This window comes from Choloepus didactylus, chromosome 1 (genome assembly GCF_015220235.1).
Source record: "Choloepus didactylus isolate mChoDid1 chromosome 1, mChoDid1.pri, whole genome shotgun sequence".
In the NCBI taxonomy this organism is placed as follows: Eukaryota; Metazoa; Chordata; class Mammalia; order Pilosa; family Megalonychidae; genus Choloepus; species Choloepus didactylus.
Window position 1 is genome coordinate 142,671,759 of NC_051307.1, and position 288,358 is coordinate 142,960,116.

Genomic DNA, 288,358 nt, shown 5'->3' on the forward strand with positions numbered 1-288,358 from the left:
TTGTCAATCTATCAATCATCCAGCTATTTATATACTTATTTTCTATAAGACTTTGTATGCTTTTAGTGATGTGGAGAGAGAGTTGTTTTTATACCTGAATTGGAAAAACTCTACCTTTATATCTGGAGACTGACAGATTTCTGGATTTTGATTCTTGGTCAAATTAAGGGCAGTGGGATGTATGATGTGCTGCTTAATGTCAAAACTCTCCTAGAGAAATAGCAACTCTTGTACATTGTTGGTGGGAATGTAAAATGGTGCAGCCACTGTGGATAACAGTTTGGTGGTTCCTCAGAAAATTCAACATAGAATTACTATATGACTCAGAAATTCCACTCCTAGGCATATACCCAAAGGAATTAAAAGCAGAACTTGGACACCAATGTTCATCACAGCATTATTCACAGTAGCTAAAAGATAGAAGCAACCCTAGCATCTATCAACAGATGAATGGATAAACAAAATGTGGTGTATCCATTCAATAGAATATTATTCAGTAATAAAAAGAAGTGAATACTGATGCATGCTACAACATAGATGAAACTTGAAGACATGTAGAGTGAAATAAGCCTGACATGAAATAACAAATATCATATGATTTATCTTATATGAAATACATAAAATAAACAAATTCATAAAGACATAAAGCAGAATGGCAGTTACCAGACATGATGGGAGGTGGTAATGGGAAGTTATTGCTAAGTGAGTATGAGTTTTGGTTCAGGATGTTGAAAATAGTTTGGAAATAGATAATGGTGAAAGTTGCACAGTATTGTCAATGAACTTAATGTCAAAGAATTGTCCACTTAAAATAGTTAAAATGATTTCATGTTATGTGTATTTTACTACATTAAAAATAAATGAATTTTAAAAACTCTCCTAGCAGCCTCCAGAATTATCTTCTTTACTGATGTTTTGCAAATGGTCTAAATGGTTTAACAAGCCCTGCCTCATTATGTGACCAAGAGGACGTATAAGTATCCATACTGAGAGCTTCTCTGAACTGAGTCACTATCCCTCATACAGATCTTGAAAGTTCAAGCCAGTGACTCAACCTGATATTATAAGTATAAAGTAAGGTCCTTGGGAGTCTGGGGTGCAGAATATCTCTGACTCCTGATGCTTGGCTGCTTTGTCTTTGTCTTGTTGTACCATATCCTTGACTTTAAATTAAAACTTCAGGAACTATACTTAGTGGTATCTGGTGAGTCTTTTCAAATATCCAAATTGGAGAAAAACATAATTGGCTAGTCTAAGGCAAAGGTTGATAAATTAGGGTGCCTGGGCCAAATCTGTCCCACCATCTGTGTTTGTACAACCTGGAAACCATGAAGATTATTTACAAGTGATTTATAATTGATTTAATGATAGAGAAGGATCATTAACTTTGAAAGTCAACTAAGCAAGATGTCATCCCTCCCCCCACCAAAAAAAAAAAACAAAAAACAGAATTTCATTCTTTTCATTAATAGCCCTGCATTATAAAAAAAAGCTCAATTATTGTTATTTTATATGTAATTTTGTCTATGAAATTTGTAGAAATATGTTCTCTTTTGTTATACAAGTACCTATAGATATCCTGCTTTGTGCCTCTTGGTACACAAAGTCTAGAATATTTTCTATCTGACCCTTTACAGAAAACATTTGCTGATAACTAGACTAGATAAACATACTGAATTTTTCAGGGTCTACTTTGAGGTAATTATTTTATGTCATCAAGTAAAATGCTTAAATAGCCCTAGATTGACTTACATCCACCTAGGCCTATTTAATCTCCCTATTTTCTGATATAGTTGTCATACACATTATATCCTAATTAAAAATACAATGAGCTCATGTTAGGATTTTTGCTTTCAACATTCATACATATTTTTAAAATGTAACAGAGAAAAATCCTAGTTCCTTGCCACATGAACATTTCCAACATGATTGCTTACTTCACCAAGCAAGCAAAAGGTGTCTCTAGAGTAAGTCTGCTAGCAAGATAGTCTTACATAATGTAACATTATCATGGAGTGACCGACTTTGAGAAAACAAACTATCAATGCCCATAGATACATAAAATTATCCTTAACAATATTGATCATTTGGGGTAAATATTAACATATTGAATGAATATGTCACATACCAATGTGTAATTAATACCATATTATATATTTGACTCATTTTGAGAGTGTTTTATTAGGTGGAACATAATTCTAACAAATTATCAGCAAAAAATTATGAAAGAATGAATTTTAGTCTTTGTTTCTCGTTTTTATTGTTTTTATTCATATAAAAACCACAATAAATTAAAAATTATGTTCTGAAATCAGAAAATTCAAAGAGTCCTGAAAGTTACCAATATTATATAGAACTGTAAAATCTCACCATCTTACCATAATCACTCACATTGTTCCACTGAAATCTTTTTTTCTAATATTATGCCATTTAAATTAAAATTATAAATAATTTTTAAAAAAGAATACTGAAAAAAATTGGGGGTGAAAAAAAAAGAATACTGATTTTAAATTTCATCATCCTAACATACTGACAATATTTTGAATTTTCTTGCAATCACTTTTTCCTGGGCATCTGTTTCTCATTTATCTTTAATTAGTCTACATACAATTTATATCACATTTTTCTCTTTTTTTCTAAGCTTTACCATTATGCCAAATTGTTCTCATAACCTTAATTTTAATTGGTACCTAATATGCCAAGAAGAGATTGCACTAGGGTTATTGCAAAGAAGTCTCTCTAGTTAGATAATTAGACTGTTTTTATTTTTACTCAATTTAATAATACTACGATAAAAATATGTATCACATTTTAAAATTATTTCCTTAGAGGGAATTCTCAGAAGCAGAATTAGTGTTTTAAAAATTAACTTTATTTTTATTGTTTTTAGATTTTTGGAAAAATATTATTTAATTACTATCCCCAATGGCTGTCTTTTATCAACAATATATATTTTCTTTACCTTGCTCTTTTAATCATTGAGTAGTATCTTTTGGGGGGGGGGGAGAAGTTAACTTAATAGGTTTAATGGCATCTCAGCACTGTTACATTGTACATTCTTTGATTGATTAGGTTTGAATTTGTTTCTTATGTTTTCATATTTTATTGTACTTTGAAATTTGTTTGTTTATGCCCTTTGTCCTTAGGAATGAGTTCTTAATAGATAACTCTGAAGCTAAGCAGCAAATAAACATTTGAAATAATTTTTAATAATCGCTGAACAACTTTTTAGAGTCTATTATGGTTTGGAGGCTTTATGGACTCCAGAAAAGGATGTTCTTCAGTTAATCCATTCCTACAGGTTTCGACCGATAAACCTTTTGTGGGACCTTTTGATTAGGTGGGACCTTTTGATTAGGTTATTTCAATCAAAATTATTTCAATCAAAATTATTTCAATCAAAATTAGGTTATTTCAATCAAAAGGTGGGACCTTTTGATTAGGTTATTTCAATTGACATATGACCTGCCTCATTCAATGTGGGTTTTAATCCTCTTACTGGAGTCCTTTATAAGAGGATAAAACACATACAGAAGCTAAGAGATGAATTTCAGAAAAGCACACAGACAAAAGACATAGAAGCTGAGGAAGGAAGACACAGATGGAAAAGCCAGAAGTTGAAAGCAACAAAACCTGGGAGACAAGGACCAGCAGACATCACCATATGACAGAGGTATCCTGGATGCCAGCAGCTTGTCTTCAAAGTCAGGTATCATCCTGTTGATGCCTTGAGTTGGACATTTTCATGACCTAATAACTAAATTGTAAGTTAATGAATCTCCATTGTAGAAAGCCATAAGGACTGCACTCCACTTTGTCTAGTTTATGGATGGATGAGTAGAAAAATAACAAACAAACAGACAGACAAAGGTACCCAGTGTTCTTTTTTACTTCAGTTGCTCTTTTTCACTCTAATTATTATTCTTGTTATTTTTGTGTGTGTGCTAATGAAGGTGTCAGGGATTGATTTAGGTGATGAATGTACAACTATGTAATGGTACTGTGAACAATCGAATGTACGATTTGTTTTGTATGACTGCGTGGTATGTGAATATATCTCAATAAAATGAAGATAAAAAAATAAATAATAAATAATAAATAAATAAATAAATAAATAAATAAATAAAAGACAATTAAGAATTAAAAAAAAAAAATCCCCATTGTAAAAGCCAACCCATTTTTGGTATATTGCATTCCCAGTAGGTTTAGCAAACCAAAACAGAGCCCTTATAATCCTATTTCCAGAAATATTGCTTTTTGCCCATAGAAACCAACTTTCTACAGGTCTAGTTGCCAGACATAAATTGAGAACACACTAGAGACAGGTGTTTTCCATGTGCTATCTCATTTAACTATTTCTGTCAGTCCTGTGAAATAGGAACTATTATTATCATCCTCCTCCTCATCATCATCATCGTTATCATCATCAGTTTAAAGGTTACTGAAAAGAATCTAGGATGATAAATGACCAAAAGTAATACAGCTGGCTTGTGGTAAAGCCAACACTACATCCTCCAAACCATGTACCTTAATCACTAAACACTAAAATGTGTACGAAGTATTAATAAAAACAACCTGCCACATGCAAACCATCAGAGGATGGCTTGATTCTTACTGTCACATTTCTGAGCTTTAGCTTTAGTCTTATGACCAGAAAATTCCCAAAGAATGTTAGGAAGTTTACCTCTCAAGATGACTGCAATTACTAATGATTTTCATCGTTATCCATGTGAATCCACAAAGGAAATGGGATGGAGTAAGAGCCTCAGCTCTTCCATTAGTCTACTGAGTGACCTCTGGCAATTTATTTAACCTCTCAGAGTCACAATGTCTTTAAGAAAGAAAGCTTTCCTGGGATTAAATGAAATTATGTAAGTAACAGACCTTGTAGTGTGTTAGACACTTATTAGGTGCTCAAAAGATGGTTACTATATTTGTTTTTGGTTTCCAAGATTTGAGTTGGATACCTAGTGTGTTGAACCCCTCCAGATGATTTGCTCAGGCTCTATTTCTCTTGAGAGTTATGGAACTATTTAAGTCTTCCAAAGACTTTAATTGGAAAATTTTAATCCATTTAGGCACTTCTAACAAGTACTCACACATTGGAAACATTCCAATGTAGACTAAATTATCCGTAGTGTATCTCCGGACATTTCATGTCCTCCAGATTCTCTGTGCCTTGACTGTATTCATTGTGTAAATTCCTGAAATAGGCCTAAATAATTGATTGAGGAAAAGAGTAAAGAACCTCATACTGTTAACAAGATTGGATTCTGACTCCCATAGGCCTAATTACCTCCCTGCAAAATGCTGTTCTGTACTCTTTGACTCTTCTCTCTAAAAACAATTAGCTACAACCTTGCTTTATGTTTCTGTTCTTTATCTACAGGTTCTATCTTCAAAGAAGGTATGCATTGTGGATTATTACTTTTTAATTCAGCACTATTACAGGCACCATCGTATGACAGCAATACTTCTTTGGAAGCAGTCTGTTTTGTTTTTGTTTTAAAATAACTCCAAACTTACAAGGAAAGTTGCAAAAATAATTTAAAAACAATATATAGAACTCCAATATATACCCCTCACCCAGATACCCAGATTTATCAACTTTTAGCATTTTATGACATTTATTATATCCATCTATCTGTCATCCATCTCTCTATTATCTAAACATTTGAGAGTAGGTTGCATACATCATGGAAGCAGTTCGTTTTGTAGCATCTTTTAAATTCTGAATTGTTCCTGATGTCACAGTTTTCTTTAAGGAGATGCCCAATGGAATGCATTTATATCCTATTCCTGTCCTGTGTTTGCTCATATTGCCTTCTTCAAGTGGTCTGTAACTCTATGCTCTTTTTCACATAATCATAGCCTTTATCTTGTATGACTAAAGTTCCTGTATTTGTTACTTTCAAGGATAGTATAATTTCCAAAGTCACTAGAGTGACTTTATCTACTTTCCTTCCTTCACTTAGAGAGGACAGAAAGAATATTTGGGGGATGTAGGGAGGAAATGTATTAAATAGATAAATTAAGGCTGGATATTTTTGAATGGCACAAAGATTTTATTATTTAAAAATGCTTTGCAGTACCTCCACAGAGCATTGATTATAATTATTATTTGTTTTAGCTTTAACAACCCAGTGCTCACCAAATTAAAATGAAAGTACTTATTCTTACTCAGGCTGTTTGGTGCATCCATTCCCACCGTTACAGTTAAATCATGTAGGGGACATAGCCCTTAATAACCTTTAACAAGACCTCAAACTGTAATCTGTCAAAATTATTCCCTGTATATGGTTCTTCCTTCTGGTTATGCTGAACATTTACATAGGAATGTAATGTTAATCACTCCTAAGGGGTTTGGTTGGATTTTATTATTTTTTAGAAGGAACAAATGTCTCTCTAAAAGCCCATTATTTAAACTGAATAGTCTATCCAAGGACTTCAACTTTGGAGACTTCTCTGGATATCTAGAGGTAGAATGATCCAGAAGAGCACTTTGGGTTGGCTTTTAAAGAAACTACACTCATGCTAATGACTTAAAAAAGTGATTGGCATAGTCCTTCCTTGACTTTGTCATGTATGAACATGTAACTTCTCTACATTTCCTTTCTTGTCAGCCCACAAAACCCTCATGCCTCTTTTCTGAGCCATGTTATAATTAAATGTCATTCAGCATATCTGATCAAAATCCTTTGACTAAAACAATCAGGTTACCTCTCACCCAAGTTGATAGAGATAATCCTCAGGCTTGACATCTGTAAAGGCACCAAGTTCAATCTCTGTTGGCACACTTTATCAAAACTAAGTTTTACCTCATCAGTTTATTTCTGTTCTCAATTTGCTTCTGACTAGAGCCATGCAAGTGAAAGGACTTCTGTAAATCTCTACCTATGCCTACCACAGTTGTCTAAGACTCCACTTTCTAATATGCAACTATGGGCAGGGTTTAAAATCTCACTGACTTTTAGATGAGAGAGAATAACTCATATACTAGGTGCTACTTGAAAAGAGACTGACACTGATCAAAAGCAGGGGTTCTCTACCCAATGTGCTCAAAGACCAATTCCTGAGACACCAGGGGTTCAAAGAGAGAAAGAGTTTATTGCTAAGTGTGAAGCAGGAGATCAGATGGACTATTGACCTAAAACTTGATCTCTCTAAACTGCAGTAACTCTTATAGTTTTATAGTATCAAAAGATAGGCAGGCGTTAGGATAATGATAATGGCTCAAGATGAGGAAGTTAGAGATTATCTAATTATTGTGCATGAGCAATTGATTACATGCTAGCTTTGTCTTGTATGATACTTTAGGAATTGGGGAGGGTTAGTTTTGGGCTAACTCGGGTTTCGTCATTAATAAATATCAGGAACCTGTCTTTGTGATCATAATATTCTAAAACTGTAAAACAGGATAAGAGGGTATAAGTGGGGCCAGTCATGAGGTTTTTACAATCACAGGATAAAGGTGATATAGTTATACAATCGTTATCAAAGACCAAGGCAGCTGGGTTACAGTTCAGTAATTTCAGGTATTTCCTTTTGGCTATTTTACAACATATTTGAAAGTAGGAAAAACATCTACATAATGATTCAGTAATCATAATCATTTATTAATTCAAAATTCTTGGTTACAAGACTATCTCTTTTTTAAGAAGCTCCTTAATTTCCAAAATGACTTTTTAGCTACTTGAATATTTGTGGTGTCTTTGATGTTTTACACATGGACTTGGGGCAAGCATTTAGATTACTCAGATCTTTTCTTTATTTTCTTGTGTGTTTTGGGATCTCTTTCAGATAGTTGGGTTACAAATAAGTGACCTCTATATAAAGTCAATCAAAATCTAAAATCTAATTGTGTGTGTGGTAGGTTGAATTATGTACCCCAAGAAAAAAAAATGTTGTTCATCTTAATTCCTTCCTGTGTATGTGGACCCATCCTAAACAGGATCTTTTGAAGGTGATATTTTTTTAGTGAAGATATGGCCCAAATGAATAAGGTTGAGTCTTAATCCTATTACTAAAGATTTTAGGAAGAGAAAACCATGTGGAGGGAGGGGGCTGGAAGTCAATGAACCCAGAAGAGAATGGACAGACATTGCCATGTACATTGCCACCTGAAAGAAAAGCCAAGGACCTAAGGATTGCTGGCAGCTAGCCCCAGAACACCATAATCCTCAGGCAGAAAGCTTCAACTTGCTGATTTTGGACTTCTCCTAGTGTCAAAACCATGAGCTAATAAATTCCTATTGTGAAGCCAACCCATTGTATGGTGTTTGTCTTAGCTGCCAGGTATCGAAGACAGTATGTGTATACACAAATGCACATACATATTTGTTTTGACAACTGGGCAGAAGCAGAATGGACCCACACCCAAAACATAGTCAGAACGTCAAATGATGATACCACACAAACACCAGGAAGGTATGAAAAATTTTATTACTCAAATAATGAGGCTCCCTGGGGAGAGCAGGGCACTTCCAAGCAGATATAAAAGTGGCTTGAGAGATCAAAGGAGACTGCTTTGGAATTTTTGTGGTGGTTGGTTAGGGATGGGAATGGGGTGAAGATTCTTGTGTGTGGTTTGAACTTCCAGCAGGCATCAAAGGAAGGGCTTTCTTATCAGCTTGCCCAGGTGTGGGCCAGAAGGGGAAGAAAGAAGTCTGAGGCTTAAAAACTGTCAATAGTAAAAAATAAAAAAATAGAGTCAAAACCTTTATTACAGCACTACACATTTGAATACACTTGCTTATGCACACTGTCCCCCGTCCCATGACTTCCCACAAGATTTCTGTATGTGAGATTCCCATAATCACCCCAGGCTCAAAATTCCTGCTCCCTAAGGTTTTCCGTTGCATCTTATGTCCCAAGGCTGTTTGTGTCTTTGTGCTTGGGTTGACTGAGGGGAAAAATTCAGTCCTTCTTCATAACCGAGACAACAACAAAAATGTTCTAATTGCATAAGACATTTTCATTTGTGGCAGACTACAACTATAATTCAGAAGAAAAAAACAGTAGGTAGATTATTTTCCCCATTGATAAGAATTTACCATACTTCTTAGAAGGCAGAAGTGCCTACGTAAGTTTAGGTTTTAAATAACAGGTAGTTTTTTTTTCTCTCTCTGTCTCTAAAACATAAAAAAAAAAAAAAAAATTAGTCTCCCTTTGATTTAACAAGATTACAAATATAAATAAGCTAGTACACATACACACACATATATATATATACACATACATATGCACATAAACACATGTATACACATGCCCACAAACGGTTTGCTGATCGTCTTGGCTTCCTAGATGCTAAATGAGGAAACTTTGCACAAATTTATCTTAAACCCAGAAACTTGGAAATGCCGATAGCTCCCCTGGAAAGTGAAACTGAAGATGACAAAAGAACTCTCTAATTTAAATTTTATCATTTCTGTAAAACTCATAAAGTGGAGTTCTTACAGAAATTATTGAAATTATTTTATTTCTTCCAACTCCCCTCTTCCACTGACTCAAAAGATATCTTGGAACAGAACCAGAACCATTTCTGTCTGTTCTAATTTATATATTCATGTCTCACTTTTCCTATTGTGGGGCTGAGAGGTAAATTCCATTAACTAAGGGGTCCACTTGAATTTATTTGTAAGCATTAAAGCCTCAGATCCTTACTTGTAATGTGTCACTGCTGACCATTTACCGTGAGTGACAGGAGAGCTTTGAGAGCTATGGGCTCTGCCACTTTCTTCCCTAATCTAGCTCCAAACAAGATTCCTACCAAAGAGAACAATCTGATAAATGCACTTGCTTGAGCTTTGCCCTAGTTAGATCAAAAATAATTTGAATAAATCAAATATAAACTTCCAGGTTTATTTATCTCTCAGAACCCAGGACAGATGGTTTTAGAAAATGAACTTGTCAGGCTTTCATGGATGCCAAAGTTTGCATATTGAAGGAGCTCCATGAAGCTGCCCAATCCTAGAACACAGGGAAGGTGAACTTCCCAACCCAAACTTGCTAAAATATTAGGAGGTGATTTTATAGGAAAAAAGGTTACAAACAGTGGTTTTAGATACAAGTAAAAAATAAAAGTAAAAAATATTACCTTGAGCATAAAATATTATATGTATATATAATATATATACATATAATATATAATATATATATTATATGTATATATATGATATATGTATATATATGATATAGATATACAATGATCTCTTTTCTTTTTCATTAATTGCTTTTATTTTTTTGTTCTGTTTTGTTTTTTCTGCTTTTTTTGTTGTTTTTGTTGCCCCCATTAATTACTTTTATAAGAAAATTTTCAATTAATGCAATTCAAATGACTAGAAGTGGTTTCTTGCATAATGTGCTCAGGGATCCAAATGAATCCATGTGTCTTTATAACTAAACATTTCACTTACTCTCTCCTTAGATGAAGATAAATTGATATCAAAACATTTGACGCATTGTGATATATCTTTTAATTCAAATTAATGCTGACTGAATAAACCATATGCATGATTTCTATAAATGTACGGTTTGAAAGCGTCTTGGTCAAACTCATGAAAATAAAATAAAACAGTGATAAATCAAGTTAACAAGAATTTGAAATTAATCGAGACGAATGACATTTGAATTCAAGACATTCTCTAGACCCCTTGAGTCAGAAAGACCTCATATGAGTTCTTGGTTAATTTGTAATGGTATATTTGTCAAGGCATACAGCCTCTCTGCCTCGGTTTCCTCATCTTTGAAATGGAGATGAAAATACCTGTCTCAACAGGTTAGTTGTGAGAATTATTTTAAATTATATGATTTCTGGAAAAAAGCAAGGCACAGTGCCCAGTTCACAGTGGCACCTAGTACATGATACTGTTATCATTATGGTATGTTCTAGTTTGCTAATGCTGTCAGAATGCAAAACACCAGAGATGGACTGGCTTTTATAAAAGGGGGGTTATTTGGTTACACAGTTACAGTCTTAAGGCCATGAAGTGTCCAAGGTAACATATCAGCAATCGGGTACCTTCACTGGAGGATGGCCAATGATGTCCGGAAAACCTCTGTTAGCTGGGAAGGCATGTGACTGGCATCTGCTCCAACTTGTGGTTTTGAAATGGCTTTCTCCCAGGACATTCCTCTCTAGGCTGCAGCTCCTCTTCAAAATGTCACTCTCAGTTGCTCTTGGGGCATTTGTCCTCTCTTAACTTCTCCAGAGCAAGCGTCTGCTTTAAACAGCCATCTTCATACTGAATCTGCAGCTACTCTCTCACCTTCTGTGCATTCTTCAAAGTGTCCCTCTTGGCTATAGCAAAATCTTGCTCCTTCTGTCTGAGCTTATATCTCCAGTACACTAATCAAGGCCCATGCTGACTGGGTGGGGCCACACCTCCATGGAAATTATCCAATCAGAGTTATCACCCACAGTTGGGTGGGGTGCATTTCCATGGAAACAACCTAATCTAAACATTCCAATTTAATCCCCAGTAATATGTCTGCCCCCACAAGATTACATCAGAGATAATGGTGTTTTGGGGGACATAATACATCCAAACCAGCAATTGGTATAATTACATTTTTCAACTGGCACTAAAATGACACAATATGTTTTCTCAATTTTTTCTAAATTTTTTTCTAAAAACACATGTTATTCTGAGCTAATATATCATCTTGGTGATGACTGTTAAGCCTGTTTGATGGGTATGTATTTCAACTGTATTCTTTCTTTATGCTTATAATAGTCTCAGTTTTGTTTTGTTTTTTTTTCACTTTATGCTCAGATGCACATGATGCAAAGACACAAAAACAAAAAAAAAAGGAAATAATATTGTTCTTCTTGTTAAGAATTTTTTAATTGCAGAAAATGGATGACTTTATGGAGACTTAACATTATACCTAAATTTTGAAGCTTTTATCCTAAGGTGTATGTTAAATACACTTGAGTTTGACAAAGTTTTCTTCTTGCAAAAGCCTCTGGAATGTTTAATTTGCAAATATGAATGAGATTATTCATACAATTTAGCCATAATCTGGGCCAATTGTGCCAAACTAATTTATGTGGTAGGATAACAATTTGAGATGTTTTTTATTTCCCCCCACAACTAATCCCCCCTCCTTTTTCCTTTTTTACACTTATAATAGTTCTTGCAAGAACTTATTTATATCTGTAATATTAACCAACCACTTTCAATCAAATTCACCTACAATATGGCACTATTACTTATAATCCCAATAACGAGCTACGGTCATCTCTATCCATTCCAAAACAGTTAAGTTCAACCTTGTTAACAATTCTGCACATATTACCAACCTTCTTTTGTAGTACGTGATATGGGCTATCTTGCCCAACAAAGAGGAATCAGAAAGGAAGGAGAAATAAAAAATGAAAACTCTTTTGTCTCCTCAACAAGATTTAAGAAAAAAATTTGGGAAGTAACTAGTGTCAGCCAGAACTGTTTTTTTCCCCTTTCCATACCCCTCCTGACTAGATAAAGGCTCCCATAAAGTGAGGAAAATTGAGAGCATTTGGATAGTGGTTGTTCTCTATGCCCTGCCTCCCGCCTCCAACCCAGGCTGTCTGTATCCGTATTTCAGTAGCAAAGGCCTTCTCAGAACCATTAAGAGATGATTTAATGGTTCCCTTTTTGACTGCTGATAGGCAGCCTTGCTGATGCACTCCCACTAAATGGTATGAAAGTTAGAATAAAGAAGTCTGTGAAGGAGGATAGAAACAGATTGTGGTTTCCGAGTACCCCAGAGGGGTATGTGAGAGCAGCCAAGACTCATCTATGTTTAAGAGAAAAGGCACAGAAATTAAATGAGAGAGGAAGAGATGACTGTAAGCCTGGAGCTGGTTTCTTCAGCCAAGATAAGGAGATCTGTGGCAGCTGATGTGCTCAGAACTGTCCTTGCTTGGGGTTAGTTGAGAATGTGGTTATTGCAGAAGAATGCTCAGTCACAGCATTTGACAGTTCTCTGCTCATCTTCAAGGCAAGGCCTCCGGTTTGGAGGACTTTTGAGATCACATCAAACGCCAATACTGACATCTGCTGGAGATGCACATTGCCCACAGTCACCACAGTTGGTTAAAAAAAAAAAAAATCACACAGAAAGACAATGAAACCTATGTAAAAACTACAACCCCAACAGAGGACTAGTATACAAAGAAAATGTGAACTTGAACAATATCAGGCAATTGTTTTATTGGGAATATAGTCTTGGCAAACCAGTATTTGGAAATAAGCATGGCCATAGATATGTGATTCTGCATTACAATTTTTATATAAGTAATTCTTAGCATGGCCCAAAAAAAATGCATGTGTTATTTTTTAAAAAGAAAAAAGAGATACATATCTGAATAAACTGACACCTCATGTTTCATAAATAGCACGGTTAATGATCTCTGATTCATAGATAAGACTAAATCATTGAGGCGTCAATTTTCATGGATATGGAGAACACATTTGGTGAATGGCTTGTTGCTTTGGTTTGTGTTATTCTGCCCATTAGCCTAAGTTTCCTGTCAGCTGTCCAACTTCTGATACTAATTAGGTATTTGGGGAATAGTAATAGGAAAGAGTACACTTTCCTCCATTTGTTTATTTATAAATTTTAATTTTAATCAGACACAAGTATTTCTTTCTACATTATTCTTCCTGTATTCTGAAACTTTTCAGTAAGAAAAATAAGTCTGAGGCTTAAAGAAATTTTTTCCTTTAGTTTAAAAAAGAAAAAAATTGTATTGTTAAAATTGTTATCTGAAAAACTTAACTCCTGGCTTTCTAGTTTGAGTCTTCCATGTTAACAGATGCTCATAATTTCTACTAAATTTACCTCTTATTTTTTTCTACTTACTTTTTGTTGTTTTTCTAATCCTTATCTTTCATCAGTTTAATTTATCAAAATCTTATCACCTAGATAACTTCAGCTGGACGGAATGCTTTTTAAATCTGAGATTCTAGCAGCCAAGTCTTAAGGGCATGTCTCTATATAGCTGAAGTCAAGGATAAAGATAAGGTCCCTTAGGAATCCATGTATCTTCAGATATGCTTCCCCAGTCGTGAGCTGATTGAATTCACCTGGATATTCAAAATACACTTACAATTCAATCTGATAAAGAGGAGTTTATCTACCTCCTTATTAAATTCCCCATTCTCTCTCCATCAACAAAATTGCTTTCCACCTGGTCACATACAAACTTTAAAGCCACCCTCATGTCCTCCCTCTATCTCTTCCCCCTCCATATCCAATCAATTAAAGTCCCCACATCCCAATATTTCTATACTTTAGATATGATTTCCCACCCCCATAGCAGCCATGAGCATGCACCACTCAGATCTCCTGTGGCAGGGAGCATAACTGACTGACAGTTCCAGCTGCTGCCCTTCTCGCTTCTCTTCTGCTCCATGCCCAGGCCTTGCCTCCCACAGCCTACTCACAGACAAGGGCTGAGCATGCCAGGGTATTAAGGCAAGCCCATCATTGCAAGATGTGGGACTCTTTCAATGGCAACTCTGGCTTGGAGATTTCCTGTTGGCCTGGCTGAAGCGTTCCTGGAACTGTGCTGCAGTTAGAAACTCTTCCTGTGCCATTCTCCATCCTTCCCCCTTTCCTTCAGATGTGTCAGATCTGCAGGACAATCTGACAGCTCTCCTCACCTTCTCTGGCTCCCTCCCCAATAAGTGTCTCACATGTTTAATCCATCTGGCCATCATCATGTCTCCATCATGACTCAATTCCTGCTTCCTACAAGGCTCTAAGTAATACAATCCATACTATTATCCTACTTTTGACAGTCATCGTGTCTCATAAGCAACAGGTGGTTTTTCTGCCTCCAGTCTTGCCTTCACAAATCCTCTGCCAATGGCAACCAGAATGTTCATCTGTCCATAGCTGCCTTCTGCAAGTCTAAGCTCTTTACTGAGGCCTATGAGGCCTCTATGACCCCATTCCAGCCTCCCTATTTGCCCCTCCCTGCCTCACATTTTACATGGTAATGCCCTCAAACCTGCTGAAGCTTTCCACTCATTGTGTCATATTCCATTTCCTCTGTGCCCTCAGGTACCTCCCTTCCCTGAAATGCTCTTCCCTCCTCTTTGCCTAGTTACAACTGCTCATCTGATTTTTACCTCCTCCAGGAGCACTTCCCATGTCACCACAAGCTAGTTTAGTGCCTGCCCCACCAATCACCCCACCCCTCAGTGCTTCCAGGGACTGCTTTGGTGTCTTTCTCCCCAATTGGACTGTGGCCTCCGTCAGGGCAGAAACGTTACCGTATCCATCTCATCCCCATATGCCTGGTGCCCAGCACATGCTTAGCCCAGAGTAAGCCCCCAGTAAATATTTGTTTTTAAACAGAATGTATTAAGCCCTAATACATTTATTAACATACTGTCTTTACAAACTTTTGAAATACAAAATGATTGATTAGTTTGTTCAACTGTTTTGCAATTATTGGGGGACAAGTTATTTTTACTTTGGGAGATGACACAGGTAAAGCAGTGATTGCCTAGAGTTTTAGTCATTTCAGTGTTACGTGTACATCCCCCAGAGGGTGGGCAAGGGGTGGGGAACAATATTAAATTAGAATCAGTCCATTTCCTGTGGATAACAAGTCTGGGGAAGAACAGAGAAAATGGTAATACTAATGGCTAGGTTGAAGTGTGAATTTTGTAGAGATCTAGTTCATACATCCACCCTTATTTATTCATATTTGAAATAAACCTAATAAATATGCTAATAGGCCTTGCCTTCTGAAAAAAAAACACAATGAGGTAATCATTTTAATAATTTATTATCTTTTAAATATATTTTAACCTTTTACCCACACTCATGGTGGTTATGCACTTGACTTTAGCAAATAAGAGTTTAAAGAGATGCCCACATTATGCCAACACATCCATCAATTCAAGTTAAAGAAACAGTATTATTAGATCTTACGACTAAAATGCAGGTGATTGTCACATTTTTCTTAGTCAACTTAAGGCTTGACTATTGTATAACTATAAAAAGTACATAGTAATACTCTCCTTTATCTTTATCAATATAATGCTTTTAGAAAATTGCATGACACTGAACAGCAGGGGAAAACTGTGAAGTTGGGGAATTTTGTGCTCCAGCAATGATAGATCCTATTTCTGGGCTCTTTCTCCTCCTTTTCTCTTTGATAACAACAGTCTTTCTCTTTCTTTTCCCATAACACCTTGCAAAGCCCTTTAGTACATCAATTATCAGTTTGTATTATCAACATTTGTTGAAACATACATCTTGCCAACTCTCCTTTGGGTTCTTTGTGCATAGAGACTAACTGGATTGATTATGCTGCCCTCAACATGTATCACAGTGTCTGGCATAGCATTCCAGAAATATTTACAGAAAGAAAAACAGAAAAAAAGGGAAAAAGAAGAGGTAGGATAGAGGAAGGGAGTAAAGTAATAGGAATTTATTTTCCTACAAAGTCTCTTATAGTCTTTAAATCTCATTTAACAAAGAATGAAAATGTCAGCTCTCACTAAGCATTGTTAGTTATCATTGAACAGGTGAGGAAATTGTAAGGGAATGGAGTGGCTTTCTAGACCCCTTTAAGATATATCAAGCAAAGGAATTATTTACTTTATTGCATAAAGAAGTTTCTGCTGGGAAACGAGAAAGCCTAAAATAGCTATGGGAGCTCAGAAACTTGGGAGGTCATATACAGGGAACAGAGAAGGAGGAAAAGAAATCAACTAATTAAAACATGATAAGTCTGTTAAAAATATTGTTGGTGTACTTTCTGTACAAATCAATGCCAACTGTAATTCTTATAATTTGCTCACAAGTAAATAGCTTACATTCTTCATGTGCTCCACTGTTGATGCTAATTAACATAGACTTGAGACTGGGAAAAGAAACAAATACATAAATAAAGACAGTTCAGCATATGGTAGGAAATGACATTAGTAAGCAAGGCAGTCTCTTAAGTTCAGACTTACAAATATTGTGAAAGATGCAGAAAGATCATAAAGGTGTGTTTTCTCTTTTACCACAGATTCTTTGTAAGCAAATGATCCTAGGTTATACCACACATACCGGAATATTCCTTGCTACATTCTCCTATGAGCTAGGTCATCACATTTTTGTACTCAAGAAGAGAGGGCAGTTTTAATTAGACACATAACCAAATCACTTAGTGGTCTAGGTAAGGAGATTTGGAGTGGGGTGTGGTCTGGGAAATACCAGCTAATTTTTTCAGACTATCTTTTAAAGAATGGAAGTCACTGAGATTCTATTGGTCTTTCTAGCTATTCAGTGGTTGCATTGTTTTCATAGTCTGAAAAGCAGAGATTGATAGAATGTTCCTAATCTGCATCTTCAATCAGGGATAGAAGACAGATTTAATTAAAATCCAAGTGCACAAAACATTCAACCAGTGACAACTAAAGATGAAACTTTGTACAAGGCATGGGGTGTCACAAAAGAGGAATAAGGCTGGTTCCTTCTGGCAAGAAAGCACTTGTCCCTAGGGAGATTGAAATTCATAAAAAACAAACCTCAAAACTAGACAGAATAAAATAACTACTGCAATAGAGGTAAACAATATGCTGTGAGAAAACAGAGAAAGAGATCATTGATTTCACTTCTGGGGTGTTGGAAGGGAAGAGAAGAATACTTCTGGATGCAGGGGTGTTTAATCTAGCAGGAAGGATGGTCAGCATTCAACAGGAAAGACAACTGATGAAGGTTATGCCTCCTTTAGTCATTCAGGTCTCTACTCAAACGTCACCTCCTCGGAGACTGCCTTGCTCTCTTCTCCCTGGTCAGTATAGTTATGCTGTGTCATAGTTTTCCAGGGCTGCTTTAACAAATAGCACAGACTAGTTGGCTTAAACAACAGGAATGTATTGTCTCACAGTTTTGGAGGCTAGAAATCAAGTTGTCGGAAGGCCACACTTTCTCTGAAGTCTGTAGAATTCTTGTGGTGGCTCCGACAATCCATAATTCAATCTCTGCCTCTGTTGCATGGCACAATTTTCATGATGATTTTACATTCCCTTTATTATTTGATCTTGAGCACAGTTTGAATAAAGGGGAGGGGGGTGGTTCAAGTAGTTAAGCTTAGATGTTTCTAAACCATCACTTTCAAATTGACGGGGATTAAGTGTAGTCTGTGACCAGATCAAGCCGGAACGTGACCTACACTAAGAAGTAAAATTTTTCCGAGTGAGTCAAAAAGTACATGACTCTATTTTTGAAATGGCCACTTCATGTGAGGCACTGAGCAGGATCTGTTACGGTGGTAAATTACAGGAAAATAAAATTTCACTACTGAATAGTAAAGTTAAAGTTAATATAAATTGATAGAGATAGTATGTACATGCCTGCTTTGAAAGCGATGTGTAACCCAAGGACTAGGGTGAAAAGTCAAAGTAGAGTAATTTACAAAATCAATAATAAAATAGCAATTATAGTTAATATGTATCAATGTCAAGCACTGATCTAAACAATTTATAGGTGTTACTCAGTGGTTTCCAAGTGCACCCATAACAAGCAAATCAGAATGTCGAGGGCAGGAACCAGGCATCAGTACTTCTGAAAGATACCCACATGATTCCAGTGCAGAGCAAAGACTGGGAACCACTGTATGAGCCCATGTAATTGCCTTAACAATTCTGCAAGGTAGATATTCCTGTCACTATTCCCATTTTATTAAAGTGAAAACTGAGTCACAGTGAGGTGAAGTAACTTGCCAAGGTCAGAGCTGGAAAGTTGAGACCTGAATCCAGGTGGTCTGATTCCAGAGGCCTTGATGTTTTGTTTTGTTTTGGTTTTTGGTTTTTTTTTGTCATTGCATTTTAAAATTTTTATTATTTTTAATGCAATTTTATTGACATATACTCACACATCATTTAATCCACCTAAAGTATACAAACAATGGCTCACAGTATCATCATGTAGTTGTGCATTCATCACTACTATCAATTTTCAAATATTTTCATCACTCCAAGGTAAAGAAAAATATGTATTATAAAAATAAAAAAAAAATAAAAAAGAACACCCAAACCATCCCATACCCCTTATACCCCCTATTATTTATATATTTTTGTCATTATTTTATTATTCATCTGCCCATACACTGGTTAAAGGGAGTGTCAGTCACCAGGTTTTCACTATCACATGGTCACACGATAAAAGCTATGTAGTTATACAAGCATCATCAAGAATCAAGTCTACTGGATTACCGTTCAACAGATTCAGGTGTTTCATTCCAGCTATTCTAAATACACTAGAAATTAAAAACGATTATCTGTATAATGTGTACGAATAACCTCCAGATTGACCGCTTGACTCTTTGATATCTCTCAGCCATGGAAGCTTTGTTTCATTTCTTTTCCCTGTTTTGGTCAAGAAAGAGCCCTTGCTCTTAACCACTGCAGTATTTCCCATGAGTTTCAATGCCATTTCTGATGAGTAGCTTTGACTCATGATTTTAAGAAAAAATTTAATGCATATTTTAAAAATAATCATTTTAGAAGGTTATAATCCATTCCCCTGTGGTTTCAGTTTCCCACCAGCATCTATAGCACTGGTTGTTCAAACTGGCCCTTCTCTCATCTCTAGTTCCTCATCCCTCCAGATGTTACTGTTTACATTCATCTTCAGAGCCCAGACAAGCCCATGCCAGGCATTTGGTCATGTTCTGAAAGGAAGGACCCCAGTGTTAAAGCGAAGCAGGACACACACTGAGGGCCTTCCTGCTGCAGGCTTCATCTCAGTGTCCAGACCTTGACTGCTAGATGTAAATTACTAAGGCTCCTTTCATTGGCCTTTGCTCCAAGACTTTGGTTCCTCATAGCTCTTTCCATGTTCATCCTAAACCTGGAGCCATGTTATATTAAAGAAAATTTCCCCGGCTTCAGGACTTCTGGGGTCTAGGTTTTCTGCCTAGCTATGCCATTCTTTGACTACGTGACTTTTGGCAAAGGGCTTGTGCCAGTTTGAATGTATTGTGTCCCCCAAATGCCATTATCTTTGTGGTCTTGTGGGACAGACCTTTTGGTGCTGGTTAGATTTGCTTGGAATGTGCCCCACCCAGCTGTGGGTGGTGACTTCGGTGGGATACTCCTATGGAGGTGTGACCCCACCCATTCAGGGTGGGCCTTGATCAGTGGAGTGATATAAAACATGCTGACTCAAAGAGACTGAACGGAGTGCAGCTATGAGTGACGTTTTTGAAGAAGAGCAAGCTTGCTAGAGAGGAACGTCCTGGGAGAAAGCCATTTTGAAACCAGAACTTTGGAGCAGACGCCAGCCATGTGCCTTCCCAGTTAACAGAGGTTTTCTGGACGCCATTGGCCATCCTCCAGTGAAGGTACCCGATTGCTGATGTGTTACCTTGGACGTTTTGTGGCCTTAAGACTGTAACTGTGTAGTGAAATAAACCCCCGTTTTATAAAAGCCTATCCATCTCTGGTGTTTTGCATTCTGCAGCATTAGCAAACTAGAACAGGGCTTAATACCTTTTATGGACTAATACCATTCTAAATGGGCTTTGGAGATCAGCTTGACTAAAATTTTGGTCCTGAGTCACTCTGCTCTAATTTAAAGTATGAACTTCTACTCACAGACTGCTCACCTGTTTCCAGACCTTCAGAGCCACCTTGACCCCTGGCTTACAAGTCATTTCATGCATGTGGCCTTCTTCTGTCCACATATCCTGTCTGGGTGGGCATAGCTCTCCTGGCCTGAACAATTTCAACAATCCCGTCAAGGCAACTGTATATCCAGTGCCAGAAGAAATTTAGGCCAGGCACTTGGGCGTGAGGCATCTCACACAGATGTGGGACCCTCCTGGGGAGGATATGCTTTCTTCTGAGGCTGCTTGGCTATTTCCCAGGAGGTGCACTCAGGACCATCCTAAAGCAAATTAAATTTCCCTAAAGCAAAATTGTGCCCATTGTAGCGGTATCACTGCTGGTCCCTTCCAGTCCAAAGCTGCAGTTTAACACTGCCAGGGGCTCTTCTAAGTTCCAAGTTCAGCAGTCAACACCTCAGGCTCCACCACGAGGTGAATGTGACTGAGAGTGGCAGTTAACATTTACTTAATAACTGGTGGGTCTCAACCACCATGAATAAACCTTCAGGTTTATTCCTTATCTATTCAAAAGGAAATTCTGTCACCAAGTTTTCACATGGTTACATGATAAAAGCTGTGTAGTTAAACAAGCATCATCTAGAATCAAGAATCAAGTCTACTGGATTACTGTTCAACAGACTCAGATATTTCCTTCCAGCTATTCTAATACACTAGAAATTAAAAAGGAACATCCGTATAATGTTTAAGAATAATCTCCAGATTGACCTCTTGACTCTATTTGAGATCTCTCAGCCACGGAAGCTTTATTTTGTTTCATTTCTTGTCAAGACAGAGCCAGATAGAGAGAAAAGAAGTAACTGCACACCCTTGATTAAGTAATCCTTTTCTGAAAGACCCAATTAGGTCACTATCTGTAACATTTTTCATCTAGGTTCTATTCTGCCACTGCTATTTTTCCCTAAAATGGTAAATTCAATGGCAAGCTATTCCCCTCTCCTGCCCCCATTATCCCAACATTTACAAAAACATATAAACAAAGAAGGAACTCATATAACAAAATGGGAGAGGTATGGGAATGTGAGATGGGGCCAGATTCCTCAGAAGAAGCAAAAGACACAAAGTATGAGGAGTAAGTCCTGCTTGGTTGATTAACCCCCTCAGGGGCTGGTGCAGGATAAGGACTATTAAACGATGAAAGGTATCCAGAGCAAGTACAGACAAAACAAAGGAAGCTGCAGTAGGGCTGGGTGGTAGGAGAGTTCTACAGCCTCCAGGCTCAGGTCAGACCCCAGCACATGCCTGAATATTGCTCTTCTGTTGCCCTGAGGTAACACAGAATCCAAATCCTGAGGAGTTTGGGGGGGAAGGTCTGGCCCAGCATTCAGGGCCCTTGGCTCAGCCAGTGTGATCATGGCTTCAGATGCACCATCCCACCCAGTGCTGCTGGTGACCCGGTGCCTTCCTAGGGCTGCTCAGGGCCAACCATCACAAGGGTTCCCAGAGGCTGGGGCAAGGCTGGCAATGACAGAAGGGCCACTTGGAAAGAATTTCAGTGAGGTCACGTGTTGTTGACAGATCAAGAGCACTCAAAGCAAATCCCTTGACTTTGGAATTTCAAAAATTCCTTTTTGGACCTTGTCATGCTATCAATACCGTAGATTTAGAACATTTAAAATGGGTATGTTCTAGGCTTTCAAAAGTCCCCAGACTCTTGAACAATATTATAACATATTTTCCCCCAGGAAATACAGTAGAGTACCTCAAATATTAAAGCATCTGCTTCAGACTCTTCAGAGTGTTGAGTACTGACAAGTAGAAAAATAACAAATCTTGTTGCTGGGGGTCCCCCAGGTTCACTTATAAGTGACTATTTCCTATATGAAGAAAGCTACTATTCAGAAGTATACCTCAGAAAAATGACGAATCACTACATGTCACCGACCTTCAGGTTTATTTCAAAGTTTAAACTCTGTGAGTGCCAAACCATAATGAAATAATAGCTCTAGAGAATTATTTTATTCCCCAAAAGAGAAAGAAAAAACTAATGGCTTCTAAGAGAGGGTCCCATATTGTAATATGAGGATCCCAGTGGGTCCTGTAGTAATAACTCCTTTTGAACAATAAGTGTGGTCTGTAGAACGAATTTCTCACATCATTTCACAGATACATGGATAAGCTATTGTGATTAATAAAATACAAACTAAGGTATTTTAAATGTTAGTGGCTTTTTGTTATTGCATTTTTTTCAATTAAAGTACTATGTTTGATGTGTCTGATGTTACTCAAATCTGTTAGCCAGATAGTTTTGATGTTACTCAAAAAAGTTATGAATCCTGCTTTATAGTATCCTCTCCAGGGCAGTCACTCTCTTTTTGATCACTGATTTGTAGAACAGTTGGGCCTACAGAGATTAGCAGAAATGTTCTACGGAACTCAAACAGTAACAGAACTGTATTAATTACAAATATTGCACTGATTTTTTACTGCAGTAAGTTTCAGGGAAAAAAAGTCTTTTACCAGAAAAATAATTTTCAGCCTATGGCTGTACATCAAGTGGCAGAGTCAACATTAAGGAAGCATTAAATGATCAAATGTCTTCACAATGGAACTGACCTTCATTGGTTATCTGTAGAAATGGCAAAATGCAAAGTTTGTATGGATACCAGGTCTCTCTTTGATCAAATTCTTAATTCACTAGTTTAAAAATTCACACACACACACACACACACACACCACTCAAGAGTCATGCGATGGCCTAGCTCAGATATATTTGTGAGTAAATTCTTTTATCCCAATGAATTAAGTACCATCATCTATGTCATTATTGAATTATTCTATTGAAATGTCTGATTTCCAGTGCTAGTCTCCTGGGTATTCAGGCAAATAAAATTTCTTTAGTAGAAAGACAGTGAACAAAAATTGGTAAGAGAAGCTTGCCCCCCACCCCCATACCTACAATTCTAGCAATCAGAGGAGGGGAGGGGAAGATTTTTCAGAAAATACTGGCCACAGGATGATAACACACTATGATTCAGATTCTTGCCTGAGGTCTCAAAGGATACACAGTGAGAAAGAAAGTGCCTTCCTTTCCATCACGGTTAACCAGACAGTGAATTTTCATATCAAAATTTTCTTAAAGATATACAATGTGTGAATATATGAAACACGCAAAAATAATTTACTCTTCAATCTCAGATACACAAGTATAATTAAGAAAGAGAAGTTTTATTAGGGCAATTTCACTTTATTTTTCCATATAGCAAAGTCAACTACTGCAGTAATAATAAAATAAGCATAAAACAAATTGCAGCCCAAGACAAAATACATAATTTTAAGCAACTACAAGCATAAAGTAAGTCGTGATTACATAATAGTAAAACCAAGCACATCTGTCCTTTCAGCAGATGAAAGTGGTAGGGTTGCTGATAAGTGCAACATTATCAACCAGCTGGAGTGAAGGCTGGATACACTAATTCATTAAACAAGTGCCCACAATCACAGTTTGCTTTTTTTGAGTGCTTCTGAGTTGAAAATTAAAACCGTGAAATTTGAACTGTGTTTTATTTTTTCACCTGCTGAAAGAACAGGATCCTAAGCAATTAAAAACAATCACATAACAACTATAGCTACAGTGTGCTGTCTGGTTTGCCTGTTTATGGTTTAAATTTTGTGAAAGTCAATACTTGTTTTGAAGTTTTTTTTTTTCGTGAACAATAAACCACCGAAATTGTCAGAAACTGATTTGAATAATATATGTCCTTAGTATAGTTCTGTCTGTCATTTTTTTTTCTGAAGTTTTAAACATGCAGTAGTTTTGAAAAATGTAAGGAATATTTGATCCATGATTTCACCTTTATGGTTGAAGTACCTGCTATTTTTGGTAATGATCTTCAGGCAGATTTGGCCCAATGGAGTTTTTGTCAGTCATGAGATCTCGGAAGGATGGCATATCTTTCCAGCTGAAAAAATCCTGGCAAACTACAAGCTGTCCACAAAAAGCAAAGCAACATGTTTGAAGGGGTATGGAGTGCTAACTCTGTGCCACTTTTGCAAGCAATTTTGCTCAATCTCATTTTATTAGCCTTAACAAAACTCCTTGTAATTATAGACGTTTTTATTCAAAATAAGATCTTACTATTATACAGGTTTCTCTCTTTTGACTATATACAGAAGTGCAAAAAGTCAACCTCCTCTCTAGACGTTCCAACATGCTAAATTGCAGCATAATCAACCCTCAAGAGTTTGCACACACGCTATAATTCTCGTTACGTAAACTTTGAGTATTTGGATTATCAACAAAAAGTCCCTTGTTCTATTTATTGATTATGCAGCTTATTTATAACAAGGCCTGATATTCAGGGATTTCAAAAATATTAAACAATACTTTAACATTTGAAATGGATACAGTAGAAAATAAATTTTATTCTAATATCTAGGATCTAGATCTTCTTATAATAACTAATTACAAACAAAATAAATCATCAAAATATTACTCAATTGTCTGCCAGGATTGTTGCAAAAGCAACAACTTAACTTCTTACTTAGCAATGATTATATATTTATAAGATATCCATATAAAAGATCTTTGTTCTTTTAATGAAAACTAGACAAGAACTAACAATGACTGACATTCTTACACTGTAATATTAAACCAGTAAAATATAAATCATTTAGTTAACAATAATACGAATATTCATATGACACTACATGTAATTCAAAACTGAGTATGTTATGAAGGAAAAACTACTTTAATTTTTTTTGTATTTTGAAAAATTCATCGGTAAAATCTAATAAAACAATATTCTATAAACTGAAATGGTATTCAATTGTTAATAGAAAATGAAAATCTAATAAATGTAGGAAATGAAAAACTACATTTTAACAAGAAAAATAAGTAATATTCTATAATGTTGCTAACTAACTACAATAACATGTGAAGTCACCATTACTCTCTTAACACGATTGAAATTACATTGGTATGGGTTCCAACCCGTAATGTAATAATCTAAGGCTTTAATAGATGTACAGTACAATCAGTAAAATCAACACATCAGTCTTATATTAGAAAGCATCTCTCTCAAGCATAAAAACTTGCAGTAAACTTGGAAGTATGGAAAGTTCTATAACTGAACTTTCACCTCTCCCATTCCACACTATAACTACCAGTGACCTGGCCCCTACTTCAGCAATTTTTAGAATTGCTGAACAGAGCAAAAATATCCTTTACTAGCTGCAACATCCAAACCACAAAAAAAGGAATTCCTTTGGATGAATCCATTCTTAAAAACTGAATGCACATCTATTTTTTTTTTAATTTTGTAAAAGGCTTTCTAAGGCTATAAGCAGTTAATCTGAACAAAACAAAACAAAACAAAATCACATATAAAATTCACCCATGTACTTAACCCACCCAATTACTAGGTTAATTAAACGTTTCCCATTTTCATATTTTGGTTTATCATGCATCTGATGACAGTGCTGCTTTCTTCTTTGTTTAGAGTCACTATTTTGAATGTGACTGTGATGAAGCATTTAAGCAAACGTGAAACCATTTCTGCAAAGCATTTATAGTCTTTTGACTTTTGACAGAGGCTATAAATAGAAGCAAAATAATTTCCTCAAACATTTTTTGTTATTGTGTCTCAGAAATGGCATATCCCTTTTGAATTACACGTTATACAGTATAGTATGCATAAATATTACACTACAATGAATTAAAATAATTATATATATACCTATTATATATATCTCCAGTATGTGTAAGTTTTATCTGTATTGAGAGAGTTTGTGTTGTGCTGTCTATTGTTACTGTAACGTTACATTGGCCATTTCTGAGACAGCTTTGGTTTTCCAAAAAAAAAAAAAAAAAAAAAAAAAATGGTGCCCTTTGACTGATTAGTACTAGCACATAAGCAAGAAAAATGTGGCTCTGAAAACAATAACACTGAAGAAATAATACTCTAATTTGATGTACAGTCTATGGCACTTCATGAGAATCCTTAACAACATGGTACTTAAAGCCATGATGTGCTTTAAAAGATACACAGTTGTGGTTTTGCTTGGCACATTCATCTCTGTCAGATCCCTCCCTCACCACGTCTTACAATCTATTACATTAAAAATATTACTCTTAAACAAAAATGACTTTGCATGCACGCTCTCACCTATAATGGCAATTTTAAATACAAGGTGCACCTTTGTTATTTGTAAACCTTGAAAGAAATAAACTTACTTTTAAAAAATTATATCTTGGTCTACAGACGTACCAATACATAATAGAATCATGGTTACACCAGTCTGTCTTTTCAAGATGGCATGAATATTTAGGAAATTAATTAGGTATGCATATTTTAATGCATAACTCTGTGCTAGAAAAGAAAGATGATCTTGTTCTTTTAGACAGGAATATCACCTCAGCACGAATATCAATTAAATGTACAAAGTGGATAGGCAACAGTGTGCAGTGGATTCCCATGTTGTCTTTTCTTCTGGTTAACATGCAATATGTGGATGTCTTGTGGCTGAGGGATTTTTGTGTGTGTTGCTTGACGGTATATACAATATGGCTAATGACCTTGTCCTTTACTCTAACCAAGCACACTGTCCTTTCCTCTTTTAGTATGATCTACAAGGGAAAAAAAGAAATAATCTTTGTTAATGCAGACAATATCTAAAAGCATTTTCTAATATATACTTAACATGAAATTTTATCTTTCTCGATGTAAACAGTATGTTCACATGTAAGTTATTCTATCTTCATGTAAAAAAAAACACTTCACAGGTGAAAATGGCTCTACATTTATCATCCCTATGTGAATGAAATGACATGAGCAGTCTAATAAAATTGTAGACTTTGTACTAAAATTACCTTAAGTTAACAGAGTAAAAACATATTTGCAGATTCAAGGGACGTAACATCATAAAGCCCTTTTTAACACTATTATTGTGGGGCAGAATTTAAACTTGCCCTACTTCTTTTCAAAATTTTAGTATGCTTCAAGAAGAATTATTTGGCCTATTAAATTAAAATCCATGCAACAATAATATCTATTAAATAGGATCAATTATACTTGGGTGCTTGTTTAATACACTGTAAATTCTAAAAAAAAAAAAAAAAGGAGTAATACTTTAAGTGACTGTTTTGTATAGTTCAAAGTTTGTGGATTTCATTTCCCCTAAAGCTAAGAAACATAAAAATCATTTCTTATGCTCTTGATGAACTATATGTGAATTAACAGTTCCAATTTTTGCATGAAATTTGTTCTCATCAGGGAATCTTTACATGTTAAAAGTATGCTACAGAATATAGCCTTGATAATTAAAAAGAAATCACCATTTTTACCAGTTTAAATATTGCAACTCCTCATGAAAAAGAGCAATCATTTGTTAAATGCGAAGAAAAATCAAGGGCCTAAGCTCCCATGCGGACAAATTTAATGGTCTGCCAATTGTTAATGGTTGTATGGTCATTTGGTCACATTTCCAACCTGGATTATTGCTAAGAAATAGAACACAGTTACATATGTACATACCTAACACACCCAATCAACTACAAAGTGTGAAACATATTTTTTTTTAATATGCCAAAAGGAGAACACTTTTTCCAAAACTACACACTATGAAGTAATGTGCTTATTCTAAAACTGTGGCCACTATTCAGAAAAATGAACTTTTTATTAGCATTGCATTGAGAGAACTTATGAAATACACAAAAATCCATTTCAATAATTTAATTCACATTTGCAGCATGTTTTTGATAGTACTCCAATCAAGACTATCATTTCTTTCTTAAATGGCTCTCAAATTTTGCCTCCCCTCCTGTCCTGCGTGGGTTCTACCTTTGTCAGGCTCTTCCTGTGGAATACTATCACAAGGGCTTCTGAACTGGCTTTCTGCCACTACAGTCTCCTGGCTTGACACACTGTCCCATCTCCTGTAAGGAGACACTCCTCCCTTCTCTATGTAATGACACCTTCATTGTCCAAATGCACTTACTTCTTTTCTGCCTCCTTTGGGGAGGGTTGCTCCTTCATGTTTGCTCCAAAACAAACTTGTTCAAAGTTCTCTTACTTCAATATATTACCCTATAATTATTTACACATCTGGCAATTCATCTTTATCTCACTAAAAGGTAACTAACACATAGAAGTACTAAACAATTGTTTGTAAATGTGTTAATGAACAAATAAATGAATGGAAGGAAGCAACAAAGAATGATCACCCATCTTATTTCCCAGATTCAGTTTTAAATGGTTTGACTCTTTCTAAACATAAAAATAAGTACCTAACAGGCTTCTGAGCATATTGAATAAAACAAATCCTCTAAGGATGAAAAATGGCCACCTTTCCAAGTATCCAAAAGAATGTTTCTGAAGGCAAAACACAAAGACCTTCAAATCATTTTTGAGCAATGGTGACATTTTCAGAACTATATAGTCCTCTAAAGTGACTGTTTTGAAGTACCCAGCATTCATTTGGCTATGCAGATGTGTGTGCACATATAGAGGAGAGTGTGTGTATATATTAAAGGTCAGACTCATAACATTCAAATTACCCTATGTAAGGTGAAGCATGTGGTGAGGTGTGTATACATTTCATTTAGTATTAAACAAACAAACAAAAAAATACAAAATAAACAAATGATGGTCTACAGCAGGGGTCAGCAAACAACTGCCCATGGGCCAAATCCAGCCTGCTGCCTATCTTGTAAATAAAGTTTTAGTGGAACACAGTCATGCCCATTCATTTACATATTGTCTCTGGCTGCTTTCATGTTACAACCGCAGAGTTGAGTAGTCGCAACAGAGAACAGTTGTTACAGAGCCATCCGGCCCACATAGATAAAAACATTTAGTAACTAGCCCTTTAAGAAAAAATTGCCAGTCACTGATCTACACTTTCTATTTGGTTTTATTTATATTTTTTATTCATGTTTGTGTTTATTTTTAATATGAAATAAAAAAACAAACCTTATTTTTCCTTGATTTTTTCTGCATATTTAAGTGATATTAACATATTTATTACAAATCTGCATGATAAATTCCTCTAAAAATGTATTTTCTCTGAAATTTGCAAATTTTTCTGAACTGTTATCTTAAAAAAATCCAGCATGAATATACAACTATATATTATATAATGAACTTACTGTTTAGTGATGAAAATTCTACATCTGGGTTACATACTTGTGGCTAGTCAGATGTTCGGCAGATATTATGGGTATCTAGCAAATAAAAAATTATTTAATGAATGATCCATGCAAGCAAGCCAAGAACGAAGAGATGAAAACATTTTAATGCTAAATTTTTAAAGAAAAGTGGAATTCAGCTGGCAGGTGATAATCCTTATCTGGTCAACATAACATGAAGTTAATGTAAATTTAAATGCCAAAGTAGCAACTAATTTTTTAAATCTTTATGTTAAATACTCTTCTATAAATGTTACCAGTTTTTAGGAAGTAAGAGAAGTTAAACTACCAATAATTCATGCAGAGCAGTCATTGAAAGAAGCCCTTTTTGTTGGCCTACACACATACACGCACACACACCTCTGGTTTCAGTTATTTAGTAATCCAGTATTCAAAATAGGGCATGTCTTACCTATTTTTGTGCAACCAATTTCTAACATTTTTGTTCATATTATTGTGTCCAACATTTTTTTCCGAATTAAAAATACCAGGTAAGAACTATAAAGAAGTAATTTGAAAGGACCAGACACAAGCATAAATTCACTATCAGAAAGTATTTCTGAATCCTGATTGCACATTTTATTATGCTTTAAAAGATCAAGAGAATTAGAGATCTTGAGAAAAATACAATAAGAAACCAATAGCAAGATGGCTTATTTCAAAAGTTCAAAAAAGCCAAGAACTTCAGATTTGTAACTTGTTTTTCTTCAAACCCTAAATTGCTGTTGCTAAACTGGGAGAGGCAGCACAATGGATTAAGGCAATCAGAAGACTGAAAACACGGTGTTCTAACACTAGCAATCCATGTCCTGGTGTGTGACCCTGAGCAAAGTACTTAATACTCTATGCTTCAATTTATTTATCTATAAAATGGTACTAATAGCATTTTGGGGGGGGGGGGGTTGATGGGAGAATACTGAAATCACATACATGAAGGGATCTTTTCTTGTTTCAATTTAGAAGTCCTAGACAAATTCAACATATTACACAATCTACAGTCAGGAGTGCAAATTAATATGTCCCTATTTTATTCCCATTTTTCAGCTGACATCTTTACACAATTTTACAGCATTGGCAAATGGCACAAAAATGTGCTCCAAGCATAATGAAGCTCCTCATACCATTTTTCCTGCTGTTACAGGACAGGATGTTGCACCCAACAGTGGAGAAGCATCAAGGAGGGGGCTGTCGAAACATACCAAGGACCTTCAACACCAATCGATGCAGATGAAGGGCCAGCTATAAACTTCTGCGTGCATGCAGGCTGCATGTTGTGGCATCAGCTATTTCCAGCATTGCTAATGTACTGTAGGCATATACATATGTATGTATATGTAGATATAATATATGTATGTATATATATATATATCCATTCCCTTCTCTTTCTTTTGGTTGTAAAACAGTATGAAGACCCAAGATTATGCATGAAATGGTCACAGCACAATGCAAAAAGTAAAGTGTCCACTACAACCCAGATGGCCAAGGGCATGTTGAAATTTGCTTTGCTGTAGTTCTGCTTACACCAGCAATTCTGTAGTCATACATGGTACACAGAAAAGAGTTCAGAATCATTGATCTGCACCATAAATGTATTGAGTTGACTCCATTAAGACATAACTGCCATAGATCACTTGCTAACATGCCACATATGCACAATCCAGCATTCTTGTAAATGAGTCTGATGTTTTAGCGTAAATCCAAGGCTATTTTGACAAGCTTCTGAAAAGCTAATGATTCTTTGCCAAGAAATGTTTAAAGCTTGTCTGAAACTTTAAAAGAAATCTATTTTGGCATACTGCTTTTGGAAATCTTTAATGGCTACACTAATAGCTTAAAATTCATTATTAACAGTACATGGTGTGTTATAGAAACAAAGGTGACTACTACTCACAGCAATAGCTACAACTTCAGATGCATCTTAACTGGTCTTCTCTTCCCAAGGGGTAAAATGTTGATTCCCATCTGATACTGGTTCTTTGAGATGTATCTGACTACATTTAACCTTACCCTGTAGGTTATCTGAAATGAAGTTTGGTTCTAAATTTTGCCAGATCTTGGTAACCCTATGGAATTATACTTTCATAATAAGCATATCTATATATTCAAGTCAAAACCTACTTGCCCATAAATTTGACTTTGATTCAACCAGCATTTTCTGGAACTTATTTTAAATAGGATCAGAAAATACTGTTTGAATTAAAGTCACTTTTAAATTTTGAAAATTTAGGTAGCCATTTTATTTTAAATAGTCACCCTTTCACATCATGCAATTTAAATTTCTGAAGCAGATCTCTTTAAACTAAAAGATGTTTTGCGTAATTGGTACTCTATAAAGTTGTATGGAACACAGAATGACATTCTATTTACCATACTTCATTTCTTTTTTCTTTTTTTCTTCATAAATATCCAACATTTATGTGAGATAATTATAGAAATGAGAACAGTATGAATTTGTTTTCTACTCAAAGTATATAGAATCAAAGCTTAGAGATGCTGGACAATAACTTAATTTATTTTGAATATGCAATATGCTTATCAAACAAATCAAACTATTATGATAATTTACCAATGAGCTCTATTTACAAGAGTGGTCATTTGTGGCATATGTAATAAATTTAAATATTTTGCATTTTTTATTAACAATTTATGCAAGGATTGAAAAAATTTTGTATACCAAATGCTTATCTATAATAAAAACTTTACAACTGACCACATTTCTGATTGGTCAAAATAGCTTCGGTTGAGACCAAATGAGAATTGCTTGTGTAAATATCATTTTAGTAGCTTCAGAAATGGAGCTGCGACAACTTGGGAGCACTTATAAATGGCATAAAAGCATTCTGCTGCTCATCAAAGAAAGAATGTGTAGGCCAACAAGAGGTATCTTTGAAACCCCATGCTTATTATAGCACTTCCACAGCCCTCACTCACGCACACAGGACTCCCACTGCCTTCAGTGGGGAATGCACGTACGTAAGGGTTGTTGGATTGAGCCCTATTAGATTTGGGTTTTAAGAAACAAAGCTGTAAATTAGCAAACCTGGTTGGCTGTGGCTGTTGCAGCGAAGGGAACACTTGTGGCAGATGTTGTTGCTGCGGACACAGTGGCTGGCGTAGCACCGTGCACCATGGGAACTTTCGGAGGGAAAATCATATAAGCAAACATACAGAAGAGTGTAGCAATATGGAAACCATGGCAACATGGAGTAGATAATTGGGCATGGTATTTATCACAGCAATAAGCCATGTGACGGAACATCATCACCAGCGAGTGACATGCAATCACAGCGCAAAGCAGTACAACATTCCAAGGAGAGAAAGGGTAGGGGGATGAAAGAGAAAAAAAAGGGGGGGAAAAACAGCTTGTTACCATCAAATCAAGAAAATTGACACAGGCTTAATTTGCTAAGTCAAAAACAAGAATTTTATATAGTGTTCATAGACAGTCAAAATCTAAGTCAAAATACAGGTATTTATTTACTTCATATATACAGTTATCAGTTTGAATGAAAGTATGTTTTCTTATTTACTATTATAAAAATATACAATATATTACTTTTACGAGATAGATTTTTTTTTTACACACCAGAACTCATAGTCCAATCAAAATCCACCAAAGGTGACAAAGGAAACTGTCGTGTGTAAAGAAAACATTTATGTGAGTCCATGTCAATTAAATAGAAAATGGCATTTAATTGACAGGTGTTAGTAAAAGGGAAATGGACTTGCCCAATAGATATAAGTTAAACTTAGTAGTGGATTTTGAGGGGCTGTGAGGTGCACTGAAGGTTCAAGATAATCAAGAAACAAAGCTGGCACCTACCAACACTTGTAGCGGGTGTCATGCACAATATTGAGCCTGCCCATCATGCATTGCAACAGGAAGGTGGATTTGAAAAGGGAAAAGAATTAAAACATCCCATCACACGTGTAATTAGGAAATTCATTTGAACAAAGAAGAAAAATTGTTATTATGGGAACAGTGGCATGTAACTGTCAGCAAAATCAAATCATACAATAGCACAGTGATCAATTAGAACTAGTCTCAAGTGGAAGAATAAAAGCCAGTTTAACTGTGTGCTGGTACACTTTGTTTCTCTGAATTACTGCCTATAAATAAAAGTATTTTGGAAAAAAATTTTAAACAATTCTTTCAAAAATAATATTGCAATTTGTTTTGTTTTTAATCTGGTTACTAATCATCTGGCTGCTTTGCTATTTCTTTCTTTAACATATAAATGTATTAACTTTTTCTTTACATTAAGTGCATATTAAACAGAGATATTATTTATTGCTAAAAGGCTAAATAACTCAATGCACAAAATTGATTTAACAATATAATGAAACCCAAACATTTATTTTCATTCCCTTGGTTTTGTTTCCCTGTTCATTGTAGTAGCAACCATATGTCATGGAAGGGATAGTGATCATCCATACCAGAATTTTATTTGGAGGGATATCAAGCAATAAACTATGCATAAAAGAAATGAAACATCTGCATTTTCTCAGTTTGGAATCTGAATTTCAGAAAAACATTTAGAGGGATTATAATTTCTTACAGGGCCTAAACTGGTTTACTAAGTGGGTATCTGTTAAAGCAGACTGGTTTTCATTACTGGTTCAGACCCTCAGGACTTCTTGGAGTAGCAAATGTCCCACAGAAATTTCCCCCCAAATTTCTAATTAGACATTAATTAAAAACCCTGAATGGGAGATTATGAAGTTAAATAGGTCACATATAGGGTGCTAGCACCAATATTCACAATTCTTTGACCAAGACAAGTAAAAATAAATATCGCATATCTAATCTGTTCTCTTTACCATTTAAACATTGAAAAATCTAATTTATCTTATCAAGTATAGGGTATTTTCCCATATGCACAACTACTGTTTTTTTTTCTATGAGATTATTTTAGACATCTAGGTTTTAAAATACCAAATGCTTTTATATTTCTATCTGTCTTGGCACATCCTATTTAAATACTAGCAGCATCTGGGATGAACATTTGTTAGAAAAATATCTGCCAATTGAATCTTATCAGAGATGGTGCTGCAAAACAAAGCTGCCATTGAGATACACAATTACTTAACTGGCATCCCTGTAACAGCTGCAATTAGTCTGTTATCACAATTAGACTGTGGGCACAATGATCAGTGATTAAACTTTGAAATGGAGCTAGGGAAGCTCTCAGGTGGAGTAGTATTACACTGACAGGCATTATTTAAGACACTTGAAGATCTATGTCATTTACTACTACTCTGTGAAAGACAACAACAGAAACAAACTAGCAACAACAAAGAAGTTAATTTAAGACAGTAGAGCAAGCAAAATTTAATACTAGGTGTGGATCTTATGAAATCATCTTCCTAATGGTGGGAGAGTTGGAAAAGTGAGCATGAGAAGATGAATGAAAAGGGTAATTTTTGAAGGATAATTATTGAAGCCAGTTTAAATATTGTACGGGTTATGTTTTTAATTTCTTATTTATTATTATGCTACAATTTGTCTATTGTATTTTACCTCATGCGTAATTAAGTCTGCACATGCTGAAAATGAGTTAACCTTATACTATCTCTCTAAAACCCCAAAGCTTTGAAGATTTTAATCTTAGTTTGAGTTATCTTCCTCATCAGCATTATAACCAATGCACACAGTTTTGAGAGGGATTTGCAGCAAATAAACATAAGGCAGCAATGAAAATACTAGCCAGGGTGCAATAACTCACAAATATGAAGACATAATGCTGTAGGACCCACTTACCAAGAACAAAAATCACTTTCGAAATGACCACCATATCCAACTCTACTTTATTAATTTACTATTAATGATGCACAAGTAGCCAATTTAAACTTTCCCTCAATTTCAGCACAAGGCAAAATTTAAGTGAATGTATTTGTCAATTTCAAATTTCCCCTTTGAAGATATTTGCATAGCAGAATGGTGTTTCTAAAGAATGTGTTACTTTAAGTACATGGCTTTTAAAATTAGATTATTTAAGTGATCTGCATGAAGATGCAGTTAAAGCAACTAAGATAGTAATTTATGAGATAAATGCATAGTTAAAAATTACTTCGAGGGGAACAGAAAGAAGTATAAGAGAGAAAGAACTACAATGAGATTTGGTGGGAGTTTGGAATGTAGATATTTTAATTCAGGCCTATTTGGGTTTACTAGCACATGACTAATAAAGCTTATTTAGGGCCATTTAAAAATAATTTATATCATTTTAGGACTAAAAGTTGATGATCAATTGAATATTCCCCAAAATCGATTTTCAAAAAGTAGCACCTTATATCATTTATGCCTGTTTCTATTTAATCTACTGTATTCCATTCTATTGCACTATTGAATTCAAGAATAACAGTAAATAAAACCTACTGAGTGATTACTATGTTCCAGGCATTATTATATACATTTAGACTTGTAAAAATGCTTTACGAGAATGTGCTATCAATGTTGTTTAAAACTCAAACATAAGTCCATGAAATAATTGCATTATTATCCCCATTCTACAGGTGAAAAAAACAGTTATAGGGAGGATATAACTTGCGATAGAGCTAGATTTGAAATCAACCCTTTGAACTTCCAAGCTTGATTTATAATTACTATTCTAGGACTTATGTAAACCTTCTGCATTAATTTCATTGATTATAATAAAAGTGGTGAGATAATTGTTTGAAATCTTTGTCTTTGTTCTTTCTAACAACACCCATCCCCCACTACCACCTAAGAAAATGTCCTGGCCTTTCGTTTCCTTACTTCCGGTACAATTGTGATGCAAGTCAAAGAGAAAGTTGCTTAAAGAAAACTTATTTTTAGATTTTTTAAAATCATAAGCCCTACACTGCACTAATTGAGGGCAATACGCTGGAAGGAGAGACAAGAGGTTGCTTCTGAGGAGGGCAGATAGGCAAAAACGGTGCTAGAGAGTGGAGAGAAAAATTCCCCAAGACTCTGAAGTGGTGGGCACTCTGCAGATTCCATGAGTTGTAGGAGCATGAAGCCTATTTTAACAACAGCCCTGCAAACAGCGGGCCCTAGAAGGCACAGCCTGCACGTGAGCTGAGGGTGCTCAGCCTTAGGTAAGGATGCTTGTTTTCAAGGCAGTCAGAGAAGCCCCGCAGGACCTGCCATAAAGAGATCTTGTAGGCATGGACAACAATCATATTAGCAGCGACCAGTGGGGACTGAAGAGTGGAGACAGGTGGCTTGTCTGAGAATACTGGACTTTATAGGACTTCTCTTTTGTGGGGGAGGAGGAAGTAAGAGATGGTGAAGATGGGGTTCTAGCATCCCAGTAATGCCTGACATTTCTATACAATCCAGTGAAATTAGGATTTAGGATGGGACTTAAATTCAGTTAAAAAAACTAAATTGATATAAGTAAAAGAGATATTTTAAGAAATATTTAAGATTGTGTAAGCACATGCTAGTTTGGGGGGAGAAATTCATACTTACAACATAAGTAGACCCTAAACTTGCATAACCTGTATGAATAATCAATTTAGTCTTGAAGGGTAAAGGTAAAAAAACGTAGTATATATTTAAAAGAAAAATCAGTGTGAACTTAACCTAAAATTATATTTATTTTAAAATGAAAGAGAGAATGTAAAAAACCAGGCCTGGAGTTAGGTAATCAGTAAGTGCTATTTCCATTCTCCTAAATCCTTTTATAGGTCTTCATGTAAAGAGTTCATTGATATTGACAGACTGATCCTAATCTGCCTTACTTGAGTTCAAGTTCTATCTAATCCTTACTAGCCATGCACTTGGGGAAGGTCACTGGATCTCTCTAGAGCCAAACTACTCATTGGTAAAGTAAGAATATTAATGCCAATCTTTTGAGATTATTGTGAGAAAAAAATGAGATACTATACTTGTAATACCCGGTGTAGCATGGCACACAGCAAGCACTCAATAAAAGGTGGCTCTTTTGAACAAAATGTATAAGATAACTTGATACAAGGCAATAGGGAGTTGTGGGGCTTGGGACTGAAGAGCATATACATTATCTAAAGTATTTACATTTAGTTATTATTTAAACATTTTTAGATAAACAAAAATTTCTGGAAACTAAGTTAAGCCCTTGGGCCATGAGTTTGCAATTCCTAGTGTACATACTGGTGTACTGTGTGGCACACATTAAATGTTGACTGGAAAAATGGATGGATGGATGATTGAAAGGATGGATGGGAGAAAAGGAGGGAGAGAGGGAAGGATAGCTATATGGTTAGAAGGATGGATGGAAGAATGGATGGATAGATGCCACATAAGTCCAATTCTGTTCTTAAAAGTTATAGTACGTAAGAATTTTTCTTAGCTGGCTAAGTCATCACGGAATACTGATTTTCTGCCAGCAACTTAGTCTGCATAAAGAGTCACCTGTTCTATCTTCGTGACCAAAAGGGGGACGTGAAAGGAAATGAAATAAGCTTCAGTGGCAGAGAGATTCCAAAAGGAGCCGAGAGGTCACTCTGGTGGGCACTCTTACACACAATATAGACAACCCTTTTCAGGTTCTAATGAATTGGAATAGCTAGCAGTAAATACCTGAAACTATCAAACTACAATCAAGAACCCTCGAATCTTGAAGACGTTTGTATAAAAATGCAGCTTATGAGAGGTGAAAACTGTGATTGGGAAAGCCATGTGGATCACACTCCCCTTTGTCCAGTGTATGGATGGATGAGTAGAAAAATGGGGGAAAAAAAAAACCACCCAGTGTTCTTTGTTACTTTAACTGTCCTCTTTTACTTTAATTTTTATTCTTATTACTTTCGTGTGTTTGGTAATGAAAATGTTCAAAAATTAATTTTGGTGACGAACGCACAACTATGTAATAGTACTGTGAACAGCTGAATGTACACTTTGTATGACTGCATGGTATGTGAATATATCTCAATAAAACTGAATTAAAAAAAAAAGAGTCACCTGTTCTAAGGATTTAGCCAACCATGCTTTACTGTAACTTAAATGAAATAGGCCTACACATCTCTGAAGTTATTACTAATACAAAAGACTACAGAGTCTTAAACCTCTAAGCTGCAAAAAGCATATGACTTCCATTTTCTTTCCAGTCCCTATAAAGCCTTCAGAATATACCTTCCAAATTATTATAATGTATTCAGATGGGATGTTCCAATCTTATAATTCTTCCGTATTACTTGTCTGAAATATAATATAGGCTTTAGAAAATAAACTTCCTTTTCTCCCACATATTATACATGAGATTATATATGAATTTGTGGCAGGATGGATTTCCTTAGTTCTACAAAACTGTTTTTTTTTTTTTTTAAATAAAAAAAATTGTTTATTGTTGCTAACATTTAAAAACTGGATATTTCACATAGTAAATATCCAGATGTCCATAATATCTGGAAAAAAAATCAGATAATCTGGCAGCATTGGACACCAAGGCCACTATGTTAGGTTGTGCAGGTTTGCAAAAACAAACTTAGGAGGGATCATGCACATGGACTCTGACGTAAATGGAGCCACAAAGGGTATGCAGTGCACAACAGGTACGACCTGCCAGGCAGACATCCCTCTGAGGCAATAGAAGGCTAAGGCTGAACACTGATTATCCCCTTTAGACTGGGCCTGTGCTCTCCAGTGCCTCCCCAAACCCACATACACCAATTTATTTCTTGCTTCACTTGTTTGTTTCCTACCTGGCCCTGGAGGCCTTTAAGCTTACATTCCCTGCCTCAGACTTCTTTCCTTTTTTGCTGCCTGAAAAAACGGTTTACCAGAAGTAAAGATGGGCTATCCATTTTTAATCTTTTAATGTTATTTAATGAATCATGGAAGTAGTACCTACTTTTGGTTACATGATTGGTAAAGGTTAACCTGAAACACCTTAAAACCAGGTTACAAATAAGTATTATTTTATACTACTAATGCAATTTCATATCAGATTAATTACAAGTTTTAAAAACAGACTGATAAAAAATGCATCATAAGAGGAAATGAAAATACATCTTTAAAATTTCAGTATATTTCCATGTATGGGGCACAATTTACTTAAATTAACAAAGCTTAGTGTCTAGAACAAAGGGATAAATGCAACTTATAAATGTGTTTTATTGTATGGCTCTGTCACATCCACAGATTAAAAGCCTTTCTAGGAAAAGTCCAGTGTCATAAATAGGGTTATAAATATCATGTAATTAATAGTTACACTTAAAAAAGATGATATATTCACTTGACTGTTGTTGGAGAAACTAATGCAAAATCTGCTTACAACAGATTATTTTTAGTTTCTTTAAATAATATGTGGAACAAAATAGATTTTTTTTTTTTTTTTTTTTTTTTTTTTTTTAGTTTTTAAATAAGGATACTGCCATTTGTAACAGTAATGTTTTATTTGATGGAATAAACTGACAAAAATAAATTTTAATTTCCCATTAAAGGGATTATGATAGTTACCTGCAGTCTCTTGAAACTGTGTCTAGTAATGTAACTATAGAAAAGCTGATGGATTGTTTTTTGAAAACAGCATAAATCTAGGGACATTGTAATTTATATAAAAGCAAAGAGACAAATTTCTGTAAATCTCTTAAAAATATGCAGATTCAGGAAAAAAAGTTGTAACATTTTAAAATGTAAGAGAAATGCGATTTTTTTCTTCAGAATGCAATGAATCCACTACAGATAAGGATGATTTAATTTTTATTCTAATATGGACAAATTGCAACTTGATACTACTTCATGAATGCAAATATTTTATCAAGAGTCTTGGGTATAGGCTACTCCAACTAGTAGAATATTCTACATATGGATGGTCAGTTCTCAGAGATGAACTGTATGAAAGCTGTACTTAGTAAAAACTAATGTGAACATACTTTAATCTTGTGTGCTTGACTGAAAAATATGAAGTTATTGCAGTCCCTGCCAATACTGTATATTGTATAGTATATTGCTATATAATAAAGTTATAGTGGCTGGATCTTTGACATATACAACTAGTGAATAATTTATTACTTTAATTAATAAATATACAATTAATTTAAAAAATAAATCTCTGAACCCATGGTATTTTTTATAAAGGTTAAGACATAAAAGGGAAAATAGGATTAGCATTTCTGGTGTGCTGAATTCCAGAATTAAAAGGAGTTTAATATGTATCTTCTGAAGTAAAATGAGAGTGGGTAAAAATAGTAAATGTCCAGTTAATTAAATAACTGGTTATTCTGGTTTTCAAAATTTTAAATCCCTGTGAATAGTCCTAAAGTATATTTATGTGACTACGCTGAAATCAACTGAAATCACAAATGTATAACTGAATAATAAATAGAAATAGCACTGGGGACTATTTCAATATTAGCTTAGGAGCAGTAATAGTTTTAAGCAATATATTGATTGGTGTCAATAAGACCACTTTTTAAGATTTTATGTTCTAGTTAGTTTTTATTCTCCACCTTGAAAACAAAAAGGCTGAAAAATAAAAATCAAACTGAAAGTGTCATTTCATTTCATACAAATTAACTCTATAGAATCATGAAGGCAAAAGGGTCTTACAGCAGGAAAGTATCATAAAATAGCTTGACAGACATATAACAGTGTTGAGGAAAGAGAAAAAAAGAGAACTATATTTCAATTCCAAGTTATGAAAACAAAAATAAATACATAAAACACTTTTAATCTCTTAGCCCATATTCCATTATGCTAATATTTTTGTCTTTTAAGGAAAACCCCGAGATACCTCAGGAAAGTTTCCACTATTGACCACCTTACCTTACAAAATCTCATCTATGACTAAAAACAAATTTGGGGGTATGGCTCATCTGCCCTACCAGTTGAACTCTATGTGAATCATCAGATTCATTTATTAACAAACTCAAACTCCTTACCTGGAGGGAGAAATGCGGTATGCTGTTGTAACTGCATGTTGGCTAGAGCCTGTTGGTATTGGAAAATACCAGTGTTAAAGACTGCGGTGGCACCGTTGGTTTTTTCAAGAGCAGGCCTCTTTGGTAATGGGGGAAGTACAGCTTGAGGAATTCCCTGTTTAGTGAATGAGTATAAAAAACAAATACCAGTAAAAAGAAAAAAAGAAAAAAGAAAAATCAGTTGAAGGATAAAATTGTTAGGAAGCATGAGCAAGCAAGCAGCAGAGCATTTAACTACCCAAAGGGGGAAAAAATCCAGTAAAAATAATTAAAGAAAAAAGAGCAAGATAAAAGCTTTTAAAGGAAGCATTATTTTTGTCCAAACCAAAACCCCACTAGTACAAGAGCACATGTTATAATGTGTTAAAGTGTTTTAAGTCCCATAATGCTTCAGGCTTTCTGTGAGAAGCCCTGATTTGGGAAAAAAAGAAAAGCTGCACTGCGCGCTCCATGAGGATCAACAGGTATAAGCAATGTTAATAGTTAATTGTACAGAGTGACTGAAACATAAAATAAAAACTAATCCCACTCTGTTCCTCCCCCCAGATCTATCTAGACATGCGAATGTCCCAGAGCATGCAAGTTTTTTTTTCTTAAACACTGAACTATAAATACTAAAAAGTATATAATTCTACCACTAAAGCCATGCTAATCAAACAGGCACATAAATATACAGTCAAAAATACACTTTCAATGTCCTCCAGGTATTTCATTAGAACATTCTACAATGTAGTTAAACTGAATGTGGGCTGCTGGGCTTTCGGATTCTTTCATTGTATGATACCCGTCCACGTACTAATATTATAGTCTTTCCATATTTTGTCAGGAAACCACACTCAGTTTTTCATTGTACTTTACAATTTTATAACAGAAAAAAGGAATATATATTTTTTAACTGATAAAAAAAAAAAAACTTGTATCTACAATAAAGCTACATGCCAAGCTAAAAGGTGAAAGGTCATAGTACCAGGTCAAAGGTTGCCTCGAGGGGTCGCTTCAGTGATTTGACAGCCGACTGAGTCTTAATTAGCAGGCAGCGAGCACATGATGGCAATGGGCCAGTGGGGTTCAAGCGCATTAACATAAACAGCAAGCAGAGGTGCATCATGGGGGCAGCAGTGCATTTTTGGGTAGGTGAGAAAAAACAAATAAAAAAACAAATCATCGGAATGCCATATACAACGAATAACAAGACTAAGCATGCACAATAAAGGCACTACTGAGTTGTTATTGGGAGGATAACTTCTCTTTGTAGTTAATTACAAACAAGATACTCTAACAGAAAAAAAAAATAAAAGAGTGAAAGGAAGAGAGAAGGAGAGAGTCTGCCTTCTGTATTTTTGCTCAAGTATCCGTAAACACAGAAAAGACCTCTCTCACGATCATTTTACTGTGTTAAGAAATACCACACAGGGATATTTTTAATGAATATTTTAGTGATTAAGATTTGTATTTATGTAAAAAAGGACAACATTAAAACGGCTAAGCAAAGAACAAGGAAAGGACCCATTAAAATCAGCTATGAGATCACATTAAAATTTATCTTAAGAATATAGGTTTGTATCTATTCTAAATGTTCCAGTCTCTAACTTCTTGAATATTGCTGTCTTTCTACATGTATTTAATGGCATAGTTAAGCTTCTCTAGTTTTACATATATGATTATGCCACCATATTATTCAAGAAAATCTAGAGTGTACACTGTTCAAAATGTTGCTAATGCTAAAAACAACTTTGTTAAAGCAATTCTCCTAAATAGTTCCAGACTGTTATTGTTAAAAGCAGGATATATGTGAAGAGCCTTGATGTGCAAAAGAACACACCGAAGGGTAACAATGGCTGATTAGATGGCACACAGAAATAATATCGTTAATTTGAAAAGGACAGTAGTTCTTTACAAAGCAGAGATTTCAGAAACCCTACATCCATGATAAGACATAGTATTAAGAGTATTAAGCCAAGGACAGGAGCGATCTGAACCATTTGAGGAGTTAACTCTCACTTCTGTGAATGATGACTTCTTTATGTATTATTGTCTGGGATACCTGAACAAACATATCTTCAGCAAAATTCAAAAAAAGTTAAACAAATAGTTTGTATTCAGATAAAGTTGCTCCCTTTGCTTTTAATTGACTGCTAGCAAGGAGAGAGCTGATGTCCCTACTCACCATGGCAGCTGCAGTGGCTGCAGCCTGTGCTGCTGCAGCCTGGTTGACCTGGTATTGGGCAGCCTTGATCTTGGCTTGCAGATGTGCGGGAGGATGAAAGTATTTGCACTTTTCCCGAGAGCATCTCCCTTTGATGTAATCCATACACACGGTGACTGTGTTGTCATTGGTGTCAATCATTGTGCTGTCAGCAGGATGAGCAAACCGACAATCGTTTTCTCCTCTGTTGCAATTGCCACGCTGGTACTCTCGACACACCTATAAGGTCATTAAGTGCATGGTGTTCAGTCAACAACAAGAAATAGAACCTTTCTGAAGATTATAATAAAGGGCAAGACCAGTGATAGAGTGCTATGGATGACAGGGCAAAAGATAATTTGTAAACAGGGCACAAAACAACTTGAGTGATTCTTAGCTTGGCGTACAAATCGTAACTCCATTTCAGTAAAATGTCCATGAAAAAGAAAATGTATTTATGATATCATGTTGAAACACCTAATCTAGAATTATGTTGGTATAACTCATTAATTACCAAGGGAAAAATAGTGACAAAAACCAGCACATACCACTTCAACCAACTGATCACAGTTAATATTACCAGTAATGAGACACAATGACACCGTGTACTTCTTGATTTGATGCACTGAAAAGGGTACAAGATCACTTCAGTGGTATCAATGCCAAGAATGTGTAATCTAAATGTAATCATGAGGAAACATCAGACAAGCCCACATCAAGTACATTTTACAAAATAACTGATCGGTACTCTTCCAAAGTGCCAAGGTCATGATAAACAGAGAAAAGGGAGGCTTGTCACTGACTGGAGGAGACTAAGGAGCCATGATTACTAAACCTACTGTGGATCCTGGAGTCAGGGAAAGTATATTTGTAGGACAACCAGTGAAACTTGAGTAACCGCGAGATTAGTTAACAGCAATATATCAATGCTAATCTTTGGCTTTATAAATAACACTATAGTTATGTAAGATTCTAACATTTAGGAATGGTGGATGAAGAGTAAGTAGGAATTCTTGGTTATATTTTGGAAACTTTTTTTTTTATAAATCTGAAATTATTTTCAAATGAAAAGTCTAAAAAATAAAATTTGATAGTTTTTTACTAAAACGTCTCCAGGAGCTATTTATTTTATTTTATTTTTTAGCCATTAGAGATTTACACAGTAGCTATATAAAGCAGATTTTTAAAAAAAGTAGTTTTGATATCTGTCAGTTTTGTTATGGGGACAAGGATAAGGTGAAAACTGTTTATTTCTCATTCACCTTCTCCATTTTGATGCTTAGTATTACAGTTTGTCATTGTGCCTGTTCATATCGGTGTCTAGCAGTCTTCGTTTTGGGAAGTTTCGTCTCTTTACCACAAGAGGGCCATCTAAAACACAGAATGTCTTTTTAACATTTTGGTTTCAGTACTTCTTGCCTCAAGGAAACAGTTTGTATTTTCCAAGTATCTTTTCCCAAACTGGGCAAATGCAGATACTGAGCACTTCATTTCTGGAGAATTAAGTAAGAAAGAGAAATATGACCCTGTTGTGATTTGAAAAGCAAAGGTTTTCTTGGATTTGTGTAACTAAAATGATTACACTGAAATCTAGTGCTTTATCTCCATTATATTCATATCCCATTATTGAGGAAAGTGCTTCTTAAGAAAGACTCTACAATTTGTATGATTCTATAACTTAAAAGAACGTTATAAATGATACTTTGCACTATTTGGAAACTTCAAGCTAGATAAAAAACTCATTTGGCTTTGTAGTCAATATACACATCATTGGTCCAACTTGATTCATCACCTCATTTAATTTATTTAATTAAAAAATATTTAATAACTACTATGTGCCATTCTGAGAGATACTAAGAATATAAAAATGACTTCAGCAGTTATACAATACTCTTAAGTACCTTTTTTATGACAACATTTATCTTATTGAACAGAAGAAAACAAGGATAAACAGGATTTATATGTTGAAAAGCAAACGTGACCACACTGCTAATTAACTCTGGCTGGGCAATGGAATCAGTTGTGGAGCATTCCAAAGCACAGATTCCCAGGTTCTACCTCAAACTTACTAAATTGGACTCCCCAACAGGCAGAAAGACACACCCAAATTAAATGAGAATAAGAACTGTTTTTGTATATACATGAAATTTATGCTGACTTTATACTAGGGTATAAACCAAAAGACTATTTTTCTGTTAAGCAAATCTATGTCAACGCAACTTCATCCAATAGGAAATTGCACACATTTTATATGTAATCTGTCAAAACTGCTGCTATGTCTTCAGAGAGTGATGTTCATGCTTTCTCGGATTTGCTAACAAAAGAATTCACAGCAGGTAAACTAACACTGTCTTTTTCAATTTATCTTACTCCTTGTCACATCGACAAGAACGATGATCCACTGTTAGATAGTCTTTGTGGTTCCTTCAAGAATTATTAAAATGATAGATTTGCTCATTTCTAAAAACAATTATCCTAATTCTAGTTTCAGAAATTTGAGCCTCATTCTCCCAAAATATAAAATGCTGGGGTTGGTTCTGACTTTTTGCTTCTCCCTCTATCTCAATATTCTTTTTCTTTTCGGAGATGTGAACTTAAACTCAGGTTGCATAAAACATGATCATTCTAAGACACATTTTCATCCTCATCCCTCTCCTCTTGCTTTGTCTCTGTGTGTGTGTATGAGTGTGATTTGTACGGGTTAGGATATCCAGTTTATACAACTGCACACTCTTCACTCTCCTGATCACTTTAGTCTTGCCTTTGAAAAATTAAAGAAGAAATAGAAAATCTCTCATGAAAACTTGTACTTGTTAGAGCTACAAGACAAACAGGCTTGAAGAGTTTGCCAAGCACTAAATGTGTATCTGGATTGCTGGGTTCCTATATGAACAAAACAAACTTCCCAAAGTGTTTGACATACCTTTTCCTTAATAATTACCATTCATAAAACTGGATCAATGCCTTGACTGCTGAATATGGGTTTGGCCTGATAAACTTAAGAAAACTGTAGACTATGCAGATTCCCAGACTAATTATCTTAGATATATAGTATTATGGTAGTAAATTATAGCTGATGAACAAAATTTCAATAACTTTAATTTAATCATTCAGCGTGGGATGAGAAATTGTAAAAAAAAAAAAAAAGTGTGTACAGGGAGGGGTTGTTTTACTACCTAGAGAATTTGGAACAAAGAAGGTAAAATTAAATTGCCCTTATCTGAAAATCCTAACAATATTATGGTTCCTTTTTTATTCTTATCCAGTCTTCTGCATGCACATATTGTTCAAATACTTATAATTATGATATAGATAAAATCTGGTGATCTTTTCTTATCAACACTGCAGCATAAAACATTTTCTCATTCTGATAGTGTCAAATATAGGGTGTTTAGATTATTTCCAATTTTTCCACATAACAAAAGTATTGCAAAGAGTATATGCACGCCTATAGGCTTTTTTGATTATTTTCTGAGAACTAATGTGCAGAAACAGCATTACTCAGTAACAAATAAAAGTACTTTTTATAGCTTGGTACATTGTTTTCAAACCTGGATTAAGATAATCCCCTCTATTTAGCTAAACACATAATATGTTTCAATAAAGAAGAATATGTCTGTTGACTCCTTTACTCTATAAATATTACAGAAGAATTTGTTTCATAAATCAGCTACATTTTATAAACGTTCTTACAAAATGGGTACAAAAAATGTAATAGGTTGCTTTTATAATCAAAATCATCATTTCAATCAGGATATTCTCTAAAGACATTTTAGCACTAAATTCAATTTCCAGAAAAATATCTAAGGAATTATAGAACTTTAAATATTCATAAGAAAAAAATCAGAAAAAAATCCCAAATAAATGTGAATTAATTCCATATAAACCTTTTTTTTTTTTTTTTTTTTAATTAAATGGCAGTGGTATAGCAGAAAGAGGATAGAGCCTGGAGTGAGAAATTGTAAAGTCTAATTTTTGTCACTAACTAGCTATGGAATCTTGGCCAAGTTTCTTAATATCTTTGAAATGCAGTCTTGTCTTCTATAATATGAAGATAGTATTAACACCTCCTTAATAGGGTCATGAATACTGAATAAGATAATGCATAGATAGCTTATAACATACCTTATGAATCTGTTCAAAACCAACAACCGTGTCTCTATTTTTTTTATAAGCATGTCAAACATATTTCAAAATGATCAAAACAATAACAGGTTTTATAAATAGTATTAAATTCAACAACACACTGCCAAGTTAAGGTATTGGGATTCTAGGGAAATTAACGTCAATGTTTGAACTTACTCAAAACTGGAGTCCTTTGCATGTTCTGTAAGGAGAGATCTCTTTGGAGTAATATGTTTTATGTTTACCATATACGTAAAATTAATCCATCTTTGGAGAATAGCATCAAAAAGCAGGAATCAAAAGAAAAGTATTACAAGGAACAGGGACTTGGTCTATTTTAATATTCTTGGAAGTTAATTTAAAACTAATGACCAATATTAAGGAACTTATTTAAAGACAGAAATTTACATGTTTGCTCAACAATAAGCACCATGGACTTTATTTTCCATTAAGCTTGAGCTAATATAATACTTAAAAAAATAAATTCCTGAGATAAACATCAAATGATGTGAGTCTAGTTTCAGTCTATTATCTAATAATTGTAGAACTTTGGCCCATGTAAACTTCATTTTTGCCATCTGAAAAATGAAGAAAATGAGACCCACTTTGGCTACTTCATAGGATTTCTGTTAGGAGCAAATGGAGGTGTCGATATAAGTTTCCTGTAAAATCGCAAAAGCAAACCCCATCACTACCATCATTATCATCAAGCCAGAAAAACACAATCATATTTCTGTAGATGATATAACTAAGAATTTGTGACTTGACCTCAAGTGAAAAAAAAACAAGTTAAATCAGAATACATATAGGAATGCCCAACTAAAGAAAACTTCCCAATAAATCCATTTCCAGGTTTTCATTTTATCCATTGCTGTGATTATACAAACAGGACAAGACTATACAAACAATTCTGAAACAAGCTCATGAGTATGCCAAAATGCTCAAATCTATAGTTACTTTTATTACCCTTTCTAAATAACTGGAAAGACAGGGAAATTTTAGCTTTAATTTATGAAGAAATTAGTGGAAAAACAGCAGAAAGTGAGTGGCCAAGCCAAGACTGGTAGTTACCCTATTTTGAACAACTCACAACTCTATCATTTCCATATCACAACTCAAACTAATCACAGAGATTAATAACTGACAGAGACATAATACACTAGTTTCTTAAATGGAATGTGACTGTACCTTTAAAGGCCATTCTAAAGCCTTATTACAGATATTTCTTTTACTTTTTTTTTTTTTTTAACTACATAGACCTCTGCACAAAGCTCATTTAAGATTTCTTGGTTAATTTCCTAGAGGTATTAAAATATCCTATAAGATTGGCCAAATACAAAAATACAAAATTAAGATAATCCTATCAATAATCTTTTCATATATTACAAGCATCTGCTTTTCTAATCTTTCCTGAAATGAGAATTTTTTATTCAATAGATGACACAAAATCCATTAAACTCATAAAAATCCTAACCCGTGGCATACCTTTCACTATTGTATCCTCATTTAGTTTTAAATACTCTTCTTTTGTGTAGTTCGTAAGGCTTGTATTTTTTCTGCTTATATGAAAAGACTCACTGGATTCTTCTAAATCAATGAGCAATGGAAGCATACAGTATCCACTGGCTTGACTTAAAAATTCATGACATGATTATCTCATAGAATAAAACTTCCAGAACAAGACTTTATTTTAAAATAAGCAAACTCCAATGGAAAATATCAGAATTTAAGTGGTTTGCCCACCTTTCTTGGAATACTTTATGTTTTTCTCATATAGATTGTTGCCATAAAAATTATGCAGTTAACCAAATGGCAATTTAAATCTTTGTCAGCACTGAAATACATGGCCACTAGTTTGTCTTTTGTTTACTCTGTGATATGTTACCTTAACAAGCATCGCTGTTTATCTAAAATGTTTCATTTTACTGTGCATAGTAAAATGAGGTTCTACACAACTGAACTATAGAATGTGAAGTGTATTGGAAGAGTCAGATTCTTAATACAGAGTTCCAATAACTATACATGAGGTAAATGAACAGTTGAGGCTTAAATAAAAGGCAACAATTGTTTTGTAGATTATTTGCACTTAGCATCACCTGGCAGACTTGGAAAAAAAGACTCCTGGGTCCCACTACATGCTTACTGAATCAGTCTTTGGGAGATGAGACCCTGCAATTTTAACAATCACCCGAAGTGGTTCTAATCTTGTAAAAGTTTGAAAACCACTGAGCTAGGTCTAGGAATATGAATAAGATGTCATATATTGCAGCTGGAATGTTCAAAATGCAAACATGCACCCAAGGAGAATGTTAACAATGTTGAAAATTTTCCACAAGTTAACAAATTTTCATGTTTTATATCCTCCATTGGATTACTCTAAGCCCCAAATAAGTCACATATCTTTCTCCAATTTATTCACTGACTGGTTGATTGGGTGACTGACTCATTTATTCATTTATTTAATGAGCTATTGGGAATCAATTATGAGTTTGGTACTATGCTGGCTTGAATCTTTTTTTTAAAATTGTGGAATATAAAATATTTACATAGAAGTGATAACTTTCCAAGTGCAATTTAACAAATAGTTAGCAAATTTCAAAGAATGTTATGGGTTACAGTTCTACAGTTTTAGTTATTCAATTACAGAATCTCTTTTAATTGCTGATAAGATAGTAATTAAAAAGTTTCGAAGATATTCCTCACATGTTTGACTTGAAAGGTTTTCAAAAGTTCTCCATTCAATATTGTCAAATAAATCAGAGAATGAATGTATTCATGGATCCTTTTCGTACCATCAAAGGTTACTGTGTGTCTTGAAAGTAATTCAAACAATGATTTCCCTAACTATCAGCTATTCATAATGAAGCAGGGATATGAATAAAAATTTCAGCCTTTACTAGGATCTACAGATTTTAATAATTCCTTAAAATAATAGTTATTAAATTATAAAAATTTATTATTCATAGAAAATAAAAAGGGGGGAAAGAAAGGCAACAAAATAAGGTTTCAGTGGCTGAGAGAATTCAGAGTCAAAAGGCTGTCCTGGAAATTATGCCTATGTAAGACTCACCTAGATATGCCAAATGACCACAGTATGATAAGCCCAAGTCAACAGTAGTCCTGAAAACCTTAAAGAATACCTGGATCCCCGTCTGAGACTCTATAAAAGTTTCATTCACTAAGTTTATTCTTCAGTAACTTAAATCCTCCAGAGAGCTCCTATGCCAGCTAAGTCCCAAAACCCAGAGGCAACAGCCTCTTCAAGAACATCAACTAGATGTGCCCCCTTTTCTCATAATGTTGACACCCCTTTTCAACATGAACAAGTTAGGGTGGTTATGGCCTAGACATCCCTGAAGACTGGAAAGTGATTAAACTAGAGAAGGGGTAGCAATAGGCAAGATGGAATTTATCAAAGGATTATGAATACTGAATCTTTACATAATTTTCTTTTTCTTAGTTGCTAGGGTATTAGAATAGCTAGAAGGAAAGAACTGAAATGGCAGACATGTAATACATAGCATCCTTTGAAATTTGTTCTGTAGCTACTTGTTATATTGTAATTTGAAAGCTACCACCTTTTTGTATATACGTTATATTTCACAATAAGGAAATAACTGAAACTATGGTACCATAACTCATAACAACTTTGGAAGTTTCCTATAAACTACTTGTTAAATCATGTGAAAGAAAAAAAAATTGAAAATAAGTTGCTTGTTGGAAATTATGGAAAGATTCTCAAAGTTACAAAAAGGAATTTTAAAAGCCACATTTCAGTGACTCATATTTAAGAAATTTGCTCCTCTTTAGAGAAAACTTGAAGAATGGATTTTAGAATATAGAAAGTATGAGACTTCAAAATCTTTTTAAAAATACCCAAAGAGTGGATAATATAAATATTGGTATGAAGCGTGTGTGTGTATGTGCGTATTTTATTAAATTTTCAATAACTTCTGTACGATGTTAAAACTGAGGAAATACCTGACTGTTCACATAATGTTCCAACTGGAGGTGATTTTAGAGATTATCAGGTATGAACCCTTAATTTTGTAAGTGAAGAAGAAGAGGCCCAGAGAATAAGAGAAATTTAACCCATTGCTTGCTCACCTACATAGCAACACTGCTAGCACTAATCCCTGGATTCCTGTTATCCAATTTAGTATTTTTGTAGTGCCACATTGGTTGCTGTAAATAAGTGTCATTGTTCTAAGCAATTATAAAAGAACCAAAAGGCTGATAATTTATAGTATTTTAGCCCCTTTCTCCAAACAGTTAATAAAAGATAAGAAATAAACATAAGACACAAAAACCTCTAAAAAATATACACAGGAACCAAAATTTTCTGTCTCCTCTTTGTACTATCACCCAAAAAGGATGGGCAGAGGAATATAGTGTTTAAAGTTTGAGTTCTGAGTTCATACTCCACTGGCATCCTACCCACGTGAACTTGAACAAGTCAATTCACATTTCTCCACCTAAATTTGTTTCTCTGTAAAATGGAGTTAGTGGCAGGATCTTCCTAATATTGTTTTGAGAATTAAATGAATGGTGCTAAAGGGCTGGCACAGTGTCTGGTATACAGTAAATGTTCAACAAATATTAACCATTGTTAATACTATGAAAATGTGGTGGTTGTTATAAATATGCTGTAACATGAGATCCTTTGTAATGAATACAACAGAAATTCATAAATAAGAAATTGGTGCTCATTAACTAAATTCTTGCTAAACTGATAAATTATTGGAGTCAATAGTGTTTACAACATAGTCTTATTTTGTCACTTTCTCAGTAATTAATGCATGCGAAACTTCTCAGCACTAAGTACTGCCTTATCCTAATCAGGGAGAAGAGTAAAGTGTCTTTTCATTGTTTAGCTGAGCACTAATGTCAGGTTTTATGGCTTCTCTGTACATGAATGTTACCCATTTTTTCCTACATCTACAGTTTACCAAATCCATTAATTTACAGCCATGCTGGAACTCTGAATAACCACTTCAAAATAAGAATTATACTTTTAATTTCTTTTTTCTATAGCAATAGTAAAGTGCACGCATCTCATTATCCTTGCCTCTAGGACTAGAGCATCATGCAACTTCCTTAAAACAAAAACAGACAAAAAAAAAACTCTTCTATAAGAGCATTACTTCACAAATAAAATTGCCTTGGTATTTCAATAAAAAGTTTTAAGTTCTAAGGTTTATGTGGGAACTTGAAATATTAAACCTTAACATTTTTTATAGATAGTTAACTAGATAATCTTCATAACACTATTATGAGAACAAGTGTTAGGATACTGATAGAACAGGTTCTTGATAGCAACACCATCAAACATTTAGGAAGCAGCTGTAATGTGCCAAACTGTCTTCTAACTCTCTGAGGTAGGTGCCATTATTTTCCCCATTTTAAAGATCGGGAAACTGAGGCACAATGAAGTAACAGGCAGTCTGACTCCAGAGTTCAAGCCCTTATTCACTCTTCTACAGACTGATGCCATGGCTTTTACAAACATTATGCTAGTCAAATTTTGCATATATACACACACACAGACACACACACATTCTAGTAAAATGCCCAAACACCAAACCAAAATCTCTGCATTGAATTCTTTTAACCTTTCAGGCAATGGCAAAAACAAACACACACACACAAACTGTGAGAATCTGAATGGAGTACATAAAACCAACGGATCACTTCCTACCTCAAGTCTGTCCGTGCGCATTAATTTCTGTGCAGCAGCTGCAGCAGCTGCAGGTACAGGGACCCCAGGATTCCCTGTAACCAACATTGGTGCAGTCGGCAAGATCTCTGCTGGAACCAGGCTTGGGGAAACAGGTCCCAGGTAGGGATTAAAGGCTGCTGAAGCATTGGTGGCTAAGCTTGGTGCAACTGAAAACATTGGCTGAAAAATAAAATAGCAAAAGTTAAAATGCAGGCCTCACTTCAAAGTTGATATCCTATATTATCTATCTGGCCATAATCTATCCAATTATCTATAACTTATTCTTTTCTCCTTTTAATTCTGAGTTTATTTATTCTCATTTAAGATACGTATGTTCCATTAAATAAGCATTCATCAAATAAACATTTTTCTAAAACATATTATTGATACATATAGATGTAGATATAGATGGCATATATCCATTAAATCCTTCACTGGAATTTTGATGCTTAGAGTCTATAATATACACAATTTTTCTTTTTTTTTTTTCTTTTTGGACTAATAGATAAACTATCCAATGCAGAATCTTTTTCTGGTCATCTAATATTCATCCTTGTCCTGATTTAATCCTAAAAACTTGTTTAAGAAATACATTTCATAATTGCTATATCAGGGCACTGGAAAGACCTGTTTACAACTATTAATAGGTTGCAAGTGTCCTGTTATCCGGAATAAATAAAGCCAAACTCCCAGTAGATAAGAATGTTTCACGGTTAATGTAAACTGTGACGACATCTCATGGGATATGTGATATGTGATGATGACACCATTCCTTTTGAGCACATAAAATAGAGAGTTTGGCAGATTCATTTGAGTCAGGTTTTCCTGGGGAAATTATAAATGTTCCACCAACCTATCATGCCTCTGTGAGACACTAACCACCAATTCACTTTACCAGGGAGAAGCCAGTCTGAAAGGAAGGTAGAACAGAGCTTAAGAAATGCTACACAGTGGTTCAAGGAAATAAAAATGGTAGCGTCTAATAAACTGTTACAAGATAGAATTCCTGCCAGAAATGCTTCAACAGATACTTGAGGATGATTCTATCTGTCAATATACAATTTTGCTCCCAAAAGTTTCTAAAATGTTTGTTCTTGAGTAGAATTAAATAATTTATCTGAAATCTACTTTAACAATTTGCTTTTCCAGTTTTTAAAGTCTAACATAGCACAACAATTCCCCCCCTTACCAATGGCAGATTTTCAACTTCCCAGTTAATGGAATCCCAATTCTTGCAGTTTGATTTGTGTAATAACAGTGTTCACCCCTGAAACACATAGGCAAATGGATTCTGCCCTTCAAGGTAATGTTTTATAATTTTTTAATCCAATGAAAAAGAAGAATAGAATCACAATTTTTTTTTTAAATAGAAGGGATATTAGAATGCAGCTAATCCTTCCCTCTGACAGGAATTAGAATAGGTGGTCCTAGAGTCCATCTATTATTTGAGAGTGCTTTGGAGTAAAGCCTTATGCAATATAAGGTGTATATTACAACAATAATTCTTATAGTACAAAAGAAACCTGTTTAAAAATCATTCTGTATTTAGAAGAGTAAGATGAAATTCAAGTATCTGCTTTTTCTAGGGCAGTGGTTCTCAACTGTGAAGATTTTGCCTCCCAGAGACATCTGGCAATGTCTAGGAACATTTTTGTTTGTCATAACTGGGGGATGATACTGGCATCTCTCTAGAGAAACTGCTAAGCACTCTACAATGCACAGGACAGCCCCCAATAAATCTGGCCCAAAATGTCAATAGTGCTGAGGTTGAGAAATGTTTTCCAAGGAGGATTTAGAAGTAACTTAAGAATAGAGAGCTTAATTGAACCAGGCCATGAAGCACGCACACGGGGGAGATTCACAGCTCTTTTGACCTCACAAATATTTTTAGGATAAAATCTTTGTAGTTAAGATACTCATTTTTACCATGAAGAAAGTGATAAATAGAATATTTAACTCACAATTTGATTCACTGAAGAGAAAATATAACACACCACAGACTATACCTGATATTTTAAAATCAAAATAATTATGACTCCAAGCATGTTGGTTTGTATGCCATGATTAATTGCTCTGCCAGACTGATTGCTCTCACTGTTAAAGTGGCCTAAAGCAATGCCTCTAAACCCTAACCACATCCCTGCCCAAAGCAGGTGACCATCGACAACAGGAAACTCTCTGTGTGTTCCAGATATTAACAATAAATAATCTGTCAGGAACTGGGGCTCAGGACAGTCTCTGAACACCAACAGTTACTTGAGCAGCAGCTGAATTTATGACACTCCACTCCCACTGGCTGCCAAGGCAGCAGCAAGACAAAGGTCAACCTATAGAGCATGTTGAACTTGAATTTCTATTCAGGAATATTCAGGTTCAACTAACACTGTTGTTACACACTGTCAGATCCAGTATATGATATTCCAGCCAGACCACCACTCTAATTTTTATATGAGAAACAAGAATTATAAGAAATTTAGCATAGAGGGCTAAAAGACTAGTTTAGAATATGGAGAACAGAAGCCAGTAAATATCATTCCTCTTTGCATTATATTGCTAGGAATTAACATGTACTTCCAGGTGGTACATTTTTAATGTATACTTGGGGGAGTTTCTGAGATGTTTATATGTCACTGCACACAATCTACTATAATTACTCAGAAGCAGAGGTCAAATTTACAAACTGGGAGGGAAGAAAAGCACACTTATTTTAATAAAATAAGATCGTGGCCAATAAAATGCATTCATAGTCTACAAAATGCATTCATGTCTATGATTGCATTCAATGTAGCACTTGCACATTATAAATAAAAATCATAATTTATTGCATCAAAACATAAATCTTATTAACTGGTGACAATCTTCCCTCTAGATTGTTTCTCTAAAGTTGTCACCTAAGTGGATTTTCTGACAATTCAGTAGAGCAAACTCAAATCTGAAGAATTTTAGATACTGTCCCCAAGTTAGATCTGTAGTGGCTTTTAAAAACATGGAACATCAACTATTCAGCAAGCATTATCTCAAATTGCTCCTTCTCAGGATGAGAAGAGCTATTTTCTGAGGAGGCAGACAATCTATAATAATAGCTCTATACTTTGAAACTTGATTCCAAAGGCTGAAAAAAAAAGCAACATTCCTGCACTTCTTTTGACTTTTTGTAAATTTGTTACATCACTTTTTCAAAGAGCACCTTGCTGGAGATAGGTCACTGCTGGCCCCATCAGAGTGCACCTAATCAGATTACTAAAGCACTTCAGCTGCTCCACTGCCAGTTCTCCATTCCAAAAGCCATCCTGCAAAGGGTTTTGCAGAATCTTAAAGATGGATATTAAAGCAACAATATCACCAAGTGGCATCCTATTTTCTCTGAAGTATCCTCAAGATAACTTATAACCATGTAATTGGTGTATTTGATACTAACTACATCCTGTGGTAACAATTTACCAATATCTTTGTTCCTGTAAGGCATAAGGAAGGTTGGTTTATGATTGCCTTTTGCCAGTGAATACCCTCAATAGAGAAAAACAAATTGCAAACTTACTCATTCTGGTGCTGTTCATGGGCTAATCACATGTTTGTTTTAAGTGAGACATTCTGCTTCCACTAAGGTAATCAGGCTTCATTATGAATGAAAATGTTATTCAGTTTCACATTATGACCCAAGTTAACTATGTACAAACATGCATATTACTAGTAATTCTCTCTATTTATTGTGTGTCAGGCATTGTGCTACATGCTTTACCTGTGTTGTGTTTGATCTTCGTAAGAGTATAAACTCAACATGGGGCAGAGTTCTTGTTTTTTATTTTGTTTTGGGGGGAAGAGCTGTTTAATTCACTGCTGAATCCCCAGCCTCTAGAGCAATGCTTGCACATAGCAGGCACTCAATAAATATTTGTTGAATGAAATGCTTGAGTGGCTGTATTAATGAACTATAGCCTTGTAAGGTGGGTATTATTAGTCACATTTTGCAGAGAAGGAAACAGGCTCAGAGAGATTATGTGCTCATTGTTACAAAATGAGAGCACTGGAAATACCTAGAATTGGACAAAGGTATGTCTGATTCCAAGAGGTTCTGAAGCCAATGGTTCTCAAAGAGGGCTTTCCATTAGAAAACTTATAAAAATGGAATGCCCAGGCCACTCCCCACTCATCAGAATCTCTGAGGAAAGGTACCCAGGCAGCAGCATTTTTTTTTTTAAAGCTTTATACTGATTCCAGTGCCATACACTCTACACTTCCTAGTATGCTGAAAAACAGAAACAGGTTCAGGTTTCTGATTCTACATGAGATGTCGCAAAGGAGATGTGTTCCCTTATGGCTCTCTTCTTTGGCACTTGGTCTTTCCTCCACAGTGTAAATACCACTCTCGTTCAGTCCGCCTGTTTAATTTCTAACCAAGCTTTGGAATCAGAATGCTTCCTCTTGAATTTTCCCTCCACTCATACCCAACCACGAAGAGTTAGGATTTTCCTCTTTTCCCCAGAAGCCACTAATCACCTCTGCGTCAGCTTTTATCATCATGTTTACTTGGATCTCTCCTACTCTAACCAGACTATAGGCTCCCGGAGGGCAGTCTCCTCCCTTGTCCTTTGTTCATTTATATATACCCTGCAACTGGCGCCTATACAGGTACTCTAAAAACATTTGATTAACAATTTTCTCTGCCGCAGAAACTCACTAGCAAAGGCATTAAATATTTTCTAGAATAGATATTTGAACTTAAAAAAAAAAGATCCAGTGTTTTTTCTGCTCTTTACCTCAAAATTCAACATTTCTCTAGTATGCTTGTTTGAAAAGTTTAGTTTCTTTTACTTTATTTTTGTTTTGCAATTTTTTATACCAAACTTCTTAAGCTTCAATAATATTGCAATGATGCAAATATTATAGGGGGCAGTTATTTATTTAAAAACTCTATGTGAAACAGTTTGCATTTTTTAATAAAATGGAGGTAGTATATATAATAAATAACATATTGTCAGTATCTGCTGGAATTTGTGGAACTCAAAGTTTTAAAGTCAAATTTTTCTACATTGTACCCTTGTGTATGTGTACGTATGCATGCGTGCATGAAAGTAAAACTTGCAATGAACATGTACCTAAAGAAGACTTATTTCTAGCCTTCTTAGTAAAAAAGGTGTCAACCAAACATGGCGCAATTCCTAAAATTCAGGGCCTGTTCTCAGGCTGTGTGAGGAAGCACAGGCTCCTTGACTGAACGGGCAGTGAGAATGGCAGGATGGATGAAATATAACTTGGAGTGACTGACAGAAACATTTTACCAGAAACATTCTGGGATAAAGAGGTCTCCCCTCAACCACTACCTGGATAAAATGGAAAGTAAAGCAATAAAACACAATTAAAATTTTAGGTGTTCCTGGAAGTGGGACAAAAGATGACTTCAAAGCATTCTCTGTTGGCCTGCCAACGAAGGCTGGGACATAGGCCACGACAAAGTGAAAGCGACAAGAGCAGCAAGAAGCTCTGAGACCTTAACTAAAATCAAGAACTTCTGAATTTTTCTGTCCCTAGGCTATCAAATTCATGAAATGCACAGGGAATTCCATCCAAGTTATGTACCTCAAGGTGTGCACCTGAAAAGGACAGAATGACCTTTGAGAGCACTGGGAAAGAGATGTTCAGCCAGTGTTAATGGAATCCCAGAGCTCATACACAGCTCTTTGTAACCACTGCTAATGCAGAGTTTTTAATGGGCACCAAAGACAATGTGGAATCAATGGAATGTCTAAAAGATACCAAGTGCCTCTAAATTGTGAACCACAAGATACAGTCTATCCTGGTTAATTTGGTGGGTGGTATGCTGCATGATTTTGACATTTCTGGTTAGATCACCTTTGTGCAGGACAGAACAGGGCAAAATAATTTTAAAAAGCAATACTCAGGAACATGTTGGAAGTAAAGTAGTTAGCTTAGGTTAGTTGTCTTTTTCTTACTCCTTTGTTATGGTCTGTTCAAAATGTTTTTTATTGTATGCTTTTATAAATTTTTTTAATTTTTTATACAGTTGATTTAAAAAAAAAAGAACAAAAAAAAAAAAGGAAAAAATATGCAGAGCCCCCTTGAGGAGCTGGTGGAGAATGCAGGGGTATTGGCCTGCCCCACCTCGATGGTTGCTAATGTGCTCACAGACATAGACGACTGGTGGTTTGATGGGTTGGGCCCTCTACCACAGGACTTGCCCTTGGGAAGACTGTTGCTGCAAAGGAGAGGCTAGGCCTCCCTATAATTGTGCCTAAGAGTCTCCTCCCGAATGCCTCTTTATTGCTCAGATGTGGCCCTCTCTCTCTAGCTAAGCCAACTTGGCAGGTGAAATCACTGCCCTCCCCCTGATGTGGGATCAGACACCCAGGAGAGTGAATCTCCCTGGCAACGTGGAATATGACTCCTGGGGAGGAATGTAGACCCGGCATCGTGGGATGGAGAACATCTTCTAGACCAAAAGGGGGAAATGAAAGGAAATGAAATAAGCTTCAGTGGCAGAGAGATTCCAAAAGGAGCTGAGAGGTCACTCTGGTGGGCACTCTTATGCACAATATAGACAACCCTTTTTAGGTTCTAATGAATTGGGGTAGCTGGCAGTAGATACCTAAAACTATCGAACTACAACCCAGAACCCATGAATCTTGAAGATGATTGTATAAAACTGTAGCTTATGAGGGGTGACAATGGGATTGGGAAAGTCATAAGGACCACACTCCCCTTTGTCTAGTTTATGGATGGATAAGTAGAAAAATGGAGGAAGGAAAAACAAACAAACAAACGCACCCAGTGTTCTTTTTTACTTTAATTGCTCTTTTTCACTTTAATTATTATTCTTGTTATTTTTGTGTGTGTGGTAATGAAGGTGTCAGGGATTGATTTTGGTGATGTATGCACAACTATGTAATGGTACTGTGAACAATCGAATGTACAATTTGTTTTGTATGACTGCATGGTATGTGAATATATCCCAATAAAATGAATATTTAAAAAAAAGCAATACTCAGAAAAAGGCTTCAGGAGTTTTATCTTTTTAAAAAATTGGATAACTGAATACTGTAGTTCTTGCACTTGTCTTCAAAGCCAAACATTAAGAGAAAAAAATGATCTTTTCACATTTTATCAGTGGTTTAGAAATAGCAGAATGAATGCCAATTATTTCATGTTATGTTAATTTTTTAGAAAGTGGACACAATTAAGTATTTTCAACTACTTATTTTCTCCCCTTATAAAATGAGAGTAATTATGTTTACATTGTAAGATTGTTAGGTCTTTGCAGATAATATTCTTTAAACTTTTCACTATACATTGAAGGCAACCAGAGAATATAAATGAATCAACCAAGGACCCACAGGTGGTTGATGGTAGGCATATCTCCAATTGATATGTTTCCTGAACAGATGCTGAAATCTAAACAGCTTTGTATTAGAAAAGTTACACTACACTACTATGTAACTTGGGCAAATAACTTAATCTCTGAATCTGAGTCTTCATCTCTAAAGTTGGAATGACACTGTCTTCTTCATAGAATGGTCAAGAGGGTTTAAGATAGAAAATGCAGTATTCAGTAAAAGTCCCGATAGCATTGCTTTTACTTTAAAAATGTTGTCTTCTTTCGATTGTTGGGTGGTGCATTTCATCACAATCTAATTGAAGTCCATGAAAACAGGAAACTGTCCTATAAACTCCTGCATTCACCAAGACAGCTCAGTGTCTGAAGATCTTCAATCTAGAGGCCCAGTATCTCACAATTTATGAGATATGGGAACCCAAACTGGGTGGCACAGTAACTGTTTCCTGATCCCAAAAGCACCCTCAGCAAGCCCCTGGCTGCCTTTCCCAACAGTATGCTAAAACCTCTCCATCTTTATGCACCCTCCTGTATTCCAGTCTCTATACATGGGCTTGTCCTCTGGTTCTGGCTCCTCCTTTGGACTCGGGCAGACTAACTACCATGAGCCTCTGCCTGTGTTTCTGGGATTTGGGAAACTCTTCTTTCATTCATTCTTTTACTCATCAAGCATTTATCGAGCTCTGCCCAACACATGCCCGGCACAATACTAGATGCTCCCAAATCAGCTTAGACCTTGCTAGCCCCCCTCACCCCCGTTCCTCCAGCTACAGTTTTGGGTCCTTTTTCAAACTGTATGGCTCTACCAGAACTAAGATGGTGTCACCTCTTGACTACAAGCCCTTCATCTGCTCAGACACTCCTAGTGCTATTTATTTGACCACAGTATTAGCTCCTTCGATATCACCACTCCCTGGGCTGGATCCAAGTCATGCTATGCCTTCAGACACTATCATTTGTACTAGGGGCCATCCTCTTTTGGTGGCAATCCTTTTTCGTATTTGTTACACAGCTGTTTCCAGCCCTGTTATAATTCCTATTTGTAGGCCCAGCATTAAGGGTCCAGTAAGCAACTGGTCGTGACCGTTCCATTTATTTCTGAAATCTCCATGCCCTTATACTCATCAAAATAGGGCTAACTACAAAAAGGATCAAAAAGTCTCAGGTAAGATTTTGAAGGCAAATGTCCTAGATTAAAGCCTTCTCTACGGTCATAAAAGCCCCAAATGCTTTAAAATTGAATAATTAAAATGGATTCTAAACTTACTACAAAGCGCCACTCTGAATGGAGTATATTTTTAGACTATGATCTCAGTATTCCTTTAACAGAAGGGCAATTCCACATCCAAACATAGTCATAAGAGGGAAAATGAACGTAAAGCTTAAATGTGCTCACAACTAGTAAAAATAAATGCTTTCTCTAAGCCAAGAATTTTTCCAACAAAAACACCAAAATATGTGGTGATTTCTCTGATAGTTTCATAAATCTGTGATTTTGTGATTTCAGGAACAACAAATATTGGTTACTAGTATTTCAAAGCCATAAACATAAATGTTTATAGTCTTCCCCAGATTGGGTAGATAATGACCCAAGAATGGCCTTGGAAGTAAGACTCAAGGACCAGCTCAGGAGCTGAGCCAAGACTTCACAGCATGGGGGAACTCACTGCCACGACCCATATATCCTCTCCAACCCAGGAACCCTACTTGCTGATCTCAGAGCTGCTCCAGGCCACAGAGAGGCTCGAGTCTGGCAGTAAGCATGTTTTAAATGTTCAAGTACAACAAAGTATCTCACATCAAGGAGATATCTTGTATCAACAATTGTAGTAGTCCTCAAAGGATTTATCAGACTTGAAAGTGTATCTGAGGGCGAAGAGGTAAAAGCAACCTCCTGACCAGTATTTTTTTTAGAAAAAAAAATGATTATAATTAAAACTTTTTTTAACCAAATGGAAATCATCATGCTATTCCAATACAAAAATGTGAAATTAGCAGGTGTCACAGAGATAAATTTCAGAGACCATATTATTAAATGAGGCACCAATAATGGGAAAAAATAGATACTGGTTAAAAGAGAAGCAGAATTAATATTCTCTCACCTCAACTGTATAGTATCCATAATTAGCATCACTGCTGATGTAATATGGAAATCCTTCCTACCCTGAAATGCAAGCCCCCCTCCCCCTTTTTGAATGATTGTTGCATTAAGTTCTAAGAGATTATTATATATTGAGTTCAGGTATTAAAATGCATTAGAAAAAAATCAGTTTGCATAGGTATCCAGAAAGATTTGAGTTTTCACATCCCTATGACACCATAATACTGCACGTAAAATAGTGATAAATTATTGACAAATCTATTGTGATTATTGTAAACTTTAATATGCATTTAAACATACAATTATGTCACAATTAAAATAAAAAGACTGTTTCTAACCTAAAATTAATTATATAGTAATCTCTCACATTTTTTACTGATAAATGTGGCTAAAGATCATTAAAGTCATTTATCACACACAAAAAATATCTAAAAGTATCTAAATACATTCATGTGCTCAAAAATCAAGTCACTCACATACAATGCTCAGCAAACATTAAATATCTAGGACTATCCAGAGTTTATTAAATTTAGCTCCTTTTTTAAAAACTGTTGGAGTTTGTTCCAAGTCCATGATACTGATTCACCACTGTCAGAATTTTCCTAGCATCTTAACTATGAAAAAATTTCAATTCAAGTTTTAAGAGAGTAACAAAAGCTCCTTTTCAAGAAAGAGAACTATACATACAAACAGGATTCTCTTTAAGGAGAGAGTGGAGGGAGAATTAAAGACCACCTGTACCAATTTTAAAAATCATTACCTTTAAACAAGCCTGAAAATGCCCACTGACTATTCTGATGAGTTTGATGCCCATTTTAACAAAAACCATTTCAACATCTGCAAGTTGTAGAATTTATTTTGAAGCCAATTTTTGAAAAAATGCTATAATGTAAATTTCCAAATGATTTAGCCAAAAGATGAATCACTGCACAGTGTGAAAACTGTTCCAACATCTGACTGACAACTTTGCTGGAAAATGCTAGGCAACCGATACTGTTACCTGTGTTCACTTGATCTAGTGCAATCACCTTAAAATGAACCTGAGCATGTGGAATTACCAACTTAATGAGGACTGAAAACATGCTCACCACAGGTTGTAATGGGGCTCCAGGCATCATGGCATTGGCTAGTTGCATTTGCTGGGCCAACATGGCCATGTTCTTCTGCTGAATCAAGTTATTGCGCCCATTTATCTCCAACTGCGTTTTTAAATGTGGTGGTGGATGAAGATACTTGCAGTTCTCCCTGGAGCAACGACCCTAAAAAACAAAAGCGGAAAATACCACCTTAAAAAAAGAATAAAATCAGCAAATATAAAAAAAAAAAAAAAAAAAAAAAAGGTGCAAACTTGCCACTTAAATCTATCATGGATTTTTCATAGAATATATTATCCATATCAGTGTATCATCTTTTTAGAACAAGTAGTGAATTCACTCAAACACATTATCAGAAGGAGGTGTTAAAACATTTGAAAAAGTATAAAAGCATACAGAAGTTCATTCATTTGAACAATTTTAATACTAATATTTCTAGATTCAAGTTTAAAAATCTACAAACTGCCAGGATAATATTAAACCATAGATTAGCAAATAAAGAAGTGTTAGGTTCTCTAGCATAATATGCTCCTGGTTAACTTTAATAAATCCCCAAAAACCGTGAAGTTTTACCCTCTATTTTTACTTGTAATGAGTTCTTAGGAAATTAATTTAGAGGAATCAAGGCATATTGTATTTCAGTAAAACACCTTTACAAGTGTCTGATAACAAATAAAGTGAAACTATCATTGAGCTCTATAAGCCCCTATATCAGAAAAGTTACCATTGACAAGAAGAAAAATTCTACAAGTTCCTACTGTATCGAGATTACTGAATATAAAGAAATGTTAGTGAAAAGGTAACCTTTAGCCTTTCACCCCTCAAAGACATAACCACACCTAGTCTGTCTCCCAATAACTATAAAACTATGAGAAATAGACTTATCTACCCTACAAAAATGTATACTATAAAATGGAGAAACAAAATGAGTTGCTATAAAATAATATATATGAATATACCTTCCTTTTGGGACAAACTTCTGACCAAAAATATTTATTAAAGTCTATAATATACCACATTGCATGAGGGATGGTATCCATATTATTTCAATAAATTGTCAAATCACACTGATAATAACAGATCTCATCAGTTACTACCTTAGCAAAAAATTTAAATAGAATGTTTGCAAAGGTAGAAGAAAGATTTAATTGAAGCCATCAACAACCTTCTTGAACTTTCTTTGATTTATCCGAGAAAAATCAATTTAGCATAATTTGATCAAATACTGTAAACTGACTTGGAAAACTAATGCTGACATTTATGTTGAAATCTGCCAGAATTCTAATTTGAATGATCTATTTCAGCCTTTCTTAATTAAGGTTTTTAGGAATAAGTTTCTATACTACCCTGAACTAATCTCATAGGATGTTCCCTGTTATTTTAACAAACCGTATGCGACAAAGCATTATTAGTAACACTTTAAATTAAGAGGCAGTAGGGGACAGTGATGATGACAATGAGTTTACAGGTCTCTCATTCATCAATTATACAAACTGTGTAAGTAAGTTCATTAAGCCTCAGGCTTTTTACCCATTACAAAGTTGCTATATAACCTAAACAGTAAGTATATTATGAAACTTCCAGAACATAATGCCAATGCAATGCTCTTGGCACTGTGTGGCCCTCTCTAAGCAAGGTAAGAGTCAGGAGATGTACTGCCATCACCACCAATGCATTTTAAATTGTATATCAAACAAAAGAAAAATAAAGCATTGTCATGAGAGTAACCTTTCTAACATCTATTAGTTATGGGTGTTGGCATGTTCAAAATTAAAGTAACATTTACATATATATGACCTATTCCATATAAAATCACCATGCTTGATATATGTTGAGATCATGTCATAATAGCTTAAAAACATCTCGATGCAAAGCAACTGCTAAAACAGTAACAAAAACAACACTTGAGAGACACAAGATGGACCACAGAGTACAACTGGCCAAAATAAAGATGCTTACAGATGACACCTGGTCTGATTTCAGGGTGTCCCACTGAGCTCTCCTCTAGAGAAAGTCTGCCCTTTCGGTACAGAGAATGAATAAGCTCTGAGAGATAGTCTGGTTCTCAATATCTCAATGTTATATTTCTTATGAAGACAGGGCTTATTTAAATATAGATCAGTGGGGTTGTATCCCTCCTGAGGATTCAGTTACTGTCAGTTCACTCAGATCAGCTTCTAGGGTTCCATAAATGGCCACAGAGACAGCCCTGGACCTCAAACCAGGCCTTGCCAACACTTAACACTTGTCTTCTCAAGCACTTCATTCCAATGCTTCCCTTGAACATAAACCATCCAATTCCTCCTACCTCTGAACACAGCCCAGATTGAAATAACAAAAAAGAAGAGTCATATGTGCTCCCTATATATTGTGTCAGTGCATCTCAAACCGTTCAATAGAAGCTCAGACCTTTTATTTTTTTATTGTATATTTACTATACCCATTCCAGAAAAATGCCATTCTATTCCATTTTTTATAAATATTACATATCTGTGGTTTGATCTGATTGCACTGGACCTTCACTTTCAAAAAGCTGTGTTTCTAAGAATCAACTTGGAATGTTTTCTTTAAAAGTATACAGACTGCTGTGCCAGTTTGAATGCATTATGTGCCCCCAAACACCATTATCTTTGACGCAACCTTGTGTGGGCAAGCATATTAGTGTTGATTAGACTGTAATTCTTTGATTGAGTGTTTCCATGGAGATACAACCCACCCAATTGTAGGTATAGCTCTGATTAAATAATTTCTATAGAGGTGTGGCCCCGCCCATTCAGCATGGGTCTGGATTAGTTTACTGGAGCACTATATAAGCTCAGACAGAAGGTCAGAGCTTGCTACAGCCAAGAGGGACACTTTGAAGAACACACAGGAACTGAGAGAGGAGCTGCAGCTTACAGAGACATTTTGGAGACGGCCTTTGAAAGCAGACTTTTGCTCTGGAGAAGCTAAGAGAGGACAAACGTCCCAAAAGCAACTACGAGTGACATTTTTGAGGAGCTGCAGCCTAGAGAGGAACATCCTGGGAGAAAGCCATTCTGAAACCAGAATTCTGGAGCAGATGCCAGCCACATGCCTTCACAGTTAGCAGAGGTTTTCCAGATGCCATTTCAGTGAAGGTACTCCCTTACCTTGGACACTTTATGGCCTTAAGACTGTAACTGTGTAACCAAATAAACCCCCTTTATAAAAGCCAATTCATTTCTGGTATTTTGCAAAAAGGCAGCATTAGCAAACTGGAACAACTACCAGGCTCTCTCCAAGGGAGTCTGTGCCAATAGGGCTGGAGGCCCAAAGATCTACATTGTAACAAGTATACCAGGTGATTCTGATATAGCGGAAAGCACTGCAGAGCACAATGCTGCAAAATCACTTGAATTTTTCATTGACACATGGGGAAAAAATAATGAAACAACCTCTGCATATGATATCAGATAAGCTTAGCTTCTTAGGAAGTTCAAAACTTGTTTTATGCTGACTGTACTGCTGAATAATAGTGATATGACAAGTAAAAAGTTTAAAAGTAATTTAGAATAAACACTGTGCCAGAAGGTTGCCTAAATCCCAGGAGAAAACCACCATATCTTCCTTAGGAGAGTTAAAATAAATATGACATTGGTACATGGTCAGCTTCGTCCACCTCTAAATCCCCAGCACCCCCACTCCAAAGTGGCCATCAATAAGTGTTTGCAGAATGAATGAATGAATGAATGAATGAATGGTTTTTACTAAATGCTTATGAATTCTACTCTTACTCTATTCCAGAGACAATGAAGAGATTGAACAAAAATTAATTTCAATGCCACACCTTGTTTCTGAGTTGTACTGACCTAATGATGCTTTTATTTAGAGGCCAGCAACTTAAAAGAATGATAAAGCTTATCACAATAAAAGAAAAGAAGAAAAAGTAAAAGAGGGAGGTTTTTAAGTTTCACCTGGCAGGAAGGGAGACATGTACAGACATTCAATGCATTTGGCATCCTAAAATCTATACAATGACATTAAGTTCTAAACCTCTAAAACCAAAAATTCAATCAGTATCTAAGGCTAACATATACAGGTTTATATATAGGAGCTACTACTATAAATAATCTAGAGATTTCACCTCAAGATACCTTAAATTGAGTTGCTAGGATCAATACGAAAATAAATATAAAAGAAATTTTTATTCAGTTTTGATAGCTACATGTAGTTTCACCTATTGTCATAAATGTAAAATGTTATAAAACATAGTTTGGTTCAAATAGTAGCTTTGTTACTTAGTTAACCTAACTTTGTGACCCTGTGGAAGTTAGTTAAATTCTCTGAGTGGCCATACTATTTCTGTATAATAGTAACAGTAGTGTCTATTTCATTGGTAATGTATAGGGATAGAGCACACGACAGCGGGCCAAAGTCACACATGGTGCCTGGCATAGTAGGCTGTCAATAAATGTTAATTATTTTCCTTTCCTGTCTTTACTTAGATTCTCAAGCTAATAACGGCAGCAATTGCTTAATTTAGCACCATATCTGTTAAATATACTAAAAATAATATAGGTAGGGAAATCCAGGTGACAATGAATGATAATCATCGGTAATACATTATAAGGTCAGCCCTTAATAAATGGTTGTGTATCTGCCATATCCAGTAAAGAAAAATTGTCATTCTAATACATTTCTTACAATGTTGTTTCTGTGCTTTGCTTTCATTGATTACACAGGACTCTTACTTTCAGAGAGCTGTCCATCTGAATAGTAGGATACTTTATAGAGCCTATACCATAGACACATTAGACTCTGTTCAAGGAGGCTTTTTATAGGATTGACACAACACAGATTCTAAGAATATCACTGTAATGCATATATTGAATTTTTTAAAGGAAGAAAAAGTTCAGTAAAATATTGGTCCAGACTGAGCCCATTTTTTTCTTAATAATTTTTTATACCTTTAAATTATAAGTAGACTGTCCAAAAAAAGATCAGTTCCCACTACTTTTGGTGTCAAGAGCCTGTATAAGCCCAATAACAGTCATTTGACAGACCAATTAATCAATTCTCAATTTCAGAAGATATAAGTTGTTAAACTGTGAATTCAAGGATTTTCTCATAAGCCCTTCAAACTGCTACAAATTTGTGATTATAAAACGGAAACAGAAATATAATTTAGATAAATTGATTGATCCTCAAAAAAAAATGCCTGGTCACATTTTTAAACATTATCATTTAACAAAATGTACCCCTAAAATAACTGGTATTGGTACACATGTAGCATATGTACATAAAAACTATGGGTATACAATGTATACAGTAAGATATACATTGTACAATATGATGGAAGTTAGGTAATTAACAGCAAACCAGAATAAGGATAAAACTGAATGAAACCAGAGATGGCAATTTAGATAAATGAGAAAATGATTTCTTAGCAATTTTTAACTGAAAATAAAACATTATCTTCCTTAGAAGTTGGCCAAACTTGCTTAATAAAAAAAAATAAAAAATTCTATCAGAAAACTGGGCAAACTAATTTCCCATTTTTAATTATAATTCCTCCATCTAAAATAAAAGGAATACTGTGATTTATGAGGTCACAATCTAAAGAGATATGTCATTAAGCTGCCAAATGGTAACTGTGTGGTAGGATTAAAATAACTGAGTCATAATTGGGTAGATACTGGAAATAAAGGGTCAATGAAAAATTATACTTATACTTGTCTTTTCCAACTTTCAATGGAAATACTGGTAAGACTGTTTAAACTAGAACCATTTATTTCAATTGTTGCAACAAAACCAACATTTCCTTTCTGACTGCTGAAATATGTTAGATGTTTTTGAAGCACTGCCTGAAGATACTCATTGCTCAGATATTGGCCAGAAATTCTGGCAATCTTCCCACTGAAAATACTTAGATTTTTTTTCAGCTAAGATGATACAAATGTCTCACAAAAATTTTGCCCCCCCTCCCAAAAAAAAATACTGACATGACATATCTATTCAAACATTTCCAAAAATGTTTTTTATGACACTGCCAGGCATTTTAGTTATCAATTCTACTGCATGGATAAATAAATTTGTGTGTGTGTGTGTGTGTGTGTGTGTGTGTGTGTATGTATACAGTTTGTTTAAAAATATGTCCTAGCTGTAGGACACATAATGGCAATTTATAAGGTGATTAAGAAAAAACATATACTTTATACACAAACATATATACCTACACACATATAAACACTCAGTGTTTTGTTTTCATTTAGGTGGATATGTGTTTAACTCTCAAAATGAACTCCTACTGACTTCGTCAAATATTGAAAGCAAATTACTTGCATGTAACACAGAGTATATTATAGCTCCTAAATGTGTATCTCCTCATGACCCACTTGTTTCCCTAAAGGCCTTGTGTCAGCTTACAAGAACACACACATCATAAAATGTTCAAGGCTTATCAACTGCAGCATTATTGACATCTTGGGCCTGACAACTAATTGTGGGGGACTACCTGGTGCATTGTAGGATATTTAGCAGTATCCCTGGCCTCTAACTACTAGATGCCTGCAGCAACCTGCCCACAGTTGTCACAACCAAAGATGACTCCAGACATTACCAAATGTCTTCAGTGTGGGGAAGAGGAGAAATGGGCACAAAATCACCCCCCAGTTGACAGCCAACCACTGCTTTACAGCTAATGGAATTTAACAGGGCCACACATAATTAAAAACAACTGAGACTCCAAAATTGTTTGATTTAAATCAGCTTTAAATATTTGTACACTTATTTTTAAATAGTAGGATCTTTTTATTTATTTTGAGAATTTCCTCAAACAGTGAGATAATAGATTTGTACGACAAAGCCTGACTGAAAAGGAGTGGGAGGCTGACCAGTTTATTCCCTCTAATTTCACCAAATTTTGACAGCTGCAGCTTCTCAAAAAGTTCCAGGTATGAGAATGTGAGTTTCAACATTTGTTATTTTTTCTTGCATTCCAAATAAAAGCAAATAATGATAGTGGTAAATCAAAGAATAAATGATTAGATTCTAAAATCATATCAATAGTTCACTTCACTTTTAACTAGAATACTAGGGATGCTGGCTTTTTTTTTTTTTTTTTTTTTTTTTTTTAAGTAAAACAACATTTTCTTATCTTGCACCTCTCTAGAGAAAATCTTTTCTGGATAACAAAGTTAGAAATGCACTTTCAAAAAGAAGCTACCGATAGAGCCAGAAAAACAATCAAAGATAGGTCACAGTCAATATGGAATTGTCTTAGGCCCACTGCACTATGACATTGCTGTTTTTAACTGTTTGCAAATATTTTCAAATTAAGTAAAAATACGTATACACATGCATATACATTTCCCCAATCATGTACCTATTTCTAAGAGCAACATGTGTATTAGCAACTTAGGTTTTGTTTCTGTTACAAATTCAAGAAATCTAGGATACGTAACTTAAAATTTATACATCATTGTTTTCCTTGGAAAAACACATAAGGACTTTTAGAGAGCTATAGAATAAAACCTAAAAGGACACTGGATTATCATTTGGTAGAAATTCTTAAAGTAGTCAAAACTAATGATAATTTATCTTCTTTTATTTTTTCCTTAGAAAGTTTCTAATGGAGATTTCACTGTTTTGATGTTACAGTTTTTGATTTGTTGTTTTAATATTATATGTTATCCTATATAGGAAATAAATAGTATATATACTATTAATAAGTAAATACTATATATTTACTATACTTAAATACTATGGCATACTTTATAGTAAATATATAGTATTTACTTAACAGTAATTTTTCTATTCATTTTTTAATTTTCAAATATTCATGACCTTTTAACCCAGATCAGTAAATACTATTTTTTTCTTACATATTTTCCTATCTTTAATATCATGGCATCCTTTCACTTATTTCACAGTTTTATCATATGGAAAGGAAAGGAACAGTTTTATCATCTTTAAATCAAGCATAACTTCTATTTTAATTTCTTCATTGGTCTTTCAGATGATATCAAAAACAAATGCTTAGCATCCCCATAGAACATTAAGAGAGGAGGTCAGTTCTCCTCTTACTTTGCTGGGTAATTAATCTCTAATCTTCTAAACTTAACATGAAGTAAATATAGCAACACTAATCAAAGCTTAACTTTCTAAATGTAAATTGTCATTTCTTTATCCAATCAACATAAAACCAAATGCTTGGAGTACAATTCAACCAGCAGAGCTGGGAGAATTCTACCAGTGAAAGCAAAAAGAAGCAAAAATTTGTGAAAGCATTTTCATTGAAACAGACCCAATTTCTTTCAATTACTTTGACCACAGATACAAAATATGTTTTCAAATGAAATGCAATATAAGGCAAATTTAAACGTTTCCCTTTCCTGATCCCATAAAAAGTTCACATTCATACACACACCTTAGCTTGGTAATTATTGCAACTGGCAATAAAAGAAAGAAACACACACACACACACACACACAATACCCACTGAATTTAAATTTGTAATTTTACCATGGCTGGAAAGAATGTAAAAACATATAACATACAGTTTCATCAGCATTATACATTTTCCTATCAAAGTCTAATCTGATCGCAAACAAGAGATTTTCAGTTTGACTTTTCTAGCTACTTAAAGAGCCCTTTCTGGTATTCAATGGCTGTTGTAGGCACTATTTTGTAGAATATTCCTAAATTTGATGATGAAGACTCTTGGACATTAAAGGCAATAGTGACATTTACGTATCCCAAAATATCCTCTATGCTGACGCAGTATCAATGCACTCTAGCTCAAACATCGGGATACTATGACTTTTCTTCCCTGAGAACTTAGGAGACTTTAATTGCACAATTCCCATTAATCATTTTGAAAATGGCAAAACTGAAACTCTACACTTCTTGATAAGTATTATGTAATCCATGAGAGTCTGGTTAGCTGCTGCTGAGGAGGTGGGGAAAGGGAGAAGGGTAACAAATCACATAAACATTCTTGTTAGAAAAATACCACTCCTTTTCTCAAGAAGCTTTTGTCTGTGAGAGATCAGATATACATACAACTGTGACAACAACAGTTATATCAGCACACAATTTTAGCTGATAGTCATCTGAAGAAATCTTAGCCTCCTCAGAGAGGACCCACAAGGCTCTTCTATTTAGAGTTGGTCGTGATGGGCTGCTGTAAGAAGAATCAGCCTTACTTTTCCCTTACATCCATGGCTTCCTCAATCCTACAAACTCCTAGAAAAAATTGTATAGCCATCACCGAGGCTAATGAGATGAAAAGGCTTTAACAGGACACCTATTGTCTGCCCCTATTCCACATTTTTCCTGGACTCCAAAGATGGATCTGGCTGGTATCCCTGAGCCAAACCAGAGTCTCCATGACCTTGCAAAAGCCCAGTGACATTTGGTAGGTGCCAGCCCGTTAAAGAGTCCAACAATTTGTTGGCTGCTTTTTTATGGAATCATAAAATTGGAAATGCCAGATCACTGTGTCTCTATTATTTTTTCAACTGCTTCATTATTTTTTTCAGTACAGCAACTTTCAGATTTCTAAACTGTTTGTAGCCGAAACATTTCTGAAGTTTAATGGCACCTAAATCAGACACTCTTCAATCTTGGCTAATAATTAAAAGCCCTAACATTTACATAATAAAATGTAGTGCTCTATTTGTCTATTTGTAGTGCATGCCTTTCAATTGAGAAATACAAAATGTTTTACAAACAGTACCAACTTCATCATCGTACCATTATTAGGTAGATTACAGCACAACTGTCTCTACTATATCTCTAGGATTTTCCTAAGGATTAAAAGGAGGTAAACTTTCTACGTGAGATGTACATAACTTTTCCCTAACAATCTCTTGGAAGACTTGTTTAAGCAGTTCTTCACAGACCTATGGCAGCTCCTAATGCAGTCACAAAGTCAAAGCTCCACATCTTTTAATACTCCTCTGTGAAGTTTTGGTTGAAAACCAAAAGGTATATTTTTACTAAACAGAAGAATAGTAAAATTTAAATAGGGTTTCCTATGTTTCAGGCATTGTTTTAAGCACTTTAGAGATACTAATTTATGTAATCCTCTCAACATCACTGTGAAATAGTTTCTGTGACATTTTACACCTAAAGGGAATTGAAGTGCATACAGACAGGACAAGTGACTTACCCAAAGGCACCTAACTGAACCCAGGCAGTCTAATTACAGAAGGGGCGCTGTCAACCATTAAGCTAGAAGTATGCATTCGCACTGAGTGTACCTCCCTTGTTCATCTGCAAATGTGTTTCTTCCCCTAATCAATGACTGCTCACACTAGAAACACAGATAATTCTAACCAGAATAGGCTAGAACCAGACAGATGCTCCAGCCCCTTTCGAGTTATGCAAAGGAAAAGATGTTTCACAAAAAATAAGCAACCAATTTTGGAGGAGAATGATCTACACAGTATTTCCAAAGTGTAATGGAAGAAATTAGATGATATTGTAAATTTCAGTTTGTCACTTTTTTTTTTTTCCTCAAAAGGACTTGCATTATAGTATCAACAGTAGAGAAGAAAAACTGAACAACAAACAGGCTAAAAATTTTGCTTCATGTTATCCATCTCAAAAGAGAGACCTAGGGAGGTACAGGGTTCTTGGGTTACCTATGGATTTCAGTGAACCAGCCTCTGTAATTTAGATACATCACAAATAGTCAAAAGGTTACTTTATATATATATAAACACATGAGTTACAGAGTAATACAGTAACAATGTTAAATTTTAAGGGGCAGGTCTAAATCAGCACTATAAAAGAAACTAAAGGAAATCAGAGACATACAACATTTTGGAGAAGCCAGCTTGAGAAAATGATACTATGATCTTGCATTTATATGCAGCATTTGCTATATTTGTATCTGCTAGACCCTACATATGCCTACAAATACAGGAAAGTAAACCCTGATTTTACATATCTAAAATTATCATTTATTATGTACTCAAGATAGACTTTGAAGTATATAAATAATATAATGGTTCAAAAGTTTCATGTCAATATTTCCTTTGTAAATCTTTCATCAAAGTCTGTAAGATGAGATAGCATATATTATGCATATAATTAATGCTTAAATAACTTTATAACCTGTAACATATGTCCAGTACATTGGCTGTCAGTTACATGCAAAACCATTACATCACACTGCTCTCTAATCTTTTAGAGACGATATTGTCTATGCTAAATATCAGAGACTCTTTCTTCTGTCTAATTTTTCATTCACACTCCTTGGGAAACCTATGGGATTCCCTAACTGAAAACAAATGTTGTCACTTTCTGACCTCACAAATTCTACCTCAAATTCAGGTATTAAATGCTACTGCTGCACATAAACAACGACAGAGCACGAAGAAAAGGTGAGGTGATAAAGGTCCTCACCATTGCTGATGGCGCAGCCACTGTCTCCTTCAGACAGATCAACTTTGTACTTGAACAAAATGTGCTCAATGACACTGGCTCTGCCCTGTGGGGAAAATACTCCCCTCCCCCTAACCCCATGACAATTTGCTAAAATTGTGCACAGGCATCAGCTCTCTCCCAGACTTCAGGCTGCTGAGAAGAGAAAGACAATTGGCTCATGAGCCTAGATAGAACCTGCCTCTATTGGATGCTGACTGCAGCACTATAAGCAGTAAGAGTGAAAAAAAAAAAAAAATCTCTTGAAACAAAAACAGCAGTATCACAGCATAGGTTATCTGAGCCTGTCTCCCCTTCTGCATGCCACCTCTACCTCAAGAGACTTCTGCTGGCTTTCTAGGGCAGTTTCCCAAATGTCTGAAGATGTAACATTCATCATATGTTACCTAAAAATTATTATTTGGGAATAAAAGAGGAAAGTCTCAGAATATAGAAAGAATTCCTGTATTTTATCTGAGCAGTTCTTTGGAAAATGATGCACATTAGCAAAAAATCAAACTAAATAAAAATAGATACCTACAAACTTACAAACTATGGCATTTTTACAAAACGTCTGTAAGATGAGTTTCTAAGGCAGAAGGGTATTGGGCCATTCATTAAACTTAAAGAAGCTTAGTCATCACAAGGTGCTATGTTCTAAACAGCAATCAGAAGCTGAGGAGCGTATTCTTCGGTGCTGATGTAAAGTATGGCGATGTTGGGCCTCACAGACAAGTCAGCCATGGCAACACTGGTTTTTTAATGAGCCAGAATGTGAACGTAAGAGGAAAAAGCACAGACTGCTGTCACATGATGTTTTTCTCCTGCTATCGTATCACCAACATTTAGGCTGAAACTCTGGGTCGCTTGAACAGCCAACTTTAGGTGCATTAAATGAGTAAAGCATCAGATCTGTGGTTTTTACCCTTTCTACTCTGGCTAAAGCTGGTGGCTGTTAGGAGAAACAGTTGCTTTACTTCCTCAGCACTTTGTACTTGCTGCTCTCCTAACATTGGCCATGCGGCTTTACTGTGCCTTCTTGACATGCCCCTGGCCCTGGTGGAATGTGACTGTGCTCAGAGGGGGCTCATGCCTCCAGTTTATTGGACTCACAACCTAGGCCAGACCAAGTAAGCCCAATAAATGCTTGTTAAGCGAATGAGTCCTAACTGTATTCAGAATATAAGATATTTGTCTAAGAAAGTAGTTTGCAAACATTTTTCTGCATCTTCTCTAGGACCTCCGTCAATTCACACACTATAACCTTATATTCTCTTCATTAAAATATATTCTCCCCTAGCTTCTCCTCTTTTGTTCCTTTTTTAGGTAACTTCTTATTACTAACCAACTACAACTTTATAGCTCTGTTTCCATCCAAATAAGAAATATATCACTTGTTGCCATCATCTGGGTTCTTGGCTTGTAAGCTTCTCAAATGCCTAAGCTTTAGAGATGTTAACATAGGAACAGTCCCAGGACTTGACATAAAAAAGCAGTACAGCTCCAGCTCCAGCTCCAGCTAAATGGATAAGATCACATCAATCAGAATAAAAGGTGTTTGCTCAAATCCCAGCTTTGTTATTTATTAGCAGTTAATTATTCAACCTCACTAAACTGAGATTTCCTCTTCTATAAAAACAAAAGTAAGAATATCTCCCTAAGGATGTTGTGAGGATTAAATGTGGGAATGTGTACAAGGGCCTCAACTATAGTCTGGTGCTCAGTAAATGGAAATTGCAGTGTCCCTCCCACCCTCTTAGCATATTCTTCACATCCCTGGAAACTTGCAAGCCCTGCTTCCCATCACTCAGGGCCACTTCTCTAGACATGCTTGAAAGCATCCTTTCTCCTCTTCCTCCAACCTTACCTTTGTCAGAGTCCTTCTCCAGCTCACTGTGAAGTTGGAATCTCTTTTAAAGAACTAACCCACACTAAGACTCCAGTGGCAGAAGATGGCAAACCTACAGACTGGTGGGAAGGACACAATTCTAGGAACCGGGGAGACATAGGTTCAGTCTAGCTCTCTCTCACCCACCAGCCATGTGACTTCAAGCAGGTACTTAATCTCCTGTCCAAATGGTGTCTTCACTCATGAGACTGTATCCAAGTAACCGTAATCCCTGGAGTGGCTGTGAGAAACCTTGTCCAGTGCCCAAAGAATCAACTAATGTTCATTTCTCCTATCATTAAGAAGCTGGGTATCTGATTTTAAAAGAAGGTGATAATAATAACGAGTCGGTTTTCATAGGTGAAATTTGATTATGGGAAGTGACCCTTTTCAAATGTCACTTTCTTTTCTTTTTCACTTTCCCTTTCCAATTGCCAGGTATAATAAACTCACGGTAGTGAATTCAGACATTGATTAAAGCACCTGTCAAATTATATTACTGGTAATTTTCACAAATCTGTCTACCCCTCTAGACTAAGAACTTGTTGAAGACAAATGCTAGGAGACAGGAGGCATTTCCTGGTGTCCCAGTTATATCCAACCAGACAACACTACAGGGCCTAAGTCACTGGTTCTTGATCGTGGATGTACATTATAAGTTTAAAAATTCCAATACCTAAACTCTACCTTAAGATATTCTGATTTAAATGGCCTTGGCCACATCCCAGGAATAGGTATATTTTTAAAGTTCCCCAGATGATTCCAATGACTGCTACTCTGAGACCACAGACTAGTGTACATATACCAATGCACAGAGTCATTCTCATTTACACATCAATCACAACCTTTTTCATAGTTATTTCTAAACCCAGCTTTTACCAGTTGCTTCTAGATAGCTGCTAATGTTATCAAACTGTCAGTATAACTGATACTTCTGTTTCCAGGATCACAGAGCCTCTCACAGATCCTCTCATAGAAAGCAGACAAGGAACTGAAAAAAAAGAGCCACTGTTCTTTGTTCCCTTGGGCACATCATCCTAAAACAAAGTCTTGAGACTAGCAATACCTCCCTGACCAGAGTTTTTCTAAACACGTTGTTCATTGGAAGCAAAAGATACCAGGGGAAAAAGAGGGTCAAGGGATCCACATCACAAAATGTACCTACGGAAGCTAAGCAGTTTTTTTTTTTTTTTTTTCTTTTTTTACTCAACACAGATGATATACTAAAAAAAAAGTATATCAGTGATACTTGTAGAATTTAAATTAGTAATAATAGATTTTATACAAAATAGTTTCATTCTCATCCATTGATAGCTAGAGATTTCAGGCAGGTCCCATGTTAACCTGATAACACTGATTTTACAACTCAGTTATGAGTTGTCTATGCTCAAGTTAAAAGTTTCATTGCTGCAGCAAATGTTTATAAAAGTAAACTGACATACTCTAAGTTTTCAAGTAAGGAGATAAGAGATTTCAACAGGATTATTTTCATTTGTTTTGAAAGACAGTTACAATGGGTAGAATCCTGTCTCTAATGGTGGCCTCTTCAGTCTGTTGCTCAGAGGTAATTACAATGCCTACAATTAACTCACACAATCTCTATCATTTATTCTCTTACAACTCCATTAGGTGATTCTTAACAGCCTCAGATTACAAATGAGGAAACTGAGAGTTCCAGAGGTTAAATACCCCATGTAAGCCCACACCAATGTTAAGAGATGAAGCTGAGAAGTACTAGGAATGTAGCCTGAATAAGGGTACCCTAAGTAATCTAGAGACTGAGAGCAACAAATTGTTTTCAGATATAACAAATGACTTCACTGCTATCCAGGGATAGAAAATGAAAACAGATCCTAGGTATGGCCCCCATTAGAAATCATCAAAAATTAAAAAGGAGGTTTTGTTTGTTTCTCCAGCAATAATACCAGAGTATACAGACTAAGAAACTGTTCTAGGAGACCTAGCTTATATCTAGATCAGAAATATAGCACATGAACATGCATGCAAGCATGCACCCACACACACAAAAGAGAAGGCAGAACAGAATAATTAATCATTGTCTCCTATACTAGTTTAAGAAAGTAAGCCAGAATAAAATAAATAAATGGATAAGGCAAAAAAAAAAAAAAAGTGTAGATGTAGTCTTGCCTTGAATATAATTCATGCCAACTCCTAAATAATTTCTTCTAGAAAATTCATTTATCGATTTATTCACCAAATATTTGGTGAGGACCTCTAGGGTGCTCAGTGTCACAATACAAAATGAATCACCATATATACTAGGAAAGGAAATAAAGCACGCACTTAAATAACTAAGATATAAGGATAGAAGGCAAAGAGTATCACAAGAAACATTCACATAAAGAGTTACTGTAACTTGGAGGAAAAGGGGAATGTTTCCATTTATAAAAATCAGAAAAGCTTCAAGGAACAGGTTGAATTTATACAGGAGGAATTAGAAAAGGCATTCCAGGGAGAAATAGCATGAAGTAAGGCATCAGTGACAAGTAATAAAGTTGTAATAAGAGTAGTGAGAAATAAGTTTCAAAAGTAGTAGAATAAGCAAACTCATAGAGACAGAATCTAGAACATAGGTTACCAGGGGACGGGGTGAGGATAGGGAATGGAAGTTAGGGCTTAAAATTTATGGGGTTCCTATTCAGAATGATGGAAATGTTTTGATAATAGATGGTGGTGATGGCAGCACAACACTGTAAATGTAATTAACAACACTGAAATATATATCTGAATATGATTAAAAGGGGAAATGTTTGATTGCATGTATGATAAAAGAACAAAAATTTTTTAAAAAATACATGGAAGTACACTACACAAACAGTGAACCCTAAGTTAAGCCATGGACTACAGTTAATAGCACACTTATAAAAAGTTTTTCATCAATTGTAACAAATGTTCCACACCAATGCTATCCTGTATTTTAAGGATGATGGTTTTGTAAACCCACAATTTCTCTAATAGAGAAGAAAAACAATAACACAAAAGTAGGCTGGGGCTACCTTGGGTAAGATTTTAAATACTAGATTAAAGAATGCCTATCTCCTATTGTAGGAAAAGGAGAGCCACTGAATGAGGTGGGGGATGGCATTAGCAACGTTGTACTTCATGAAATTCATTAAGTGGCAGTGGGTAAAAGCTCAAGTTTGGGGAGAAAGGACTAGTAAAGTAATTATTGTAATGATCTAGGCAAGAGGTAACACAGACTGACTTACTCCAGAAAATCATCCCAGACCCCCAGCCCCACTTCACAATTTCCTTTCCCATTCTAATTACACTCATAATACACACACACAGACACACACATTCTATATTCTGACCATGCTTGTCCTTGTACAAGGCATGACTTAGCTCATATAGATCTTGTTATTAAAATACTCTGCCCCCTTCCCTTTATTTTTTTGGCTGGGTAACTTCTAGTCAGAGTTAGGGAGCCCAGTTAAATGCCACTTTAATGTAAGTTTTCTTTAAACTTTCAAGTCTTTGTTAAATACTCTTCTGGCTAGTACCAGAGCATTCATTATACTTTATCGTCATTGCTTGCCAACTGACTGTTTCCTTCATTAGACCATGCTCAGTGAGGGTAAGAAACATGAATGTTTGTTTCCCAGTTGTATTCCCAACACAGAGAATACCTAGAAGGTTCACAGGTGTTAATTCATTGAATGGGTGAATAAATAAGTCAGTCCTATAATGCAGATGTACACTGCACAGTATTCACATAATATACATATATAATATATAAAATACACATATGTATAATATAAACTATATGTCTGACTTACAAACACACCTAGAAGAGGGCATTTTTCAAAATAGTAAAGTTTTGAAAATATGCTTGTGGATTATTTTCCAATTTTTTACAACTTAGTAAATTTCTGTTTGATTCACCAATCTGTTACTATGTTTCATTGTTTCCTTTATAATGGACTCTACATCAGAAAAGAATAAATAGTAACTGAGAATCTGGATAATTCAGATTGGAAAATGTTACATAGTAGTGTCAATATGATGAGTGGCTTGGCAAAAATTCTGAAGCACTGCTCAAGGGATATACCAATGAAATGAAACAGAAAACAGCTCTTTCTTCCCCTGTTTAATAATTCTTGTTAGAGTACCACACTGTCCATTTTCCTGATTCCACAAAAACCAAAAGCAATAAAAAATAAAGGTGTTTTGGTTTTTTTTTTTGCATCATTTATTCTACTAGTAGCTGATACTGATAGTTTTATTGCATGTTTTCTGTATGTGATATGTTCCACTATAACATAAAAGTAACAATTTTACTATCCACACCAGGAAAATCCTAGCATATTATGAAATCAAATATCAAAGGCCTTTAAGTTAAGCTAAAATAAATTATGCTAGAGTAGTGAATGAAATGCATTGACAAAAAAAAAAATCACTAAATACGCTTACTTTTTAAACGACTTTTCTAAAACAGTTTCAGTGAATCCTAATTATGTGATTAAGTTTCAAATTACCTGAAATAATACTAAGCTTCTACATATCACTATTTTTGGCTTTTTCTTAAATCATGCTTTATTTATTTGTTTTATTGTTAGTACTTACCACAAAGTAAAAAATGATCTCAAATTCCATTAAAAAGTTGTGGTTCCTGATTTACAATAAATTTCTTTTGTACTGCTTTTGAAGCAACTGTTTTTGGTTTGTTTTGATTTTCTTTTTTTTTTAAATTGTGGCCTTAAAAGGCAGTTTGTTTTTTAATATTTATCTCTGGAAGAAAAGAAAATTGTCTAATGATCAAATGGGCTGATTGTGCAAACAAAAACTAATTCCTTCCAAAACCAGTATCCTATATTATAAACTAAAGTGCTAAAGTACATTGGCTTATTGGGGGTCTTGGGGAGGCTGATTCCAGGTGAGTTAATGAAAGCACAAGAAGTCAAGTAACTCACACTGGGAGAAGATTTATAACGTTTTAGTCAATGGAGTTATTTTAGGGAAAGATTAAACCAGAATAACATAAAAGGCCCAAGAAATATTTAAAGAGAGTCAGAGAAATGTTTACCAATTATCAATAGCCTTATTATTTATTCTTAAAACATATTATCAGTCATTTGAGACCAAGCAACTCCTGAATGCCAATGTTCTTATCTCCCAGACTTTCTAACATTGGGGAAACCTTTAGATTATACCATCCATTTTAATGTACAACAAATACTAATAAAATACAAGGCAAGAAAATGAACTATAGATGATGAGGGCAAAATCTACCATTTAATTGTCCATTCACTTCCAGACAAGTTTATGGACACAATTGACTCATGTTAAATCATCCCAGGAGTCAGTCTCCATCCCACAGCCCCTGTTTATTTTCTTCATAGCACTTGTCATAACCTGCAATTATGTTGCTTATTTATGTGATTTCTTATTTTATTTATTAACTGACTTCTCCAAGATCCATGAGGATAGGGGTCCTGTCTCACCCAGCTCGTTCTGTGCCACAGTGTTGAATAAAAGGAAGGATAGAGCTCACGTAAACCTCCCAACAATTCAATGACGTGAGTCCTGTTACCTCAGCTGTGCTGATAAGGAATCTGATATCTAGGAAAATTAAATAATCTGTACAAGGTCACAAAACATTTCAAGTCAAGGAGTCTCATCTGCCCAATTCATATGCACTGTATAAAAAAATTTGGCAGACTGTATTTAGAACTAAGACAACAGAAATAGTTAATGGTGTTTAATAATTAAGAAAACAATCTGTAGAGGGTTCTTTTCATTATCTATAAATACAGTTAGGCAGACTTCTTATAGCTATCACCACAGCATACATTTAATCATACTAAGGATTTCACACAATTATTTTTATGCAAATCATAAATGAAGTTGTTTATGCTGCCCTTTTGAAAAAAAATCAGTTTGGCCTCAAAGTATTAGTGCTGCCACCACAAAGCTAGTAGCAGGTCTCAGTGGTTCACACATTGGATGACATTGTGGAGAAAACATAACAGATAATCTTGGTTTTAAAAACTGTATAAGTTCATCTTGGAAAACCACGGAGGAGTAAAGTGAATGTCAGGAATAAAAACAGATTCATGCTAAATTGGTTATTCTCAATAACTGCCCAAACAGCTGTATAAATCATAAACTATTCTTCATTAGGGTTCTTATTTAAAATAATTTCATACTTCCCACTAAAAGTGATAATATCTGTGAGGACTCTGAGATAGAAATGACTCTTCCGAGAAAATAATTTCTATATAGCACTGGTGAACTGTACGATACTCCAATTCACTGTGCCAGCTACATAATAAAGGGAACATATTTCAGGATTTTTACTAATTCTTTTTTACTCCCATTCATGAATAAATATATATTGGGTGTCTGTTAGCCTGTCATTACATTGGATGGTACAGGATAGAAGAAGAAATACAAAATGAAATTCCAATCCGTAGAAAGAGAGCTATAGGAGACATCAGTGGAAGCTGAATTCATCAGGAGGTCTGTATAGCTGGGCCACAGTGCATAAAGGTTATTTCTCTCAGACCTGAGAGGATTCATATTCCACCCTACCTACCATTCATTCTCTGGAAAAGGTAAGTCAATCGTTTTCTCACCTACTGGCTCAGTATGGTCCAGGAACTTCCAGCTCTTTGCTGCCATTCTGGGGTAGGTTCAAATCTCAGAAAGTGAAAGGACTGGAACTATCATGCCCACTGAAAGTATTCTGGAACCTAGGATCACTCTTAACCATCATAAAATCCTCTAGATAAATTGTAGCTGCAGTATAATTTGTGGCTCTGACCTATATTCTGGATTTAATAGTGAGTCCCGTCTATACACACTTTATTGGGGAAAAAACTCAGTTTTCAAGGAGCTCAGTGGTATGGAGAAGACAGACACACAGGTGGAGAAGGATTTGAAGTAGGAAAGACAGAACACAGGAATACAGACCACTGAGGGTTGGGTGGGAAGGATAGCCACAGTTACATCAAGTTTTGTTATCTTATTATGGCATCTAGGCAAGAGATTCTGGACTCCTTTTAGGAGGTACCTTGAAGAGATAAGACAGCAAGCACTGCTTATAGAAGCTAGGGTATGCTGCATTAAAATGCTGGAGAATTCAACAGGCCATCTGCATAGGGATGTTTCCCAATAAGAACAGAAAAAGGGGCTTTGGAATTTTCTACTCAGATGAATTCTCAGAAATGCTTTTGCATCTTGTATGAAGGTTCCCTGACATTACTGCAAAAAAGTGGGAGTAGCTACCTCTCAGGAGAACGTGATGGTATTGGCAGAGCACTGAAAAATTCTGAAAGGCTGCTTTTGTAATATATGTTCCTAGTTCATGTGTATCTTTCCCACCCTGAGGTTATGGCTCACCCAATTAAGGTTATTACATAATTTTTCCAAGGAGGTCAGAATTATAAAGGGGTTAGTTATAAAGAAATATTAAAGGACACATATTACTCAAAAATTAAAGATTAACACTTTGAATGCTTTGTACTTTTTGTTGCTGCTTAATGAAAGCAGAAATTCTAGGGTAGTTGTTTACTCAAAGAGGCAGGAGTGGGATAAGTATGCCCATTTTCAAAAGCATTCCATTCATTTTTGAGTTTTGAAACAGCACATGAAATGTAAATATGTACAAATGACTCAATTTGTTGAACTTCTATCCTCCATTAACACCACTCCAATAAGGTAATTTTTGTCTCATAAAGAGGCTCTGAAATATTTAATAGAAGCATTAAGTAGCATAGGAAGTGAAATAAATATTAATATGGATATAATATTACCAATATATAAATAAGCAGGGGGCATATTTTAAAAAATAAAGAAGATACCTCTTGCTGAGCTTTCTATTTATACACCACTATGTAAAGAGAAAAGGAGTCTTTATGCCACTACTTGCTATACATAAATATCAATTGTCTCTCCATAATGTAAACATACTTTTTTTTTAACAAAATGACAGGATTTAATGATGATCCCTGTATTTGTAATCTCTGTTCAGTAAAAGAATCTCTTAAAAACAATTTGTAGAAGCAGAGAGATGGGGCTGAGGATGAGCCTGCAGAATTGGGCCACAAAGCCGCTCTTTCAGTGCCAGATCTGAACTCTGGCTAGGAAGGTAAACCACTGAGATGGATTAGGCATTTCAAGGAAACACACTTTGAACATCCTCACCTTGGTCATGCTGGTTGGGAGAGCACCTAGGACCTTCCGTGGTTGACTAAGACCCTAGGACCACCTTCCTGCTCTCTGCAGAGCAGAAACTAAGCCTCTCACTGGTTTCTCTTTTACTTTCTTCCCACTTTCAACTTGGTGCAGCATGGTGAAATCACTCCAAAGAACCCCTGCTGACATGGGGAGAATGCTGACAAAGCTGGGTGTGACCTGTTTCTCTGCCTTCCTTGAGCTGCAGAGTAATTAGAGTGATGTGTACTAACTGCGTAGCTCTACAGAGCCAATAAAAAATGAGATTGCAATTCCATAAGGATGGAGAAGCACAGAGTTCACAGACAGCACAGCTGTGACCCCAAAGGAGGACTTTAGGGGAAGATGGCCGAGTAGGGAGCTACATTTTCTTCTGGGAGTTTTATGATCCTGACCCTTATATTTAGGTCTTTGATCCATTTTGAGTTAAATTTTGTATAAGGTGTGAGATAGACAAAAAGAACCTCCTCAAAGTTAAAAACTTTTGTGCTTCAAAGGACTTTGTCAAGAAAGTGAAAAGGCAGTCTACTCAATTGGAGAAAATATTTGGAAACCACATATCTTATAAGGGTTTGATACCCAGAATATAGAAAGAAATCCTACAACTCAACAATAAAAAGACAGACAATACCATTGAGAAATGGGCAAAAGACTTAAATAGACATATTTCCAAAGAGGAAATACAAATAAGTAGCTAAAAAGCACATAAAAAGATACTCAACACCACTAGATATTAGGGAAACGCAAATCAAAACTAAAATGAGATATCATGTCACACCTATTAGAATGGCCACTATTAGAAAATAGAAAACTATAAGTGCTGTAGAGAATGTGGAGAAACAGGAACACTCATTCACTGCCAGTGGGAATGTAAAATGGTGCAGTTTGGTGGTTCTTCAGGAAGCTAAGTACAGAACTGCCACATGATCCAGCAATCCCACTACTAGGTATAAAATCCAGGAGAACTGAAAGCAGGGACAAAAACAGACATTTGTACACCGATGTCTACAGTGGCATTATTCACAACTGCCCAAAGATGAAAGCAACCCAACTATCCATCAACCGATGAGAGCATAAAGAAAATGTGGCAAACTCATGGAGTTAGAATCCAGAGCATAGGTTACCAGGAGTTAGAATGAGGGGAGAGAATGGGGAGCTGATGCTTAATTTGTGCAGAATTTTAAATTAGGTTGATTGCAAACGTTTGGAAATAGATAGAGGATGGTAGCATAGTACTGTGAGTTTAATTAACAGTGCTGAATTATGGGTATGACTTGGTTGAAAGGGGAAGTTAGGGTCATCTATTGTCACTAGAAGGAAAGCTAGAGGATAAAACACGGGACTGTATAACACAGTGAAGCCTGTTGTGGACAATGACTGTGGTTAATCATACAAACATAAGAATATTCTCTCATGAACTAGAACAAATGTATGTCACTATTACAAGGTATCAATAGAGTGGTATATGGGAAAATACACATAATGCAAACTATGGACTATAGTTAACAGTAATATTTTAATAATCTGTCATCAATTGTAACAAAGGTACCACGCCAATGCAAAGTGTCAATAATAGAGGGGCATAAGGAGCATGGGGTTTTAGTTTTTGAAGCTATGAAAATGTTCTAAAATTGACTGTGGTGATGAATGTACAACTCTATGGTTATACAGAAAACAACTGATTGGACAGTTTCGATGGACTGTATGGTATGTGAATATATCTCAATAAAATTGCTAAAAAATTTTACAAACCAATTTGTAATTCATTGAGATGACAGAGGCTAAGAGAGCACCCAATACTTTATTACCAATTTCCTGCAAACTCAGCCTTTTCAACCAAAACAGTATTGGCAGGCATTCAACAGAATTTTTTAAATGTGCTTTGCTGTAGGCCCTATGAGGTGGGGGTTAGGAAGGGGACAGACAAACAGATTCTGTAAGCCCCAGGCAACTGCATGCTACTTCTCACTGTTTTCAATAACGATATTAGCACTTTGCTGATCAAATTTGCCTTTTCATCTCTCATATGTACTCTGCTTTTCATCTTAAATTATGCCAAGGTGTTTTGCCTAGGAAATATCCCTGCAGTAATGCCTGGCAAATGTTTAGCAATATGCTGCACAAACAAAACCACGTGAGGCAGGAGTTAAATGCACAGAGAATAAGCATGCAGAATTATACGCCCGAACACTGTCAGCCTTCCTCCCCAAAGTTTTCTGGAGACCAAAGACACATATCTGTTTGCCACGTGATTTTCAGGGAAGTTGTATAAACCAGGCTTTCAAGTGCAAATGACAAGGTCAAAAGGAAGAAGGTTAATAGGCAGGAGGAGCTGGAAGAAGCAGCGGAAACATAGGAAGACGGTCAAGAATTTGAAGTGTAATGCCAGGAATCTGTGAACAGAAGCTCAAGCAGTTACGCCACACATCTGCTTCTTGCTAAGAGGCCTTCTTATTTCAAACTCGGGACCATCATTATCCATCCTAGGAAAGGTGTTAATTTCTCCACGACGATCACCCTTATGTGTAATATTATGCTGCAAAGTTCCTCTAAAACAGATAAAGGATTCAGTGCTTAATGGTGGGGACTCAAAAAGTGAAAAGATGGATTCAGATTAGAATCACAGCTCTGCTTCTTACTGGCCCTGTGACCTTGTGTATATCACTTAATCCTCTGGACCTCAGTTTCCTCATCAAAAAAATGGGAATAACTGTGCTGACTACCCATAGGGTAATTTATGAAGATTTAAATGAAAATTTCTATAAAGACCTTACCGTATATCTAGTATCTAGATATTACTGTATCTAGTAAAGCACCAGTAGACTGTAAACATTAGATGAGAAGTTCCTATTCTGTCCCTCACATCAATGCAATCTGAAGCCCTCAGTGCTTTGTTCTGGTAAGCTGGGCCCTCCCACAAAGTACAGGCTCCTGCTTTGCCACAGCACAGACTGCAAAGCAAGCCTGTGTCCTGTCACCCTCTCTTCTTTCATCAAGTATCCCAATCTAGTAACAGATTGGGTCCTACAGGAAAGAAGGCCTCAGCCTAAGTTATCAGAGGACACTACCCCCCATTTGTGCATGTGTGTGTGTGTATGTATGCACAAGTATAGAGATCCATATGTACACATATAAAAAAGCAAGATATATATGTATATAAACACATGCCTACAGAAAGAGAGAGATATCAATCTACATATAGATATAAAACAGCAGGTATGGAGATGGATTCCCATTCTAGGTCTGGGAAACATATGTGAACGTGGGTGTAGATTAAATGAAAGAGTGAATTAGGTTCTAAACCAGAAAAGGTATATTATTAATCCTTATCAATAATACCCACATTCATATTTTCAAGTAACTTAGAAGCTATTCCACCACTGCCTCAACTTTCTTCCTTGCCCTTATTTTAGAGCATGATTCACTGCATGTGATAAGGCCACTTTTTTATTTCAGTCAGCCAATTAATTCACCTTAAATAGCACATGCACATATGTGGGCTGCCAAATGCACTACATGGATGCCTGCTGAATACTATTAATGAAGTTTCCGGATTTCCAGCTCTAGCTTTCAACTGCTGTCCCATTTCCCAGAAGCTCTGCACCCACTGATGTACTGTCTTTCTCCCATAGTATACCCAGTCATACATCCTCAAAAGCAGAAACCCCAGGGTGGATTTTGGTAGATGGATATAAGACCTGGGGACCTCATGACCAACAAGAGGCTCTTGGCATTGGAATGAGGAGATGAAAGGAGTATATCGTTCCACCGAACTATGGGACTGATACTTCTAGGATTATGAAAGCTGAAGAAGACCTAAAAACTACAACTACTACTATTTTTGTAAAATAGATTTTCTATTCTCAATTTTCAAATCCTGTTTGAATGGCACTGTTTTGAGAAGATCCTTGATGTTTTAATGCTATATGTCCCCCAGACCTTTATAAATTCCCAAACATACAAATACTCCACTTCATCAGAGTTACAGATTATGTGAACAGTCAACCTTGAGATGGGAGTCACCTAGGTGCCTTCTCTAGCTGAGTCATCAAGCCCCTATACTCACTACTCAGAGCACACAATTTATATTTCCTCCCAAATAATAACAGTCAACTGTATGTCATGAGTCTTTGGGTTTATTCTTTAATACTCAAAATAAGACACATAAACCACAAGAATGTAAAGGGTCTAACTATTGGCCCTTAAACAATGTTTGGGGCCTATGTAAGAGAATGAAGCACTACACAGGGAGCTATAGGCCACCTAAACTCTATTTTTTACTTTTTACTTTCCTTGTTCCTTTATTGAATGGTTCTGGTAAGCTGATATACTGCTCTTTAAGTTAATAATACCCTTTTCATCACTTTTTAGGCTACTGAAGATAAATCAAACAGTCAAATCTACCCATAGAGTACGAGCACGTGTGTGTGTGTAATTTGTTTTCTAATACATATATATGTATACATGCATGTATATGTGTGTGCATATTTATAAAATTACAGGAACTGTGATTGCTCAGAAAACATATAAGGATTAACCAATGGTAATTCACCTCAGTAAAGGTTGAACCACTCAGACCTAAGTGTTTCCGTGACTTCTGTTGAAAGGATCAAAGCTGTTTGTTAACAAAAAATGCAATGGGAACAGTTTTAAGAGACAAAAGTGACATATGAGAAAGAGACATTTTTACCAAAAAAAAGAAAATGTGCAACAGTAGAGAAATTAAAATGTGTGCCTAAATATATTTTAATTCTTGACTATATGAAGTCATGGTTTTTGAAGGAGGAAATACACAGCTTCATTTACTCTTTTCACATTTTAATTTTTAGAAAACTAATTTAATTTTAATATTGCAAGTTTTCAATGTAGAAAAATTTCCTATTTCCAAGGATTTGCTTTGTTAGCTTTCGTTTAATAACAGTTTTACTTTCAACACCAACTGCAATGCCATCTTGTGCTTGGTGCAGGGTTATGCTACTGCAGTGATATAAAAATAGCAAAGGCAAAAAGAAAAAAAAATACACAGCAGAATGGAATAGCTTAAAAACTGAAGCTTTTGGATGAAGCTCTCTGAAATAATTTTGAAAGATACAACACACTGATTCTTGCTGTAAAATAGCTCTTCCTTCATTATATAATATTAAAATTACCTTAGGGATTCAAATTTCTTTCCCTCTAGAACTATAGACTATTAAAGTTACACTGAGTCTCAGAAGGGTTCAAAATCCAAGCCGCATTGGCCTGCTGTGTCTGTTTACTTAATCTATTTTTATAACACTGCAGTAGCCAAATCCAAGTTACCAGATACCTGCTCCAACATTCTGTATCACACTGATTTAAGAGATAAAATTTATGAGAAACTGCAAACTACGTTTGTTTCTAATAAATCAATCTACTCTATACTATTAAAGCCAAGGCCACAGGGAACTAAGAACCATAGGTTTACAATTTTAAAAGTCTGAAACACAGCCCAAAAAGATTTTAATTTTTTTTTTCAAACTGCTCTACCAGGTAAGACAGTTGCGTACTTTACCTGTGTGCAATAACAACAGGTTGTTATTCTCAGTGTGAAAGCCTGAAGTGTCTGTACCAATTCTGGGCAGGTTTCTTCACACACAACAAGGTGTTGGGATAGATCTATAATGTCGACAGTAACCTACTATACAAACCTACTATAGCTAAAATTATTTAATAAAATAAATCCTTGACCATGAACATCTCTCAATCCAAAGAACAATGTCCAAGCTAGTTTTGACTTTGTGAAGCACTCCAAACAATTCAATGTATCCAAGGGAAATAGATTTGAGAGTACTCTGACATAATAGGATTTGCCAATTAAAAGCTGTTGCCATAGAAACAAGTTTTAATATGTTCTATGAAAAATATGAACAGGTTATGCTTTCTCTTCAATCATTTGTGGGGTTTTTTTTTTTTTTTTTTCTGTTAATACATTCTTTTCATGGACAATTTAAAATGCAATAAACTTCTTTGACACTTGAGCCAATCTGCCATTTATTTACTACAAATACAATTGATTAGGGTGATGCTTTGTGCCTAGGAGACTAACTGTCTTCACACACTGGAAATCACCTCAGCCCTCTGGCCTCTGGAGAAAGGACCAGCTTCCCAGAAAACTGATTTCATCCAGCAAATGTTTTATAGTTATTTACATTTGAACATATAATCTGAAAAACACAATTCTAAAGAAGGGTGTAGCTCCTCAGGGTAAAGTTCCTTTACTTAACCCCAAAGGAACATACACTCTGCTTTTATTTTGAAATTTGCATAGATTTAACTAACATATCACTTAACTGTGTTTTGATTTTTTTCTAGAACTGAGTATTTTTTTCCAAAGGATTCTACTAGATTTATATTTTCTAAATGTCTTCAAACACTGTGTTCTTTGAAATATAACTAAAAATATTGTTGGAACTACTCTAGGAGAAGATCATTACAAAGGATCCTTTAGCATTTTAAATATTCTTAATGCTGCACTTTAAAAAACATTTCAAGTGCATCATTGCATATTCCTAACTGTTGACTCAAGGATTAATACAGGTTAGATTCCAGCCAGATGACCACTGCCAGCCACAGGAAATAATATAGTGAACTACTCTATCACTTTTATTACTGTTTTACCAACATAGCCCATGAAAAGAACACTAGAAATAGTGCTATTAGCCTTCAGGTGGTAACCCAGAAGGTAAATATTAATGTTTTGTAGAAATTCTATCATTCAGTTCCCAGACTGTAATCATTTCAATACCACTGTAAAAAGCAAGTGACACGTTTAAATTTTGTTTTTCAAAAGGGTCAATCTATTATAACTTCTTTCATTATAAATAAAATGAAGTTATTCTATGATTGATAAAAATTAAGAATTATTTATTCTTTCATCAGTTGAGGGCAGAATTATCCATCTTGTGCAAAAGGTATTAATTAGGTATACCCTTAATTATTTCAAAATAGGATGATTTGATAATTGAAATCTATAAAGGGTTTAACAGAGCATATTTAAATGATAGGAAGCCAATGTTAGGAAAAAGGAAAGGTGATGTTTTTAAGCATACAAGATGATCTGAACTAAAATATTACAAAGAATATGAGAGTATCAGCTCTGTAACAGCCTCTCTCTTTCTCCCACCCACATTTTCCCTGCATTCAAACAGGATTAAGGGAGCATCTTATTTACTTAAGACAACCAGGGCTCCTGAAAGATTTAACATAAGAAAGGTCTACATGCAAGACGAAAAACTGTTCTTAAAAAAAAAACGCAACCAAATGTACTTTTAAAAATATCACACAAACTCATAAAAACAGCTTAAGACGTGTCTTTCAAATTGCAACAAAGATGCAAATTATACCTAAAACCAAGTATTGGTACCATATACAGAGTTTCCTTTCTGAGATTTTCAACAGATATGTGCAACCTCTCTTGTATAACATAAAGAAATATAAATAACTGAAAACAATGCCATAGATATATGATCTTTTCAGGTCTAAAGACTAAATTACAACCCTCTAAATAAGCTCCGTGAGAATGCCCACTAAAGAATCAAATCTGCAAGCAATACTTTAAACAACTGATCAACTCGCTATCAGCCCATCTTACGGCACAAAATTTGGAATTATAAACTCCTACCAGTGTAGGTATACAAAATTAGACATTTTCAAAGCAACACAAAAAAACGCCTGTTTTAGCAAGCAAGACGTCATCTGCCGATTAAGATCTCAGAGTTTTAAAATCAGAGGTTGGAAAACAAACATCATATATAACTGCACCTGCCAGTGAACGTTGGAAATTACTTGCTTCAGTGCCCCTCTGATTTGGTTCACCAGCTAGCACTTTGTCAGCCTGCCTACAAAGGACGTTAAACACTATGCTGATAAGCCATTTGTTGTTTAGCTTCTTTTTCTAAGTTAAGTTTGCTTTTACAGTATTGTGGCTTTTACCCACACCTGAAGTTTAATTGTCTTTAAGTTGACACCGAAGTGTGGTTTTTTAAAAAATGTAACTTAAAAATCTATTTAAATTTAGTCTGGATTATTTTCAAACTATATACATTTCATGCTCTACTATTTTTCTGTGATTGTGTAGCCAGGCAAAAATCCAGGAGCAACATTCATTGGGATAAAGAGGTTTTTGTTTGTTTGTTTGTTTGTTTGTTTTAATATATAAGTAAGGCTTTTAAAAATTAGTAAGACCCTGATACATGGATAAAAAAGTATAATAATCTGTAGCTCCTCCACTAAGAATTTCTCATAGGCAGAATTTGCTACACCCTATCCCTGTCAATCCCCAAACCCCCACCCTGAATAAATTGTACCTTTTCTGAAAAATGTAACATTACAAGGTTCCGTTGTACACTAATCTAATGGCATCTGTAATAATCAAATGTAAACTGTTTAAATTTTACATTTTGAAAAGTTACATATGAAAATGTTTGTCACCTACTTACCTAAATAATTAACAGGTTGCAAAGTCAAATTCTCATTTTATCTAAATAACATATCAGTCAAAATTCCCTTAATAGTATGGTTTTATTTAGGTGCTATGGGCACAATATAGATCTGTTCAATGTCCATTACACCGCAGAGAATTTGAAGTGAAGGAAGGCGAAATCAGTAATTCTTTTAGTCACAGATTAAGGCGACTAAGATGAATCCTTCAAATTAATCATTTTGGTTAGGTGTTATTTTTCCAACATGGCAGCAAGATAGCGTTCCAGGTAAAATGACCTTGAAATGCATCATGATACATTACTTTCTAAAAAACATTCATCTTTCAGCCTCAGCATCAATACAGTGCAGAACCACCAAGAGGATTCCTCCAAAACAACTCAACATCGATCACTCGGGAATTAGCTCCACGGCAGCTACTCCACAGGAAGAACAAACCTTTGTTGATCTTGTTATAATGGATCCTTTAGACGAGCTCATCTAAAATAAGATAATGCATTCCCCACTCATGAAACAGTAATTTTCTGTAACCAAATTTTTCAGATCCTTGTTATTTTAAGAATACTCTGGCTCTGTACAGTGATTACAATCTGCTCTTAAGCTGGGGAAGATCGCCGCACTGAAACCTCTGTATTGTGGACTCCCTCACCAGGAAAAAAAGGAACATGTAGAATTACATAAAGCTTCAGGGCCTTCAAATGCCCCGTGAAATACATCTTTGGACTCCTTAGGGACTCTGTAAGAATCCTCAATTTAAGGGGGAAGTCCAAGCTAAACCCATTGCAGTAGTTGTTACAGACAGAGAAAGGGCCTACCAAGCCCCTTTGCATCCGAGCAGCCAAGAGCAAAAGAGTCTGCACAAAATCATTCTCTGCAATCAGGCTGACAGTTTCTTAGTAGGGGATGGAAGGAGATTTTGGAGAAATTTTTATGGCAACTGTGTAAAAACAAAACCCTGATACTACCTTATATCAGAGCCCTTTTCTCATGGCCCCCTGGAGTCCTGAGACAGGATCAAGGGGTCTTCCCTCTCCTGGATGTGAGGCTGGAAGGATGGGCTGCTACCTTAAGTGGGGACCACTTCTCAAGAGATGTTACTGGGAAACTCACTAACATGTGAGAACACCTTTTTATGTATAAAGTGATATATAAAATAAAGTAATATTATAGAACTAGCAATGCTAAAGCAAAGAATAAACTGAAGTTGGAGAAAATGCTAAGAATAACCCAAACTGAATTTTAAAAGGGCAATGAAAAACAAAGAGATAGTCCCTGCTAGCACAAGTGATGCAATAAAGGGATAACAGAACAGAAGGGAACCTACCAAAGTCCTCCTTACATTCCACAATTGAAGGAAATATCTCCAATCTGGAAAAGTATTAAAGCATGTAATACACTTTGCATAACTGCCTGGGATTCAGACCCAGCAGCAATTCATGGGCATGAGAAGTACTATAAAAATGAAAGCAAGCCTCTGGAAAACACAGTCTTCTCATTTATTCCAGATTTTCAAGGTTTTATTTTCTCTTTTGCACTTAGGATTACTTGAAGCTTTAGGGAAGGGGCAGAAAAGTCTTACTTCCATTAGCTCTCTAGTTCTCTTGCTAACATAATGTATGATTTCTTCAGCCTTTGTTCCTTTTTACAAATTTTAAATGACCTAATGTAACCGAACAAGGAACTAGGATTCTATCACAGATTCATAATGCACTCTTATATTTATGACTTTACATCAAGACTTTAGGAAAGAAACATGTTTCCTACGCCCTATAAAAAACAGTGTGAGTGGCATTAGGCTTAATCACTGTGTAAGACAAACAGGGTAAGAGGGTCAGCTAGTTTTCCATTTGGCTCTCTCTACTGCCAAGTGGGTTTAAAGGCAAACTATTTCATACTTATATTTGCTTACTTGGTTAAACATTACCTCCTCTGCTTACTAAAGTCTAAATATACCTTCCTTGGGGTAACTAAGGAGTGTGTTATGACTACTTAGTTACACCAAGATTGTTTCCAAATCAATTGACAAATAAACCGAACACCTAATACATTCCTAGCCTCAAAAAAATATGATCCCTGAACTGAAGCAGGTTAGGATGTCAAAAGAGGAGTTGAAAAACAAAGTAATAAGTCAATCAAACAATTATGGGATCTCAACTAAATCCTTCAAACTCGCTGGGTTGAAGTTAAGCATTTTAGACAAACAAGCTTTAGTTATTTCCCATCTAAATTATAAAACTAAACTACGTAACACTTTTAATCAGAGACATAAACAAACCTTTCATAGAAACTGATGCAGAAATTAACATACATGAATGAAAAAAACAATTATTTCCACATTAAATTAAGACCAATTTCCATAGACATACGAATGCAGAAAAGAAAAAAAAATAAATTTTGCTAACAAAGGAATATACTAGGTCAACAGGAGAATGACTTTTTCTGATAAATGATTTTCCAGTAAACAAGAGAACATACTTCCCTATTCTACTATAATATTTCAGTAAGTAACCAGTAAAAATATATCCATCTTCTTATGTTGTTTTAAAATTTTAAATATTCAAATCATAAACAGGATTTTTTTAACAAAATAGTGTGCACTTATGGGTAGAGTTTGTTTTAATTTTATTTTCTAGCAAGTAAGGACAAATACTAGTTCAATATATTCTGGGTCTTTTCTACCACTTGGTTAAATTATATAGACATCATTCTAGCGAGGAAACCAAAAACTTCTGCTGCCTTCACATATATCCATATTAGCATTCATTTCTACAAATCCAGATATGTTCATCTTTCTATTCAAGTTTTGCTGCAAATAATTTTGAATGTAGGCAGGGTTTAGCACAGCCTTTTATATAAAGTAAAACATATTATAATGAAAACATCCATTAAAAAAGTCTACTTAGGAAAAGATGACATTCAGATTTATCTAAAAACTAGGAAGTATTTCCTGAAAGTAGAGTCAGTTTATTTGACTCCCTCCCCCCCACCCCCAGTTTTATTTACTGTGTACTTTTCAAATACTACAGCATAAGAACTTGCTATTAACAAAAACAAAAACAAATATCTTCTAAAAACTTGGAAATGGCTTGTGAATATTTTGATTACTCAACAATCTGCCTGTGTAATAAAACAAACAAAAAAATATCAATATTCAGAGAGAAAATATAGTAACAATAATTTAGACAAATATGCAGGGGAATACTCTCACATTTGAAGCACATAAACACATATGAGTACAAAATAAGCCCCAATGCATGAAAATGCATAAAAGCTAGGTTAAAATATAACCTGTGAAAATGTGATAACTCCCATGTGAAGGACTTAATAGACTATTATAAGGTATCTGAAATCTTATTTATTTGAGCTCACAATACTCTGGATACATTTAGCCAAGGTTCTGGGGACAAGGATGACAAGGCAAAACTACAAAACCTCTTTAGAGGCTTATGCCTAGTAATCAATTAATAATCTGAATGTTTTTCCATCCATTGTCTGATTTTACTGTCCATTCCCTTTAGCTTTTCTTTCCTCTCCATTCTCTCCAGCTTAGTGCTAGATGGACCTGGTGATAAACTCTGAGTCTGGATGCAAGGAAATAGTCAGGTTTGACAATATGGAAGATCAGTAGTGTCGAATTCTCAAATAATCCCACATTCTTTCTTCTTCTAATCATTTCAGGCACTGAATTTTAGGCATTCAAGTACCAATATACTCTACAACTGTGAGCATTTCCTATTTTTTATGCTTTATTATGTGTCTTTTAGACTTCATGTCTTTAAGGAGACTTCCCAAACACAGAGGATATATGAAGTAATGAATAATGAAGAAAGATTTCTTGATCGCAAGGGTATACAACCTGAAATGTCCCACTGAACAACAGTATAAAATCTTTGTGGTTTAGAATTAATACCATCTAGGCTAAGTTTAGCAGTGGCCTTGTGCTTATAGGCTCTGTTTTACTTTTAGAAATTATACCTATTTAGAATGTCTTCAAGTGCCTTATAATATAACCATCCTATGTCATTATCCTCAGACCATCCCGAGAAAACTGGAGTCCTTTACCTCATTCAGATTAAACAGAGGCAGTGATGTTTAAACTATCTTTTGACTGTCTTTATCTGAACCTTGGATCACCCCCCGCCACACAAACACACACACACACACACACACACACACACACAAGAAAATAACCCAAACCCAAACAAAAAACACCAAACCAAACAAAACAAGAACCCACAAACAACAGCAAAATAATGAAACAAAAAACCCTACTACAACCTAATGGTTCTTTTGCCCTTATTTGTAGCAATTATTAAATATAATTTAGAAAAATCCATGTTTCAATAAATTTAATGATGTTAATTCTGAGCAATTTGGAAAGGTCCCAGGAAAAGAAAACTATAGCTCGCCAAAAATATGAAGTACAATCAAAACAATGGTTTGAAAGAAAAACTGTAATTATTTTAATATTTGAACTTGCAAGAAAAGCAGCTATAAACCCACAAGTGGCTCAAAAGGGAAAATGCTCTGAAGTAATTACCTTATTTAATAATCATTGGCTGGTGGAAAATTACATATTTTGATAAAATTTCTCATAAATAACAACATTCACAGTTAGGAAAGAGTTAAATTTATAGGGATTCCTGCTTAAGTATAGATTCCATCAATTTGTTGCAACCCTCCAAAGAAAAAGTAAAGGTTAATTTTATCAGCAATGCCAGTGGTGACATTTTATATAACAAGTCTTACTTTTAATTCTCATTGTTTCCAATCTAATTTTAAGTTATTCAGTACATGATAAACATGCAGGATAATCATATTATAATTCATAATATAGTTGATAACGTGTGTTCAGTCTCCTGAAAATACACATTTTTAAAACTCCTATTACAATAGTAGTATAATATAGCACACTGGATATGATTTCTTGAATTTATTACACTTATGAAAGGCCTTGAAAGATTTTAAAAAGTATCTTTCCGAGGAAAAAGCAATGATATTAGCTTGTTTAAAATATTTTTGCAAAAAGTTGTCCAGTTATTACATAAATATGAGGTAGGAATAAATTATTAAACATCTAAATAAACTCAGGGAGGTAACAGCTTTTAAAAACGTTTGCATTGATATTATACCTACTTCATAGTAGTAAAATGTGAGTTTAGTTACCATAAAGAAACCAACTAAAACTGATAAATAATATAGGAACAAGTTCACTACTACATCTCATTTGGATAGCTGGAACACAGCTGAAATATTCTTAAAGCTCTGTGATTGTGCCCATAATTTGGAAGCTATACATTTTATTAAACAATAGATTAAGTGATACCGTAGTTTTAATCCTAGAAGAAATTTAAGGCACTGTAGAAGACAGTTGACTTACTCAGTGTTAAAGAATTCTAAACAAGTAACTGTCATATATTTTGAATCATAAATGCGACCTCTGAATACACTGATGTGAGTCACAGTACAGGTCTTAATCCCATTAATAATTTTGTTTTGGGCATATAATGACAACTAACATTTATTGTACATATATAATACATGCTATGCAGTGTTCAAAGTGCTTCATACATATTTGCTCATTTAAGGCCTTATAATCCTATGTGGTAGGCACTGTTATTATCCACAAATAACAGATGATGAAAAACACAGAGAGGTTAAGTAATTTGCCAACGGTCATACTGCTGATAAATGGAGGTGCCAGGGTTTGAACTCCTTAATATAAGCTCAATAACCACTCTACTGGCCCGTAATTACATTGCCTCTTATATACTATTCGACAGGTTCAGGTCTCCGCAGGCAATACGGAAGGAGAGCAAAAGGTAGTTTCAGTCTAACCCAGATTTATAGGCCCACAAGAGAACAGGAACTGGCAGAACCAATGGAAAGGGTATCGTATCCGAGCATATTCTATTAAATGAAGTAAAATGCCAACTTACCAAAAACGAAGACTCACCTAGCAGAAAGGAATGACTAAAACCATCATTAACAGCTTCTTACCCATAATGAAAATCTTTCAACCACTTAGTATAGTTTCACTGTTATTGCTGTATTTTTCCTCACTGCCATGGTTTTTGAGGATTTTTTTTTTTCTTTAATTAAAGTAACAGGAAGTTGGCATGTGAATCACCAACCACAACCCCCACTCCATATCACATTGTGGGTAAAGGGGAAGAGAGAAGAAAAGGGAAGATAAAGGAAAAGAGGAAGTGAGAAAGAAAAGGGAAAAATAATCAGGAAAAGATGGGGGAACTGAAGTCACATGGGGACCTCAGGGTGGAACAACAGAACTGTAGTTCCTCAAGAAGATTCACAGTGCCCTCCCCTGCCTCAGATCATCTGCTAAGAGAAGTATTTGGGACAAATGACATGCTGCTTCTGCATTCTTTACAGCTGGCTCTTATTCCTAAACACTATTAGCCCACAAAGTGTTATTTTAGATTTCTGGGCCTTGGCTGTCCTCTCAGCTAGATCTAATATACGACCATCTACATGACAATCTGACAAATGGAAAGTTTCCAACAACTATTAGTCAGCAAGTCTTACCCACTATAAACATCTCATTCTACTTCTAAAGCAGCTTCATAGCTCAGGTATGAAGCACAAAAAATAACAGTGCTTTCAAAGAACCTCTAATTTAAGACATCCTATCAATGTGGGCAGAACTATATCATTGTATTACTCAAAAGATTAAAATAATAGAGATAAATAATTAAAGGCAGTTCAACTCATATCCCTTCAAGACAAAATGTGAGAATAATTTACTAAGACATGTGAATCAAACACTTGTCAATACCTGAAAACTTCAAGAATATAATCCTTTCTTTAAAAAAACTAAATTTTAACTTTTAAATATTTTAGGCATTAATTCTTTAACAGTAGTCTCTGAAAACTGAAATAAAACTCTTGTAAAATATGATTTCATATTGTATTTTAAACTATTAATTTATGAAATACTCATGTGTCCTATACCTCAAAGAGCAGCCTGACAGCTGGAGTTTTGAGCAGATATCTGTCATGAAATAAGACTATATATCTAGGAAATTAAGGACAAGGATTTTCTGAAGTCTAAAGAAAAATAAATGTGATTAACATGGCATCTCAAATATTTATTATCCTTGTTAAATTATATAATAGCATTAACTTGCTGGAAAACATTCCTTTCAGAATCTTGGGTAAATATACAGAAATTTAAGTAAAAGTCTTATATTATTATAATTGTTATTTATCTTTATGAATCCATAACCCAGGATGATGCAGATATTTGTATTCATAATTCAAAGGCAATCAGTGGTGTTTATCTTAACTAATAACCTGCATATTTCAGTACATTTATGATTTCAATGGAATTAATCTTCAATTCACCACAATTCACTGTGAGAATAGCTATAAAGAGATTGCCAAGAGGAGCCTTCAGCATCAATGTTTTATTTGAGGAAGGAAAAAAAACTTCCTTTTGGGCAAAAGCATTGTCAGTCTCTGCTGAACACAGTGGTTTTCAAAAGGAGCTCCTCACCTCAACTCCTAATCACATACATGTCTTTTAAGACATCTTCTTTGCCATATAAACAAAATATAAGACTAAAATACACATTCCAAGAAATAACATGATGAGATCAACTCTTCTCTGCCCATGAGAAAAATAATTACTTGCACTTAACAAACCCTTTTTTGACCTCTGAGAATGCAAAGGATCTGGGCCAGTGGTCAGCAGGGAATGATGGGCGTGGCAATTTATTATCTGCCTTGTTAACAGTTCAAACACCCCTAAAGCCTTCATCTACCTTTCCAATTGTTTTCCAGGTTCAGATCCATACTGAACACTTTATTCTTGTTTGGTGAATTTTATCTAGATTATTCCACAAATAACACATTAATTTTACTTTCCTGCCAATCACATCCTGCCCTTTTGAAGTTCGATTCCTTTGACTCCCAGGTGACAACCTGATTTGAACGGTCATGTCATATGAGGAAAATACCAGGGCACATCTGTCACCTCTATGGTTTAAGAGACTGCCGTGTTGCCACTTAATGATTTATAGTAGAGCTGGGGAATGACTACTTGCAGTGCTGCTAGGAGACGGTGGTGGCTGACACTGCTGATTACAGAAAGTGGTACAGATGCTTTCCAGCAGAAGATGCCTCAGAGCATTTTGTTTTCATCAGGTCATTGCACAAGTTCACTTTCCAAAAAAAACATGAATATGGCCTTCCTCCATTCACCACCACCCACCCCACCCCACCCCCGCCAAAAAAATTCATGTCTTTCTTTGGGCTTTTAAAAATTGGATAGTATGCAAATAATAAATCAGTCCATGGTAAATTTAAAACAAGAGCTGATTTTACAGGTGCTCTCTCCACAGCTAGGCTATTTCTCCCTCCAAATTTAGTTGTTTTCAAGCCTAATCATTTCTAAAGAAGAAAATATAAAGAAGAGCTTTATTTTTAAAAATAAGTCTTTGCATGTAAGTGATACGTATTAAAGCATTTACACAAGAAATGATATGGCATTTAGGATTTGTTTTAAAATACTTCAGTCTACCCAAAACTGAGATGATAGAAGCAATAAGATTAGCAAATATTGAAAATTGCTGACATTGGATTATGGGTATATTATACTGTTCTCTCCACTTCTGCGTATGTTTGAAAATCTTCATTTAGAAGACTTATTTTAAAAATATGAACATGAAACAACCACTTTTCCTAAACCAACCAATCATTTAACATAAGTGAAGCAAATAAAAACTATGTCCAACATATTTTCCCTTAGAATTAAAGCTTTGACTATTTGAGGTAAATACATAATACATTCTCAATTACACTATGGAATTATGAACACTTATTTTATTCTATCTTTGCTACATCTATCAATATGTAACACTGAAAACTATTACTTCACTGTTAAAGACAAACAAATGACACAGTATTTAGAGAAAATCTGCCTTAAAAATTCACCATCCAAAAAAACTGACAGTAGTAAGCAATAAACTTGATGTCCCTCATTTTCAAAATGAATAGCGTAACAATAAAGGATGACTATGACATTCAAAAACTTGCTCACTGTCCTAACTGGTTGTAATATTTGTTTCTTCTTTATACTTATGCATTTAAATTTCAGTCTTGCACCTGTTATAATCTATCCTTCCAAAGCACCAGACTGACCCATTTCCAAAATATATAACAATAAACTGAAAGATTCTTTCATTAATCTTCCAACATGGACCACTTAAAAGTAAGTGAAGCATTATAGCTTAATTCAGTTAAATTTTCCATAGCATCTACATTCAAGTGGAAATGTATCTGCCACCGTATTAAGTGCTGAGAATATGATGTTATACTCTGCAGAACTCAGCAAGATGATTCACAGCAAAATAAGAAGAAAAATGGATCGAAATAGAACAAAATTAAGTGAAATAAAAATCAACTGGTAAAAATAACATTTGATCAAAGACATGCACTTTCTCTAAAAATTATGTCTTGAAATCAGAGATATACTGGTCTTCAAGACCAGAATAAGCCACTTCTGACGGTAATTAAATTCAAGGTTACAAAACTGTTACTCAGTATTCAAATAGCAACAAACCCTGTGGCTATGATTACAAGCCTAGTTAACAGCTTTTCAGCTCCACTGTGATCACTCAGACTACTCTTTTAATTTATTTATTTTAATTTTGCAGTTAGTAAATCGTGGAGTCAAAATTGGAATAGAATTTAGGAATAGTGTAAATCAACCACCCTCATTTTGTAGATGAAGAAAGGAAGGCTAGGAATGTCAGGTTTTGCATTCTCCAAGGTTGCAGCAAATTTAGCACCCTGACATTTTACACAGGCTGCCTTTATTTGTGGTTTTGAAAATTTCCTTTATATCTGAGTCTCCAAATTTTTAGTTTCTACCATTTATATATCATATATATATATATATATATACCCTCCAACATACACACCTTTTCCCCCTTTTAAGCTAACAGAGCATTTGAGAAGAGAAAGAACCCCTGAAATTTCAAAATCTCTGAAGAAAATTTCATGTAAATGTTTAGTCTTTTAAAAGAGTTGAACAGAGCTTTATTATTAAAATAATACAGTTCTGTTTAAAACAACTTCTTGGCTCTATCAGTTGTTTATGACTGTTCTTGAGACACAAAGCAAAATTAAACAAGTGTTTCTTAAATCCAGTTTCAGCAACTAAATCTTGGGAGTGAGGGAGATTAACTGCTTAACATCTCCAACATAACCTCCAGTACATTTCTTTTGCAACTTCTAGGCTAGTTAGGGAAGATTAACTGAGCTTAAAGTCTCTGAAACAATGCTCCAATTTCAGATATCAAAATTTAGAAAAGGACTTAGGACTCCTGACAGAAAAAGAATAATGACAATATTAATATGAGAGTTGTTTCGCCTTGCAGTGAAGCAATGTGGAAATAGGAAACATTCAACCATTGTGTCTTTTTGTTTGCTGGGACCTGAAGAGGAAAGTTATGTGATAACTTTTAACACAGTTAATTAAAGGATAAAAGGGACTACATAATTATATCATATTTGAGATGAGATCACATATCCATTTCACATTCAAACTTCACAAACTGCTGAATAATATAGTTTTTGGATTATTCTTGGGAAATTTTCCACAATACACATTTTAGAGGTATTAAGTTCACTGAAGGTATGGCACAAATCTATTTCAAGCTTCTAGCATAGCTAGATGCTTTCTAAGTAACCCACCCACATCCACCCTAAGTTTGGCAGTGTAAAGATTTAGTGACTGTCATCATATGAAGGGTTTCCCAAAGAAGAGGTCAGTTACAAAATATTGAACTCAGTGTGATGGATGACAGCTCAGCACTCAAGCAAAACAGTCTTCTTCCATGAGCTTCTAGCACATTTTTAACCAAAGCCCCAACATGGACTGCCCTGGATCTTAGTTAAAACTTCAAAAGTGTTTACGGCAAGAAAAAGGCAGGGAAGTCACAAAATATAAATTGTATTCCTTTTCACTGTTGCAATAACAAATCTACTCTCTAATTTTTTGCAACCTCTCTCACTGTATCTGACTGACACCCCTCCCCACCCCCAGGTTAGGGGTGCTGGTCAAAACTTGACATTACTAGTTTAAAATATTTTGTAGAAGGCTAAATCATGTTAACAGTATGAGATTTAGAAAACAATCTGAGCTTATAAATTTGTCCAAAGATAGTTAGAGTTTACTTCCCAAACAAAACTGCTCACTAAAGGTCAGTTTGGGACATAAAGATACAGTATAGTACAGCTTTTGTTTTATAATTCAAAAGATTTACATAATCTGATTTATATAATCTGGGATGGCAGACAGGTTTTACTTCCACACCAACTCTGACTGGAGGTGGATTTCTGCAATGATGGCAGGTGTTTAACGGATTTATCCTTCCTGACCTACACCAAGCTGGACATATGCTAGGCATATAAAAGTATGCAGTGTTTTACAAGATATCACAAAGGGTGCATTGTCTCCTCTCAAGTGATCTCTTGCTGAGGTTAAAAAAAACACAAACTTATTGTAAGTCACACTATAGCTACATTGTGTACAGTGTCTCATCTTAAGGAATTTTAAATATTAATGTAGAACTGATAAACCAGAATGATATTGTACTATCCACATATTAAATAGCTTAAGTGACCAAAGGAGCCCTATTCCAGGGGTTGTGCATGAGAATACGGGTATCTTGAATTTACAATATATTAACCAAATTTTTAATATTGAAACAAAAAATTTCTCTGACAGATATTACCTTTATGGAAAAGGTATTGATGGAGTGTAGCTAACATACCAACGCACGTTTGTTGACTAAATCAAGTAAAGAAAGGGTTGGAATATTCAGATTCAATCTCTCTGGTTCTGATATTAACTGATTCTATGACCTGTACTGGGGTACAAATTCTCAGTTTTCTTATCTCTAAAATGGGGCTATCACTGCTAAAAAAAAAAATGGGATGTTTTACAGAATGAACGAAATCATGCTTGTGAAGGCATCTAGCTTAGCATCAAAATGCCTGGCATATTGTCACTGCTCAATAAACACTTACTGAAAAAAAGAAAAGATATGGATTTCCAGAAATAGTTAAAAATTGGGCTAAGACAGAAATTAGCTTCATTGAGCTTATTCCTTTATCTACCACCTTTATCCTCCTCTTCTTTGAAACTAATGGTCTTCCATGAATTTAGCTATAAGAAATCTAATACCTCTACTTTCCTTAATGATCATAGTGTATTGCTATGGCCCTGCTAAATTATTAACACAGCACACCATACCCTGGGGTCTTCTGGCTCAATCAATAAATTTAATGTTGAGTTAACAATATTTTAGAATAAAGATTAGGATCTTAGTGGGCAAGATCTGTATAAATTCCCTAACAACTTATATTTATACCCCTTAATGCTATTTTCAGGTGCTAGTAATAACATATTTCAAAGTGAACAATACTAGAAAAAATATTAAATTTAGTGATTAAAAAAACATCTAAAACATCTATTTTATTTGATGCACACTTCTATGATTCAGTTCCATGTTTCTCTACCTAATTTTTAAAATCTGGAAACTTCACACATGCATTAATTTAGACAATCCTACAGATTTTTCAGATGTGTTCATTTTATGAAGTTATTTCCTAAAATTGAGCACTTAACAAGGTACAAGAACATGATATATTAGTGGAATGAATAATGATATATTTGAGGAATGAATATATGCAATTAGCCCATGGGAAGGATAGCTGAACTACTTTTTAAGATTTTACTTTAACCCTTAAATGTCTACATCTGTGTTTCTCAAGCAGGGACAATTTTGCCCACCAGAGGATATCTGACAATGTAGACATATTTGGAGACATATTTGGTTGTCACAACTTGGTACGGTGTAGGGAATTGCTGTCGGCAATAGAGGCTAAGGATGCTGCTAAACATTCTACACTGCACACAACTGCCCCTGCAACAAATTTTTATTGGTTCAAAAATGTTAACAGTGTTGAGACTGAGAAACCACGGGCTATACGAAAGTCAATCTGGTAACCTATGTTCTTCAAAAATCAAATTAATAAACTTTTGGGGACATTTAACCTAAAAGTATGGGCTATGCTATCTGATTGTAAGATTTTAAAACAAACACAACATGATACTTTTAAACTAACAGAACAAAGATGCCTATTTTTTAATCTATATCATATACTTGAAACATCACTAAAAGTGACCCATACTAATGCCATCTCTGACATGATCCCACAGACAGCTGATCCTGCCAGGGGATCCACACTGCAGAGCACACAGAGCACTGAAATGCTGGGAGCAATGGGTGCCTTTGTCAGAGCTGCTGCAATCTGCAAGTCAATCAGGCCTAATTGGTCCAATAAACAAAAACATTACATCAATTATAAAATCTCCAGAATCACTCTCATGTTTTCATTGATTAATTCCTACTCATTTACTCAACAGAAAGACTTTTGCAGCAAGAAATAAAATGCTTTAAATGACATCCAGTACCAAACAAAGCCAGGTGTCTAATTATAGCAACTCCTCCTTCTTCCTCTTTTTTTTTTCAGCAATATTAGCTGCAGAGACTACAAATTCCTTGTATGTGAGCAATACATTTTTTTTTTTATTTTAGATTTAGTTATCTTAGAAGAAAATGCTGAAAAGAAAATAAATTGTTTCTTGGGGAAGATAAATTGGTTGTGGCATCAATAATTTGCTTTATTTATTAAATGCACAATAATTACCTAAACCTGCCTTTGAATCACTTCTAATATTTAAATTAGCTCCCACTAAAGCAATAACTTCTCTAAAGTAAAAATATTAAGCTCTATCCTTTTTTTTCAGGTTAAATGTATTAAAACACATATCTGGTATCTATTACCATCTTGCCTGAATCATCCAATGGTTTCCCATAGCTTTCTCAGTAAAGTTTAAACTCTTCAGCTGAACTCACAAATTACCTCAAACCTTAGGCTTTGGCCCCCTTCCCTGTGCCTTCCTTTTTCTCACAACTGTCTCTTAGCAATTTTCAGTCTTGTCATAGCAAACTATAAGCAGCTCCTGGAACTCATCATACTTTTTCATGCTTCTTTGACTTGAAATAAGCTGGTGCATTGGTTTCAAGTGTGCTCTTCCTCTTTATCTGCCTAGTTAGCTCCTACTTGTCCTCCAAATTGCTACTCAAACATTGCCAGGAAATACTCCAGAGGCTTCCTCCTGCCCCACTCTCCCCCTTGCCCCGCCCATTTCCATAGTACCCTGTGGCTCTCCACAAATGATAATATTCCACTGCATTCTTTGATGAGCTTCTCTGTCTCCTACTCTTTAAGGGTAAAAGACCTCAACTATGTCTATCCAGAGCCTCTGGAAGTAGCTGGCATAGAGTAGATCATAAATGTTGGTGACTGAATAAATCAATCAATAAATTTGCCACTAAATTAATAAATGACAGTACTTTCAGAGATCTGGGTATCTGCAGTCCCTTCTCCATTTAGAGTGGTAACATTTTACACCCATTCTTATAGTCTTATCATCATAGATTAAACACGTCTCCTCTAATCATGCTGTTTACTCACTAAAATCCTCAAGGTTCAACTTCAGTGTCTGATACATGATAGGTATTTAATAAATACTTGATGAATGAATGAGTCAAGAAATAAAACTTCAAAAAGTGAGTATAATTAAGGACAGCAGGATCTGGGTAAAGTCGACTAATAAAAAGAGTGGATATACACAACTTATTCCTTTCAATGATTCAGGAAAAACTGTGTATGAATATATATACAAATATATACATACACACATGTTCTGGCAAAAATGTGGCAAAAGTTAACTGGCACATCTACTTGAATGGTTTACGAGTATTTATTTTATTAACAATTTTAAATTTTTGTTGGGTTTGAAATTTTTCAAAATAAAAATGGGGAACGGATGCCATCTACAAAAGGATGAACAGAGTTAACACGGAAGCCCAAAGAAGCAGAACAGAAGAGAAACCCCTAGTTAGGCCTGGGGAACAGAGAAGATTAGTTAGAAAGACTTCAGAGAAAGGATGACCCCTGAGATGAGTTTTTACAGAGAGATAGGGATGGGGAATGGGAAAAGGGAAAGGGGTTTCAGGAGGAGCAAATGACCTAAATGACATGGGCAAGGAAGGATTTGTTCATATTGGATTATTTCAATTAAAAAAGGTTAAAAATTATATTCATATTACCAGAGATAATTATTGGATGTATGTAAGATTTTCCACCCAATATCAATATTCTTAACCACCAGGGTTTGGGGTGTGGATGTGGGGTTTTTGTTATGGCTGGTATACCACAAGAGCTGCCTTTGTTTCAAACAAACATGAAAGAGATAATGGTGGCAGGGGGTGAGGGTAGGGAAACAGTAATCTGCCTCCCTACCACAGGACCCGAGACATTTGTGATTATAGCATGTTAATATCATAAGTTAATGAATTAATTTGCTTTAACATGTATTGGGAAACTGTAAGAGCATACATATACAAACGCGCAATATACACAGACATACACAGACACATATACAAGCATGTTTGGGATAAATGACAAAAGTAATTTCATTTTTATAATTTTAAGAAATAAGAAGAAAATCATTTTTAAAATAAAGTTCTGAAGGGTTGAGCATCATTGTGCTGCATATATTTAATTTCAATTTGCCAGGTAACATACACTCCAAGATACATGCCTTGTCAAAGGATTTCACTTATCCTAAACAAGATATCATGAATGGTTGAACTTCTTATTCCTAAGAATAACAAAGAAAGGGTGAGAGAGATGTATATAATATCTAATCCAGGACACTTTTTAAGGGTATATCTTGTCAGTCAAACCTGGATCACTAAGTAGTCTCCTCATCTCTGTGCACATTCTTTGATCCATTTCTTTCTTCTACGGAGCAGATCCTGGTCAAGATATTTTATAAAACCCAATGGCTTACCTCACAACAATTCAGTGTTGTTGGTAGCACATAAAACCTGTCAAGGGCACTAAGTCTAATCAATCTCTGAAAAGAACAAAGTAATAAATACTTTGCGCAGTCTTTATATTTCCAAGAGTGTGCTGGAATATCAGTTTATTTTAGTTTTAGACTATAAAAAATTGTATCTGAGCATAAAAACATAAGTCAGGGAGACTGGGGTTTTTCCTAGCATACATTTTAATGATTCAGAAAATGGTTTCATAAAACCATGAAAACTGATGCTTGCCTCATGATTATCACCAAACCATGCTGTTCTGTGACACTAGATTACAAAAGACATAATGAAAAGGAAAGCAAAGAGTCCTTCCACTTCACACCATTCTTCCCAGGAGAAACAAAGTGTTATGAAAATGAGGCCAGGGGCAGTTTTGCATATCTAAAAAAAAATAAAAAAATAAAAAAGGCAGTCTCTTCTCTGAGCTCTGGTAGCTTACTGCAGCCATACTGTTCGAGCCTGTTATTGCTGCTTCTCAATTCACTTGGCACAACAGGTGTTGCACTAAAGGAACAAGCTCCAGAGTGGATCACTGGATTCTGAGATGACTCAAGCCAACAAATGGAAAAAAATACATGCTATCATTGCTGCTTCTCCACTCTGGGATTTTAATGAAATCTGTGAGAATACTGAAATTTGCTGGAAGCGGATGAAATTAATTCCAGGGGGAAAAAGTCACATTTAGTGGATAAATTTCATAATAAATTGGTTTTGAGATGTTATTCTTCAATAGCACACTAAGATGAATACTGATTTGCAGTTTATTAGTCTAAATTTTGGTCTAATTTTGGATAACAGAGTGTAGCCTAGCAGCATCACATCCTTTGTGTTAAAGATTGTATTTTTCTAATTAAGTGCTTATTTAACACTGCCCTGTTCAAGAAAATAACATCCGGGAAAAAAAATAGTTGATTTTATAATCTTATAAGACTTAAGTGATTATACTCTTCAGAATACCTTAAATAATGTACACTTAAATATTTTATGCTAAAACTAAACTGTGAATTTAGTCTTAATTTCTAGGATTATCAAATGCATTCTAATAATGTAATAATATCAAATGCTTTGTTTTTTCAAATAATGTCAAATTTTATTCATTCTTTAGTTCTTATTTTTGTCCAAAAATTTAAATATTTATGTCCTCAATTATATAATCCTTGAGACTTAAATTTGTAAAGTGAAATTAAATTGGACACAGGTACTGCTCTATGGCATTGAACATGCTAACTCATTTAATCCTAACAACAACACTATAAGAAAATTACTGTTATTGCTAAGTTCATCCAGGTAGTATGAGGTCCAGCTGGTATTTGACTCAGTAAGCTGGGCTCTGGAGTCCCAGCACCAAGCCATGATGCTGTTTTGCTTTGCAGGCCCTTGGGCAGAGACTGGATCTTACTCATTTTTCATTTATTTTATTATTTCATTTAATTGTCTGCTCATTCCTTTGCTCATACAGAAAAAAAAAATTTTTTTTGAGCACCCAAATAAATGACAGGCTAGGGAGGTGTAATGAGGAATAATATAGAATTCCTGCCTTTCAGGAGTTGCCAAGTCTTGTGAGGAAAGTAGACTGTTAAAGAAATAATTAAAATTAGTCAAATGAGAAAACTGCTGGAAAATGATAGATAAAATTTCTATAGATGGAGCAAAAACTGGAGAGAATCATTTAAACTGTGGCTCTCACTTTCCTCATCTATAAAATGGGCACAAATGACAAGAATCTCAGAAAGGAAATAATTCCAAAACCATAATTAAACGTGTCAACTTGTTATTAATTTATCTTACACAGCATACATATTTATACTCTGCATAAATGGGAGGGCTTTGAGGCAATTTTTTCATATAGAAAAAAATGTAAGTGTCGAGTGAAAAAATTGGGAATATAAAACTACAATTTAAGAGATTTGCTTTAAATTTTTAAAGAACAAAGAGACTTTGAGTATAGAACTTAAGCTGTGAAATAATTTGTAGTCCATTCATTAATTTGTATGATCCTCAAACTCATGCCCATAATATTTCAACAGCAAAGCATTGACTTCTGTGTAATGCAACCATAACACAGCATGAAGAATTTAATCCATTCATCATTAAAGCTTCATACATTGTACAAATTGGCAAGAAACTGTGAACAAAAGTTATATTTCAGTTCTCAATCAGCTGCCTGACTCTCAATTATACCTTTACTAGTGATGTTGTCTATTGTCTACTACTTTCTCCCCAAATGAATCTGTATCTACGTAGCACACAAATTACCTATTCCATTCAAATTGATGGACTAAGTTTTAATTTTCTTTAAGAGGTTCCTACTGTTTACCCTAAGGCAGATAAATTGCATGTTCTTATTGATTTGTCTCCTTTTCTCCAATAACTTCACCAATCGTTATAACATAAGACGAGGTGCTCTTAAGCCTGGGAGGCCTTCCACAAGTGGGCTTCAGAGATTCCATGAACTGAATTTGCCCATCAGGTTTTGGAGTTATTCTTCTAGACAGTGACTTACAGCTTCTGTCAGTTTCTCAAAATGGACCATAAGCCAAAAAAAGATTAGGAGCTACTGGGACAGACTCAATCTCAGTAATCAACATGCCTGAGATACAGTAAGGATTCAATAAAATAGTTGTGGAATTAATTAATGTTTTACATTTGAATTCACCCAATGGCCTCAACCCCTAGCCTGTACCCTATCCTCATCCTGGAAAATTAAGCACATAAAAAAGGAAACAAAGTACCTACTGGCAGCGTTCATCTCTATGCACTTTTTCCAGTGTCTGAGTACCCTGAAAGACTACCTTTTTCAGCTTCTGTTGCAATTAAATTGATGTCACATGACTAATTTAACCAAGGGACCCTGAGCATAAATGGCAGGTTTTACTTCCAGGAAAAGAGGATTAGAATACCATGTTCTTCCATTTTTCTCTGGCCAAGCCTCAGCAACTTTGGAAGTCATGTGTTGAAGGAAGACGAGGCAAGTTTAGTTGGATCTCTGTGTAGCTGGATGAGTTGTGCATCATCAGTTTCATGTGAGCAAGAAACAAACATTGGTTGGCTAAGCCACTGAGATTGGGGTGCTGTTTGTTATCTGATTATAGCCCATACTAATACTCTAATATTAAAGATCAGATATATCACACAGACATAATTTAAATGTCTCTGATTTAGTAAAATAAGGTGTTTACTGTAAGTGCTATTTCTATATTCCTGTAAATGATTCATTAAACTATACTTCAACACGTTTATTTAATAACTACCACATAATCCAAAAAGTTATATTCTTGTACCTGCCTAATAAAACAAAGCTAAAAAAAAGCATAAAACAAAACAAAACAAAAGCCAGGTATTTATGTAGGTGGTTATTCAAGCAACATTAAAGAGCATTTACACAATGGTACCAGCCACTGTAGATGCAGAACTAGCGTCACAGTTCCTGTTGCATCCCTGGAGAGTGAGACCAGCAAACAATTACAAAAGAGCACAGTGTAGGGTGCTAAGGAGACACCTCCCACAGCCTGGGGAAGGGAAGGGCCAAGGAAGGCTCCCCAGAGGAGCTATCTTTGAGGTTGAGTCTAGAAGGATGGGAAGTCATTAATTAAGAAAACAAGGATAGAAAGATTTTTATGAGAAGACGGAGCTATGTAAAGGCATGAATGAGACAGCAAGATGCTTAAAAACCAAGGAGTTTGGAGAAGAGTCTTCACTAAAGAATGATTCAAGGTGGCCCTGGAGAGGTGGGTCAGGGTGAAACTGTGCTTCAATTTACAATTCTAATGTACTTAGAGGACCTTCACATACCTTTCTGGAAGCTTCCAGAAGAAAATGTTTGTGCAATCGCACAACAGCCATCATCAATCAGTGTTTTAAATGATTTGGTGAAAATAATGAAATTAAAACCAGGAAAGAAAGGAATACATAAAAGTTGTCATTGGTCATACTTCACTCATACTAGATGTACTGTCTCACTTGTCTATTTTCCATCTTCACTTATTTTGAGGAGAAATGAAATGAAGTATTTTAAGAGGAATAAAATCCAGTGCCTAAGATTACAAACTCTTAGTTTTATGTAGTTTAAGAATTAAAATAGCTAAAATTTTTAACTTTAAATATAATATTGAATCTAAAACTATGAAAATAAGACATAATTCTAAATTTTTTGGTTTCTATGGAACTTTGTAAGAAATGGATCATTGACCATTTTTGTAAAAATTAAAGTGAATTAACAGAGACCAAGAATGCGTTTGAAGCAGTGCTCGACGTTCAGTATCTCTGAATCTCTGAAACGTGATTCTGAAAATATGAGGATTTACCATATGCTAGACTTTGTTTGCATGCTTTATATGCTTAATCTCATTTAAATCTCTCATAAACCATTTCAGGGAGGTGTTATAAGTAACCCAGTTTTACAGATGAGACAAATGCAGTTTATAGTAACTTGTACCTGATCACACAGCTTGTGATTGCAAAAGCCAGAATTAAACACCAGCAGTGTCACTTTTGAGTCCACTGCCTTAACCCCTCTCCCAATGTAAATGCTTATACCTAAAAAAGTGCTTTTAAAATTGTTATGCCATGTATGTGCAGGTAAATAAAAATAGGACTTGAGAAATACGTCCCAGCTGTGAAATTGCACTTTTTAGTAAAACTTGAACATACTTTGAAGTTACGGGGAAAACAAATCCATAAAACCAAGTCACATATTTACTGTTTGTATTCCACATGGGAGGCAAAGATAGCCTTTTGTTTTTAACTTTTCCTTCGAATTTTTTTCTGCCATGAAAGAATAAATAATAAAAAATTAAAAAAACAGGTATCCCCCTCAAAAAGTTAAAGGAGATTCCAGTAACATTAAAAGTAATGTCTATGTTTCATCTCTGAGGGAAAAAAAGGAAGACCTGCTAGAGTCGTTAAATAAACAACTTCAACCGTTACAGATACTTGAGTGGTTGTAAAAAAGTTGTTTTCATTTTTGAAATCATGTACCTGTATGAACAAAATTTCTTTTTGATGGTGACTATGAAGAAAGTGAGGAGATCATCATCTAAAAGTACGAATCAGGAATTAAATACAGCCATTGAAAGTGTAAAACCTAATACTAAAAGGATAAGTTCATGGGAAAGAGTCTCCATATATAACTCAACCATTCTAATTAAAAGATTTGTGCCTAGATTGTGGACAAAAGTTAAGGACACAATCTAATTTGCTTTGTAAATTCCTTCCTTTTCATAATTGTTTTCTTTTTCAGTCAAGGGTTTCTACTTTCTACAATGAATTACAGTGAGATGTTTCATCTGGCTTGGGCAGTATCCACCTCTCAGTACTAAGTAAAGTTTTGTTGTGATATAACTTCCTTAAACAGACAAAAACAAAATCTGCTATAATAACCTGTCCCGTTCATTTGAAAATGAGAATTTGTTTGGGAAACAGCTTTTGAAGTTCACCTTGTGCTATGATGGGCGGGCAGGGTGTTAGCCATAGCACTAGCTTTTGAGGTTATTGAAATACATAGAAGAACACATGAAAAGGGAATATCTAAACAAGGTACACATAGACAAACATGTTCCCTCCTCACAAATTTACAATCAAGGTAGGACTTTAAAACAAGCTAAGAAGTTAAACAAAAGGATTTTAAAAGCAATACAAAAGAAAGCGTTGGACACCAAGCAGTGAGGATGGAATGGAAAGTAAGGAGGTAATATTCGGGAGGGGAATCTCACTGTCCATCTTCCTTTCCAAGGCCAACCTCTCCACTGAATTTTTGGATCCCTTCACTTCTCTGAGGTATAGCCCTATCCATTATCCCAATTTTAGTGGGTCTTCATCTGTTTTCTCTATGCTGTCTCCTATAACTTTCCTTAGTGGGTTTAAAAAAAAAAAAAATGCCCCCACTGTTCTACAATAATCTTCCCTTGTCTGCTGAATTCTCCAGCCCACACCCACTTTTTCTCTCTTTTTTATTATTGAATTTCTTTAAAGAACCATCTAAATTTGTTCAATCATCACACACACCTAACAACTTATTAGTGACACATCTTCTTGGAATTGGTTAACAATCTGAGTTCTACCTCCTCTCTCCCAATTCTACTCAAACTGCTTTCTCAAAGGTTAGTGCTGTCCTTTCAGCTCTCAGGAGTCAGCATGCTTTTCTCATTTCTTGTCCCTTCTAGCATTTGGCACCAATAACGCCCTCCTTCCTGAAAGTTTTCTCCTTTCTTGATAAAGCACCATCCTGGTTTTCCTACTATTTATTATCGTGTTCTCTCGTCACCTATATTTCTAGTCTTAGCAAATGGTGACGTTTCATCCTCATCACTCAACTATAAACCTCAAGGTGATTTTCAGCTAACTTTCTTATGTATAAGTAGAGAAATGAGTGATAAACTGTAACATAAGGCAAAACATATACTGACCCCACTTTTCAAGTACTAAAATTTTTTGCAAGCAACCCCTTAATTTTCCTGAAATATCTTTGAGTAGGCTATGTGATTTTTATTGTTCACGATGGACTATGAAAAACAGGAACTAAATAATTTCTTATTAATAGAATGACTAATAGATTAGTCAGAAATTATATTCAGCTTTTCTAGTTCAGTGATTTCCTCTAGGCTTTGCAGAAACAGTAAAAACTTTCTACAGTGCTGCTCAGATAAAATCCAAAGCTAGTGTTTTGATAAGCTGTTCATTCAGAAGTCTAAGTTTCCATGTCTTTCCTTTTCTTCATTTCTTTAGCACACTTTGGATATAATGTTACATTCAGCTATTCTACAAAATAATAAAAATATGTTTCCAGTTGTTCTATAAACCAAAGCCACTGATGTTCCAATTTTTCTTAAATGTCATTTACGCACTTTTTCAAACTATGACGCAACATATAACACAAGTAAAAACTAGCTCTCTAAATTGGTACCAAGGTAAATAAATGCAACAGCTAGAAATAATTACATACTAACCCCAGAAAAACTGCTACTCAAGTATTTTCAAAAAGTGTGCAGAAGCGCATGTACATATACTCTTATTTAGCACAAGGGATACATGTCCTGGGGAATGATCCCCCTGAGGCCATGATGGCAGAAACCTTGCTGATGTGATCTTGCTTCCCTGTCAGCAGAGGCTCTTGCATTTCTTCAAATTCCCCCCTCAGTTTCCGTCTACAACTACCCTTTCTGTTCCCAGGCTACAGTAAGACTTGTTATGCCTTGTTAGGACTTCCAAGCATCCCTAATTTCACACTAACATTTACCTTGTATCCTCAACCTTTTTTTCAAGCAGTGAAAAAGCATCAAATCCAGTACCTTCTCTACAGCAAAGACACCCAGGACACTTTTGGGCATTGCAGCTATTGCTGCTGCTTGCTGGCTACATGTTTAAAAATCCTTAGTACTCAGTGTTCCTTTATAACAATTACCACCAAAACCAAATTAAAATAGGGAGAGAAACACCAAATTCTTTCAAACCACTGTAATTTTCTTAATCCACTTCTATTTATTTTATTTAGTCTGTGGTTACACCCACCATTGTTTATTTTTAAAAACAGTATCCACTGCCATTTTGCTTATGATTTGTATTTTCTCATCTACCAATTCCTCGAAGATCTATCAATGTAGGGTGATTCAACCTACATAAACAACATCTTATAACCTAAAAAGTTGTGATCCTAACTGTAACAACTGCCTGATACTACAAGAGACAATGAGGAATTTCACGCAAGTTCTTTCAATGAATACTTTGTAGTATTTCAAAATAAATATTGTTTCTGAAAAACAATAAACAGGAAGAATGTGTTGCCTACTAATTTTATCCATTCATTCCTTTACTCACTCAATTTTTACTAATTCATGCATTCATTTATTCAATAAAGACACAATGGCTTATCCAAAACCCTTGAGGAGATAAAATATACTATGTTGATACAGCAAATTCTATATTCTCCAGTGTTTATTAAAAACACACTTCCTCCTAAAGGAGGAGATGCTTCCTTGTTTTCTGTACCCCGTTTTCTCTCCTCTCTATTATACTCAATTTCTCTTTTCTAAAGTATGTATCAAACTCTCTTGAGCAAAAGCAGTTAGTCTCAAAATTGCAGACTCAATTTTAATAGGATCTTGAGTTTTTAAATCTATGTCTTAACTTGAAGAAAAAAAGAGCCTGATGTCCCCCTACCCCCACTATTCTTCTAAATGGATTAAAATGTGTATTACCTATTATACTTATAAAAATAATAATTACACTTTCAGTTACAATGTTCATGAGAGCAACACATACCTTGAGGGTTAGTGGGTAGGATTCAGAAAAAGATTTACTTTTCACAGTATACTCTTTAAACTTCCATTCATATTACTTTCCAGATAGATGAATTAATTAGCAAACAAGAGGAAGAAGAGTTTACAAAAGGTGCTGCGATATGCATTATCTCTATTAGATTTCCCTCAGTTCAGGGAGGCAGGATGGTGGGTTTTCTCCAGAAAGCAGACGACATGCACAAGGTAAAGCAGCAATTTACTGAAGAGCTGTGTCTAGAAGCCACATCACCTGAGTCAAAGTCTGCTGCCTTGCCTGCTGTGTTCTAACACGATTTTTGGTCTTTCTTGCTGTAAACCTCCCAACTTCCATCAAAAAATGCAAAACGTATTAATAACCCTACATAGAAACTAATCTGACTCCATAGCATTGGCATATTTGAGCTATGGGCAGAAAACGACTATTTGATGGCTTAAGAACATGAAACTTAAATTTAAAATACTTTTGAAATGGAAAACAATTTAAACAAAGAATAAATTTAACTCAATTTGGGGTTCTGTAAAAATATTTCCTTTTTAAAAATAATGTTAATTCAATTTGTATTTTTAAAAGTAATTAAGTTTTTCTCAATGTGTTAGTTTTCAGCTCAATGAAGATGTTTACAAACAATTTTGGTTCTATAATGAACCTTATATCAAACTCTTAATTCAATTTGTATTTTTAAAATAATTAAGTTTTTCTCAATGTGTTAGTTTTCAACTCAATGAAGATGTTTACAAACAATTTTGGTTCTATAATGGGACCTTATATCAAACTCTTAATTCAATTTGTATTTTTAAAATCATTAAGTTTTTCTCAATGTGTTAGTTTTCAACTCAATGAAGATGTTTAAAAATAATTTTTATTCTATAATGAAACCTTATATCAAACTCTTCTGAGTTGAGATACCTCTCATAAAAGAGTCTATTTCCATGTGCCAATTTTTAAATTCTACAGTTAGGTACACCCTTGTCATCTGAGTTTATTAAATGTTTGTTTGCAAATATGTCAGCATAGTTCCTAAAGTATAACCACATAAAATAGAGTATGGGCTCAATCCCTCCACCCCAGAAACTGAACATGCAATATAGATTACTTACTTTCTAAAATTAAAATGCTTATGCTTTGGGATTTGGTATGGGGCATGGAATGGAGTGTCACCACACCCACTGAGATAACAGGGGCATGAGGGGTTTCCAGCCCAAGGTCCAGCATCACAATGGCCCACAAAACCAAAACCGTTCCTGTTTTAGTGTTTTTAATTGGAGATGCTCTGTACATTCCTCCTGTTCAACCTTCACTTTTTTTCTGATGTAGACAATAATGGTTGCTTCAAATAGCCTAGGCAGACTTCCAAAACATAATTGTAGGTCCATATTTTTTTGACCCCAAAAATACTAATACATCTGATAGAAAAACTGAAATTGAAAGTATCCCAGTGAAAAAAAATGCTTATCCTGTATACAGTCAGTGTGATGGTCAACAGTACTATTCCGTAAGAAAATAATAACATCAATCCCTGTAAAATAAACTCTTTTCAGGAAAAACAATAGGACAATATGGAGAAAATCAAGAAAAAAAGGAAGGAAAACAATGAAAAGTTTTCAAAATTATGAATTTATGTGAAAGGTGTGAATATTTAAGGATGATAAAGAAACAATGGTTTAAGTCGATACTGATAGAGATTTCCAACTATAAGACATTGAAATGCAGAACTGATCTTGGGCGGATACAACTGTGCCCATGAGGATGGTTGCCCGTGTCTTTGAAAGGAGAACTACTTCAAACACCCACTGTCCAAGGGCATAACTTTAGTTTGTTTCTGCCTTAAACTTAGCCCCCTCCCTCCTTCACCAAGCTTTAGTAAGTTTTGGACCCATCCTGCACATGAATTTGGCCTCTGGCATTTGAGCTCTGGCTAGGAAACACTCCCACTAACTTTCGGTTTTGGCTTTCTCTGACTGTGATCCTCAGTAGTCACTATCAGCGTTACCCCATAAGACAGGAAGCTAAATAACTGCTTCTGTGGGGAAAAAAGGCATAACACAAAAAGAATAGAAAAAAAAAAAAAAAAAGGCAGCATATCGAATACTTAGTATATGCCAGGCAGGCACTGTTCTAAAGGGTTTAAATGTATTAATTTACTTAATCCTCAAAATAATCCTATGGTTCTGTTATTAGCTTCACTATGATGATTAGAATTCTGAGGCTCAGAGAGGGTAAACAGCTTGTCCAATGTGGTGGAGCTGGGGTTTGAACACATGTAATCTGCTCCAGACCCCAAAGCCCAACCTACATTAGTATGTATGCAATTCTACTTAGAAATGGCATTAGAATTAGAAATTCCGGCAAATTATATCTAATCACAGATGTGTGCGTGCATATACAGATAAATTTTATATATTACTATATAATATGCAATTAAACCATATATGTAATAATAATCATGTATTTTATATAATAAACCATATAACATATATAATGTATAGATATAAAACACACACACATATATACAAAGTGTTTAATTATATGGCTGTTCCTCTACATTTTTTTAAAAACTAGTAATTTTTAGCATTTGTTTGGCTTATTCCATTTAGCAATTCTTTTTTTTATTTGAAAGATTCTCTAAAAAATTCATAAATCAAAGATTAATTGCCCCACAAGAAATCAAGACAGGTGATGATTACCAACCACCACTAACTTTATTTACATTTTCTCTCTTAGCATTGACACTTTTATTTCCCGTGACAAAGTTCTCCTCAGGGGGAGACCTTACTGATTTTATTTGTAGCGCTGTCCCTCGTGCTTTCAAAGGGCTAAAACAAAACAGATTAAACTGCCAAGAACACATCCGGGGTGAGGGGTGGGAGGAAAATAGCTGGTACTCACATATGTATCTAAGTTATTTCGCATACAAAGGATTTTACAACGAATTCAACTTTTGTTAGTTAAAACATACTGCTTCAATAATATAATAAATTTACTACCTAATAAAAACTTATGTGGTAAATTGCCAAAATAAACTAAACGCAGGCATTAAGAAATAGGAAACGGGGGAAAAAAAGCACTCTTGGGGTAAGTGAAGTAAAACAGGGTTTCCATGCCCAAATAGGAACCAGATATAACACATGCATACATAGCCACAAGAGGAAACGATTAAAGAGAATTATTGAGAGTTAATATGCCGTTCCTGTTCTAATGTAACTCTTTTACCAAAGAGAAAAGGCTTGTGTGCATGTGTGTGTATCTGTCTGCATGTGTTTCTGTCTGTCTTGTGGGTACACAGAGTGGGCAGAGAGAGAGAACAAAAGCATGAGATGGAACTACAGACATATTTAAAAATAATAAAAGCACAGACAAATCCTACTTTCTGCAAAATAAGGTACATGTATTAGTGACAAATTTTCCTTTTTTTCAGACTTAATTTTACATTTACCTTTGCATCAGTGTGTTTCTAAAGCAACATTTTAAAAATGAGTAATAAACTTAGCATTGATTGAAGAGTTTGTTCTTAGAGTTACTCTGGAAAATTCCACACTATCTTAATCTTAGAAGCACTACTTCAACATATGGTCTTTCTAAAATTAAGAAGATACATATGTCCATGAAAACATTTGGTTTGATTTTACTCTTAGGTGAAATTGTCTAAACAACTTTCCTTTAGGTGCCAGCACACGATTTCCTGGGTTCTGAATAAAAGGCACTAATATGGCTGGCCTAAATATACCATGCTATATAATCGGATGCCTGTTAGGACTACCTGAAAACTTACCTTTTTGGCAACTTAAAAAAATATCGACATAAATTGTTTGGTTTTTGAATAAACATATCTAATTTTCTTCATTTTTAGTTATGTCTTATGTTTTTAATATAAACTTTGATTTGAAGATGCTCCCACCTTATATTTCTGGAAAAACACATCAAAAGAGTAATCTTTTTAATAGTAGTAATCTTTATAATAAAGAAAAAGAAATCTTTATAATAGTAATAGTAATCATTATAGTAATAATAATAGTAGTAGTAATAGTAATCTTTATAATAAAGAAAAAGAAAAATGAAATAAAAGAAAAACCTCAGAGTTTGAACAATCATCCCCCACAAATATTTCAGCTCTCTGAATTTTACTCTGAATTCCCACATCACACATGTAAACTCTTCATTATGTGTCCATATATTACACATCTAAAACCATATTTCGCTAACTTTATATAATGGGTATCTTATCAATGACATATTTACAGCGACATTTTTCCTCAAGTCTCTGGAAAAAGTGGAGCCTTTAATGTCAGAAATATTATTTTTATCCCTATGAGAAACTAATGTAAATTTTTAAAATATGGCATCTGCTTAAAAAATTTTAGAAACAAATTTGGAACACTTTGTTCCTACATTCATTAAACAGGCCACACTGACATTTTCAGTTCTGTCCAATCCCTGAGCCAGTCATTACAAAACTGGGCTGGAGGGCTGCCTCCATTAGCCTTTACCACCCCTGGCTGCTCTTCTGTTCCTGAGAGAGCCCCCTGCCCCACCCCAAGACGCCCTGCGCATCCTGCATGTCAGCCTTGCTTTCCCATCCCTCTGGGGGCCACGGCATCCTTAAACATATTCTTCTGATCCATTTCTGGAACTCATATTCTTTTTATTTCATTACCAAACATGCACTGAATGCACACTTCGCCAGACACTGTGCTAGACACTGAAAATACAGATGAAATAAACATCCCTGACCTCAAGGAGGTCAGACTCTAGTAAGGGAGGCCAAGTGCTTAAGCAGCCAGAATTCAAGTCCCTGCTCCAACTAGCATCCAAGGCTAAAGACACTCAACCCAGTCCAGGTCAACTCTTTCCCCTGGACTTGAACTCAGCTGCTGTAAGGAACATAGGGATGGCAATCCTTCCATTTGCTTAACCAGGACTATTCCAGACCTCCATGTCATTCACTGGTATCAGTCCACAGTGAAGAGAAGTTCACCCTCTTCCCCAAGGGTACAACCACCCCTTATCAATCAGCCCTGATCTATGATGACTTTGCCCCTTTCTCCACTGTGGTTAAATAGCATGGACAGGCAAGCCATATTGGTTTTTGAAGAACGAACGATCATCTAATCACAAAGGCCTGCTTATCTCTAAAATTCTACAGGGTTATAATTTTCACTAACCATTCATAATTCTGTGAACACAGTGTATTTTTAAAGCAATATTTACATCCTTATCAACTAGGAACAATCAGCATTTATTGGCACTCTTTAATTGCATTTATATCATTTAATGTTCACAATAATGAAATATAATAGGTATTATTATTAGTTTCAAATATAGAGTAAGAACCCTATAGGGGTTAGGAAATTTGCCTAATTGTAAATTATGGAGTCAGAATTCCAATCCTGGAAGCCTCACTTCGAGAATTTTCCCTAAACCACTAAACTATGCTACTTCTTCCTTCCGCATGCACAACATCATGGTTTATTCATTATAAATGGTGTGGTTAGGGCTGAGAGGCAGTGTTATCAGAGAAATAACAGAAGCTTTTTTTGTGGTTCCTGGTATTGTTGTTTGTGGAAAGCGTGTACGTGTTCTTGTTTCATTTCATTGTCCAGTCAGACAGACTCCAATCTGAATCCTGACTTGATCACTGTCTAGTTGTGTGACCTTGGGAAAATTACATAATAATATTAACAATTTATTGGTTGTTTTCTATACAGTAGCCACTGTGCTAAGTGCTTGGCATACTGTCTCTTTAAATTAAATCAAATCTTCAGAAAAACCCTGAGAAGGAGGTAATATTATTCATGCTGTAGAGAGGGTGAGACTAAGGCTGAGAGAAACTAATAAGTAAACTTTCCAAGTGCACAGCAGTGGAGTGAGCCAGAAGGCAGAAGTACCTCAATAGCTTTACGCTACTAAAGGGGCAAGGACTGAATCTGGGAACTATCAGGGGTCATAACTAATAAGGGCATCAGAAGATGGACTCCGAGCCACACTTCCTGGATTCCAGTCCTCATTTCCAGCTATGTGACCCTAAGCAAGTTATTCAACTTCTCTTGGCCTCAGTTTTCTCACTTGTAAAGTGGAAATAATAATACTTACTACCTCTAAGTGTTCTTGTGAAGATTAAATGAGGCAAGAATTGTAATGGGACTGCAAGTGGAAGGCAATCAATAAGTTATTACAGTTAACTAAAGAGGTCATTTTAATTTCAAATAATTCTGATTCAGCACGCCTTTATGCACACATAGATAAATAAGGAACAGAACTATTTTATTTTGAAGTGTAAAATTCTCCTACAGTAACAAAAATGAAAGTATCTGGGCTCATCCCTAGATCTGTTCTCTTTTATTTGCCCTGACCAATGCAGATGTGTCCTTTTATTTCTTTACTACTTGGATGTGTCTAATGAGGCTGAGCAACTTTGATTTATTCTAGTTATTACAACAAAGGAAATATCTCACAAAAGGCTTCCATTTGACATTTCTCAATATCTACAGCAAATACTCTGTTCATCGCAGAATTGACGGCTCTCATAGTATTCACTGAGCACATTTCAAAGTGGCCTATGTAGGAATTAATGGCCAAGAAGGGAATAGGAAAAGATGGGAAAGAGGAAAAGGGAGGAATTGAGAGGCAGGGGTCTTATGATGGCAGAGATACTCTTAGGGATGAGACTATGATTGAGATTAGGGCATCATGTTCAGAACTAATGGTCACCTCTAGGACTTTCGGTGAATAAGGACTTCAAATTATTTCTGTAGTAATAGTATACATTACTACTCAAAAGTACATCATATATTTACATTTAATACTCCCAAAGAATTACTTAAAAGAGCCTGGCTATTATCCTATTAAATGATGGTAAAGTCAGGGAAAACTTAGATTCTAAAGTAGTAATTCTAAATCAGACAACCAGAAGGTATTTAATTAATAAATATATCAAATGATTTCACACAAATAAAATTATTGTAGCAAAGATAACATGATTTCATTCTACTTATACAATGTCACAAGTAGATGCAAGCTGAAGTATTTTACAATTTGGGGGAGTACCCAAAAATGCCAGCAGAACTTGAATTTTTTTGCTTGGAAACAGAAAAAGAACTACCTATATTCGCACACAGTCTATTTTTTTCTCAATTTTAAGAATTTATATTTTCAGAAAAGTGCCAAATTTTCAGGATTACAAACAAGTAAAAAGCACACTAGATGTCTTAAAACCCCAAGGCTTTTAAAAATCGGGAACCAAACAGACAAACAGAAATATAGCAACGGTTCTTCCACCATATTTCTCAAAATGCTTATATAATGGAAGCCATACTAAACAAGGCAGAAACAAGAAAGAAACTATAAAGGCCTCAATCGTACTACATAGCAGAAGTGAGCCCATACTTATCAGTCATGCTCAGACACATGAGATACTGTAGAGCCTTTCAATTCCTAGAATCCATTACTTGCTCTGCAGACATTGGCAAGATGGTCACTCAAATGTATCACAACCTCAATAAGTAGCACTGCATACAGGCAAGGACACTGGATTAGATTCAGAGACTAGGTTTCTAGTCTTGGCTCTGGAATTAAGGAATTGTGAATTATGCACACTGTTTCCTTATCTGTAAAAGGATTACGTCTTTGTTTAGTCAATAGACTTTCTATTCAGCTAGTTGCTAAGATCTTTATGGCACCATTGTTTAATGATATCATGTACTTTTTTGTAAGCCCTGTAAAAAGTTCCCACTAAATTTATATTACTGTATCGTGTCCTCCTTATGTGAAATTCCCTTGTCCATAACACAATGGAACTAATCACTATGTTCCATTGAATATACTTTTTAAGTATTAAAGTAATTTTGTAAATGTCTATAATAAGCTCAGTCTATCATCTTATTCTAGTATTTCATTAAATCATTTAAAAATTATATATATTCTGTGTCATTTTTTGCCCCAAGATAATATAAAGTTCTAGAGAAATACAAAAAGGAAAATTGATTCAATGGGCCAACTTGAAAATAATATAAACTCCTAGCTTGAGACTGTGCCATACATTTCTTAAAATTGTAAACTCATTATAAATGTTAAGAATGAAAGCATTTATATTTCCCTTTTCTGTTGTTACATATTAAAACCAATTACTCATTTTAATGCACTAGACAGATTTCAAGACATTCCACTTAATTAAACTTTTGATGTCTAGTGGGAATAAAATGGATATTTTCAAATGCAAATATAAATACTTCATTGAACATCTTTTAGAGCTTAAAAAAAAAATCATCCTAAATAAACTCTACCAAAGATAGAACTTAGTTTACATTTTGCACAGCTATTCGTAAACATTTTTCTTTCTTGTTTTTAAAACTCAGTTACCCTTTTTGTTGCTGAAATCAGAGTTTTAATGTGACATTAGGCTAAACAGCCCTGATTTCCACTTTAGGAATCAATTAAAGAATTAAGTTAACATTAAAAAGAAAGCAAGGGGTGGAGGGGAGAAAACAGAAGACATGAATTGATAGTAACATCTCCAATGATCTCATATTAGACAAGGTGTTTTAATACCAATTCACAGATTTCTGCCTCTGAACAGAGGCCGAGTAAAGAGTAAAAGGTTATAAATAAATAGCAGCTGCTACAAAAGCTATAACTCTGAGGAGATGATTTGTGTTGCTCACTCTAAGATGCTGCTGCTTTCTCTCCCTCCCTCCTCTCGCTCTCCCTCTGTCTCCCATGAACATAACAGACACATGCACACACACACACAAACTCAACGTACTTGAAAAGTGTTATTTCAGGTTATTTACACCCATATGGAATGATTTGTGCCAAAAAGCAGGAGTTGGGGGAAAAATGCCTTTTTAAAAAACTGAAAATAGGGCCCTAAAAGCATTTACAATGCTAAGCAGTAATTTTGGACAAAGGATAATACATCCTAGCACTACCAAGATCGTAAGATGCTTCTCTGATTCCTTTTGAGATGATTATGGAATTAGGATTTTGAGTTTGAAGAATTTGAGGATACATTCATTTAATGTTTTTGCCTTTAAATATTAATGAAAGGTAAATAAAAAAATGTTTGATAAAATAAATTATTTGCATTTAATTTTAACTGTTTTACCTCTCAATGAGATTCCTCTTACTATTTATACAAATCAGATTGTGAAAGAGAAAAATGTGCTTCATAGGTCCCAATTTAAGTAATGGAATAAAAAGTTGTGAAAATCTGCTCAAAGCCAAGTTTAATGTAAATAGAACAGGAAAGTGAACATTACACAAAAATTTTTTAAGTGTTTTTGACAAGTAGTTTCACAACTAAGAATCACATTTTGACTCCAATTCAAATACAGAGGTCCAAAGGATACTCTTTAGCTACAGTTTACATTACGTCCATGGCTATAGGTTTTTTCAGCTTCAAGAACAGCTTCCCAGAGAAATTAGAATCTTACCTTTAGATATCTTCTGAAGAGGTTTCTTGGTGCTTTGTAAACTCCTGAGGTCTACGTCAAACAGCCATTCTCTTCTTCCCAGGGTCTTAGGGGCTTGGAGAAATTCCAACACCTGCTGCTACCACTGAGTGTGGAGGCTAAGAAAGCTTCAGGGTTTTGACAGCAGGATTACTGAGCCAGAGCCAAAGCTTGGGAAGCCTTAACAATAAAAAGCAGGTGTAGAGGGCAACATGGTACCCAGCATGGGGCTCAATCGTAGCAGCAGGGGGAGGAATATTTCCCACCCTCATGAGGGTTTAGAGGCAGCCATCATGGAACCCAAGGTTCCGTCAATGGACAGGGCTGAGGAAGTGGAATGTGACCACACAGCACAAGACCCTGGGAAAAGGGGAACAACTAGCACAGAGCTCAGGTAGCGCTTGAAAAGAATCACCAAAAATCCCCACCAGAACACAAGCAAATGGAGAAATGCAACAAAATACATGGAGATAGGCCATTCTAGCATCCCGTAAGAAAGCGAAAAACATCGATGAGGAGGGGTATGGAGATCTAGTTCTAGAAGGAAAAGTAAGGAACACATATTATAGCATGCCTACTGTATTTGAGGTTAAAGATCTAATAAATGACTTAAAATTACTAAATGGTGTCATTATAACATTTATATTATGATGAAATTTACAAATTAAAGAAACTACAGGGCACTAGTCTTCAGGCATTAAATCTTTTAAAACACAGATATTAAAAGGTCAAGTTGTCAGTTTATGGAGGTGAAAATGAAGAAAGACAGGCAAGGTTAAACTCAGCTGATTTATTTTTAATTAGGAAGTAAAAATTGTTATTAATAAATACAACATGCTCTATTAGATACATCAGTTTCTCTTATGATCAGATAAGGGCTACTGAAGGAATTCAATGAGATAAAAGGAGAATATAAAGAAAAGAGCAACAGGAGTGTTCAGATGTGAGAAGAGAAAGTGATGGAAGAAAGAAAAGGAAATAAGAAAGAACGAAAAACGGCAAAAGTGATTAACTTAAGTTTTCATGCACTGCCAGATAAACTACTCACTAAGCCTAAGGTTCTCCTGGATCTGGGCCTCATAATGGTATACCTTCCTTGGAAATGCTAGTAGCTTGTTAACCACTATTCATAGCTCTTCAACTGCTCACAAGTCTTTAGTAACTTGAGGAACACTGAATATTAAATATTGAACAGTTACAAGACAAGACCCTAAGATAATTTTGCCTTGATGAAATTAAGCCAGAGGCTAAGTATGAGCTCTGACAGTTTAATAATCAGTAAAATGTATGAAAATGAAAATTAGCAGGCTCATTTACAAATGCTTAACTTTTTCAAGGCCATAAGTAAATCACCCAGGCATAGAATTTTATACTTCAGAACTAGATGAGAAGAAATTGTTAGCAATTATGTGTGTCTGTGTATAATTCTTGGCACCACGTATTTACATATATATATCTAATCCAAGTTAACTAAAATAGGTATAATAACCTATTTTACTTGGTGGCAAAGAGCTCAACTAATCTTATCTTGGGGAAAGTTGATTTCCATGCCTCACCTCCACAGTATCTATTGTTTATGACACATGCAACAAAGCTCACTTATGTTCAATAACTCACTAAATGTCAGATATTGTTATAAAATGAAATAATCCCTATACTACAACACAGATAGTATTTTAAATGTGAGAGAACTTGGATTTTATAAAGGGAAAAAACTGGGAATCCAAATTCCTCTTTAAAAATACTTGTTTACTGCATAAGCTAAGCCTAAATTCAGATGTTGCTTTGAACCAAAACTCAGTTTTTGAAATATCATTATGCAGATGTGATAGATCTGGATTAAGAAAGACCAATTTCACCTATATAGCAGAAAACAAATGGAAGCTGATTTAAAAAAAAAAAAATGATTTTAAATAAAAAATAAATTGCAGTTTGTATTCTGCACCTGTTTATCAATTGATGAAAATCAGCTTTAACAATGCAAACAAACAACAAAAACTGAAGCCAAAAAATGGGGAAGAAAAGACAAAGAAATTAATAAATACTGCCAATCAGAAGTGGCAGACAGAACATCCATTCATAAAACTATTCAGAATATATGGTAGGTATGTCAGGATCATTTTCAGTAGAAAAAGAAAATTAGTACTCGCTTTTATTTTAATAAATATTATGCTATTACAAAAGTATCATACTATGGTAATAAGATCAGATCATCTAAACCAGTGTTTCCATAACTGTTGTTAAGCTCCACCAAGGGAGAGATTTTTTATGTATTTGCTCACAAATGTATTCCCAGCACCTAGTTTGCCTGACAATGTAGTAGGTGCTCAGTTAATACTTTTTAGATGAACGGTGGTGTCAAAAATGCAAAAGGGCACTCCTTAAAAAAAAAGTGTGTGTGTATAACAATGCAGGGACAATGGAATGAGGAATAATGGCCAAATAAATTTATTGAAAGTTAAACAGGTTTGTTCCGGCATGACTTGTCAGAGCCTTTATTATGCCATTGCAAATTTTCAAATTACACTGTTTACCTTTTTTGTGGAATACCTGTTAATCACAGAATAGGGGAAATCAGAAAATTGAACTTATGCAAAATGGACATTTGTATTTCTTCCAATTTTTTAATGAAAGACACAGGTAAACTACTAATTGGCATACATCGTGACTGATACAAATTATAAGATAGAAGATACATAGGCAAATTTCAAATCACATATGCTTCTTACATAATAGGTTTGTGAGAAACAGCATTTGCTTTGGGGAGAGAAAAATTCAGAGTGAGAACAGACCTCTGAGATAGCTCATTCAAATTCTTCATTTTATCAATAAAGGAACATGCTCAAAGGAACTATCTTTTTTGGTACATAAATATATAAGCAATGAAGTTTCTTGTTGCTAATGCTGAAAATCCATCTGTACAACTATCTGACTAATATAACCAATACCTTATTAATTTTCTTCCATAACTACCTTGAATTGAAAAGAATATTCCTGTTCTCCAGGCAAAAATTATGCACATCAGCTAAAGAATTTCTTAATTTAAAATTCTATAATGTACTATTATGAAAAAAGGAGATGCTTATTTCCAACATAAAAGAGGGGGAATAACTGCTTTCGTACACTTGAAAGTCATTTTTTTTAATTCGTTGTGGATCAAAATGAAAAACAAGAGTAGAAATTAAATAATGCCTAAGAAATTACATGAAAACTATGCTTCAGACACTGAAATATCTAACAAACTTTAGAATCAGTATCTTCAAGTTCTGAAGCTGAAAGTAGATGTGGACTTTATTTATGAAACACATAAATCCTTGGCAGATCATAGATCAGGTCACTAATATTAAAACTATAATTCTTCCCTAAAAGAATCTTTATGAATAACAAAGCCATTGTGTCCATGGACACCATATCTTTCTCAGTCCCTGAGACAGCAGGCCCACCCAAGAAATATGTTAATAAACTGGCTCCCCATTTTGCTTATTCACTCACCAGCATCCATTAGCCAACTCCATGATTTATCTTCAATAAATAAGATACAGCTTCTTCTTGCCATGGTGCCATGAAAAGGATCCAGAAGGTTCCCCTTAAACAACATTTCCTGAGTGACTGCTGCAGCACCAAGAGTAAAGAACATGCCAGGTCAGCCAGTTTTCCTTCCCAGCAATATTAGCAGCAGCAGCAGCAGCAGAAGCTGGAGCAGTCCATTTAGACCCACTTCCTTGCAGGATGCTAGCCAAAGCATTCTTGCTTACTCTACAACTATACACAGTTTGCCCATATGTTTACACCTTTTCCACAGAGTGTCAAAACAGGTGTTTTCTTGCAATCATACTTAAAATCTGCTCCTAAACAAGGTGATGAGTATACTGTTACTATGAAATTCTTAGTTTCCAATTCTATGCAAGACACGTTCTTAAAGGTTTACATTATCAGAAGAAAGCCCTGATAAATTCTTTTAAAATTTTCTTTCCCCCTCCCCACTCCCATTAAGCAGATGGATTGCCCTAAAATTTCCTGTTAATGAAAGAAAGCATGTTTCCATATAAAATCAATGCCATCATGCAATTTTGGTCATTTCTTTCATAATACTCTATCTGGCTTACTGGCATAGAATTCACTTTTTGCAAATGCTAATGTTTCCATAATCTTTTCAACACTCCCAATAGATGGAATAATATCAACTCCCATGATCTGTATTTTACAGAAGGGGCAATGGCTTCTTTGCATCTGTATTTCATTTCCATGTTGTCATTGAATAGTTGCTTTCTTTCCAGTGGTATTCAATATAACAGGTGGCTAAAATATGGCTAGACAAGAGTTAAACAATGCAACATCATTAATAAAGCATTTACTTAACTGATTTATCCAGATCTAAAATCCTGTAGATACAAACAGCATCTAGAGAATATTTTTAATGTAAATAGCTCAACAAAGGATAAGTGAAAAACATTATTACTTTCCTAAGTATGTAATTATCAGAGAAGAATTATAAACACCAAGACATCTGTTCTCTATACAATAGAGAACAATAATTCCTCAATGGCAAAAATTAAAATACTATATATACAGATTTGGAGTATACTATGTTTCTAGTGTGTGAATACCTCACAGTGTTCATTGCATCAAAGTAATAATAATAATAACAGCTAACACGTATTGACTCTATAGTAAGTGCCAGGCACTATTCTCCATGCTTTACAAGTGATATCCCATTTACTCTTCACAATAACCCGTTTATTAAATATTCTAGTGGGGAATATCTGAGGAATCTGAGGCACAGTGTTAAACTGCCCAAGGTCACATGACTAATAAGTAGCAAAGATAAAATTTGGATCCAGGGAATGTAGCTTCTAAAGTTGTGGTTCCAAACCTATTCTCTACTGCCCCTTCAAAGCTATAGTATATTAGAGGCATCCACCACTACGCACCTCCCACTGCCAAGGATAGCAGAGGATAAAGGAATTCTCCTGGTGGGAGGAGAATCTGACATCCCTGTCCACTTTTCAAAAAATGCATAAAGTACATGAGTTTATATAATATACAAATCCACATCCATTTCTCTATAATGCTTGCTAGCTAAAGAATTAACAAATGTTTTATGTGATTCTCAGATTTAAAATTTCAAGGACAAATTCAGTTTTCACATTATTTTCAAGTGTATCATATCTTCAGAAACACTAACAGAGCATTATTACCATTACAATGTCTGTCATTCCATGTTTGAGCATTTCCATTTGCTGCCAGACATGCCTATATTTCATTCCCATCACTGGCAAATACATTTAATTATGCACAGGCACCAGACAATAACTGTGGGCTAAGAGGAAGCTTTATGTATCTGAGGATCATCCCTGGAGATAAGGGTTGAACTCAACCTTGGACCAAAGTACTTGCTTGGATATTCAGTGGCTGTACATGACCCTTCTTGGATTACCTCTTGAAAACCCAAAGCCATCTGAGTAATATAATCTCAGACATCTTGACCAAGCAAGCTAGGAAACAAATGTAAGATTGTGAAGCCTATGAAAAATACTGAAACCTATCTACCACTTCAATATGGCAATAAGCCTAGTTCCCTGTACTATTTTGGTTATCTTCAGCTTTTTTGGATCTAACCTAATATATATGAGCATAAGAAACCAGGAAAACTTCAGAGAGAAAATACAGTTTACAGGGAGAAGTCTCCTAAAATCTTTCAAGAGTTTAGCCCCAAGCTGTAAGAAATGCAGCCATTTGGTGCTATTTTAGCAAAAATAACTTATTTAGATGCCCCTGTGTCAAAGCTTAAGGTGAAATGTCATAGTTCTCTTGATTATTTTTATAATGAAAAGTTACCTCAGAATGAAGATGACTTAAATTCTTTACCCAAATTATAGACAACTAACTTCCTTCTTTGAAAAATTCCTTGGGAAGCTGTGGTATATAATGTACCCATAAGAGCTCAATTTACTCATTGGCTGACATCAAGATTTCAATTTGTCTTGGTCTCCATCATAACACTGAATCAACTCAAAAATTATTCAAAAATTCTAAAAAGCCTGTTTTGACATCTTCTGGGCGAGAGCAGCAAAGTAACCCCAATGGCTTTAACAACTGATTTTTATGAACTTGGCTTAACTATATGATAGACTAGGAGGAATAATGATTCATTTATATAGTCATATATATACACACATATATACACACACACGTGTATATATATAATTTTACTTATCCACTGAAGTTACAGTTCTTATTTCTTGCTGATGCTAATGACAGTGCAATTAAAGGCAACTAAGTTTCTTATTTTAACAGACTTTACTTTAGAGTGATATTAATAGATGTTATACTTGTAGATGAATAAGGTAACTGCTTCTTACTCATCAACTCTTACTTGTTCTATTTCCTTCCATTTAATTCTTTGGCACTTGTCTTTATCTGGAAAGAAATATATTATTAAGCATCAGCTTTAGGTCATGCTTAGTCCAGAACAAATCGGGTTACAATCAGCTCCCCAGCTCCTCCTGGAATCTAGATAGCGCACCAACTATAACCATTCCTTAACTAATGCTCAGCCAGCTAGATATGAACTGGTGACCTAAAAAGTGAAAAGCTCCAACCTTGCATTACACATGCCTGAGTCATTTTTTTCTCACAAATTTATGCTTTAAATAAACCTAAACGCTGGCTAAAGAAAATCTACTAGTGACTTAGTATGACTTAGTGTTTCCAAACCAGGAAAAGGAAGAACTTTCAGTGTTTGAGATAACGTTTGTTTTCTGTAGTTTGAAAAATAAACACTTCCTATGTAGTTATGCTTGGGAAGGAGGGTGGGGCTGGGAGGGAGTGTGTGTTCCTGTGAAAGAGAAAGAGAGAGAAAGAAGGAGGGAGGACAGTGTTTGGTTTTCAAATAAACTGGTTTTTTTTGTTTGTTTGTTTGTCTTTGTGCTGGAGTTAGAATTTACATTAGCAAATTATGTGCATGTGAGCTGTGACAGTAGTGCAATCCATCATAAAATCAACAGGAAACCCTTTATTTCTATGAATTCATTTATAAAGAATAATCTATTCCATGTAATTACATAGAATAATAGAAAATCTTGGATCTCTAAATTAGATTAATTTGAAATCTTTATTTCAATGTAAATAAGCCATTTCTTATGTGAATCTGAGAATCACATAAAACATTTGTTAATTCCTTAGGTAGTAAGCATCACAAAGAGAAATGGATAAGGATTTGTATAGCATCTAAACACTATAGTATATTTTTTTCCTAAGAGGAGAAAGAACAGATTTTTGTCCTGATTCCATGTTTATATAAACCTAGAGATATCTACTTTATTTCAAATACATTTTATATAAACTATTGCTTACTAGAGTTACTATGGGGTGCCCAGGAGGAGTAATGATTTTTATTTGTCAAGTATAGATATAAATGTATCCCACACAAACAAGATATCAGTAAGAGCTTCTACTTCAATTATGAGTCTTCCTGTGTCTTCACATGTGTTAGCTGGACATGCCTTAGAAAAGCCTGTATTCCTTATTTGGGAACAAGATTGTAATTGAAAGGGACAAAATACCACTTCTGTGTCGGGCATATGCCTGTGTTAATTGCTCAGTTGACCATTATACAACTTTGAAGCAGGTATATTATTTTGTCCATTTGACATATGAGAAGACACAGAGAGGTTGGGAAATGTGTCCAGGAAAATCTGTTCCATGAATGGCCCTAATAACTTGAGTAGAATCTAGAGATTAATGGAGCGTCATCAACACACAGGTGTGTGTATAGGCACACACACATACACACACTTGTGGTGTTTACTTTTCTTGTTTTCTGTCATAGCGATAGTTATGTATTTTTGCTATGGTATATAGAGTTAAAAATTATATTTTTGAGATGTTATACAAATAACTCTTAGAAGAATTGAATATTGCTATACCTTCAATTGTCAGATAAGGAAACATGTAATAAGTGAAAATTATTTCAAACCAAATAGCATACATATGATGTCCAAAACACTTTTATTTCTTTCCTAACACTTGAAAACAGTAGAATTCTAGCTTGCTTTGAAAGAACTACAATTTCTTTTTCCACATGTTGACATTGCTGCCTGACCTAAGCCAAGTCAGTTCAACCAGGGAGTAAACATTTTTTAACTCTTACAGGATTTTTCTTTATCTTTAACAAAAAAAAATTTCTCCATTTTTATTTTAGTTTATCACTAATACAAACTTCATATTTTCATACTAAATGCTACCAAAAGTATTCCCTTAAATGTTCAGTTTCACTCCCCAATTAGTTCACGTCTTTTAGCACTGGTACTTCCAGTTCCACATTCCTGTTTAAAATACTTTCCACCCCCCAACCCCCACCTTTTTTTTTTCCTTCCAGAAGTGACTAATCTTCCTGTTATTCTACTCTGTCAGTTTTTCCCCTGATATTCTTTTTATATTGCAGAAAGTTTACTTTTCACCAACTTCTTTTAGAATGTTACTACTTCTCCCGGTGCTAGCCTTCCATTTTCAACTGATTGAAATAGTCAATATTTACGTATCAGCAAACATTTTTGTCAACTCTTGTGCTATTCAGATTAAGCCACTTCCTCAAGTCAAAAACGCTGCTATTCTTTCAACTGATGAAATATAAATATCCATTTGTTGATATTCCGGATACCACAATTAGAGGACTTAGCATTTTTTCCCCTTTCAAATTTCCTGATAAGGTGCTCAGCAAAGCTAACACAATACCACTCCTTTTAAAGATCCTTTTCTCCCCAGTACTTTTACATATTATACAACATGTTTGCATAGTCTTATAACCAGAATGTAAAGTTTTCCATTTTTCTCATTTCCAATTGTCAAAATAGCATGCAATTACATGCCAAGATTTTCCTTTTTACCCTAATCTCAAACAAACGTAACAGCTGTATCACAGTATTTGAACATGAGTAAAACAGTTGGGCTTCTATTCTAGAGGAAACATCTGAGATTATTAGTATAATGATTGTTTAAATAATATATTATTAAGTTTACAATATAGTATCACATGCCTACCAAAACATATAAATCATAACTTCAGATTTACCTAGTACATTTTCTGGTGAATTCAATATTACATCATTTTCATTACCTCACATTCACAGGATCTCTTGGAGAAAAGCATGTCTTATTAGTCCCATTTAAACTGCCTGTTCATAAACAAAGATGTTCCCAAGGCTTTAGAGGTAGTATATTTTCTAAAATCCAAAAACACCATAAAAAATCTTGACAAAATGCAAATTATAAGAGATAAGACATCTCTAAAATTTCACCTTCACTTCCAGAAAACAGAAGTCAAATTGAGTTTAAATGTTTGCTTTGGTTAAAATAGCCCAGGATCTTATTATTTACTTTTAGTCCAGGGAGATCCCCATTATTCTCTCTTTTACTTCTCATAAATAAATAAGTAAATAAATAAATAAATAATTTCCTTGTTTGTCATATACAGTGTCCTAAATAGAGTCATCTCATTTTTCTCTGAGTCAACAGAAACAAGTGAACTTTCAAATCCCTTTATGATTACTGTTTTAGACACAAAGGCCAAGAATCCTAAAGTCACCTAAAAATACTGTTAGTTGAAATGTATACTGTGCATCTGTTTATGTGATGCCAAATAGTATAGTATGCAAAACCAGAAGTCATATATAAAACATTTAATTTCTTATGACATCATGTTATGAGTAGGAAAAAAAATACATGAGTGTATATTCTATAAAAGAGGCAGGTCTCGTGCCTTTATCTCCAGCAACTAGCACAATGCTTGTCAAAGAAACAGATGCTCAATAAATTTCTGAGTACATAAATTCAATCATGCAGCAGTACATGACAAATGCAAAAGGAAAGAAAGGGGACTTTTGGGCACTATGAGAAGTCAGTTATAAATGCATTTCTCAAAGGAAAAAAATTAGGAGAGGTAAAGCAAAGAATTTCCCCAAGGGAAAAGTGTAAAAATTTGTTAGAATACTTTTAATATGTTATAACTTTGTCAGATCTAAATTAAGATGGCAATGTCAGATTCTGGAAACTGATAAATACTAAATTATGTATTTCCCATATCTTTCTGTTATAAACCATATTTTGGATTTGCCAATTAGTTTTAAGGGTGAGTTCCTTATAGAAGAATTCCGGGTAATAAATGCAGCAGGAATGATATAATCAAAAGTCACCATTTTGCAGTTCCTAAAAAAGTCATGGATCTATGAAATGATTGACAATTGGGTCAAACTATTGGGTCAAAGTCTGATGGAGAAGTTTAAAGAGATTGGCTCAGGTTAACAATACCTGAACTCACTGGTTGATTTTAACATCATTAAAAAGTGGGGACGAGTGAAATTATGTCCTCCTGACACAATGCAATAGGAAGTACACAGCACAATCTAGGAAATATTCTCACCACATAATTATAATATAATATAAATTTAACTATAATTATATTAAAATTGAAATCAACTCTAATTTCTAGGTTGCAGAAATTAAATTGACAGAATAACAAGTTAAATGACACCATATGAAAGCAATCATCTTAATTCAGAGAATCTCAAACATTGTACAGGACAATGACCTGAATTTTCAACAAATAAAGACATGAACAGGGAAAGGAGCAGGAATTGTTAGAGAATAAAGGAATCGTAAGATACATAACATTCAAATGGAGTGTGTGAACTTGTTTTGGATGCTGACTCTGAACAAGCTATCTTTAAAAGGCATGTGACCATCAGGAAAAGCTGAACATAAGGTAGATAGTGAGTGTTGTAATGAAATCATTGTCAATTTTGATAGACGTGGAAATTGAGTTCTCACATTTGAAAGAAGTTCTTATCCATTAGAAACACATACTGGGGAATTTATAAGTAAAATTCTATAATGTCTGGGATTTGTTTTAAAATACACAAAGAGAAAAAAAAGGTATGTGGAGGGAAATAAATGAAAGAAGATGGGCAAAATGCTGATTGACACATATAGGGATGCATGCATTCAAAATATTGATACATACATACTTCAACCAAAACACTGATTGATAAATACATGGAGGTTGTTACAATATTTTCTCTACTTTTGTGTATGTTCAAAAATTGCCATAATTTTTAAAAAGTTACAAAAGAAGAAAGAAGAAAAGAATAAGTTAATGTCTCAAAACGTAACCAAACCTTCTCTTACATTTCTAATCTGGGGTCACAAGACTTGGTTTACAGGTTGGGCTTTGCTACTTACTATCTGGCCTAACTAATTCAATTCATTAATATTCTCTGAACATAAATGTCCATATCTATGCCATGGAAATAATGCACTTACCTACTACAAACATCACAAATGTGAAAATAATCTACAAACTAAAAAAAAGAAAAACCTACAAACATAGATATCATCATTACTTAATATACTTATTATACTATTAATATAATATACACATATGTATATGTATATATGTATATTAATATACATTATACTTAATATACTATTGCATAATGTACTTCCCTATGTTACACATATATGTCTTATCTCTTCAACCAAACAATAAGGTCTCTGTGTACAAAGTCTGTCTCTTATTCTTTTAACCCACAATTATTCAGCATACCTTCCTAGTGGGACTACTATGTGTGGAGTATCTCACTAAGGGGTAAGAACACAAAGGTGTTCAGTCACATTTAACAGTCAATTTATATTTGAAATTAATGAACTTCTAAGGCGTATAATGAAATACATGAAAGGCATTGAGGATGAATAAGTAATTCAGAGACTCCTCAAGGAAACATACATTTTCTAGGAATGACAGTTGGCTTTAAAGAAGTATTCTTAATGTGTGATTAATGAACTCTGATTAGTAAGTGATTTACAGCTAAACTATTTATCCCTCAGAGAGCATGCAAAGAGGATTTATTTCTAACTGGAGAAGTTGAAAATGTAAGCACAATTCAAGGAAACTATTTGATCATGGTCAGCAATACACATGGCAGCAATAACAGGGAGATGAGGGATGGGGAGCTATCTTTACATACCCTGTGCTTTACCAAGGACCTGCATAGAAGAGGTATTGAATGAATATTAATTAGAAGGGAGGAGGGAATAAAGCCAAAGAACTGGATTGTTTCACTATTATGTGTGTGTGTGTCTGTGTGTCTGTGTGTGTATATGATTATTATTATTTACGGTATATAGATACAAACATACACAAGGGAGTTAAAATTATAATTATTAATATATTTGTCCTATCCTTTTACGAAGTTCCTTTATCATTTAACAACAGTATTCAATGAATAAGTACTTTTAGATAAATTTTAACTCAAATACAGACTCTATTTTTCTCATGGAATGCCAATACAATGTTAAGGTGAAGCAGTGGTAACTAGTAAAACAAAAAAGACAAACTCCACAGAGACACAAGTTTGATTAGATGTTTAGCATCCTGAAACCAGCATGTGTTAGTGTGCCAGTTTGAATATATTGTGTCCCCCAAACGCCATTATCTTTGATGTAATCTTGTGTGGGCAGAGGTTACCAGTGCTGATTAGATTGTAATTCTTTGAGTGTTTCTTTGGAATGCGCCCCACCCAGCTGTGGGTGATGACTCTGATTGGATAATTTCCATGGGGTGTTGCTCTGCCCATTCAGGGTGAGACTAAGTTGATCAGTGGAGCCATATAAATGAGCTGACATAACAGAAGGAACGCAGTGCAGCTGTGAGTGATGTTTTGAAGAGGAGCTACAGCCAAGAGGGACACTTTGAAGAAAGCACAGGAATTGCAGATGAGAGACAGTCTGAAGATGGCCGCTGAAAGCAGACTCTGGCTCCAGAGAAGCTAAGAGAGGACAAATACCCCAAGTGCAACTAAGAGTGACATTTTTGAGGAACTGCAGCCTAGAGAGGAATGTCCTGGGAGAAAGCCATTTTGAAACCAGAACTTTGGAGCAGACGCCAGCCACGTGCCTCCCCAGCTAACAGAGGTTTTCTGGACACCACTGGCCATCCTCCAGTGAAGGTAACTGATTGCTGATGTGTTACCTTGGACACTTTGTGGCCTTAAGACTGTAACTGTGTAACCAAATAAACCCCCTTTTATAAAAGACAATGCATTTCCGGTGTTTTGCATTCCAGCAGCATTAGCAAACTACAACAGTTAGTCTTTGGCATGTGTCAATTCTCCTGTTGACCTGTTACTGAACGTAGCCTAGCTCTGAAAAACCTGTGGCCTGTCTCTAGGGTCCTTGTTTAAATGGATCCCATAGAATAAATGAATTCATTAGCACAGTGTTATGCTTATTAAATTCATATGCAAAACAAATGCAAATGTTGCTTGTGAGTTGTGTTAGAGTCTATATATACATGCTTTCTCACGTTACTTTCTCAATAGTATGACCCAGGCGTCTTTTATTGGGTCAATTTAACTATTGATTTTCACCCTTATGCTTATAAACAGCAGAAAAAATGTCACTTATTTCAGTCCACTGCCTCAGGAAAGCAAAATTCACAGAATAATTAAAAATGAAAAAAAAAAAAAAGTCAATAAACAACATTGTTGGATGGTACATAAAGTAATTCAAACAACCAATTTTGTTAATTAGCTGAACTGACATTTTTTAACAATCCAAACAGTTATCAGACTGAGGCAAGGACATAGAGGTATTATTTTATCTTTGTGATATCACAATTGGTTGAGAAGTGAAACAATCTTAGTGCTATATACAATCCTCGTTTTCATTTCCTTGACACTGTTTTTCAGAAAGGTGGACTGCATCGATTTCTAATGAGATGCATGCCCTAGTTTACAAGTGTAATGACTATAATTAATTTGTTTCTTAAAATCCTGGGGATGGGGCCAAGGTTATGGCATGGATCAGGAGCTACTATTTCTGCTGATATTCCATATTCCTTCCCACTTTTTAATTCAGTACAAGTAAATGAATATTTATTGAAAGCCTTTGGCATAGGCTAGGCCTTTGGCTAGGAATTGGAGATTCATAGATGACTAAGGCACAGTCCCTACTTTTAAAAAGCTTCTAGACAGGGAACATGGATATAAAAGCCTAACTCTAATGGTCTAAACTAATGGTATAGAGAATTCTAACGTGCTTCCTTGTCACTGCATTTTTATACAACAAAATAACCTAGAAATAATGAATGCATTTTCATTATGTTTTCTTATTTCTCTACTATAGTAATATTACTTAGCTTATTAAAAACATGTCTAAAACAAGAATAAATTAGCTCAGGGCTAGGGATTAAGAGATTCTCTTAGAAGATAACTGATACACTCAGATTTAAAACAAAAAACTCAGGATAAAACAGATATTACTGTCTCTTCCATTTGTTTTAAAGTAGACCTAATTTTTTAAAATTAGTATGCCACTGCATGCTACACAAATAGGAAGCAATACCTGAAATACAGAAATGCAGTGTTACTGTTAAAAGACCTCTTAAAATTTTGATGATGAAGAATGGCACACCAGGTTCAATCTGCTCTTGCTTGAGTATTTTAATTATTTCCCAATTTGCAAGATTAGAAAAATAGATTAACCTCATTATAATCAACAAACCAAATGAATGTAGTGCCAAGGTCTCCTCTACACTCATCTCTTTTGAGCACTGTGTGTAACACAGGCTCACTATGCCTCATGCCTAGGGGAGATACTCTATAGCATCCAATGACTAGCAATCTTTTTAAGATTTTTACCAAGGCTTTACCTTCTCTGAAAATGTATTCTGTTTGAGAAATCTAAAATAATGGACCAACAGAACTTATTCTCTAAGTAGATGACATTTACAAATAGTGAAACTGCTTCAAAGGGCCAATAAGTCTCAACAAGTAGCACATCATACTACTCAAGTGGTGACTGCAGCATTTGTTACCAGCTAAATAATTACTCCACTCTAACCTTAAATGAGCCTAAGTACTAAAATTTTAATCCCTCCTGATGATCCTTTTCAAAGTGGATAAATGTAGGTTTCTCCTCAAAGTACTTAGTTGCTAGTACTACTAGCACCAACTCATAATTTGGATCACTTTTTACTTTCTAAAAGTTTTCAGGTCTTTCTAACACAGTTCATTTCCTACAGCTCCTAAAATAATTGTTGAAGGGGAAAAATATAATGAACAAATTAACAAGTGAAATGCCTAAGCATTTATACTTTAGGGAAGCTCGGACTCTCTTTTCTATATCAGGTTGAAGATTCTGCAACACTGTATAGTTTTGGCACTTGGAAGACAAAGCAACTTTTTTTTTTTTTTCCTAAAAATGGAGTATGGAGAAATTTAAGTGTAACAAGAACACATGGAACTCTCTACAAATATCATGTATTATTGTTACTGTTATTGGTTCAATACTAAAAACAACAATAATTATACCTACACTCGGCTTCCCTGAATGTTCCTTTCACAATTTCACAATAAACATCAAAACTCATTAGTGTTTTCTCAATATTCTAGCATACTCACAGAAAAAAATAAAACTGACAATGCTGCTCTCTTGGTAGTATCATTTCTCCTTATGCAAACTTTGAAGTATAAATATTATTTTTTGTGAAAGCCTGATATTTTGAACTAAAACTATTATGAACAAGGAGCAAACATAGTTACCAAAATAACTATATTGTGCCACTGCACCATCCAATTTATCATTCCCTCTGAGACGTGGATTGTATATACAGCCATGATATCAGGAAGCCTGACCAGTTTCCTATGCACTGCCTGCAAAAGATAACATACAAAACATGGCAATGGTCCATTATTATGCCAGAGCAATTAACTCGATGAGTCCTACCATAAACGAAGGGTGCTAGATTCCTAAGAGAAAAATTGTATAAGTAGTTTTGTATTGTTGTCTAACAAATGCTCCACTGCATGAAAAAAAAATAATCTCTAAAGGTGAATTTAAGAGTATGTAGAATCTGTTCACAATTATCAGTAATGGTCAGGAAGAAACATTGCTTTCAATTCACTAAACACTTAGTGAGTACCAAGGCCATTCAAAAAACCATTTTAGTGAAAGTGAGGAATGCAGAGGTGACTAATGTAAACTTCCCACTCCAAAGGAGCTTATAAACTAGTGGGAAAAAAGAAACATGCATAACTTAAATGTAAAATAAGGTATAATGTGATTTAAGCTATGATATATAAAATGGGAAAGATATGTAGTGAAGAAGACATTCATTTCATGAAGAATGTGACATTCAATGATCACTGTACATCTTACGAGGACAGAAACAAAACAACTGCAACCACAGGTTAGCTATAGATACAACAGTCTGGCAAAAATCAGCGAAAGCATTCTGTGAGAATAAATTAGCTATATGGAATTTAGAATATAGGGTACTGAATATTTAGTTTTTAAAATTGTCATGCACATACTTTATAACAGTAAATTTCATAATAAACTTGTGTATGTATATACACACATATACTTTTTTTTGGAGGGTAGATCCTGACATTAAATAGCAACCTACTGTGTAAGCCTTTAATACTACAGTAACCAAGACATCAGAATAATAAAAAAAATTATTCACATGAACTAGACTGTAGGAGCAGTTTTCATCTCTCAGATGTGTCAGTAATGTCATTCTCATAAAACTAAGACAGCATATTCCAGTTTGTGCTGCGACTTGTCATATTTAAAAGATCCTAGCCTACAGATCTTTGTGAATATGACTGAGCCCTAATTTCACCACTTCTCAGTTTCCTAATTTGTAAAACGAATGGATTGCATGACATTATTTTTAAAGACTCTCCCAACCGTGCAATCCCAAGTCCCTGTGGATCACTAGAGTTCAATGTTGAAAGTGATAGAGGGGAAAAATAATCTCCAAATACCCAATAGAACCTCTTGAACATTACATGAGCAATCTTTTAAAACTGCAAAGAATAAATGAATCTTAAATATAGGGCAAAAAAAATCAGATTTTTCATGGAACTAAATCTAAATTTAATGGAACTAAATTCCTTTTATTCCTGTAGCAGAGGCTTGAATATTCACTGATTCGCCTCTGTACAGTTACTCTGGTAAAAACGTAACTGAAAATACAATTGAATCTCTATTTTCTTTCAAGTGACATCAAAAATACTAGAGGCCACTCTCAAGAGTGCATATAAAAATAAGCCTAGTAGGTTATATTCCAAATTTTAAATATTAATCTGATATTGAGAAATCATAATGATCTGGTTTACTTAACTAGCCAGGACTTAACTTACAACTTGAAAGCTGGCTGCTGTATGTGATTGTTTATTATAGAGTATCTGTTTCTGAATCTCTATTTATTTTATTTATATTCTTCATATTGACATAATAGCTAGGCAGAGCTTAGAAACAAGATTTACAGCATGTCCTTTCAGAGATCTACGCACTAATGATAAACCAAGTGGTTTAAATCCATCAAATCCATGCTAAGCACCGTGTCATTGGGTGAACAGTTGCTGCCGGACAATGCATCTTTTCAAACTACCTAGAATAGAATCTGTAAGCCCACAAACAAGTGATTTTCCATCGATCAAGTCCTATTTTAATTCAAATGCAGTTTAGAACCACCGAGTCAAATAAATCTGCAGTAATTGTGGAAACCTAAAACATTTCTTCTTTTTCTTTTTGTTTATGATGATGCAGTTTTGTTTTGTCTGCTGGAATAAAAAATACAGTTCAAGAACTAGAATCTCCAAAGTTCAGCCTTGATGGTTAAATTAAAATTTGTAATGGTTTTACATAATTTATTATTGAATTTCAAGACAGTACTCATTAAATAATTGAAAATATATTAACTCCTTTTAAGTATCCTTTTAAGGAGTTTTGTCATAAGATAAACACATTTTAGTGATCAAATCACTTGCAGAACACTAGTAACTTGACGTTTCTTTTTACTTCCAATTGTGATCTGTTTTTCTTTAGAACAGTTACTAAAAAAATATTTTTTTCAGTTAGTCATAAGAATGACTTCCTTAGAAGCCCTTTCCTTTGTACTATTAAACTTCAAGTCTGGAAAATTGCTTGTTTGACTCATTCATGCTGTCAAAACACACTACAGACTAAGGCTGACCATCAATTTTCCCTGTTTCCTAGAACAACACACACAATTTATGTATGAAGTTCTAAAGTTCTATTTGTAATTTTAGGATAACTTTCTTGAGTTGATAGTTTATAAAACTATATCCACACAAGGTAGTCTACTCAGTTGCTATATCTGAGGACTAACACTTCTTATGCAAGAAAAGTTCCGTAAGTTTAAATCCATTAAATTAAATGATAAAAGATAAAATGAACAAAAGAATACCCTTAGGTTACAATAGACTCTTCATCATGTTTTGTTTTGCTTCGTTTTTTACTTCAGTGCTACAAATAAGGATCAGTTACATATCTGAAGAGTTGAAGAGTTATCTGGAGATAACAAAATGAAATAAAATATGCAAAAAAATATGAAATTCTCTAAAAAAAAGTAATTATGAAGTCATACTGGGGAGTGACTAGAACTCTACTTCTACTGATACATATTACAATAACAATCTTTTAAAAGTAATATTTATTCTTTTAAAAAATCACTAGTTTATTAACAGAGGAGATACAGCAAAATAGAAGATATGCAATACAGGGAAGCCTGCTAACACACAATCAATGTATACCAAGTTGCAATTTTTAGGGAAAAGAAGCCATAGGAAATGGGATTCTAGAGAGAAAATTACTTTTGAATAGGAAACCTAATAGGGACATTAATGAAAGTGCTATACCACGTTCTAACTATGAATAAGAAATTACTAATTTGGTGAAAAGGTTATTAATTTTTTTAAAATGTTTTTAAATTTATCCTCAGTGCTAATGAGAAAGCTAAAGCCAGCTCTGTATGAGAGTCTGGAGCATGTGAAGCTTTCCAGATGGTTTTATCCCTAGGAGAAAAATAAATCTACATAGACTCAGAAATCATGGCAAAAATACTATGTTCCCTGAACCACTTAGCAATTTTAAAACAGTGGCTGTTAGCCAGGAGTACATCAAAATTACCTATGAAACTTTTAGAAAATATATCTATGTCTCTCAGAGATTCTGACTGAGTAAGTGTAGGTAGTGGAGCAAATGGTAGGGCTGGGTGGATAAATAGCCTGGGAAAAGTACCTGGCATGCTATTTGGCATATAGTGGGCGTGCCACGCAAGCCGTGGACTAACATGGAATTCCAGTGGATCCTGCTGTTAATATGGCTGATCACTAGCAAGGGAAACGTTTGTGTCTAATAGGTATTTGTAACACAGTGGTTCAATTGGCACCATCTCTTACACACTCTCTTCTTTCAGTGCTGAGCTTTCACATTTCTACCCCTAAAGTTCAGATTTGAGTCTTTTGAGGCCAGGGTTTTAATAGCATTTCAAAACAGCCAGTTAGAATTGTTTAGCTCACTCCAGTTTTGTATCATTTTTCAAAATTAATATGCTAGCCAAATAAACCAGATGTGGCAAAAGGTTCTGGATTAAAAAGTCCTGGAAGATATTAATCTAGGGAGAGAAAGTGATCCTCCTTCATTTCTTCATGAAGCAAATAGATTTTGAAAACTCAAGCAAACCTTGAGGCCACAGAAATAATTAATTTCTATTTAATTTTAGTAAAAATTATTTGGTAAATAGTGCCTGTATTAACATGAAAGTTTGTTTTCATTATTGGTATCTCAATACTTTTTCCTCATGAGAAGAGTCTGTGTGTGTGTGTGTGTGTGAGAGAGAGAGAGAGAGAGAGACAGACAGACAGACAGGCAAGAGAGTGTGTTGACTGTTGGTATTATCTGTAGAAACTTGCCTGCTGGAAATGTTTCTTTAACTTTGGTTTGGCTCCTACCTTGGAGCTGGTGGGAAATAAAAACTTTTCCATGGATTAAAGCCAACTGAGCTGCTACAACAAATCGTAACATTCATTAGAAGATCATGGCACCATGATCTCATTCTGACGGCAATTTTCTTTCATACATTAAGTTTGAATTGTGTAAAGTTTGGAAAATTCAAACTATTAATGTCAAAGAAAATAAGTTAATATTAGTCTTACCTTAAAAGGTATTATTTACATGGAAAATTAAAAAAGAAAACATAAACATGATAAAAAACAAAAGTAGGTGAAAAGAACTCAATTGGTTCCTAGCTCAATCATTTAGTTTAATTTTCTATGTCTGTAACTTTCCAAAAACGAGAACAGACACAGAGACATGCCTTTCTTGTTATATTTACTAATATCCAATAATAGGTAGTTGTAACATGAAAACATTTTTAAATGATTTTTTCTCAGTAAAACGAGCACCTAAAGGTGCTACCTCAATTGATTTTTAGAAGAAATATGGGAGGAAAAAAAACAGGTTTTACCTATCTGCTAACTACCAAGTGACCACTTAATTCCAGGAAGGCCTAATTACACCATTTCTGGCATTTGCCAAAAAAACAAAAACAAATTTTATGCTCCCTGTTCTCAGAGATCCTCCTGCACTTTCTCCTAAGTGTTCCATGTTAAAAGCTTAAAAGAGCCAACTCAATTAAACAGGCTACAAGCATCTCCTTTCAACACATATTTGATCCTTCTTCATCAAATAATACATTTAACTGATTGCCATACACTCAATCTATACACACCAGAATAGAATGGGCAATAATCAATAGCCTTAACAAGAAGGCAGTGGCATGGCTCAGTGAATCAAAAGCAAATACGTATCTCATATTCATATATTTAAGAACAACATTTACACACCCTGCAAATTCAACCCCGAAAGGGCTACAGGAAACTACTAAGCTATATTATCCCTGAAGAACCAGTACAATAAGAGAATCATTTTTCTCCACTCGCTGGAAAAAAGTATATACTCTCCTATTTCTAACCAAAGTCAAATGACTCAAACTTGTGAATGAGGCTGATGTGCTGGAGCAAAAGGAAACATTTCAGTGTGCTAGAACTGGATCCCTGTCAATGCTGAGTGATGGTCAAGCAAACAAACAGGTGTGGACATGCCAGACGGAGTGTCATGCACTTCGACGCTTCTTTACACTATTGAGGAAATAAGTGACAGATATTTTACCAAGTAAATATATCTCTCTAGGTTGAACAGGAACAGTTTTAAGACAAATAGTGAAGAAAAATCAACTTTCATATTTAACCTTCTATCCTGTGCAGGTACTTTACTGAATAAACATCAATTTTATTTTTGAAAAGTCTTAGATGAGTCTAGAGGAAATTTACATAAATAATATAAGAGTTGAAATATCAAATGTGAATTATTTATTGTATACCAGCATTAAGCTAAAGAAGCATTAGTTTTAAATGAAATTAAATTTGGAACAGATGGTTACAACCACTTTTCCATTCATGGATAACAGCATTTATGAAATGGATTTACAAGGACAGACAGTGATATAAATACATTTTTCTATTAATACTACCCCAATTAGCTTGAAGTCAAGTGGTATACACACTAACAATTTAAGAGGAATTTTCTCTCAATAACAGGTGAGTAAATAAAACAGTAAGTGATAATGCACATTGTTACACATTCTAGCTAAAAGACATTTTTAACTTTTTTAGCTAAAAGATGCTTTCAATTTTTTAATCAAATAATACATGAATACCTATAGTACAATATCCAAAATGACAAATGACATTTATTCTGATCAAGGCAAAGTTCTTCCCAAAAGAGAAAGACAACTTAGACTTTATTCTAGCATACAAACAAAAAAACAACACTACCAGCAACCATTTATGGAGTATTTACAATGAACTGAACACTATATAAAGCAATTTCTATTTTGTAACAACTCATTTAATCCTCACAAATCTTCAAAGTAGGTATTATTAGACTCATTTTATAAATGAGGAAACTGAGGCTGGGGGGTGGGTAAAGTGACTGGCACAAAGTCACTGGAAAGTGACAGTGATGGAATCAAACCCAGATCTAGCTAAATCTATGGTCTGAGCTCTTAACTAAGTCTTGATTCTTTACAATGAAAGTTCTTTTTTTTTTTTTAAACTGATAGATACTTGTATATGACTTTTTATAATTATGCTGAAGATCTTACTTTGATTGAAATTCCATACATGGCCCTGGGAACTAAGTAAGAACCGCCATAAGTGTGTTCTCATTATTCCTAGCATCAATGTTTATTTGTTACAAAATAATTTTCACTGTAAATTTCATCCCAAGGAAAAAGCAGAGAGGTCAATCTAGACCCTCAGAAAACACCAAATACACAACAAAAAATAAAGCTAAAGCTAAAACAAACTAATAAAGAAAATGCCCAGAGGAATTGAATCTAAGGAAAAAGAACATGGCTCGTTTCTTGCTATAATTAGCTGGGTTCAAGACACAAAATAAGTGGGACTTATATATTAGGTTTGAATTTATATATCAAAGACAATCAATTTTTTAAAAATTATTTCTAACTGGCTGTTTGACTAAATAGATACATTCAAGAAATATGGTCAAAGGGGTTAGTGAATGAAGAATTAATGCTTAAATTGTACAGCATTTCTATTTGGGTTGATCGTAACCTTTGGTAATGGATTGTGGTGATGGTAGCACAACACTGTGAACATAATTAACAGCACTGAATTATATATTTGATTGTTATTAAAAGGGGAAATTTTAGGTTGTATATTTGTTAATAGAATAAAAATTTTTTAAAAAAGTAGGACTGTACAACACAGTGAGCCCTATTGTAAAACAATGGATTATAGTTAATAATACAATCATAAAAATGTTCTTTCATGAATTGTAACAAATAAACTACACTAATTTTAATAATAACATTATATGGGAACTCTATGTTATGCATGATTTTTCTGTAAACTTACAACTCCTCTAATTAAAAAATGTAAGAAAAATAAAGTAAATAAATACATAAATGACTATGGCCAAAATGCATTGTTTCCAGTCATTTTCAGGAAAAGATCATAGTAATACCTTACTAGTCATTAGCTATTAGTCCTAAGAGTTTTCTTTTTTTTTTGTCCCAGCTATCATTCAACCAAATAATTATGTATTTCTAGACAAAACATTTAAAATCATATAATGAATACTAATGTTTGAGACACATTTCTTAAGAGTTCAGGATTACAATTTAAACTAATATTTACTAAATGTCAAGTAAGCCCAGGAATCTCACGTTCTCAAAGCCATGTTTGTCTGAGAATATGCTTTTTTTGACATATCATCAACAAGATACAATTAGTAATTCTTCTGTTTATAGTCATTTTTATCTCTATTACATATAAGGTGAAAGTATTAAAATTAAAAATATGTGAGCTATTGTAAAATAAACCAATAAAATTAAGCTATTAATGTGAAAAAAATTTTAACTTACTGAACCTATATATTTCAGCATTAACAACAAAGTAAGCAAATATTACAGATGTACAAAGGATTAAAAATAAACTACCAAAATTACATTCCTAGCTATTTGAAATGTAATGTTAAATGACTTCATAAATAGAGACATGTAAGGTATAATAGGAAGACATATGAATCATTGTCAAGGAGGTAGGTGAATGGTTTTAAATAGACTTCACACAGAACTTATAAAGACTTACAAAGATTTTAAAGCATGTTTTATTTTGTCTCCAATATTATTATAAATGCCCAAGAAAACTCACAAAATAAGAAGAAATCTCAGCCTCTTACAAAATGTCTCAAGGTTCTATGCATTAGAAAAATAGCAATTATACTACTTCCTTGAATAAGAAGACATTCTATTTTAAGCAAAAAAAAAAAAAAATCGTAAGTATAGTTACAAAATGAAAAACCTCTGTACCTTCCATGCTTTGTCTTAGAATCCTGAAACTCTTGTTTGTTTTTCCCCAAACAACCTATTATTCCGATTTGCTGTACCTTTCCCTTTAAGTGGCATGACTTGTAACATTCTTCTTGATGAAGTATAGGCTGTCTGCATTGTCAGACTCCTAGTTAATACTTTAGAATAAAGCTATCTTAAAGGAGAACATCTTATTAGCAATTATTGCATGAATAGTTTTTTTGAATTAAGAGAAAGTTTGGATTAGAAGCATGTTTTCAAAAGTATGTATGTCTTAAATTTAGGCAACTGTAGTGACTGAACAAATATTGCCTACATACGTCCAGCACTTTAATATGTAAACTTACCAATAGTTAATCTATCACATTTTTGTAAGCATAAAATCATGGTGTGGTGCTTTATAATGTGGCTAGCTTAAACAGGTTAAACTTAAAGTAGAGGTTAAAAGCATTGGCTCTGAAGACAGGCTGCCCATTTCTGAATCCCAGTTCAGGTACTTCCTGACTATGTGAGCTTGGATGGGTCATTTAATCTTTCCGAGCTTCACCATTTCATGTAATCAATAGATGATGATCAAATCAGGGGAGTAAAAGTAACCATTTCTACATGTCACCAAAAAAATCAATCTGACAGCTTTATCTAGACAATTTATGGAATATGATGATAGATCTGGTATAAATCTTTACCATGCAAAAATCCGTGGTAAAATCCATTCTATTACAAACAAGCAGTTTCGTATAATCATATAACCATAGATGAAATCCCATCTGTTCTTAAACTGGCTATGTAGCTGTTTCCAATGTTTTTCATAACAAACCTTTCAGACACATACGAGGACATGTAATGCCTATTGTATTTCACTTGTATTTCTTCAGGACGTTTTTAAATTAAAATAACAAGAAATTTGTAAATTTAAAAAGAGAAGAGTTAAAACCAATATTTTATTATTCTGACCATTTTAATCTTCATTGTACCTCCCAGAAAAGCTTGAAAGCTCATATTCTCTATCAACACACAAAAATTAAGGATTCTGTGTTATTCACCCTTACATCAGTTTTGCCTATCACTGTGTCTGCTACAGAGCAGGTAACAAATGGTGAAAGGGGGGAGGGAGAACAGATTATTTTTCTTTCATCAAGGTGCACTGATGGCATATACTTTGGTCTGCAATTTCTTTAAATTCTTAATTAAACTTGTAACATAAAAATGTGTTTTTTGTGTGTGAAAATGTACTCTCCAGCATTTCACATTCTTGGTGGGAAACAGAGAAGCAAAGAGAAGCTAATAAAGATTTTAAAAATCATTTAACATTTTTCACTATGCATAGTTAACCCACTATACTGTATGTTACATGTTAAGCTACTACATATAAAGGCTTTGGGGAGGAGCTATTTCAATAGATCCCACTATGCAAACACTTGCAATGTAGATGATTCCTTAATGTGGATAATAACTCTTTAATTCATCTGAGTTTAAGCTGAGGGCTTTTTTAATATATTGAGTTTTCTTATATGGACATTTGTTTTCAATTTACTACTCAGCTCTGATTCATGGAAGGCAATGTCTGGGCAGTAAAAGTTCATAATAAGAAAAAAAAAGCTCAATAAATAAAATCATGATGTTGATCTTTTCTTATGGCTAGATTTAGATTTCATTAGTCTTCACTTAGCCATGAAGAGATATTAGATAATGTGAAAAAAGATAGCTCACTTAGAGCACAGATCTTTTTAAACTAGGATCTTTACATAAATAATGAATTCTTCAGTATTTTTTCTCCTTTCATGGTTCATTTCTCAGTTGCCTCCCTTAAAGGAGAATTGTTTTATGAAAAGCAATGTCATCTACCAATGAAGAATCTTATCTTGGTATGATAAATCTGGCTTTTTTTCTCTAAAACTTTTTTTTTTTTAATTTGGCCTATTTTTTGAGCCAATAAATACTGTTTGGCTACAAAAGCTTCCTGGGGATGTCACTAGACTTATTTTCAGTCTCAATGATTTCAGAATATTAGATGAGCAGTTATCTGAAAGCAAATTATCGTCTGAATGCAGTACATGGAAAAGAATGAATTACAGATGTAATTTATCCATCACAAGCAGATCCTAAACACTGATTATGTCCGTGCTTGTGCAGAAAATTGAAAATGATAGAAAAGCTCCTCAGCTTTTCTAACTTTAATTTTCCATGTTTTACTTTGTGTAATTTACTGTCAACTATTAACGGCAGATGCTTCTTGCCTTATTTGCGAACCATCTGGACTTAAGTGTAAGTTACCATGAAAATCCAGGAGCCTACACACTAAGTTTAAATTTTATGCCAAGAGATAAATTCTAACTTAAGAGTTGTATGTGGTCTTGAAACAGTAGGGTCTTAGATCTCAATAAATATTGAGCCTCAACCTATCATTAACAGAAATTAAAATTACTGTTGAATAAACCTTGGTAGCTTTAGATGAATGCCGCTGGGCCTAAAACTGGGATCCCTGTTTAAAATATAGACCATGCCCAACTGACCAGTGAGGATCCAGGGCAGTTGCCCCAGCTGCCCCAAAAGCTATGGGAACTCTCTTACCAGGGATTCTCTTCAGTTCTTCTCTTCCCACATGTAGAATTAGTACTTATCATTGGGAAGGGAGGACAAAAAGGGAAAAATAAACCACCACAGCCATTTTTCCATCCCTTCCTCAAGTCCCACTTCCTCCCACCCTCCAATTGCTGTTGAGAAGTGTCCCCCCACTTCCACACTGCCTAAAAATTGGCCTCCCTGTTAACTGCTAGTCCCTGAGGACTGCCTTTTTAAATATGTTCATCCCTGAAATTTGACAAAGGAAGTAATTAAGATATATTTCTTGAATTATGGAATCCCCATTCCCTATCACCTTCCAAGTGTCTTTCTTCTTCACAGCTGGGTCTTTATTCCTAATCCTCTAACTACATCCTACGATCAAATGGCCACAAAACAAAGGCCAAAAAAGTATGAATTTTATATTTTCAGTATCCACCTATTTCCCCATTGCTACTTGTAATTAGAAAGCAATGTGTCAAAACAACAGCCACTTGAAAATTTCAGAACGGAAAGAGAGAGAGAAGTTGTTAACTGATAATAAGTATCTCAGCGGACCAGGCTCAGGAGCCACAAGCTGTTCATTCACAAGGAAGGCAGGCTGAGCCCTTAGGAAAACAAGAAGATCTTGACAAAGAGTCTTCCCATCCTGTGCACTGCGCCCACAGGAAGTATGGACTGCAGCCCCTCCTACCCACCATACTCTGTCTTTAGTTGCTCTAGATTCTGAGTCCCCTGCCCTGCTGTGCTGAAAGCCAGCTCCAGGGAGAGGGAGTGGCCCAAACTCGGAGCTGGGAAGTTCTCCTGCACTTGGTCTCACGTAGTGCCCAAGGAGTTTGGGAAAGGCCACCTCCCCTACACTAGACCGAATGACTTTCTGGAACCGAAAACTGAAGCTTGAAATATATCTTTCTCATAGAAAACAGCTTGATGAAAGCAGTTGTGGGGTCACAGTGACTATGACACTAGAAATACTTCAGATTTATCAGAGTGGTACTCTTAATGCTTCTGTGGAGACTTCTGGGTTTAATAAATAGTTTCTAAGGTATTATCAGTACTAGACTATAATTCAAGCATCCTATGGGTTACTTTGGCTTCTGAGGGTTGGCCATATTGATTTTCCGGGAAAATTCCTTCTAACCGATTAAAACTTTGAAACACAGCTTTACTGGAGGGGTAGAAGTATAATGACTTGTACTTATCCAACATGATTAATTTAAAGTATCTTTTTCTTATATGACCATATAGTTAGAGTGGATACATAATCTTATTTGTTAATTCACTTACTGATTTAAAATATAATAATTACTTCTGGGTACTTCCTGTTTTAGGCCCTGTTTTTAACTCAGTTATTCATTTTTATTCTTAAGCACTGCTGTTAGGATGTTTTCCTTGTTGCCTCTTAGAGTTTTGGTATGTAAATTAAGAATCAGTGTTTTACATCAAAGTGTTTAATAAGAGTAAGGGCTGGGAAATCAGTTGGCCAGGCTCATGTCCATATTTTACTGGTTGAATGAGCTCTGCATATCACCTAACCTCTCTCTACCTCAGTGTGCCTATCTGTGAAATAGGAGCAACATGAATTAACTATCTGTAAAACTTTTTGCATAAAGTAAATATGATGAAAAAAATAAAGAGCAATGAAAACACCATCAGACATATAGTAATTCTCAATAAACATTAACTAATTTTATTATTTTACTTCATACAGAGAAAATAAGAAAGAATAGTTGGGGAAGAAGCAGAAATAAAATTCAGAACAACTATAGGCTCTTTTGTCATGTAAAATCATTTGGGACCTACTTTATGACATGCATATTTCTTCTTATATTCCAGTTATAAATATGTAACTGTGTAAATAAATAAGCACCAGCAATAGAAAATTAAAAATGAATCTACTTTCTTTTTCTATACAAGTAAAAATCAATCCATTTGTGATATGCCAGGTTTTATAACTAAACATACCACAAATTGATGGACCAACAAGAAAAAGGCAAACCATGGTGGTAGGGGGATAAGGGGGCAGAATGTACAGAGGGAGAAGCACTGTGCACTGACAGGCAGTTGAAGCAGACGGGAAGTAAAGAAAGGTTTGTCAGGGTGAGACATAAGTTTCTCCTCATAAGCGGTCTGCCCATGTACAGGCACTCTGCAGGAGGGATTTACTTGATTTGGGAAGTTTTAGGGGTTGAGTGTCTCCCTAACTCTTCTATTTCAGTGATTGTCAGTTTCCTCTCCAAAATCCATTCTCACCTTCTGCCTTACCTACCCAAGACTTGATTTTAATCAGAGCAACAGTTACAAAGAAACTACAATTCCCAGGTACCCTTGCTACCAAAATCAGCCAATAAGAGACCAGGATAAACCACTAAGAACCATGTTTAAAGGAGCCTAACTGGACAAGGATGCAGTATTCATTTTGCCCTTGCCTCTTCCTGCTTCCTAGAATGCAGATATGATGGCTGGAATTGTAGTGGCCATCTTGCAAAATGTCTAAGTCACTTTTTTGTAACTCTAGAGAGAAGTGTAAGGAGAGATCAGAACCAACAGTTTTGAAAGCTGGACAGTTAGAAACGCGAAAAGAATGCAGAGATAGCAAAAGAAGAATGAAGTTGAGAGACAGCCAAGGCCCAAAGGTATCCAGGAGACAGCAGGCCAATCAAATTACAATGCTTGGGGTTATACAGTTTAGTAACAACCAATATTTTCCAAAACACAAATCCTTATTGTACAGCAAGTTTTATGTCTAACTATAAATCAAACTTTATCTCAAAGTGAAAATATTCCAAAAACTTGCCTTAAGATTAGGAACAATGGTGTAGGCAGATGTGTATTTGACTATATTTGTAAAAGAAATATACTATTAGATTAAAAACTCTGTATTTACTCAGTTCATTATAAATGGATATTAGAATAAGAATCCCTACTAGAATACTCCTATTTATAGTGACATTCACAAAGAGAAATTACTATTCTAATAATCTATTTTATGTCAAACAATTAAATATTTCCATCAAGACTTTACAGTTGCTCTTTACTTATGTTTCTGCATATTAATAACTATCATTAGTTCTAGATCAAAGTCCATCTATTTAGCTATCCACTTCCACTATCACGAATTCTGGCCTAATCATTAACATGGAAAATTGTTCCCCTATCTAAAAGCACAGAATGTGTTTCTTCTAAGGCTTAAAAAAAAAAAAAAAAAAAAAGGCCTCAAAATTTCCTCAATAGGATCTCTTTGTAAGAAAATAAAAAGCTTTGTGTAAGTCTGTGGCAAGGCAGACACTGCTCAGCATGAAAGGTGATGGATTAACAATGTTGATAGCTGAAATCCTCTACTTATCCTTGGCAAGGAAAATGACAGCATAAGCTTCTCAAACTAGGTCCCTAGGTACCTGTGCTGGGTCTGACAGACATTCAATTTCTCACCTCTCACGTGAACTAGGCATATGTCACACATTTCCTGAATAGAAGATTTACCTCACAGTCCATGGACTCTTTTAACTCAATAACCTCCTTGCATGCATGGCCTTGTTTTGAGGCTATTCAAAGGAATCAGAATTTTGCATAGTTTTAAACATCCAAGTTACAATTCAGCTTGAACTCAATTGTAAGTGCAATGTTGCTTTAGTTTTAAATTGTTCTTACTTTCTAATACTCAGTAATTTAAGCAAGGGTTAATGAGAAAAGAAAAGTAGAAGCAGTGTACCAAGATCTCAGGAAAAGAAACAAAATAACCAGTTCTAGAATTAGTGCCCTCATAGTTTGATTCAAAACATGGTTTGAAATTTGTCTGTCCAATAGTTTAAAAATCTTTACTCAGTTGAAAATCATTTTTCAAAAAATTTCTTAACTATTATAATATAAACAGGTAAATGAATATAGTTATTATTATCAACACAGCTGCAGCCATTGAGAATTTCCTTACAGAAAGGCTTATGTCAATGAAGTTGACTTCCGAAGCATATTTGCAGTATTCTTTACAAAGTTGTGGAGTTTCTAATTAGGGAAAGAGATTTAAACTTTTACAGAAAACATCATGCTGCACAAGTTATACCTTATAGTTAGTTCATCTTTTAAATCACTAGGGGAAAACAAGGAAGTTCTGTGTCAACCTGTCACTGAAATACTCATAGAATATGTGCCTTCAAGGTCACATGTATACATGATAAAATAATCTGTCAAAGCTTTAGTATCAAATGGGAGATGCTTTTAGCATCTCTGCCCTGGTGTGTCTATGATAAATTTGATCAGCTGTGCTATCTATACACACAAACTTTTATAATAGTGGAATGAAAAGTTTATCTTAAATAAAATTGCCTAATTTGAATTTATAAATAAATTTAATTAAAATGGCTTTATGAAGCTTTCAAAGGTAAGAGTCTTGCTAGATTTTTGAAACTAAATAGCCACATAAATGTTATCTCCCACCCCCCACATCCCACACCGCCAGCATTTGAAAAATGGGTATTTGAAAAAGAATTCCATAGGCAATAAGTTTATTTCTGTTGACCATATCGTAAAAGCTTATTTTTCAAGACTATAAATAACTTGGCATTAAATTAAAATGCATACTGGAGGCTTTCTTTACACTATCTAAATCAGAGTTGAGAGATTGCTACTGAAGAAAATAGGTAACTTAATTATTATTTGAATTATTCTAAAATATAATATTTTAATGGTGGCTTGCAGTGTTAAATTTTTTCTTTTAATTTTTTTCTCTTTTGGTATCCTCTTCACAAGCCAAGAGGAAAAAAAAATCCTCTTCAGCATAAAACAATGCACCTTTTTAAATGTTCTGAATGTCTGAAGTAACTAATATACCTAAATCTACAGTTTGTAAGCAATTCAATTTCCAAACTGAATACACTCTTAGGCTGTTGTAAATTAAGAATGCAAGTAAAGAGGAAAATTAAGTAAGAAAAATTAATTGCTTAAAATATTGCTTAATTTATAAACTAGAACACATTACAGCTTCTGCTCTTATTGTTATCATTCAAATTCTGATATATTTAATAATACATATATTCCTTGTTATCATATATTCTTATTTTACTTGGCAGTATATTTATTGTGATATGGAATTCTACCTTTTCATCAGCAAATTTAATCTAAGTTAATCATTTAAACCTTAAAATCACCAATATCCAACAAAAATACTATCAGCTAATTTTCTTCCTATTTGCTTTAGTAATATACCAATTGATTTTTTTAATATTAAAAAAATACTTTCTTGAACTGTTAGACTTCTGTTTTTAATGAAATGAATTCTCCTCTTTTAACTAGAAGTCTGCTATAAACGTAAGTCACCTGGGAGCCTGGCCAAAGTCTGAGACAGCACAGCTGAAGGGTACAGCCATTTCACAGGGTCCTCTCAAAGAGTATTTGGTTTGCTTTCCTAACTTTCTAAAAATAGTAGATTACACAGGCTACCTCCATTTCACAGCTCAAGAACTCAGAAAAGGCTGGGCTACAGATTTAAGTAGTACACAGAATACATTTTATTAAAGAAGTCAGGACATTACAAGTTTTCAAAATTCCTTCCGCTTACTCTCTGAGACAATACAAATGATCTAGCAGTTACTGGCGTGGAAACCTCAAAAGGTTCCCAAATTTCAAAACTTTAAGCATGAGTCACAGAGTTACTTTAAAACTGTTTAAAAATATGTTTCTGATCTATTTTAGCCACAAAATTGAACACAGGAAGACTACTATCTAAAAGGTAGGTTTCTAAATACCATATTAGGAATCACATGTTAGTTATTAATATCTAAGAAACATGGTTTTTGAAACATGAATCTTTAATCACATATTCAAAATTGTTTTTAATTAATTCCTAGTATAGTTACATCACTAACATTTAAGGGTATTAAATGGTATGAAGCTGGTATTGTGTTTATTGTTTTCATCTTATTTAAATCCAAAATATGTTTCCAAGTTTTAGACACCGTAAATTAAATTTCAGTTTCTCTTAGAAAGACAAAGAATCAGGACGAATAATGTTTGCATTGATTAGCTGCTATAATGAGTTCATTTCATGAATAAATTTAAAATCTGAAAATTAAACATTATTTCTTTAAAAGTCCTTGATGTGGCAGTTGAATCCTGTTAACCACATAGCATGTTATTAAGCAATGCTGCTGCTTTACTCAAAGGGGGACTGTTCTGTGTTCACAAGTGAGCAGCAACTAAAAAAATATTTTGAGATGGAAAAATAGTAACTGAATATTAATGTTTCACAATGTTTCAAAATGCTGTGGAGGAAGGTCTTCTGTGAAACCACTCAATGTCACAGCCAAATTTAATGTCCTTCATTTTGCAGCTATGAGTACACCATCAACTGTCTGAAGGATTAAAAATTGGATTGACTAGTAATTAGGTCAAAAGAGGGTTACTTATGGACACAGCTGGTTACAGACAAGTGTAATTAGCCCTTTGCCCCTGATTTTATGGGTCCCAGTCTGTAATGACACCTGAATTCGGTAGGCTTGAATTTTGTAACACACATTCACAAAGGCACAACAACTATGCCCTTCATCAATGCCTTTCAAAGGAAAGGAAAAAAGAAAAGGCCAAATGATAACTTATAACTTTTGCTCATTAATCTTTAAGACTATGACATTAAGAATGAAATAACATTTTAAGTTACTTTTTGTTGTTAATACCTTCTTTTATCCTGCCTTGAGGTCTTTGGCAAAAACTTTAGCAAAGTGAACAGCCCAAACTAGATCAAGAAGCAGTTAACTGAAACAGTTAACACATAAATAACTCACCCTGATGTTGTTAAAGAAAACATTATTAGAGAACCATTTTTTATTTTTTGGCAAAAGACAAGATGGATCTATGAGACTTTTACTTCTCTATATACCTATAAGTGATCCCTTCCTGAAAGGTTCAAAGAGTTAAACTGGGGCACTGGTATTCAAAAGCAATTCAACTAAACCAAGTAGGTGGAGAGTACCCAAGACACTTCACATTTCTAGTCTTGATCTTACATGGCAAAATAAAGACATGTTTGCTATCTTCTAAAAGACTCATTTTCAAACTCGGTACCTGACTAGGAACCCAATGACATTTTTAAATGTCAAGAAATACTAAATAGTGAATCATCTGGTTTCACAAAATGTTAACTTTTAACACTTCTAGGTAAGACTGCTACAAATAAAAAATAAAAATCTAACAGAAAATAAACTAAGTTACTTCACATTAGACTTTTCAAAGCTAAAACAACCCAACTAATCACAGTACTTATACTTACTTCTACTTATTTATAAAACACATAGTCAACAAAGTTTGTATCTCAAATAAGGTACTGTAACAGCAGTTCAGAACCTTATTCTAGATATATTTTCCATAAAGGCATTACTCTGGCCTTAAAATAATATGCCCATAAAATATAAAGGAAATCCAAAACGTCAAAATATTAAAATAATAAAAAGTCTATCCACGTTTAGCTGACATATAATCTGCTATTCTTTTTCAATGGTACAGCACCTTTACAAATAAACTATACCATCTTCATTCAGCTGTTACCATGTCTTTGTATATAATATATGCATATGCTAAACATACACAAGTATGCACATTTGCTATTCCTATAGATGGACACTGGCTTTGCTATTACAGAGTAAAAAGTTTATTGACACTTTCTGCTCTAGAAAAAATTATGGAGTTAAAGGGCTGATAAAGTTATTCATAACACAGTTTGGATAGACATCATTCTATTGCTCCTCAATAAACATCCCACCCCAAAATCATCAATAAAAATACACCATGTAACTAAACTATTAACAAAGCATCCATAATTCCAAACTCAGTGGGCTCTATATCCATATTCCTTTTATTCGATTATTGCATATCCTTAAAAGAATATAGTATTTACTCACTTTCAATGAATCAAAGCAGGCGATTACTCGTCCATTTTCAACTTGGCAGCTTTTCGATGGATGTGCAAATTTACATTCCGTGTCTGGCCGTGAGCAAGTCCCCCTTTGGAACTCTCTACATACTTCCAGTGTTAGCCATTTTGTATCCCGAATTGGTGTGACACTAACAGCCATGTTTAGATTTTACAGGTAGTTAAATTTTTCAGTGAAACCAACAAATCCAACCCCCCCCCAAAAAAAAAACAACAAAAAACAGCCACAACAACAACCAAAAAAAGCTGAACTGATCAAACTGGAAAATGATGATGAAAATATCCCCTCCAAAATACTTTTCCCCACTCCCTGCTTTAAAAGTACATGGAAAATTGTGTTGTCAATATCAAGGAAAAGATCTCCCACTAGAAATTCACAGCATGAAACTGTTAATTGAAAGAGGTTTTGGTTTTTAGAGAAATACTAGGATCATAAGTAGATGAATGTTTAAAGGTAGGGCCTTCAATCAGCCTTGTGCTCTCAGTAACCCCTTCCCATGCCAATTTGGAGCCCAAAATGCAAGCATGAAAACGTGGCAGACCCTTTGACACCAAAATTCCAAGCTGCTTTCAGCAAAGTTGTCTGAAAGGGAATCTCCTCACAGCTGAATTTGCAATGGAGTTTGGTGGTGCAATCGGAATTGATTAGTTTGGCATAGACAGATGCAGCAGTTTAGAGCAAAATCGAGAAAATGATTTTTTTTTTTTTCCTCCTTGATTTCCTGGCAGAAGATATCTTACTTTTTCAGCAAACTTTTCTTTTAAAACTAAAGCAGCCTAGAGCAATGCCTGATACTTAGAGCTTTTCTCTTGATTATAAGTAGAAATGGGGGTGTCTGGGCTAGAGGTGGAGGGTGGATGTGCTGTCGTCACAGTCTAGCTGGCAGCAAGCAAGGCAAAAGCAGAGACTGCTCTAGAAGCGGTTCCAAGCAGCAGAGACGTCAGGAAAGGCACTTCTTAGTACCAACCTGTAGAAAAAAGAGATAGGTTAAGATTTACTAAGTAGCACTTCACTGATGTTCTACAGTATCACAGCCTTGCTAGGTGATACCAGACTAATACTCAAGTCAGCCTCTTTCTCTCTTTCTCTCCCCCCTCCCCTACACAAAATACTTACAGTGAGGCATATTGCAGCCAGCCATCGTAGATTTATTAAAAAAGGGGGCCGTTTCCCCTTGTGAAGCAATGCATGATAGAGAGATAACCAATCACAGATAGTGTTGCAGCAATATTCTGGGCAGAAAGCCAATAGTGTGGGTTGTCTTATGAAAGGTCGCGCCTGTCAGACGTTCATTACTATGCTATAAGCACAGAAAATGTCCATCAGATGTGACTTATTCCACTGCAAGAGGACGAGCATGTGGGTTTTGAATTTACCCAACATGCAGTTAGTGGACTAAACCATGTTAGTTTCAAAACAGCTTCCAAGACAAGTCCAAGCGCTTGAAGATCATTACCAGGGGAATAAAAAGCAAGGTTTAAAAACTGCAGCTGACTTCCAAGCTGCTTTCCCTCTGGCTCTGCGCAGGGACCGGCACTGAACAGCCTGCTCCTGCTGTCCTGACACGTGAATAAAAAAGGAAAGGGGTGTTTACAAATGGTACATTCTCCTGACCTATCCAATTCACTTCCTTCTAAAGCCCAAGTCCTGCCCCTCCACTGAAAGCAGTACTCATACTGTAAAACTATTCCATTCAGCCGGCAGACACTTTGTCAATATATCACAGGCAAGCGAGATATGAACAAAAGCATCCTTTATTCAAACATTTTTTAAGCAGAAGCTGAGGTCATGTGGGGAAAATAAGAAGTGCAGTGTTGTCAGTATGTCTGGCAAATCCGAAGTCATCCTCAAGGGAGAAAATTATTCCATCGCAGAAACATTAAATATTAAGTGAGCAATTTGATTTGGGCAGCGTGATGCACTTCAGAGGTACAATTCCGAATGAAGCGGGGGTGGCTGGGCAGCGGTGGCGGGTGGAGGGGCATCCCCTATTGCCTAATGATCTATTAACTTGGCACACTACAGTACGGACTGCTCCTACGAATGGCATGCCATTTTTGCTTTTAACGACGTACTTTCTCTTTCAATCGCAAGAACTTTCAGAAACAAAAGTATACATTTTTTCCCCTTTGGAATGTTGCCAGTAAAGAAAACAAGGCTTTAAAAATCTAAAAGTTTCATACTCAGGCAATGGTACAGTATAATAAATAGTGTTTGATTACACTTAGTTCTTCAAGGGCCAAAAACGGTCGATTGGCATATGGTACATTTGTATTTTGGAAATTAGAAATATATATATATATGTATATGGACATCTAGTAGAAATATTTTTTTTTAATTTTAGAATTAATACTGTCATTCTTAACACTGATTTCTAAAAAATACCAGATTTGGAAAATACTGTAGTAAAATCACAACTTTTGAGAGAGTCAAAGAACCAACTCAAATTTTTGTTTTCAAAAAAAGTTTTCAGGTCCTAACTCCCGGTTCTACCAACAAGTCAGATCAGTCATAAACTCTAAGCTGCGTCTACCTTTCTCAACTACATCATGCCTTGAGCACGGACTACATGCAAATTCAACAATCTCTTTATTCCTCTCCAGAATCTTCAAGTGCCTCATCTGCAACCATTCACTGACTTTAGAAACCAACTGAGATGTCTCTTCCTTCAAGAACACTGCCTCCCCTGCATCTCATGCCCTATCCAGTAATTTATTTCCTTATATGACTGACCCAAGGACAGAAATAATCTTACAAGTCTCAGTAATCCCAATTAGTAATAGAAGAGAGACGGAGTTCCATAAATACTGCTAAATGATGGTTTGGACAGTTATCGCTAGGGCATAAAAACACACATACATACACATGCATGAACACACACATATAAACACAAACACAACACATGAACACACAAAAACAGACATGAACATACACTCAATCCAACACACACACCTCTACAAATGGCTGTTCCAATATTACACGATCCTCCCCACTGCCTAGAAATCCTCCCCCTGTGCAGCTCCCTCCATCACTCTAAAACTTCACCACTCTCAACTGTCTCCTTGTCCATGCTCCTGGCACTACCAACAGAGGATCATCTTACATGTCATAGGATCTTTTGTAGTCAAGATAGTGGCCCTTGGGCATGAACTCTCTCTCAGCTTCCTGCCACCTTTCTTCAAAATATCTCTCTCTACTTTCTCCTCCATTCCTCAGGAGGTGTCCCTCCTGCTGCTGCCTACAGATAAGCCTCCACTTTTACACCTTCTCTCTTCTCAAGACCTCTGTCTTTTGGTTTCTCTCTTCTCTCCTCTATCTATGCATATCCTGCCTTTCCAGTTCTCTGAGCCCTCAACCGTGCTCCAAAATGGAAAGGGTGATACGACAGGCAGATCGGATCCTTCCCTGACCATGTGTCGTTCTCTCCCTACAGTCAAACATCTCTTGAGTCCCCTACACTTGCTGCTTTTCTGGTTCTTCCTCTCCTGTTCAATTTGGCATCCATATCCGTCTGATTTATTTAAACACTCTGCAAAGATCATCAGGGCTCTCATAAAAGCCAAATCTAAAGAACACATATAGTCCTTGCCTTTACCTCTAACACCGTCTATAACTCCCTCTTACTTAAAACTTTCCCCTTGTCCTGAACTGACACTTTTTGTCTTTTTGTCTTCTCCCAAAGCTCCAACTCTAGTAACCTAGTAGAGGAGTTACGGAGGGTTCTTGCCGTATACCTTTGTTATTGTTTGCTCTTGGGATTTCTTACATGCTAAACCTTTGTTTAGTTTGACATCTACTTCTGTACCCCCTCAATGTGGCAAATCCCCTCTCCTTCTTTAAGTGTTTATTCACATGTCACCATCTCTGTAAGGCTGAGCCAACTCTTCTAGATCTCATTCCAGCCTCAGAAGAGTGTCAGCACTTTGTATCTCTTTATACTATCTATTTGCTCCCAAGGTTACAACCTCTCTGAAAACTGCGACTATCACCAATGTTCTATTATTTCCCAGTTCCTGGAACATAACTAAAAATGTTTGATAAATGAATAGATCTTATTCATACTAATGGGAATAAACAGACATATTAAGATATTCCTACCTATAAGGAAATATTTAATCTTGACCTATGGGGTCCAAGCAATATGAGGACTAAGGACAATGCCAGCATTAGAAATATCTGCATTGCTCTGTGGTTATGTCTAAACACAACTACAGATTCAACTTTTAGAGTTGATTCTTTATTTTCCTTCCTGCCATGCTACAGGCTTAGTCCCACTCAAGTACAAAAAATGCTTTAACTGGAATTCAAATGGGCTGTTCTGGTTATTTTTATTTTCCACAACAGAGAAATCTTTCACTTCATAAAGTGTTACTGAAAGAATTACAGACATGTATTTTTAAGTGAACATACTATTCAATTGTAAAAGATATAGGCAGGGATGGTAATCGAAATCTTTATAGTTAGCCAGGCATAGGCACTGAGCAATCTGAATAGACAGTAACCTCTGTACATTATTAGTCTAGCAGGACCTGGTACAGTGTGTGTGGCAGCCCTTGCTATAGGTACTGTGGGTACTGAGTTCAGATTATACCCTATAAATAGATTTTTACTAAATCGCTGATATCAGATTATTCTTGCATTCCTTCCTGTTATTCAAAAGGAGGAATCTCAGGAAAGATTGGAAATCCTTATACCTGAGCGCTTTGCTCAAATAAGATTGTACAGGATTGGATCAACACTGAATCCTTAAAACATTACTTCAAATAGTAATGAGTTTGTGTTCCACAGATATACACAATGCTTAAAAGTATGTGGGTAACATCTAGATTGTGAGAATGAGAATTCTTCCAAATATATTTGTCCTAAAAATGTGTGTTGTTTGTAAATAATTATTGAAGGAAATATTTCTACTTTAAAGATCTTTACTAGTTAGGTAAATTGCTCCTGAGATAATCTTTAACCTATATTTCAACATATGATAAAAACCTTTCTAACAAGAAGCCCTCTTTAATCTACTGATCATATTTCAAACACGATACTTCAGAGTTCCTCACGTTATATACATTATATGGCATCTTCTATAAACAAGCATATTTTTCCACAAAGTCCAAGAACCAATTTCTCTTTGAGTGCCTCTTCTGAAATCACGTGTACTTTCTACTTTCAGATGTGAGGGGGAGAAACAGAAAGGGAAAGAAGAAAATGAGAAAAGATAAGGGAAAGGAAACCAAGAAAAGGCTCAAAGATTCCAGAAAAAAAAAATAGCATAGGAAATATTAATTATTATTATTGTATTCTTATTCTTACATTGGTACTTATTTGTTGAATGATATTGAACAGACATTGGATGGCTTCATAAACAAATATATTTATATGTCACATACCCATTGCAATAGGTGAATAGGCACTTATGAAGTACAAGAATGAAACTCTACTTTGAGAATTGGATAGCCTTTATGAGCAATTGAATTTCTTAGTTTCTTATGTTTACTAATCTTTCACTTTTTCCAAATCAAATATAGGTACATCAGTCTGGTTTCATCCCAGAGCAGTTAACTGGGAATTTGAGGGACTGTTATCATAAACTTATGATTTTGAAACAGATTAAATATTGAGGAAGTTAACTGAGTAATTACTTGGTGTCCTGTATTATGATTTTTATCTACTATGACCATTTTACTCTAACTGGAAAAGATGCCCAACCTCATGATGTCTATTTGGAGTTGCCAAGAAGAGACCCCTTACCCAAAACCGTAACTTCTTCCCCCGTCTCACTGATGTCAACAAGTCCATGGCTAGCAACACATTACTTTGGGAAATTAAGTTTGCTCACAGAACAATTTTACCAAAGGCATGTCCCAAGTATTAGCAGAGATTCCAGTACACAAATAATTAAGCAATTCTGAAGACTATGTAGCCATTTCTCTACTCACTAAGGAACTAGATAGAGTACTAAAGCTGCTGTTTATTATACGGGAAAACCCTGGTCTGAATTGGTTAATGCAGCTTGCAGCAGTATTCAACTCCATATAGCAAAAAGCTGAGATCAGTGTTTCTCAACAAGGGGCAAGCACAGTACTGGTAGTACCCACAGCAATTTTAGGTGAACACAAACAACCTAATTTGAATAGATGCATTAGAATGCTCTAAGTAGCTCATCAAGCCTGTGATTACATGGATATTATAGCTTAGGTAGATGCTAAAGCTTAATAAAAAGAATTTGAAGAATAAGACTAAGTAAATATAGGGGCACAAATCATGAAGGAAATATGCAAATGACTGAAGTTTTGGAAATACTGCTGAGAAAAGGACTATTTTTCAATTACACATTCCCTGGCATGTCATGGTAATTGCTGGTTTGACATAGTTTACTGTTTACTATTATGAGTGACAAACTCCAGCCAAGTAAAGAAAGATTGTATTTACTAACTTAAAGTAACCTAAGACCCGTCAAAGCATTCTTGTTAAATTCCGTTACCTGCACAGATTTGGTTCCCTAACTATCAGCTAGTCTATTATTTGCTGGAAGGACAAGGAAGGAGTATTGGTTAAGTGATACACTATTGCTAAAGACTGGAATACCAGAAGCAACTAGCTAAACTGCACTCAAATTCAAAAATCATTATTGTTCCTTAAGTATTTATTTTTCAGACAAAATAAAACATGAAGCCTCTACATTGACAATGATTAAAAAGTGAGTTTTGAATTAATTATAATATCAGGCAAAATAAATAATGAAACTTTTTAAGATCATTAGAAGATAAATATCACAATGGTTCACTGACTTGACTTTGTATACTGGATCACTCTAGCTTGGAACCTAAATAGGCCTTCATGCAGGCCCTACTGGAAAGACTGCTTCTTAGAGAGGTTTTTCCAGCCCACTATCAAAATTATCCAACCTCCCATTCCTATCAACATAGCCCAAATCTGCCAGACACTTACCCTGTTTTATTTTTCTTCATACTGCTAGTTAGTATTTAGCATATTTAGTATCTGCATATCATCTGCCTCTGCCCTAAGAACATGAGCTCCAAGAATAGGGAGATGTCAAGCTAGTTCTTCACAAAATATCCAGCACCTAAACAGTACCTGGCCAGAACAGGCAAAACAATCAATATCTACTGAATGATTGAATATTTTTCTTAGTATATCTGCACATTAGTTTATAAGCCTTTATAATGCATGGGCTCAGATGCACAGTTGAAGACATCACTGAATATTGGAGATATCACCTCTATAACTGAATGAAACCAGCATCAAATCAAATCACTGGAAAGAGACTATGAGGCAATAAGGTGAAAATAAAAATCATATTTAAATTGATTGTGAGGTTGATGGCCTTTTTTTATCCACAGAATAATTCAAAACAGTTTTGGGTGGTTTTGCAAATTTAAAACATTTAAATAATTATCTGTGAATTTCTCACAGAATAGTTGCATTTTTTCTGATGATATTCATGCTGGCAGTGTTTTAACATTTCCAGGAAGTACAATGAGATAAACTGAATGCTATTTTATCATTCTTAAGAAGAAACAACTAATCCCACTTAGTGTTTTATTTGCCCTATATATTATATAAAGAAGTTATTTTGTTAGCCTCAGGTAGTCATTTCTGATCTGTCCATCTCATTTAATAATTCAAAATAACATATAGTCAGGAAATCAGAACACAGACTGTAACAAGGTAAAAATGCCTGTTATGTGCTGAAGAGCTAATGGTAGAAAAATCTAATCTTACCATCCTGGCAGTTTTCAGGAAGAACAGTACATTTACCCAACAGGAATCCATCAATGTGAAATTAGCATGAAAAAAACTGTGACTGCTAAATGGAATGCAATACACTGTGATATTGTTATTCCCAATGCAATGCCCTGATCACGGACTTGAATTCAAAAGCTTTCTCAAATTAGGTGTATTTTATTTGGCATAGTAATTAGGCACCTCTGTGTCTTCTGAACAATATCACTAGCTTCTTACCAAGTTGGTGGTACCTCTGCCTAAAACATTCTTAAAATATGATCTTTGCTTGAGGAACGGTAGCAAATTCATCTGTGCTTCCCTAATGATATTATTGCACAACTCAAAAAAAAAAAAGAATGAAATTGATCAAAGAGAAATGAGAAAACATTCCCATGGCACCCTGTAGATCCGTGAAATTTGCTGCATGTGTATCTCTTTGCTCCACTATTCCAACTTTCCTCCCAAGGTGGAAATCATTCTCACAACCAGTGGTCTTAAGATCTTCTCCATTATTAATCTGTACCTGTCTTCCATTTAGCAGACACAATTAACTGAGATAAATTCTAAAATCAGCAAGTGAAAAAATGACAAATTCAATAATAAACCTGGTAAAAATGTAAAACAGATCTCCATTAAGGTCTGACAATAGTAGTTGCCACACTTGCCAGAATTTCTAAAAATTTAATGTGGTATTTGCACTCAGTTATCAACTATCTCTTAAGTTCAAAAGCTTGATCTTAACAGCTCTTGAATTTTCAAATGTCCTATTTAAATCCTCAAATATTAGTCTCTGTCAGGGCAATTTCACTGACTTATTTCTACTGAAGATTATCCAAAATATGTTGCTTAAATTATTAATCAATGTAAAAATATATGGGAAAATCTACATTTATAATTAAGTGAAATGGCCCAAATAATTGTTTTTCAGAATACAATGAATGAAACAAATTATGAATAAAATACAGAATTACTTGAATGCATAGTAATTAAATGAATTAGGGGACTTCGTATAACACAATACACTAATATATCCTTCTTTCCACATAATAAAGGTCCCTGTTCTTTCATAATGCATCTCTTACTCCAAGCTTTACAAACATTCAAGCCACGCAGGTGCTCTACATTACAATCCTATGGATATTTATACTGATTTATATATTTCACCTTAAATATTACTTTTCTAACATATAATCTCAGACATTTAATAATATACCAATGCCAAGTGAATTTATTCCTAATAAAAATAAAATATTAGAATCTTAGGGTTTTTAATCAAAATTCACATAAATGTCCATATACAAATAAACATGTTTTCACTGAAAAATAGTGAATCAAAACTTAACTGTTTTTCCCTGTTTAAAGGAGTGAGATATATTATCAAACAAAGACTGGTTGACAGAGCATATTTTCACTTCAATGTACTTAAGCATCCTTTGGAAAAGGTTCCACAAAACTCACATACTTAACTAGGCTTGAGATACTGAACAGCACCAAACTATGTTGATGTTATTATAACTGCTATATAATAACCCAAGGTATCACACTGCATTTTGCAGAAGCCTAGAATTTCAAAAGGCAACTCATGATTTTTTGAAAGAGAGGGGTAACAGGAAGGCATATTTTGTTCGTGCCTGACTCAGTATTTCTTATAAGATATAATATTTTTTATATCTTATAGCTTACAAGAAGGAAAAATACAGTTAAAAGAAAAACAGCCTTAGAAAGTTTTAAAACAGATGATTAATTGGATAAAAGAATATAGTTTGTCTCCATGATATCTAAATTATCCTATTTAGATATCTATACATAAATTGTTTACTACATTTTCATTTCACAACAGTTTCCCTAAATTTCTAACATTTTAAGAACTGAAATCTCATTACATTTTCCATCAAATAGCAATGCAGGTCTGGAATGTCTGAGTCACTGATTCACAGTGACACTGTGTACACATACATGAATAAACCACATCCTCATGGAGTGCACATTCAGAAAGAAAAGTTAAAAAATAAAACAAAACCTGCCATATGGTGTGGTAAGTTCTATGAATATAAAGGATTCTCATATTAGTAATGTTAAGACTCTAGGGCAAAATTAAAATTTGATCCAAATACAGTTTCTTTAAGTTTTGAGCCTTTCTTCTCCCTCGATACCTAGAGCAATCTCCAATCACTATGAGAATCTAAACTATTTCCAACTCAAAGAATTAACAATATGCAATAACCATGGTTCTGCTTTGTGTGTGTGTGTGTGTGTGTGTGTGTACTGAGAAGTGCGGGTATAAATTAAAAGGCTATGATCCATATGGAGACAGATACTCCTAAATATAATGGGGGAGACAGTAAAATAGAAGTACAAATTATAAAGAGAAATGTCTAGCAAATAATTTATATGAATCATGTACATTCACTCCATGATCGTAACATCATAACATGACTTTTCTTTCTTCCTTTTTTTTTTTTGCTCAATTTGTTTCCTAAATTGCTAAATGAATGCATTCTCGATGTAATAAATTTAAATAATACAGAAGGGTTTTATTGAAAATCCTATTGAATTCCCATTCTAATCACCGCCCAAGCATACCCTCTTCCACCCACAGGTAACTAACCACCATTTGCATGATGTGTCTAGTCCTTTTTCTTCACATTCACATATACACACACACACACCATGCACATATATATAAAGAGTTTGTTTTTGTTACAAAAACGATAGAAACATATCAAGCATGTTGTTCTGAACTTTGCTTTCTACAATACAAAATGTCAGTGATCTCTACATCAACACAAAGAGATCAAAATAATTATTTTTAACAGCTACATATTATTCCACTATATCTTCTATCCCTTATGTGGATTTTAAATTTCTGTTGTAGAAATGGGCAAAAGAATCATATAATGGCTTTTTTTGTATTAATAGAACTTAAAACCTTTTTTTAAAATACGGCAGCAAATCAGCGGAAACATCTCTAAAAACACTGTTTCAACTGCTATTATTTAAAAACAAAAAAGGCAATTTACTGACATGACAAGTATAGCAATATTTGTATATTGTAATTATTTCCCAAAGACAAGGGCTGGGACTTTGAATAAACGTTTCAGTTGATATGGTATCAAAATGGACAATACACAGCTTACCATTCTTATTAATAAAAATAAAATGGGTAGTTAACATCTGCAGGACATGTTATATTTGGAACATCTCTGACAGCACTATGTCATAGGATTAAGGGAATGCTTTTTCTTATACATTATTTCTACAAAAATTAATGTCAGAAAATATCCACCCCCTCTTTTTTTAGACACTAATTGACTAAAGGAAATGGTTTCTGATGACTGCTATAAATAATGCAAGGCATTATCAAACTAGCTAAGGTACAACACAACTCTGGTGAGCTCACATAGGCCTCAAACATATTTTCCCATGTGGTAATTTCCCCTGAGGCTGAGGCTTTTCTTACAGACATTTCTGACCCTAAAGTGGAGTGTCCTTTTCTTAAGTGGCATGCACTTCCAATTAAGATAGCTAAAATAGGTACAGATTAGATTCTCATATGATGTTGCCAATAGATATGCATCCTGTTAGAAAATAAAACTATTTTCCCCCTCATTTTCCCCACCTTCATGAAACTCTCTCTTTTAAATATTACAAAGTACCTGAATATGATGATACTGTGAACTGACTGTACACTTTGAAGGAGTGTATGTTATGTGAATATATCTCAATAAAATCGCATTAAAAAAAAAAAAAGTACCTGAAGTTGGGCTTTCAAAAGATTTAAAATGGCTGGTTGGCAGAAAGTGGGCATTTCCAATGCTTCTATTCTCATTTGACAATGAGATTTTACCATGTTATCAAAGTATAAATAAAGTCACAATATTCAAGATATGAGACCTAGGATTTTATTCTTAGGATTTCATGCTTTCCAAAAGAATATAGATATTGAACAAACTAATATGGCAGCTTGAAGTTTGGTTCCTTTGCTAAATAGAAAAGAGCATCCCTTTATTATTTTAATTATCCATAAGGTTTCTGGAAAAGCTGTAGTAAAAGAAGAAATGCAAAGCACAGACTATACCCTTGTAATGAGACAGTGATTAAAGCTCTTATACATCTACTATCAGTACCATACACACTTAAAAAGCAATGACCAGATTTTCCATGGCAAATCACAATGCAATGGTAGCCAACTATAAAACTCGAATAATCACCAACTGTTTACAAACAGTAACACTTTTTGTTCTAGGATATCAATGCTCCAGATATCAATCTCTGTCCTACCTGGATCAGTTACCTGAGAGTGACTGCTAAAAATAAATATTCTTGGGACCCATCCCAGATTTACTGAGGATAGAAACCAGGAATCTACAATTCTATTAAATTCCCCAGGTTATTCTTAATCCCATTAAATTCTGAAAATCATACTCTACTAAAGCTAAAATATTACTCCCACCAGAGATAGTTTAGTATGTTTCTACCCAAAAATGTTGTAAAACTCTAGAATATCTTCCCCAAAAAGATGCCTTGTTTGAAGATTTGGTGGCATGCTCTTTACTTTAGAAAACTGATATGTCTACAAAATGTTATGGATATTTTCTGTAATTACTTATCTTTAATAACATTATTTTAAATCAGGCATGTACATGTCTCTCCACATAACTTGAAGATATCAGTCACCATCTCACACTACTCAGCCTGTTTTAAACCACTTATGTTTTAGTCCTGCCCAAGAGTTCACTCTAAATTAGCATGCAAAAGTGACTTAATCTTTAAAAATACCCCACTACAACTGAATCGAAGTTGTTGGCTAAAAAGAGCAATCATGTAGCAATCTCAAAACTCCTCATATTTTCTTAACTTTCATTTAAATGTCAAATGCACTATCATGCATATATATACACACACACACACACAACACAGACATGCAAACACACACATACATAAGAAATATTTCAGAGAGGGATGTTTAGACTCATTTCCCTGCATATAATAAGAATAATTTATAATACTAAAATTATTTTGCAAGAAGATGAAAGAACAATTGTGGCATCAATTCAATCACTAAAATATGATAAAATCAATTGTTATTATAGTAGGTAATATGCGAAATAACATTGATGTTTGTATGTATGTGTATGTGTATGTGTATGTGAGTGTATATATTCAAAGAATATGGAAAAACTTTTACACAGTAATTACCCAAATCATTTTCTTCATATTTAATAAAAACCTAGCCTTTTATTTAAATCCAAGTAAAATCTTTGCATAAACAGTAATAGAGAAACAAACATAAATAGTGCTTTAATCTCCTTGCAATACGAACCACTTTGTTTGGGATCAGACTATGCTCCTTCATTAAGTTATAACCCCTCAAGAGATTTACTTTTCAAAAGTTGGCTTGTACTGAATTCTACACATGTACTGGGCTTTCTTTTTTATTTATATGTAAAAATCTACAAAGTGTTCTTCTGGTTCTTAAAAAAATAAAGTTTATATTGGAAGAGTCAATAGAAAATTTATTTTTTCCCCCAGAACTCACACATTCTATTATTGTCCAACAACAGCAAATAGCATTTTACATACTGGCATAAAATTTACTTTCATCAGAATTTGGTCATTTGCCCCTCACAACACTGAGATGGCTGTATCATCTTATCCAGTTATGGACAAATAACTGGAGGCTTGCATGGTTAAGTGACTGACTCACCAAAGTTCCCAAAACTAATTAAGTGGAAGAATCAAGAGCCAAAATCAGGTTTTTCTCAATCCAGATTTAAAACTTCATTCACAATACATGCTGGCAATTTAGCACCTAACTTTGCAGAAATGACAATGACTATAAATATAATAGAAGACAAAAACAGAGAGAGATCGAGGGTGGAGTGGGATGTGGTGGAGAGGCCGCTGGTGCATCGCCTGTAATTAGCTCTGAGTGAGATGCAAGTAGGTGAAGAAGAAAGCAGGCACTTAGATTCTGAAACGGTTAAGATGGTCGTCCCCTTTATAGGGCTGAGGGCTGGATGATCTTGGCCTTGAACGCCCATGGGATAAACACTGGACACCAGCCATATACACTTATAAAGGTATGTGAAAATGCTCCACCACTTCTATCCTTTTCTTCGCAATTAAACTGTTAAACAGTTTTGAACCTAGTAATTTAATAGACTGCAGGGTTCTAAATACTCAATAGCTGACTGAAAAATTGTTGGAGAGAGGTCTTTGAGCATGATTTTATTTTTATTTGCCCTCTGACCAACAAGGGCCTACAATTTCTTCAGTGCTTTCGTTAGAAGACGTTAAAATCCATCAGCAGAAAAATTCCACATAAGTAAACAGAATATTGCCCTAAAAGTACAAAACTGAATATATGCTAAGTGAGTATTCATAAAGCAAGTGTGCACTATATCAACCACTAAAGCAGCATTTGGAAAGCTGTAATTACTGTCTGAAGCACTTCTAAACCACGTAGAGTCAGACAGATTTTCTGACAGCTATTAAAACTATAGAAAAGTATCCCAGAGAGAAAGCACTGAGAGTTTGAAATGATATAAATAATTTTTTCTTTTATATATATCAAACTTCTCTGTTATATTAGTTACCTGAAAGAACCAAGAACGGGTAAATATTAAGTCACTTTTTAATATGAAAATCCAGAGTCAAAACAATGAAAAAATTATGATCCTGGTTCTACTTACCCAAAATATTTCCTTTGACAAAAATTTCAGGTGGTGTTCCTCTAATTGTACTTTTACTTCTACGTCTTTCTTCCCTACTCTTCTAGAGGGAAAAATGTTGGCCTTAAAGAAATCTAAGTACATTTAATGTACATAGTAAAACTTATTAAATGGATAAACTTATTCATTATCAATAAGCAAATACACAGAAAAAACAGTATATGTATACTGATTATATTACCAGTTTACTGATCACCCACTACACATAACTTAGACCACAGGAAGACACAGATCCAGTCTTTGAGGAACTGACTTTTAATCGGGAATATAAAACTAACACACAGATAACTGTAACACAAAATAGTAAGTGAGAACTACACAGCAGAGATTGCAAAAAAAAGCTTGGTGAGTTAAAAAACAGTGAGAGCAGGGGTGGTTTCATGAAGGATAAGACACCTCAAATGGGCCTGGAAGGATGTTTTACGTGGTTAGGCAGACCCCAAAAAAGAATGGCAATCAAGACAAGGACTACAGAGAGGAAAGACACGGCTATGGGAAAGCAGGGAACACGAACACTGGGGAAAATGGTCTGTAAGAAGCACACGTGCAATTGGGCTGCCAGAAGATAAAGCAGGAACGTTGGGCTGGAACCGATCAGTAAGAGCCTTGAAGGCCAGGCTAAAGAATTCAACCTTCATGTCTTAAGTAATTGGAATTCATCCATTCTAAGGTTTCACCCAAGGGCAGAGTCAGAACATTTAACTAAAACACTTTAAGGGCTAAAAATAAGTCTGCATATGAGATATGAAGAGATTGGATTAAATAAACAGGATTTTTCTACTTCCTAAAGCTTTTCTTTCAATTGCCAGAAGCTGAGAGATAAATTTAATGTTCAATTTCATCTCAAGTAGTCGTTTCATCTCTTTTTTCTTCTAATTGATTTGTTGCATTTTTTTTCTACAGTCCTATTTTATGTGCTTTTTATTGTTGTAAGCTGCATCAAATACTTTTTTCTATGGTGTATACATCATAAATAAATAAAATTAATGTTTCCTGGTACCAGGTAAGTTATAGATGCAACACTTTAAGTTCCAGAAGAGACAAAGTAATTAAAAATTCCCCCATCAAGAAAAGCTCATTCCTCCAAAAATATTTCAATGAAAGATGGCCACACAGAATAACATCTCCAGTTACTGCAGCTGAAAACTGCTCTAAAATCTACAATGGTTGGGTTCAGCGAACTATCTTCTTGCCTGGCTGTCCAATTTGACCTTCTCTGTGAATCAGTGTTCCTAGTATGATACCAAAATGACCTTCTGAAATTTAGAAGGCTTCCAAGGCTGCAGATATTTTCAGCTGTATCAGCCCTGGCTGTCACAGCATTCTACATGATATTGAATGGCAAACTGAAGCCTCCTGTACCAGCCTGACCTTTTAAACTCACTATATTTTGCTGCCACTCAAATTTGAGTTTTCTCTTTCTGCATTATTTTGTGACGCTAATTCCCCCTGCTTAATTGTAAAGCATTAATTCTAAGCATAAAATGGCATTTACCTTTCTACAAAACCTAACTTTGGCAGAGGCTTAAAATAAATATTAACTGACATTTATAAATAATATTTTTTTAATTACCAAAAAGATTACTTAAATTTCTGACAAAAAGAAATATAATAAAATGTCATTATTTCTGCAAAAGCTAATTTGAAATTTGAAAGATGTCTAAATTTGATAATTACAAGTAGTATCCTGTTTATGTTTATCATTATATATTCAATGCCTAGCACAATGCCTAGAATATGAAAGAACCCAAATAATATTTAAGTGAAGGCTGCATAATTGTAACTTTAATATTGCCCTTCATTTATCAGAGTAACTGAACTGAATTTTAAGTGTTTAATATTTGCCAACAAATTAGTACATTGACAGGAATGGAATCTTTCTCTTATAAGTATAAAATAACACATTTTTTTTCCTGAGAATTCTTGGTACATGAAAGGAAAACATTTTTCAAATCCATTACTATCAGGTCATTAACAAACAGAAACAATTGTTACTGTATGAATATGTTAAAATTTAACACCAATGGAAAAAAAGGGCAATGGAAACCATTTCACTAAGACATGGATTAAGATTCTGAATAATAGTATCTATCCACTGTCTGATCTTAAGCCTTAGCAACATTTAATGGGTAATAATATAGTGAAACTTTCACATGTATATTAGAATATCTTTTGTTTTATTTCCACTTAGGGTCTGTAGCATACAATGTTTTCACAAGTCCCTATTCATAATCAATGCAGAGGACCATAAAATGCCATTAAACATAATATTTCAGAACAAAATTATAAGATAACTTAATTGGTAAATAGATCCCTAAGCTTTATACCTTTCGTTGGTCCCATTTTTAGCTATAATTTATGCACTACTTCATAATCATTTGCAGACTATACATGTACATATGGATAAAACACATAAATATTCACAAATGCCCATACACATGGAGATGGTCTAATTACTCTTCTAGGGATTCAGGAGGGGTGGAGTGGGGAGTAAGAAAACTTAATCAGAAATCTCCAAATGAATGTACAGCTATTCAATTTTTGATGACATATTTGATTATTTTACTGTTGTCAATAGATTTGTATTTTTTAATGATGAAAGAAATGAACTGAATTACCTTAATACTTTTAACAATGGAACTGAATAGATTTTAAGAGCATTCACAACTCTTTGGGACTCAAGACACTTCTTGAAATGTGCCCTTCAACAAGCCAGCCAACACAGCAATTGGCAGTATACATGCCATTCAGAAGTGACATCAGAAACTTCACAGGTGGGAATGATTTTGAGTCTAAAAGTAGATTTTGCTGATCTTGGCGAGTGCAGAGGCAGAGGGTATTAGGTGTGAGTAGAACTAATACTGTGCAAAACCACACAGGCAGATTAGGCCATTTGATACAGCCCTCCTTTCAAAGCCAGTGAAACTTCAAAGTCTGCTCCATCGTCTCTGCTGTTTTATGACCACAATGCTTTCAAAAAACCTCTTTTACATCTAACCTCTTTCATTAAGTCTTTCCAGATAGAACCTGGGTTAGGTCTCAAATCTATATTACTATAATTATTTGTGTACTTAATTAGTACCATACTGATGTAAACAAACAAGCAGACAATCTAACAGCAAAACTGCTGGGTTGTGATCTTAGCCCTCACAGTACCCAGCTATGTGACCCCTGGGCAAATTACCTGAACTTAACCTTCTTGAGCCTCCATTTTCTCACCTGTGAACTAGAGAGATGACAACACATAAATCTCTTAGCGCCATGAGGGAACTTTTTGTGCCCACATACGTAAAGGAGTAAGTGCCTAGCAAGTAAGTAGCTATTTTTATAATCATTATGATTGCCCTCGGTCTGATCTTTTACTGGTGGTGGTGTTTTTGTTCTCCTTATTTCATGTATGCCTGGCCTTTTACTCTAGGCCATAAAATTCAGAAAAGCAGAAACCATAGCCTTAATTTCTTTTGAAAATCTCAATCAAAATCTAAGAGTGAAGCTTTTTATGCAGTGGGTTCTAAATAAATGTTTATGGTTAAAAAACAAATAATGGTAAGAAATCAAATGAAATTCTGAGTTGTCTAACCTAGAATGCAGAATAAAATCCTGTACGCAAGGAACAAACACTTCGCAGCTGAATGGGGTGTTACAGAATATGCCCAGTTGCACTTTCGCCATTTGAAAGTTGGGAAGCTAGCCCACAAAATACAGCTTTATAACCCACACACAAAGAAAAGCTGGAGGAAAAGAGCATCGTGTGCATATCTAAAAACCCTTTGTCATTAAAGTTAAATTCAGCTCACCTCTCCCTTACAGATTTTTCTTTTCTGTTAAAAGTTGCAGGCTCTGAAACTTGATTGTCGATACAGAGTGTTTTAATCTGTTCCTCATCAGAGAGTTAGCATGAAGATGATTCAGATGAATTCTATGTACTAACATCAGAGGCAAATTAATCTCTTCTGTCTAGTGGAGGATAATACTACAATTTGCTCACTCTTATTTATCATACAATTATCTGTGAAAATGAGTGGTTTAAATATTGAGTCAGTTTTTCTTAATTATGAGTTGATTTTGTCCTTTTCCTAATACACAAAGTATCTGAAGAGTTAATGTGTCTACTGAATGGTTTTAGGCAAATTCCACACTCTGCCCACAAGCAGCCTATTCTTGGCTCCTCTGTGCCCACTTTGTTTTTCCCATACATTATTTGTGAATATTTCTATCACTAGACTGGAAATTACTTTAAGAGCCGGACACATTTTATACACCTCTTTTCCTCCAAAGGACATAGCATGTTAGCTGGCACATGGGCAATGGACTCAATAAATATTTGCTAAATAAGTCTTTCCATTGAAGCCAAAACACACACATACAATTTTTCTTCTTTAAATGGTAGATGACTTTATTTGGTATGTGTTCTAAACAGATCTTTGCAGAGAAGAATTTATTAGCAAAGTGACATATCTCCAAAAGAACAAGTCTTCAATTAATGGTTTATCTTTTAATGTCATAAAGCTAAGCCACAGGGATAACTGCAGAGAACACAGATTGGTATGTGAAAATGATGTAACGTGAAGGCATAAATATAACCACACAAGGATGATCTATGAATTTAGGATACACTCTGGAATTATCCCTATCATTTCTTAGCAAAAATGTTACGGCATCATATTATTGGTGAGAAAATACATGAAAGCACATTATCTTCTGGAACTTCACTAAGCTACATTTCTTGGAAGGGATCCCAAATGTATCTACCTACTGCCTAATGCAATGCTATAACACGTCAAAACACCGCCAGCCCTCAGGATATTTGAAGATAGGAGGCCTAGTTTTTTGCTGTTGATTTTTTAATCCAATTAACAAAGATTATAAGATTCCTCAAACTATGTGCTATTTGTAATCCAGAGTCAAAGCAAAAAGATGAAAACGTGTTTGACAGCCTTTTAAATTAAATTTATATCTTCTTGACTTATGTCAGATGTTGTATGGATGAAATTTTTAAATTACTTGTATCATAAATATGTCACATTGATTCATAGCAGATTCACAAGGGTGCAAAAATGCTGGTTTTACAGTGAGAAAAGACCTGGCTTCAGTTCAATTCGGCTGCTCACCAGCTGTGTGAATCAGGCAAGTAGCTTAACTTCTTGGCGTCTCAGTTTCCTCATCCCCATTAAGAGGAAAATGGTTCCTGTTTCATATGCCTGTTCACTAACTGCTTAGCACCACTGCCAGGTTGTTTGTGCCCAACCAACCTTTTCCTAAAAAGAATGTGAACTGGCAATGCCTCACATCGAGAAGATGTTCAAATATGGTCACCAGTCTCATTACTTCCACCTTGTTCATACTCGCTCTACGTTCTGAAGAGTGCTTAATCTTTAGGCCTACGTCAGGCACCACCTCCTCCACACAGCAGGCCCTGGCCATTCAGTTCCACAAAGACTTCCTTCTTTGAATTTCCTCCTTTGGTACTCAGTTGTAGAGTACCTTGTATTGTTAACTTTTCATGTCTTTCTCCTCATCTCAATTATATAAGAATTATATGACTAATTCTTTGGATCCTCTTCTCACAACTTACTACAATCCCCTGCCTCCCATAGGTACTCAAAATATGTTCGTTAATTGATTACTTAGCAGGACACAAAAGATGAACTGATTTCTCTATAGCCTTATTGTTAATCTGATAAAGTAACTTTTCAGGTGAAAAGACCTCTCAGCACTTAGTAAACCTTAATCCACTACTACTGAGAAACAGACACAATATTCTTCCTAAATTAATTGCTCCCAACATAATATTTACTTTTAAAATCCCAGCCCTCAAAACTGTATATTTCCGAGACAGTCATTTCCCACAAGCAACATTCGGCTAACAGGGTCCCCCAGAAAGCATTATGAAGAATATTATTTGAGGAATATATTTTTCAATCGTTTCAATTACGGTACAGCACATTTCAAATCATTTGTTGGAAATGTCAGGCAGTACCTCAGAGAGACTCTACACCTGGGTCAAAGATTTTCTTGAATTCCCTTTGGTCACTTCTGCTATGTTCATCAAATCTCTTAGCCTTTTGAGCCAGGTATTTAAGACCAAATACCTTATTTAAATGCCACAGTAGTGACAATGCAGCCCTCTCCGAAACTCTAGAGCAGTGAATGTCAAATAATGGCTCAAAATAATTTGAAGAATTTCTTCAGTTAAAATTAGTCCAGTGATAGAATAATAGAGAAGGCAATGAAGAATTTCTAATTTTAATACTGTGTAATCTTACTTAATGTGAACATTTTCTATGCATTACCTTAATGATAAGACTTTTTCTTTTCTAGTTTCTGCCTTTTGCTAAAAAAGATGTACAGAAGTCTCATAATAGGAAGAGGCAAGTACTATATATGGGTGTTCCACATTAAACAAAAGGGGAAATAAAGCACTGTTAACATTATTTTCTCTAGCTCCATATAAATATACTATATTTAAAAACATACAAACAGTGAAATTTTTGTACTTATTTTTGTAGATGTAGGCAATCTAAATAAATTAAAACAGTAAATATTTAGATATAGAATCTTCTGCTTGAAAACTGTTTTGATTTCTTGGGAATTTCTATATAGACCAAATGCAACATAGTCTCTCATTGCTCTGACACTTTCTGCTTTAACTATGTTCTTTATTTCTAAAAAGCATTTAAAGACCCTAAGGAAAAAGGCCTCTGAGTACTCCAATAAAACTTTCAATTCCACGGCTATCCTCACAGCTCAAGATAGCTGTTAGCCAAATGCAACTGCTTCTTTATTCCCATATGTAAATCATTCTGTTTATAAAAGTGACTGTTAAGGATTTTTATTTCCAGGAAAAAGAGGATCATGGTTATACTGATACCTTGCCTAAAATAGCAAGGTCTGAGAGGTATAAATGTCAGCCACATTGAGCACATTGCAAACTCGTTTTATCATGTATCTCTGTCACCTTGTTTATCACTGAGGATAGGTTACACCAGCATTCTGCGTGGAATGTAATAGGAATGAGAACTTCCCCACCAACACTGAAACATTTCCTAGCAAATAACAATATACGTCCAACCATAAAATTATGTTTATTTTAGAATTATCAATTTGGGTAAAGTGTTTGTTGACCTTCTATAATTCATCACACCCTGTGTTTTAAAAACAGCTTGGCACAGAAATGAAATGTTTTAAGAATTTAATATGCATCTCCTATTTAATCAAGTTATAGTCTCTAACAAAACAATTTTCTAAGTGTTTCTTCTCTTACTGATTTTTAAATATATAGTTCTTTTTAGTGACATGGCTTACAAGTAGTAATATGAAGAACAGGGATAAACATAAAAGTTTTAAATAAGGAATTTTTTATGAAACACTTAAAAAGTCTTACTATATTTTGAAAATAAATTTTAATGCCTCCATTACTTTTAATCTCCACATCTAATCAGTTGTTAGGTCTAATGGATCTTATACCTGTCACGTTTCCTCCAGCATACATGTCTCCTCTTCATTCTCCTACCATTGCCTTCATTTAGTTCCTCTCTTGCACAACCACAAGCCTTCTGGATACCTCTTCTCATCACCAGTCTCTACTTCATCCACTCTGTGTCATCTTCTCCCCCTACAAAATGTCACTAAAAGAACTCCTGTAAGGTTACTTCCCTAGCCAAAAGCTTTCTTATATTCCCCACTGTGCATCAAATGTACTACCTGTTTTTCAGCCTGGAATGCAATTGCATCCAAAGTGTAGCATCAATCTCCTTCTCCCACCTGATTTCCTATTTCTTCCTTCCCTATAATGCACTGGCTTCCTCCGTGCCTTTTCTCTCCATCCTTCTTTAGTCTCTCCTTTTTTCTAGAGTCTCCACAAATGCTGTAGAATTGTGACTCTTCTGGAGTATTCCAAATGTTTATGGTTTCAATCTCCTATCAGCACCAACACAAGAACTTTTTTTTTTATCTTTGTATCCTTTTGGTTTTATTCTTCTATGTAAGAGCATGAGTTTTGGAAATGTAATATTTTGGCTCAACTCCTTGCTGTGTTACTTACTAACTAAGTAACCTGGGGCAACTGACTTAACTTCTCTGTGCCTCTATTTCCCCACCTGTGAAATGGAGATATTAATACTACCACCTCATAGGGTTTCTCTGAGGAATAAATGAATTAATTCATAAACCTTAGCCTGGCACATAGAAAGTGCTCAAAATTATTACTAATCTTTATTATAGTTATTATTCTCATTACTACTCTTAATCATTGGAAGCAAGACAAAAAATGGTTAAAAACATGGGCACTGGAATAAAGGAAAAAACAAGTCGCACAGCTCTGCAAATGACAAAAGAGTCTTCTAGTGCATGCTTTTTAATCTCTAAGATAAAGTTCATAATGCCTATTTCACAGCTGTAGAAAAGATTAAATGAGATATTTTGTAAAGAAGTATAGAGCAAGTGGCAACTTCTATTATAATATTATTATTTACATGTTTATAATTTCACAGATGTAGAAACTAAGGCACAGAAAGAGTAAACGGTTCTTCCCAGGCCACACAAACTTGTCAAATATTGTACGGTGAAATCAAATCTATACTTTGTGTCCCCCCAAAAAACAAGTCTGTTACTCCTTTTAAGAAATAAACATAAACAGAATAAACAGATTACAAAAATTTTATAAATAAGAAATTGTAGGATGTCTGTTTTAGAACATACACAAAAATCCTGTGTCTGGGTATTACATATAAACATATGGAAAATATGGAAACATCACTGAATAGATGTAGTCACTGCTAACTTAGAAGAATAATATTTTAGGAAGTTTGAAAAATAAAGAATTCCATTTTTATTATTATTATCAATGCATTTTAGGACTGCCCCGTTTATAACATGCCTGAGTCAGAACTACATTAAGACTTGTCTTTCCCATAGCTGAACTTCCATAACATATTACTTAGCCATTGCTTATGAAACATTACTTTATACTTTACACTAATTTCCGCAACTCATTTCTCCTGCTGCACTGCTGTTTCTTTGGGGATAAGGTAGATCTTGATTAAACTTGGTAGATCTCACAACACAAGTATTCACCTATAAATCCACTTTACATGATAAAATAATATCTCAAATCAGCAATGTAATGTTTATTTAACTAAAAGAGTCTCATAAACTAGGATCTTGTTAGCTCTTTAAAACAAGCTCAATCTTAGTAATCATTCTCAAACTGTTTTAAATATGAAAATGTAGAGAAAAACCAGTGTCAAATGCAAATCTAAAAAAAAAAAATCCTCCTTTGCGGAAAAATCTCGTCATCTGTGAATTCAGCTGAAGAAGGACTGGAATAGAGTTGATATCTGCATGACATCAGCAGTGGTTTTTGGATTATATTGTATCTGCCAGGATTCTTCTTAATAATATGCTATTTAAAATCCAGATGATGTGAATAAATTGACATCTTCTTGGGAAAAGTTATATATTAATACATATATTCAAGCATAAACTATGTCTTCACACTTCATAGAAGTATGTGTTTTATGTAACTTATTGACAATTCTTGACCTCTTTAGGTATATAAAGGAAGCATCTCTAAGTTTCTTAAAACAATGTCAAAAGAAATGATGGGTTTTCTTTCAGCGTGCATATATTACTTGAAACACGGTAATATTTCAGAAACAATGTCTTCACCTGTTTAAAATACTTGATCTCAGTGGACAAATAATTCTCTACTCTACCCAATATAGCTAGATTTCATCTTGAGGTTAATATATTCTGAACTGTTTTATCAAAGGATTATCACAGACACCTAGAGTAAGATCTCAAAGAATAATGGAAAAAATGCCAAAAACCTAATGCCTAATATTTTAACATAGGTCTTTCAATGATTCTTCATTTTCATGGATATCACAGGCACATGTGGCAAGAAGGCCTCTCTAAAAACAAAAATAATTATCTGAGAGAGATATATCAGAATCTTTAAAAATTAATAATATGTAGAAAATTGCAATCCTGTACTTTCTAGAATTCTATTTTCAAGGATACAGTAATGTTTCTATAAATGAACATTTTTCAAATATGAAAATCACCAATTAAAATCAACTTTCCTACCTCAAATTAAATATATATATACACATAGAGAGAGACAGAGAGAAGGGGGGAGAGGGAAAGAAGGAGAGAGAGAGAGACAGAGAGAATGTCTAGAGACATTTAATCTCATATGTCAATAACTCTTCTTGAGTCTGCTTTGCAATCAATAATTCTCCAACCATTAGTGAAAATGCGCAATGACTCATCAGGAGCAATACATGGAGTTAATGAGGATCATTATTCCCCTCACCCTCAACACAGACATTGACACGAATGGGAGTTACATCTCACACTGTGGGAAACAAGACTCAAGGCGGCACAAAGTGCGGGGACAACTCTTCTTCAGGCTCTATATAGAATCTATCCTCCCCCAAAGGACACACTACATCCATCCTGTCTTATACCTTTGGCATTCTTCAAGGAAATAAAAGTAAGCACACTTTATATGGACAGAAAAGAACTGCATATTTTTAGTTTAACACTCACTATGCATGGTAAAATGTATCTCAGTTATGAAAATATCCAAAAGGAATGTTTCCAGGACCTATGCCACTGTGCTTTGTTTACCCGTCAGATGATTTCTCAAGAATGTGTTCGAATTATAAAGACAATGTCTCCGCTTACAGAAATTCTTCAAAGCCAAGAATATTACTGCAGAAATATATTTTTACTTTCTCTACCATTCAAAACGATGCCCTATTCCCTGCAGGAAAGAATCTCTCATTCTTGTGGATTCATTAATTTTTTTTAATATTTGGTAGGGAGTTTGTTTGGATTTGGTGATTTTTATTTTCTAAGGATGGAAAGGCAAAGCAAAGGAAAATATACATTAAGCATTTGAAGATAATTGCTACTTACTGAAAACTCTATTTTAAAATAAATTTTACTGACTCGATTATGTTTGGTAACTTCAGGGCAATGATAACTACAGTGTCTCTAAAATGTTCCTAAGTAGCAATCATACTCTATTCTGGCCTTTGAGAGGTGTTAAGACTCATCCCCTAATTATAAGCCTTTCCTCTGTTATTACTACCTCACCATTAAATCTCTAAACTAAATAGTAGTTTTGAGGGAAAAAAATAGATGTTAGGTGCTGAGTTTTCTAGAATTTTGGTTACAATGGAAAAGAAAGACAGGGTATTTCTATGTATAATGAACTTCCTTAGCTTATATAAAACAAGATAACTTTTTTATTGTATTTTAATCAGTGAACGTGTTAAGCCAGAAATCTAAGATTTATTTATGCTTCCTCCCAGAATATTGTTTTTCTGCTTTGTTCTAGATCAGCACTGTCCAGGAGAAATATAATGCAAGCCACGTTTGTTATTTTACGTTTTCTAGTAGCGATTTTTTTAAAAGGCAAAAAGAAAGAGGTGGAATTAATCTTAATAATATATTCTATTTAACTCAATAAATCCAAAACATTATCATCAAGGCATGTAATCGACATAAAAAAATAATAATCAGCTGTTTTGCCTTCTTTCCTCCGTACCAACTAAAATTTCAGTGCATATCATCCACTCACAGCAACTCTCAACCTGAACTACCACCTTTCAAGTGCTCGACAGCCACATGTGGCCAGTGAATTGGACAGCCCGTACTAGATTCCAAAACTGTGAAGATTTTTGGCCTAAAAGACTACACACTTAAAAAAACTTCCTAGGTAAATTCTCTAGAATTAGTAATGCTTTTGGGATTTTATATTGAGCAAATCACCTAAGTGACTGTGTTTCATTTTCTTCCTCTGCTCCCAACCCTCCTATCTGAGGCTCACCTTGATACCTTTCCTTGAAGTAAGAAACTCCCAGCACTATTCTTTTCGGGTTCTTCTAATCAAGCCCTGAGGTTTTCCCTAATCTGCACATTTTCTATCTGCAAGCACAAAGACAGAAGTTCCAGGGAGGCTATTTTCTCTCTGTTTCCAGAAATAAATATATCAAAAACAGATCTAATGTATGGCCCCAGTAATAAATCCAAGGGCAAATTTTTGCTTACCATTAAGATAGGAAATTTTACATCATAAAGTCACATATCCTTCGTCAATGAGAAATAAGATTCTACTCTTTTTTTTACCCCCAGGAAAAACCTTGGAATATTCAGTTTTTCCTCTGGAACAGAATCCAATGTTTCATTTCATAGGAATTTTGTGCCCAGAAGAAGAACAGAATGTTGGAATCAAAATTTAATGAATTCAACTTGGAGTCTAAGTTTGCCTCAAATGTGGAAATGTAAACACAAGCAATAATTTCCCAAGCCATTTTACACTTTGGTTTCTCTGTTGGCATGACTGCATAGAGTACCACACTTGGAGTGTATCGACACACAAATTTGTTCTTACTTCCATGAGAAAAAAATTTAAACTAGACACGTGAGGCTTTTCTCAGTCTCTCAGTAATAATAAACCCTAATTATTATGTCTTAAGTGACACTGTAATTATAGACAGATGAACAGGTTTTCTGGTGCTGACCCAACCTGTTCCCTAAAGCACAAAGGCCATCTTTCGTAGTCCTCAGTAAGGAAACCCCCTGTTAAACAAATAAAACTAAAAACTGTGTCTACATCTAGAAAGAAGGCTTAACAACACAGTACTACACCGTAATTTAACCCCCCTGCAAACAGGCGAAATAGATGTAAACTAGAACAGTGTAGGGTTCCTAAAAAGCTGTTGAGCTGTAGTTGTGACCAACTTAAAGAAAGCAAAGCTGCAAGTGACAGCGATGAGCTTTCTCAGGCTACAAACTAACTTACGGTCTCTGACTGTAATTCTAATACATTATAAGCACTGACTATTCTTAGGATGAATTTTGCATTACAGCCGTTGAACTTTCATTTTAATTTGTGTCGGTGATAATACTTTATCTAAACCGCAAGGCAAGGAGAAACCCCAACCCTCTTAGTAACCCACAAGGGGAGATAATACAGTGTGGGATCCCTTATGCTGGTATAGAATAGTTATGCACTAAAAACTCTCTGGGTATAAACAGTGTGTTCAAACCCAGGAGGGGGGAACAGTGTGTCCAGCGGTGTAGTATTTCAAAGTACATTGCACAGGGCCTGAAAATTCAAAGGTATTAATTATATGTATTAAGTATGTGTATTGATTTGTTTAAGAAATTCCGCAGAGTATGGCAGAGTTTTTCGTCCATGTGTTATATCCTGTGCCTGTGTTGGCGGGCACACAAAGTAAAGGCAGTGACAATAACCTTTCTGGCAGCTCCTTATTCGACTTTAATCCTAGGGAAGTACACTCCACGGAAATACATCACAGAATCCCCGCAGTAGTCTATCCTCCTAGTCCCAGAGAGACTTAAGAACCACAATCACTCTCGTAGCAACACCCTTGTAGTTATAAAGTGCTGTAAGAGGGGAAAGCATAAGCTCCACCATATACCTGCTCGTGTTACAGGATCTAGAATCAAAGTATTCTCACATGACACATGACTACCAATAACAGATTCCGGCTCCGTTTAAAAAAAAAAAAAAAAAAAAAAAAAAGTGGGAGGGGGGCTACATATTTTCCTTGCTTTTGTCTAAAAACCAGAACCCAAATACTAACTACTTTTCATTCTTTTCAATCTTTCGTGAAAGAAATGAAATCAACCAATTGCGGCTACACCTAGAGAGCTTTCTATACTTACTTTTCTTACAGTTTCTGAGTGACGCACTACAAAACGATGGGGAAAAAAAAAACCCTCTTATGCAGGGCGTCTTCCGCCCTGTAAACTTGGCAAAAGGCAAACTGGACTGAAATACGGCACTCTCCATATAAGGAAGCCCAGCTAAACATGTCATGCGTAATTTATGGGTAGTAGGCAAAGAATTAACCTTTCCGTGCACATATTTGGCCCATATGGAAACCGCGCTGGATGGCAGCCCGGCGGAGAGCGAAGCGGGATCTCTCCGAAGACATCGCGGCTCCCCTCTCACGGACTCGCCTCTTCCCCCACAGAAGTCACCAAGTTGTAAGTACACTTCCAACCCACCTGTTTCTTTTATTTAGCCCCTCTTCCTTTCTCTCACTTTCTAGGCTGCCACATAGCGTGCTGCCTGTGTTTTGACAGTGTCCGCAGAGCCCAGGCAAGCGCCGCTCGGAGCTGAGCTGCAGCTGCAAGCTTCTGCTTTCCTTTCAGCTCTAGATGGTGTGTGATACGAAACCATCAACTGTGGTGAGCCAGCCCCTGCCCGGTCAGAGACGAAGCCGGTGAAAACCTCCTCTCACTTCCTCCTTCAGCCATGTACAGCCCCGAAAGAGTACGAACAATGAAGAGCAGCAGAGCAGCGCAAGGAAACTATGAAATAGAAACTTACCTCTCACATTTTTTTTTCAGAGGCAGCCCGACGGTAGACAGAGTATCCAAGGCATTGTGGGAGTCATGATTACAAGATGCCCGAGATTTAAAATTGAACTTGTCAGTTCCTTGTCACGGGAGCATTGTGAGAGCCACAACTCATTCAGCTGCAGTGAAAAGACTGTTGCATGTCGCTGTGCAGCCTCTTATCGCGGAGGTCTGGTTTCCGCTGCTGCTGCGCAGCCCCTCCCCCGCCAGCCCAGCCCCACCAGGAAGCCCTGCGCGTACTTGCCGAGCTCAAGAATGCACGCGGCGAAAAAACGCTCTGCAACTTTCAGCCGCCCTCCCGCACTTCCCCTGGCAATACTGTAGCCCCTCAACCAAACAAAGTCTGCAAGGGGCGGTCATTTCCATTCTCCCGTCCGCGCAGTGAGCAAAAGGAAGCCAGAGCCGGCGCTTGCGATGCTCATCCCCTCAATCTCCCGTTGGTATCTTCCATTTTATACGTTCAACATTATAACCTCGGAGCTGTAGTGCAAATGGGACGCACTTCTACTACTTGCTGCTCCTTCGGACTCTCTGGGCAGAAAAATAGGTTTGTTTTCAAAGAGGCCCTTGGATGGGGCTTAGTAAAGAAGCCGGCAAGGTTAGGATGAAGGTTAGAATCAGATTAGAATAAAACCCTAGGATTTGATGGGACTGCTGCCTTAAAATGCACCGCACAGTTTTTGAGCCTGGATTTCTAACAGGCGCGAAAAACATCTGCAAGGCTGCAAATGTGTATCTTTCTCAAGTAACAAGCTGGCAAGAGTTTTGGAATTCCTTAGTAAAACTGATTGTCACACAAGCATGAACATTCACATACCAGTTTCCCATCTAGTTTGTAAATAATATTTGGAGCTTAAAATCCCTTTTATTCTCAATTGTACATTATATGATTTACAGAGAAGGCAAAGCCCCCTCTTTTAAAAATAAAGTATTATTTTCTAAGTTTACTTGAATATTCCAAGGCAAAGAAGTCATATCATTAGTGCAGCAAAAGAAACCACGGTCTCAAAATCATAATTTACTGGTTTTTAAGCTGTAACTGGGCCTCACTTTGAATGGAAAGAATCCTGTGTCTTCTGTGATGGGATAAAGTTTTCGAGATTTGGAGCATGCTTTCCTTTGAACTTAAGAGATTTTGATAACTTGTTCAATGATGATTCTAATTAAAAACGTGTTTGATGGTCTAACATCATTTCAGACAAAATGCTGGATGTGGTACAACTGACTTCCTCTAGATTTTTGTTAGGGTGTGTTAAAGAGGGTGGGATGAGCTTGAGGAGGGAAAAGCAAAGCATCATCAAAATACAAAAAATACCTCCAGAGGCCCTAATAACAAACTTGAGTTATTGACCCTTGGCTAGATGTACAAAACAGTAAGCTAAATTGTGTACTGCCCCCCTCCAGAAAAAAAAAAAAGTAAACTTTAAAAAAGGTGACAATGTTTTGCGTTAATCATTTAAAAGTACTCAAGTGCCCACAGAGTTGAAACAAATTAAAAGGACACTGTTACTCTCTTACAGAACAGGGATGGGCACTTTATCTCTACAAATTGGTTGCTACCCCAAGCTATGAGGACTTCCTTTCTTTTTATTCAGCATTCATTTCAACAACTACATGAAGTGCCTACTATGCTAGAGATGCAAGAATACATTAAGACACAGTCCCTGCACTGGAGGATAGATAATATTTCTACAAGGAAAATGACAGTGAATTCTGCCTGAGGGATAAGTGCTAAAATGGTGGAGGCAAGCCATGGCAGGCCCTGAAGAAGGATCAGAAAAGACTTCCTGGAGGAGTTACATTTAACTTGAAAGGTATGTAGAAGTTAGCAAGATAGAAAGTGAGTTGAGTCCAGGTCAAGTGTAGAAAAGAGCATGGCTTATACCAGAGCCTGCAGGTCCTTTTGTGAGAAGTGAAGAAAGGGGAAGTGTGGGGGAGCAGCTGGAAATGAAGCTAAAAGTAGGTCTGTACTCATCCGAGGAGTCTCAACTTTATTCTGAAAACAGTGGTGAGCTAGAGCAGTTTACCCAGCAAGGGCAAGAGGTGGAGATTGGATTTGTATTATAGAAAGACCCTGTGGCAGCAGCCTGGAGGGTGAATGGGAGTGTGGGGTGGCGGCTGATGGAAGGGTGAATGGGTGTGGACAGACTGGAAAAATGACTCATGCAGGGAAGGAGGAAGGGAGGAGCCTTGGGAGACTCCCAAGTCCCTGGCTTAGCCTACTGGATTGTTAGCTACTTGCCTTTTTAATTTCTCCAGTTCGCCTTTCATTCTCTATGACAACAGAGGCCTAACTGCTGAACTGGACTACCTTTGCATCTGCTGGCAGATGGGTGTCTTAGCTGGTTTCCAGTCCCTCTCCTTAGAAAGTCCTATGAAACACAAAGGGCAAATTCCAGTTATATGAATTTATTTTCAATTGTTCTCAGACCTTTATAAACTTCCAAGTTAGAGCTCTGGTGTTCTTTTTTCATGTGGGTTAGAAAATTTGCCATTTGGAGCAACATGGTAAAAAAAGAGGACTTTGAACCTGTGTATGGTGCAAGAGGGGTAATTATTTTTTCTACTTCAGCACAGGAGCATAGGAAAACCTCTGAGAACAAAAGAGAAATTGAAACAGACAAATTTTCTGCTCCACTGAACAGAATACAAAGAAATACAAAAAAGACCCTTGAATGTTAGAAACAGTAGAATAAACATGCTAGTAACTGACAAAGAAGGAAAAAAAAATGTTATTTTACATTAGATAAAGAAAAAAAGGATGGTTAAGAAAACTCTCATATAAAAACAATGATCAATCCAGAAATCAAAAACATGTCAAAAATAAAGTGTGATATAAAACTCAATTGCTACTGATTTAGCCTAATATATTATCATGGATACTATTATGACACGAATAATGACATTTAAAATTTTGAAGCACAATAACAAACACCAGATCATATGTTAAAACATTGAATCTTGTTGCCTACTTTCAACTACTGGAAGCATTTTAACTGCATTTCAAATTGTAGAAATTATTTAAAAGCCATTATAGTAATAAAAAATAAATAGTTCCTCATTTAGAATACCATTGATATTTCTTCAGTGCCAGGAGAGCAGTATAGTCTCTCCTACCTCTATGAAGTGCAGTGATAGTCCACAGGTTCATGACTGAGTATATCATAAGTATAAAAAGAAAGTCGTTTGTGGTTGGAGAGGGAAATTATAGAAAACAATCTCAGATGAAATAAAAGTACACTTTCAATAAAGGAAAGAATCTTCACTGTGAGTTCCTGAAATATTTCAGTTCATTCAAGTCTTAATTATACCAATGAATCCCAATAGAAATACAGTTAAGGAATATGGTTTTTAGAGATAATATCAACTACCTGGTTTACCAATAAGACAAAATAAAGAAATGGTAGCATTTATCCTTTTTCAGCCAAATGGGAGTCTTTGAGATACCTGTGTAAGTGTGTGAGTGTGCGTGTGTGAACTGTATCTTTCTTGTCCAACATATCACATTAACAGCTCAATAAGCTTTTACTACCTCCCCCAAATAATTTGCTTTTTCTAGCAAAAAAAAAAAAAAGTCATCTAGATGAAAATGGAAAAAATGAAAAGACCTGAAATAACTGATCTTGAATCTGAATACTGTTCAGATTCTTGAATACTGTTTTATTACATTTTTTGTTATACCAGTATAAAAGTAATTCATTGCCACAGGGATCAAAACTGGGACCCAAACTCAGTTCCCTGGTTTCTAATCATGTTTAAAAATAAAAGACTTCTGGAAGGAGAGAAGAGTTATAAACCCAGTTGTATGGAGAATCTTTTTTTAGTAGATTCATTAAATGTCTCCCCATTAAATTTCACATGGTTGGAGAGAAGTTCTTTTGTAGCCTAAATTCAAACTCATTCTGTTACCTGAATAAATATACTTCATAGAATTACCTGAATTTAATTTTTCTTCAAGGACCTTTATATATTTCACACACTAATTTTTAAAATTCTGCCCAATATTTGAATACAAGTATGTATTCTATTACTTATAATATAATATATATACCAATTAATGTATAAATCATGCATATGGGCAAATATTATATATTCATTTCTAAATACTTATAAATATTAAAATCAAGCTCAAATATTAACTCGACTAATCTTTTCTCAATCAAGCCAATTTACTTAAAACTTGTCTCTAAATCTTCGGTGTAATTATTTTGGGATCTGGCAGTAAAAAAAAATAAATAGCAAATACATTTCAGAATTAAAAGTTTGTAATCATAGAATTTTAGTAGCAAATGGATAGTTAGAGACCAGCTGAATCTTGTTCGACCTGAGGATAACATTGTATAAGTAACTGGGCACTGTGGCAGAGCAGAATTGACAACAATGTCTCCTGGTTCTCTCAGGCCATTTATTTTCATTGTTTTTCTTAAAGAAATAGGGGCAAAAGGAGCTCTACTATGGGCATGAGTTCCTCAAGTTTTATGTGAAAAGGGCTACTTCAGATTTCTAGGAATATAATTCCTCCTTCCTCTATTCCTTCCTCCTTTCCTTTTTTTTCCTTCTTTCTTTCCATTTTTCCATTTTTCCTTCCCACTTTCCATTCAGAAAACACTTATTATACACCAGCCTATTCATTTCACAAATGTTTACTGAGCAGCAACTGTAACTAAACCTTGTTCTAGGTGCTGTGGTTACAGAAATGAACCAAATAGACTATCACTTCCCTCAAGGAGTTTACATTCTAGTAGGAGGAGGTAGCCAATAAGCAAGAAAAGCACATGTAAAGAGAAAGGTAAGTACATGAGGTAATTTCAGATGGAGATAAGGGGGAAAGAACATTGAAAGCAGTGGGAACCACAGGTCGACAGCCCTGAGGAGGCCAGCGCATACTCTGGGTTGGGAGATCCAACAGTGAGTGAAAACTCACTGGTTACCTAACCTCAGGGAACTTATAGTTGAGAAAGAGAAACAACAAATCTTAAGGAAGTAATCACACTCAAAATGCAAAGCTACAATCCTGAGACTTTTGGTCTGTGGGAACCATTGAAGTGCTTGTTTTTTTGGGGGGGAGGGGGGTGCAGAGCACTTGATCCGGATTTGCTATACACAAAGGTAACTAGATTCCTCTAGTTGTGGGGAAGCTGTTGGTCTAATCCCAGAACAGAATACAGGAAGTGCATCACTTGTACCAGAGAAGGGGAGCAAACCCAAAGAGTGAGCCCTTGCCAGGAGGGCAACAGTAAGCAGGGGGCTGGAAGTCCAGTAGCAGAAACAGATTGGGTTGAAGGCCTTCAGCAGTGGGATATGGCAAACATTGGAATCTTACACCCATCTCAGAACTAAAAAGAATCCATAAAATTGCCACCTCCATGCCTTGAGGGAAGTGAGATGTGTGTGTGTGTGTGTGGGGGGGGTGACATTTCTAAGTCAACACGATATAGAAAATTCAGAGTTACTGAAGACGAAATGTTTTTTCTAACAACCTACAGAAATTTACAGAGATGGTCCCTATTAATATTACAGTTTATTTCCCTCCAGGCTCTTCTCATTGCATATTTTATATCGTTGATATTATACTGTATATGCCCTTTTGTGTTCTGATTTTTTTCACTTAATCTTAGAATTTAACTATATAAAACAAATGACATCACGCATGTCATTCATTATAATCTTCATTAATCCACGAAGTAACTGAAGCTGGAGAGTGAACACTTGACCAAAGCCTTGCAGCTAATAAAGAGTCAAACCTCCTGCCCCACAGTGCAGTGTTTTCGTATTTATATATTAATTCTGTTCCATGTAGTAAAAAGCATCTAAAAAATATGGCCATTGCTTTATTTATTCCTAAAGGCAAACAATTTTTTTTAATATGCCAGTAGAAGGGTTTTTTTCCCCCTAAATGTCTGCTGTGTTTACTCATTTCATTCTGAAATGAATTAGTCTGTCTAATCTTTAATATAGTTCTGAACACTCCCCATGGGTTATACACATGTCTTCTACTGTGGACTGTCATTTAAAGCAAAGAAGAAATGCAACAGTGATACTTTATTAAATAAAACAGATAGAGAAACAGATATGAAACAGTGCACCTATAATATATACTTAAAATATTTAATTGCATGTAAAGTTATGAAATGCTTTCTACCATCTCATAAAATTATGTGTTGTGGCTTAACAACCCCAGGATTCCCTTTTAATCTTTAAAAAATAGTATCTGATAGGTCTTATAGTACAATTGTTATCATGTAATTGTTTTATGCATTGTAACCTAAGCATTTTTATATATTAATTCTATTCCATGTAGGAAAAAAGAATCTAAAAAATATTACCATTGCTTTATTTATTCCTGAAGGCAAAGAAATTCTTTAAAATGCCAAAAACAGGGTTGATTTTTCCCCCTAAATGCCTGCTGTGTTTACTCATTTCATTCTTGAGTTTCCTTTCCTTGGGCTTCTATGATATTCCACATCCCTCTGTCTTTTATTCCAGTGTGTAGATTCTCTCACTGGATCTTTTGTTGACTCCTCTTATTACCTTTCTGGGTTTTCTGAAATTACCTTCAGAACATGCCTCAAGGGATGTCTTCAAGTGACTTTTGAATAGGAACAACTTTTGTTACCTTCGTAGAGGGTGGGAGCTTATATACACATCTTTTTCTCTTCTTCCCTCTTTGCTGTGTCCAACAGCATGGGAACTGGATAGTACTACCATAAATTAATTCTAATATCTCAACTCAGGAATCAGTACACTGACTATTGCTCCTTACAGTTAACAAATATTTATTGAGCACAACTGTGTGCCAAGAGCTGTGCTTGGCAATGGGTATATAGAAATCCATAGGTCTTCCTCACAGTGCCAACAGTCTAGTCTAGAGGTGGGGACAGAGATGAAAAAATATTGGAAAACTGTGTATCAAATGAAGCAATTCAATTCAATTCAACAGACCCTGAGTGCTTATCACATGCCAAGCAGACGGCAAAGGAGGATAGAGATGGGCAAGGCCTTGCTCCTCACAGACACCCAAGCAACTCACAAGTGATAAAATGACCCAGCACATCTTAAGTGCTTCATGGCTGAAAGTCACTGAAAAGTCATGACGGGCTATTAAGACTGAGAGATGACAGATAACACTTTGTTAACAAATAACTGCCCTAGCAAAGTGAGAAAACAGTATTTTTGTTTTTGTTCTGTTTTGTGTTTGAATTTCATGCCGCCATGATGGAAAGGCTAAAAAGTGACAGGTGCTGTTCTCAGACCCTGGACTTCCAGACCCCAGGCTTCCTAAATTCACCATCAGGGAATCCGAAGTTGTCCTCCAAGCCCAGGCCAACCTTGTAGCTCTTGCCTTCCTGGCTTCCCCTAGACCTTGAATCACAAATCCTCAACTAGGTGATAGGAGATTATCTGATTAAAGTCATTCACACTAAAGCGAGAATGAGGCTAAATCCTCAAAGAGTGTTTGCTTTGACAAAGGGTAGTTTGTTAACCTCAATGAACCACTAATTGGCAGAGCTAGGAGGGATCTGTGGAAGGATCCCTCCTCCTCACTCTCCCAACCCCCCACCCCCACTTCCTTCCTTTTCTATTTCCTCTCCTGTAGAAATAAGGGAGACTGGTGCATTCAGAAATGTTAGGAACTCAAATTACACACATCTCTTTGAACCCTCATGAGGGGCATCCGAGGTGGTAATTATGAGCCCATCCTAGAACTGAGGAGACTGAAACTAGAGCAGTGGTGCTCAACTTTGGCTATGCTTTGGATCATCGGACTGCAATCCAGACCAATTAAATGAAAATTTCTGAAAGTAGCACCCAGACATCAGTATTTTTTTAAGCTCCTCAGGTGATTCTATTGTGCAGCCAAGGCTGCATACCACTGAGCTAGAATTTAAGAAATGAAATTACCGGGAATCAGCTTTTCAGTGGCAATCCATTGGTTTGCTCCAATTCTCCCTTTTTGAAAGGAAAGCTTATTAGGCTCAAAAGAAAATGTTCTCCGCAGGGGTTAGACTTGGGTACACTGGTGCCCACCTGCATCTAGGTTTCAGTTATTTCCTTATTGTTACATATAACATATATACAAAAAGGTGATAACGTTCAAATTACGATTTAACAAGTAGCTATATACCAAATTTCAAAGAATGCTTTGATGTGCTAAGACGATGGTGCAAGAATCCATTTTGATGTGCACCTGGTTAGAAATAGTGCCTTTTAGGCAATGGAAATATGCTTCACCTTTTGTCAAGTAAGCATTAACGATCCATGGGCTTAAAAACAAACTAGACAAACAGGCAAGGACAAACAGAGGATAATCCTACACATTCTATAATGCTTTGGTCATTGTTTGCTTAAAATTAAGAACCCTGCCTCTCGCTATGAAATTGTAATAATGGGCACCTCTCAAGAACAACAGCTGGGCCTCTGAGAGTTCACCAGTGTCCTGTGCCATTTCCTTTGGAGGAGGCTTCTGATTCATGTATATATCAGAATATGATGTATTATATAAACATTTAAATATATACATATTCTAATTATGAAATGCCCAAAACAATTCTCTGCAAATTTTCATATATAAAAAAATCATTCAACAAATTAATGAAGTTAAATCATAAACAAGTAAATTAACAGGATATATCTCATTTGAATCTCATTTGAAGGTAATGTTAGAAGTCTTAATCTATGGTCTTTTTTGTGAATGTGCCGACAGTCCAAATGACACCCCTGGTCTCACCTGGATGGATCTGAATGCCCATATTTCTGCAATGGGCTTAGCAATGAGCAACTGCTGACAGGGTCTGATCCAATCTAGCCCTACCAGTAATTAATGTTTTTAGACAATGTTGAGCATTCTTTCCCCCTTTCAACCTTTTCTGGCTTCACTTGCTCAAAAGGAACTGCTGCATTTTCACATTGTCTTTAAGCTATCTACTATATTAACCGGTCCACAAAAGTCACTGAGCACCTGGCATAACTCTGGCCTTTCCTAGAGTCTGAGGCTATAAGGTGAGCAAAACTAAATCCCAAGCCTCTTGAAATGTACAGTGTAGCAGAGACAATAGATATGAATTAGTAAATAATTATAATCAAGTAAACAATATAAATGTGCAAAGTGCAGTGAAGTGGAAGAATGATTGTTTGTAACAGGTGGATATAAACTCAACACCTGGACAATTATCTTTATCTTTATGATTTCCCCCTTTCTTCATTCAGTTCAAATTTCTAGAATTCCGGCCACTTGAGAGTCATCACAATGCTTATTCTACATGTCCACACTACCTGAATTCCCCTTTATTCCCAAGGACAGAGTTCTATTACTGGCTGCATGAAGTAGTGACTTTATTTCTATTAAGTGGCAGGGTGTTTGCAAAACAGCCCCCCAGGGCAAGGTTCAAAGAAGCCTGTGACTTATAATTACTACTATGTCCCTGCTGTGCTCTTTTGTTGTTTACTTTGATTCATCTCCTGGGTTTAATCATTCAAGGGTATTGTATCTCCAGACAAAACCAGCTTCCTTCTCCCACTTTCAGGGAGTATGGCGCATAGGGTTTTGAATTAATATATGAAAATAAAATGAAAATCCAGTTGTATTCTCTTTTGTTTTGTCCATGTTAAAGGCTCTTTTTTATCTGTTTTTCTGGATGTAAAATTATTTTTCTGTTTCTGGATGCAAGATGGTAATACGTACTTATTTTAAATAATATAGCAAGTGCTATTATGATTCTGTTCAAGGTAAAAGTGAAAAGATGTTTATGCTTGATTATTTGGAACTAGCCATGGAACAGCAGTCTGTTACTCCCACCTGCATGCTTACACCCATACACAATGAAACTTCCTTCTAAGGCTTCAAGACTCCTACACTACTGCAAAAGCACTTTCCTACTTGTCATTTAGTCTTTACAATAAGTCAAGAAAAATTTAACTGTTATAAAAGAGGCTGGCCACTCTGCGCGCCTCTCTCTTCGTAATGTCATACTTCTCTAAAGATAGTCTAAATTACAGGCTTAGCTCAGATAGTTTTTCCCTTCGTGAAGCCTTTGAAGTTTGTTTAATCTTACAAAGTTCTAGTAGGTCTGCCTTGGAAGAAGTTAAATAGTTGTTCAAGGTCCCAAAATACTGAGTACTCTATGTGGGCATCAGGAGGTATTAACTTTGCTAGAGAAGACTTAGACTTACAAAAAAGGGCATATTTGGCACCAATATCCAATTTATGCAAGACAGCGAAAATTAATTATTAGGAAGAAGGAGCACATGGATATGGATGACACATGGCATAAGTTGGATATTTTCCTTACTGTGGTGGAAGAAGCCTACTGAAGTGAATCTATTTCCTTTATGACTAAATTACTTTGTGACTAAAGAGGAAGAACTGTCTACTTTGGGGTTATTGGCAACAAGTATAAACATGCCAAACATGACACATGGGCTGGTTTTCCTTGGCAAGAATCACCCCTGCTGCAAACTTGCACTCTTCTGCCTTTGTTAATGGCTGTTCTTGGCAACAAGCCATACCTCCCTCCCACTTGGTGTAATGGCCTGAGCATACTCCATGCTCTTTGGAAGAACTGGGCCAGAATAATAGGGTTATTTCAAAGGCCACTGTTCCCCCATGGCCTTGGCCACAGTAAGCTACTGTGAAATAAAGGCAAGCTTTGCTATCTGTTATTTGTGAGTTTGGGCAATCTCTCCAGTTCTTGGCTGCCTACAGACTAAAGGTTTCTACTTCATCAGATTGTCATGACGGATGACTTCATAAGAATTAACCTAACACATCAGGCTTTTGGTAAATTATACCTATTATTATTGTTTAAAATGGACAGTAACAATAAAATAAGATATCTGGTATCTTTAAGAAAGATAATAGTCCCATGTCAGATTTCAGTTCTTTCCAACATATAAGGATTAATAACAAATTATGAATTGCTGGGTCATATGGCAATTCTATATTTAACTTTCTGAGGAACCGCCAAACTGTTTTCTACAGCAACTACACCATTTTATATTCCCATCAATGATGAACAAGGGTTCCTATTTCTTCGCACCCTTGCCAATACTGTTTTTTTTTTCAGATTTTTTAACAATAGCCATCCTTGTGGGTGTGAAGTGGTATCACATTGTAGTTTTAATTTACATTTCTTTGATGGCTGATGACATAGAGCATCTTTTCATATACTTATTGGCTATTTGAATGTCTTCTTCAGAGAAAAAAAGTCTGTTCAAATCCTTGGCCCATTTTTAAATTGGATTATCTTGTTCTTGTTGAGTTGTAGGAGTGCTTTATATATTCTGGATATTAAACCCTTATCAGATATTTCCAAAAATTTCCTCCTATTCTACAGGGTGCCTTCTCACTATCTTTATAATGCTCTTGATGAGTAGAAGTTTTTAATTTTGATTAAGCCCAGTTTTCCTAGCTTTTTCTTTTGTGGCTTGTGCTTTTGGTATAATGTAAAATTTAAATATCTACTGCCTGCCACAAGGTCCTGGAGATGTTTTCCTATGTTTTCTTAAAAAAGTTTTATAGTATTAGCTCTTATATTTAGGTTGTTGATCCATTGTGAATTAATTTCTGTATATGGTGAGAGGTAGTGGACAAACAGATCCCCTTACAATTTTTCCATGTGGATTTCCAGTTGTTCTAGGACCCTTTGTTGAAGAGACTGTTTCCCCCATTGAGTTGACTTGGCATCCTTGTCAAAAATCAACTGGTCATAGATGTGTGGATTGATCTCTGGACTCTCAATTTTATTTCATTGGTTTTTATTTCTATATATGTATCCTAATGACAGTACCATAATGTTTTAATTACTACAGCTTTGTTGTAAAATTTTGAAGTCAAGAATTGTGAGTCCTCCAACTTGGTTCTTCTTCTTCAAGATGGTTTTGGCTATTTGTGGCCCCTTGAAACTCCATTTGAATTTGAGGATCAACTTTTCCATTTCTGCAAAAAAGGCTTCTGGAATTTTTGTAGGAATTGTGTGAATCTGTAAATTGCTTTAGGCAGTATTGACATTTTAAAAATATTAAGTCTTCCCATCCATGAACATGGGATGTCTTTTCATTTACTTAGGTCTTCTTTAATTTCTTTCAGCCATGTTTTGGAGTTTTCAGTTTCCAAATCATTTGCCTCCTTGGTTAAATTTTTCCAAGGCATTTTATTCTTCTAGATCCTATTGTCAATGGAATTGTTTTCTTGATTTCCTTTTCAGATTGTTCATTCCTGGTGTATAGAAACCTAACTGATTTCTGCATGCTTACCTTGTATCTGCAACTTTGCTGATTTTTTTTTTATTACTTCTAATAACTTTCTTGTGGATTCTTTGGGATTTTACATATATAGGATCATGTCATCTGCAAAGGGGGATAATTTTACTTCTTCCTTTCAAATTTGGAAGACTTTTATTTATTTTTTTTGTCAGATTGCTCTGGCCAGATCTTCCAGTACAATGTTGAGCAACAGTGGTGACTGAGTGCATCCTTGTCCTATTCTTGCTCTTATAAGCCAGACACTAAAGGAAAAATATTGTATGATTTCTTTTATATGGAATACTAAGAATAAGCAAATTCACAGAGACAGAAAGCACAATAATGGTTCCAAGGATGAGGGGAGGAAAGAATGGGGAATTATCACAAAGTTGAGGATGAGTTTTGATTTAGGATGATGAAAATAATCTGGATATAGATAGTGGTGAAAGTTACACAGTACTATCAATGTACTTAATGTCAAAGAATTGTCAACTGAAAATGGTTAAAATGATCAATGTTATGTATATTTTCCCACAATTAAAAATAGATAAAATTAATTTAAAAAGCAAGTTGTGACTTTAAGAAACTTACAGTTTTTTTGTTTGTTTGATAGTTTTTTACAAGATAGTATTGCTAGAGACAGATCCCCTTACAGTTTCCAAATGGACAAGTGAGATGTAATTAAAAGAGAAGGCAAGATGTTCCATTAGATGTTAAACAGACAATTTAGAAACATCACTCTTAATTGCCCAGTACACAGTTTTCTTTTGTCCAATTTTCCCCACCCACTTTGCTAGGGAAAATATGGGAAAGCCAATATAAGCCAAGCCAAACCAAAGGCGTCTACCACTTTTAAGAGTGTTATTATGTAAAGGTGCATGGAAATCACTTCCTTTGTATCCATGCGTGAAAATTCTTTTTTGAAAGCAGTTAGAGCTGTTGCCACAGGAAGGAAAATTTTTCTCTACTTGCTTCTTTTAAGTAACACAATTCTAGAGATGGTTCCAGGGATAGCTTCTTTTCATTCAACTTTCACTCCTACCTCCCTGTAAAATGTATCTCCTGATTTCATATGAACAACACTCTCAAAACTCCAAATAAGAGGAGAACGTAACGATTAATGTTGCTAAGTGCTATTTAGTAACAAATGCTTGGACCACAGGAATGATGACATCACCCACAGAAAGAGGAACATTTACACTTTTGAAAGAGATTCTTTTTCACCATCATGGTCACCACCAAGAGGAACAAAGCTTAATGAGGCCGGAAGAGAGACTGCTGGCTCTGGAGACTGCATCCTTAGCACTCACTTCTGGAGCGCAACTACCAGCCCCGAATCAACTAAATAAAGGGTTAGGCCCCAAGTTCATATGCTCATTCTATGTTCCCTTCCTGAACTAGTTCATGTCAATGAACATGCCCTGTTCTTATTACAGAACACCTGATCCCTTCATACTTTCAGTAGGATCACTTGTCAGTAAATCTGTCCAGGTAAAGGAGTAGCTCCATGTATCAGGAATGTTCTCTGATATTCATACATTGCACATTTTCATGCATTTACTCTTTTACATACATGAACTTAGAAACCACACATCATATCACACTCTGCAATAATCCACTAATATGGTGGCTTATCATGGCCTTGTACTTACATAATAGGACATAAGTCGTCTGTACCCTTTGCACTCCCCAATACCAGCAGCACAATGGTTTTCTATTTGAGGGTTGTCAGGAGCACCCGAGAGTCAGCTTCTGTTTTCTACACTGTCACCTCTGCTTGACTTGGGGAACTCATGGCTGCAGTCCTGCCCCACTCCACCCATTGTTATCCTCCTCTCCACTCTTTAGCACATACTCAGCTAGTATTTTCATTGTCAGTTCTTAATCCAAACCCTTAATAGAAGAATCCTTAATAGTTGTCATTAGGTTCTTCAAGTATGGAGGGAGGCTATTTGTTTTTGTGGTCCTTAACTAATAGATACAGGTTCTTTTTACTCAATAATAAAAGAATATGTCCTTCCCAGTTAGCTATTCTATATTCATTCCCCAAATATCACTTTCCTTCCCTCCTTCCACCCCACCCCCACCCCCCAAACCCCAAAGAGTGTAACCAACTAACTCTGATACTTATAAGGTAATAATTTGGGGCATTTCAATGTCTTGGGACAACAAAAATAAATCAGAGGAAATTTATAATTACTGAGGAAAATGGAAGAGGATGTTACTGCTGCAAATAGGAGGTGCGGGTTGATGTTGCAAAGAGACCTAACATCATTAGTGCTGGGCTTTGGGAAAAATAAACAAAAGAGCATCTACGGTTTCTAAAAACAGTCCTTTCTCAAGCCTTTTCTGCTTCATATAAATGCAGAAACTAAGGTGCATGTTGACTGTATTACCCAACATCAGTGCATATATTTTCAAATGGCCAAGATTAGGTAGATTACTGTCAATTACTGCACAATAATTTTGCTGAATATCTTGAGTTGACAAATTTGAATAATATTTAAGCCCTGTTCATTTTTATCAAACCTGCACCAAGTATGGAAATGAAAAGGCAAGAAAATGGAGTTAACCTCTGAAAGTAAACTTGGCTTGTCTGAAATTCATCTAAATATAATCATTTATCTCCTAAGAGAGTTTTAGCCTACGGCAAAAAAATTCCTGCTTCTTTTCAAAAAGCAGTTTTTCCTGCCTTGTGTAAAACATAGATAATGGGTCATTTGCCTCACTCACCTGTCTAATACACGCATATGCAAGCCCTTGAAAAATGTTTGCTATCATTGTTCAGCTCCTTTTCCTGGCCTACAACTTAAGTGACTTGGCCCTTTCTCAACCCTGGCTCCTTAGCTTTACTTCTACCACCCTCCGGGACCCAAACTCTTCCTTTCTGCTTCTGAAATATGCCAAGTTCATTCCTGCCTTTGTACTTGCTGATCGCTCTTCCTGGACCAGCTTTCCCAGAGCCCTCTGAATGATGCTCTCCACCTCCTCATATTCAGATCTTATCTTAAATATCCCCCCTCCAGAGATGCTGCCTCAGAAGGTTATCTGGCTAAAGAACCCTTCACTCCTGTCTATATATCTGTTTACTCTGATGAACTTTCTCCGTGCCACTTACCACCATCAGCAATTCCCCTTTTAATATTTTGTTTGTTTACATGTTTGCTCATTGTCTCTTCCCATGAGACTGAAAGCCCTTGAAGGTAGAAACTTGGTCTTTTTTGCTACTTTTTTTCCCAGCACCTAGAGCTGTGCCCAACACATGGTGCTTGATATATAACACATGAATAAACTCACTTCAAAACAACAGAGGTTTCTTGCAAGAGTTAAAATTCTATCTTCACATAACCCACTTTCTGAGAACAGCCAAAAGTCAGGATCCCCAAACACTCCTATGGTAGGACTAAAGAAAAGGGGAAAAATGGGGCTCAATAATAAATTCGTGTAACATTATAACTTTTTTTCGTTTCTTTGAAATTTTTCTGAAATTTTTGCAAATGTCTTATTCCAACTCTTCTCCACTTAATGAAACAATTTTGATGGCTCAAATAAAGCTGCCTCCTCCAGGAAGCTTATGTAGTGCAGTCAGAAGTACAGCTCAATTATTTTAACCTCTCATGTAACACCTTATATTATTCATATTGATGAAAATCCACTTCTTTTACAATTTTCCCTACAATCTGAGACAGGGACTGCACCATAAAATCTGTATATTTTCAATTGTATCTAAACCAAGGCTTTGCTTACCTTGCTTCCCAATAAATAAGTAGTAGAGGGAGTATGATAACATAATGGAGAATCAGCTTACAGAGAGACGCACCAGGATCAGTTTTGTGTCCCTAATCAAGGACCTACCTCTCTGAACCTCTGTTTTAATTTGTCAAATCTATAAAACAAGCATAATAGTATCTATTTCACAGGGTTGGTGAGGATATTAAATTACTTACTGATGAAAGCACCTGAGATGTGATGGTTCTAAAACATAAATTTTAGATAAAATTGTAAAGCTATTATTATTATTATTATTATTATTACTACCATTATTATTTAGGGCCTAAAAATTTCCAAAAACAAGTCATATTTACAATATAGAACTCATTATTTTGGATGTACAAGAAAAGCCTCAAGTAACTTCATAATCCACATTAAGACCAAAAATAGAACCAGGAAGTAAGTGGATAATAATTAGAAGATAATTTGTGGACTATATGCATAGACGTGAGGACAGCACATGCAGAGTGTTAATTGGGAAAGGACTCTGGAAGAAGATTGTTCTTCCACCTGTGCTTGAGGAAATCAAAGAAGCCAACTGGCAAAGAAGAGTGGGCACATGTTCTTCTTAGTTGTCGGGGCAGGGCCAGAATAAGTGCAGAGGTCAAGCCATGTGGACAGATTGCCTGCCATGATTCTAGGAGGTTAATGACAGCTACCACTGTGACTTTGTCTCTTTTTAGCTCAGTGGAAAAGAGCCAATACAGAAAAAAGAGAACTTCTTGGTCTGTTTGTTGTCCCCAGGGACTGCTTTTTTTTGTTTGTTTCAGTTCCTTTGATTCAGTGTTGCCAACAGTATCCCCACCTGGCAACTGCATGGCAGTTTAGAACACTGTCATAATCGTAGCCTTCTCAAGACAACCTTGGGAGATGTATGTGATTTTTTATTACCATTGTTTCATTTGAATATGAAGATCAGAGATGCTGAGGCCTTTCATTTAATCATCACTTATTTATTGAGCACCTACCATGTTTCATGCTTTGTTCTAGACACTGAGGATACAGTAATGAACAAAACAGACAAAATCCCTGGCCTCATGGAACTTACATTCTAGTGGGAGGAACAGACAATAAATGAGTCAATAAATAAATATGAAAATTTTATGCAGTTATTAATGCTACCAAAAAAGTTAAAATGGGATAAAAGAATAGAGAATGACTGGATTGGGGACACTACAATTAAAGATGTAGTTGGTCATGGAAGACAAATCTTTAGAGGGATGTTTGAGAAGAGAATAGAATGAAGTAAGAGATTATATCACAGAAGATGGGGATGGGGGAGAGAGAGCATGTCACCAGAGAGAGGGAAAGGTATGTGCAAAGTCCCTCAGTCAAGAATAAAAGCAGGATGCTTTGAAGCAAAATTAGATGTGGAGCCAGAGCACAGTGAATGAAGGGATTAGAAGTAGGGTATGAGTGAAGCGGTGCAGGCAGAAGCCAAATCATAAAAGCCATGAATTTGGATTTTATCCTAATTAAAATGGGAGGCCACTGAAGAATTTTGAGCAGTCAAGTCACATATCTGATTTGTATTTTAAAAGGTTATGCTGGCAGGGGTGCAAGAGTAGAAAAAGAGACCTCTTAGTTGGCTACAGCCAGAATGGAGATGTCCATAACAGAGATGACAGTGTCATGCACTGTGCTCAAGATGGTGGAAGGCTGAGCCTGGTAAGTTTTGGGACATATTTTGGAAATAGAACTGACAGGCTTGCTGATTGGAGGGATGTAGGTAAAGGAAGAAAGAAATCAAGGTTGCCTTTTTGGCTGTTTAACTGGGTATAAGATGGTGCTCTTTACTGAGCAAAGAAGATCGGGAATGGAGCAAGATGAGGGATAGGAAATGAAGGTTTTTACTTGGGGCATTACTGAGTTTGAGATTCCTGCTAATACTGGAGTGAAGATGTTAAATAATTAGCTGAAGGTATGAGCCAGAGTTTGGTAGAAAGTTAAGTAGGTATAGATATTTTATTTAAAGTTATGGACTAGGTGTCTAGAAAGGGAAGAGAAATAACTTATCCGAAATCACAGTCAGTAATTACAGAATAGAATTTGGATATGAATCTCTTGACAGCAACCTACTTTCTCTTCCTACCCAATATACTGGTGCATATTTATTTTTGTGAGTACTGGACTAGAATATGGGGGAGTTCTAGGGGCAGAAACATTCTAAAATCACTTATGGAAAAATAAGAGAAATTTTTCCAGAGCTATGGGGTGCAAAAATTCATGATTGCTTCTTTCCTTACCTGCTGATATATATATACATTTAACTTAACAACAGCAACAACTCTGGAATGACAAATTCATAAAGCTGATCAACTACCAGTGCAAACACAGTTATCTACTCTCCTTTATGAAACTTCCACTTAAAAAAAAAACAACAAAAGGATAATGTGATTTCAAACTAAATGTATGTTGAATAGCACTGAAGTGCAAAGGTAAAATTTCAACCAATAATTCAAACAGATATTTCTGAATTGTATCAATAATGTTTGAATTACGATGTATCAGGTTTGTTTAATAGAAGCAGTTCTGGGGGTGGCACTTGATCTCATAGTTTAGGGGAAAAAAAGGATTAAAGGTAAATTAATCAATTCAAAAAGTGAAATTAAACCAACAAAAAGAAAAAGGGGCAAAACCCTAAAACTGAAAACAAATAAAAACAAATGAGCCTAACTGTATTTTTGAGTGAAGACTATGACTACCTTGAATGAAAAGAAAGAAAGAAAGAAAAAGAAAGAAAGAAAGAAAGAAAGAAGAGAAAGAGAGGCAAAGAGGGAGGGAGAGGGAGGGAGGAAGGAAGGATAAAGGAAAGAAGGAAGGAAGGTAAGATAAAGGAAGGAAGGAAAGAAGAAGGAAGGAAGGAAGGAAAGAAGGAGGGAAAGATTCATCCATGTAATATATGAATACAGTATTTGGTGTGGTATGGGTATGGAGGAAGAAGTGCAAACAAACTCCTCTTTTCAGTAGGTTTGTTTATTGTAGTGGGTTTGGGTGGAAATTTTGAAACTATTTTAGATGTATTATAGAGGATTGAGCAAATGAGTAAAATATGTTTATATTATTAGGAGCTAGAGCCCACATTGTGGAAGCAGAGGCATACAAATATGGAATAGTGGAAGGCAAGAAAGAACCCTGTGGGGATGGATTGGAACTGAAGGTATCAGAGTAAACTCATGATTTCCAAAATATATATGTATGTATGTGCAAGTTTATAAACATATGCTTATAAATGCGTGTATGTATGCAAATATGCACATTTGTGTATGTATATTTGTATGTTCATATCTGTAACTGTATATGTGTATATGCATTCATATATTCCTGTCAAAAGGGTCAAGAAGGAAAAACACTCTATTGGAAGTAAGTACACCCAGTGCATAGATCTTGATCTGTATCATTCCCCACTAAAGCTCAGAGCTCCTCAGAGAAATGAATGATTCCACAGGTAGGGCAGAGTAGGTGCAAGGAAGTGCTAATAAAAATTGATGGCCACCATGCCACAAGGACATAGAAACTGGCTTGAAGGGCCTCCACTGGCCAAGTGTGGACAATTTGATCACCAAAATAATTAACAGTAATGAATTACAAACCACTGAATAAATAGAAATTCTTGAGTTCATACCAATAAGTAGATAGTTAAATAAAAGCAGCCTGCTTAAAATATTAAATTAATGAAGGGGAAGAGAATTCTTTTGCTTGCTGGAGAATGCTGAAGATCAATATGGAGAGGGAGTGTTGGCATTGGAGAGTCATCATTTTGTAGCCATTATTGTAAAGATAGCATCAGACAAGAATGTCAATGAGTGCTGAATCCAAAGGGAAATTTTTGATAAGAAGCAGTCATTTTACAATAAAGAAATCAGGCAATACCATGACTGAGTGACCAAAATTAACATCACCAACGTGGGCCAGATGAACATCATGTCCCTCTAGATATGATAGCCTGAGAAGGACACAGCAACACTTATGCAGTATTTTAGTAGAAAATGCATAGCCACGATCTAATCATAAGAAAATGAGGAATGTTCTACTAAAAACAAGAGATGGTGGATATACTGTATTCTTTAAAATTGTCAGTTTCATAAAAGACAAAAGAAATGGTACGGACATGTTCTAAGTTAAAGGAGGCTAAAGAGACATGACAACTAAATGCAATACTTGACCCTAGAATTGATTCTTTACTGGAGGAGAAAAATGTTATCAAGGGTATCATTAGATAAACAGCAAAACTGGAATATAGACAAGTATAAAAATAGTATGCCAATGTAAATCTATGAAGTAGATAAATGTGGTTATCTAAGAGATTACATAAGAGACTATCTCTATTTGTAGGAATTACACACTGAAGTAAAGAGCTCTGGTGTCTGTATTTTACCCTCAAGTGGTTAAGAAAAGAAAATAGAGAGAGATGGAGCGAAAGAGAGAATGAGAGGATGTGATAAAACAAATGGGGTAAAATATTAACAGTCACTTCTGGGTTAGGGTATTTAGGGTATTCAAACTTTTTTTAAACTTGAAATTATTTCCAAATTTGAAAAAATTAAAGTAAACAAATTATAACAAGATTTTCTTGTAAGCATTAAAAATACATTACCATTAGATAAATGATTTTATCTACTCAGAAGGCAACCTGATTGCCTAGAGAAAATCTTTGCTCCTCTTCTAATTCAGATCTGTTTTCCAACACACAAAAAGAATAAAAGCAGCCTGCTTAAAACACTTTTCTTATGTAAAGTGAAAATAAATTGAATTAAGACATACCTAAAGGAAGAATTCTAATTTTATTTTTTTCCAGAATCAGAGCAAACTGTGGTTATATTTTGCAAGATCTTATTACTATTTATATTTGTTTCCAAAGTGGTAAGAATTATGAGACTGTAATAACTACTATAGACAAATTCTAAAGGATTTGATGAAGTAACTGTAAAGCATAATAATAATGATTTGTGACATTTTATACCAATTGAAGCAGCAATACCAATAGGCTAGCTTAATTTCTGATCAACTTTCTTTGGTTCTAATATTAATTACTGGTTTTAATGCCATTTTAAAAATTTGGATTTAACAACTCAAATCTAGTATTTTCTTCAATGATATTGAAATTAACAAAAATATTAGACAAAAAATTAAAACTATTTTCTTTATAGGTATAGAACAATGGAATAATAAAGTTGGAAGGAATCTGGGAAAGATTGAATCTAAGTCTAATTTTAGTTCATGTGAAATAATAGGAAACAATGTCAGGGAAATGTTGAAAATATGATGTGAATTCTCAACGCTTAATTTACATTTAAGAGATTAAAAATATTTAGCATAAACTCTTTTTATTTTCTGCAACTCAGATGTGTAAATTAAATTGCATTTAATTTATCTTTCCAAATGGAAATGTTCAGAAATGTAGAAGGGCTTACCGTTCGTTATTCTTTACATTTGCAAAAATTACTCCTTGTATGAAAATGAGATACATATTCCATCTTACAGGGCACATATTTTACTACAATACATATTTTTGTGAACACAGTTTTCCACATTTATCTGGCAGTTTTTTAAAAAATTAATATAATAAATATGACTATGCTACATGTGGCACTTATTTGAAAATTGTTTCCATTAAAAATAAATAGACCAACAGATATTGAGGGACACAAATTTATGTTATAAGGCCAGAAGATGGACATTATATAAATTTAGAGGATTTTGAAGCAAAACATGTCATCTTTCTTAGTTTGTACCCCAACCAGTAGCTTTCTTTCAGGAAACAAATTTTCTTCTCTTTATTCTAGCAAGTAGGAAAAGGGCAGAAAGATCAGAAAACAAAAACAAATGTGTCAAAAGTTCTTTGGAAGTCTAGTCATCTATGTCAAAAATAAAAAGCACTGTTGCTTCTAGGTGAAAATATTATTTGAAAATAATATATTTGTCAAGGTGGGTTAGACCCCTCTAAGAACAGTTTGATCTCTTCTACAGACAGTGTCGGGAGGGTCATACCGTGATGCAGGAAGGAGACATTCATTTAACCCGCAAGATTAACTGAACCAACACTGGCTATCAATAGTCTGATAGATGCCCCAGCGAGATCACCGCATGTAACAAAATCAACCATGTCTTATTAAAATACTGATAAACTTTTACAATGCTATACTGCAGTCACCATTTCAACTTCTATTGGATTCAGTGAAAAGTTTTTATCAGCTAATTGTGGGAGTGTAATCTAAATGAAAGTCAATAAAGCGTATGTCTATAGTTTAAAAGTCAAAAAATATATATTTCCCAGCAATAAGCTAATTAGAATATTACATTTAGTTTCTCTGAAGTATTTTGAATTTGGGACAGACTCTAAATGTTTTCTCTAATGAAAGTATGTGAAATAAAAACCATTTTGCAATGTTTTGCACTGTTCTCCTAATAATGACAATATTCCCCTAAGAATTTGTATTTCTCATGGCAACTCAGCCAGAACTAGCACTCATTTTTTTTTTTTTTGTAAACCAAGTTTTCTCAAAGACTGAAAAAAATCCTAAACTTATTGTCCATAATCTAGAGCTAAGTTGCTCATTCAGAGAACTTAATAATTCTCAACAATAGCAAAAATAACGAAATCTACTTTGCAGCAAGATAGCATGTTCTCTGCTGCTTTGGCCTTCATTCACTGTTCTGAACAACATGGTGATCATTTTAGTTTATAGTTTCCTTGAACTATCTTTCTCCTCCTTATTATCAGCTTTTCAGTATAATGCCAACTAGGCTTATCATACACACAACACTTAATCATTCACTATATCAAAATACTTCTTATTTAAAATTCTGGACATTTGAAAGCACATACAACATTTAGAAAGGAGGGGGCATTAAAAGTAATATTTCCGCAAATAACATAGCCAAGTTCTGTTAAAACTTAATTTTAAAATTTCAATCTAGTTAAGTGTGCCAACTTTGAGCCAACAGCTCATTTCCTGAATTTGTAACACTAACAGTCGGCTTTCCTTCTCCCTAAAATCTAAAGGCAGCAACTATTGTTATAGTACATCACATAAATATAGTTAAACAAAAACATCTTGAAACCAGGTAATATAATAGAACCAGTAACTGTTCATCAAAATGATAAAAATTAAATTGATTAATTGATAGAACAATCTTCTTTTAAAGAATCTTTTTTCAGAAACCATGATTTTCTTTTTTTAGGAACCATGAGATTATTCTGATTTAAAAAAACATCAAAGTTAAATAAGAATTTAAATACATTATTTATATTATTTATTTTACCAAACCTCACACAGCAAATGTTTGATGTATCACCTTCTCAAAATGGATAAGTTATGAAAATGCTTAGAGGCAAACTATCCAAACTTCCATATTTATCACCAAAGGGTAGTTCAGCTTAACTGCATTTTAAAAAAATGTATTAAATGAAATACTCTGTCATGTTTTAGCCAAAGTATAAAGAAACTTAGTGCTTTTAAAACACAAGTTTAAAAATCATTATATTATTAATATAATTGTATTGAATACATTTATTATGTATAAGTATTTTAGAGTCACTCCAACAAGAAAAAATGTCATTGCTGGATTTAGATTATTTTAGAAATTCACTAATGAAATCAGTTTCAGCTTAGTTTGATCTCTAATTAAGAATCTAAGGACATGGCCTTTGTTTTAGTGCTTGCTCTATTTGTAAGTATGTATAAATGCAAATTAACCTCATTAAGAAAGCATGAATTTCTAAAATTAGATTAACTTATTATATTTTTAAATCATACTATCTACCCTACAAATTACTTTTTCTCAAGTATTTAAATATCATCATAATGGGATGATAGAAAAAGTACACTGAAATGTCACATTTTAAATAATACAATATATTTTCAGAGTGGATAAAATAAATGCAAGGATATAATTTTCTGGAAAGTGCCCATCTAATATATGTAAAATAAATGTATGCTATATGTGGGAGAATTTACAAATGTTAGGAATAAACTGGGGCTTGGGGAAGAAGAAAGGTTCTCAAAGTTTATTTTTAATCCAAAAGTTCTTTTAGCACTAAATTTTAGTGTGAAGAATTATTTAAAAAAGAAACGTTTTATTTCACTGGCAAAATAATTCAGAGCTCAGCGAGAACTTTAAAATTTTCCAGCTTTTTTTACAAGCTTGTGTATGAATTTAAAATTTTGTAAATATATTATATATTTTCATTTAAAATATTAACCATTTATTTAAGAGAAATATCAATTCTACTTTGTAATCTGACTAGCATTTAAATTGTTACATAAACAGCAATCCAAAAATGAAATGAAAAATAGCAAATAACACATTCTTCTTACCTCTATGCCTTATGTACAGATGCTTGTTAAGCTGCTTAAATAGTTGAGTTAAGCTGCCAGCACCTCATAGAGCTATGGTGTCTGTCAGCTCTCCTCTCTAATCACATTTTTTTTGCCTCTATAAAAACATAGTCTCCCAAAAGAGGAAGTGGTGAAACATCAGCGTCATTATGCTTTATAAATTCTGCGGAGAATGAAAAATTATTCATAAACCTTAATATTAGAATCATGGTAACAGGCTATAATTTACGTGTGCATACATATGTAATTAATGTATACACATATTTTTATTTCAAAAAATTTGAGAAAAGTTATTGAAACCTATATTTGATTTTAGTGCTCATTTACATAAGGAAACATCATCTGTGTGGCTAACTGATACTCATAGAACAACTGAAAATATAGCTCTATGGGAAAGAAGACTGTTGAGCTGCTACATGAGGAATAACTTGTTTTTATGAGTCTAACCAATTTAAAGTCTTTGGGGTATGACCTAAATGCTAATCTGATTACAGACATTTTGTAAAAAGGAAAAAAAAAGAAGTCCTTCAGTAAACAGGCATTTTTTTCTGGTATCTGGGTAGTGGTTTTTTACCTACAAGTCTTAAACTTCCTTTCTCATGAATGGTTGCCTGTTGCATATAGATAAAGCATTGCAAAACTGAAACTGTTACTTATCCATAAGCCATGGTCTCTCACAACTTCAGCCACAAGAACAGAAAAAAACAGGTGCAGGTCCTGCAATGATGAACATTACACTGGTAAAGTTTCTAAGAGTTTGTAGAATGAATGAAAATATTTACAGGACAGAAGGGAAAATGGTAGAAAAAGGATGTAACAGTTGATCAAATATTTGCCAGCTTCAAATAATAGGAAATTATACATATATAATTATAAGTGTATATATATATATACACATATATACGCACACACACACCAATATTTATATGCTTCTCCCAGGTTACCAGATAATAGAAGCAAATGGGTAGCTTCAATTTGTGTGTGACAGTTCCTCCCACCCTCCCTTGCTTGTTGGGGGAGAGGAAAAGGATGAATTGCAAGACTAACTTAGTAATTCTGAAAACCTCACACATTGCAAGAGCCGTTTCCGGGACTTTAGAAACTATCACAGTCCCAGGGTAACACACTCTGTTTTTTATTTAACTATATTTTCAAAGGGGTGTTAAAGAGTAACTAGAGAATGATTACAAATGGAAAAATTTTCCCTCTCTCTTAAGTGCATACTTAATATGAATTTGCGGGAAGTAAAACTATACAAATAAATAAACTAAGAAAGCACCCCCCCCAAAACACACACACACACACACACACACACACACACACACACACCAGAGTGTCATCAATACCAAATTTGGTTTGAATTCTTCAGTGAGACACTTGTAGGAAAATTCTTGAAGAAAAGTTATTTATGTGATTAAGAATCACTTAGATTCTATGTGTTAGATAAATTTTGAATGTTATTGTATTTGAATATCACTACAACATACTAAGCTCATCTGTACCCAAGACCCAGTCTCACATATGAAAACATAGTCCTCAATATCTATGGATAATTTACATTTGCTAACTCAATATTTGTGTCCCTTTTAACTGGATGTTAGTGTATATTTACCTCGGCTTCTCTAATGATTTCTTTCATGTTGGTAAATAAGCACAGGTTTCCTCCATTTTAAAATTTTTGCTCTGACTGACCTGCTCTATTGTTCCCCTTTCCTTCACATCTGAGTTTCTTGAGTAAGTTGTCAACTGTCAACACTGACTTCCTCCAAGTCTTCATCTCTTCCTTACACTTCATACCTCTGCATTCTGTTTCCTGCCTCCTCCCTTTCACCGAGATCTCCTGCCAAAGTCACCAAATGACCTCCTTAATACCAAATCCAAATGACACTTTAAAACCCTCTTAATTGATCTCTTTGCAACATATGTCTCTACTGACTACTTCCTTCTCCTGCAGGTGCTCTCTGTTCTTGGTTTCTTGTCTTCACCCTCTCCACGTTTTCCTCCTCTTATAACAACTCCTTTGACTCAGGGTTCTTTGTGTTCATCCACTACCTGTTGCCCCTCCTTAGTATACTGTTCCAGGCCTGCTCCTTGTCTTACCACACACTCTCCTCAATTTATTTCCAGGGATTTAATTGACACACACTGATTGCTTTCAAATTGTCTCCAGCCCAGATATCTCTCTAGAGAAGTAATGACCAGTGAAAAATACAAGCATACTTTTTCTTTGTTCTAGAGGAAAGAGTGGCCTAGAGGACCTAAGATCAGCCTGAATTAATTTCTCAACTCCACTGTTGTTTAACATTCAGTTAGTCAGCCATTATTTATGAGTTCTGTTTCCTCATCTGTAAAATGGGGCTTTAAGTAACCACCTCAGAGGGTTATTGGGAGATTATTTACCTAAATTTTTTTAATTATAAAATAAAAAATACTTCAATACTTTACTGTGTTTATAGTATAAATAATACAGATAAAGCAAAAGTGTACTCTAGTTCCCTCTACCCCAGTACTATCATTTGGTGGGTATTTTTGCAGACATATTTCCTGTGTAATTAAACATACACAACACATACATACATAATGCATATGAAATTTTAAAATTTTGTGGATTTTTAAAATGTAGATATCACACTGTCTAGTTTTCACTGTGAGGTTTTTTAACTTAACAAAATAACTTGAAAATATCCCCAAGCCATTCTTTGAACTGATTCATATATATATATCTAATGCCCGCTTTGATGGAATTTGTGTTATGTCATCACAATGAAGACCAAGGTGGTCAATTATCAACAATATAAATGCCTCTTTAAATGCATGTACAAGTCTTTCTCTTAAATAAATACAGGATATTGGAATTGTTGGGCGGAGGAATACACATTTAAAATGTTAACTTTCATTGTCAAATTGCCCAGTCAAAAAAGACATTCATTACCAGTTTGAAATTCCAACATTTTCTATTTTCACGTGCTTTTGCTAGCTTTTGATATAATCTAACTTTTAAAGATTTGTCAATTGGATGGGCAAGAAAATGATCTCTTCATATTTTTAATTTGCATTTCTTGATTGCTATGGAAGTTGAACATATTTTAATGTTTGTATTATGCATTTATATTTCCTTTTTTGCAAATTACCTGCTCATTCAATATGCACTTGTTTATTGGATAGTTTTCAACTTCTTCTTGATTTATAGGGTTAAAAATATATTCTGTTTCAATGCATTGTAGTTATTCTTTTTGAAGCTTCAATCTTCCCATCATTCAATTTAGGACCTTCCAGTCTGTCTACTCTAATCTTTGATATGGCCCCAATATTCTTTGGCAATTTCTTTGCTTTCTGGCACAGCAAATGGCCCACGTTAATGTCGTATGTTTGCTACCCCAGACTTGAGATCATAAATCATACATTTATCTAAAGAACACTGATACCTTTTCATGTACAGGTTTTTTTAGAGATCAGAGTCTAGACCTTAGTGGTACTTATTGCTACTGGATTATCATTGCTTTTAGTTTAGTTTTTATTTTTTTTACTAGACATAAAAAAAATAAAAGTTTATGCCAATATTACCATCTCAATTTTAAATTACAGGTTTTTTAATACTTAACATCTTTGATTTTATATTTGTATCTTTTTCTCATACTCTTAAAATCTTCATTTCCAATTATAATAATATAATTATATATTTGCTTTATTCTATAATGTATGTATGATATTTAATAATTATAATATTAATATCACTATTAACTATAATACTACAGAATACAGTTTTTGATTTCTACTTGGTTCTTTTTATCCTTGGAAGAGTGCACACCAGCAATGTACACTGTAATATGGAGGCAAAATGCTGTTCTTTAAAGTAAATCTTTTCTGTGCATTATTATGCCACCAATTTGATATACAATTAAGTGCATTTGTTTCAAGTTTGCTTTCATTTTTAGGGGTGCCTTTTTTTCCTTTAGAACTTAACATTTTTATTTTATAGTAAACCCTGAAGATAGAAAAAGAAATTAAATGGCACCCAAAAAAGCTATTAGCTAAAAATGAATGTGGCATATTCCATATAACAAGTGATCTGGGTCTTAACAATCAATGGCAAAAACACAAAAACAAAAAAAAACAAAAAACCAACACTCCACAAAAATAGCAACCAAAAACACAAGGCAGGAGGTATTGTTACAGAATAAAGTAAACTTAAGAAACATAATTCATATCTTGATAGTTCTAAACCAACTATAAAAAAAACATATTTGAAACAATTGTGAAAATTGGAATATGGATTGTGTGTTAAATGATATTAAGAAATTAATTGTTATGTGTGATAATGGCTTAGTGGTTAGTGTATAAACCACTGAGATTTGCTTTAAAATACCACAGTAACAACAGGGAGGTGGTATAGGGAAAAATGACACAATATTGTTAAAAGCTTGTTTGCTACCCCAGACTTGAGATCATAAATCATACATTTATCTAAAGAACCCTGATTCACTTAAACTAGTTTTGCTAGTTTGAAGCCTGGTGATAGGTATATGAGGTTTATTTTCCTAATATCTGTACTTTCTTTAATTTTTAAAATATCCCAAATGGAAAACATATTCTGGATAATAATATGTGTGGTTGCTCAAAAACTACTTGAATGCAGTTGACATGACACTAGCATTTTGTAGTCACTCTTTTTTTTTGTTTTTTGAGTACCTGCTGAACTTGTAGCCACTTGAAGCTTCTTTATCATTCTAAAATGATTTGTTGTTTCCTTCACGGTAACCTTGTACATAGAAGATGATGTTATCAAATACAGTTTATATAATAATTCAGTTCTTTTGACTGTAAATAGTAGAAACAAATTTGGGTCAGATTGAGCAGAAGAGATTTTTTTTTAAGACTATAGGTGTATTCATAATCTCTGATGGGAAATTAGAGAACACTCTCTCTTTGGATTTCATACCTTGTCATCTTCATTTTTTTTTCTTTAAAGACTTCATTTCTCTTCTTTATGCAACTCCCAAAGCTGTTTGCTGTGTTAAGATAGTTGCCCAAACTCACGTATGTAGTAATGGACAGGGCTGAGGCTCAGACCTTGGCTTCTGAAACTCTTCTTTCCTATACCACCACAACACAACAGGATATATGACATCTATTTAACATCCTCACATCTACCAAGGATTCTTTATTTAAAAGGCAAAACAAAAAACTGAGATTTGTTAGTCATGCTTATTTCTTAGAGAAGCCATATTGGCTATTATTTTCTTTCCTAAATAGTTCCACCATTGTTTAATAATTCATTTTGGGTTGAGAGGAATTACTGTCCATTTTATCAATTTAAAATATCTGAACTGCATTTTTTAAATTTTAAAAAAGGACATTTATCCATCTAAAGTCACTTGGCATTCATTCCATTTTCCATTATTTTTCAAAGAGTACTGACAGCGATTCTAAAAAAATCACATTTGCAAATTCTTTCAGAGGCCTGGAAAGTAGTTCCTTTGGGACTTGGACAAATTATTTAAAGCACCTTGGGGTGCGTTGACTCTCTCTTCACCTACTATGGGTCTTAAGTTCATCTCTATAATAATTTCACTACCACTTTTCAATTTGAATATTGTTCTCACTGGAGAAAGTAAAAGCAAGATATGTGTTGAGTAGCCCTCCCTTCTCTCTGGCACCTTCTAATAATAACAAAACATTGTCCCTAAGCATTAGCCCTATATTATTTCAGATATATTATTTTTATAAAAAATGTGTTACTGTAAACAAGTCCTTTTTTTTAAAAGGCATGCTGTGGACTCTATGATTTTCCATTAACCTTGGCTAATAATAGACTTAATATTCCTGACACTACTATTAAAGATATGTGCCAAACATTTTTATACAATTACTACATGATTGTCTTGGTTATGCAATCTTAGATACTTTCCCCTGCTGGAAAGTTTTGAAAGAGCACTTTGAGAAATCTAGTCTACATAATTCTATGTAGCACTACCATTCTTTTCTACTAGGAATTTATCATTTTATCTGGTTTCTTACTGCTTCTGTGTTACCCAACAACCCTTCTTTTTGTATTTCACCTTAAATACAAAAAAAGCAGTTCTCGTTATTTTTGCTAATTCCCAAGGATCAAAAATATTAGTAACGCAAATCAGCAGCTAATCGAATGTCCTGCTTGTGGCAGAAACTATCAAGATGTTGAAGTCCCTTTTTGCTTCTATAGTTAGTTTATGCCACAGCTCTGCTATCTTTATTAGGATAACCTTTTGTTTCCCTTTCTTGGTCTATTCTGACTCAACTAAGTGCTTTCTGTCACGTCTGAATCCATAGGTTCATGGATTGACTCAACTAAGTGCTTTCTGTCACGTCTGAATCCATAGGTTCATGGATTTCTATTTGACTGAAAAAAGTAATCTGTATGTATATGTATTAGTTACTCACCATCTGTTTTAACCATTACATTTTTTAAAAATTCAATTTTATTGAGATATAGTCACATACCATACAATCATCCATGGTTTAAATCAGTTGTTCACAGTACCATCATATAGTTGTGCATTCATCACCACAGTCAATTTTTGAACATTTTCATTACCACACACACAAGAAAATAAGGATAAAAATTAAAGTAAAAAACACCCAAAACATCCCATGCCCACCCCATCTCTTCCTATTATTCATTTACTTTCTGTCTTCATTTTTCTGTTCATCTGTCCAAACACTGTATAAAGGGAGTGAGAGCCACAAAGTTTTCACAATCACACAGTCACACAGTATAAGCTATATAGTTATACAATTGTCTTCAAAAATCAAGGCTACAGGGTTGTAGTTCAACAGTTGCAGCTATTTCCTTCTAGCTATACCAATACACTAACAACTAAAAAGGGGTTTTTATATAATGCATAAGAATAACCTTCAGAATGACCTCTCCACTCTATTTGAGATCTCTCAGCCACTGAAACTTTGTTTCCTTTTTCTTCTCCCCTTTGGTTCTAGAAGGCTTTCTCAATCCCATGATGCCAGGGCCAAGCTCATCCCCACAAGGTATGTCCCACGTTGCCAGGGAGATTTAAACCCCTGGAAGTCATGCCCCACATAGAGGGGAGGGCAGTGTGTTTACCTGCAGAGTTGACTTAGAGAGACAGGCTACATTTGAGCAACAAAAGAGGTTCTCTGGGGGTGACTCTTGGGCACAATTTTTTAAAATGCAGTTTTATTGAGATATAATCACATAACATACAGTCGTTCAAAGTGTACAATCAGTGGTTCACAGTATCATCATATAGTTGTGCTTTCATCACCATAGTAAAACTTTGAACATTTTCATTACTCCAAAAAGTAAAATGAAAATTAAAATAAAAAAGAATATCCAAAACATCCCATTCCCTTTCTCCCCTCATTGTTCATTTACTTTTTTGTGATACAGTTTAATTGAGATATATTCACACACCCTGCAGTCTTCCACAGTGTACAATTATTCACAGCACCATCATAAAGTTGTGCGTTCATCACCAGAATCAATTTTTGAAGCTTTTCCTTACTCCAAAATAAAAATAAAAGCAAAATAGAACACCTAAATCTTTCCACCCCTCCACACCACCCTATTCTTCATCTAATTTTTGTCCCCATTTTTCCACTCATCTATCCATATACTGGATAAAGGGAGTGCAACAAGGTTTTCACAGTCACACAGTCACACTATGCAATCTACATAGTTATACAATGATCTTCAAGAATCAAGGTCACTGGGTTGCAGTTTGACAGCTTCAGATATTTCCCTCTAGCCATTCCAACACTAAAGACTAAAAGGCGATACCTGTATAGCACATAGGAATACCCTCCGGAGTGATCTCTCAACTCCATTTGTAATCTCTTAGCCACTGGAACTCTACTTTGTTTCATCTCTCTTCCCCCTTTTGGTCAAGAAGTTCCTCTCAATCCCACAGTGATGAGTCCAGGTTCAATTCCTAGTGTCATTTCCTGCATTGCCAGGGGGATTTACACCCATGGGAGTCACGTCCCACATAGGAGGGAGAGTAGTGAGCTCACCTGCTGAGTGGGCTTGGGGGGGGCACATCTGAACAACAAAGAGGCCTTCTGAGTGGGACTCCTAGGGACAATTATAAGTGGGCTTAGCCTCTCCTTTGCAGCAACTAGCCTCACAGGTGAAGGCCCCCAGATCAAGGGCTCGGCCCACTAAATTGGCAGTCCTCAGTGTTTACAGGGAAAATCAGCAGTAGCCCAGGTGGGGAAGTCCAACACTTCTGCATTTCTTCCCAGCTCTTCTGGTGGCCCCACAAATACACTTACATTCTCTGCCATATCACTCTGGGATGTGTCAGGATTTCACCCCAGGCTTAGGAACAATTTTAAGCAGGATTGTTCTTTGCAGTAACAAACTTTGTAAGGGCAAGCCCCAAAATCAAGGTCTTGGCCTTCTAAATTGGTAGCCCCCAATGCTTGTGAGAATATCATTAATTCCCCAGGTGGGGAAATTGAATACTTCCACATTTTCCCCCAGTCCCTCAAGGGGGCTGTGCAAATACATCTTTATTCTCTGCTCAGATTACTCTGGGACGTATTGGGGCATCACACTAACCTATACAAACCAACCAGATTTCACTCCCTGTTCAACATTCCATGTAATTATGTTGTTTGAATAAACTGACCATACAAATTAGATTATATAGTATATTACAAAAAATATAGATTTTGCACCTAATAAACATCTCTTCCTTTGGTCTCAAACAGAAGTCGAAGTTTTGAAAACCCTGTCAATATTGTCCTTTACCCTTTAGTCTAGTTACCTTGGTACTAACCAAGTCCATTTTGTTCATATCTCTAGTTGAAATCTGATCTCTTTTTCCAGACTCCTTAACTTGTGCTGTATGGGGTAATGCTGACATTCATAGCTGCCAGACTCTGGCTCTGAAACTCAGGTGTCAAACAGATATGCAAAATTCCAGGGACTGACCATATTATATACAAAGAGCTCAGTATCTCAGAATTTAGAAATAACCATTACAACTTAGAAATAGATATCACTGCTGTAAGAGCTTACAATCTAGGAAACTTTACAATAAGCCTTCCCCTGATAACCTATGCTCTCAGACTCAATTCTCAGAGCTTACACGTTATAGCTAGTTCATATTAGTGAGGCATTATAATGTTTATCTTTTCATTTCTGGTTCATTTCACTCAACATCTGTCCTCAATGTCCATTCACCTCACAACTTCACTCCCTTCTTGTAGCAGCTCAATATTTCATTGCATCCGTACAGCACAGTTCTCCATTCCATTCATTAATTGGTGTATCCTTAGGCCACCTCCATCCACTGCAAATCGTGAATACTGACAACATAAACCACACTATGCAAATGTCCATTTGTGTCCTTCTTTTCAATTCTTCCAAGAATATACCCAATAACAGAGTTGCAGGACCAGATGGCAACCCCATGTTTAGCTTCCTTGGAACTACCACACTGCCCTCCAGTTGGGCTGCACCATTCTACTTCCCCACCAATGGTGATTAGGTACATCCCTTTCTACACATTTCCTCCAGCACTTGTATCCCTCTTTTTACTTTTTAGATGGTTTTATTCACATACCATACATGCCATCCTAAGTAAACAATCAATGGTTTCCTGTATAATCATATAGTTATGCATTCAGCACCACACCCTGTATGAGAACATTTCCATTTCTTCCACAAAGAATGAAAAAGAGGTAAAAAAAGTAAACAGGGAAAAGAAAAAGAAAGAAAAAAAATGACAACTAGAAAGCAACAAAGAAAAAAGATACAATAAGAATTTCAGACACCACCACCAACACCAAGAATCTCATACTCCTTCCTTATGTCCCCCTCTTACAGACATTTAGCTTTGGTATATTGCCTTTGTTACAAATAATGGAAGGATATTACAATGTTACTATTAACTACAGACTCTAGTTTGCATTGATTGTATTTTTTCACCAATACCACCCCACTTTTAACACCTTGCAAAGTAGACATTCATTTGTTCTCTCTCATGTAAAAACGTATTTGTAGATTTAATCACAATCATACCACTCTAGGTTTCACTAGGTTATACAGTCCCAGTCTTTATCTTCTATCTTTCCTTCTGGTGTTCTACATGCCCCTAACCTTCCTCTTTCAACTGTATTCACAGTCATCTTTGTTCAGTGTATTTACATTATTGTGCTACCATCACCCAATATTGTGCTCTAAACCTCTCTCTCCTGTCTTTTCCTATCTGTCTGTAGTGCTCCCTTTAGTATTTCCTGTAGAGCAGGTATCTTGCTCACAAACTCTCTCAATGTCTATTTGTCTGGGAATATTTTAAACTCTCTGCCATTTTTGAAGGACAGTTTTGCCAGATATAGAATTTTTGGTTGGCAGTTTTTATCCTTTATTATCTTAAATATATCATACACTGCCTTCTTGCCTCCATGGTTTCTACTGAGAAATCTGCACATAGTCTTATTGAGTTTCCCTTGTATGTGATGGACTGCTTTTCACTTGCTGCTTTCAGAATTCTATCTTTGTCTTTGACATTTGATAAACTGATTATTAAGTGTCTTGGCATAGGTTTATTTGGATCTATGCTGTTTGGGGTAGCTGTGCTCCTTGGATCTATAATTTTATGTCTTTCATAAGAGATGGGAAATTTTCAGTGATTATTTCCTCCATTATTGTTTCTGCCCACTTTCCCTTCTCTTTTCCTTCTGGGACACCTATGACATGTGGTCATGCGCTTCATGTTGTCATTCAGTTACCTGAGACCCTGCTCAAATTTTTCCATTCTTTTCCCTATCTGTTCTTTTGTGTGTAGGATTTCAGCTGTTCCGTCCTCCAGCTCACGAATCTTTTCTTCTGTGCTTCAAATTTGCTGCTGTGTCTCCATTGTGTATTTCTTCTCTTGCATTGTGCCTTTCATTCCCATAAGTTCTGCCAGTTGTTTTTTCAAACCTTAGAGTTCTTCCTTATGTTTTCCAATGTCTTCTTTATATCCTTCATCTCTTTTGCCATATCTTTCCTCAACTCATTGTTTTTTGGAGTAATTTAGGAGGTTTGTTTGATTCACAGTTAGTTGTTTCAATTCCTGTATCTCAGTTGAAGTACAAGTTTGTTCCTTTGACTGGACCATATCTTCATTTTTCCTAATGTGACACTAATTTCTGTTGTCTAGGCATCTGGTTTCCTTGATTACCCCAATCAGATTTTCCCAGACCAGACAGGCCCAGGTCACAGAAGGAAGGTGGAATTAGTAACAAGTTTCCTTGAGGTGCAGATTGTCAGACTTCCCTGTGAGGCATCTAGATTTGGTGCTTTTCTTAGCCTGTTCAGCTGGTGAAGCTTGTCAGCTTGCAGCTCCCCACTGTTGTAAAGAGGTGCAGCCCCTTTAATTCTTAGTGGACCATCCTGGCCAGGGGCCAAGGATGTCAGAAGCTAAGCGTAAGTTGTTTCTGATTTGTGTGTTTGTTTTGACCCCCCAGGCCATGGGGTCTGAATTCTCTGAGGGAGGCCAGCCACTTGATTTGGGCCCCACCCCCCCTTTTCTTAGGGAAGATACACCCTTTACAGAGTTATCTTCTGCACTTGAATTCCTCCATTGTCTCTCTGATTCTGTTAACTCCACCTTTGCCTGGGTCAGGGCTGACAATTGAAAATGCCTGAAGCTTTCTCTAATGAGCTACTTAGAATGAGAGGAAAAAGCAAAAAAAGGTAAAAGAGCAAAAGTGCTTTTTCAGAGCCAGTCCTTAGCCCCCCAGTTTTGCCAGCTGACCTGTGTTGGTACCCAGTTCTCTATGCCCCTTTTCTTGGGGCACAGCTGTTTTCCAGTATTCTGAGCTCATCATCTCCAAAAGCCTCTGTTTTTATTTATTTATGTATTTTTTTTCCATCAGCCCTGCCCCCTCTCTGAAGGGAGGAACATCAGTTTTCTTTCTTATTTGCTCCAGGTTTATCTGTGCTTGTAGCTTGTATTCAGAAGTCCAAATTTGTTAATTAAAACCACAGTTGGTGCTTGGTTGAGTTAGTTTCCCTCACTCCAGGTAACTAGCTTCTTTTTTTCCTGAGAGAAGTATTTCAGCTCAGCCTGCAGTGCTGGTGGGGGAGGAGTGACCACTCCACAGTTTGGGGAGCTTTACTTACAGTTTATGTTGTGATCTCAGCTCTTCTACCCATTCCAAGGTGGTGTACAATGTGTGTTCAGTCATGGATGTCCCCTAACAGTTGTTCCAGACTGTATACTAGTTGTTCCTGGCTATTTACTTCTTGCTCTAGAGGACTAACTAAATTCCACACCTCTCTATGCTGCCATTTTGGCCCACACTCTGTTTTAACCATTACATTTCACACAGGTACAGTCTCATATTAGCAAAGTCTGTAAGTTTTACCTCAATATATTGCCTCTTGTAGGAAAACCTTGGGTTCATTTTTTCCATCACCCATACTCTTAGGCTTGGTTTGCATGATGCTTAAGAATATATCCTGTGTACAAATTTCTAAGACCAGTGTTTCTTGATTATTAATTTAGGAAGTTATGAATATTACCAACAAAATGGCTAAAAATTAAAAAGAAGACAATTTTAAGTACTGGCTTAGACATAGAGAAATGAACTCTCATACACTACTGGCAGGAATGTAAATTGACACAGCCACTTTGGAAAACCATTTAGCAATAACTATGGCCCAGTAATTTTGATCCTTAGTGTATAGCTAAAAGAAGTGTATGTGTTCACAAAATACACGAACAAGAAAGGTAATAGCGGTTGGTGGAAATAGCCAGCTCTTCATTAATAGTAAAATGAATTAATAAAATGTGGTACATTCACATAATGTAATCATATACAATATTGAGAATAAATGAAATTGAACTACAAATAAAAGCACAGGTGAATCTCACAACATGATATTGAATGAAAGAAGCAAGAAACAAGATTATATACTGTACCCTATTTATATAAAGTGCAAAAACAGGCTAATTTGATCCAGGTTATTAGATGTAAGGGTAATGGTTATCCTTGATGAGTAAGTGATTGGAAACACACATGAGGGGAGGTTCTGGGGTTCTGTTTCCTGATCTGAGAGTTTTTGCTTTGGGAAAATTTATGAAAAATTTTTGTATGATTTATGCCCTTTACAATATGTGTATTTTACTTCAATAAAAAGATTACCAAAAAAATTGGTCAGCATGTCTACCACATTGCTTGTTACATGGTATTTTTCCTTCTTCTCTTCTTCCATTCCTTCTTTCTTTCCTTGCTCTCTTCCCTTTCCCTCCCTCCTTCCTTCCTATAACTTTTCCTTTTTAAATATTTTAAACCTGAAAAATCTGAAAATATAAACATCCCTTATTTTTTTCCATATTGTTTTTTCCTGAATTTATTCTTTCAAACACATTCAAACAGTAATTGGGCATCTTCTGCATGTCAGGTACTCTCCTAGGTGCAGGGATTCAGTGGGGATAAACCAGACAGAGATCCTGCCTATGAGACTTTCCATTCTAGAAGTGAAGTCAAACAGCAAAGGAACCATGACGATGAGGTGTGAAAAGTGACATGATAGGGAATTAGCAAGCTTAGAGTAAGTATCTATGGATTATAAAGAGTCTCACTGAGGAAGGCTAGTGTGAGTCAGGAACATCTGAGATGAAATTAGTGAAATGAGTGGTCCAAAGGCAGAAGAAAGAGCAAGTGGAATGACCTTGGGGAAAGAGATTGAGAAAGTGCAAAAATTCAAAGAGGATGGAAAATAGAGAGGGATGAGATGGGTTGTGTTTCTTGGTGTGCTGGTTTGAATGTATTATGTCCCCCAGAAAAAGCCATGTTCTTTGATGCAGTCTCGTGGGAAGACGTTTTGGTGCTGATTGGATTTGCATGGAGGTGCGCCCCACCCAACTGTAGGTGACGGCTCTGACGAGATATTTCCATGGAGGTGTGGCCCCACCCATTCAGGGTGGGCCTTGATTGATGGAGCCATATGGATGAGCTGATGGGCAGAGGGAACTCAGTGCACTGCAGTGCAGCTGTGAGTGGTGTTTTGAGGAGGAGCTACAGCCAAGAGGGACACTGAAGAAAGCGCAGGAGGTGCAGATGAGAGACAGTTTGAAGACGGCCATTGAAAGCAGACTTGCTCCAGAGAAGCTGAGAGAGGACAAATATCCCAAGTGCAACTAAGAGTGACATTTTTGAGGAACTGCATCCTAGAGAGGAATGTCCTGGGAGAAAGCAATTTTGAAACCAGAACTTTGGAGCAGACACCAGCCACGTGCCTTCCCAGCTAACAGAGGTTTTCTGGACAGCATTGGCCATCCTCCAGTGAAGGTACCCAATTGCTGATGTGCTACCTTGGACACTTTATGGCCTTAAGACTATAACTGTATAACCAAATAAACCCCCTTTTATAAAAGCCAATCCATCTCTGGTTGGCATTCCAGCAGCATTAACAAACTAGAACACTTCGGGACAGATCTTGGAAGTTCTTAAAGCAAAATATTTTCTTGCTATTATTTTATGCAATACTAATTTATGCTGCAGAGTAAGGAGAACTTCCCCACTTCATAAACTGATTGTTATATTATTAGGAATAAACACAGTCAGTATGCATTTCAGTTCTGTGATGGCGAAGTTCATGTGTCAACTTGGCCAGGTTTTGGTGTCCAGTTGTTTGGTGAAGCAAGCACTGGCCTAATTGTTACTGTGAGAATATTTTATGGACTGCATAAAAGTTTATTGCATCTGTGGATGATTACATCTACAGTCAACTGAGGGATTGCCTTCAATAATGAGAGAAGTCTCATATAATCTGTTGAAGGCTTTGAAAGGAGAAGTAATGATATCAGCAGTCAGAAGATAGAATTTCCATCTCTACTTCAGCCAGCCAGCTTCTCCTGGGGAATTCATTGAAAATCTTCGTTGGAGTTCCCAGCTTGCAGTTGCCCTATGGAATTTATACTTGTGCATCCCCACAATTGTGTGAGACAATTCTTATAAATATCTCATAATATTTACAGATATCTCCAATTGATTTTATTTCCCTAGAGAGCCCTGACTAATACCAGTTCCTTGGATGTGCCAAGGAGTACATACTTGCAAGAAAAGATATATTTAAACTTGTATTAGGAGTTTTATTACAGGTATGAATATTACAGCATATTTTGAATTAAAAATAATTTAAGAATAATTTATCTAATACAAGAGAGTATCTTGTTTTAAATAAAAATCAGGTACCATTCTCTTACAAGAAGATATTTTGATAAAGAAAAGAAGTAACATAGTTATTGCCATATTTTGTATATAGGAAATTTAAAATACGCTTCCAAAAATTTTTCAAAATGCATGTAGACAGGAAAATTATTACACAATCTCCATATTTTCCATTTTTCCATCCACACTTGCCATTATTATTCTCAACCTTTCAGTAACCTTCATTTTTTGCTATTATCGCTTAAAAGGAAGAAAGCATCTGGGCTTATGTCCTCCAAAAAACAGATTTCAATTAAAATAAAATAAATATATTCATGGTTTTAGCTACTATTTCTTTCCCAGGACATATTTTCATGGCCACTTTACTTTACTGAAGTAGGAATATTTCGATTGCTATCTGTATAGCTCAGTGATGAGAAAAGTGCTTCAAATTGAGTGATCTTATTTATTTTATTTTATTTTACTTTGAAATAAATTCAAAGTTAGAGGAACAGTTGCAAAAACAATACTAACCCCATGCAAAGAATTCCATCATACCCTGACCCCCCTCCCCCGATAGCTCAATCCACCAACTTTAACATGCTGTCACATCACTATTTCTTTCCCTCCCTATCTATCATCCATCATCTATTGCTCTGTCTTCTGAACATGTGAGAGTTAGCTGCACACATCCTTGAGCATACACTATAATTCATGTATACACTTCCCATGAACAAGAACATTCTTTTATGCAATTCCATTAAGCACAGCTAAGAAGTACAAGAGATTCAACAATGATACAAAGCTTACATTCTATATTTCCTTTTCCTTATGTCTCAACTGTGTCCCTTTGAGCCTCCTGTCCTCTATCCTCCAATCCCATCCAAGTTCATCCTTAGCATTCAATTATCATCTATTTAGACTGTCTTTTTTTTTTTTTTCCAGTTGTGGAAACATATATACAGCCTAAATCTTCCCATTTCACCCTTCCCTAGCCTTCCATTAGTGGGATTAATCACATTTAGAATGTTGTAATGCTCTTTCTCACCATCCATTACTAGAAATTTCCCTTCACCTCAAACAGCAACCCTATACTCATTTCTTAACTCCCCAATGCCCCTTCCCCATTTCTCTTAATCCAAACTCTACTTTTCATCTCTATGGTTATATTCTCTGATTTTTTCTTTGTGTTTACTGTGGAGCTTAAAATTAACCTCTTAAATCCATAACAATCTTGTTTTTCTTTGATACCACCTTCACTTCAATAGGACACATAAACTATGTTCCTATACTCCTTCATTTCCCCACCTTTATGTAGTTGTCTAAAATTACATATTTTATATTGAGTTCAAAACCACTGATTTGTCATTAGAGTTTGTGTATTTTATATCATGTAGGAAGTAAATAGTGGAGTTACAGTTCAAAAATTATTGACTTCTATTTGTATTCCATTGTGGTTGGAGAATGTGCTTTGAGTATATTCAATTTTTTTTAAATTTTTTTTTAATTTTTAATTTCTTGAGGCTTGTTTTATGTCCCAGCTTACGGTCCCTTCTGGAGAAAGATCTGTGGTCACTAGAGAAAAATGAGTGTCCTGGTGATCTGGAATGTAAGGTACTATATATGTCTGTTAAGATTCTCTATATTTCTTCCTCCTTTCTTTGTTTCTCTGTTGGTAGGGCCCCTTTTAGAATCTGAAGTAGGGCAGGTCTTTTATTGGCAAAGTCTCTCAGCATTTGTTTGTCAGTGAAAAATTTAAGCTCTCCCTCAAATTTGAAGGAGAGTTTTGCTGGATAAAGTATTCTTGGTTGGAAATTTTTCTCTCTCAGAATTTTAAATATGTCATGTCACTGCCTGCTCGCCTCCATGGTGGCTGCTGAGTAGTCACAACTTAGTCTTATGTTGTTTCCTTTGTATGTGGTGAATTGCTTTTCTCTTGCTGCTTTCAGAACTTGCTCCTTCTCTTCAGTATTTGAGAGTCTGACCAGAATATGTCTCAGAGTGGGTTTATTTAGATTTATTCTATTTGGAGTTCACTGGGCATTTATGCTTTGTGTATTTATAGTGTAGAAGGTTGGGGAAGTTTTCCCCAACAATTTCTTTGAATACTCTTTCTAGTCCTTTACCCTTCTCTTCCCCTTCTGAGAAACCAATGAGTCTTAAGTTTGGATGTTTTATTTTATCTATCGTATCCCTGAGATCCATTTCAATTTTTTCGTTTTTTTTTTCCATTCTTTCTTTTGTTCTTTCATTTTCTGTTCTGTGGACTTCTAGGACACTGAGATGTTCAGCTTCCTCTAGTCTTGTATTGTGAATATCCAGTCTTTTTAATTTGGCCAACAGTTTCTTTTATTTCCATAAGATCTTCTATTTTTTTTTATTTACTCTTGCAATGTCTTCTGTATGCTCTTCTAGGGTCTTCTTTATGTCACTTATATCCTGGGCCATGGTCTTCTTGATGTCCTTTAAATCCTTTGCCATGTTTTCATTCCTTGATTGTAGTTCTTTGATTAATTGGGCGAGGTACTGTGTTTTTTCCGATATCTTGATTTGTGTGTTTGGAGTTGGATTCTTCATATCGTCTGGTTTTATCATATGCATTAAGATTTTATGTTGTTTTTGGCCTCTTGGCATTTGTTTTGCTTGATAGGGTTCTTTCAAGTTGTAAAAAAAAAAGGATATCGATCTAATTTTTCGGAAACACAGTTTGGTGATGTACACTTTCTCTAATTAACCAGCAGATGGCGTCTATGAGTCACCTATATCCCTCAAGTCATTTCTCAACCTTGTTCCCATGGTGTGTGGGGAAATGATTCTTGTGGGGTTCAGTTGGAGAACTCAGTTTGGGTGTGTTGCTGGAGCCATCCGCCCTGAATGTGGGGCGTGAGTATGGGTGGCCAGGGAGGAAGGGCAGTTTTAATATTCAAATCCCCCAGGTTCCCAGAGATTCAAGGCCACTGCAAGAGTCTAAGCCTTCATTTCAGTTCAGCCCCAGACCCTCTCTCTTGCTGTCCCACAAACCACCGGACATTGCGTAGTGTCCCTGGGTTCTCTGAGCGGGTCCCCCCTCCCAGCTGCAATCCTCCAGGAGCTCAGCCAAGGGAATGCTGTGCTACATCACCAGTGCATGCCATCCCTCAAGGGAAGCCTTGGGCCGCCAGGCCATGCAGCGTAGTGCTCTCAGCCTGAAGCAAAAATGGCCTAACGGGGCGTCTCAACCCCCTCCTCCTCACACAGTTCCTCCTTCCCAGCTCCGGGACAACTGGCAGGGCTCTGTGCTATAGGCATGGCCCCAGGCAGGAGTTTATCCAGCCCTCTGAGGAGCCAGCTGCTAGCCGCGGGGTTTCTTTCTGCTTCCGGCTCTCCCCTCTGTTCCCCCTGCCCCAAGGTTATCTGCAGCAGGCTATCTTCTTGGCCAGACACCGAGTGGCTGGCCCAGCCCCATCTTGCTGTGTTTTACTGCATGTTTCCCACTATTGCAGCTGCAGCCGCTCCTGGGATTGTCCCCCCCCTTTTTTATAAAAAAAAAAAAAAAGAGCCAGCTGGTCTCCAAACGCTGAACCCTGGCTTCTCCAGACCACCACGCAGCTGCGAGTCTTCCAGCCAGCTTACTCACTTGTTTCAGAATGCAGACTCCTGGTTTCACCAAGTATACGGCCCCTCTGGAACTAGGAGACCTCGTCCAGCTGGAGCATCGCTATAACCGGTATTCTGGGTCACTTTCTGGTTTTTAGCTAGTGTTTTCCATGGAGGTGTTTTGTCGCCCTGTCTCACCTAGCCACCATCTTAGTTTTCTCCCATGATCTTATTTTTGACTTAAAGAAATCACTGTAGTATTTTAACAATCATATAATTTTTTTGTTTTGTTTTGGTGTTGTGCAGGTAGAGAATTGAAAAGGAGAGCATTGTCTGATCTTTCTCATATATCTTTGCACCTCAATTTCCTTATCTGTAGAAGAGGATGAGAATACCAACTTGACTGGGGTGCTGTGAGGATTAATTAGATATCATAGTGAAAAGGGCCAAGTAGTAAGTTTTCTGATAAGTTTGATGCTGATAATTTCCAAACTTAATTTGAGAGCACAATTGGATAAATAATTTCTTTGGATTTTTGAATTTATTTATTTGACATTACAAAAGATTTACAAATTAAATTACATGTAGTGCTATATTTACATTACATTTATTGTATTTATTAAGAAGCATGGATTGAAATAATCAGATGTTTAGGAGAGTTGTAGGAGTCATTTGTTCATTACCCATTCATATTTTTAAAGTATCCACTATATCTAAGGAACTATGTAAGGGGCTGGTAATATGAAAACAATAAATGGACCCTGCAGATTATTCTCTTTTTGTCTTTCCTGATCCATCTCATCCTTCCCTGCCCTGCTAAGCTCACCTTTACACACCACATAACCTGGCTCCCTTACCTTCTCCCATCTTCCCAAGATGGTAGAAGAGAAAGTTTGGGATATTTATTTTGCCTCACCTTCACCCTATCAGGCCACTTTCTTGGGAGTGGCTGCATTCCTTTACCTATAGCAGCAGCTCCTCTCTGGCTGTTCCTATAGCTCTGAGAAGGTTCCAGTAACATGGCTTTTCCTTGCACCTTTAGGCCTAGAGGTGGTAATGACTTCCCACCATTGCTAATCTCTGGGTGCCTTACTATAACTTGTTAACTCCCCTAATCTTATCAATGCCTCTAAACAGTTCCTTCATTTCATTAACTTCCCTGAAATTGGTCCTTTTAAATGCACCACCACAAGCAGACCTTACTCATGATTTACATGAGTCTTGTCATGCAATCAAATTTTACATGATACTTTGAAAATGATAAATTACATGATGTACAGTTTCAGAGGAAACAAAAAGGTGGAAAATTTAAAAGATGTCCTGGGCTGGGAGACTCCAGGTTCACAGCTCAGAGAAAGTTATAACAGGTTTCAAGGATGAGTAGGATTTCATGGGTGTTTGGGAGCAGGGAGAGAAGGAAGAAAAGGCATGGAAGTCATAGATAGAGTACCATATTCATGGAGCTGGACATGCTATGCTATTTGGGAGGCATAAACTGAGAGGGTTGCCAAAGATGGTGATGAAGGTGCATAACAGGTGAAGACAGTGAGGTAGGAGACATCAGAAGATGATGAAGGATATGACAAGGAATGGTGTCTTGAAATATGTCTCCTGAAGAAGTAAACAATACTTTTAGTGTGGGATATCAGGTCTTCTGGGTATCTGTTCCTTTTCCCATCAATTACTGATTATTCTTTTTCCAGTAACAAGTTTAGTGATTAGTCTCTGAGGAATAGCCCCTTCCTTGGTATCAGCCCATGTGAGGTGAGTGGAGTTGATTTTCCTCATACACAAATTCTGGGTGTAAGCATGTGAACAATGCCTGCAAAATCAGTTCAACCCTTTTCTCTTGTGGCAGTAATTGGTTCAAAGACGGGCATGTGATTCAAGACAGGCAATGAGACTTATTTATGGAAAAGTTAAACGCTGCTTTTGCTGGGGATTGGCTGGCTATAAGAAATACATAAGCCTGAAACGCCTCAGAACCACCATGATGGAATAAAACAGCAAGAGAATGAAGACAATACACAGGAAAGCAGACTGGAGAGAAAGCCAGAGCAAGAGAAAGAAAGAGATGGAGTCCTGATGACATCATCAGAATCTCTGATTCCAACTATCTGAATCCCTATCTCTGTTGTTGGTGTTTTTTGTTTTTTGTTTTTTATTGTTATTTTTTTTAAATTTACTGAGACAATAAATGCTTATATTTTCCTAAAACCCATTTGAATTAGATATCTGTCACTTGCAATCAAGAGTCCTTTATATCAGGAAGGAAGCTCTGGAGGAGGGGGCTTATTTTATTTAAAGTATATGATATCAACAAAAAAGCTTTCTTAGTGTCCCTAGCCCAGCATTGTCCAATAGAAATATAAAGCAAGCCACATGTCATTTTAAATTTTCCAGTAACCACATTAAAAAGAAACAAGTGATATTAATTTTAACAAAGTATTTTATTGAACCCAATATGTAAAAAATATTACCATTTCAATATGCAATCAATATAGAAAATTGTACATTGTTTCCAATTTAAATTTATATTTAAATTTAGGTAAAATTAAATACAATTAAAAATTCTATCCTCAGTTGCATTAACCACATTTTAAGAGCTCAGTAGTATTGGACAGTATAGCCCTAGACTGTAGATCCCAGAGTACAGGGCGAGTAGACAGAAGACCAGTTGGAATTCAGCCTGTAATCAGATTTTAGACCAATAAGATTTTTGAACAAGGAAGTGATGTAAGCAAAATGATGCTTTAATAAAAATAATCTGACAGCTACAACATCCTTAAAGCCTTTCCTGATTTCCCAGTCTATTTTAATGCCTTTCTTTAAATGCTCTTGGCTGGGGTCATAAGGACACATGTCAGGTTCTCTAAGGTCAGAAATTTCTATTCATTTAGAGTAAGGCAGCCAGAGCAATAATCTGGTTTTGAGTAGGATTCTCTTAAGACGTTGTCCATGCATTCTTTTGCCCCTGATGAGACTTGGAACATTCCCACAACATTAAATGGCCTTGGCATTCTGACCCCTACTTTTACACTATCAGATACAGTGGAATTATGGAGTCGAATAAAAGATACACAAATAATTTAAATAAAATTTCTGGTTTATGCATTAACCAAAGGACCAATCCTGATTTGAAGCATGTTCAAATAAGAAAACAAGGAGGGCGTTAGACTTAAGCAAATATTCTGTATATGGTCAGCTCCAAAGAAGGAAAACACTACTTTTTTCTTGCCCCATCCTAATTCCCTGCCTGTAGTAGGGTCTTACAAAAGGATATTTGTTTAAAGGAACTAATACATTATAAAATACAAATAATAGTCTTTCTTCTCTTCTTGGATAAATAATATAAAATAAAATATAACTCTTTAAAATGGCTATTAATTTTTAATCTATTTAATATATTTGAATATCTTCTTGATTAAATTTTTCTGATCAACACTCCATTTATTTCCTATTTTTTTTATAATTGTAAAATGATTTAAAGATGTAATACTTTTCGTTCTTGGAACATTCATTACAATTTTAATCAAATGATTATATAAATTTTGAGAGTCTTCATTTTCAGCAAGTGAATAATGCTAACAGAAAACTTTGTTGTTTAAATAAGAAACATCATTTTTTTGGTAAGAATTTCAAATTCCTGAGTGGAGACATTTTATATGATTAGTTGGACACTTTCTGTTTCTGCCAACTGGATGAGGGCTATGTTTGTTATTTCTGTGGTGAAACAAGGGAAGGATATATTCTCCTTCAAGAGCACACGACTGGAGGTGGGGCAAGATGGCAGACTGGTGAGCTGTATGTTTTAGTTACTCCTCCAGTAAAGTAGGTAGAAAGCCAGGAACTGCGTGGACTAGACACCACAGAGCAATCGGACTTTGGGCATACTTCATACAACACTCATGAAAATGTGGAACTGCTGAGATCAGCGAAATCTGTAAGTTTTTGTGGCCAGGGGACCTGTGCCCCTCCCTGCCAGGCTCTGTCCCGTGGGAGGAGGGGCTGTCACCTCCGGGAAGGAGAAGGGAGAACTGCAGTGGCAACCCTTATCAGAAACTCATTCTACTGATCCAAACTCCAACCATAGATGGACTGAGACCAGACACCAGAGAATCTGAGAGCAGCCAGCCCAGCAGAGAGGAGATAGGCATAGAAAAAAAACAGCACAAAAACTCCAAAATAAAAGCGGAGGATTTTTGGAGTTCTGGTGAACATAGAAAGGGGAAGGGCAGAGCTCAGGCCCTGAGGCTCATATGCAAATCCTGAAGAAAAGCTGATCTCTCTGCCCTGTGGACCTTTCCTTAATGGCCCTAAATGCTTTGTCTCTTAGCATTTCAATAACCCATTAGATCTGTGAGGAGGGCCCTTTTTTTATTTTTTTTTTAATCCTTTTTTCTTTTTCTAAAACAATTACTCTAAGAAGCCCAATACAGAAAGCTTCAAAGACTTGCAATTTGGGCCAGTCAAGACAAGAGCAGAACTAAGAGAGCTCTGAGACAAAAGGCAATAATCCAGTGGCTGAGAAAATTCACTAAACACCACAACTTCCCAAGAAAAGGGGGGTGTCTGCTCACAGCCATCATCCTGGTGGACAGGAAACACGCCTGCCCATCGCCAGCCCCATAGCCCAGAGGTGCCCCAGACAACCCAGTGTGATGGAAGTGCTTCAAATAACAGGCACACACCACAAAACTGGGCGTGGACATTAGCCTTCCCTGCAACCTCAGCTGATTGTCCCAGAATTGGGAAGGTGGAGCTGTGTGAATTAACAAAGCCCCATTCAGCCATCAGTTCAGCAGACTGGGAGCCTCCCTACACAGCCCAGCAGCCCAGAACCACCCTGGGGGGAGAGCACTCACCTGTGACATAGCACAGTCATCCCTCAACAGAGGACCAGGGGGTGCACAGCCTGGAAGAGGGACCCAACTTGCAAGTCTCAGGAGCCATATGCCAATACCAAGGACTTGTGGGTCAGTGGCAGAGACAAACTGTGGCAGGACTGAACTGAAGGATTAGACTATTGCAGCAGCTTTAAAACTCCAGGATCACCAGGGAGATTTGATTGTTAGAGACACCCCCCTCCCTGACTGCCCAGAAACACGCCCCATATACAGGGCGGGCAACACCAACTACACACGCAAGCTTGGTACACCAATTGGACCCCACAAGACTCACTCCCCCACTCACCACAAAGGCAAAGCAGGGGAGAACTGGCTTGTGGAGAACAGGTGGCTCGTGGACGCCACCTGCTGGTTAGTTAGAGAAAGTGTACTCCACGAAGCTATAGATCTGATAAATTAGAGACAAGGACTTCAATTTGTCTGCAAATCCTGAAAGAACCCTATCAAGTTCAGCAAATGCCAAGAGGCCAAAAACAACAGAAAATTATAAAGCATATGAAAAAACCAGACGATATGGATAACCCAAGCCCAAACACCCAAATCAAAAGTTCAGAAGAGACACAGCACCTAGAGCAGCTACTCAAAGAACTAAAGATGAACAATGAGACCATAGTACGGGATACAAAGGATATCAAGAAGACCCTAGAAGAGCATAAAGAAGACATTGCAAGACTGAATAAAAAAATGGATGATCTTATGGAAATTAAAGAAACTGTTGACCAAATTAGAAAGATTCTGGACACTCATAGTACAAGACTAGAGGAAGCTGAACAACGAATCAGTGACCTGGAAGATGACAGAATGGAAAATGAAAGCATAAAAGAAATAATGGTGAAAAAAATTGAAAAAATCGAAATGGACCTCAGGGATATGATAGATAATATAAAATGTCCTAATATAAGACTCATTGGTGTTCCAGAAGGGGAAGAAAAGGGTAAAGGTCTAGGAAGAGTATTCAAAGAAATTGTTGGGGAAAACTTCCCAAATCTTCTAAACAACATAAGTACACAAATCATAAATGCTCAGTGAACTCCAAATAGAATAAATCCAAATAAATCCACCCCGAGACATATTCTGATCACACTGTCAAACACGGAAGAGAAGGGGCAAGTTCTGAAAGCAGCAAGAGAAAAGCAATTAACCACATACAAAGGAAAATCATAAGACTAAGTAGTGATTACTCAGCAGCCACCATGGAGGCGAGAAGGCAGTGGCATGATATATTTAAAATTCTGAGAGAGAAAAATTTCCAACCAAGAATTCTTTATCCAGCAAAGCTCTCCTTCAAATTTGAGGGAGAGCTTAAATTTTTCACAGACAAACAAATGCTGAGAGAATTTGCTAACAAGAGACCTGCCCTACTGGAGATACTAAAGGGAGCCCTACAGACAGAGAAACAAAGAAAGGACAGAGAGACTTGGAGAAAGGTTCAGTATTAAAGAGGTTCGGTATGGGTACAATAAAGGATATTAATAGACAGAGGGGAAAAATATATATGAGAAATATAAATCAAAGGATAAGATGGCTGATTCAAGAAATGCCTTCACGGTTATAACATTGAATGTAAATGGATTAAACTCCCCAATTAAAAGATATAGATTCGCAGAATGGATCAAAAGAAATGTACCATCAATATGTTGCATACAAGAGACTCATCTTAGACACAGGGACACAAAGAAACTGAAAGTGAAAGGTTGGAAAAAAATATTTCATGCAAGCTACAGCCAAAAGAAAGCAGGTGTAGCAATATTAATCGCAGATAAAATAGACTTTAAATGCAGGGATGTTTTGAGAGACAAAGAAGGCCACTACATACTAATAAAAGGGGCAATTCAACAAGAAGAAATAACAATCATAAATGTCTATGCACCCAATCAAGGTGCCACAAAATACATGAGAGAAACACTGGCAAAACTAAAGGAAGCAATTGATGTTTCCACAATAATTGTGGGAGACTTCAACACATCACTCTCTCCTATAGATAGATCAACCAGACAGAAGACCAATAAGGAAATTGAAAACCTAAACAATCTGATAAATGAATTAGATTTAACAGACATATACAGAACATTACATCCCAAATCACCAGGATACACATACTTTTCTAGTGCTCACGGAACTTTCTCCAGAATAGATCATATGCTGGGACATAAAACAAGCCTCAATAAATTTAAAAAGATTGAAATTATTCAAAGCACATTCTCTGACCACAATGGAATACAATTAGAAGTCAATAACCATCAGAGACTTAGAAAATTCACAAATACCTGGAGGTTAAACAACACACTCCTAAACAATCAGTGGGTTAAAGAAGAAATAGCAAGAGAAATTGCTAAATATATAGAGACGAATGAAAATGAGAACACAACATACCAAAACCTATGGGATGCAGCAAAAGCAGTGCTGAGGGGGAAATTTATAGCACTAAACACATATATTAAAAAGGAAGAAAGAGCCAAAATCAAAGAACTAATGGATCAACTGCAGAAGCTAGAAAATGAACAGCAAACCAATCCTAAACCAAGTAGAAGAAAAGAAATAACAAGGATTAAAGCAGAAATAAATGACATAGAGAACAAAAAAACAATAGAGAGGATAAATATCACCAAAAGTTGGTTCTTTGAGAAGATCAACAAGATTGACAAGCCCCTAGCTGGACTGACAAAATCAAAAAGAGAGAAGATCCATATAAACAAAATAATGAATGAAAAAGGTGACATAACTGCAGATCCTGAAGAAATTAAAAAAATTATAAGAGGATACTATGAACAACTGTATGGCAACAAACTGGATAATGTAGAGGAAATGGACAATTTCCTGGAAACATATGAACAACCTAGACTGACCAGAGAAGAAATAGAAGACCTCAACCAACCCATCACAAGCAAAGAGATCCAATCAGTCATCAAAAATCTTCCCACAAATAAATGCCCAGGGCCAGATGGCTTCACAGGGGAATTCTACCAAACTTTCCAGAAAGAACTGACACCAATATTACTCAAACTCTTTCAGAACATTGAAGAAAATGGAACACTACCTAACTCATTTTATGAAGCTAACATCTATCTAATACCAAAACCAGGCAAAGATGCTACAAAAAAGGAAAACTACCGGCCAATCTCCCTAATGAATATAGATGCAAAAATCCTCAACAAAATACTTGCAAATCGAATCCAAAGACACATTAAAAAAATCATACACCATGACCAAGTGGGGTTCATTCCAGGCATGCAAGGATGGTTCAACATAAGAAAATCAATCAATGTATTACAACACGTTAACAAATCAAAAGGGAAAAATCAAATGATCATCTCAATAGAAGCTGAAAAAGCATTTGACAAAATCCAACATCCCTTTTTGATAAAAACACTTCAAAAGGTAGGAATTGAAGGAAACTTCCTCAGTATGATAAAGAGCATATATGAAAAACCCACAGCCAGCATAGTACTCAATGGTGAGAGACTGAAAACTTTCCCCCTAAGATCAGGAACAAGACAAGGATGCCTGCTGTCACCACTGTTATTCAACATTGTGCTGGAAGTGCTAGCCAGGGCAATCCGGCAAGACAAAGAAATAAAAGGCATCCAAATTGGAAAAGAAGAAGTAAAACTGTCATTGTTTGCAGATGATATGATCTTATATCTGGAAAACCCTGAGAACTCGACGATACAGCTACTAGAGCTAATAAACAAATTTAGCAAAGTAGCGGGATACAAGATTAATGCACATAAGTCAGTAATGTTTCTGTATGCTAGAAATGAACGAACTGAAGAGACACTCAAGAAAAAGATACAATTTTCAACAGCAACTAAAAATTCAAGTACCTAGGAATAAACTTAACCAAAGATGTAAAAGACCTATACAAAGAAAACTACGTAACTCTACTAAAAGAAATAGAAGGGGACCTTAAAAGATGGAAAAATATTCCATGTTCATAGATAGGAAGGCTAAATGTCATTAAGATGTCAGTTCTACCCAAACTCATCTACAGATTCAATGCAATCCCAATCAAAATTCCAACAACCTACTTTGCAGACTTGGAAAAGCTAGTTATCAAATTTATTTGGAAAGGGAAGATGCCTCAAATTGCTAAAGACACTCTAAAAAAGAAAAACGAAGTGGGAGGACTTACACTCCCTGACTTTGAAGCTTATTATAAAGCCACAGTTGTCAAAACAGCATGGTACTGGTACAAAGATAGACATATAGATCAATGGAATCGAATTGAGAATTCAGAGATAGACCCTCAGATCTATGGCCGACTGATCTTTGATAAGGCCCCCAAAGTCACTGAACTGGGTCACAGTGGTCTTTTCAACAAATGGGGCTGGGAGAGTTGGATATCCATATCCAAAAGAATGAAAGAGGACCCCTACCTCACACCCTACACAAAAATTAACTCAAAATGGATGAAAGATCTCAATATAAAAGAAAGTACCATACAACTCCTAGAAGATAATGTAGGAAAACATCTTCAAGACCTTGTATTAGGCGGCCACTTCCTAGACTTTACACCCAAGGCACAAGCAACAAAAGAAAAAATAGATAAATGGGAACTCCTCAAGCTTAGAAGTTTCTGCACCTCAAAGGAATTTCTCAAAAAGGTAAAGAGGCAGCCAACTCAATGGGAAAAAATTTTTGGAAACCATGTATCTGACAAAAGACTGATATCTTGCATATATAAAGAAATCCTACAACTCAGTGACAATAGTACAGACAGCCCAATTATAAAATGGGCAAAAGATATGAAAAGACAGTTCTCTGAAGAGGACATACAAATGGCCAAGAAACACATGAAAAAATGTTCAGCTTCACTAGCTATTAGAGAGATGCAAATTAAGACCACAATGAGATACCATCTAACACCGATTAGAGTGGCTGCCATTAAACAAACAGGAAACTACAAATGCTGGAGAGGATGTGGAGAAATTGGAACTCTTATTCATTGTTGGTGGGACTGTATAATGGTTCAGCCACTCTGGAAGTCAGTCTGGCAGTTCCTTAGAAAACTAGATATAGAGTTACCATTCGATCCAGCGATTGCACTTCTCGGTATATACCCGGAAGGTCGGAAAGCAGTGACACGAACAGATATCTGCACGCCAATGTTCATAGCAGCATTATTCACAATTGCCAAGAGATGGAAACAACCCAAATGTCCTTCAACAGATGAGTGGATAAATAAAATGTGGTATATACACACGATGGAATACTACACGGCAGTAAGAAGGAACGATCTCGTGAAACATATGACAACATGGATGAACCTTGAAGACATAATGCTGAGTGAAGTAAGCCAGGCAGAGAAAGAGAAATATTATATGCTACCACTAATGTGAACTTTGAAAAATGTAAAACAAATGGTTTATAATGTAGAATGTAGGGGAACTAGCGATAGAGAGCAATTAAGGAAGGGGGAACAATAATCCAAGAAGAACAGATAAGCTATTTAACGTTCTGGGGATGCCCAGGAATGACTATGATCTGTTAGTTTCTGATGGATATGGTAGGAACAAGTTCACAGAACTGTTGTTACATCAGGTAACTTTCTTGGGGTAAAGTAGGAACAGGTTGGAAGTAAAGCAGTTATCTTTGGTTAGTTGTCTTTTTCTTACTCCCTTGTTATGGTCTCTTTGAAATGTTCTTTTATTGTATTTTTTTTTTCTTCATACAGTTGATTTAAAAAAGAAAAAAAAAGTTAAAAAAAAAAGGGGGGGGAAATATGTAGTGCCCCCTTGAGGAGCCTGTGGAGAATGCAGGGGTATTGGCCTACCCCACCTCAATGGCTGCTAACATGACCACAGACATAGGGGACTGGTGGTTTGACGGGTTGAGCCCTCTACCATAGGTTTTACCCTTGGGAAGACGGTTGCTGTAAAGGAGAGGCTAGGCCTCCCTATGGTTGTGCCTAAGAGCCTCCTCCCGAATGCCTCTTTGTTGCTCAGATGTGGCCCTCTCTCTCTAGCTAAGCCAACCTGAAAGGTGAAATCACTGCCCTCCCCCCTACGTGGGATCAGACACCTAGGGGAGTGAATCTCCCTGGCAACGTGGAATATGACTCCCAGGTAGGAATGTAGACCTGGCATCGTGGGACGGAGAACATCTTCTTGACCAAAAGAGGGATGTGAAAGGAAATGAAATAAGCTTCAGTGACAGAGAGATTCCAAAAGGAGCCGAGAGGTCACTCTGGTGGGCACTCTTACGCACACTTTAGACAACCCTTTTTAGGTTCTAAAGAATTGGGGTAGCTGGTGGTGGATACCTGAAACTATCAAACTACAACCCAGAACCCATGAATCTCGAAGACAGTTGTATAAAAATGTAGCTTATGAGGGGTGGCAATGGGATTGGGAAAGCCATAAGGACCACACTCCCCTTTGTCTAGTTTATGGATGGATGAGCAGAAAAATAGGGGAAGGAAACAAACAAACAGACAAAGGTACCCAGTGTTCTTTTTTACTTCAATTGCTCTTTTTCACTCTAATTATTATTCTTGTTATTTTTGTGTGTGTGCTAATGAAGGTGTCAGGGATTGATTTAGGTGATGAATGTACAACTATGTAATGGTACTGTGAACAATCGAATGTACGATTTGTTTTGTATGACTGCGTGGTATATGAATATATCTCAATAAAATGAAAATAAAAAAAAAAAAAAAGAGCACACGTCTGATACAACAGAGGAACATGTTTCACAATAGAGTTCAGACCAGGAAATGTCTGCAGCAAGAGGTGTTGACCACGGCTAGACCTAGAGAAGGCAACTCAGCAGCCATTGGTGGTTGTCCAGGCAAATCCTGGCCCCTGTGAGATAGGTGGGGCTGCTTTGATAAGACGTTCAGAGAACAATAGTGCTAATTAGTGTGGGAGCACTCCTTAAATGATACACTAGCTTCATTTATTTGCTTTTGATTTGCTTGTTAGGAGTAATGACAAAATATGCTTTTGGGAATGATGTGGGGGATTCACAGTTTGTAGCACTGTAAGCATCAAAAACACTTGAAAGTTGTTAAATTGGGAAATTCTGAGTTGTGTATATGTCACCACAATAAAAAGTTTTTCTTAAAAAAAAAAAGAGGTAGCATTTCTTAAGGGGTATTTACTCTGCTTTTGGGAGGCAGATATCTTCGTCAATATAGTTAACTATTTTTGACCTTTGAAGACCAATTCTGGCAGGTGACTGCAAGTCTGGATACCCATTTGGCCAGGAGAACTGAGCTCTTGGTGGTCATACTGAATAGCTTTACAATGAGCTCTTTGTTATAAAACATTTAGTAATGGAGCCTTAATGCATTCTGTTCTTCCCAAAGCCAATTACCAGCAGTTGCACAGCTTTTAGAAGGCTTTGAATGAAGTCACTTTTGTTTCACAGTGACTGAAAATTCACAAAAATATCAACGTTCAAATCCTTAGCACACACCAGGAAACTAAGCCCTTATTGTGTCCTCAACTAAATCAGTGGTTTGCAAGGTTTTTTGAGGGTCAGGACACTCCCCACCTTTGCTTCCTGGGAATAATTTTTTTGTATCTATTTTTTTGGTGGGTGGGAGATGTAAAAGCAAATGTGCTCATCATAAAAATGGGAAATACAAAAAACTACAAGTAGGACAATAAAGATCACTCCTTAGTACAACCAACTGAAAATAATTCTATTCAGTTTTGATGTACATCCTTCTAGAGTCATCAGAGACATATATATATATATGATTATGTAAAAACAAAGCAGAATACTATATAGCAGCCTTTGTAATTTTAGTATTCATGGACTGAGAAAATGTGTAATACAAAGCTATAATAAACTCAATAATATGTAAAAATTGTAATTTGCAATATCATCTATATACACTAAACAATAGGAGGACACATTCTTACAGAACATATAGGTTACTGCAATACCCATGGATGAATGATTCAAAGTTCTTTTGCAAACATTGTGACCCACATTTTAGAACCACTGATTTAAATCTTTTAACAGAAAACCAAGCTTGTGTAGCTGTGTTGATTGCTTCTATGTTCAAAGCAATTTCAACTGTGATAGCTTCTGCTTTTATCAACAAACACACACAGAATATCTGCTACAAACCAGGGTATGTCACAACTTAACAAGAGTCAGGTTTTGGAATAAGTAATTTTGTCATCTCAGGAATTCAGTGTTAGTGGCTTTAATGCTAAAGGTGAGTGAAAGGCATCAATAATTTCTTTCTACAAAACCTGGGAAGGCTTCTAAAAAGTGATAAGGACTGGAGGAGGTCTTTAAAGAAGAAAGTATAATACTTAAAGAAGTTAGTTGGGCAAATGTAGGTTTCAGGGAGATGTACAGTCAAAATATGAAAGAAAGATCCAGTGAGTATTGTTTGAGGATGGTAATGAGACCAAAATTCACTAAAGATTTCATGTCGGAAGCAGCAGTGTAGTATTTAAAAAATGACCAATTTCTTTTTAATTTGGAAACAAAATTTCAGACAAAAGTAAGTTCAGAAAACAATATGACTAATACCCATTATCAGAATTAACAAATATTAACATTTAGGTACCTCTTCATTAAGTATTTTTATCTTTATATAGCTCATTAAAAAAACAAAAGTTTGAAGTTCATGGAGTAGTTGAGAAAAGTACTGGGAATATCATAAAATAAACTGGAAAGGGAAAAGAACCTTTGGGAGAAATAACTAGTAGGCAGTACAAATGACAAACGCTTAAGACACATTTAGAAAACGACTCATTAGAACTATTTAATATTGCAGACATTCACCAAAGAGGAGAGGTTACCCATGGTGTGATTTAGCATGTTCCATGTAAGTTACAATTCTTTAAACAATTAATTTTATAAATATGAATTCCGAGTTTATTTGGTGTGATCCAAAATCACATTATGTTATGTTATGTTATTTTATGTTATGCTATGCTATATTATGTTATTATGTTGTGTTATGTTAGTTATAAAGTTATGCTTTGTTGTTAGCTTTTTAGACTGGTTCATTAAAGCCTATTTAACCCATAACATAGCAACCAAGGTTACCAAACTCCTTTAAGATCCCTCATGCATCATACATAGTAAGCAGTTGTTAATTTTGTTTGGTGTGGTAATAGCATGGTAGTTATATTAAAAAAAAAACCAAAACGTTAGCTTTCTAATGCTGCATAAAATATTAGCACAAACTTAGCAAGCAACTTCAAACAGCACAGATTTTTCGTCTGGCAGTTTCCATGGGAGGTTTTCACACCATGACTGGGTTTTCTGATCATGGACTCCATTCACTGAAATCTATGTGTTGACTGGGGCAGCTATCTCGTCTGAGACTTTGGGCCTCCTTCCAAGCTCATTCAGATTGGTGATAGAATTCAATTCCCTGTGATTGTGGGACTGAAGCCTCCATTTTCTTCCTAAATGTTGAAGAGGGACAACTGTTACTTGGAATGTGGCCCCCTCCATCTTCAGGCTAACAATGGAGAACTTTTTGCATGTCAAATCTCCTTCATGTGTTGAATCTCTAACTTCCTCTGTCTTTCATCTCTAAACATAAATTTAAAGGGCTCCTATGATTAGACCAGGCCGAGGTGGATAATGTCCTTATTTTAAAGCCAACTGATTTAGAATCTTAATTATATTTTCAAAATCTCTTAGAGCAGTGCTAAGATTAGTGTTTGATGGAATACCTGGGAGAAGATGTGTTCAGGTACCAAGATTCTTAGGGGATTGTTTTAGAATTCTACTTACCATAGACTATGGATTAATGATGCATGCTGTGTGGGGATTTGCATTGGAATACTCCAGCAAAAACAAAACAAAACAAAACAAGAAAACAAAAAGAGCATGAGAAATAAATATAACAAAATTGGCACAATATTTAGAGCTGTTGAAACTGAATAGTGGGTATTTAGGGGCTTATTTTATTACTCTTTCTACTTTTATTATGTTTGAAAATGTCCACTAAAAATAAATGAATGGCCTGTCCCTCTGCCTTAGTCCTGAGACCCAAACTTGATTCCATTAATCTATAATGTATTTAAGCCCTTCCTCTCCTCTTTTTAAAAAAAAATTAAATTCAGTTTTATTGAGACATATTCACATACCATACAGTCATCCATGGTGTACAATCAGCTGTTCACAGTACCATCATATAGTTGTGCATTCATCACCTCAATCTATTTTTGAATATTTTCCTCACACCAGAAAGAAGCAGAATAAGAATAAAAAAAAAAAAAAAGTAAAAAAGAACACCCAAATCAGCCCCCCATCCCATCCTATTTTTCATTTAGTTTTTGTCCCCATTTTTCTACTCATCCATCCATACACTGGATAAAGGGAGTGTGATCCACAAGGTTTTCACAATCACACACTGTCACCCCTTGTAAACTACACCTTTCTTTCCTTTTGATCCCTTGTCCAATCATTCTTCAGCCTTTTAGAGCCAGGAAGGAAATGGGGACTGGGTGTCTCTTGAGACGTATTAGTTTTGGATTACCAGTTGTTGCTGGAGTTATACAAAAACATTTTGGGATTTCTTTAAAATGTTCAGAAACTACTTAAATGTAACTAGGAACCCAAATTATTCCCACTTTGAGAATAATAATTATTAGGTTGATATATATAAAAAGACACCTATTCATTTCATATCCATAGAATATTTTTGGAGAAAAAGTAGAAATTCATGACAGGTATTCCAAATAAAAACAGTGTAGACTATTTCCAAAAATCACAAACAATTTTTATACATGATATATCATTCAAGCACCAACACAGATTTTTGTCTACTCTTGTTCTTAAGGAAGCAATTTTAACTTTTAGTCAACAGATTTTATCCCTTGGTGCTTTAGCATGTAGTAAATAGGAGAAACTAGCAGTACCCAATTGGAGAACATTGATTAAATAAATAAATATATCCCTAAAATTACATTTGCTTTGAGGTAGTGTGATGGTTAAGTTCATGTGTGACAACTTGGCCAGGTTTTGGTGCCCAGCTGTTCGGTCAAGCAAGCACTGACCTGATTGTTACTATGAGGACATTTCATGGACTGAAGTCATCAGTAAGTTGATTGCATCTATGGCTGATTACGTCAGCAATGTGATTGCCTTCAACAGTGAGAGAAGTCTCATCTAATCAGTTGACGAAGAATGGGTGATTTCAGCAGTCAGGAAAGAGAATTTCCATCTCTACTTCAGCAGCCAGCTTCTCCTGAGGAATTCACCAAAAACCTTCATTATAGGTCCCACTTGTAGCCGCCCTATGGAATTTGGACATGTGCATCTCCATAGTCATATGAGACAATTCTTATAACAATCTCAAGTATGTAGTGATATCTCCCATTGGTTCTGTTCCCCAAGAGAACCCTGACTTATACAGGTAGCAAGATTGAGAGATAGGAATATTTTAAGTTATACCTTAAATGCAATAATTTAAGCTATTTCAGTAGAAAATTCCAAAAGAAAAAAAAAAAACCCACAAAAGCCATGATATAGAAAGCTTAAATAAAACTTACTGAATTGTATTAGAATCATATTTTTCAGCCACAGTGACATGAAATATTATTTTAAAAAATTGCAAGGAAGAAAATTCTCCTTCAGTTGATAGAAAACCTAAAATAAAGCAAGAAATATTTTTTCAGTGATTCCTTGTTTGTATCAAAAATATTAATCTTACTTTATAGATAGGTAATTTCAATATCCTGTCTTTCTTTATTGGTTTATTTATATTGGGCTATTTTATTAAAACTTACCATGTATCTAAAGTCCTCATAATTTTCTATTTAAAATTATGTAGAAAAATAAGATAATAGAGAACATCATCTTTAGTTTAGATGTTTTGCTCTCTCTTTTACTACATTGAATGTAATGTCTAGTTAAGAATAAAAGCAAAATTAACAAAATAGGATATGATATATACTGGTAAAGTTTTGAATAGAGCATTACTATTGAATATTTATTCATAATGTTTTTTTAAAGGAAGAGAGTAAATGATATTCTCAGAATTAAAATGGCATTTTCCTGCCATTTAAACTCTCATAGATTCTTGATAATCAGAGCATCTTTTTAAGATGCCCCCATACTATATGCAGAATGTCTTGCAAAGCAAGAAGATCACAATCCTTAGACTTAAGCTTCCATTTGTTATTTTGTTTTTGCCAGTTCTGTCTCCTTTGCAAATACACAAATGTATGGGGACATTAATTTTGTAAACTGTGGTCATATTGGTACATTTTGATATCATTTTTCTTCTTATAAAACACGAATGTAAATTTATTGGGAGTTAAAAATCAATGAATTCTGCTTTGTCATGTACTAATAGTGTCTTACTTTTACCTTACAGTAAATATTAAGATGCCTGCACTTTGCCCTAATTTAATTTGCATTCTTCACATCACGTAGCACATTACTTATGATTTGATATACATAGATAGATACTGGATAGTTAGGTAGATAGACAAATGACACCCAGTAGATGTTTGTTGAATGAGTTATTGAAGGAGTTACTGTGGTAAGTTAATCAGAACTCAAGGCTGTGGGATAGGGCTCCCAGGTAATAAATGAACACTATTGAAATGAGTATAAGCATTAGCATTGAAAGTTTTTAAGTTGTGGCCAGTAAGTCTTCCTATTGTTTAGTAGATTTCCCAGATTTAGTATGTTTCCCAGATTTTTGTATCATGTTTCTGCCCACTTCTCTCTCATTTACTGCAATTCTTAATTTATTACAAATTTGGGAACTGGCAAAACTTAGCAGTTATTGTTGCTAAGCATTACCCCTATTCACAACAACAGAATATGTTCAACATTGCTTAACTAAACAACAAGAAAGAAATATTAATTCTACCCTTTGTCTACTCATATGCCAAATTAACATCTTTCTCTGATTGACTTGCATCTGTTTTATTTTAGTTTCATCAAGAAAACAATAAAATCTTTAAATGTGTACAAAAGATGAGAAATGTGATTGAATCAATGAACTAACACCCATCACAATGGTTATTTCTGAAAGGGATATTATTGTTAGGAGGAAGTCTTCTAACTAATGATAAGGATGATGGTAAAGTGCACAGTGCTTTATAGCTCTTCAATTCATAGATCTCATATTTGAGTAAAATAAATTGCAGCATCCTGACTCTTTCCAGGCAATTTTCCAAATTGTCTAAGGCAAACTTAACACTGTTCACATTGCTGAATGCTTAAAGTTAACAATTACTGGTTATTGAACTCAGCAATACATGGCAAAATGGTCTTTGCAATTTACCTGAATAAGTTAACAATGTTAATTAAGATGACTTTTATGCACAAAGGCGTATATTTTAAAAAGCCATGTGGTTTTATGTACTTACAAGAGTTACATGACATTATTAAACTATGAATGTTCTTGAATTAAATTTAGGTCAATACCAAAAATCACTGGCTATTCTCCCTCTAGGGCCCATAGCATATCTAAATTCTGCACCTAAAAATCATTTTTCCAGTTTAATTGTATTAGAGGGATATGAATAACAATATAAATACACTGATACATATAATCTCTGTACCATTTGCTTCCCATACAACTTGTGAATCTTCTGATTGAAATGGAACAAAATTGTTAAATTATATGTTCATTAATGCTTCATGGGACGATTACAGTTAAGTTCAATTTTGCTAATAGTTGTAACTTTCTCTTTTCCTAGGGTAAAAATATAATAATTTCTGCCTAATCAAATCTTCAGCTACAACTTTTTCCTGATTGGAATGAATAGCAATTGCCTAACTTCATTCTTATACTTAAGACAGTTTCAAGAGTTTGTCATACAAAAACTTTCCATCACGTCATCTTGAGTTTCACTGAAAACTTAAAGAAGTTAATATAACACCAAGAATAGGAAACAAATGTCCACTACTAAAGGAAAATTTCTTCTATTAATTGGACAAGAATCTACATCATATCTCACTTTTATTTTCACTAATGTTTGAAATTCATTCACATGGCAGCCTGCAACTATAGGTTCCACCACTGACAGTTTGAACTGAGAATGGACAGGATCCAATTCTGTTTTACTGTACATCTCTTCCAACTTCTCCATTGAAGGCACAAATGCCTGTTGATCAAAAAGTGGCTTCATAAATTCAGTAACAATATACATCAAAAATATTTTAATTCTCTTGAGATGGGAGAAAAGCAACCACCTACGAGAAAACAACCACTTACTCAAAATGTTTTGTTTGTACACACATAAGCACAGTGGTGAAGAGGAGCTTGTGTGTTAAAATCAACCAAAGTGAAATCATAAGCATAAGAAGGAGTCATGCTTCAAAAGCAGGAGATCTCTGCTTCTGGACACAAGGGAGTAATGTTCTAGAATTAGCTTTCATCCATAAACAACTGGAAAACTGGGTAAAATTTAGAAAGCAACTGGACCACAGGCAGTGCAGACAATGATTCCTGAGAAAAGAAAACAAATGAGTTGAGCTTCCTGCCTCGAGGTAATTTTTGGACTGCAGCATAGGAATGCGGAAACCAAAATGAACCTACCAATCTCGAGTTGAGAAGACGGATATTCCAGTTTGAGGAGGCTGCAGTACTCAGAATTTGTGAAGCAGAGTACTTGAGATAAGGGAACTATGTACAGAAAGAGCCCCAGAAATCTGACTAGAGGTCCCTATGATTCTATAGCTGAATACTAAATATGCATGACTATTGTGACTCTCCATGAATTCAGACTAGGAACTTCTTTCAGGGCAAGAAAAATTATGTGGGAGCTGAATGATTCCTACCTCTCACACAGGGCTGAGAATTATTCAAGTTCCCGTAAGCCACAGTAGAGATGCCTTGTCGAATACACCAAGCATTCAGTTGAGTTCACCTAAGGGCCCACATCTCAGACGTGGTTTGAAGTAGTCCAGAGTCAAGTTCACTCTAGAATTTCCCTAAAATGACCTATAAACAAGCTGCAAAAAGATCAGACTTCTAAGATGAGGATGAAAGACTAACACTCTTTAAAAGAATACGAAAAAATCTGGCTCTCAACCACCTAAAATTTACAATGCTTGGAATCTGGAAAAATTACCAGAAGGAGAAAACTTTGACCCAAAACCTGTAGAAAAATCAGTTAATGTAAATGGTCCTAGAAATAAGAGAGATGATAAAATTGTAGACAAGGATTTAAATTATCTATTATAAATATGCTTTATGTGCTCAAGAATATAAAGCAAAGCATGAACATAATGAACATGTATACAGGATATAAAAAAGAAATGGAAATTCTAGAGATGAAAATTAAAATATCTGAAATGAGAAATTTACTGGACAAATTAACAGTATATTGATTTTAGAAGAAAAGTTTAGTAAACTTAAGAGACATAGCAACAGAATCTATCCAAAATGAAGCACTGAGAAAACAAGGACAAAAAATAAAAAGAAATAAACAAAGCTTCAGTGAACTGAAGGATGATATCAAGCAATCTACTCGTATACTGGAAATAGGAATTCCAGGATGAAAGGAAGAACACCAGTGGACAGAAATAATGGACAAAGTCTGAAAAATTGTTGAAAACTATAAACCTACAAATCCATAAAGCTCAACAATCTCATGCAGAATAAACATAAAGAAAACTATTCCAGCATAAATCAAAAGCAAATTGCTGAAACCAGTGATAAAGAGAAAATCCCAAAGAGCCAGGGAAGAAGAAAGGAACATCACTTACAGAGGACAAAGATAATTGTTGTTGTAGACTTTGTCTTAAACATCTTGGGGTACTAAAAGAAAAATAGACAGCATAGAATTTTATAGCCGTGGTAAAATCTTTCAAAAATGAAGGTGGCATGACTATATTTTAGGCATAGAAAAGTTGAGAAAAATTTTACTAGTAGACCAGCACTTCAAGAAATGTCAAAGAAATTTTTCCATTTTCAGCAGATGGAAATTTGGATCTACAAAAAGGAAAAAAGAGCACCAGAAATGGTAAATAGAAAAGACAATCTTCTCATTACTTAATTTCTCCAAAAATTAACTGCTTAAGTAAAAACAATATCAATGTATTATGGGGTTTGTACATACAGAAGGAAAAATATGACAGCAGTAGCACAAAGGACACTAGGGTGAAATGGATGTATCAAGTTGTAAGGCTCATACATTTTACATGAAGTGGTATAATATTATATTAAGGTAAACTGTGATAACTTAAGGATGTATATTTCAAACCTTATACAACCTCTAAAAAGTAATATAGCTAATAAGCCAATACTGAAAATAAAAGTGAAATATTAAAAAATACTTATTCTAAAGGAAAACAGGGAATAAAAGGATAAAAAGTACTATTTTTCTTTTTTGTAGTTGATGGGTGAGTTTACAACCTCTCAGTTACCGTTGTTTTTTGTTAGTATTTTCAATTAATAGCTCTGTTAAAACATTTTTGGGTTATAATTTGAATCCTTGAGGTTTTCTTAAGAAACCAAGGGACATCTTAAAATCATCCTCCCTAACTCTATAGAAATTAGAATCACTATAGCATCATTCACACAGATATTTGAAACATAAATTTAAGAGATTTATATTTCTGCAAAAGTTACAAGTTACAACTAGTAGCTTAAAATTATGGAGATAAATATAACAGAAGTATTTTGTTGGCTGGTCTCTGAAGATTTCCAACAGGCTGGTATAAATTCTCAATTATTGACATATTTTTTGGCCTGACATTAAAAATGGACAAAACTGATGATATGTAACAACCCAAAGTTGAGAAAAATATATACACTACACGTGGCTGAAGATGTTTATTGGAATTAGAGATATATAGGTGTGTGGGTAAGGGAAGTAGTGTGTTGGAAGGAAGCTATGGATCATTTGTAATTTATTGTAACTTTTAGCCACTCTGTCAGGAGAGTCTTCCTTGTGTAAGTAGAATCACAATATGCTCCTTTAGAATATTCAAGACCTCTTGCCTACATATTTTATTCTGCAAATCCTCTCTACCTCCACCTTTCTCTCTCCTCACTTGTTCTTCATTAAAGATATGGTGTGATGTTAGAGAAGTGAAAAGGAAGGAATGAGATTCTACCCTATATGAAGGCTAGGAATAGAACTTCTTTGGGTTAAGAGAGAGAGTCAGGGAAAGGAATAAAGGGAACAGAATCCCAGGAGTCTAGACTGCCACTGGGCTTCAGGGTTGGGGATGGGAGTTTGGCAAAAAGATAAAAATCTGTGGATGTTTGGGGGAATATCTCAAAGAATAAGGGACTGTGGACAATTTCTCAAGGCTTATCAGAGAGGCTACCAACTACTCTCAAAATATCTCTTTTCATTCAAGGGCTGTTCATATCATGGGGCTATGGTATAGTTGAGCAAAGATGCCAAGTTACGGATCCCAAGCTTACCTCAATGACAAATGCCAGGGATGGATCCAGAAGTCCTTGCATTCCCTTTGGGGAGACAGAGATCTGGCCATGAAGATACTGGTGAGAGCTGAAGTGAGAACATATCATCTGTAGTAGACTGACATACCTGTGGCTGAGTGGCAAAGGTGATGGAGACTCAGAAGGTCTGTTGTGATAAGGATTGGAAAAAACAGGGGCTTGAGTCAGAAAGGGAAGAGCACAGGACCCTGACAGCATCAAGAGAAAAGACTAGTAGTCCACAAGCCATGGACTCAGAGGGAGATATCAGCAGCACCTCAGTGACCAAGTTTGTTTAAAGAAAAAAAGGTGGTTTACTGCTGCCACGTGGTTGACCACCAAAATATTTATTTCAATGAATAAAATAATGTTTGAAATAACCCATATTTTAGGGGGTTTAAATAGACCAACACATCCTTGATTAAATGTTATGTTGAAATAGTTAAAATTTACAGTAAGTTTGGCAAGGTAATGGAAAACTATTTATCCAAAATATTTTATATAATATGAGGCTAAAAGATGAAAAGAAATACAGATGGATTTTAAGAAGACATATTCATTTCTACACTGATTTCTGCTTTCAAGCAGCCATGTCAACTTAAATCCTCTGAGGCAGAGTTCTTTGATTTATAAAAAGTTGAGATTGGGACCATGTTATTTCTAGGATCTTTGTCAGCTCGTAATAATATTTCGATATTTTCATAGAATTCCTAACTAATTTCACAATTCTAGAAAGTCATAACACCAATGCCCAGTTTCAAAACTTTTAAAATATTGCAGTATTTAAGAATGAAGGAAATGAGAATTGTTTACTTATCACTTATTTACATATTTATACTCTTTATCTAAAATCATAAATTCTTCCATTAACTACCCTAAAATCCTTCTCATTGTATTAAAATGAGATATAAATGTCTAATATGCTTGTATCTAATATAGCACCCAACTATGAGTAGAAATCACTTGGAGTTTAGAAGTGAATTAATCACTCACCCTTCTGTTGGTATTATTATAAATACTGAAAGTAATGTTATTTGTGCAGATCATTCAATGAAAAGAGACAATTTGACCATATTTTATCCCACTCTATTACTCACACACCTATAATTTCTGTTTCATCTTTGATTTCTTCCTTGTACATATGAAGCACGAGCCCTAGGAAAACTAGAAGTAGGAGACCTTAGGGTGGTGAATGGAAGGCTGCTCAAATCATCCTCTTTTCAACTTGGTTCAATCTTGATATAAATTTTGGAAGATTATATTTTCAATTGTGGACCATTGAAGAGGTATGTTTTCTAATTACTGAGTATATTTCCCTGGCTCATGAAGATTTGCAAGTTTTATACTTTAAAAATATCTCCCTCTTGTTTTTGCTTTAGAGCTTTCCAATATGAACTAAGATAGCGTATTGTAAAAGAAGCAATTAAGCCACTGCATAATTTATAATTATAACCATAAATTACATAAAAAGTACCAAAATGAAATGACTGTTATGACATTAGGCACTATAATAATCAAAGAATTTAGAAGTTTTTCAGCATGAAGATATTGGGCATTACTCTTGCTGTGCCATCATAAATATGTTTGATTACATTCATTTATAGGAATCTCATTCATTCTTTAAACATTCACTGAGCACCTACTATGTTCCTAGACTTGGTGGGTGGATGGATGGTGGTGTCATGCACAGTATATAATATATAAGTATATAGGTGCACGTACCTGTGACAGTCTCCTAATTCAGATCCTGGGTTGGTGTGCAAATGAGTGAATTATACATTGCATAAGAAAAAAATTGCATATAATAATCTCTAAATTCTCCTGATAGAAATATTTGTATTATTTATAAGGCTAGCCTGATACATCAAAGCTCCAAGATATAGAAATTGATTCAAAGTAAGACTCTTCTCCCACTCCCTAAGATATTACATTCATAGTCATAGACTCAATTGATGCTAGAACAGAAAGATACTTTAGAAATCGTTTAATACAGTGGTGTTCAAACCATACATGATTGAAGGAGATCAGGTGGCTGCCCTGGGGCAGGGAGGTGTAGTGGTAGTGCTGGGGGTGGGGTCCGGCTGGCTAAGCAGGTGGCCAGTGGCATAACCAGAGCCGTAGAAAGTATTTGGAGCCAGGAACAACCTCTGCTTCACACTTGGTCTGTATTTGCAAGTCATTCATTTCCATTATTTGCCCACACTTATAGCCATTTGAGTTTGCAAAGCCTGCATTATCCCTCACCTTTATTTTTGTCCTTTTCCTCCTTTCCTCTTAATATGCTACCACTAAGGAAGAAGGAAGTTCATTTGCTAGTATTTTTTATTCTATAGCAGAAAGAGAACCATCATCTTACATAATTGTTACTTTAACTCATTAATATCTGATGCTAATTTATAGAAATTAGTTTCATTCTGTGCTTTGGATAGATGTTTATTAAGGCATATTTGTGGAATTATTTTTATTTTAATAACACTATTTGTGATAGCTAACATGCATCTGTGGCTTGGGAGGCTGATACACATCACTTGCTTTAGACTTCTCACAGGTATAAATCAAGTTATATTACCAGCAATATAACCCCAAATTCTTCATAATACTTAGAAAACATAAATAACAACTTAACAAAAACTCGTCTTAGTAAATTTGACAGGAATGAACGGTGACGGAGAGATGAGGTTTTAACTTCCATTTTGCCTACGACACTATCCAATGCAATAGGCTGTTAAATTTAAATTTAAGTAAATTAAAGCTAAACAAATTTTTAAAAATTCAGTTCCTCAGCAGGACTAGCTACCTTTCAAGTGCTCAATAACTATAGGTCGCAGATGGGTACTATATTAGACAGATGAGCTATAAAAATTTTCCATCATTACAGAAGTTCTGTTGATCAGCACTCTACTAGAGAAATACCACAAATTGAAGGAGATTGCTTTGTCATCTCTAGGCATGAGCTCTAACTTTTCCTCTGTCTCTCATCATGTTAAAGAAACTGTTACCGCATGAAAAGAAAATCTAGTACATCTGTTTTCCTTCTGACAATTCTCTCAGTTGTCATGTCCTCCTGTATGTCTCATACTTTTCATGTTTCGTTCTTGCTGTTCAATTTACATGTTAAACACAGAGCCATCAATCATTTTCATCCATCTCTCTCTTCCTTGTTAAATAAAGCAACTCTTCTACTGCTAACATTGGCTATAAACTGTCATTCTGTGATTAGAAAAGAATGGATTACACAGATTTCAGAAAGCAGTTTTCTGCCTTAGGTGGGTCTACAGTAAATATCCTTGCCCAAATCTACCTTCCAAGAATCTGGTTATAGTACTTGAAATTCCTGCATATTCCTGAAAATTTTATTTTTTCCAAAGTCCTTTACTAAAACGCACATTCCTGGCTAATATGAAGTTATTTGAAAGTTAACTGGTAAGAACTCCTAGGCTTACAGAATCTGGAAGGAAAAGAGTTTGTCAACTAGGGAAGACAGAGCTTATCAGGGAGAGCAAGCACCAGGTTGCTTCTGAAAATGTAAAGTTCCTTGCATTGAAAAACGAGACCAGGAAATAAGATGCCATTTGCTCTAATACACAGCACCATGGGGTAGAACAAATCTGGCTTTGATTCCAGTTCTCTAACTTTCTCCTTTATGCCCTTGGACATATTATTTAACCTTTCTGGATTTCAGTTTTGGATCTATAAAATGGGTCTAAAAATAACTCATTATCAGAATCAGAGTATATGTACAGAAGACCCAGCTCTGTACTGAACACATGTTGGGAAGTGATAAAAGGGCACTATTTTTGGGATTTCCTGCTGCCTCCTTATCAGTGTTAAATTTCATGAACTTCTGGTTTCAAAATAAAATTATGAACACATTCTATGCCCTTTCCTGTCTGTTCATCACGTACTAGAGAAAGCCTATCAGAGACAGGGGCTGACTCCAGAAGATGTGAGAGAAGGTAAAGAAGAGAGCTTCCATGGTGTATGTAGTGACGATCAAGAACTGGTTTGTGTGGAGCAAAGAAACATTATAAACAAGTAGTGGAAAAGGAGATTGGAAAATTAGGATTGAACTAGAATGTAGGGCTTGGCAGAAGCATTTATTTGTGATCTATCAGATTCCCTCAAGCACTGGGCCCAAAGAGAATGAGCTATTCCTCCTGGTGTTTTCATTCCTTGCATCTGCCTACTTTTAAATTGACCTTAAATCTTCTTTTCAATTACAACCAGAAAAGAAGGCACTTTGAGAACCTACTTTGTTGTCTGATAAAGGTCTTGTCCTTCTCCTTAGAATGCTTTTTAGTCTAGAGGGGCAGAAAGATTTTAAACAAGGAATTTACAAGAAAACACAAGAACTATGGTATGGGGAAGTATAGGGTGCAGTGGGTGCACAGGGATATCTGGTCAGAGAAGAAAATGTCCCGTGACAGCTGTTAAAACACCCAGCCTTGAGCTGTTGTCTTTCCTTGCAGCCAGGCCTCCCCAAACAATGGGTTAATTTATTGGGATCTTCCCTATGTCCTGCCTACCGTAGTATTTAACATAAATTTTCTATTAAGTATTTAAGTTACAAATGTCCCAGAACATTACAGTAATATGTCACTTAATCAGAGATCATTATCCAATATCCTTAACTATTTGTATTCAATACAAAGGATACAGGTATCTGAATTGCTACATGGCAGTCATAAAGTTGTCTTTAAGATTAACATCTACTTTTTTAATTTTTTTTTCTTTATTAGAGAAGTTGTGGGTTTATAGAACAATCATGCATAAAATACAGGACTCTCATATACCACCTCACTGACTACAACTTGCATCGATGTGGAATGTTTATTATAATTGATGACAGCACTTTCTCTTTTCTTTTTCTTTTTTCTTAGTAATGTTACAATTTACTCAGTTAATGCAGGATAATAACTATAATAGTAATAAACCCACTGTAGTCAGTGGTCATAGTCCTCCCTTATTTTTGTTCATTCCTCAGTCTTGAGGGATTTGGGATGATGAACATTCTGGCTGCTTCAAGCTGAGGAGGAACATTTATATATTATGGGGCAGAGGATTGGAATTATTTTGCTTGCCGATGAAGATACTCCTTGCTTTTGGAATGGGGCTGATCCATCCTTATCTTTTTGTTAGTTGTGCAGAGCAGGCCAGAAGCAGTGCAGAGTAGAAGTTGACTGCTTTTCTGCTGGGTTTCAGGGCTTAAACAACATAGGCACAATCTGGAGGTTTTCAGTCTGTGAGAAATAAATGCAACAAGTAAATTGAAAATTATAATTTCAAGTAAAAGTAAGAAAATTGTGATTACGGGATTTGTAAGTGAATGTAACTATGATGTATTGGAGAAATAGCTTTTCATAGATTCCCAGTTAAAGCTCACCAAGAGGATGTTGATTTCATGTAGCCATGTGCCTTGCCTATGTTGTTTGGACATCTCTAGGGCCCTCAGGAGCACTTTTTGTTTGTGGCTTTGTGTAGTATGGAAGTTTATGAAATCTGGCTGAGACCTGCATAAGAGTTACCTCCAGAATGACCTCCCGACTCTATTTGAAATGTCTTAGCCATAGAAACTCTATTTTATTTAATTTTCCCCCCTTTCGATTCAGGTCTTTCTCTGAATGCAGTCACTGATTAATGCTTGATAATAATCTCTTGGTGCCAGGGAGGCTCATCCCTGGGAGCCGTGTCCCACATGGAGGAAAGTAGTAAGTTTATTTGCAGAATTTGGCTTGGAGAGAGGCCCCATTTGAGCAACAAGGAGGTTTTCAGGGTATGAGTCTTAGGCATTGATTATAATTAGGCTTAGTTATGTTATGTTATTACAGAAATAAGGCTCCAAAAAAACCAATTTACGACGGAAAGGACAAATTTATATCCCATTGAAGTAAATAGCTATATAAACTTCAAGATGTTCAAAAGGGCTCTGTCAGTTGAGATATCTGACCTTGTCCCACCTTAACCTTCTTACCAGGGTTATGTTAATTGACAAGTAGAACATAATTTATACATTTGCCTTAATTCTTGTGTAAAGGTTTTTGGTTTTGTTTTGATAAAGCTTTGACCTGCTGCTGACTGCATGCACTTTCAAAGAAGCATCAGAGTAAAACAGCGTAATTGACAAGTAAATTGGGTTGTTTCTGTGGCATTTAACATTTTTATAAGAATAAAAAATACAATGTTCCCATATACCCCCCTATTGTTCACACTTAGCATTGATGTGTTAACTCTGATCCAATAGATGCAAGAATATTAAAATATTACTGCATATTTTGCTTTAGGTATACTTTTCCCATATACTCCTATTATAAACACCTTGTAATAGTGATGTACATTTGTTCTAGTTCATGTAGGACTATTAACCACATTTGTCATCCACAACAGGGTTCACTGTGCTATAGTCCCATTAATTAAAGCTATTAATCCTCTAGCTTTCCTTCCTGTGTCATATACAGACTCAAAGTTCCCCTTTCAGTCACAATCACACACACCATTAAGCATTGTTAATTACACTCACAATAATGTTGCCATCAGTTATCAATTTCCAAACATTTCCAGACAACCTTATTAAACATTCTGCACAAATTAAGCATTGGTCCCTATTCTCTACCATCCTTCTATCTTCTGGTAACCCAGATTTCAGATATTAAATCCATGAGTTTGTTCATTATACTTAGTTCATTTTAGTGACATTGAACAATATTTGTCCTTCTTGTCTGACTTATTTCACTCAACATAATGTCCTCAAGGTTCATCCATGTTGTCACGTACATCAGGACTTCATTTCTTCTTACAGCTGAATAAAACTCCATCGTATGTATAACCACATTTTGCTTATCCGTTCATCCGTTGATGAACACTTGGGCTGTTTCCCTCTTTTGGCAATGGTAAATAATGCCATTGTGAACATTGGTATGTGAATGTCTGTTTGCATCCCTGTGTTCAGTTCTATGTATATACTTAGCAACAGGATTTCTAGATCATATGGCAGTTCTATACTTAGCTTCCTGAAGAACCACCAAACTGTCTTCCATAGTGAATGTACCATTCTACATTCTTAGCAGCAGTGAATAAGCGCTCCTATTTCTCCACATTCTCTCCAACACTTGTAGTTTTCTGTTTTTTTTAAATGGTTGCCATTCTAGTAGGTGTGAAATGATTGTCTCATTGTGGTTTTGATTTGCATTTCCCTAATATCAGTGAAATTGAACATCTTTTCATGTGCTTTTTATCCATTTGTGTTTCCTCTTTAGAAAAAGTCTATCACATCTTTTGTTCATTTTTTAATTGGTTGTCTTTTTATTATTGAGTTGTAGGATTTCTCTATATATTCGGATATTAACTCCTTATTAGATATGTAGTTTCCAAATATTTTATCCCATTGAGTAGGCTGCCTTTTCACCTTCTTGACAAAGTCCTTTGAAGCACAAAAGTATCTAATTTAGAGGAGGACCCATTTATCTATTTTTTCTTTCTTGCTTGTATTTTGGGTGGAAAGTCTAAGAAATCACCACCTACCACAAGATCTTGAAGATGCTGCCCCTACATTTTCTTCTAGAAGTTTTATGCTCCTTCCTCTTGTATTTAGGTCTTTGATCTGTTTTGAGTTAAATTTTGTATAAGGTGTGAGATACAGGTCTACTTTCATTCATTTGGGTATGGATATCTGGTTCTCTGGCATCATTTGTTGAAGAGACTATTCTGGATCAGTTGAGTGGACATGGCAGCTTTGTCAAAATGAATTAACCATAAATGTGAGGATCTATTTCTAAACACTCAATTTGATTCCTTTGGTCAATATATCTATCTTTATGCCAGTACCATGCTGTTTTGACCACTGGAGCTTTGCAATATGTTTTAAAGTCAGAAAGTGTGAGACCTAAACATCATTCTTCTTTTTCAAGATGTTTTTGGCTATTTGGGTATCCTTACCCTTCCAAATAAATTTGATAATTGGCTTTTCTATTTCTGCAAAGTAGGCTATTGGTATTTTGATTGAGATTGTGTTGAATCTGTAAATCAATTTGGGTAGAATTGACATATTAATGATATTTAGTCTTCCTATCCATGAACATGGAATGTTTTTCCAATGATTTAGGTCTTCTTTGATTTCTTTTAGCAATGTTTTGTAGTTTCCTGAGTACAGGCCGTTTACATCCTTGGTTAAATTTTTTCCTAGATATTTGATTCTTTTACTTGCTATTGTTAATGGAATTTTTTCTTGATTTCCTCCTCAGCTTGCTCATTACTAAAGTATAGAAATACTACTGATTTTTGTTTGTTGATCTTGTATTCTGCCTCTTTGCTGAAGTCACTTAATAGCTCTAGTAACTTTGTTGTTGATTTTTCAGGACTTTCTAAATATAAGATCATATCATCTGCAAATAGTGGAAGTTTTAATTCCTCCTTTCCAATTTAGATGACTTTTATCTCTTTTTCTTGCCTAATTGCTTTAGCTTCCACTTCTAAACACTGTTAACAGTGGTGTCAGTGGGCATCCTTGTCTTGTTCTCAGTCTTAGAGGGAAAGCTTTCAGTCTTTCATCGAGTACAATTTTAGCTGTGGGTTTTTCCATATATGTCCTTTATTGTGTTGAGGAAGTTTTCTTCTCTTTCTATGATTTGAAGTGTTTTTATCAAGACAGGATGCTGGATTTTGTCAAATGCCTTCTCTGCATCAATCAAGAAGATCATATGGCTTTTCCCTTTCAATTTGTTAATGTGGTTTATTACATCAGTTTATTTTCTTGTGTTCAACCAACCTTGCATAGCTAGGATAAATCCCACCGGGTCATGGTATGTAATTCTTTTAATGTGCAGGTGGATTCTATTTGTGAGTATTTTTTTTTTTGAGGATTTCTGCATCTATATTCATTAGAGACACTGGTCTGTAATTTTCTTAAGTGTCTTTATTTCGCTCTGGTATTAGAGTGATGTTGGATTCATAGAATGAGTTAGGTGGTGTTCCCTCCTTTTCAATATTTTGGAAGAGTTTGAGCAGGGCTGGTATTAATTCTTCTTGGAATGATTGGGAGAAATCACCCGTGAAGGCATCTGGTCCTGGGATTTTTTTGGGGGGAAGTTTTTGATGCCTAATTCAATCTCTTTACTTGTGATCTGTTTATTGTGATCTTCTATTTCCTCTAGAGTCACTGTAGATTGTTCATGTGTTTCTAGGAAATTGTCCATTTCATCTAAGTTGTCTAGTTTGTTGTCATACAGTTGTTCTTCTAGTTTGTTGTCATACAGTTGTTCTATCTTCTTATGATGCTTTTTACTTCTGTGGGGTCAGTAGTAATGTCCCCCTCTCATTTCTGATTTTCTTTCCATCTTCTCTCTTTTTCAGTCTAATCTCTGTTATTTATTTCCTTCAGCTTGCTTGAGGATTAGTTTCCTTTTCTTTTCCTAGTTCTTCCAGATGTGTACTTAGGTCTTTAGATTTAGCTCTTTATTCCTTTTTAATGTAGGTGGTTAGGGCTATAAATTTCCCTCTCAGCATTGTTGCTACTGTATCCCATAAGTTTTGATATGTTTTATTCTCATTTTCATTTGTCTCAAGATATTTACTGATTTCTCTTGCAATTTCTTTTTTGAACTACTGATTGTTTAAAAATGTGATATTCAACCTCCATGTATTCATGAATTTTCCATGTGTCCACCTGTCATTTATTTCCAGCTTTGTTCCATTTTGTCTAGAGAAAGTGCTTTGTATAATTCCAATCTTTTAAAATTTATTGAAACTTGTGACTCAACATATGGTCTATCCTGGAGAATGATCCACGAGCACATAAGAAGAATGTTATTCTTCAGTTTTAGGGTGTGATGTTCTTTATGTCTGTTAGGTCTATTTCATTTATCACATTATTCAAGTTATCTGTTTCCTTATTGATCCTTTGTCTAGATGTCCTATCTATTGATTGTAGAAATGTCTAACTATTTTTGTAGAGATGTCTATTTGTCCTTTCAGTTTTTCTAGTATTTGCCTCATGTATTTTGTGGCACCCTGGTTAGATGCATAAATATTTATGATTGTTATTTCTTCTTGGTGGATTCCCCTTTTATTATATATCTATATTATTATTCTTTGTCTCATATAACAGTATTGTATTTAAAGTCCAATATTCATATAGCTACCCTAGCACTTTTTTTGGTTACTCTTTGCATAGAATAACTTTTTCTAACCTTTCACTTTCAGTCTATTTGTCTCCTTCAATCTAAGATGAGTCTTTTCTTTTTTTTTTTTTTTTTTTTTTTTTTAAATTCAGTTTTATTGAAATATATTCACAAACCATACAGTCATCCATGGTATACAATCAACTGTTCACAGTATGATCAGATAGTTATGCGTTCATCACCACAATCTATTTCTGAACATTTTCCTTACATCAGAAAGAATCAGAATAAGAATAAAAAATAAAAGTGAAAAGAGAATACCCAAACCATCCCCCCATCCCACCCTATTTGTCATTTAGTTTTTTTTTTTTTTTTTTTTTAAATTCAGTTTTATTGAAATATATTCACAAACCATACAGTCATCCATGGTATACAATCAACTGTTCACAGTATGATCATATAGTTATGCGTTAAGATGAGTCTTTTCTAGACAGCATATAGATAGCTCTTATTTATTATTATTTTTTTCTGCCAGTCTGTCTTTTGATTGGGGAGTTTAAACCGTTAATATTCAATGTTATTACTGGTAGTACTTCAACCATTTTGTCCTCTGGGTTTCATATGTCACATCTTAATTTTCTCTCTCTTTTTACGCTTTAGCTACCCTTACTGATAATCTTCATTTCTACACTCTCCTCAAGTGTCTATCTTGTCTTTTCCTCTCAGCCTGGATAACCCCCTTTTTGTATTTTTTTTTAATATGGCAGGCCTCTTGTTAATGAACTCTCTCAACCTCTGTTCATCTGTGACTATTTTAAACTCACCCCTGTTTTTGAAGGACAATTTTGCCAGATATAGAATTCTTGGCTGGCAGCTTTTTTCTTTCAGTACCTTCAATATATCACATGAATATCTTCTTGCCTTCATGGTTTCTGATGAGAAATCAGCATTTAGTCTTATTGAGTGTCCTTTGTACATGATGAATTGTTTTTCTCTTCCTGCTTTCAGATTTCTTTCTTTATCTTTGGCATTAGACATTCTGATTAGTATGTGTCTTAGTGTAAATCTATTCAGATTTATTCTCTTTGGAGTACCTTGCATTTCTTGGACATGGAAATCTATGTCTTTCATAAGAGTTGAGAAATTTGTGACCATTATTTCCTCAAATATTCTTTCTGCCCTTTTCCCTTCTCTTCTCCTTCTGGGATAACCTTGACATGTTTGTGTGTTTTGTGCTGTCATTAAATTCCCTGAAACTCTGCTTAATTTTTGCCACTCTTATCTCTATCTGTTCTTTTGTCTGTTCAATTTCAGATGACCTCTGTTCCTGTCTTCTGCTTGTTCAAGTATACTGTTGTATACCTTTATATAGTTTTAATCTCATTTATTATGTCTTTCATACCCAAAAGTTCTGTTATTTTTCTGTGCATGCTTTCCAATTCTTCTTTATGGTAACCCAATGTCTTCTTAATATCCTTTATCTCATTAGCTATATTTTCCTTCATCTCCTTGAATTAATTTAGGAGATTTATTTAAACACCATTGATTAATTGTTTCAAATCCTGTGCCTCATTTGAAGTTTTAATTTGCTTCTTTAACTGGGCCATATCTTCTTGTTTCTTAGTATGGCTTGTAATTTTTTTGCTGATGTCTAGGTATCTGGGTATCTGAATGAGTTTGCTCTGATGTTCAATTTCTCTCTCATGCCTAGGGTTTTATTGTTGATTGGCTTTTCGTTATGACTCTTTTTTGACTCTTGGTTCAACTTATTCTAGATCTTTAGAATTTCCCTTGTTTAACTAGTCAGAACAGGACTGCAGATGCATGAATATGGTGCAGACTAACTCCAAAGTGTCCTGGGGAGAGGGACAGGAAAGATGCAAAAAAGCCTCTTTTTATTTTCTTTTTCTTTTTCCCATCACCTACCAAAGATGAACTTTTATAGCCTGCTCAGTGGATGGTGCTCTTCTGCAAACCTGTCCCCACAGTGGAGGGAGTGCATTTTTTTTCAACCTTCTCTGGATTGTGTTGAAACCATGGCCACTGGAATCCTTTTTCTAGGCAGGCTAGGACCACAATTTAGAGCAGAAGCTAGCAATCCAAGCTTGCCAATCAGAAGCCATGCTCAGGACCCAACTGTGTTCCCTGCCTGCCCCCCCATTCTCAGGAAGGAAGACTTTCACTCCCATCTCTATCTGCAGACCCATTTATGGACTGTATCTGAGGTAATCCTTGAGGGTGGGTATGGGTGCTGGTCACTGCTATGGGAGCAATTCACTTACAGTTTCTGCTGCAGCTTCTCAGTCTCCCAGTCTTTTCTGGGTGCTGCATGGTGTTCCCCAGCCTCCAAAGCCCCAGAACCATTGATTCAGAGAGTTTCTGCCTGTTCTCTAGCTGTTTTCCATAGGAGAAATGTGCCCTGCCATTCCCTTATGCCATCTTCCCTGGAACAGAGCTTTCACTTATGACTTCTACTTAATATGAAATTGTAACAATATTTTTAATTTTTTATTGGATTTTTTGGGGGGCATGTTTCATAAAGGCTGACTAATGGTAGCAAATGAGAGAGCTGAAGAAATTAGGCATTTTGAAAATAGAAGTAGCCATATTTGAGCCAGGAAGGAATCAGAATTTGGAAAAAGAGTATTAAGAAATTTTCATTAATAATAATGTCCCAAAAGTAAGACAATATGGATTGTATTTTAGAAGACTTCTTTCAAAGAGATTGAAATGGAATAAAAACAAAAGGCATCCAGAGTGATAAGCATCCATTATTTGGAATTTTCAACTTAAATGGAATACCACTTTTTTTGGTGATGAAGTACTGTGAAACCTTTAGCTGTAACTATTTATGTCTTCAAAATATTTTCTTCTGAAAGCTTATCTCTCTAAACTCCAGTTCCAGTAACACATGAAACACCTCCATTTTAGAAAAGATATTAAGGAAAAATACATCCCTGTCTTATAAATTCAAGTAAGGAAAAATAGAAACAGAAATTAGTGGGTCTGGATTCATTTAAAATAAATTATTAATTTTTTTTTACATTCACAGAGAGCCATGTGATTTATATCTAATATATCTCACAGTGGAAAAAGTGACCTAAGTGTATTTATGGGCTAACAGTGAAATAACTAAAATGCTAAAGAAAAAAAGTCCTATTCAGATTAGTAACTCCAACTAAACACAATCCCAAATTTGAAACTTCCAAAATAATTATAAAAGTTTCCATTTCTTATGTAACAGTTGATTTCCAAAGCATTTAAATTTTAAAAAACCACAAATTTATATAAGTTGAATGTAAAAGCAATAATAGCAATAGCACCGTTCTCTTATTAGAAAATTAAACTCCAAGTTAACCTGGAATGTTAATGAATACCTCATTTCTACTCCACCCTAATTTTAGGACTTGATTCAGCTCCTTTTGCACTATTTCAACAGTGTACTAATAAACAGTTCTTGTCTTTAACCTTTATTTCTTCCAGTTCATCCTGCTCATTTTGAGATTAACCTTTCTAGAGCAGTGCTATTCTATGTCATCACCACACTAAGAAATCTTCAGAGGCTCTGATTTTTAAACAAATTAAGGACAACCCATCAGGCTGTACTTCTGAGTCCTCTACTCCTGTGGCTTTTAAAATAAATGATCTAGAATCCTAGTGATTCAAAGAGATGCTTCAGGAGTTCCATGAAATTTTGGTTCAAGAGTAATGGTTGCTTAGATGCAGCTGTCATGTATTACCCTAGGGTTCAAATGTTTAGATGTCAATAGATCAGAACATTATAGGAATAATTGTTCTAAATTTGAACTTACACAATAAATTTAATCTAATTATTTCTTTACAATTTTTTATGTGATAGGATCCTGAATAAAATTTTATTTGAAAAAAAAGTTCATTTACTAAAAGAGTTTGAAAAACAGTTGTTCTACAACTGTATTAGTTAGGGTTCTCTAGGGAAACAGAATCAATGAGAGGTGTCTCTGATTATCAAATTGTAAAAGTGACTCACGCAACTGTGGGTATGCACGAGCCCAAATTCTGCAGAGCCATCAACAAACTGTCAACTCCAAGGAAGATGTTCGATGAACTCCTCAGGAAACGAACTGGCAACTTCGACGAACTCCTCAGGAAACGCTTCACTGGGCAGCCGAAGAAGAAGTGAAGGTCCTCTATCTGTCTTGCTTATAAGTCTTCAGCTGATTAATTGGATTAAATCCAGACAATCGCATTCTCTCATTGTGGAAGACATGCCCTTTGGTGAGTCATCAGTCACAGCTGCAGTCAATTGACTGATGATTTAATAAACCAGCCTGTTGGTTTATTAACCAACCTCAAACGTCCTCACAGCAATTGTTAGGCCAGTGTTTGCTTGACCAGACAGCTGGGTCACCTGGCCAAGCTGACACATCAACCTAATCATCACAACAACATTCCTGCAGTTTTATCTTTTGCCACTCTCCATGTGAAGTCATTCAGGTAGAATTGAATCCCTTTCTAACAAACATGCCCCACATTTTTCTGTATTTCCTATTATACTGGTTACTCTTCCAGAAATGCCCTTTTCTTCATCCCATTTCTGGTGTCCGCATGTTAAATCTTTCTAGGACCATCAAAGCCTTTGCTGATCCATCTGCCAACTATCTCTTTACTTTGTATTTTTTTCCTCCATGCCTGGTTTATTTTGTCCTGAAGGCAGGAACTATCTTACTTTGCACTTTTTAAGCAATTAAATTTTTAATGAAAGGAATTGAGCACCAAAGTTTCTGCAAGTAAAAATAACCATCACCACCACAACATAAATTCTACAAATAATATGTTCATAAACCATACATAAAAACATCAGTATTTTAGAGTAATTTGACAATATGAGAAAATGTTTAGTGATGACAAGAATGATGAAAGCGATAATTCATTAAATGCTTATCACATGCTAGATCTTTCCACATGTTTTTCATCTCATTCTAACAGTTCTCCAAAATAGGCATCATTTCATTTTTATAGAAGACAAAATTGATATTCTGAGGGGTCAAGATTACAGTGAGAGTAAGTTTGAAAGTCAGGATTCAAACATGGATCTGTGTGGCCCAAAAAGTTAAGGTTCTTTCCAGTTTATCACATTCTCACTCAACACAGAAATAAGAAAAATAATAGTAACAATGGCATGTTTATGAACTCTTCATGCAAGAAGTGCTGAATGTTATTACTCAATATATAGGGTTTGAGACTTTCTCGGGTCTGTTACAAAATTCTTGCTTGAGGTTTTCCCAAGGTAAAACACGTACTTGGACTGAGAGCTCCCTTCCTCAATTACTGAACATTTCACTCTTCCTGGTTGAGATAAAGAGCTTCCACCATAACAAATGCCAACAAACAAAAAAAGAAAAGAAAAATAGAATTGCTATATTCTTATTACAGATGTGAACTTAAAACCAGTGCTACTTCTGATAGAATAAGAATGAAGAGAAAAAAATATATAGTTAAATGTTAGTTGGATACAGATTTGTGAGTGATTCTGTTATTTCCCAACAGAGATTTAAGCTAAATAATCAGAGACACTTTCTATCGTAGCAGAATGCATTAAAGGTATTGATCAAAATTCTCTTGAATTTTCCAGCTTGTGCCTTGACTTGCCTCTCAGTTTGAATGAATGCCAGAAATGTGAATATCCTTAAGAAAGCAATTGTCTCTCCAGTAATATGACCAGATACCTTCTCTTCTATATGCCAGTCCTGCTTTTACCGTCTTCTGGTTGGTAGGTTCTCTGCTTTCAGTCCTGGCTTTGAGCCCTTTGACGCTTCCTAAAAACTAGTTGCCTCATCCCACCATACTTGGTAATTCAAAATTTATCCTTAGGCCACTGAGCTAATTTTTTACTTTGATGGTGCTTAAGCTTAGTATCTTAACGTTTACTTCCCACCTTCTCCGTATTTCTGCCTTCATTGTGATCCTACAGAATTTGAATTCCTAAATTGGTAAGTAGTAAAATAACAGTAGCTACAATTTATTAACCTCCAGGTAGCATGAAAGAAGCTCATGTGCATCCTGACGGCACCACTCTGAAAAAAAGGGCCTGAACAGCAGCTATGCCCAGCGGGGGGATCTCTGGGGAGCAAGGAGCAGAGCTGCAATTGTTAATCAGCCCCAGGGCAGGTCTTTCAGTTCCAATTACTCAGAAGCCAGTTGTCCTAAACTGTTTACAAAACCAAATGGTAGCTCTTTTTCCTCTTCTTCTCTATCCCCTCCTCCCTGCTTGCCTCTTTCCTCACTGCTCACCCTTCGTACTGATTTTCCTGACCCCAATCGCCTCTCTGATACTTCAGTGATTGATCTGAAGTGTGACTTTTTTCACTGCATGAGGACATTTCCCCAAAGCCTATGTGAGCAGAGACGTTTTAGACTACATAATTTCAAGGTAATATATTTTTTGTACAAACAAGAAACTGTAGATAAGGGATCATTGTAATCATTACCCACTTACCAGATTTCATTTACATTTAAAAAATGAAATTCAGTTTGTACCTAAATAAACCTAGCCATCATTTTCTTTCAAAACAGAAAAACTATAATAGCCAACATTTATTGAACTCTCATTATGTGTCAGGCACTTGGCTCAGCATTTTACATGCAGTTTCTCATAAGTACCTCTTAGGCAACGGGTACAATTATTATTATCTTTATTGAACAGGTCAGGGAATTGAGACTTAGATTAAATAATTTGTCCAAGTTCACACAGCTACTAAGTTTTCTGACTCAGGCCTTGAAATCAGATCACACAATTAAAAAAAAGACTATGCTTTTAATCACTATACTGCTAGAATTTTTAAACTGTAAATTGATTTTAAGCTATATCTTGATACCCTTTGATCAAAACCAGCTCTCTTAAAGCTATTATAGAATAAATAGAATGATATGCAAAAAAGCAGAAAGGTCAAATTTCACAGAAAACTAATTTAGGTCAATGATAGAGTCAGTTCCAATAATAAACCCTACTGGTATTATATTTCACCATATTATGATAAGAATGGCTGTTCTCTCACTGTAGAGATCTCTTCAAGTAATCCAATAAGAAAGAGAATATTGTATGGTGAGATGGTCTACAACAACGTATATGAATTCTCTTTTTAAAGTCTTTCTCCAGAACTGTTCTTACAACTGGAAAAACAAGGATTTCCTTCTTGGGGGAAATAATCTCTTGAACTTTAATGAACCTATATCTTATGAGAACACCTCCTGAAAAACATGGATGCGATATTTTTACATTTAATACTCTGCTGACTTTTGGGCTCAAGTTTTGAGCTGCAGTGTTACAGAGTATTTATTTTTTAAAACACATTTTTATTGAGTATTTCCTGTAGGCAAAGGGTCTCATGCAATAAAAAGATCATCTGGGCTTAGTATCAGACCTTACCAGCCACAGCCGGACTCATCATCCATGATAACTCATCATCCATGATAATCTCTTTTAACTTCTCTGTTTCTGAAGCAAGCTGATCACGCAGCGGTGGTACATCAGGAGCACCTACCCCACTTCAGGTGGAAGGACGGAATTAGTTTGGGCTGTCTCAGACACAAACCCACCTGAATTCATGACACAACCCACCTGAATTCAACCCTCAACACTATCTGGAAACTCCTGCTACTATTCTCTATATTTATATTTATACAAATAAAGTCTAGATTTGCAACTCCACTTTGGACACTTTCATTTAGGCTATTGGATACCTTTGAGAGAACCCAGATAATCCGGAGATAATTCCCTTAGCCACAGTCCCAATGAGCCCCACCAGTCCACCTTGGAGATTCCAGCATGTCTTAAGCTGAATCCATTTATCTATGACACTTATTTGTTAGAGCTGGAATAGAACTTAAAGATCATTTGGTGTGTTATTTTCATCTGTACATCCACTTCTTCAAGTGACATTTAATGGGGAAGCTCAAAATAAACAGAAACAAAGTAGAAGGGACTGTGCAGTTGCACCAAGAGTGAAGAAATGAGAAGATCCAAGATTCTTCCCCACCTGCATCTCATACATAAATCTATGCAAGTTTTCAGAGCACAGCCTTAACATTTCTGGTATTTTATGACTAATCCAGAGTCCCAGGTACCTTGTCCAAAGTCACTCAGCTAATGAATATGGGGACCAAAACTCAAACTCAGGATCTGAATCAAAAGTCCTATGCTCTTTTCATTATGAATGTGGGAGAGAAAGGACATGGTGGAAGAGGTCACCAGTTGCTTACATAATACTCTTTCTTCCCTTAGCCCCAGTAGAGCCTAAAATTTCTGTGTGGAGGCTAAAAAGCCTAGTTAAAAACTTTACTTCCTAGTCTCTCCTAGAGATCATGTTGGCCATTGAAATTAAGTAGAGGTTATGGGGTGAAGCTTCTGGCAAATCTCTTTAAAGAGACGAACCAATTCAGCTGGTATGTAGCTGCTTGTCTTGACTGGAATTTGGACCCAATGACTGAATCTAGAGCAGGCATCTTGTGATCATAAATGTCAAGTGGATCAGAGAGACTAAGTCCTAACATTCTTGAACCAACCAATGAATTCCTGGCTACTATTAACAGATTTCTTGTTTCATGGAAAAGATAAAAAATAGTCTTTTTCTAACCCTTTGTTATGTGTGCAAACTAAATCCCTAAAATATACAGACAAGGACATAGATAACAGCAATGAAGATTTTGAACAATGATGAAAACTTCAGGACCAGGCCTGAGGAAGCAAGTCAGAAGGAATGGGGTTGATATAAACTAGTCATAATGAGCACATCAAGTACTATCAGAGATGATTAGGAAAGGACACAGGAAGACTGAACAGCTGCCATGAATTCAGCAAAAAGGAAAATGGACAAAAAATGGCTATAGGAAGAAAGCAATATGGACATTTAAAAGAACCAAACTTCCTAGACACAAAGTTAGGAGAGTCATGGAAATGAATTACATGAAAGCTGAGTGACTTTTTTTTTTCACTGAACTTTTCTGAGAAGTGAAAAGACAGGAGAAGCACAGGGACAAAGGTAGCTGCTCTCACTAGCAATCTCCACTCTATATGTCTCCTCTGATAGATCATTTGAAGAACGTTATCTTGGCTGATTAGTCAGTGTAAGCACCTGCTCATCCTATGGTTTTTGCACAAAGACTTAACTCTCATTAAGCTCTCTAGCTAATGATCACAAGTGTCCACATTGCCGCAAGAGCTGAATCACTTTTAGACAATAGTTTTTTTAAAATTTTATTTTATGAGAGTTGGAGAAGGAGATGGAGATGAGGACAAGGGAGAGGGAGAGCTATTTAATCTCTTTGGGATGAATTAAATTAACCTCTGCTCAAAGGCAGAAGGCTATCTCTGGGCTTTCCACAACCAACACACTTTCTTAAAGATACCCTTCTTATAAGTAGCCCGTATTGCAGACAGAATGTGGAATTGTGAAGCAGCGGTAAAGGTGTAAGTGGGAGTATTTGTGAATATAATTCTCTGGACAGATTTGAGGTGGGGAAGCTTAAATAGGTGGTGGTTGACCTTACGCAGTCATTTCTTGGACCCGGGCACCTAATATCTTTGGGGAAAAGAGAATAAGGTGGAGCAACTTTTAGTCAAGTACAAAGCCAAAGATGTAAATGAGAAACAAGATTTTCTAGCGATAAATAGATTTTCTAGCCAGAGAACTCAGTTGGAGGACTACAAACAGGTGGATAACAAACATAGGGCAGGAATTGTGACTGAAAACCTTGACCAAGTGACATATAGCCTGTGCTCATTAGTTCATTCATTCTTTCCTCTTCCTCCCTTCCCTCTTTCTTTCTTTCTTTTTCTTCTTTAAAGGAAAGATACCAGCAGGACCTGCCTGGAGGCTTGCAACCGATTGAGGCATCAGTATTGGGCTCATTTCCTGGCTATACTCATCCTAACTCCAAACGTCATCTCCTGGTATTCTCAAACCCCAGTTCATTGTCGTAGATTTATGGTTTTCATTCATAGTTCACCTCTGAAAAATCTTTTGGGAAGTATAAAATATAGGGTATTTCCTTAGGCATCTTTATTATCATCCATCTGTTGTCAGGAATGAGTAGTTTCCTACATGCAAAAATACTGCATTAGATATTGTTTTGACAAGGAAAGACACCTATTTTAAAAACTTGCGAGGAGGTTGGAAGAAGATGGTGGCATACAGAGGAGTGGAAGCTAGTTAGTCCCCCTGGAACAACTGATAAACAACCAGGAACAATTAGTAAATAATCTGGAATAACTGCTGCGGGACAAACATGACTGTCCACACATCATACAACAACCTGGATTGGGAGGAATGCTTAAGATCACAGCACAAAATCTGTAAGTAAAAACTGCAGACCAAAACCAGGAACCCCTCCCCCCATGGCAGCCCAAACTGCAAAGCCTTGCTGTACTAGAGAGCAGCACCCTCTGAACAAGCGAATATACCTCAGCCCTGCTCAAACTGAGGTTTTAATTAACAAATGTTGACTGCTCAATACAAGCTATGAATTCCCAACAAGCAGACAGAGGCTTTTGGTGATGACTGACCTTGGAGAGCTGGAGGGTCTTTCCGCGAGGGAGGGGGAGCCCAGAGGACCAGCTGCTATCTCTGGGCGATGGGTGAAACTGAGTGTGGCCACTGATTGGCCCTGAAGGGGGGCTTTCTGTCCCTTTTTTGACTCAGTGGAGAAAGCCTCAGCCTTTTTCAGTTCCCAGTGCTCTGACCCAGAAAAAAGTGGAGGTAGCAGAGTCAGAGAGACTATTCGAATGCAAATGATATCTCCCCAGGAGGTGTATCTTCCCTGAGAGGAAAGAGGTGGTGCCAAGCTCTACTACCCACCATCCATTCAGAACCAGACCCCAAAGCCTGGAGGAAAACAGCCATGGGCCACACTTCCTTACACAAGTCTGGAGTGACAGGCTGACAGGCGCAACCTGCTGGGCAGAAAAGCACAGTGGCTTGAGGCTCAAAGGGTGTATCAATCTTCTAAGACACACACTCAGGTAGACCTGATACTATTGCCTCCTTCTGAAACCTGAGCCTGTTCTGGTCTGGGAAAACCTGATTGGGGTAACCAAGGAAACCAGATGGCTGGACAACAGAAAACTACAGCCTACACTAAGAAAAACAAATTTATGGCTCAGTCAAAGAAACAAACTTACATTTCAACTGAGATACGGGAATTGAAACAACTAATGCTAAATCGATTAAAAAAGTTTAGGGAAGATATGGCAAAAGAGTTGAAGCATATAATGAAAACACTGGGCATACGTAAGGGAGAAATCAAAAGTTCAAAAAAACAACTGTCAGAATCTATGGAAATGAAAGGCAAAACACGAGAGATGAAAGACACAATGGAGACATACAACAGCAGATCTCAAGAGGCAGAAGAAAACACTCAGGAACTGGAGAACAAGACACCTGAAAGCCTACACACAAAAGAACAGATAGAGAAAAGAATGGAAAAATATGAGCAACATCTCTGGGAACTGAATGACAACACAAAACGCAGGAATGTATGTGTCATCGGAGTCTCAGAAAGAGAAGAGAAGGGAAAAGGGGTAGAAGAAATAATAGAGGAAATAATCAATGAACATTTCCCATCTCTTGTGAAAGACATACAATTACATATCCAAGAAACACAGTGTACTCCAAACAATAGATCTGAATAGTCCTATGCCAAGACACTTAATAATCAGATTATCAAACATCAAAGATAAAGAAAGAATCCTGAAAACAGCAAGAGAAAAGTGATCCATCACATACAAAGGAAGCTTGATAAGACTATGTACAGCTTTCTCAGTAGAAACCATGGAGGCAAGAAGGAAGTGGTGTGATATATTTAAGATACTGAAAGAGAAAAAACGCCAACCAAGAATCCTATATCCAGCAAAACTGTCTTTCAAATATGAGGGAGAGTTGAAAATATTCTCTGACAAAGAGACAATGAGAGAGTTTGTGAACAAGATACCTGCTCTACAGGAAACACTAAAGGAAGCACTGAAGACAGAAAGAAAAGACAGGAGTGAGAGGTCTGGAACACAATTTTGGGAGATGGTAGCACAGCAATGTAAGTACACTGAACAAAGATGACTGTGAGTGTTGAAAGAGGAAGGTTAGGAGCATGTGGGACACCAGAAGGAAAGAGGAAAGATAAAGACTGGGACTGTATAACTCAATGAAACCTAGGGTGCTCAACAATTGTGATAAAAGGCACAAATATGTTTTTACATGAGGGAGAACAAATGAATGTCAATCTTGCAAGGTGTTAAAAATAGGGTGGGATTGGGGGAAAAATACAATCAATGCAAACCAGAGACTATAATTGACAGAAACATTGTATTAGGCTTCCTTTAATGTAACAAAGGCAATATACCAAAGCTAAATGCATAGGGAGGGGGGACATAGGGGTGGGGTATGGGACTTTTGGCATTGGTAATGTTGTCTGACTCTTTATTCTACTTTGGATTAATGCTATCTTTCCATTTGTCGCTTTCTAGCTGCCATGTTTTGTTTTGTTTTGTTTTTCCCTTTCTTTTTTTTTTCTTCTGTTTCTACCTTATTTTACTCTTCCTCCTTCTTTGTGGAAGAAATGGAGATGTCCCGATGTAGATAGTGGTGATGGTGCTGAGTACATAAATACATGACTATACAGGGAACCATTGATTGTTTACTTAGGATGGAATGTATGGTGTGTGAACAAAACTGTCTTAAAAAAATGGGTTGATGAAGAAAACTTGAGGGCACTATATTGAGTGAAATAAGACAGACACATAAGGACAAATATTGCAGGGTCTCACTGGTATGAACTAGTTATAACAGGTAAACTCATAGACATGTAATATAAGTTACCAAGATATAGAACAGGACTAAAGAATGGGGAGTGGTTGATTATTATGAGCAGAATGTTCAACTAGGGTGAACATAAACATTTGGAAGTGGACAGAGGTGATGGTAGCATGTTGTGAGAAAGACTAGCAGTGCTGAATGGTCTGTGAATGTGGTGGAAAGGGGAAACTCAGAGTCACATATGTCACCAGAGGAAAGTTGGAGGTTAAAAGATGGGAATGTATAAAGCAGTGACTCTTGTGGTGGACAATGTCCTTGATTAACTGTACAAATATTAGAAATCTCTCTCGTGAACTAGAGCAAATGTATGACACTGTAACTAGAAGTTAATAATAGAGGGGCATATAGGAAAAATATATACATATTGCAAACTATATACTACAGTTAGTAGTATTTTAATATTCTTTCATCAACAGCAACAAATATACTATACCAATACTATGAATCAATAATGGAGGGGGGTGGTTAGGGTTATGAGAGGATTTGAATTTCCCTTTTTTGTCTCTATTTTTTTTCTGGAGCAATGAAAATGTTCTAAAAATTAAAAAAAATTAATTGTGGTGATGGATGCACAGCTGTATGGTGGTACTGTGGACAACTAATTGTACACTTTGGATCTTTGGATAGTTGTATGGTTTGTGAACAGTCTCAATAAAAAAATAATTAAAACAAAAACAAAAAGAAACAAAACTTGTGGGAGGTGGAGCATGATGGTAGTATAGGGAGTTGTGGAATTTTGTTAGTCCTGTAGAACAGCTAGTAAACAGCCAGGAACAACTTGTAAATAGTCTGGAACAAATGTTTGGGGGACATCAGTGACCGGACACACATCCTACAACAGTCTGGAATGGGTGGAACAGAAGAGATCTCAGTATCGAACTGTAAGTAAAACCCCTGCAGAGGCTGGCATAGCAGGCTGAGTTGCGACATTCCCCTGTGGGAAAAGGAAGCAGTCTCTGCTAGGAGCAAGAGAAGGTAGATCAACCAAGCTTTAACTACAGTTTTAACTAAAAAGTTTGAATTACTGAACAGAAGCTATGAGCACAGATAAAACTGGAGGAAGCAGGAGAGGAACCCTGAGGTCTCTCCCAGCAGAAATGTGTGATGATACCATGAACTATTGATTTTATTGTACACTTTGGGTGATTATCTGGTAAGCGAATATATCTCAATAAAATTGCATAAATTAAAGCTTGCAACAGAATGAATCATGCAAATGAAGTAATAACAGAATCACAAGGCTCTCCAAATTCTTTTACTGAGGTATTATTTTATCAACTGATTGGATACTTAGTAACTGCTAAATTAACAATTTTTAAAAATGTTTTGGAATGAGCCTATTTAATTCTATTGGTATATGGTACCTAAGTATTTTTTGGTGGGACTCAATTATCTGTATACATTTTTTTTCTTTCTACTTTGCACTTTCTCTTCCCATTCCCTGCAATTTTATGTCCTCAGTTTCCTTTTGCTCAAATAGTAATCAGTTGATTGGAAACTTACATTTATTCAAAATCTACTGCACAAACTTTATCTTACTGAATGCTCATAATAAACTTCCCAATATTTAAAAAAAAATCAGAGGTTTAGCCACTTGTTCAAAATTGCTTAATTAGTAAAAATAGAGGTGCCTTTCTATTTTCTCTGAATTAAATTATCAACTTTTAAAAAATATTTTATTGTAGTAAACTATATAAAGCATAAAATTTCCCTTTTAAACCACATTCAAGTGTACAATTCATTGGCATTAATTATATTCACAATATTGTGCTACCATTACTGACATCCCTTACCCTTCCTGCTTCATCACCTCTAACATTAACTCATATATTAAGCTATAACTCCCTCTTTCTTGTCCCCCACTCACCCTGCCTCTAATAATAATAACCTATAACCCACCATTGGTCTCTATAAATTTTGCTTTTTCTAGGTATTTCATTTACGTGAGATCATATAGTATTTGTCTTTTTGTGTCTGGCTTATTTCACTCAATGCGATGTCTTCAAGGTTTATCCACGTTGTGGCATGTATCAGAACCTCTTTCCTTTTTACAGCTAAGTAGTATTCCATTATAGGCATTTGTGACATTTTGTTTGTCCATTCATCTGTTGATGGACACTTGGATTGTTTACATCTTTGAGCTATTGTGAATAATGCCATTAAGGACAATGGTGTGCAATTTCTATTTTCATTTTTCTGAGGAAGCTCCAAATTGATTTTCACCATGGCTGTATCATTCTACAGTACCACCAGTAATGCATAAGGGCCAGTATTTCTCCGCATCTTCACCAACACTTACTATTTTTTGTATTTTAATAATAGCCATCCTAGTAGATGTGAAGCATATCTCATTGTGGTTTCGATTTGCACTTCCCTGGTGACCAATGATGTTGAGCATCTTTTCATGTGCTTATTGGCCATTTGTATTTCTTCTTTAGAGAAATGTCTATTCAAGTATTTGCCCATTTTTAAATTGGATTATTTATCTTTTCATTATTGAGTTGTCACAGTGTTTTATATATTCTGGATATTAACTTTTTAAAAACCTTATTGAATGACTACTATTCCGTGTACTACCTCACATTGTTTTCATAGAATTTGCACATTTCCCCCATACCAAGTCTTCCCATGATCGTTTCATGATGTCCTCTCTGTCCTCAATACTTCTTATCATAATGCAGGATGCTTTCATCTATTAATTCAGCAGAGCTGGAACTCAGGGATGAAGAGTTGTTAATCAAAGCCCTGGTGGGAAAGGAAGGAGCTGACACCTGAGGGGATTCGTGGGCATGTCTTTGCTCTTCTAAGGTTCTGAGTATTTTTACTTGGGTTAGCTTGTTCTGATGATTGGTTTGGAAATATCAGTGGGTTTTCTGGTGGGAGGGTTTGGGATGTTTGAAGGGGCCAGGGTTTGTGGAGTTTAGAGATAATTGCTACTTTCTGTCAAACAAAATAACCCTGAGCTGCACACACCTGACCATTTTCCTAGGGACTGGTTGTTCTGACAGCCATTGTTGACAGCATATTTTCTGACAGAGATTGTTGAGTTGTGCCTTTTCCCTGGTCATTGTAAAAAGTTGTTTTGGACAGAGCGACAAAAGCTTTAACACTCCCACCAATCCCGTCACTAGAAATAATCCTGAGCACTGACTGTAATCCAACTACTCTTCCAGTTACTCACCAATCCCTCTTATTTCCATCTTACAGATGAGGAAATTAAAGTATTATGAAGTGAATTAAATTCCAAGGGATCACACAGTTGGCAAGTGTGGAACCAGGAATTGAACGTAGAAAATCGTATGACACAACTGCTTTTAAACACAAGCGGATACTGGTTAGCAAGCTATTTAGGGAGCCCACTTTTCTGTAAAGTTGGTGCTGTTTTTTCACAAGTACTCAATGCACCCTGCTAGTCAGTTGATTTGGGATTTGGTCATCACGGGGAGTAGGTTTGGTATGAACTGGTGGGAACCCTCCATTACTACTGTATAAATGGCAATTTATTTTATCCCAGAATCGTGTTTGGTATATTTTGCATACTACTTGTCAAATTTTTTAAGTAGTCCAAACAGAACCATGAGGATTTAAAAGATAATTTAAGGAGCATGTGTAATATTTCATAATTTCTTAAAATAACAAAACAAAACAAATGCCAATGTGACTGTTAAGAAAATAAATACAAGTTAAAAATTAGAAGCAATCTTCACAGTGCTCAAAACTAGGGAGTGGGGGCAAGTATAGGAAAGAGTTAAAACCAATAGCTGTTTTGGCACACACAAGTTCCTTTGAATAGACTCATTATGCCACTATAACACTGAAACCTGGAATTAGAGGACTTTTATGGCAAAATCATCATAGAAAATGAAAAATAAGCATTTAATTTATGAATTCTCTTTTAATATTGGATAAATATTTCCTTATATAACAGAATTTGTAAATATGATTAATTTTATTTACAGTGACCCAGTTAACAGAGCAGCGGCCAGCATAATAACGAACAACTTCCTTAATAGTCTTCGTGGTCCTTCCTTGTCTTCAGCTATACCTCTTTGTAGATTTGGCAACCATATACCTGTGCATTTGCGAAAAGACAGAAATGGGTAAATAAGCTGTTTGGTCACTGATTAATTATGAAAGTTTTCCTATTTCTACCCAATAGGAAAATACATGATAAGCAAAAGATTGTTTTCCATATTCACCACAATAAAGGACTGCAATTGAAAACTTTTTTGTTTGATGGTTCAATGGCTTTATTTTTTAACTTACAATATCCTGGAAGCTGAAAATATATTAAATCTTTAGATAATATGAAACTACCAAAAAACTTTAAGAGTTTCGTATAAAACATTAGAGGTATGCTCTACTTTCTACCCAACGGAGCTAATTTCTGAATACTGTAGTTGTTTAATTTTGAAACAGTATTAATTACATATATGGCAGATAAAACCCAAAGTTTTTCAAATCTTGTCAGAAATTATGCTTAAAATCAAGATAAAGTGCTTTGGGTTCAAGGCTTTTATGTATAGAATTTATCAACAACTTAGTTTCACTGCATTTTAAAGTTTTAAAATAGCACTGTAAACTTTTTTGTATTGCTTTTGTGTTTGAACCATCTAAATATATTATCGCTTAAAATAAGATTAAAGTGCAAAATAATCTACTCTTAAAAATAGCTTGCATTTTCGGATTGTATTCAAACATGCAAATTAATGTACATACTTATATTAAATTAAAAAGTTTCAAACCCCAATATCCCTAAAAAAGGAAATATTTTATGATGACCCATTTCAGCATGTTCAGCCCATAGTGCTGAAGTACTATGCACTATCTTACTATCTTATTAAATTTTATACTCTATGTTGGAGGGACTCTAGGAAATTTTAAGCATTTAAACATTATTATCTAAAATAAAACATGTGTCATAATTATGTGAATCCAAGGCCAGGATCTAATGGTTATAGGACACTTTGTGATGTAAGGTTATTTAAAAGTTTTCTATGAATGGCAGCAACACATTTAACTCTTAACATTCTATATTTGCTAAATGGTAGTTAATGTCTTAAAATGGTATCTTTTGAGTGACAAACTTCTTTGGCATTAATTTTATTTACCTTTGTATATATTTAACATCTGTCATGAACAAATTCATTCACAGACAAACTTTGCCTTTCTTTTTTTTTTTTAATATGAACTTTAACATTTATACATAATAGTGATAAGTTTCAGAGTATGATTAACCAAGCAGTTAGAGAGCAAATTTCAAAGAATGTCATGGGTCACAATTCCACAATTTCAGTTATTTCCATCTTTGTAAAATATATCACACATACAAAAAGGGGTTAACTTTTGATGTACAGCTCGACAAGCAGTTATATAGGTAATTTCAAAAATTGTTATGGGTTGCAGTTCCACAGTTTCAGTTCTTTTCCCATTATGTGATATAAGGTATATACAGAAAGGTGAAGACTTTCAAAGCACAATTCAACAAGTAGCTATGGAGCAAATTTTAAAGGATGTTATAGGTTATAGTTCCACCATGTCACCTACCTCCTTCCAGCTATTCCAACATCCCAGTATCTAAAAAAATCTATGTATTTAAATAAAGTTTCATTATTCATAGACTTTTGTTAAATCTTATCATGTTTGTTTCTACCCTTTCCTCTCACTTAATCTCTTTCTCCATTTCAGGGGTATCTAGGCAGTGAGCACCCTAACTCGTTCGTAGTGAAAGGGGGTGTTGACAGTATGGGGAAGTGGGCTGCATCTGATTGTCGATCTTAAAGAGGCTGCTGCCTCTGGGTTTTAGGACTTGTCTGGCATAGGAACACTCTGGTGGATTTAAGTTTCTGAGAGATAAAACTTAGTGAGTGAATCTTTTATAGAATTTCAGGTAGGGACCTAGGTATTTGGGGGCTACTTTTGGTAAGGGCATGGCATACTGTGGCCATTCGGGATGTGCAGCTGGAGCTTGCGTAAGATACCTCCAAGGATAGCCTCTCGACTTTGTTAGTGTGCCTTTCTTTTTTGCCTTTGCAGTTTTTCTCTTCATGATAACAATTCCCTTGCTGCCTTCTCAAAAAGAATTCCCTACTCCTCTACCTCTCCTGCTTCCCATAGCAGAACCAGCAGGATCAGATGCTATTCTTGCTCCCCACTGTCATTTGGGCTCCTAGGTCCCACATCCATCACACATCAAGCTCTTCTCCACGAAACACTTATGTCATACTACTGCTTTCCTTACAGCTTCTATTTACTGAGTTCCAGGAGATTCTGCTTTTACAACTTCAATACCAGGATTGCATCTGTCTCTTTTCAGTCTGTCCCCTATCACAATGATCAGCAACTTGAATATACTCATTGATCAAACTTCTAACTCTCTGGGCTTAATCGTTTCTCAATTCCAAAAGAGTTACCTGTGATAGGCATTACTTAGAACTAGTTCTTCAAGATAAATCCTGAAACTACCTCCTGATCTGCAGTATCATACTCCTTGCATCTGGAACTCCATGCTTCTTTGAATCTCGATTTCTAACCCTCTGTACTGTCCTCATATATGAGAAACCCCATTGCCTCCCTTGCCCCCTTACCCAGTCAAAATTCTATGGTCAACCACTTCAATTCTCTTTTCACTAGCACCTTCATTCTGTTCCTCAACCCTGAACACATTCCACAATCCATTTTCTCTACTTCTATTATTGGGCTGCTGCAGATTGCTCAAGGATGTCACATAATGGCAGTTATTGCAGGGGCTATAAATTTATTCTCTCCACTTCAGCTGGGTTTTCAGTAGTATTTTTGGTTGTACTGTTTTATTTTCTATTGATTTCACCATTAATAATTATCTGTCTCAAACTTACTCCTGGTATCTCCTTCTCAGCGAGTGATCTTTATGCCTCTTGGAGTAGATTTAGTCCATCAAATATAAATTCTCCATTGCTCTTTTCTCACCAAAACATCTCTTACCCCAACCACCCTTTTCTTTCCTGCTGTTGTTATAGAGGGAAAATAATCTCTCTGTTTTCCATGCTGACCCTTACCACCTGTAGTCATGAGCTCATCTCTTTCCATCTCCTGGACACATTGTCTTCCAGTTCCTTTAATCTCCCCTCTTACTTGCTTTTTAAGTTAGATTCTCTCTTTTCCTTCTTATATATAGGCCAACATTAAAAAAAAAATAAAAAAATAAACTTCTGTAATGATTGCTTTCAACTTCAAAAGCCACCTCCTTTCTCTATTTCACAACCAAATTTCTTTAAAAGGTTGCCACTTCTTTCTGTTCCCACTTCCTTATATTCTCTCTCTTCATCAACTCTTGAGTGTAGTCTTTCCCTCACTCTCCTAGATAACCCAGCCTATTCCCATTATCTAGCACCTTTCCTCAAACTGCTCTCGGCTCTTAATCTAATGCATGGAACTGGCTCAAACAATAGAAAGGTGAACATTATATAATCCCCCTCCTCAAGAAGCTCATAGACTAGAGATGGGACACATGGCTGCAGTTATAAGCAAAAGCTATTATGGAAGAGGAGAGAATAGTGATCAACTCTGCTAGGGAGAGCTGGGAATGGCTTCACCAAGGTAGCATCTTCAGTGCTGGTGCTAGAAAGACTGGTGGTTTTTACCAGATGGAGAAGAGGAAAAGAAGGTGTTCTGGTTTGCTAATGCTGCCATTAAGCAAAATACCAGAAATGGATTGGCTTTCATAAAGGGTATTTATTAGGTTACAAATTTACAGTTCCAAGGCCATGTAAGTGTCCCTACTAAGACATCAACAAGAGGATACCTTCACCGAAGAATGGCTGGTGGAGTCTGGAGCACTTCTGTCAGCTGAGAAGGCACGTGGCTGGTTTCTGCTGGTCCTTTGCTCCTGGGCTGCATTTCAAAATGGTGTTCTCAAAAATGTCTCTGGGTTTCTGTTAGCTCCTCTCTCTCAGCTGCTGTGCATCTTTGCTTCTTTCTCCCAGGATATTTGTCTCTAAGTGTCTGGGCTCCTCTATTGGTTTCTCTGGGGCAAACACTGGGCTTCATATCTTAGCTCAGAATCTCCAAAAGTCCTTTTGTACACATCTCCAAGCATCTCTCAGCATCAGCAAGCATCTGGGTCTGTGTTGGCTCTTTGCTTCTCTCTTAAATACTCCAGTGAACTAATCAAGATCCACCCTGAATGGGTGGGGCCACACCTCCATGGAAATAATCTAATCTAATCGAAAGTATTACCCACAGTTAGGTAAGTCACATCTCCATGGAAACACTCAATCAAAAGGTTCCATCCTAATCAGAAGACTAATAAATCTGCCCCTACAAGATTGCATTAAAGAACATGGCTTTTTGGGGGACATAATTTATCCAAAGTGGCACAGAAGGCATAATAGGGAGAAAACAGCATGATTGTGTCATTTTCCTGGCATATTTTGGAAAAAGCAAAAATTTTAGTTTATTTCAGTAGCTGTAGAGCAACAAGCATTCAGTGTTCATATAGAGATTAGAGAGGCAGTGTGAGGTCATACGTTAAAGGAACATTTTTAACAAGTAAGTTGAAATCTGTCTTATCATCACTGAGAGGTCAGTGAGGATTTTTGAGATACATAACATCATGATTCATTTAGTCCCAAATAGAACAGATTATAGATTCTACCAAACTATCTCTATTTATCACAGTTTTGATTAAGGGAAACTTCATCTACTTAGTCAATCCAGTCCTTAAAAGTTAGACATGTGTCTACTCTCCCCTCCCCACAAACACTCTCTATATCTTTGGTATCAAATCTCATCCATTTTACTCTACTTCATCTCTTGCAACTTTGCTCTCCATTCCTCCCATGCCCCATGTCTGGGTTCAAACTTCACTTATTAGCTCTTGCCTGCGTTTTTGAAATATATTGTGCTGTGGAGCCCCAGCCTCCAGTGTCTCTGCTTTGATTGTTTTAGTTTCCTGGCTGCTTAAACAAATACCATACAATGGGTTGGCTTAACAACAGGAATTTTTTGGCTCATGGTTTCAGAGCCCAGGAGGCTTGCTTCTGCCTGTTATCTTTTGGCTGGCCGGTAA

The 288,358-nt window shown here is 35.4% G+C and overlaps 1 protein-coding gene across 15 annotated transcripts; it reads right to left on the reverse strand.

The window, feature by feature from the left end:
* Window positions 1-23,772: 23,772 nt before the first annotated feature.
* Window positions 23,773-215,450, reverse strand: MBNL1 (muscleblind like splicing regulator 1). Of its 15 annotated transcripts, none has more exons than XR_005217797.1 (12): window positions 190,973-191,195; window positions 162,086-163,085; window positions 64,209-64,379; window positions 53,651-53,851; window positions 43,810-44,067; window positions 42,610-42,663; window positions 41,604-41,757; window positions 33,574-33,609; window positions 32,791-32,885; window positions 30,872-31,056; window positions 29,712-29,786; window positions 23,773-27,191 (listed from the first exon to the last, which is right to left on the reverse strand). XR_005217797.1 is itself a non-coding variant. In XM_037842366.1 (12 exons), the coding sequence occupies exons 4-11, from the start codon at window positions 64,275-64,277 to the stop codon at window positions 29,730-29,732; spliced, it is 924 nt and encodes a 307-aa protein (XP_037698294.1). In that variant the 5' UTR covers window positions 64,278-64,379; window positions 127,850-128,404; window positions 131,360-131,479; window positions 190,973-191,192; the 3' UTR covers window positions 23,773-27,191; window positions 29,712-29,729. The 15 variants fall into 15 exon arrangements, 14 of the variants coding, with proteins under 14 accessions (XP_037698294.1, XP_037698205.1, XP_037698285.1 ...); XM_037842366.1 differs by lacking the exons at window positions 30,872-31,056; window positions 162,086-163,085 and adding exons at window positions 127,850-128,404; window positions 131,360-131,479 and having other exon boundaries at window positions 190,973-191,192; XM_037842277.1 differs by lacking the exons at window positions 30,872-31,056; window positions 190,973-191,195 and adding an exon at window positions 215,334-215,450.
* Between the last annotated feature and the right edge of the window lie 72,908 nt (window positions 215,451-288,358).

Coding starts and splice junctions, on each gene's coding strand:
- MBNL1 (XM_037842277.1), bottom strand. CDS start 162,259: ATGGCTGTTAGTGTCACACCAATTCGGGATACAAAATGGCTAACACTG. Junction 64,380..162,085: donor CCTGCTTTGATTCATTGAAA/GTGAGTAAATAC, acceptor TTTGTTTTTTAG/GGTCGTTGCTCCAGGGAGAA. Junction 33,610..41,603: donor TACCGCATTTCTCCCTCCAG/GTAAGGAGTTTG, acceptor CATGATGGGCAG/GCTCAATATTGTGCATGACA.